Source organism: Thunnus albacares, chromosome 7, assembly GCF_914725855.1.
Source record: "Thunnus albacares chromosome 7, fThuAlb1.1, whole genome shotgun sequence".
In the NCBI taxonomy this organism is placed as follows: domain Eukaryota; kingdom Metazoa; phylum Chordata; class Actinopteri; order Scombriformes; family Scombridae; genus Thunnus; species Thunnus albacares.
The window spans coordinates 17,703,218-17,985,913 of NC_058112.1; the positions used below are offsets into that span (position 1 = coordinate 17,703,218).

At 38.6% G+C, this 282,696-nt stretch overlaps 7 protein-coding genes and 3 long non-coding RNA genes across 13 annotated transcripts; 6 read left to right on the top strand and 4 right to left on the bottom strand.

Annotated features, from left to right (window-relative positions):
• The first annotated feature begins 6,845 nt into the window (after positions 1–6,845).
• Positions 6,846–15,058, top strand: LOC122986040. Its single transcript, XR_006404232.1, has 4 exons — positions 6,846–7,190; positions 7,944–8,089; positions 13,146–13,279; positions 13,943–15,058. It is a non-coding gene; the product is annotated as an uncharacterized LOC122986040 (long non-coding RNA).
• A 12,005-nt stretch (positions 15,059–27,063) lies between these two features.
• LOC122985975 lies at positions 27,064–88,098 on the bottom strand. The gene is made up of 3 exons (XR_006404212.1): positions 87,943–88,098; positions 67,459–67,563; positions 27,064–28,398 (listed from the first exon to the last, which is right to left on the bottom strand). It is a non-coding gene; the product is annotated as an uncharacterized LOC122985975 (long non-coding RNA).
• rgma (repulsive guidance molecule BMP co-receptor a) lies at positions 82,996–96,847 on the top strand. Of its 2 annotated transcripts, none has more exons than XM_044357019.1 (4): positions 82,996–83,550; positions 88,064–88,179; positions 90,937–91,454; positions 93,788–96,847. In XM_044357019.1, the coding sequence occupies exons 1-4, from the start codon at positions 83,537–83,539 to the stop codon at positions 94,490–94,492; spliced, it is 1,353 nt and encodes a 450-aa protein (XP_044212954.1). In that variant the 5' UTR covers positions 82,996–83,536; the 3' UTR covers positions 94,493–96,847. The 2 variants fall into 2 exon arrangements, with proteins under 2 accessions (XP_044212954.1, XP_044212955.1); XM_044357020.1 differs by lacking the exon at positions 82,996–83,550 and adding an exon at positions 87,787–87,945.
• Positions 96,848–98,110: 1,263 nt separating this feature from the next.
• chd2 (chromodomain helicase DNA binding protein 2) lies at positions 98,111–125,041 on the bottom strand. Of its 2 annotated transcripts, XM_044356256.1 has the most exons (42): positions 124,774–125,041; positions 123,324–123,383; positions 123,107–123,175; positions 120,157–120,211; positions 116,651–118,649; positions 112,983–113,220; positions 112,224–112,310; positions 111,955–112,016; positions 110,221–110,355; positions 109,710–109,889; positions 109,381–109,520; positions 109,045–109,270; positions 108,846–108,946; positions 108,713–108,754; positions 108,401–108,579; positions 108,154–108,278; positions 107,820–108,036; positions 107,627–107,716; positions 107,345–107,535; positions 107,047–107,235; positions 106,710–106,872; positions 106,384–106,536; positions 105,445–105,516; positions 104,948–105,097; positions 104,706–104,854; positions 104,521–104,617; positions 104,346–104,438; positions 104,036–104,206; positions 103,696–103,865; positions 103,561–103,602; positions 103,286–103,425; positions 103,066–103,204; positions 102,795–102,945; positions 102,398–102,520; positions 102,174–102,293; positions 101,529–101,669; positions 101,269–101,385; positions 100,943–101,121; positions 100,753–100,852; positions 100,467–100,659; positions 100,129–100,375; positions 98,111–100,044 (listed from the first exon to the last, which is right to left on the bottom strand). In XM_044356256.1, exons 5-42 carry the CDS (start codon positions 116,710–116,712, stop codon positions 99,759–99,761), a joined length of 5,460 nt encoding a protein of 1,819 aa, XP_044212191.1. In that variant the 5' UTR covers positions 116,713–118,649; positions 120,157–120,211; positions 123,107–123,175; positions 123,324–123,383; positions 124,774–125,041; the 3' UTR covers positions 98,111–99,758. The 2 variants fall into 2 exon arrangements, with proteins under 2 accessions (XP_044212191.1, XP_044212192.1); XM_044356257.1 differs by lacking the exon at positions 110,221–110,355 and having other exon boundaries at positions 124,774–125,039.
• Positions 125,042–125,490: 449 nt separating this feature from the next.
• On the top strand, positions 125,491–129,000 carry LOC122985531. 2 transcript variants are annotated; one of them, XR_006404140.1, is made up of 3 exons: positions 125,491–127,733; positions 128,034–128,247; positions 128,353–129,000. It is a non-coding gene; the product is annotated as an uncharacterized LOC122985531 (long non-coding RNA). The 2 variants fall into 2 exon arrangements; XR_006404141.1 differs by having other exon boundaries at positions 128,386–129,000.
• A 928-nt stretch (positions 129,001–129,928) lies between these two features.
• On the top strand, positions 129,929–135,617 carry fam174b (family with sequence similarity 174 member B). The gene is made up of 3 exons (XM_044356259.1): positions 129,929–130,675; positions 131,519–131,650; positions 132,651–135,617. The coding sequence occupies exons 1-3, from the start codon at positions 130,398–130,400 to the stop codon at positions 132,652–132,654; spliced, it is 414 nt and encodes a 137-aa protein (XP_044212194.1). The 5' UTR covers positions 129,929–130,397; the 3' UTR covers positions 132,655–135,617.
• st8sia2 (ST8 alpha-N-acetyl-neuraminide alpha-2,8-sialyltransferase 2) lies at positions 135,060–146,909 on the bottom strand. Its single transcript, XM_044356258.1, has 6 exons — positions 146,337–146,909; positions 144,709–144,765; positions 143,747–143,893; positions 143,393–143,650; positions 140,729–141,022; positions 135,060–138,255 (listed from the first exon to the last, which is right to left on the bottom strand). The coding sequence occupies exons 1-6, from the start codon at positions 146,432–146,434 to the stop codon at positions 137,964–137,966; spliced, it is 1,146 nt and encodes a 381-aa protein (XP_044212193.1). The 5' UTR covers positions 146,435–146,909; the 3' UTR covers positions 135,060–137,963.
• Positions 146,910–151,677: 4,768 nt separating this feature from the next.
• On the bottom strand, positions 151,678–189,021 carry slco3a1a (solute carrier organic anion transporter family member 3A1a). Its single transcript, XM_044356362.1, has 10 exons — positions 188,335–189,021; positions 182,255–182,711; positions 159,564–159,662; positions 159,204–159,476; positions 157,708–157,872; positions 157,419–157,617; positions 155,319–155,487; positions 154,609–154,781; positions 154,422–154,486; positions 151,678–153,503 (listed from the first exon to the last, which is right to left on the bottom strand). The coding sequence occupies exons 1-10, from the start codon at positions 188,491–188,493 to the stop codon at positions 153,151–153,153; spliced, it is 2,112 nt and encodes a 703-aa protein (XP_044212297.1). The 5' UTR covers positions 188,494–189,021; the 3' UTR covers positions 151,678–153,150.
• A 20,435-nt stretch (positions 189,022–209,456) lies between these two features.
• Positions 209,457–211,242, top strand: si:dkeyp-59c12.1 (Ras-related and estrogen-regulated growth inhibitor-like protein). Its single transcript, XM_044356990.1, has 4 exons — positions 209,457–209,576; positions 209,664–209,717; positions 209,803–209,879; positions 210,343–211,242. The coding sequence occupies exons 1-4, from the start codon at positions 209,528–209,530 to the stop codon at positions 210,766–210,768; spliced, it is 606 nt and encodes a 201-aa protein (XP_044212925.1). The 5' UTR covers positions 209,457–209,527; the 3' UTR covers positions 210,769–211,242.
• Positions 211,243–239,899: 28,657 nt separating this feature from the next.
• On the top strand, positions 239,900–261,410 carry gnrhr4 (gonadotropin releasing hormone receptor 4). Its single transcript, XM_044355440.1, has 3 exons — positions 239,900–240,484; positions 257,865–258,069; positions 259,735–261,410. The coding sequence occupies exons 1-3, from the start codon at positions 239,969–239,971 to the stop codon at positions 260,193–260,195; spliced, it is 1,182 nt and encodes a 393-aa protein (XP_044211375.1). The 5' UTR covers positions 239,900–239,968; the 3' UTR covers positions 260,196–261,410.
• The last annotated feature ends 21,286 nt before the right edge of the window (positions 261,411–282,696 follow it).

The window sequence follows — 282,696 nt, forward strand, 5'->3', positions numbered from 1 at the left end:
ATACTGAATTTACTGTTCTCTACATTGCACCTTTTTAAAATTATGTTCTACATACATGAATTAAATAATAGCATTTTTTTAAGGATTTTTATAGATGTGTTGAACATATAGAATAAAGGACAATTAGTTTTAGAGGCGTCACATAGTATTCGTAGTGGGAACAGTGAACCCAGGTTGAATGCACTGTATACATGGATAAGAATTTGGCTATATTTTGAAAAACATTGGCTTCCTGCTTTTCTCTTGCAATTACTGCATTCATTTTGTCCTCGCAAAGCACTTTATAATCTCTGTTTTTAATAAGTGCTATATAAATAAACTTTATTATTATTATTCTTTATATTTAGAAATCAAACTGTAATAAATTGAGATTGTCTTGTCATTTATAATCAAATGCAGTTTTATCTAACTCTCTAATTTTATAAGTTAACATTTAGTGTTGTTTAGTGTTGGTTTTAATTGTTGTTCTATATATTGTTGTACTATTTTGCTTAAACTAGCTGTTTTGTCCCCTGCATTTCTGTTTATTTTTCTCCCATATTGACCATATGTTTACTTTTGTTGTGCTCAGAAAATAGTATTATTGCACAGTATGAGACATAACTGGTTCCCTTATCAGGTCTACAACTTCAGTCTTTGTTATTCTTTGTAAATCTATTATAATACTACTCAAATATGAAGCACAAATTACATTTAAGTCCTCTTTCACAACAGTTTAAAATGAATTGGACCAATTCAACTCTTTTGGCTTTATACTGTATTCACTAAGCTACATAATCGCTCTACAGTACTTGCATCATAGAAAAATCAATCAAACATAGAAAAGAGAGAATATTTTTGACCAATTTATTGGCATGACCACTGGATCTCAATCCTGTGGCATGAACAGTAATGTTCTCTCTGGCTGAGCCGTGGGGGAGTATTGTCTGGCATGACGGATTCAGTTTTGGTCCGTGGTTTGCTCATCCTCCTCTTACCGTCACCCCGTCTCCCCCTTTACAGTGATGCCATTTATTCATTTAACTGGAGAGCTCACCTTTGGCCCTATGTGCCTTTTTGAAATTGAACAACTTAATAGCTAATGTTTCTAAATGTGGAAAGTCAGTGTGCCCAGTTTTGGTTTGCTGTTTTGCATGGCAGTAGTTTTCACATGAAAACAAGATATTTTTAATATGGAGATTTTGCCAGTTGTTCACAATTGTGGATAGTGTCTTAGATGCTTACACTACAGAGAGAAAAGCGTTTTTTTTGGGGGGGGGGTATCCAAACTGTTTTAAGGATTCACATTAAAAAAAACATTTTGTGCCAGCAAAAGGGGGTTTAATCTCATCTTAAATTGTATTTCTGAGATCATATACTCTCATGTAAACTTGCACTCCACTGTGTTCTTGTTAGCTGCAAAGGACAATGTAAAATGCTGGCAGGAAGAAAGAATCCACTGAGACAGGCATGGATGAAGAGAGGATAATGGGTTGGACATGCTACTCAAAATCACTGGATGCGACTCAACTGAGCACCTGCTTGCCTGGAAGGAGCACAAGAAGACATAAACAGGAGGCTAATATGGGCTCTCAGTTCTCTGTTTGTACATTACACCTGCAGTGCTGATAACATTAAACCTTTATCCACAACCTCTGAATGTATGCCTCAGAAGTGACCACATCCTCAGTTGCAGGAGCTTTTTGGAAAAATTTCCTCTATTTTCAAGAGGAAAAACACAGACTTTACAGTTTGTTGGAAAAACGTACCATTAAACTAGTAATGAGCTAAATGCCTTTCTATAAAATATATCCCCCTTAAGACACACTGATGAACAATGAACATTCAAATTAATCACCAGGATATTACATGAGCTAATCAGGTGTAAATGATATTAAGTGGATTCAGACATTGAAAGAATGAAGAATTTTCATCTTCAATATAAGAGGAATAAATGAGTTATTCTTCCCTCCAACAAGCTTATGGATTCCAAATTAAACATTTTATACTCATTAGGTTTTAAAAAAAAACGACCAAAGAGAACATTTTCCTTTTCTATTTTCTGCCTCTGAGACATTTTAAAAGCCGTAACACAAAATCAGGCCTCTGAGCTGCAGAAGTGTGTGCAAAACAGCACCAGGTGCAGTCTGTTCATTTCTCCAGTCTCAGGCACAATTTATACTATAATTCCTGGCGGATTATTCGTAGCTCCCCACTGCCAGATGAACACTATTAAAACTGGTTGGCTTTTCAACTGGAACTGGAATGCCCCCCCTCAATCTGGTGGGGGGATTCCTGTTATTAACACACATTTATTGTCCTGTTATTTCATTCCACATAAGGACTTTTGGGATTTTTGTGAAATAAATAATGCAAATATAGTGAGTGTTAATAATATGGAAAACCTATGTTGTTGCCTCCATTCAAGTCACATCACGCCAAATACATTGTTAACAACGACTGGAACACTATCGTGGACATATTGTGAAAGCACAATATAATAGTAATTATGCCAGGAGAAAAAAATCACCCCAGCACCCCAGCTGGGAGCCCAATACAGCAATTTGTTTGGAAGATGACATGGGTAATGAGAACCACTTGCCGCTGGACTCCATAAATTCTGTCAGTGTTTGGAGGTTGCAGGGCTCAATACTCTGCTCATCCCTCTGAAGTACTTGAAAAACATTCATCGCACGTCACGCTGAGAGATGCCGAATTTCCTGCCATTCCCAGATGTTCCCGTCCAGATGTTCTCAGAGGAGTCTTTCAAAGGAAAAGTTATTTGCTTGCAAAAGCTGCTCTGTTTGCCGTTGCTCACACGTCTGCGCAAAAGTTGGCATTTGCAAATCATTCAACATAAAGACGTGTCTGAAACAAACCACAGATTACACAAGACCTAAATGCCACATGAAATAAATATAATGGCAAAAAACTGTGCACACTTAAAGACCTCCCCATCTCCATTTTGTGTAAATCAAAATAGGAAAGTATTTTTAGTGTGATTTGTGGATATTCTTCAGTATTAGATAATTGAATAAGAACTTATTTTTAATTGGTCTAAGTCACTATAACACTGAATAAATGTAAAACAATGGAGGACTCATGGCATAAACATCCATTCAGTAAAACAAACGAACAAAAACATCAGGCAGAATTTTTATGTTTTGCATGGAATAAAGTGCAAGTAAACTTGAAATGTTGTATTCAAAGTTAATTAATTATTTGTTTTTTAATAAGCATATTTAGGTAGACGCACCACAGTTTATTTGGATATACTATGTAAATATTATGTTGGGAAGTGGTATTACATCATGCTGTAAATACTACAGGTAATTTCTCTTTGACCCCATTCGACTCCCTCATCTACCCATCCCAATATCCATTCCCACTTATTCCACCACCCCTACCAATTGGCAAGAAATAATAATGATAATGATAATAATATTTTAACTATAACAAGACTACAGGTTTGTTCCGGAAAGCAGGTTCTGCAGCTGCATTTTACACTTTACTGACTGACACAACCAAGTGTCAGATAATGCTTTTTGAGGCACCATTGATTGGTGAGGTCAAGCAAAATTGATTAAAACACAATAGAGGACTTGGTCAACAATGAGAATGGACGCAGGGAACAAGCATCTATCTGTCATCACAGGACTCACAAAGCTGCCATACATTGGGGAGAACTTGTCAGCCTGTTCCCCTTGGCGAGTGGCTCCTGATCCAAGGCCAGATAAAGACACAGTGACAGACCCTTTATACCTCAAGACTGAATTGTATCCTTGAAAACTGTTTGACATTGGTGAGACGGACAAATGTTTTCATCTCAAAATTAAGCTTGACATGATGACAAGTTACCCCAAATTGTTGTTTTTATTCTTAGATGCTCCATGGATGCCAGAAAATCCAGACGTGAGAGATGTAAACAGATCTGTGTGTTTGTGTGTACACAGTCAGGTTGATTGGTCATTAATTGTGCTTCTAGTCTCCAGACGCAAGCAGATCTTTCAGCAGATTACAACAATTGAAGCCTGTGTATAAACTGAGGGCAATGAGTGGAATTTTGTGTGTTCTTCTGTATGTGAAATGGAAAACTGGTGGTGTAGGACAGCAACAGGGAAATCAAGGGTCATTTAGGGTCCAGCAAAGGATATGCCTCCCAGTTGACAATTTTTAACTATAGCTGCTCAAATCTAACTCCGCTTGTCTTGTGGTCAGTGCTCTGTCAGTGCAAGTCAGAGCTTATATTGGTCTCTATATTGGTTGTTCTGGCACTTCAATTGGAGAGATTTGCGGTGGGGATATTGGCTTTGTTGGTCTGATTGACAGCTGGTTATGAGGCTCAATAACTCTTTTCTTAGAGCTTGATATGGTATAAGAAATGATGATGTCAGGATTTTTCAACCTAAGCATTTTTCTGTGACCTTAATCAAGGTTGCAAGTCTACAGCCATGCTAGCGCCTCTGTGAGGCTGTACTTAGGGACAGCTAAATTCTAGCATCAGCAGGCTAGCATGCTTACAATGAATACGACAAGTTTAGTTTAGAATGTAAGAATGCTAAATTTTGCTAATTAGCACTAAATATGAATAACAGCTGAGGCCGATAGCAATGTCTGTAGTTTTGCAGGTATTTGGTCATGAATCAAAAGTTCAAATTTTGACCTGCTGGTGGCACTAAAGAAAAAATCAGGGGAATCATAAAAGTTAATAGGATTGAATTGCTAGAGACCTTGAACATTTATACCAAATTTCATGGCAATCCATCTAATAGTTGTGGAACCATTTTGCTCAAAACCAAACCAGTGAGCCACATGGTGGCTCCAGAGGAAAGGTCAGAGGATCACAAAAGACAGTAGATGAATGTCTGTATGAAATGTCATGGGAGTCCATCCAATATTTGTCAAAATATTTCAGTCTGGACCAAAGTGGTTGACTGACCGACTGACTGACCGACATCCCAAGAGTCATGCTGCCAGTACTGGCTAAAACACATCAGATGGCCAAAGAAAGATGAGAAGGCCAAATCACAAAAATTTGGAAAAAGATAACCAATATGCCAGGAGAGTCTGAGAGAACTATTTGACTGAGCTACAGAAATATTTTAAGTAGGTCACCAATGTGCGGCCTGTGTACATGGGATGACTTTTCAATCAGTCTTTTTCAATCAGCAGTGAAGCACCTTTCCAAAGCATTAGAGAATTTAATCAGCCTTTGATGATGGCTGTCAGAAGGAAAACGAGCTAATCAACACTTTTCAACTATAGATGCTCACCACTTTAATATTACCAAGATAGCAATCAAGATTAGCGGAATATGCCCCTTGAGAAACGTAAGCACACTCTTCCCCTCTGCCTCTCAGCCCTGTGATAAACATAAACTGTGTAAACTTTCTCTGTGTACAGAGAAAGATCATAGACTACTGGGCTTCAGACACTCTGTGATCTGTCTTAATACTGTATCTGCTGCTGAATATTCAAGCAGAATCAAGCATGCAAAGGCTTTTTAGAGCAACTATTAAGTAAAGCTTGATGTTGATGAAAAAAAAGTAAGATTAACAATGTTGAAAACTATTTTACATGAGCAAAGAAAGTGTTTTATTACACCCAAACATTTAAGATTTAGAGTTTTGGAATAAAAATTATACCCAATAAGAAATAAAATCAGGATAAATCAACAAGCTTTATTGTCTTGGGAGGAAATTTGTTTTTTACACCCTGCACATGTGCATGTTTCAAATAAAAAAACACTATTACATACTTATACGTGCATCTAATTTACAACTGCCATGGTTGATGTGAAAAACATCCTGCCAAAGCGGGCACCCCACCATTTTTAACATTGTGTATTCGCAAGTAAATAGAAGGAAATAAATCAAGTGTGATGAAAACAGCTGAAGGCTGCAGTGCAGTTCCAACTACACTGAACAAAATCTGTAACTGGTTGGATTACCTCTGGAAGCAGTTACACTACATACTTGCACTAAAGTCTATTTATAGTCCATCATTTCTGATGACTTCAGATTGTATACATGGAGAAATACTTGACTCGGCTGACTTGTGTCACAAATCTTTACTTGATTGTAATATGATGACTTGATAGATGAACGCGCTATAAAATCACACTTAGTCATTTTCTCCTCACTCTGGAATAGATATGATTTCCCTTGTGTTGTTATGTTTTTCTGACCTGATTTGTGCTCCCATGGATACAGCTGCAGCGAATGAAGAGTGGGGGGGAATGGAAAACATGATTCCTTTCTATGCTTGGTAGGTACGGTGTACACAGACTGTACTCAAAGTGATGACAATGAAGCCTCCCAACACTCTGAAACCTGATGCAAAAGGTCAGACTTTGTTCTACACTTGAAAATACCCTAAGCCACTTAGATCAGTGGGTAGATGTGCTTTTATCTTTTAGCTCCATCTACTGTAAATGCCACCCTGTAGTACTTTTATATCTGAGTCATTTAGTCAGTCATTGAGTCTGTCAGTCAGTGAAACTCTGAGTGGCAACTCTAATTGAAGGAGTTTGCAGCTGTCTTCTTGGACAAAATATGAAAACTGTGCAGTATTCCTTTGTTGAAAGGAAAAGTATGAACAATAGATTCGAGCAAGGTGAATAGCTGTAAGGCTGCCAAGAAGAAGAAAAGCTGGCTGTTGACTCTGAATCCAGTAATCTCAATGATCAGATGATTGTTTTGCATATGACGTTTATTTCTATCAATAATAAATTAATTAATTGTGGTGAAATCTGGCTTGACTTCTTCATGCTATCAGAGATGGCAATATCAGTCGGTCCAGACCAAAAGATCTCACCAACTATATTGGAAGGATTATCATGAACTTTTATACAAACCTTAATGGTCCCTAGAGGATGACTCCTACTGACTTGGTTGATCCCCTGACTTTTCCTGAAGTGCCACCATGAGGTTGACATTTGTGGTGTTAAGTGAAATATTTGACCGATCGCCATGAAATGTGGTACAGACATTCATGTCTCCCTTAGGATGAATCATAATCCCTTTTTATCTAGTGCAGTGCTACTCATTGCTCAGCTCGCCAAGCTTTAAATGGTGGCTCACATTGGAGCTAATAATTATGATAATGTGGCCAATACACATAATTCACAAGGATTGTAACAACAAACTGCAAATATAACATGAAGAAAGGCAAGGAAATGAATGCCTGCTTCTGCACATCCCAGTATTAAGGTAAGCCTGTTTTTAATTCAGATTGTATCAGCTGCATTACAAATTGTATGTCATGGGATGACAAATTAGTAGGCAGATTTACTTAATGGTTAGGGTGGATTTTGGTGTTTAGTGATAGAAGTGGCTCTTCTATTGAGTGTGTCCTGCCAGTGTGGCTCCCATGAAAAAAATAGTGGAAAACCACTGAACTAGTGCATTCATCAGATTAAAATGTATGTAATATGTGTAAGTGCAGCCTCACAGAGCTGCTAGCATGGCTGTAGACTGTAAAAAATCCCTTAACAGATTAAATGAACAGAATCATACTTTACTACTCATTGATCGTCATGGAAATGTGTATGCTGTATGTTCATTTTTAAAAAATATTTACCGTACTGCAGGACATATATATTTGATGACATGCTGTAATTTACCTTTTGGATAAACTTTTAGTATTGGGATTACTTGTCATGTCCAAAGCTTCAGCTGTTAGAATTTTGGGTGGGGAGGAACATTTCAATTCAGAGAGTCTAATCCTAATGTTTACCATGAAAGCAAAACAATCAGAAATATCCAACCCTTAACCCTAACCCTAACCCTAACCCTAAGAAAATAAAGAAAATAAACAAACAACAGACTCAGGAATGGAAGGTGGTGTTTACGGGTGAATATGTTCTTTAAATTTCCCAGGGATTTGTACTTTCTTGTCAATCTCTGCACTCATCCAAGCTTGATGAATAAACAGAGCTTTCTCTTCACATCGTGTTTGTGCAGTGAACAGAGGAGGTGCTGAGCTGCTCCTGCTCTCAGGGCCTCTTCATTGTCACCATCTGGTTCTCCTTGACACCCGAGAGGTTTTCGAGGTGTTGTCTAAGCTTCATCAGGTCAGACTATTGAAGCCCCTCTCAGCACAGCAATGAGTGAGTGACAACAGCCTCCTAGAGATAAGAGTGGAGCTACAGAAAGACCTCAGGATAGCCTCAGTGTGTGTGTGTGGTTGTGTGTGTGTGTGGTTGTGTGTGTGTGTGTGGGCGGGTGGGGGGGGTGGATTGTATTGTGCATGTGTGCATGCGCATGTCCCTGTATCTTTCTGAGGAGGTGATGAGTGAGAATCAGGCCCAAGGGGGATCACGTCACCACGGAGATAGCCACCATCGCCTAGCAACCTCAGCCCTCAGGCCCACTGAAGGAAGTGCAAAGTGAAAGCTGATCCTCTTTAAGAAATGTGCTAATAATGGATCTTTTCAAGCAAAATAAAACCTGGAATGTGATGAACATGTTGTCTTTGTTTGATGTCTTTAAAGGATGAGGCTGGTAATATTTTATATTTTTGTTACTGTCAACAAATCTAATGAAAAAACTGAAACCAATTAATCTATCCTACTTACAAGTACTGTCTGTGTAGCCAAATCCTGAAGTATCTTATTCCTCTCTGACCTCTGAGGTTGTCTTAAAATGATTAAAAACACATGAATGAGGAACACCGTTGCACTGGGTTACAATTCCTTCATTACCATTAACATGTGCAATGTAGCTTATTTTGAGTCGATCCAACGCAACACTTGCTAGTGCACCAAATCCCCAGCTGAAAATAGTCTAAAGCCAATTTATTATTTACTCCTGTTTGAGTGACATTTACTTAAGACTACAGAGGCCAGCTGTAGGAAAATACTTTGCTTTTTTATTAAAGTTTATATTCATGACACATTTTCAAAGATTTACATCAATGGGAAAAGATCAGCTTGGGGCAGAGAGCTACAGAGAGGATGAGGATGTTGGAAAGTATTGAAAGATGGACTAATACATTGCTGGTTTTGGACTTTTAAAGGGATTTGTTGACAACAGATAATAACAGAATGTCTCATTCATTCATTTATGATCTTACTGTTTTTACAATCCAATTTATATTTGATTCATATAATTTATCAATTTTATACATGACAGTACAAAATCATTGCAGCATTATTACCACAGATGAAAATATGTAACAAATATGCCGGTTCATACATCATTATTATTATTATTGCATTATGTGCAGTTTGTATGCTGAGTCTAAATGACTCCTCCTAATAGGACATGTCCTTTATAAAGTGAGCCTGTTACTAGCTGTCCCTCTGCCCCCAGCCCACAGCGTCCAGACTCTGAGCTCATTTCAGTGTGACTAGACAAATTATTGTCTTCCTGCTAGACACCCCTGACGAGGCATGTCAATACTGCAGGTGCAGCTGGGCCTGAAATTGCTTTGTTTAAACTTGTCAGCTTGGAATGGAGATTTTTAAGACGGATCTGTCCTCATCTGCGCGGCTAAGGCGCTATGCAAACCTGCAGAGATTTACACTTCAAGCTGTTGCGGTTTTTAGAAAAAAAGAGACATTTTTTAGAATCTGAAATTTGACGAGTTAATAAGTTAGCTTTCTTTTTGGAGTTAATAATTAAAACTTTAATTAAAACTCCAAGTATTGATGTTTACTTCTCTTTTTTCTCTCCCCTGTGCTACATTGATTGAAAGGAGCTGGTAAAAATGGAATGTGAAGGAATATGCAAATTGGACGCTGGAGTAAATCACATTAATGTTTAAGGATATTTGAAGTGATGTTTTCAGCATGTAAAATAGTCAATCATGCCTCAAAATGTGGTGCATTCACATAGTTCTTGGTGTGTCAATACACTTCCTTAATACACTTTGTAGTTTTTGGTGTTTATTTTCTTATTTTTCATATCATGAATAATAAATGCTCATAATGTATGTAGCACTTTTATAATAGTTTTATAAGGTTACTTATCTATACTGTGCATTTGTTGTTGTACTTCCTTTTGCTGCCGTGACACTTAAAATTCCAGTTATGTGATCAATAATGTTTATCTTACTTTAAAGCTTTATCCTACCTTAAAGTCCCCCTGCACTCAAAAACATGTTTTTCTTCCTGTTCCTACAGTTGTATGTTTGAGCTTCACTGTACAGAAGGATGTTTGTGCAGAGTTTGACACTTGAAAGCTGTTTTCACATCCATCTGCTGAAAGTGGAAAGTCTCTATGTGCTCACTGAAAATCTGATTTTAAGGGGGAGATACGAGCATGATTTTTGACATCACAAATAGTTTGTAAGCCAATCCTGGTCCAATATTCAGCTTACACAAGTGTGATGTGGAAACTTGAAGCCACAAACACTGACACTGGACTTTATAGTGAAGTATGAGACATCTTGTGTCCAACAGTTAAACTTCTGAAATGAAACATATTTGCATATTTATAGATTCTGGAGTTTTTAATGAGGGAGAAGGAGGAGATGTAATTTTAAGGATTTTAACAAGTTAATTGAAGTTTTTTGTGTGTAAAAACCATATCAGACACAAATTATTATTCAAAAAAGAGTATTTTATATATATCTTAAAACATGTGGAGGGGATCTTTAAGGTTTCTCAAAACTTTACTTTGGTTTTCTGTCTATTTTAAACAAGAAGAATGCGGTTATTTTAACATACTCCCTCATTGTAGAAATAGATATTGGTGTTAAGCATTTTTGCAGGTGTCGAGATTGGTTTAAGATGAAAGAATTTAAAGTATGAGCACTTTGAAACACCACTAATGCACGGATTATACCGGCTTGAGTAGTCTTTCTCCCCAATTTGTTCGGAGGACAAAGGGCAATGATGCACATTCCTGAGAGCAGCAGCGGAGAGACATTCCATCCACTGTTTGTAATTGTTCACAGCTGTAAGCAGAGTCTGCTTCCTATTTGTCACATTCACGGGTCAAGCATTGCCATATTTTTCATAATCACTTGCAAAATAGAAGTAAAGCTCTAGCAGGGAAGAGTGTTTATGTACACTTACTGCAGTAGGTGAAGCAGTGCAGCTGTTAGTCTCCCTCTACCCCCGCTACTTGTTCATCTTCTGCGCCGTGTTTTTGTGAGGATGTACCCACCATTTATCTATTCCAGCAGATGACTGCAAATAAGACCTTGTCAAGAGTTTCTGTATGTTTTCTCTGCCATATCACAGCATGAGGTTGTCACTGTGTGAAAGGAGTCTCTCCTTCTCCCTTCAGTCTCAGTAAAATCAAAGCTATTGCTGATTTAACTGTTTGCAAGGTTTCAGACTACACTCACACACCATGCAACATGTCCTCATCAAGCAATCAAATAATTTAGGAAGGTCAGTAAGATTTAGGTTAGTAGTGTTAATCTTTTTTACAGAGGGATTTTTTAAATGCCACAGTTAGAGAAAAATGAATGTGGATCGTACACTCTCTTTTCTCAGTGACAGCGTTCCCTCTATTTGAGCTACTCCAGAGCCATTACATTAAAAATAGGTGTTATGATTGTGTGTGTGTGTGTGTGTGTGTGTGTGTGTGTGTGTGTGTGTGCACGTGCGTGTGTGTGTTTGCACAGGTGCCAAGAAAATTCAGCTCTGTGTACAATTTGTGCTTGTCCTGAGAGTGAATGTGAGTGGTTCTCCACTTGAGAACAAAGCGGCACCACAGTCAGCTTTATTGTTTGGATGAATGAATCATACAGTCAGGACAACTTACAGCACAAGGTGGCTGTTTTTTTATCTGCTCAGGCCAACTTTTCCAAAACAGATCAAATACACAAACATGTATTTGCTTTGTTCAACACACAGAGTGCTAAATAATATATTTTTAATGTCCATTGTCTCAGAGGCAAGACAACAAACACAACAGATTCATGCTAAGGAACTGACATCAGCTGGAGCAGAAAACCTCAGTCATCTTGCCCAAATAAATCACTTTGCCCAAGCCACGAAATTATAGTTTTCAAGCTTGTGGGCAAGGGAATGTGAGTGACAGTTTTTCTTGTGGACCTTGGGTATGTTTTCTGGAACCACAGAATCAAAAGACATCTGCTGCCAGTAGAGGGCACTGTAGCTCCTAAGGTCTCTATTTGGAAAAAATCTTGTGCCCACAAATACTTGTGTTGTCACCAGCTTGAAGATAGAAACTGCAGTAACTGCATTGTGCTCAGCTAAATGCAGTGTGCTGTGTTTTTTTTTTGTTTGTTTGTTTTTTGGCATTTGGAATCAATATTTGTAGCAATGCCTCCTCTGTCATGTGTTTTATTATCAGTGATGAGTGACAATGGTTTCAATAGACAAAGGCTCAAACTCCAAACAATGTGATGGTCTTGTTGCAAAACTTTATGGTCCTTTCTTGTTTTGACTGTGTAATAAATTAAAAAATAGTCTTCTTATGTGTCTGTATCTCTGTTGAAAATCATCTTCATCGAATTAGCCCCCTAAATTAAATAAAGGTTGACATGTTGGTCTGTCTGCTTAGTTCTTTTTAAAGCTGCACTTTTACTCTTTTGCTTCCTTATTGAGTGTGATGTTTGCTTGCATAAATACGTGCGCGGGGGCATGCGTGTGTGTGTGTTTACTTGCACTGTGATGAGCTGTACTGCATGCTAATGCAGTGTTATGGTTTGCAGTGTTCCCCCCCTCCTCCTCTGCTGCTCTGAAGTGAAACAGCTGCCTCGACTGCTTTGCCTCCAGCTGCTTCCAAATTGTCCCGCCATTAAGCTATTATATGTTTACAACCACAGCAAGCCCACTATGTGCTAGAAGTCCTGATGATCTTCTGTTGTAATGGATCATTATCCTGGTTTCTTATTACACAGCTTTCGCCACGCTGTAATCAGCTGTGATACAATTAGGCACACTATCTAAACTGAGCTGTAAAGGTATCGGGCGATACTCCATGCTCTCCAGATGACCTGAATATGTCAAAAAAAAAAAAAAATTGCTGAAAACATGCATATACCCAGGATATATAGTTTTACATATGCTGCTATTAAATTTGTGCATCTGCTTAATCCAAATTTGTGAAAATATATGAAGAAATTATGCATCTAAATTATGTCCCTTGATACCGTGAATATGTAATTTTATAGAAATAAGTTTTTTTCCCCCTCTGAAATGGGCTGCATATATGCAAACTCTCATTTATTCCTTCTTTCAGGCTGCTCGGCTCTGGAGCTGTGGGAGAGTGCCCACTCAGAGGAGAGGAGCACCAACACATTGATCTTATTTGGACAGGCTTTTGTCTGGGACACGTCCAAACCCAAACAGCCAGAGGAAGGACCACAACAGGGTGTAAGTAATTCTCTTTGCAATCCAGACACACACTGCATAGGTTACAGACAGAGCAAAGCCACTTGTATCATTCAAACCGTGTGATTTCTTTATTCTGCACTCTCCCTTGTTTTTTCTGTTCAGTTTTAAAGAGCGGTTATGCTGTTATTTTAACATACTCCCTCAATATGCTGCATAAAACTGAGCTAAAAGCTGTATGCCAAAGAGGTGTTTCTCTGTCAAAAATGCAGCCCAAAAAGACATCTGGCTTTAGTTATGACAACATTGCTCTAAGACGCAGCTTGTATACAACTGAACCAGTTAGCAGCTTTCAAGAATTGGAAGTATGCATGTTATTCATTAAGAGTGAATGCAGAATACTATTGTTCCACACTTTATTCCACATATTCAAGATGTACGTATTTCACAGTATTAGTAGTCTGTTCACTGCAGTGAGAAAAACACTAAGTAACACAGACGACATGCATCATCCTTGACTTCATGTGAGCCTTAATCGCTACCAATGGAGAATATTCTTTTTCACAGTTTACAGCACAGTTGTCATCATTCATTTGTTCATTTGTTAATGATGTCACTTTTGTTCAAACACAGTCACGTCAATGCATACACGTTACTGACTATGGTCATGTGATTCTGATATAGTTTCTTGTGGCATTTTTCCAGAGAGAAGTTTCCTCGTTTGCAGTTTATTGGGAAAACTACTTGAATGCTGCTGATGCCAAGCCAAGGATGGAGGATGACTGTTCATGAACTCATGGAGGAAAACACAGTGAATAATAAAAATGCAGCTTTAGGGTAAAACTGTCGTGCTGTGATAGATAGGCAGACAGTTGGATTCAATCTGTACTGTGCACTATAAGCCAAATTGGGGCTGCCACTAACAGTTGCTTGATCTATAAAATGTCAGAAAACTTTGAAAAATGCGCTTCACAATTTTCCATATCTCAAGATCGCATCTTCAGATTTCTTGTTTTGTCCAACCCACCATCCAAAACCCAAAGATACCGTATTCAGTTTACAGTTATACGGTATAAAACAAAGAAAATAAGCACATTTTTACATTTGTCATTCTTGCTTGAAGAACAACCTATACAATCAATTGTTAATCAGAATATTTGAAAGCTAATTATCTGCCGATTGACTGATTAACATATTCATTGTTTTAGCTCTAAACAAAACTTTTGCTTAGAAGACATTGTCATTCAAATACATAGAAACAGCAGATATACCAAACAAAATTACTTAACTGTGGTGAAATTTGACCCATTTTTACATTTGAGAGCAGTAAAAACACCCTAAACATCATCCTTTTTGTCCGAAATTGTATGACTTTTCCTAAAGTGAAACAGTATACAAAAAAGCTGATACATATTTAGGTGTTCCAGGTTAAATTTGACCACCATTCAATAATGTTGTTGCATTCTTCACATTCAAAAACAGTCATTGTGATCATTATGGCTGTTATATTCTCCTGTTTTATGTAAGGACCATAATACAGTGTGCTTGTCAATAAGCAAATAAAGAACACACACTATCTGCTCTCTGAAAGCTTAATTAGGGATTAAGCACCCAATTCTCAATGACTGATGAGGTATTTATGAATGAAAAATTGATTTATGGTTTAGAAGTTTGGTATAGAGACTAATTATGAGGAAACTGAGTGGATACTGTGAAGGGTCAGAGTATGGACAGTATATAAGGGTTAAATCCAGTGACCCTAAAAGGCTGCAGTGTTCATAAAACCCCCAGAAATGTGGCACTAATGATGATTTAATTAGTTTTACTAGAGAAATGGCCATTGGGTCATTAAAATCACAAAGGATTTATCCCCTTGGGACTATGAATGTGCTCAGATTTGTTTAAAAAAAAAAAGCCTTTCTTTGACAGTTGAAAGTGCAGAGAGGCAGGAAACAAGCGTAGCGAGACGGGTATGATATGCAACAAAGCTCCACAGCCAGAACGGTGTCATGGACGTTGCGGTCATGTGGTATGCTTCTTAACCAGAAGGCTACCATGGCGCCCCAATCTCAGCAAACTTAACAGCAATCAGACTATGAGGTTGTGTACAATGTTGACATTCTGGGCTGAGGGAAAAACCCATGCAGTGTTCAAAATAAAAAGGGTCTTTCTTCTGGGGAGCATGAATGATGAGCATAACATGGCACCCTGTCCTTTGAATATTGAAATCAATTGCATGTAAGTGGAAACATTAGCCTGGTGGATAAAGGAAAGGTCAAGGGGTCTTCAATAGTATTAGTAACCATCCACTGAGGACCATGAATATACAGCACATACATTTCATGGCCAGTAGTTGTTGACATATATATTTTTCTGAAGTGTTCAATACGTGGACTGCCCCAGGGCAAAAGACACACTGAAAACATTTTGACCAGCAATAATTTCACATATTTAGACAAATGATAGAATTGTCTCCCCCGTGTTGTTCGTATCACTCTATGGAAAGATTTCAGAGCAACAGGTTCCTGCCTTTATCTACCATCTGTTTAGAATAAGGCAGCAGAAAACACGAATTCAAATCACAGAGCCAAGTTTACGCTCAACTGGTTGCACAGGGATAACATCAGATATGCAACGCTGCAGCTTTATGGCTTATTGGCTGATTTGCTTTTGACTGGATCTCTATCTTTGACTACATCAAATAAGCACTTACAGGGATTAAAGAAAGTGCGGTATACCTCAAGAAATCCAACTGATGCTTTGAAAATGACTCAAAGTTAAACATAATTATTGTTATCAGCCACTTGTTTTTAGTATAAAAGGGACACTACAGGCATACTGGAGAGTTTCATTAAGACTTTTTTGTTTACTTTGATACTTTTCATAACATTTTCACAACAGGGAAAAAGCCCTTAATTTATTCTCCCCACAATTTCCACTTAATTCTGAGCATGATGTGGCAACTTTCCTTTGGAAAACAAAAATGAGATGTACTTGTATTTAATATGGTGATCAAGAAGGGGAAAAGCTACAAAACCACACAGAAAACATTCAAAAACATATTAAAGCTAGCCTATTTTACTTTTTTAGAGAAGAACACATCCTTTCTCTAACAAATGAAACGATCAAGGTTTTTGTGCTACAGCCTTACCTCGTCTGGTATAACCATGACCTTACAGTGGCAAATGTTTACTAATGTTACCAAAATAAAGAGACATAGTATATGACTCTTTATTACTTAGCATAGTAACAAAGCATTATCACATCATTTTTACTTGGTGACAAGTCACCGAGCAATACCAGCAATAGTTAACTAAAGAAAACCAGTATATTTTCATGTTAAGCCTGAATTCACTTACAGATCCCAGGGGTATTATAGGCTTTCTCTGTGGGTATTCAGTAACGAAGTTGGCTTATGTACAGCTGAATATATGATACACTTACCTTATTTAATGTAATCGTTAAGTAAGGTTGAGTAAAACATTATTAATTATGCCATAATATCTACTCAGCTGACTACATTGTTTGCCTCATTGCTGTGATCCTGGTAGCACTAATAAAACCAGATGGACTTACTGTAAAAGTCAATATTAGAAATTCATGCTGTTTTCTTCTGATGTCAATGGTTTCTTACTCTTGACAGTTACACAGTTAATTGTGTGTTTTTCTGTACTTTGATATAAAGCTCTCGATGCATGCAGTTTCATGTGCGTTTGTAAGTAACATTAAGTTGGATTGCTCTAGGTCAGAGGTTTTCAAAGTGGGAGGCGGGACTCCCCAGGACGGGCTCCAGACAGTTTCAGGGGAGGTTCAATAAATGGAAGTGAAAAATATTATATTTGTTATCAAAAGGAGATCATATAGAATAGCCTAAATGTGTGTGATTTGGTTAAAGAGACAGTTCAGAGATACATTAGTTTTTCCCACTTACCCAGAGTCAGAAAGAAATAAATGCCTTCAGACAGACCATTTTTATTTGTTTTTGGTATAGTCTGAAGTATGTCAAACTGCAATATCAAGCTATCTTGACTCAATTGTTGAGTGTCTATGGGATCAAATAACATTATCGTGATCCTGTAGGCAAACCTGAGTTTATCACTTGTTTTGTGAAGTATTCCTGGTAGTAAACTCATGAGCATGAGTCACTGTTTGCAGAAATCCTCTCTTTATTATTGCCTTCTTCTTTTCCCAGGTGCCTTATTGAGAGAGATCAACATGCTCGAGGCAAATTGCATTTAGTGCTCTGCTGTAGGATGTGATTGGTGATGGATCAGGCTGTATTAGGTAACAAGACTTGAATTAACTGGCTGTCAAATCAATAGCACTCTCTTTACCTCTCACTCCCTCTCACCCATCCTCTGTGTGTGTGTATTTTTGTTATTTAATGGATATATATGTGAAAAAAGTACTTTTATATATTTCTAAATGACATGGTCCTTGGTTTACAAATAGTAAACCAAGGACATTTTTTTTCATTGGCTCCAAAGCTGAAAGACAAATGTGATGAGTCGCCAGACAATTACCAGGATAGGAACGCAGATAAACCACCCAAAATTATATTTTGAACAGAGAAGGATTTTCTGGCTGACATCGTCATAACCCATAGGCAGCTGATGATGGTCCACCAGTAGACTTGCTCCCTTTCAAGTGGCACTGAGACATAATGGTTATGTGTTCATGTTTTCTCTTAAGATTTTCATAATGTTCTACTGTGACTAAATGTCTCACATTGAACACATATTTGTTCACTGGATTTGAGTAGAAGTGTTTTGCAAGGTGAAATGAAGAAAGGAACAGGAAGCATGTTTTCCTTTATATTGATCTCTTCAGGTCCTTCAGTGTTCTACAAATGTACAAAGATTCATATAATTCACAAATAAGTAGCCTTAACAAACAAAACTTATTTTATTATTGTAAAGATGTTGAAAATCTCCTTTGAACATTTCTGAGTGTTTGCTTTACTAATTTATGAAAACGCATCTTCATCTCTTGACGCACTCACATGCTTTATTCAAACAGTTTGATTTTGTAAAATAGATTAAATGCTGTAATCTGAGAAGTACAAAATAACAAGTCTCCCTCCCTGAGATCTTGCTGCTCAGGCTAATAGACAAATATATATTAGAAACATTCCTTTTTGACATCACATAATGCCAATATTTTCTGTCACCATTATTTTATCTTTTGTTGGGGAAGACATATTTACAGCTGCATACACTTCTGTCTTCTCTTTGTGTTTCTCACTCTCTCGCTCTTTATGTGGTTGTATGACAGATAATGTTTGTGTGTAGGTGTATTTTCATTTTGTGTATTCAGTGTGTTTCTGTGTGCCTGCCTATCATTGTGTGCCCTGTTACGATACCTTATGTGTATCAGCGTGCACGCTTAAGGTCAGTAGAGACTTAGCCTGCTTATTTTTGTCAGCCTGTTTGGTGAGAACAGTAATCGTGAGCTGTCAGAGATTTTCTGTTGAGCTCGAAAATGTATATGACCTTGTTACCAAGGACACTTTACCCTTTTTGATACGAGACGCCATCTAGTTTATTGGAGAAAAATGTGTCATTCAGAGTTCACAGACTATGCATCTTATAGGAAAAAGGAATTTTTGGAAAGGATACTTTATAATTGAATGTCTTAACTTTGCTTATCCCCTAAGATTAACAAAACTACTCAAGGACAGCAGCGGGGATTTACAGTCATCACAAAGCTTGAAACTGCACTTAACCAAGTTTGAAGACTCCAGACCACAAAAACACATTTACACTGGACAAGAAATAAACTAAATAAAACTGACCACACTTGAAACATTTTCTAGACTGCTTTAAGCCCTGATGTAGGAGGTCCAAGCAACCACTTTCAGCTCAAACACTGTACTTTAAACATTTGTAGCAGATTTTGTCTTTCGGATTTATTTATAACAAAACAAAATTAACAACAGAAACTTTGCACCAACTGTGCTGAACTCACTGGGCTTGTGGTTGATGCTTAAGACAGTTGTATTATTACAGAATTGGTCGATTGAGCATAGAACTATATTCATTAAATTTAAGTTTAATCACAGAGAGGCATTTAATTCTTCTTTGCTTGATTTTCCAGCACTTCAATATTATGAAGCACCAATTTGGAAATATCTGAGTTTTCAGAAAAGTCTGAGTTTCCCAGTCGTAATTATGACTTGGAAGCTGGTGTGAATGCTATCCAGTTTTATTTTTCTTGATTTCTCCTTCTGACCAAAACTCAACCTAAAACTAAAACTAAACCTTCACATTTAGTAGAATGGGAAAGATCCCCATATTAATGACATGTCAGCATTCACGTCATCAATACAGTTGTATGATTACATCAGAACACCATATATATTAAATTTGGATTTAATTACATTGCATAGAGGTATTTGGCTGATGTACAACATCCATATTTGTTTGGTTTTCAGGGACTTTTTTATCATTAAGTGCCTAGGACTAAATTAAAGTGTCTGCTGTGAAAAATGCCTATTGTCTTTATGCAGGGCAGTGGACAATATAAATGTTATTGGCTGCACTGTTGCAGGAGAGATTCACTCTATTTTGATGGACTGAGGCATCAAGGGCAAACGCAGAGAGAAGCAATGTGAGATAAGTGTTAGAGTTTGACTTGAGCTTTATGGTTAGATGTATTTGGAAGACCTTGAGCTGTTTGCAGTATTCGACAATGCAATATGCAATCTCCATTACTCAGCTTATCAGAAAATTTAGGAGGAGTGGAACATGTAGAAATGACATCTTCATCTACAGCTAAGTGTTCTCATTTTACACTATATCCTTAATAATGAAGTCTTCATTTCACCATGAAATAAATGTAATTAATTTTCTTATAATAAGATGCTCTGACAGAAAATTTAGTCCTCCTTGGAGGTTAGTATGACATTTAACTCCCATTTCTGGGCAACAACCCTCCCATATAGCCACCCAATCTAATAAATGAGGAGAATATTAAACTGTTAGAGCGGAAAGTGCTGTATAATGTGGGGATATATTCAATTTGGTGCAAGCCAGTGAATTGAGATAAAAAGAAGACAGCATTGAAAAAAAAAGAAAATGTATTAATTCATCACTTCAGACTATTGTGTACCATAGTATCAGCAGCTCTACATGGGAGAAAGACTTCAGGATATTAAAGCAGAGGCCAACGCAGACCGAGCAGGGCAGGTTTCCAAGGAAACAAGCTGTGCTGAGGACAAGGACTTTTTGTCAGTAGCAATGTCAATATTCAGAGGAGTCTTGCTCCAGCAGATGTCCACTTTATTATTCAGCTAAAAAACAAAACAAACACACACAAGGACAAAAGTCATGTACATCAAAGGTGGGTTTGTACTGCAACACAAGTAGAGGTATTAAGACACAGATATTTACCGTGCACATGACTGACACTATTAAAAGAATAGTTTAAAATTTGGGGATCTATGTGTACTTGCTTTTATGCCAAGACTGAAATGCGAAGATTAATACCACTCTCATGTTTGTACAGTAAATATGAAGCTCTAGCTCTAGCCAGCAGCTGAGCTTAGCATAGCATATAACTCGTAAAATGACAAATTGCCATTTTTACGCTTCATTATGAATCATGTTCTTTTTTGTGACTAATCTTTATAGGTCAAAAGGGTTGACAATATCTTTAAAGAACATTTTTAAAAGCAGTAGTTTGACAATTTCAGAAATTTTCCCTTTTTGTTTCAGGTTCAAGATTCAGGTGAGAAGATTGATACCACCTAAATAAGCGCTTACAAAGTGCTTAACAGAGAGAAGAAAAAAAGAATTTAAAAAACAGCAATTAAAGGGGAATAAAATGAAGTTGGACAAAATTATAAACTGTCAAAAGTGGGATAATAAAACACAGCAACATATCAAACATTCATAAAAGCTTTCCAATAGAGGAATGTTTTAAGAAGAGATTAAAATGACACTAAAGATGTTGCCTGTCTGATCTCGATAGGTGGACTGTTCCACAGTTTAGAGGCTCTAACAGCAAAGGCCCAGTCACCTTTGGTCACTAGCCGAGACCTAGGAATAACCAGCAGAGCCCCATCCACGCATCTAAGTGAACGCTCAGGCACATAGGGGGTTAATAAGTCCTTGATGTAATTTGAAGCGAGGCCATTTAATGCTTTAAAAGTGATGAGTAGAATTTTAAAATCAGTGCAGAATGTAACAGGCAGCCAGTGTAAGTTGGCAAATACTAGAGTAGTATGTTCATATCTCTTAGTGCCAGTTAAAATCCTGGCAGTAGCGATCTGTACCAGTTGGAATTGGTGAAGGGAGCTCTGACTGATGCCAGCATAAATTGCACTGCAGTAGTCGAGGTGGGAGAAAATAAATGCATGTATGACCTTATGTAAATCAGTAGGAGACAGAAACAATCTGAATTTTGAGATTTTTTTTTAGTTTAAAGAAGCATGACTGGACAGCATTTTTCACGTGGGCATCAAAACAGAGATCTGCATCAAAAATAACTCCAAGATTTCTAGCGGATTGCTTAATGTTTTTGATCAGGGAACCAAGCTTACTGTGAAGCAGGCCAGTAGACTTTGTGGGACCAACGACTATGACCTCAGATTTATCGTCATTGTATTTTAAAAAGTTTTGGGACAGCCAACATTTAACATCACCGAGGCAGGCAAACAGATTATCAGGGCTGCTGGGGTTGTTGGTTGTGGTGGGAGATAATATGTTTCTGAATGATCTGGCTGAGAGGAAGCATGTACATTGAAAACAGCAGTGGGCCAAGGAACACCACAATTAAAACAGAGGAACAGGCATTTGCTTTGACAACAGAGAAGGTTCTACTGGAGAGGTATGAATGTAGTCGATGTAGGGCAGTCCCTAGGTTTCCAGACGGTGCAGGAGTATGGACTGATCAATCGTAGAAATTCGAGAACTGTTAATAATTAAAAGAATACAATGACCAACAGAGGGGAATACCTCTTTAAAAAACGTGGATAAGCATGAGAACGTTTGGACAATATCTACACCACAGTTATTTCATGGATTTCATTTGAGAAATTATTTTATATAGTGCTGAGATGTTAATAGTTTGTAACTGGGAAAATGAAGCAAGATTATTGTTGTAGGTGGGTAGATTTTGTGGATCAGGTGAAATTTAAGACTGAATGTTCTCTATCCGCCTAATAAAATGAGCAGCGAATTTCTCTGTCCATTCATTTTCGGGTACAGGATCTGTCCTGGATGGACCACTGAGAACAGAAGTGATTACACCGAATAAGACTTTGAGGTTGTGATTGTTTTTGGATATCATGTCAGAAAAATATGCTGCTTTTGCATCTTTTACTGCTTTCTGGTAGTTTGTCATACATTCCTTTAAGCGTATTGTGGGTAACTGTAGACTTAGTTATCTTCCATTTGCGTTCCAATGCACTGTCGTTTCAATGGTCAAGTGTGATCATTTAGCGAGTGATTGATTTTGGTTTTCTGATTTTCAGTGAAGCAATATGGTCAAGAATGGAAAGACAGTGACTGTTCAAAGAGGTTAATAGTTCATCTGGATTGTGTGGAGATGCTGTAATGGGAAAAGACCAATTGGAAAAAGCATCACTGGATTTGGCTACAGAGTCAGCAGTAAAAATGCGATACCATGTGATGGAGTGGGTTTTAAAACAGGAGAGGGTAGAGGTGCTTTAAAAATAACAGCTTTGTGGTCAGATACAAAGATGTCCATTAACTCTAGGTTCTCTGAGCAGAGACCAGAAAAAAGTACCAAGTTGAGGGTATGATCTTTGAAATGTGTGGCTCTTTCAACTAGATGTAGGAATTCACCAGACATGGAATATGCAGGACAACAAACATGAATGTTAAAGTCACCCAAAGTGAGTACTCTGTCATACTTGGATAAAACAAAAGACAAAAGTTCGGAAAATTCTGTGATAAAATTATTGTACTTTGGGGTCATATAAACTAAAATACACAACAAGGGAACAGGACCCGAAACGAGAAAGCTCAGGACTTCAAATGATATAAAATTGCCAAATGAAGTAAGAGGGCACTTAAAACACTGGTTTTTATACGGATTAAACAGATGAGATAAACATGTTAATTAGTGGACTTTAGAGGAGCTAGTAGGAGGATTTTGTTACCTTTAGGCTAGCTTTCCAGTATTTATGCTAACTAACTCCTGACTGTAGCTTCATATTTACTGTACAGACATTTAGGTGGTATTTTCCTTCATCTAAATCTTGACAAGAAAGCGAATAAGCGCATTTCTCAAATAGTCAAACTACTGCTTTAAGCAATGTTCTGAAAAGATACTGTCAACCCTTTTAACCTATAAGGATAAATCAGAAAAATGAACTTGGTGGTGCAAAAAAGTGTGCAGTATGTGTGGGTTGTAACGCTGTCAACAGATCCTGTGTTGCTGACTCTAGATCAGAGTAGCATACACTATGAAGGTTTGACATGTGTGTGGTATTTATGACTCCTTTCAGGCTAGACGGTCTACGTTGACTTGCACTATGCATTATTTAAAGCTCTAACTGAGACTTTTTTCAAGTTTGTCCAACTTTTTTTCTCTCTTTTTCCCCCTCTAGCTTTCCCACTTGTGTTCATTTGGGTGCCAAACCATGGCTGTGTGCAGCGGTGCTGGAATATATCGCATATGGTGGGAAAGCAGAGGAGCTCTCTGTGTGTGGCAGAGGCCTACACTTGGATTAATTTGTGTGATGTGAATTAATGGCTCACTGGAGTGTGGCTGACGCCCTTTAGTATTACCCACAAACAACGGTACAGCTCTAGATGAGATCCCCGCTGCATTAGATCACCCACCGAGCCGTGCAGAGATGGTAGATGCACAACCGCATTAAATGATCTTGTCACCTAAATCTGTTTTTGTCAGTCTGATGCAATCTTCTCCAGGAATGTACTTTAGTAACAACATCTGCCCTCTTTGATCGGACTGGAAACAGTCTCATCCCTCACGATTAACCCAAGTTCAAAACTTGAACAAGACCCACAAGTACAAGACTCATCACCACTATCCCTCTCATCCAGACCAAAATGTGCTACTCTGGGAGCCCGCTATCTTTCTTTGTCACAAAGTGTACTGCTCTCGCTATTTCTTCCAGGAGAAAAACATGACTAGGTCCAAACGTAGTATGTGGCTGGACCATGTATGAAATGCTAGAGGGCTTTTAATTTGAAACGACGGATACAGGAAATGGCGACACTTGGCCCAGGTGAGTGATGAAGTTACTCAGTCAGTCACAGACTTTGGCATTTATAGGACTGGCCCAGCTGTTGTGGCCCTGCCAAAAATCACGTCTTTTATGTGAAGCCTGTACCTGGAGAATAGAGAATGAAATGTTGCGTGCGTGCGTGTGTGTGTGTGTATGTGTGTATTTTTAACTGAAGGTGTGCTTCACTTCCAGCATGTGATTAATATATTCTATTAGTCTCAGGCTTGCAGGGAGATTACAGCCACACTTTGCCTTGAAAACAAATATGGGTTCCATTCAGAAAGCCACTTTGGTCAAGAAGCACACATCTTATTTTAAAACGGTGAGCATTATTGCTGTGTCCCTTGGTGGCAAGCCAGGAATCAATCAGGCTTTTATTTCTGTAATTCCAGGTTTAGACCACTTAAGGAAAAACTCTGTATCAGCACCAGATAGTAATGGGCAGCGTGACTGTCCCATGCTTAGGTATTGATTTTCTGCTTTGTGTTGTTGGCTGTGGTATTTTCAAACCTGCTTAGTCTGATGCCAAATCATTGTTTTTCTGCACCTCTGCCACAGACAACAATGTAAGCCTTAATAATAGATCCTTAGAGTGACTGGAGAGTGTAATGAGTCTGGGGCACTGAGTTTAAAACAAACAGAGCTACGGAAACTTCCAATTAAACTTCATCTGGTTTGCAGGGTAACATAAATCAAATAGTAAAGACGGATCTCAGTCTCACTTGTTCAGTATTTTAACCTGACAAAGTACTGACCTAAAAAGAAAAAATAACCACACAATGGGTTTAAATGCCATTTAAATATGCTACTTGAGCATCAACAAAACAAACACAGACAAGGCTGGCAGCCTCTGCTTGGTATTTCACTTCATGTGCCACCTGGTTGAATGTTGCAGGAAATCTGTTGTAGGCTTTGAACCGTAAAACAGAAGGAGAGTGCCGTTCTTCCAGATCTAATGGAGCATTCAGCATTTGCTCACAATGGCAGATGGAACAAGAGAAACGTTGTTGGAATAATCATGTTTACCCTGTTAACTGGGGTAAAACAGACTGATTTAGGATTTATGAGGTGTTAATGCTCACTAACACCAATGCCAACAATATCACAGGAAAGCTAAATGATTATCTTAACTGAGCTAATTTGTTTACTGTAATTATCTTCTTTAACCATCACTGTTTTAAATAATGTAGAAGTCAGTGAGGATTCCCTGGAAAATATATGATCATGAATTTGGTAATTATATTGTGAGGTTTAAAAGACCACATACAGGCTATATGTATGAACACTAGTGTCATCAGTCAAGCAATGACAATCTGTATTGTTGACAGGGTTAAAAGTTCATAGCTTTAAAGGAATATGACAAACATAAAGACATGGACAAAAGTAGATTGAATTATCTGACTCACATGGCATTCAGGGTTGGAAACCTTACTTTGGGATCTTTAAGACAGAAGTAAACTACTAGCCTTTGTCCAAAAACACTAGATCTTCAACTTGATGAGTTTTAATGTTTTAGTTAATTTTGTCTCAAACTCTGTTCATCACTCACAAATATTGAAAAATAATTTTAGTGTGCAATTAATATGATTGTTTATCGACTTTCATTGAAATTAAGCTTTGGCGAAAGTTCAGATAGGAAGAAGATCTATTCCCTTACTTTCTGGCTTTATTTCACTACAGGTGAATATTTGCTCTTTCCTCCTTTTCTATTTCGCTCTGTCACATCCACTTCACCTGTCACGACATCACCATACCAGTGATATTTCTGCCTGCGTTCCTCAAGCCAGTCAGTCTCTAGATGCCGTTCTTTAAATATCACTGCAGTTCTGCCATTCTGTCTTTCAGACCTATTATTGCGCAACCCACCTCCTCCAAATCACCACCATGACCTCCATGATTTCCGGGAAGACTCGCCCCAAAGGTTTCCATCAACCACCTTCTGGCACCACTCCACCACCGCCAGCGTCTAGACTCCGGGGGGATCCTGTCCTATCTCCTATCTGCATATGGAGCGATGCTTTATTAAGATGCGTCACACTGGTAGAGTCTAATCGCCAAAAATCTTTCTGTTGCTAACATCAAAAATATTGTTATACACTTCCAATTGATCTCTCCTTATTGAAATGGTATTATGATGATGATATAATTATATAGACCTTTTTCAAAGCAAACATTTTGACTTGTCATAGTAGGAAAAGCAAAGATGTTACTAATAACATTAACGATGGCTCTGTTCTATTCAAGCATCCCAGGTATATACTGTTCAAATTTTCTAATTCTCTCCCTCAAACCCTGCCCTCACACTTAAATAGCCCCTACTTGCAGTTAGATTTGCTCTGCTTCTGCTTAAACTGTATGCTTGCACTCAGATATGTTGTTGTTTGCACAGATTTCCTGCTCCAGCTTCAGCCCTTCACTTTGCACTCAGGTTGCTTCTGTGCACTCGTGAAACTTCTGATCTCAGATTTCTCCTCTGCCCTCAGATTACTTGTGCAACAACCCCATCAAAATAGAGGCGAAGTCCCACCCCTTCCGGTGTCCCCGATGGGACCTTATTTTGGAAAAAATATGTATGGTAGTCAGTGGTGAGAGACAAATAATTTTTTGATCCCAGTTGAATTGTGCACAGTTCAATGTTCAATTCAGTTCAATTCAGGCATAGTTCAGGTAATTTGTTCAAACTAATGTAGTGTAAAAATAAATGCATTGCAAAATTTTACATTCATAGCTGGAGTAGGATGATTTGGCAACCACACACACACACACACACAATAGTGGAACACTACTAAATAGGGTAACCAGGTAATCAACAACAAGGGTGCTGGCAATTTCTCTGATCAGCAGATTTGCAGATTTATCAAGGCACAATACAGCTGCAGCAGCATATTGGCAGAATTCCTGAGGTGTGAACTCCTTCAGCCCAGCATTCACCCTCTCAACATGAATGTGGTTCTCAGAAATTTCCTTGGTTGCACTCACCTCACTCTCTGTGAACTTTCCATTACTGAGGAAAGGAGGACTGTTCAGTGACACCCTCAGGCACAATGTCTGAGATTAAGAACTCCTTATCGGCTAAAATAAGGTCACCAGCAGCTAGGTGCACCAGAATGCCAGACTGCTGCATAATGGACTCGTCAGACACAGAGCCTGGGAAGAGTCGGCTGCAAAAATTGATCGCAACATTTTGAGCAACAGTACTTTGAGTACTTTGAGTGCATACCTCTGTATGAGTAGGTCAACTTTGCTTGGTCCATCTGACTGGGGGGTGGCTATATGGATGTCAGTGCAGTCCACAATCATTTGCCAGTTGAAGGCAGAGGACTGGAATGAAGCAGGCATGCTTTTTTTATTTTTTGGCAATTAGGACATCATTCTCTGAAACAGCACCTTGAGGAGCAGATGGATCATTGTGTTCACCATATTACTGACTGTTGGAGAACGACAAGGAAACAGTTATGCAAGATGCAGGTGTGGGCAGTCTTGGCAGATCTTCATCGAGGCCATCAAGACCAAGTCTTCATGGCCTTGATGCCCTCCACTTTCCATCCACTGAAATACATGATGGAGCCCTCAAAGCGCTCCACCAACCCTGCATATCTGGAAGCCCTGTTTCCATTCGTATGATCTCATCTGTTAGCCATGCTGCAGAGTATTTGCCTGTGCCTCTTTTGCTAGCAACAGGCCCAGACTGCAGGCTGTCATCCCCCGCCTGGTGTTCGCAACGATTGGGTCCAGACTGCACGCAGAAGGGTCCCGGTTCGTCTGCAGATTTGTTATGCTCACGCACTTTGGCGTAGCTGTGGTCAGTGGACTGATTTACTGAGGGTAAACTGATTACATTTGTCTTAGTCCACTCAAAAAACATGTCCCTTTCTCTTTTCCATGAGGAAAATGGCAGCTGCATATTCTGGAATTCACATCTGGCTCCCTGTCTGCTCGTCTGCAATGAGAAAATCATACAACGAATAATTAAAACCTGCCAAATAGTCCCCCTACCCATCGTTGAAACACTCTGCACTCTTCTATTTGTCTTGTGAAGCAGTCTTAACTTTAATTTTGAAAAGTGTTATACAAATAAAGTTTATTATTTAGCATTAGTAGTAATATTAGACTTAGTAGTAGTACAAGTAGTAGTAGAAGAAGTAATATTAACATTAGTGTCTGGGTCCAAAAAGTTGTTTTGAAAAAAGTGTTTACCTGAGATCTTGTAAACCACATGGATGTGTATTGATCATCTCTCCACTGTGCTGCATATGTTTTTTCAATCGTTTGGCTGTTTTGGGTTTTTTTTTTTGACTTTTTGGTTTCATGGTCCTTCAAAATGTGCACTGTGCAGGTTAGAGAGAGAAATGTGTTTACATTTGCAGAGATGCAACAGAGCGGAGAAGTGACCCTTACCTTGTCTCTGGCCCCTTCTTCAAAAGCTCCTACACTTAACTATAGAGACTGTATATCTGGCGATATAAAATATTGGATCAGCTTGAAATGTTTCTTGGCATTAAGTTTGCTTAAAACCCACAAGGAGATTAAAAGGTTCTAGCTAACCATCTATTAAGGGTTCTAACAAGAACCTTTTATCTTCTAATGGTTCTACATTGAATCAAATATCTGTAGGCCTAATAAAATTATAATGAATTGGGGACCACAGACTTAACTTGCTTGTATTTGGGTCAGGTAAAAAAGTTTGGGAACCACTCTGTTAAACTACAATGATTCATATTTAGAGTTAAATGTGCTTGTTTCATAATTTATCTAAATGTAATACAAACATGACTGTAATGTTTCCTGTGCATTGGAATTAACATTCAAGTGAATCTACACTTTTGTTAATTTTCAATATCAAATATTGGACATCATGCAGTCTCTCCCCCCTCCACTTGCCATTTCCTGTGTGTGTGCTACAGGTCAACCCGTCTCCACCCTGCACACCACAAGTTTGAGGCCCCATCTTCCCAGAATCCTTTCTGCCATGTACTACATTTTACACTCATTGCTTGCTGGCTAGCTAGGTAACTTAGCTATGTTCCACACACAGATGTACCTTACCTGATGTGTTTTATCCAGCGACTCCTGGTCCTTTTATCAGCCAGGAAGCGAAAGAATGAGCAAGACCCGTTGCTCATGTGACTACATCCCAGTATGAAACACATAGGCATCATTAACGTTAGCTTCAACAGCTCTGCGTAGCTTGTAGAGAGAGAAAGTTATGACATCACATGACTTTTGGGTGTGTGGTCTTTCTAGTTACATATTTTCACAGTCTTATATCTCAACAGTTTTACAACAAACTGCAACTTTCTTGACTTGCACAAATATCTCTAAATTGACAAACATCATAAGTGTAATTCATGGCACCATTCAAACAGGATCAAAAATAATTTTTCTCTCACCATCGACTACCGTACATAGTTTTTCCGAAATAAGGTCCCAATAGAATGCCAGGTGTTCCTTGCCTCCTTGTGGGCACATTTGCTTTGTTTGCAGGATTCATGTAACATACAACACTTGAAAGCCAAGCATATCATCATGGATGTATTCTCGTGCTGCACATATGACTTTATCAGTTCAATTAGAAGGAAGTAATACTAATAACTTTGGCAGTCCGCTCCTGAGTCATGAAGGAGACGTCGTATTCTTCTCTAGTACACTGACAGGAGGCTGGTGTACTATACGTCTACTATTATAGGTAGCTATTATAGTAAAAACTATGGGCAATGGTAAATATATTTACTGTCCTATTCCAAAAGTCATAAAGACAGTAAGGAAAGTACATGTAATGAAGCCGTAGAGGGCGGGAGTGGATGAACCCGGTTAAAGAATAACTGCCTGTACAGGACGCTCTAAGAAGTAAAGTGAACGTGCCCCCAAGGAGGCAGAGAACATTTCATTGGTCAATGCTACAGCTGGCATTCTGTTGGTTGGGGAATTTTGACAGAGTTGTTGCACAAACAAAAGCAGGGCAGAACAGAAATCTGAGAGCAGACGTTTCACGAGCACACAGAAGCAGCCTGAGTACGAGGAGAAGGGCTGAAGCAGGAAATCTATGCAAGCAACAATACATCTGAGCATAAGCATACAGTTTGAGCAGAAGCAGAGCAAATCTAAGAGCAAGCAGGAGATATTTGAGCACAAGAACAGGGTTTTGAGAGAAATAATTACAAAATCTGAACGTGAAATCAATAAGTCATGCTCTCAAATTGGAATACCACGCTCTTGAATAAAGATAGGAAAAAAAACCCAATACCCAGAAAGCCATGATAGTGTGACAGGGAGCCAGCACACATAATACCAGGAGCTTGAAACTGAAGCAGCTAAATAGAATTCAGCCATCATCAATTTTATTATTTACACCCGTATGTGATTTTCCTATTATGACATTTCAAAATGTCCTCACCATATTGTGATATACATCAATATGTTCGAAAATGTTCTTATTAATAATAAACATTTTATTGTCCAGCACATCTGCCATCAATTGTTTTCATCTGCTTTGTAGCCTTCAACATGGTGTTTACATAAATCAACATGTCTGCCATTTAAATAGGAATCATAGCATTGTTTACAAACAAAAGAAAAATAAAATGATGAATATTTATTACAGTAAGAGGAACTTTTGGGGGGTCGTCATGTAAGCAATCATTGAATGTTTAGCTACAAAGCCATGACCTTGAAACAAGGTGGAGCTGTGTATTCTGAGCTCTGAACAATTTGTCTCTCCAGTTTCTCCACAATTCCTACAGTCCATCACTGTCATAAGCTCATTATCGATCAGAGACTGATGCGTCTCATGTTCACAGTTAGTTGTCTCCTACTGTATCCTCATCACTCTTATGTGAGCTTTGCACAGTGATACGTACGGCATCAGAACTGTAAAATAAAACAGGATCTTGAAGTATGATTTCCAGTAACAATAACAACATTGGTGCTATCATATTGAGTGCACTCAGATCTTTATTCATGGGTATTTGTGAGAAAGCACAGATAAATAATTTTCATTTAACTCCAGAAGTTCAAACAGACAATCTGAATTTATACTCAGTGATTGAAAGTTTAATATTTAGAGTTAAAGTTGTAGCAGTAATGGTACCCAGCTCCCTCGCTCAATAGGATGGATTTACTGTAAGCTTTCCAACAAAATCTTCTAAACGCAGCCTGAAGCGCTGCTCTATACAAGCAGCAGCAGGAAATTACTCCAAATTGTACCCAGAAATGTGAGCATGTGAACAAAATGCCCCCCTACGACTGTCTCAAATCATCCTGCAAATGTCTGAGAACTGCTTTGTTGCATGAAAGGAACATCCATCTCATTTAAATAAGTCAACAACTCCAGAGTATTTAGATTTTGGGCTCAGTAGACACAGGGTGCCTCCACGGGAGACGCCCCCCGGCATGTTAGCTTTCTGCTGATTGACTCAGCGGGCTCTCATTATCATGAGGAAAATGAGCTGTAAATGTTCTCACTCCTCTCCTGTTTATTTTCAGGTTACATTGTGGTTGGGGAATGTCACTTCAATGCCAGTTTTGTTTTTCTCTCAAGTTGGGAAAATGGATGGAGGAGCAGATACCACATTATTCATAGTATGACATGCTTTATGTAGTATTCCCATTAGAATGATCCCTCGCTGTTGGTACAGTAAGTGAAACATGTGCACGCTCTCTACAGTATATAGTGCTTTATATTTCTTTATCCACTTCACAGGATGTAAAAGTACATCGTGGTTTAATTGCTTGTCTTCAGGCTACGATCTAAGAGTGAGATACCATACGTACCTCTCTGCCATGACGAAGCCATGAAAAGCTCAGCAGCTAAAATGGTTTGAAGGCAGAGAAAAGCTGTAAAGCGTCTCACGCATCAAAGAGCTCAGAGAAATGTTTTCTCATCTCAGCCTCGGAACAGGAATCAATACAAGCACTCGTCTCTTAACAGGTCGAGCCGAGCACAGGTGACATTTCACAGAACACAACCTCTGCCTCTGCTGAGTAACACAAGAATTATCTGCTTATCCTGTTTCACATATTTATGTGACATTAAGTGTCTACAGTGATGAAGAAATAAGCAGCTTGGTTGCAAGCTTTTGTATTCTACTGTTTTAAGAAAGTAATCGTCAGCAGTTGCATTTATGGATTGAATAAAAGCTACAGAGATGGTAATTTGTTCAGATAATATGTTAATCCATAAATTAGAATCATGTAATAATTGAGTCTTGGACTGCAGACAGCAGCTACTTGATTTATTTAGCATTGCACATTAAAGCAGTGGTGAGGAATGTGAATGCTGTAAATGAACAGTAAATCCAATATTTCTCGCCTCTAAAGCACAGGACATCAATTCTGCATTGCATATGCTGTATATCCGTCCAACATTTTAACATATTGCCCGTATCAATATTCAGCTCTACTCCATTTCAGATCATTTTGATGACTGCATTTCTCTTGACAGCTTCTTTGAGAAATGTAGAGTATCATAAAGTTCAGACAGTTCAGTTGTGCGCCGTCAGAAACTACTAACACATGTTTTCAGTGTATTAAATCTCCGCCAAAAAGAATGAAAAAACAAACAAAAAAAAGTGCATTTCAACCCCTTGCGGTGCAGTTTGAGCTTCCAGCGGTGTACATTAATTAACATGCCATACAGCCGAGCGCGCTTCTAGAATGACAATGTTTTCCTCATTTGCTTCAGAGGCTCTTATCAAAAGTGATAGACCTGGCAAGATCAAAGTGCAGGCTAGTGGTTTTCCCTCTGGCACTTTCTGACTGGGAAAGCGAGCTTTTAAAGAACTTGTGACAAGCACATTGCCTTTGAAGCGGATTAGTATTGTTACCGTCTCATGTTGCACAATGATGTTCACAGCATACTGTCCCCAGAATTCAGAGGTTTAAACTATCTGGCCGTCTGAAGCCCACACAAATTTCCCAGTTGTGAAATTTGCTCTCACAATTTCAAAGCGGCCCCTAGAGCCCTGTAATACTGCACTATATTCATAATGAACAGGACTCTATAGGCCTTAAAAAGCTGCGTCTGATAAAACTTATTAAGCTTCTTTTTCATGTCCCTGAGGAAAGATTGATTGCACTAAGAGGCTTTTAATATAAATATATTATCTCCTGAAAGTGATATGAAATCTCACTCTGAAAAATGCTGCTCCAACACTTTATCAATGGAAATGTGATCAGAGGCAATCTAAGATGCAGCACATTTGAAATTCTGCAGCTGCAGTACAGCTGAGAATTACTGGCTTGATTTTTTTTTTTTTGCCTCAATAAAACACATTCTTTTTCTTTCATGTTGAAAATAGTTGCCACATTATCTTTTGCTGCACGCTTGATGACATTCAGTTTCAAACCTACTTTATTTAATGTAAACAATGTTGACAGAAAATATAAAGGAAGTATTGAAAGAAAAGTTTATCCTATGTTACCACTTTCTCACCAGCTACTGTAGGTGTTGTTCATCACCAAATGACTCAGCTGAACAAAGGGTTAACAAGATCTGTGGATGACAAAACCATATCACCACAACGTCCATTTAGTAGCTGTTCTGGAGCTTTCAGTTGTATCACACACACAGCTGGAGTTTGCCAAGTTTTAATGGAATTGTAGGTGTTTAAATTTCATTTTCTAAGAACTTTAAGGACTTCTTATCCACGTTGGCTTAAAATGTACGATTGAAAGTTGACTAAACCATCTCAAGATTCATTTAGAAACTGTAAATACTACTGAAACAACAACTGCTGCTGCAGATGTACAAGGAAAGATGGTCTGTTGATGTAAAGTATGAACATATTGCTTCATGTCAAACAACTTGTAGAGCCTCATGTAAAGCAAAATTTAAGCAAAAGTAAAAGATCTCTATGTGCACCTATACGTTCAGGTACATCACCGTTAGCTATAGAAACCAGCAGGTTTAATCGCCTCCCTGAAGAAAAAAATGTTGTATTATTGTTATAAAGCTGCAGTGATTAGTTTGTGAATCAATTAGTCAATCAACAGACAATGAATCACCAACTATTTTGCTAATCGCTTAAGCGTTTTCTGTAATTTTTTAAAGAAAAAAATGCCAGAATTCTCTGGTTCCAACCTAATATAATATGAATGAATATTTTCTGGTTTCTTCAGTCTTCACTGATAGAAAACTGAATATCTTTGGATTGTTGACTGTTGGCTGGGACAAAAAAAGAGGTTTGATCAACTCGGGTGTTGTGACAGGTGAAGTGATGTAATTTTATATGTAAGAAGTTTTGTTCTTATCTGACAAATGTTTCACCACTGTGACGGTACAGTATGTTTGGTATCTTATGCTGCAAGTCCATGTGGGTTAAGCTGCTTGTTTGTGCATGACACACTGAATAACATCACGACTACAGTTTTACTGTTTCCAATTAAAATTTGATTTAAAATTTTGTATTTACATTTTGCATTGCAGAGTCAAGTTGCAAATGGCTTCCCAGCCCACTATGATATATTTGGTCAGATATAATTCAATCACAAACTTCAAATCACATTTAGGATGCTTTCAAGTCACATGTTCATGGCAATTTATGAAAAAACAACCTCTCAATAAGGCTTTTTTCTCAAAAAAATTTGATTGATTTAAATCCCTCCTCTCATGAAGTGACTGAACCAGAGAGCTGCAGCCACGCCAGCGACTCAAAGCTCTAACACAAACGCAATTTCAATAGAGTTGAACTTGATGGATAAACAGTCGCTACATGTCTCGCCCCTTTTTTAAAGTCGTGTGAGTGAAGCAGGGTCTAGGATTAACAAGGACAGGTTGAATTACAGCTTGAATTTGGGGGCAATTCAATAGGAAGTGAATCAATCTGAGGATTAATTGTTGCACCACATCCTGAGCAGCAGACACTCGATACAGCCAGAGGGAGACTGCTATAATGGAAGTGAAATACAGACAGCATACAGCAACAGCAGCTTAACCCTTCACAGCTCCTACAACGTGTTTATGTCTGATAAAAAGGCTCATTCACAGAGAGACACAATATACAAAATGACATCATGACCTGTTTCTTTTGCCCTGAAAAGGATATTTTAATAGAAATGGTGAATATTATTCAGTTGTGTGATATATTTCAATCTGTGGTAGGGATTTTCAATGTGTTTTAGAGTTTTTCATGTGAAATCTTTCCAGGTTGTGGGTTCTTTTGAAGCTCAAGTATCTGTGACATAAGGAGGATGTTATAATTGGCTCTTCATTTAGGTGGTCAGTGATGTGTTATGAATCCCACATTTTACTGCCGAGATCTCCTATAGGAATTTGTGGCTATTTATGGGGAGATTGTAAAAATGTGTGGTTGAAATTCAGCTTGTTGCTTGGTGATTTTGTGTCTGTTCATTATTTTTTCCCCCATATTTCCTGAGTTGCACCATTTATAACTACTGTGAATACTACAGTACAGCGTGGACACACACACAGCGTCTTCTTAAGCAAGTGCAGTTCTTTTCTTTATGAGCTACTACATGTGATATTTCGGTCTAAAAGACTGCTGGAAAAGGCCTGCAGTATTATTAGATACTTGATGAGATATTTGATGATAGCGAGCTTTTATTCCTTGTGTCTCAGTGCATCAGAATAGTTATAAGAAGTGAGGACGGTGAAGCGCACTTCAAATGAAACACTAAGATCACATTGAGCAACTATCTCAAGGGAGTGAAATACAGTACATGGAAAGCAATATTATCTTTGTTCTGTGCACACAATATTATGTTTTTCTATTCAGGCAGAAAACATGTCTGGAATTTAAAATCTTTTATATGCAGTATCTTGGCAGCAGTGATTGTTACGGAACCGTCTTTCTTCTTTTTTTTTCAGAGAACGATTGTTAAATATAAGAAAAAGTACTGATGAACTAGTTGACAAAGTAATATCAACTCGAGGTCCATTTTGTAGCTTTCAGTCTGTTCTGGAGATTTTGATTGTATCACACATTCTTTCTCGGTAGATGGAGTTTGAAATTGTACAGTAAATGTAATTTTTCTGAACAATTTAAGGACTTAACATTTAACAGAGGACAAAACAATCTCACCTCTAGGTCCATTTAGCAGCTGTTCTGGGTATTTAGATTATATCACATGGACTTACTCAGTTTTAAGTGAACCAGTTAGTGAACATTCCTGATAAGATCCAAAACCACCTCTACGGGAACATTTTGATTTCTCACAAACTCTAAATATCTACATTTACTTTCTTGGTTTTATATAAAACAAATGGAGATGTACTTTTGTACAGAGCCAACAAATATATTTAATACAATGAAGCAACAAGCTAATGCATAAAATTATTGAGCCAACATTGGTTCATTTTACTGATGTTTCCCCAGATACATTTTATTGAATGACATAATCTCACCCACATCTGTTGTTGCACATATTGCATTCTCTTTCCATCAAAGGTTGACTTCTTGTCAGCCCATACATGCGCACATACTCCCATAAACATCTTGCAGATTTTTTTGCCTGAGCTTTGATTCATTGCAGGAAATTGATTCTTCTTGGGCATTATTCTTCCACAGAGATGCTGCTACGATCTGAGACAGGTATAGACTGTCATTTGTCACGTGTCTCTGCAAGCGCTCTTATGCTTTGACTTATCGCATCTGGGTTGGCTGGAGAGAAGATAGGCTCTTAAACAAATGGTCGCTGTCATACAAGGGGAGGCAGCTTTTAATGAGCCTGTCTTCACAATTGGCACGGTAGATGTCAAGTGCTAAAAAAAAAATCAGCCTCCAAAGCTGTTGTGTATCAAAGCTTGATCACATATCACACATTCTTTCTTCTCACTATTATGTGTGTGTTACTGTAATCCATTGGTGCCACAGGGAAATGCTGGAGGTCAAAGTGCAGAGGCAGTAATGCAGTACTTTGTGATGTTAATGCATTGAAGTAATGTGACTACTTTTTTCTGTTACATGTAGTGTGAGGGATTACAATTTGAAATTCAGCAATTACATTACATTGCAGTTAATAATCCCAGTAACTCTCTGTCACTTCGACAGTTTGGTGGTCAACTTGTTTATCGCTTCTCTCTTGTTTGATGGACGGTCGATATCAGTTTCTGTGCGTTCAATGTTCAGACTGGTCTGGTAAGTGATAAATTTTTCTGCCCATAACTGCAGTTGATAGATACTTTCTGAACATCCTGCCCCTTGGTCGTCACTTCTAAACACACTTTTCATCACTCACTATAAACTGACTGCTGATATATAAATGACGAGTGGAGTTTATGACAGCAACACATCTTAAAATGAACAAAACTAATCCATGTTATTTGTGAACTCCAGGCAGAATTTCAGGATTTTTGAAGTCAATGCATTTCATTCTTCACTAAAATGTGAATGCTGACCTTTAAAATAAAGAACAAGTTCAGTGATAATGTTTAAAATCTCGAACATTTTGAGAACACACCAGTATGTTGTCTAACTGGGACAACTGTAGCATAGCTTCGCACAAGTACTGGATGCAAAGGGAGAAAAATGGCTCCAAAATTACCATGCACAATAATGTGAGTAGATTCAAACACACAAGATGTGTAAAAAATCTGTAAAAAACTTGACATAGTTTATGTGTTGGAAGGCGTTACACAACTCGTTATTTTAAATAATCCAACCTGGGCTAAAGCATGTAGCCAAGTGATTATAAATCCATATTCAAATATCATTCATAGTAAATTGGGAATGCTGGGAAATACATATAACCTTTTCTGTCTTCGAGTGACAGCTTGGGACCAAATCTTGTATGTCGCTTTGGACAAAACAGCCAAATGAATAAATGGAAATGGATTTTATGGAATATTTATTGTTGACAAATTAATATAAACTAAATAAACAAGTTATCTTTCACTATCATTCATCATTGTAGACTTTAATGATCTAAATTAGTTCCAGCTGTGTATACAGGTAGTAGCCTAATGACAGTAACATTTAAAGCTAATTTGTAACTCTAATACCCACTGCTGTGGGTCATTTTATATGGATGACAGCTACACTGAGCATTTCTACACATGTGCAGGTAAAATCTATTTGCACTGTCTCCTCATGCTTTAATCTCTGCTTTTAGAAGCATATGTATGGATCCATTTATTGTCCGCCCATAACAAAAGATCTTCCACACAGCTATTTAATACAGTCGCCTTATCTTGAAGCCTTTCAGATTAAGATAGATGGGTCAATTTGAAAAGTAATTAGCTCACCTAAAGCCTGGGTTTATTTCTTGAATATCTGCCCTTTATCAGAGTGTGTGCCAAACCTGTGATTAGTTCTCCTTCCCTTTGTTCTCTGGGAAGTGAATCTGTTTAGAGAGAATAGAAATGATTGATTTGCAGTAGCTGTTCCTGACATTAGTAAAATACCTATTCAGTATAATGGCTGAGCACGACAATGAGGATGGGCGATTGCAACATTGGACGATATTCAACCGCACGAATCTCAATTACTTTATCACACAAAGGTTGGAGAAACAATTAAAGACACTAAGTCAGTGAGTCAGACAAAGACTGTATGATGGTTTTGAAGCGACACACTGACAGAATTATGTTCCACAGAGACACTATTGTCCCTTTGAAGACTGGAGGCAGATTTATTGCAAAGGAGTATCAAAGCAGGCATCCTCTCAGAGATAAATACCTCCATCTATTTTTTTCCCTCCTCTCAGAGAGATAAGGACCCAAGATGATGATCTCGCCTTGCATTTCAGATGGCATGTTCCTCAGAATAGGATTTGAATATTCCCAGTGGTTAAGCATACCGAGCCTCTTTCTCTCCACAACACTCACTCCTTTTATTCATGCAAAGATCATGTAAATTGATACGGAGTTTGCCCGATTGAACACATTTTAGAATCAGAATTACCTTTATTCACCACGTTTACTTCAACTGCAAAGAGTTTGACTTGGTGACACTGGTGTTAAGAAAGGTGAATGAAAATCTAATGCAGAAGGAAAACTCATGTTACAGACAGGTTAGCAGCTCTGTGAGGCTCTACTTAGTCACAGCAGTTAACATGCTGATGTTTCACAGGTTACTATGTCACTCTGGTCTGAATCAGTGGATGAGTCGGTAAACTTAGTTTGGTTTCTTTTCATGTAGACAAAAATCCAAGCAAACTGGAATGCATCATAATAAGCCATTCACCCCACTCATTGGTCAGATGTGTTTGAGGCAGGAGCAAGAACATAAACACAGGAAGAAGGTCCTGAAAAAGCTCCTATCTGCCACATATCAAAAATGAAATTTTGTTGAGCTAGTCCAGGTCGGATCTGATTCACTCTCCGGCTAGCTGCTGGCAACTATTGATTTCGCTCATTTGCATCTCAGTATGAAAAGCACACCTGGCTATGGGAGCCATTTAACTCAAGCTTGTAGAGTAAGCCTTGTAGTTGGCTGGGATCGAGTTCTTATCATGTTCTCACCACAAATTATCTACTCCAGAGTTTGTCTGGGAATGACCCAGGAGCACATCCTCAAAGGGTCTCAATACAGTTGCTTTGGTCCACACCTGAGTACCATGCAGTGTTCAGACCTGCCCAAACGAATTGCACCACGGGGGAAAACGAGTTAGAGTCTGATTCAACCGGACTAAACAATGCAGGTTTGCAAACGCCTTTAGTTCAGCCTGTTAGCATGCTAACATTTGCTAAATAGAGCATAGTGTTAGTTGAGGCAGAGCTCTGAAGTCACACTTGCATTAGCTGATTAGTATCAACTGTTTCATAAATGCTTCACTATCACTGGTTCATTTATAGCTGACAAGTCACATCCAATCACATTAATGAATGTACAGTGCAGCCAGTACAAGCTGACACTATTATCCTGCTATTGAACAGATGTAAATTTGATGATGACAATAGTGCTGGATGAAAAGTCACGTGATCACCAAAGTTGTTACAAATTCATCATGTGGGACACAAAAATATTTACACAAACTTTAGAGTCAATCCATTCAATAACTGTCATTATATTTCACTTTAGTTGAAAACAATGGATCGACCAGCCAACATTAACATCTGTTGAGCACCGCTGCTATCATGCTAATACATAACATTTATTATCATCTGTAGTGCTGATGTTGATGCCGTTGAAGTAAGGGACCAGATGATCTTGTAGCACGCAATGTATGAAAAAAGATGGATGATGGATATAATGCATGCTATTACAGTGCAATCATACATTCAGTATAGATACATGTATGTTCAGATTCAGTCTATTGCCACTGCACAATAAAGGCACTTATAGAACTACAAGATTACACTATTACAGTAATAGGCTGTTACAATAGATGCATATTACAGTGGATAGATTTTGTAAATTGTGTATGTTTGACACCAAATGCAGTAGTTATAATGCAGGATGTGCTGCATGAAGAGGGTTGATCGACAGCAGAGCTCGACAGACTTCTGTTCACACAAAACCCACAGGAGTTCATATTTATGATAAAGTATTACTTTTTAAAAGATATTATATTGTACAAGGATCTGGGGGATTCAGTTATTGTTCTGCACTGTGTTGCAACAAACGATCTGTCGAACTGCCTCATCAATTCTTAACTAAATCAAGACGGGCAGACTGACTGAATTCAGATTACACCATTGAAAATAACTTTTGACTTTCTGGTGTTTGGTCATGGTGTCCGAGATGGTTTTGTATAATACAATTTTATGTTTTCAGCTCTCCATCGATGTCATATCCAGATTTGCATTTTAGATGTTGTCGTGACTGGAAGCTGCATAAAGAGGTGGGAGGAATTTTCACCTGGCTAATGTGAATACAGCAGCCGAGATCTCTGTTCTGCTGCTGCATGGAAATAAGGCCGTGTTTTGTTTCACACCATTAAACTCCCCCAGTAGGAGGAAGTGTGTTAAATAGTCATTTACATTTTTAAGTGTCTTATGAAGGGTAAACTGAGAATTGCAAGTCTTGTAAGAGTGTCAGCAGAATAATAAATCCTCTGTTTCATTAAGGTTTCCTGGGAAAGTCACAGGCACAGAGGAGGTGAGGTTTACAGTCCCAATGTAAGCTATATACAGTATAATTCATTAGTTATATATATATACGTACAGCCCACAATATACATCTTTCTTACATCCATCATTATTATCGGCTTTTGCGGATTAGCCAAGGCAATCTATTTTTCCAGGATATAACAAGAGCAATCTACTTTTTGTGGCTAGTTTTTTTTTTTTCTATACGAGATGAGAATAAATTTGCTCTCTCTCTGTATGTCTGGGTTTTTGTGAATATGAACACTTTACAAAGTTACCAAATAACCCTTGAAGCAAGCAATTACCTAAGCAATTTTGTACAACTGATTGCAATTACCCGCCTCTGCACACCAAAGAGCAGAAGTCACTGAATGACTTTGATTGTATCTGCTATTATTTGTAATCTCTAGCAATGATGGAGATGACGGAACAATTTAAAATTATAGTGAATTTATAGTAAGTGCGGGTAATATTTAGTGTTATTATGATGTACGAGTGCAAATATTATGTAGCCCTAAATAATCTACATACTTGTCCGCTCTACGTTGTGATCCGTTAGACCTTTTGAAGTGATATTTTACATACACGAGCTTGTCGTTCGTAATAAGTATCATTCAGACCAACAAGTGTCTCCCTCACATGGTGAACATTCACTAGAAAGAGTCTCTCTTTTCTCTAGCATGGCTCATTAATTATATCATGTTTCTGTGATTTGTGTGTTATTCCAAATGCTCCAACGATCATGGATAAGCACTTGAGATCACTTAATCTACTTTTGACATTGATGTCAAAAACAACTTTTCCTCCCACTTTTTCACTGCCTGTCACAGTGCAGTATAAAAGAGACAGCAGGGTTGATTAACAATTATTTTCAAAAGCATATGTTCCCCCGCAGATGAAAGCTTGTGCCTGCCTGTCTTCATCCTCTGCTGTGCTTCAAAGTGGCAGAGAAAACAAGTCATTTTGTTTTTTATGTGCTGCAAATTTCAAACGACGGGAGCCATATAGATTCAAACATGTACCCGGTTGGTTTTTCCTCATGAGTGGCTCTCTGGCTGCATCTCACTCCAGCGCTTCACATAATAGTCAGCTCTGTGTTCCTGGCGGCTGGACAGGCTTTTATAAGTCAAGCACCGACTGGAGGGCACTTCAAATAGATTAAAAGAGCTACCCTGTTGTTTATGCTGAAACAGAAAACAGTGTTGATGGAAAACACGGCTGATGTTTAAGATCATCTACATTCAAAGCCACTGAGGGATCAGTTTATCGCACACTGAGATCCATTTGATGCTTCACTGAATGTAATGGGAAAGCCAGGTCCTCCCATCTCCGAGGGCACCTGTCTCTTCATCATTCTGTTCATGCTTCCTGAAAAATGATGACTTCATCTCACTGACCGCAATTCTGAATCTTCTGTTTCTCCGATGCAACATCGCCAATTTGTTTCACCTTAATTCACAAACGCATAATTTCTAGCTGGAAATTGTTAGTAGTGAATCAAAGCACATGTCACCACGTAAGACAAAGCAACCCCAACCAAAATCATAATTTCATTGCATTTACTACATTCTTATAACATACACACTGTGCAAATGCAACAAGACAACATCATATAGCCATATACCAACATATATATTGTATGTCTCCTCTCATCTTATTACCTCAAAAACAAAATAAAAAAAACTGTGAAATAAAAGTTGAATAAAAGCAAATCCATCTCCATGACAACTGAGCAAACTCTATTGCTGACAAAGGTTGTGTTATATGAGGGGAAGCCAAAGCACAAGTGCACCTTGAGTTGGGATTGTTTTGTCAGACTATTTTTTTGATTGTTGGTGTCAATAAAATAATAAATAAATAACATTATTTTTTAATTATTTTGGAGTTTCATTAGTTGTCACCAAGGCAACAGTTGCTCCTCCTGAGGTCCTTGGGAGGAAAAATACTACAGAAGCTTTATGTTATTAATCAACAAAAGTAAAAATAGTACTACATACAGTATATACACATAGATATACATGTACACATACATAGAGTTACAAATAGGTAATTAAATTAAACAATGTACCGTAATAGCTGATAATACAATCAGCAGAACTGCACCACAACATTTCCCCATCTATTCTTGTCATATGTAAACCCTGTATCAATCAAAATTACCTTAAATCTGACAATAACTCATAAATTATCTTTCTCATAAATGTCAGTGCTTATTGTCTGTCTTCTTCATTTTCACAAGTTTTACTGATAGTCTTCATTAAGAGACAATGAGGGCAAAGACACTACTGTATAGTATAGGTGTAATATGACAATGTAGCAAAGGTATAAGTAGGTACAGTCAGTTTTCAGTTATGGGTAACATCACTCAACCTGCTGTCAGCTGCAGCTCAACTTCATGACATGACTCAAATTCACCAGAGAGCATATGAAACAGGATGACTGGTGCCTCATGTGTTTGTCTGTTATTGTGTTGGTGGTTTCAGTCTCAGCTGCAGTTTCACATTGTTCTTATTCTACTATATTATTACATTGTTGAGGTGAAGCTGTTTCTCCCTGCAGTCATGCAGCTGATGCAAATACCGACTCGTATCTGCCGTAATCATTTCAAAAATTCAATCAAATTTACAGGCAGCAACAAAGCCACGACCAGTTCAGATGAAGAGGTTGAACTCATTAACATGGTTGAGCAGTGCAACACGAAGGCACTGCTCTGTGGTATTAATTAGGTCACAGCTAAGCTGACAAGCTCCAGTGAAAGTGAGTTAGTTTATTTCTCGCTGGAATGATGGGAGGGCAGATGAGTGACAGATCAGACGTTGACTTTGTGTATAATCCGCGACTCTTTGTTTGGCTGTAGTTTGGTTTTGCATATGAGAATGTGTAATGAATTCAAATCCCATCTCCTTGTTGGTTCATTTCTACAAATCAGCTACTGATACTCCTTCAGACCTCGGCATGATCATCTGTCCCGAGGTTGCCATAGACAGACAGTGGTTGCCATGGAGATGGCTGTAGATCTTTCAGTGTCACTGCTTGCAGATTGCAATGTTGGTGTCAACATGTCACAGGTGAAATGTATTTATATCTAAAAACGTTCATACATTGAACCACAAAGCGAGTCAAACTAGTTCCTTTTTTGAAGATCAGATTTCTCTAAATTGCTGCGTTCCTGTGACATAAAGCGTGCCATTTCCAGCAGGACAAACAGGTTGTGGATGTGTGGTAATATGCACCCAAAGCCCATGAAGTATTCATGTAACCCGTTTCTTTCTGTCAAATGTCTCACCAGAGACACAGTATCAGTCTCATTGCCTTCTCTGAGCCCCATCAATGGAGTGAAATTAATACCACTTTAAGTATCTTTAGGTCAATCTTTCTTTTTCAGAGGCAATGAGATTACATGTATCTCTATTGACTTGGTGTTATACAGTATGTAAGCGATCTATATTAATAGGTTTAAGGCATGCTGTATGAGTACCGGAGCTCTAAATGTGTAAGCAGCAGTGTGTCCACTAAAGTTTTAATGTCTGAACCTTTGACTCATCAGCTCATACTGTCTACTCATAATGTCCTGAGCCTTGTGAGCTACACGGCAGCGCCAGACAGCCAATCGAATCATAGGGCACTAATTAACTTTCAAGACTATGCAGAGTCATTTCATTACAAATGCTGTTTCCCTTCATCATATCTCTCTGGCTGTGTTTCAGCAATCAGTCTCTGGAAGATTGAAAACTAAATTGAGTTTGTGTGTAATGCACCTAAGCCGACGGCAAATGCTAATTTCAGCCCATCCTCATGAGAAAAACGAAGGTATAGGTTGAACATTCAGCTGGCAAAAACGACCAATAGTTATGTTTGAGTGACAGACACCATCTAGTAATTATGACATGGGGAAGTGATGCAGCTGAGATGACATCAGTATAAGGTGACAAATTTCTATAATTGGAGGTGTTGGGTTGGGTGGATGACTGGATAGATAGCTGGCAAGAAGTGGACATAGCTGTAGCAGACCGCCATTCGCTTCCTGCTTCCAACTGCGAGTCATGAAATAAAAAAAAAAAATGTAACTTTGATTGTCATGGTGTTTACTGTTGCCATGACGATAGAGGTTGTGTAACTTTAAGGAAGTAGTCTTTAACCCACACCACGTTTCAAGTGCTCATTTTAATCCAAACCATGATCTTTCCCTAACAAAGTGGTTTTTGTGCCTAAACCTAACCAGACCTTAACCACAGCGTTGTTACACCATAAAACATCATTATTTTTTACGATGACTGCAGATAGAGGCAGTAATTGTAAAGGCGTGAAACACAACCTGTGCATGAGTCTGAATATCCCTTTCATTAAAAGACAGCTTACCAATGCTGTATTGATACACCTCTGCCAATGCTCAGTGCCAATGGAGGCAGTCAGTGTGCTCAATATGTAGGCAGACTGTAAAACTGTAGACATAAGTGTGGTAGATGAGTCTGACTTTCATGCACAAGATGTGAATTTTAGTCTTTTTTTAAATATAACCACGATCTTTTCCTGACTTTAACCCTGTAATAACTGATTTTTTGGCTGCTTGGGAGCAGTGGAAACAGCTGTGACATACAACATGGACATATAAACACCTTTTAAGGCAGGGCAAGCTTATTTGTATAGCTAATTTATATTTTAAGTTAATATGGCAAAGTTTTTAGCTAGCACATCCAGCTATGATAGAGCAAAATTCGTGTTTATTTGGAGTCGTGTTTCTGTCCACCTGATGAATGTAAGTCTAATATTCACTCTTTTAAGCTCTGCTTTTGGCTGTTTTCACCAGCTAGTCATTTCTTTTGTCTGTCTGGCATTTGGTATATAATGTATCGTGTATTTAATGTAGGAGAGCAGAGAGAATGAATCAAAAAAGCAAAGTCGCAGGCTAGAAAACAAAAACAATGAGCTGACTGATGCTTAAATGCTCAGTGTAGCTGCAGAGCTGGGTGATAATCGAAGTCTAGCTATCACATACAGATAGTCAAGTGATCAATCATTAATGTAAAAATATTAATTATAGCAGCTTTAACTGTACTGTAGTTGCCACAGATGCTAGAATTGTCAAAACGTTGGTAGTTGGTAGTGATTATTGAATGTATTTTTGCAGAATTGTCCAATATTTACTTTTTTCTGGCGATATGGTTGACAATATGACACTTTTATATAATATTTATGTCAAAACACGAATGGTGCATTCAGATATTGCCCTGAGGAGACACAAAGCCTTGTGATCCTTTCCAGTAAAAACTGGTTTCGTGTCCTGTTTGAGCTGCAGGACAGTGTGACTGAACATCCTGACCGCTGGTCAAGTAGCTCTGTCTGATGACTTAATTAAGGTCACAGGCTGAGAGCACAGTTTGCCCATCTCCTGCCTCATTAACATATCTCTTTGTTCAATATGTTGATGTGAGGCAATGATTTACAGTTAATCAGCTTCACAGCGTCACACCTCTAATTATGCCAAAATGCATAGAGAAAGGCTTTTAATTTAACTGGATATTCTGTTCTATAATGCCAAAAAGGTTTACAAGGTGACTTAATCGCCCCAAAAACATCATCTGTACCATTTTACGCAGGCACTCACACAACTCTCCATAGCCGGTGTGTTTAGCTCATATACCAAGCTCTGAGAGAAAGGTGATAGCTGACAGTGTGAAGTAATCTGCTCTATTGATCAAGCTGTCAGAGAGTGACTTCAGTCACTGCAAAAGCAAACGCAGCGAACATTAACCCTTTACTCTGAAGCACACAGAGCATACAAACAAAGCAACAAGGCTGTAATACCAAAATGTAATTTTGAACTTCAGCTTTCATAACATACAGTAACACCTCCCTCTCGCTGTGTGAATTCGGGTTCTTCCTGCAGCGTGCTTTTACCTGTAAGGAGAGGAGTGTTCTGCGGGGATCATTTACTGACACTGGCGTCTACGGTTTTGGAGATCAGAGGGTGGATCCCGAGGGGGTGTTGATGCAGACTTGCGCTTTTGAGGATCTGTATTACGTTGCTCCGTCAGGCCCCTCTTCCATCAAGTTCAGGGAAACAGAGCCTGTTGTTACCCATAAGCCCGTGTGTCATTGAATATTTATCATGTATCTGATTTGAGGGAGAGAGATTCCTGAGATGTGGCAGCCCACCCCGCCCCCCTGAGGCCTGCAACTCAACACCCTGTAATAGAAGTCCTAAAATGTGGCTCTCATTTTCTGCCTCTGGGACATGGTTAATTAATTACACGTTGGCCTCTGCACTTAAACTCTCTGAGCAAACCATTCCACATTATCCACATTAGTGTCGTATAATAATGGACATATTTGCCTGAAAGAATATGAAACGCAGCCCAAATTGAGAAAAGACACAGAACACTCTGCAGATTTCCTCTGACAATTTACAGAAGCTACTGTATCTCCGTGTTATTAATGTAAACAAATCAGTCGGAAGAATTCGCAGTGCAAACATTATAATCTGGGATTATGTTAGGAGGGAGGTTGTGTGCAGTTTTGGGATCAGTGTGATTGCAGCAGAGAGGAATAATCAGCCTCCGCAGTCTAACTGTGAGGCTTGTTTGTTAGTTTATTGGCAAAGTAGATTAAAATAAATAGTTACAAAGGAAGAAGTAATTTAGCCAATTTAATGTGTAAAGGCCGTCTAACTGAAGCTAATTTGAAGTCCCCGTCTCTGGTTAGGCTTTGCATGTTTTATAGTCCATATGATTGATTGATTAATCGAGAAATGAAATGTCAGATTAATCGATGATGAAAATAATCTGTACTTGCAGCCCTAAAATACAACAGGATAAATTCGGGATTAAAACAACAAAACATAAAACACACTGTGTGTATGTGTGTGTCTATGTATGCATCACTGTGTGTGCATTGACATGTAGGTCAGTGTGTGTGTGTGTGTGTGAGTGTGTGTGTGTGTGTGTGTGTTTGTAGTTTGTAGGAGTATGTATACGCAGTGTGTAGGCATATGAGAGGATCCATTCAAAAATCATTCAATGGTCACATTTTTAGCATTGTTTAAGCCACAAAAACAAGACATGTCTCCATTGTGTTTGAACAAATCAAAATTACATAATTACATATTGTTGTTATTGTTATTATTGTTGATGCTGTGCTAATCTGTGTTTCTCTCTCCCCCTCTCCCTCTTTCTCTCTCAACCCAACCGGTCTGTTCGAGGTTTCTCCTTGCCACTGTGACCACGTGTTTGCTCAAGGGTGAATGTTGGGTTTCTGTAAATTAAAGAGTACGGTCTAGACCTGCTCTATGTGAAATGTGCCCTGAAATAACTTCTGTTGTGATTTGGCGCTATATAAATAAAACTGACTTAATTTGACATAATTGGTAATCTGGATCCAATTCAGTAAACTGATAGAAATGCTAGAACATGCTACCTCACCACTAATGCCTTGTTAAGTCTGTTATTTACAGTTTCTCACAGCACGACTACCTGACAGACACTAAATAAGACTGTGTTTGTAGTGGCTGCGTGTTGATGTCACACTGTACATGCAGCACTTTTAGCACCGTATGTGTTTGATGTGCTTTCACTCCTCATCGCTCTGTGCATTTCAGTTAGAGCCGCTCCGGTGTGGAGGAGATCGATTTTCTGCAACAGGGACATTAGTGATTCTCGAGCCAAGGGTATTAAACTCAAATCATTGTGTTCTATTGTTTGGCATGTCATATTGATTATCTCCTGGGTTTCACTGGCGAGAGTGAAATATTGTAGCCTCAACAGTCTTGCACACAAAGAATTGGGCCCATTTTGAAAACAAATAACTCGTGCAAAGTGATACAAAATATCTGTTTAGATTTAATCTTTTCATTTGTGCTGTGGGGATGAATAAATAGCAAATGTAAGTGGCAGAATCCATCAGGTTTAAAGGTGAGGTAGGTATAGACGGCATTATACGGAGTAATTATCCCATGTGTTGCTGCCCTGCGGCTGCCCTGTGGTCAGATTTACAGTGGGAGGAACAAACTGAAAGCAGCATCATTGGAACATGTTAATACAGCAACGTTTTGCAGTCAGACGATGACAGCACTAAAGGAAAAAGCTGTTCAATTATTGATCCGCTGGCACGAATCCCTCATTATTTCATAGCACCTGTTAGAGGGCAGTCCCCGAGGAGGAATCTTCATAGTAGACCAGCTCTGTGCTCACAGAGATGCATCGTGCATGATAACAATGATGAAGCCCTCGCTTTGCTAAAATCAATATTCTGATCCATGAATCACTTTTGCTGTTCTCTCTCTGGAATGAGACACAGCAGGTACTGAGAGAAAATGTCCTTTACAGAGGTGCAATCCGTCTTGCTGAGAACAAGGAATGAAAGCTTTTCTCCAAATATCGTACTGTTGCGTCATTTGAGTGAATCTGATGAAACTGGCCTTTACTCTAAATGCAAATTTGGATACAAGACACTTCACAAGTTTAATTTGTATAATTGTCACCGCTGTAAGAATTCTGTAATTTGTCTCGTTATCGTACGCCAACTAATTACGCACATTTTACAGCAGCAAACAGCAGTTTTGTCTTTTGTCGCGACACTCATCACTGACTCATTGTTTTTGATGAGTTTTAATTGTGATGCTGGTGAGACTTGTCAATACTCTGTGAATCTTCTGGGAAAAACTGATAAGTAAAGAAGCTTTGTCCCTATTGCACCATAAACAAAGCAAAAAAAATCCATCAATTTAGACAAAAGTTAAAACAATAAACTTTATGAACAATATATAGACAGCCTTGTTGCTTTTTTCTAAGCTCTATTCATCTCATGTGCTTTGTTTTACTATCAATGTGACATTTACTGCATAGGCTCCATTGAATATGTCACTCACAGACATTGTTTCTGTGACTGATGAATTTTGAGTCAAAGCGAACCATGAATTTATTTCCCTGAGTGCTTCTATTATAACACTAACAACGTGTATATTTGACAGTCTACACTGACGCTTCCTCACAGGGATTCTGGGTAGATCTGAGCCAGGAGAATGCGGCGCGGAAAATATGGTTATTTGCCCTCGATTCAAATGCAACACTAAGCCTTTTTTTTTGTTTATGCCTGTTGAGTTCTGCACTGAAGACTGAAACCTACCATTATCCTCTGTTCTCTGGCCGAGTTATTCATCTGGGTCTCCTGTCGTGTCTCCTAAATAAAAAGCTTGCAGCGCCTCGCCAACCTCCCACTCTTCAAGCACCGCAGGGTCTCTCAGAAAGCTAATGGTCACACCGGGGCCTGTCAACTCTCTCCAAAGCCCATCCTTTGTACACGCTCTGCTCCAGTCTCACCCCTGCTGCCCCGCACCTTACTACAAATGTCAAAGAATATTGATTTGGCTCAGAGTGACAAAGTCTTCACGGAGATAGCTGCCTCAGTACTCCTGCAATAAAGAAAAAGACCTGACCTTCATACATGCTGCAACTACACTCTATCAATATTTCATCTCAAACTGTAAATTTCCTTTAGAATTTCTGTTTGCCTTTTATCAATAATACCAGGAAGCACATCCCGCTGCCTGCTGAAACAACGGCAGCAGTACAGTAATTGTGAAAACGCTACCAGGTTGTGAGCAAACCTCATAAATGCTGCTCCTCTGATGAACACGCAGTCTATTTCAGAAACAAGCTTCTGAAGCAGCACAAATATTCCTCCGAGCCTCTTAGCACCTTACTGCGGCTGTTATAAATAGCAAGGGGAGCAGAAGACATCATCTAAATTTCTGGCTCACATCAGCTTCAAAGGAGCATCAGAGGAGCAAAACAGACAACTGATGCAAATGAAACAGAGGAGGAACAAAGAAAACAGGAGGACAACAACAAGTGTGCGTTTGCGTTTGAAAAAGTATGGTACCAACTTTCACTTCCAGCAGATCCTTGACATATTTCAGCACGGATAGAGAGCTATGATTTCATAAATGACGGCCATTATTTGAACACCTTAATGTGCTTCGTGCCACAGATTCAAAAATGGCATATAATGTCCGATAAGCTGTCCCATTATTTGCTTGAAACAAAAAGAATGACATTACGCATTTATCAGAAAATGTAATGACTACGAATTGTTGCACTGAATCAATGTGGCATGATGCCCAGTTTCTTATGTCTTGCATGGCTGATATCTAATTGTTTCTGCAGAAAACTCATTAGGAGTCAGTTGACTGGAAATTCTCGCAGGAGAATCACTGCAGTCATCTGATAACCTCGATGTTGCCTTTCAGAGGAGTTTATACCAAATCCTCTTACAGAGACAGCGAGAACAAAAAGCTTCTGATTTCCCTGAGGTGTAATGATATTAGTACACCTGGTTTTATTGTTGGAATTCAGGTAGAAAATGCTGCTGCACTCTATGTACCATATACTGTATACTGCTTGATGGAAATGTTGTATATGGGTGACTTTGTTGCGAACACACAGAGTGATAAGTCTGAGCAATGACTGATGGGTGGATACATTCACATAAATAAATCATAGGTGATTAGTTGCGTAGGATGAATGCATGCTTTGGACATATACTTTTATGACACTTTGATCACTTTATAATTCTTTGGTGAATGTGGGCTGTGGCTGGATGCCTCATCAGGGTTTTCCTGCAGTCATCAGTCTGAGTTCAGAGGCAGTTTGCCCTCTGCCTGTATTTGTACGTGTCCTGGTCCCTCTCCTCTTGCCCTGCTCGCTCAAGGGAGCACTTCACTGTAACGCTAGATGCATCCGTTGCATCTTCATCCCTCATTATTTTACCCCTCAAAGACCTTTGCTGGAAACAAGAGATGCTGCAATCTGAAAGAAAGGTTTAACTCTTTGTTGTGTCACTGTGAAGCTGTGTTGTTTCATCTTCTGTCCAGACGTGCTTAAGTAAACTCAGCAAAACGTCCGAGCATGTTTAAATTGGGGAAATTGATTTTGTTGTTGTAGTGCAAAATGTAAATGAAATACAAACCTCACTGCAGAGGTGTCACTAAGATGTGATGCTCAGTGATTCATGTTTTTTAGTTTTTAGCAATTTCATGGTGAGTGTAATATACTGACACAAAGTTTTTACACTAACATGGTGGTTCTTGAAGTGAGAATATTCATTATATCCAAATAAAGTAAGGTTTCCTGCAAATAGGACACAAGGACACAAGGAGACAGATTGTATTTAATTGACTGTGCATTCAGACCACAAAACTGCAATTAAAAAATGCCAGGGGCTGCGTTGGTTGAGGCGTGTTGTTCTGCTTATTATATAATGCTTATTAGATTTTAGAACGCTGCTCAGCAGTTTTTGACTTTACTGCTCCAGCTAATGATAAAGTTAACAGTGGAAATATGGTTCATGTTACAAAGTAATCTACAAGGACTGTGCGCTTGATTGACCACCTTGCTGGATGATGTTGCGTTGCTGCAAAAGTTGTGCCTAGTTTAATTTTTTTTACTTGATGACTCTCCGGTTGACAAATCAGGTGTGTTAGCATCATAGCCTGTATATAAAGATGGAGCGAGGTGTGACGCTACTCATTGGTTGATATTGGAGCTGGTTTGAAGTCAAGACCTTCCAAATAAGGAGTGTGGGGTGTTGCCTTTCACGCTCTGAAACACGCCCTCTGGCCAAAGCAAAGCTAGCTTACCGGGAACACCGAGTGGTGCACACATGGGCTAATGTTAGCTGTTTTAGCCAAATTGTGCTCATACAGCAGATATTGTGATCAAGTGACATTAAACTTACCGAAATATTGCAACAGTAGTCCAAACAGTCAGTCACAGCTGTCAATCAATGTCCACACAGCAGACACCAAAGCTACCACAATAATTTCCAAAATGACCACCTGCGCACTTAAAAGAGGTCCTGAATTTAGCGATTGAGACCATAATGGCTTGTTGAAAAAAATGACTTAGTATTTCTAGACAGAAGTTGACGCTGTGTCAACTGGAGCCAGGGATTTTTTTGGCACCAGCATCTAGTGGCCGACGGTGTAATTGCACTTTAAGGTTTTTCCGCATTAGCTTCAGCCTCAAGCCGTGGTAGTTGCCGCTTGGTCAACACAGTCGCCTCTTTCAAAGGAATGAGGAGGCTGTTTTTTTTCTTTTTTTTCAAGCAACGCTGTTGTCTGTCTGAACATGAAATGAGTTATTGGCCTTATTGTGAACATTTTCTTTTATAGCATACTCTAATTACAAGATGTGACCACAGTCAATTAAATCGTTCAAATAAATAATTTAACGGCTTTAAACCTTAAAAAAAAATTGATTGCAGATGCATTCAAATTTGCCTTGCTCACATCTGATTAAATAAATCTGACTGATTGCACCACTAACAGACAAAACTGAATTGCCCATGCAGCTGATGCTTTCACTCTGTACTTTGCTGCCTGATCTGTTCCATTTTTCAAAGGCTCGGCCTGTCTGTCCCCAGAGGCTTTCACCCTGCTATATAATGATTGATTGCCATTTCTATTTCATTTAGGAGTCAGGCTACAGAGCAGGTAAATGAATTGTGGGTGGGTACATCTATTCTATGAGAGGAGTGGTGAATACAGCGTATAAATTATCACAGTTTGACTGACATTTAATACCCGATATTATTTTAACTGACAGACTAGAATTATTAGTGTGACAGACCAGCTCAGGTTGTTTCTGTCACAGATGGCAACTGAATGCACACAATAAACAAGAAAATAGACACTGGTGTCTAAATCCTTGTATGATAAATACTATTTTGTCACTTGTTTTTATGGGTTTTCTCTTTGGCTTTTATGTAGGAAGGCTCAGTTTCTTTCAATTTATTTAAATGTTGGGGGAATGAAATCCAGAAAAACTGTCTTTTCAGTCACAGAGGGGAAATGTCCAGTGACAACCTATTAAAAACACCAGACATTTTTAAATTGCTGTATCACAGGAGATCTGCATAAAATATATAAACGAAACTGAAGATCAATTTTCCACTACGGGCTTGAGCCGTGATGCTGCAGGATTTCAGGTGGAGTGCCAAAGAAATCCATTAAATGATTATGTTGTGAGGTAAAATCAATGGTGTGTTAAATAAATGATGTTGTTAAATTGAAGGCGCATTAAATAAACGGTGTTAAGTGTGATGCTGGAATTAGTTTTAATCTAATCTGACAAGGTGCCACTGTTACTGCTGGTGGTGCTCTAAAAAGATCCTGATCCAAGCTGAGCCTTTTAATTGCACTCGTGAGAAATGTAGGAAATGCAAATTTTTCTACAAAACATTCAATCAATCACAAGGTTTCTCCATAGGATTTAATACAAAATGAAGTGCCTTAACATCCTAATGGGGCGGAAACAAATCAATCAACCTGCTGATGTAAATATGAAAAGTTTTCTTCTTCTCTTAAATCTACTAAACCAAATCTCCTGTAAAGTTGGGTTCACTCTCTTATGTAGAAACTCTGCTGTGAAAAGCAGACTTGCAGGAGGAGGAAGTCGGCAAGGAAGTAGAAACACAGTCATTATTAATCGTCAGAGTTCATTGTGCTGAGTGATCACTCTGTTGTCGAAGTTGGATTGGTAGGAGGTAGGTAATGGAGATGGCCATCTCACTTTGAAACTCTCTGAAGCCTGACTCACATATTGATGTGCTTCAGCTGCACAGACCGTGTAGTTACTTACCTCACTGCAGCTCAAAGTCTACAGCAGGTATTACAGTGAAACAGAGTCGTTAGTGATGTTTGTTGTGGTGTTTTGATTACATTTGGATTATTTTACTGTATGAGTTAAATTATTTTAACAATGCAAAGGAGCAGCTCTGAGGATGATACCAGTCCACCACTTGGTGGACTGAAATACCTTGACACCTACTGGATGGATTGCCATGAAAATTTGTAGAGACAATAATGTTCCTCAGAAGATGAATCTACTGACTTTACCATCAGCACCACTAGCAGGTTTAAGTTTTCACTTATTCATCATATCCACCTCAGGATGAATTGTAATAACTTTGGTGACCCCCTGACTTTATTTAGTACCACCATTTTCATTTGTCCAAAATTTAAAATTATGACTAAATACCTGCAGACTAATTACATTCCCATCAGCCTCATCTGTTCTTGTGTGTAGTGCTAGTTTGCAAGTGTTAATTTATTTGCTTAACGTAAACATTATACCTGCTAAACATCAGCCTCTTAACATTGTCATCGTGAGGACGTTGGCATGCTTATGTTAGCATTTAGCTCAAAGCATGGCTGTGCCTACAGTGGTACAACCTCACACTGTATTACATATGTGTATATATATATATATATATATATATATATATATATATATATATATATATATATATATATATATATATATATATATATATATATATATATATATATATATTACTGGTATATGATACACAATGTGAGCGTCAGTCCCAGTGAGCCCAGTCAGACCAGAAAGTGGTGCTTACACATCCTCACAAATACAGCTTACAGTAATGACTACTTGTAGGGCTAGTTGGTGAACTATGATCTAACTGCTGATGGGCAGTTATTGATCTAGCAAGCACGGTCGCTAAGCGGACAAAAGGTTAACTATGCCATTGTACCATCGACTCATGACTGACTACAAGATATTCCTCTTTTGTTTATTCGGGCAGAGCAGTGTATTATAAAATAGATAGCCTAATAGTTTCCTCAATTTTAGACTGTCCTATTCTTGACCTTTATTACCGTAAAGGTCAGTGCCACAAAGATTAGTCCACAACACAAATTGGTGTGTCAGTTAACCAAAGTTGATTTCTACACAGAAGCTCAGCATGGATTTACTTTGTCTCCACAAGTGACTGAGGCTTCAATTGATATTAATTGATTTGTATTTTGCTACTTGCTAGTTTTGAACAGGCCCTGCAAGTATCTATGATACTGAAGTAGTAGCCAAAGCACATAATATGAAATCTGTATGAACATGGCCATAAAGAGAAAAGACAAACATGCATGCTCATAAAAAGAGCAAATTATTGACTTTTACATCATATATGAGTCCTGATTTAGATGTGGATCATGATGTATCACCCATGTTATACTATGCAGAATACTGATTAGGGAAATAAAGAGGCAGTAGCTGCAGGAAACAGGTGGTTCTTTCTTTCTGACCAAATGAGAATACTTTGGTCGTCTGCCCTGGACTGAGTTGAAGTTGGCGGTTTGGACCGCTCTGGTTGGCTTCTGGGCTTAGTTCCGCTCGGCGCAGTGTGAGCGTACCAGAGTGCCGTAATTACATTTGGCTCCCACTCCCACAACAGGATTAGGTGATTTGTGGCCAAGAGGCCTTTATAATTGCCCCTGCTTACCAGTTGCCAGTGCAGTGTAGAGAAAGGTCAGTCGGTCTGCCATTCAGACACCCTTTTGGCCCATAATTCCTCAACACCCCATGTCTGTATAGTCCCCTCTCCAGTCCACACCTCCGACCACAGAGAGCAATTTGGATCATTACTGTTGTCTGTTATTGTCTGAATCCTAATGGTTACTCTTTTCCCTTCACTGTTCAGTGGATAGAAAACAGAAAACAAAGACATGCTGCAGCTGAAGTGAAAGCATTACCTCCCATGTATGTGGTCTATATTTCTTTTCTCAGAGCCATGGGTCCCTCATTATCTTTGGCTGAAAATACGTGACCTTGTTTGGTACCACAAGAAAATAGACGTAGCAATGGTGCATTGTCTGAAAGCAATTGCTTCTTCCAGCTTTCTCATTTTCGCCTCTCGTTAAGCTTCGTAAGGCCTTTGAAAAATTCCCTCAAGCCTCCTCAATGTTTTTTCCCCAAATGGAGCGATTCCTCCCCTCTTTTTTAATTCCAGCTTTTGTTTGCTGCTGAAAAGGAGGCGCTAGTACAGAAATAATTAGCTCTATTATATGTCGAGATATAGGCATCTCCCTTCTGAGGTGAAAATCCTTCTCCTATTCATGTTACTCCATGGAAGTACAACATATTTCTAGACTTAAGCTTGTCAGTGTAGAAGGTTTTACTACACAGAGGGTGAAGGCAGGGTGGGATAATTTGATATTATTTCACTGGCTTTGTTCAAGACATTTAGCACATGTGTATATACAATACCTGCATGTTCAGCTGAATGTTATGGAGATATCGTTGTTGTGCTAAGCAGTGGATAATTTGGGGTAAATTTGGTAAACTGACTACTTGTTTGTCTGTCTCTTTTACCTTCTTTCTGTCAGTTTTAATATTCACACCACATTAAAAATCTGAATTGTTAAACTCTTAAATTATTAATGTATTTTGCTCTTAGCATTGTTTTTGTAGTGCAGGCAAAGACTTTTGAAAGTGTCCTCTACTCTCAGGCTAGGCCAATATTTGCAGTCTCACAACAAAGCCTTTCGACTTGTCTTTGATGACTACTTTGTCGCCCGTAAAACCATGTTAGCTGCCTCTGGATGACGGACTCTGAGCTGGGCTTATAAAAGATTTATGTGAGAAATGGCACTTTAGAAAGTGTCAACGGAGTATCACAACATGTGTGTTATTGTTCATTGTAAGGTGCAGCCAGCCCACCTCCTGAGGTCCTTGGCTTTTTAGAGAAAGGATAATGTGAATGACCCAGTGTGACTGTTTGTTCTCCAATTTGTTCTGCAGTTTCTCGAGATCCTGAAATGTGCCTTTGGCTTGAAGCAATGCTGCCTCTGAAGCCGACTGAATTGCTTAACTGGGTGAGAAATGAAGATTTATCTGCACATCTGTGAGGCGCTCCGGGTTCTCGGTCACACTGTGTATCTTAACTTCTCACTGCATGCAGTCCAGCATATGTTAACTGAGGAGAAATTAAACATTTAAAGTTAGTGTTCGAGCACACTTCAATTTATATAAAGATTTTTTTAAATCCATCAGTCACCATAGCTTTCAGTTTGTACTTGCAGTATAAAATAGTAACTCAACTTATTCTATGCTTATTTGGACTATTTTATTTATTCAGGCTCAAACCCCACACTATCGCCCAAACTGCCACTCCACCTTCATTTCCTGCCAGGCCCCAGCGCAAGCTCTCCCTCATCTGACCTCTCACACAGTGAACCCCATGAATGGACAATAGTGCCCTTCAGTGGGGCCCCATGACCATAGCAAAGCCTGCAGCTGGAGCACATAGCAAGGCTGCCCTGGCCCGAGGGCACGCTAACAGCTGAGAAAGATCACTGAACTGCCAAGGGGATTTTTTGGAAATTCTGGGGGAATCACAGATGTGAAGGATGAAAAGTGGCCTCGACGCCATGTGAAAGGATCAAGAGTTGGAGCTGTTTATTAGATGCCGAGGAGAAGCGGCCTTTAACAGGTGCTCAGGGGCTGGATGGTGGATCTGGAGTTGGACGACATGAGGACGAACCCCTGGAAAGCCCCTGGCTATTTTTCATCAAACAAAGGAAGCAGGGGATTAGGACAGTTACTATAAGATCCACTGGGTTTCTAGAAGGATGTCAAAAATAATAACAGAATATTATAATGAAAGAATGAAAAACTAAATCCGTTTTCACCAGTCACATAACTAAATACACTGGTGGAAAGTAACATTTACTCAAATACTGTACAGTTTTGAGGAGCTTATACTTTATGTCAGTATTTGTTGCGTTATACTTCTATTTCACTACATTGCAGAGGAAAATGATGTAGTTTTTACACTCCACTATATTTATTTGACTAGTTTAAAGAGTTTATATACAAAACACACACTTCATTTTTAAAATGTGATGCATATATAGCTTAAACATTGATGTGTGTTCAGACAGAATGTGAAGCAAACTTTAGATTTGGTGCAATTGCATGCAAAGTCAATGGAAAGATGCAAATTTGCAGGGGGTTCAACGTCCGCACAAGTTGAAAATGTTTCAACTTGAGCAAAAAGTTTATATCCCAGAATCTGCTTCATGAACATACAAAGACAACAGGAAAAAGAAGGAAAAAGGCGAGAGAGACTGGAGGGATATAACAACAAGAGGAGTTTCTGGTGAGTTCTTAGTTCATTCTGAGGAGCTGAATACAAACACACTGGCACGCCCACAGACATGGTCAGTGAGTCCACTGCTAGCTAGCTACAGTTAGTTGGTAAATCGGCTGTTTGGAGCGAATAAACTCAAATTCTCGCATTCTGGAATTATTGTTCCGCAAGTCAGAGTAAGTGGATTATTTAACTATACTGACAGTAATTGTTTGGCAGCATTTGGCCGACCAATGGTGTAACTTCAGCACTCAGTCACAACTCAGCTACTCAGTCAGTGAGACATGGACAGTTGCGGTTATAGGGCTGACTCTGCTGTTGTGGTCGAGCCAAAACTGTACACGTATACCGGGGCTTCATGGATCATCTGCTTCATAAATGTACACAGACAAGAGGTAAAAGTTGAGAGACTGTGGGAAAAGAAAAGAACTGGAGTTTCTTCACCTTGTTGATAGTACTTGCACTTTTAAAGGAATAGCTCGAAATCCACACAAGATCGATACCAATGTCGTATCTGTCTGTTAAAATATGAAGCCGGCAGCCAGTAGTTTAGCACAAAGACCAGAAGCTGGGAAAAACAGCCAATCAGCTCTGTCCAAAGGTAAAAAATATGGAAATAAAAATAAGAAAAGCCTACCATCAGCTCTTTAGCTCACTAATTAACACATTGTATATAATTTGTGCAAAAACAACAGTTTTTTATGGGCATTTATGTGCTGTAATTATTTCCTGGCAAACAGCTGGACATCATCAAAAATCATGAATAGGCAGGTGAAGTATTCTGCTTTGTTTTACTAAATGTTACATTTATGGCTCAGAAAGCTGGTATTGGATTTAATGATGTTGTGGAGCTCACTGATGGAGTATTGACCTTTGCATTGCCTGTGTAATGAATGATCAATGTCTCTTAGTGAACACGTGTCTGTAACACGCTGTCGGTGTTAGTGTTCTGACATCTTCGTATCGAAACTTGCTTTGCATCAAAGCAATCACTGTTTGGCGATTAGGAGCTTTGGCGCCCTACTCATCCCCCTCAAGGGTTTCTAATTAGATGAGAAAATCAATTACGACTAAAACACACCAAACATGTCTTATCTTCATTTGCCAGAGAGTTATTTGGTAGTTTGTGCCATGGGGCAAGTGCAGGCAAAAAAATATATATGCTAATGAGAAGCTGGGAAAAATTCAGTTTGGGAAGAAACCCATCAGTGTAGTCTTTGGACAAGATAAACATGATTAAAATTCTGCCATCATCCTCCTCCTCATCATCATCATCATCATCATCATCACAAGGCTTCCTTCTCCTCCAGTCCTTTAATGATATGCTGTCCAAGAAGCCGTTTACTCCAGCCAGCCCGGCTGCACAGCAAAGTCATCCAAATACTTTCCAGCGCCCTCACTCTGCCTCTCCATATGAGCTTTCATTAGCATAATGGTGTGTGCTGCTGCTTGGTGATTTCTTTTAATCAACCTCGGAGTCACTGGTAATTAGTAACAGACGACTAATGGATTCTGATGGACACTGTTGGCATCCCCTGACTTATCATCGGCTGATTTGATACTAAGAGGAATATCAATGGCAGCAGCAAATGACAAATGTATTCATATAGTGTGATTGTAGGCAAACTGAAATAGGTTGACATGGATTTTAAAACAGCTGCCTTGTAGTGAATTCAGCCAGTTTTGAAATTCACTTCTACCTCGCCCATTCTCTCTCAGCACAGGTTGTCTTCAGCACATTTTAGCTCATTGGATCTCAGATTTGGCATCAGCCTAATCTTCCCCTGCAGGAACAAAACTGTCCCCATGAGCTGATTCGAGGAAAGCGACATTCCCTGCGCCGTTTTCATCTTAGGCTGTGTCTCGCAGCTTTGTTTCTCCACAGGACATGTGGTGATTGGAGTTCTGAAAGGTAATAGGAGGAATAATATCCAGCAGTGCAGAGACACAGAGTGAAAGACTCGGTGCTGCTGCAGAGAGGGAAGAAAAAAGTTGTTAAAATTCATAGAATGAAAAAAGGAATCAACTGCAGAATACATTACACAGCATCAACTGTTCCAAGGACACAAAAGGTCAGGCTTCTCGTCTGGCACGCTGTCTAGCAGTCAATGGGACTGGTGGGACCACATTGCACGAGAATCGGGGATTAAAGCTGCAGAATGGCAAGCTCCAAATCCATACACACAATCTGTGATGGCTTCCATCACTGCATCATTGTCCACATACGTATATGTCTGTCCCCTGACAGCATGTGTGGGCTTGCATTTGTGGCACAAGCGAGTCCATCCACAGTAGTCACTGACCCATTTCTCCTTTCAAAATTGCCAGCCACGCAAGGCCCCGATGCTCCTCCTCACTCGGCTGCTCTGACCTTTGATTGAGAAGACTTAGAGATCATGTACCCTGCAGACAGAGAGCTTGTCTCCAACCTAATCTGTCCTGAGGCTGAGATTGATGCCGTCCAGGGCTTAGAGGAGTTCAATACAGACATGTTCTTTCAACAGAAATTCACCAGGATGTGTTACGGCAGGATTGCAAATTACCAAAGTTGTTTAATCACGGATTGATAAGAACAATAGTTTCCCAGGAGACCAGACTACCACGCATTTAGCTCCCAGACATGCAACCTCCCAAACGTCATTCTTTGTCATTCTGTTTGCTTATGGGCTACTGTTTCTTAAATATACATAGATCACTCACACTTACACATAGAAACACACACAGAGCACCCAAACTTGAGAGAAAAATTCAAAGACCTGTGCTTTCCCGTTCTTTTCTCACTACCCCCCTCCCCAATGCCCTCTAACCTGCAGCTCCAAACATACACTCCTTTCCTCCTCAGAGTTCCTTGTTCAAAGTTATGGCAATGCCAGATTAAATTCAAGCACAAACCCCACCCAGCGTGCCTCTCCCTCCTTCCCAGGGACTCAGTATTTCAACACAGGCCGGGAGGCTGGGTGTATAAGAGTGAGAGCCACACCCTGCAGCTGTGCACCTGGATCTGCTACCATTCCAGCATGGCAGTGAACCCACACACCTGTTCACACCTGAGGCCTGCGCCTCTGGACCGCCACCACCTCACCTGCCTTTGTTTCATCCATCAACTCATGAGACTCATGACATCAACTGAAACTGGTAAAAGAATAAAAGTGTCAAGACGATCCACGTCTCTTTACAGTAATGTCTGGTATGTAACAGTCGGAGCTCAGTGAACCGAACGTTATATGAACCTGTCGATGTCTGCTTTGATTAGACATTTGCATTATTTTTCACACCTCTGTGTAATCTCACCCAGCCAGTTAAGCCACCACCTAACATGACATGTTAGTATTATGAGTTCCAGGAAAGTGTGTAACTCATTTTCCTGCTTAGAGAGGAGTTCAGGATAGAAAAGGCGGCATTGTTTTGTCGATACCTTTTGCACAGAAAGCAACAGGTGCTGTGTGATGTATTGCAGCTGTGTGTCCTTTATCACATTACTGATCGCTATTTATGTCTGGGCGCTGTTGTTATTTTAAACCAGGAAAAGATACAAAATCTAGTTCACTGCACTGAGGATGTTAAAACCATGGGTGCTGTTTCCACTTCAGATAAGAAATGTTGAACTAAATTTCAGAATTTGCTGTTTAAATCATGTGATTTCTTCTGTCAAGCACTCATCATTGTCCCTGAAGCCTCCCACACATTTTCTTAAATACATGATATAATATTATAAGATATATCATATTTTATGTGTGTATAGTCTGCACCGTTAAAGTCCATCTGAGTGGAAAGATTAGCAGTTGTCTTTGGCAGCTCAGCTTCAGTTATTAGACTCACGCATCTTTAAAATAAATCTTTGAGCTTGGAGATTCAATCTTAACCTCGGGAACACAAATCTGCTGTAAATTATTCTAAACTCAGCTTTCACTTACGTAGCTTTCTGTGGCACTTTCAAGCATATCCCATGGCCTTTTACAGCCAATGGAACTTGCCCAGATGTTCTCTATAATATGAAACATTTGTGACTAAATAAGAAATAAAAGTTGAAGTGAGAAAGAAAACTAAGAATTCTTAGTTATTAATCAATAATAGTTTATCACTTGTAATCTCTAATCTGCTACTATAGTACTGTGTAGGTGTGGTTAGATATCATTCAGTTGGCAGTGGCATCTCACTACCAACATAAACAAACAACTCAATAATTGTCATCAGAGTATGATTTAGATCCTTATTCTGATTGCATAGAAATACCTGACGTCATCTTTTTCCCAACACAGCCCTGCCCTCCTCTAACTAGACAGAAGAAAAATACGAATACAGACCTGCTTTATGTGAAGTCAGTACATTCGCAATCATAGCAAGCAATCATAAAGTGAAAACAAATTGTGTGAAGCAAATTAACTTTATTCTCTTTGATCATAGTGGTTGGTCCCAACCCCCACTACGGGGTCTTACACTAAGGGGTGTAAAAAACTTAACATATATACATAAATATATATATATATATGTATACAGTATATCTCAGCTAAATGTAGTTGTTATTGTTAAAGTTTAGATGTATTTTTAAGATATAAACAAGTATAAGTGCAAGGTGAAGACATGAACACAAGTACACAGTTAAAACAACCAAAGAGCTAATAGAACAACAGCTGAGTATCAGGGAGAATGCCGCTTCTCACATAAGAGCGAGTCTGTTACGTTAGCTCCGCCTACCCTCTCTGGCGGACCAACCACTGCTAGGTGATGGAAAACGCATCACTAAATGTGCACCACTTGCGATTTTCCCGCGAATGTCGCCACCAACACCCAATTCGTAATAGTCATAATACTGCAAATGAAAGGGTTTTCATCAGTGCACCATAGGCTCAATCACCATTGTGTTTTCCATTTGGCGAAAGATTAACAGACGTTAACAGACATTTATTTAAAAGAAAATCTTCAAGATTAATACTTTAGGAAAAAATGTTGGGAACCACTGCCTTAGATCACCTGTCAGTGTCCCACCTGGGATACTGTGTCACTTTGCAAAAACAGCACAAACACACTCACTAATGACTTGACCACTCCAAACAAATCTGGGAGGTCTGTGCGCACTCAGTTGCAGCACAGCAGGACTCCCTGCTCTCCTTCATGCCTGCTGACAGGTATCGTGTCAGACCATCTGTTGTGCTCTCTCACTGGTGTTTTACCTCAACAAACTGAATGCATTCAGCAGCATCTGTGAGGGTTGACCACCTACATACACAAACACCACAGAGCAAACATCACATTAAAGGGAAAATAAAACCTTGGATACTCTTCATCAACCTGTGATGTTAAACTTTTTGTTTCTTTCAGCTTTCAGGGTTACTTTCAACAACCACCAGGATACAGGCATGAACTTTTCCTATTCATGTAAACAGTATATGAATTTTTTGTCAGATAGTTTCTCAACGACTAGAGTGGCTTCCTCTTTTTACTCTAACTCTCATTTATAACAAATAAATCATCAGTGTAGTTTTACATATTTGATTTAACTTCTTTATATCTAACTTTACTTCAGTTTTTAGTTTTTGGCTTTCAACTACTGTATTGTGGTTGTGACAAAGACCTAACTCAAAATAAGTAAATAAATAATAAATAAAGTATAGTAAATTACTGACTGAAATAAATACCGTCAATCATGTTTATTTTGTGAAAATCATGCTCACCTCACTACATATATCCAGGTCCAGCTATGCATTGTTTTTTTAAATTACTTGTAGACAGAGCCACCTTATTTCACAGATCTGGTATCATGTATATATATTGAGTATACCTACCAGTAATTGAATACTTGTAGAATTGTTGTGAATTAGTTACACCAAACAACATGTTTGATTAAACAATGCAGCCATAGAACCATGTTAATTACTTTTTTGATTAATGTGTAATTAGAGGATGTTTGCACATCTTTATGGACTATAATTTAAAATATTACCAGATTTTCTACTCTTGAACTCTATTGTAGCTGCTAAAAAAATCGTGACTTGACTTTATATCAAATGTTTTTATTCATCATGTGGAAAACAAAAAGAAAAATCCCTAAAAATGCAAGAAGACACATCTGCAATCACTGTTTTTATTTATTCTTGATTTCTCAACTTTTCCAAGGACATTTTGATTCCCTTATCGTCTTGATCTAAGTTTATTAGACAATAAAGCAGTGTGCCTGAGAAATCAATAACGCCAGAAGCACTGGAATGTCTCAACAATGAACGCTGTTGTCAGTTTGAATGTCAGCCATGCGTCTCTGCTGGGAACGGATGTATCTCTCCAGTTTGGCACGAATCCCGTTGAGGTACCTCCAAAAGGAGGCCACCTTTCATTCTCTCCAGTCTCTAAGAATAATAAACTTTCTCTCTCCTCTCCATTTGTATCTGACCAGTGCTGGGTATTAGCCAAGGTTGTCACTGGTGAGAGCCCAATTAGAGGTCTGAGACCGCCCCTAGGGCTTATTTTCTGCTCTGTGTTTTGGGGAGCCAGTTGCCAAGCACTGCCATGTGCACTGAAATCATTAGCAGCTCTCTGGCACGTCACTCTGGGACTCTAAATACTTTAATTCTCTACGGTTGTCTCTGGATTGATTAGCTAGTCGTCCACAAATAACACAGGCTTTTCTATCTGAACAAGCATCCAGTGTGTTGATATCCAGGTCTGTTTTAGTGTTTATTCCGCTGTCACATGAAAACTTCAGCTGCTCTTGTCTAATTGGCAACACCATTATTTTTTTTCTCCTTCTATTTTTAATAAGTTGCCTCTAAATCTGCCTCTGAACAATGTCTGGCTCTCTCACCTTCATTTGTTTGCACAGAAACACAGAAATTGCACCAGACAGAGTTTTCTGCTCTGCTCATGTGGTTATGACTTGAAATGTTTATATCATCATGTAGTGTATTTAGTTTTGCAACAAGAATTATTACAGTTAAATCCTGCCAGGTTCAGCTGCAACATCATCTTTGTCTAAGCTGCCAGTAATTGAATGGGAGGAGGACAAAACCTTTTTTTTTTTTTAAACCAAATATAAGTCTACACATTTTCACATCATGTGGCACAAAGAACATACCAATGTCTACTAATGCAGGTATAATAAATCAATGTAGATATTAAACAAAAAAATAAAATATAATAATAACAGAAATAAAAATTACTAAAAATAAAACGTCAATGACTGAAGTCAGATGTAAATCAGCTGCTAACAGTGACCAGAAGAAGCTGGACCGACCAAAAAAAATACCAAAAACACTTGTGGTCTCCTGCAACAAGTGTTTATAGCGCAGGACCACCCACACAGTCAACTCACTATGACGAAATCACACTTTTTTTTTATTGCTTCAGTATAAAATATTGCAACTGGAGTTTGTGCAGCTTTAGCTACACATGAACGTTTGACACATGTGTTTGCATTTTAAAATTTGAAACCATTTCGAAACCTGATTTACCTATTGGCTTAAAGACTTTGGTTTCTGGTCTGGACTGCGTTACACTACAGGCAAAGACATTAGGTTACTTGTTGGAACCATAAAACTGACCCTCCTGCAGTGCAAAATTCATTTTCTGTGATTGTTCAACTGCAGCAGCAAAAAATATGAGGTTAATGATAAGTTTGCTGGCTGGCACAGAGTAGTAATCTCACTGTGCATGTGTACAGTGATAAGTAATTGTAAATTATAGTACTTTTGATTTCTTTCTTAATCTTTTTGGTGACATTTTTAAAATTTACCACTGTTCTCAAATATGGAATAAAACCATACAAATGTCAGAGGTCTTGTCTTTGTCATTCGGTAAGATGGTGTGAAGTAAGTGTTGCCTAAGGACTGTGCACGTCTCTGAGCTTAAAACAGTTTACCAGACCAAATAAATATTGTTCCACTGTTAAACACCAAACTGTTTCACTCACCATGCTGTATCTTGTAAAAATAACACATGTGCATGAAAGGACATTGTGAGGACTTTAGCTACATCAGTGTAACAGTAAAAATATCTCAACACAAAGTCCAGGTGGTGGAATCATTTGGCTATATTAATGAGTTCATTTGCAAGTGAAATTCTTGAAATACTTACCTATGCCGGGCACGCTCATATGGAAACGGGCTTACTCGTGTCATTTGTGGGATCAGGTCTGACTTCATCTCTTGGACGTTTCCATGAAGCCTCAACAGCAACAACCTGTTAAGAAATGCGTCATTTTAGTGCACACAATGAGCTAACTCAGTCGTTAAATACTCAATATCCTTACATCACTCATGTTTGAGACACAAATCTTTGGTCATTTATGCAGCCTGATGTTTATGCTGGTAGAGAATCAATAATATCCACATATGACGGACAGCAGTTTTGGTTATGACAATGGTAATGTTATCAGCTGACTGTCACGCTTGTCTTGCAGTATTTTATAATACACTTGAAATGGTAATACATGCACTTGTTTATGAGAAACATTACTTAAGCTGTCTGTATTGAATTTTCCTCTACATCATATTGATAAATATCTGAAGATATGCAAATTAATGTAGAACTGCATTCTGAAAATACATGTATGTGTATATTAAAAGCATTTAATGCCTTAACAATGTGGAGGTCTTCTAAGTGCAAATGTACCATATGGCCTCAGCAAGAAAAGCACACATTCTGAGAAGAGGGGGACGGAAGAAAAGCCCTGACCTTTGGCTGTCTACAAAGCATTCCCCAGACTATGGACCCATTGAACTGAGGTTCTTCAGTTTTATATTATAAAGAGCATCTCTAATGTGACCGGCATGCACAACATACTAATATCACCCAGGAAACTAATTCACTGTGTAACTGCCAATGAGCCGTCACTGCCTGTACCTTCCAAATAGACTGAGGGATGAGTCTGCTGGATTCACGGCCTTGTTGTTAAGGTGCTTTGTTCATATGTAAAACATGTACTCTGTATTTTCTCTCCTTGTCACACACACACACACAGACACGCATGCATGCACGAAACCCAAATGTCATGTGTCCATCAGTGCAGTTTGTAAATCCAGTTGGTATTCTTGGCTTCACTCCGCTGAGGATATCTGTCTCCAGTTCAACATCTGTTTAACAGTCTTGTCAGCTGGAACAGTGGATCATCTATAATTCCTCCAAATGTGGCACGAGTCATGCATAATGCTGGCTTGAAGACAAGGAATATAAGAAAATGCACATCCAAGGAGCTCTGCCAGGATATAGATTAACTGCAACTGTCTCTTATTTATGCATATTTATTGGTCGGTGCTATCTAAATTTTACAGTATGAGTCTGCCTCCAGTAATCCAAAGTATAAAAAGTCTAACTCACAATTAATTCAATGGCTAAAATTTTATTTTTAGGTTACACCCTATTTAGTTTTTAAGTCACCAGGCTGTCAGTTACCTCAGATGTTGTAGAAAAGGTTGTTAGAAATGCTCAACACATTTAAAAAGTCTTATCTGCTCATTGTGTTTGCTCAGCCTCTATACTCCATCTGACTTCTTGGGTTTGGTTGATGTTTTTATGATGCTTATCAGGTGTGACAGCTCTTTGTCGTGACAATCTTCATGCTTCATAATGTTTTCATCGTAATCTACCGCAGACCATAAAGAAAAAAAAAGGAAGGATGAAAGGGAAAGTATCTGCAAACTAAATGGGAACACAGAATGCTATGTCATCCACCCCTCTTGTGAATGGCTTGATTAAGATCTAGCAACAGCGCATTTCCGCACTTTCAGGCAGGACTTATGTTGTTATTCCTTCGCTCCACTGAGAAGGCAGAGGAGGGCTTGGTGTAAACACCTGAGAGGGCTTTCGCTCACTTTCTGTGCAGGTGAGAAGCAGCAGCGCTCACTCCACAATGCACCTCTGCAGCAAGAGCACCCCCCCCCCCCCCCCCCCCCTCCCCCCACACACAGAAGCTATCTTTTCATTGGGTTCGGGGGTCACTATTTTCCCACCAGGGAAACTCTTTTTCAGCTCATATACGATGGATGCATTATGGCCTCTGAATGAGAATTGTAGCTTTCAATGTGCATTCCACTGGGTTTCTGTTCTTGCAGAGGGCCAGTGAATAAGAAATCAGCATCTCTATTAAACACTCTTTTTTTGGCACACACACTCCCCCCTCCCTCCCTGTTCCATCTCCCTGGGCTCCCCTCCCCCCACTGCCATTCTCTGAAGTTAGGAATCCATAGGAGGTTTATTTGAGATGCAAGCACCAGTGTGAGAACACTGGGCTTGGGAAAAATCCTTTCCTTTGGCCTGAATGGGGGCATTTCAAAAACCGGACGTTTTTTCAGGAACTCCTTCAGCAACAGGCTTCGTCCTCTGTCAGCCGAACAAAACACTGCTGCCATTCAAGGAAAATAAAGCTTCATTACTGGTTAATTTCACTGAGCGTCATTGTGCGAAAAAAAGATTTTCCTCATTTAGAGTCTTGTTTCTGTTTTGTCATATCAGGATGATAATTGTAACAGCCCTATCTGGTAAACATGTTAGGGGTCTGCCGATGTTTGAGGGCACAGATCAGATGTTTTTTCCATAGCTGAGGCTCTGCTTAGCTACTAGTGTTCAGAAATGAAAAGAAAAGTCAGTCACACAGTGATACCCAGCCGCTTCATTCAACTCTGCTCCCATTTACACTTTCTAAAAACATCAAAGTCGGTCGCTGTCAGAGTCGAATCACAGAAAAAGAACCGGAGAAAAGGAAAAAACATGTTGAACTCCCTTTAAACTTCAGTTCAGCTGTCAAGAACATGAATAATGCATTGCATTCAGGGGTTATTGGGTTAATTTGTTGCTCTAATTTTAAAACGTAATCATTTATGATGAGTTTGTTTCATGCATGTGGTAGAGAACATATTTTATTATATAAATCTGTCCTGCAACTTTACATGCATCCTCTCTGCATATGAGTTGCACTCGTTTATACCTAGAGTCCATATTTCTCTTTTTAAAAAAACAAAAAGAAAAGAGTTATTTTCTACTGACATCCCGACTGTATTTGCAGTGAGGAATTAGCACTAAGAAATGGATCAAAGCAGGGTATTTGCAGAGGCATTGTCACTGCAGCATAATGAGGTGAATCCAATAACACTGTTGTAAAAAAAAAAACATCTATAATGTGGAAAAATGTACAGACAGATGGCACAAGAGGAGGCCGGCTTAGAATGCAAACTTGGCAAAGTTGTTGCCAGATTCTTTGTTTTTTTTTCCCTCCGGATGTCTTTCACTTATTTGTGTTCTGCACCCAAATTTACAGACTTTCTAATGACACCATTGAGGCTTTTTCAGTGATGGCAGTGAAGCTTTTAGTAAGCCTGTTGCATAATCACCCCCAGACTTTACATATTAATGTTGCTGATGCTGAAAATGAGTCATGCAGCTATTTTTACTGTTTGCAAAATAGATTCAGATGCTTTCATTTAAAAACATATTTGCAAACCTTTATGTTGCTGCCTTGAGATTATGTCGAGTAGCCAGTGATTTAGACGATGATCTGCAAAAAAAAAAAAAAAGTGCCTGTGTTTACATCTAAATACACTTCTTGTGTCTGGATGGATTGGATCAATGTTGTCTCATTGTGCTGAATATCACAGCTTTCTGGGAACAAAAGTCCCCGGAGACGAAATTGACACAAATCCAATTGTGCAGAGACTTCGCACATTTGTGTTTCATTCTGTCTGCTGTGGATGATTTGTGTCTGTATGACTTGGAGCTTCAACATGTTGGAGTAATGTTGTTTAAGCTCCAAAAGGAAAGTGTGTGAAATGAATAAAGTCTTTCAACAATCCACAAATGATGGTTTACACTTCATACAGACCTCCAATACACTTCTGTGGACTGCAATGCAAAGTCATTAACTGGAGCCCCAAATACATCTAAATGTTCATCTAAATGTATAATACTCCATAACATTTGGGTTCCTCACACATTTACATTTTGGCTGTAATAGGTCTGACGAAAAAGCACCAAGCTGTTGAAATAAACAGCTTTTTGGGAGGTCTATCACTTTAATTAACACTGAGGGTGAGCTTGCCAGCTGTGATGGCAATAGGCAAGCCAATCACAGGTGCTGTGTGGGGCACAGGGAGGAATGCAAGCGAGTGTTTGACAGAGGAGGCCATGTGCAGAAATAAGATGACAGGTGGTTGGCCTGATCCAACACGAGGCTGCCAAAATGAGTTTGCCTTTGGGAGCTCCAGAGAAACATGACAGCGTTAATGAAAATGGCAGCGTTGAAAATGTGTTACGCTCCACATCAGCGTATCCCAAGGTCAGGATAGTAAAAAAAAAAGAACCTGGAATAGAAAATTCATGAATGGAAGGTATTTTTTTGACCTGTGGACTGATTTGAACTTTGCTGGAAAAGTTTTGAGAGTTTTTCCTTCAGATCAAAGTCTCCCTTAAGATCTGAATACTGTTTTTCTTGTGATCTATTTCTGAATATGATGTGAAGTAATGTGAGATGTATATTGAAAGTGATTAAACTGAATCTTATTTCAGAACAGAGCTTCTAGATGTATAAATTAGACTCGCTTTGATGTTTGTAAATGAAATAAATCAGATTTTTGTCTTTAAAAATTCAGCATAAAAACAGAGCCTGTAGATCAGTGGTGGAGTGCTGACACATTTTTTTTTTTGCTACAACCTGACGTCCTCTGTATGTTTTTGTATGTCTCTATGGGAGTTGCTCTAAATACCTCATAGCTTTCAGGAAGTAGGCGCAGACACCCCCAGGTGCAATAATACAAGACATGACACACATGCGAGCGCGGAGACATGCAAAGAACATGTTCTCAAATGAAAGACTTTTTTATATATAGGTGTCTGTGAGCATAGAACCATCAACACTCAACATTTTGGATTGTATTGTATGTAAACCCTTTCACACTGACATAGAAGCATTAGCCAACAAACATGTATCCAGCAAACAAACACAGCTTCTCAGAACATCTGTCTTTCTATAACCTGACAGCAGCACCAGACCAGATTCACCTTTTTTTTTTTTTTATAAATTTGATGTAATCTTCACCCACTATTTCATACATGAATAAAGATAATCCCCTTCAGTGACTTTTCAGTTCAGTGACTCTGATTAATTTAATTGGCATTTGGGATCACAAATCAGCAGACACCTGCAAGATAACGCTGTAGTCATTTTATTTACAGAAAACTGATAAGCACGTACCAAAAAACCCAAAAACATTTACAATCTTAAAGCCGACAGCATGTATATGTCTGGTGGGAGCGCACGCATGTGTACGGATCTGTTCTCATCCCTACCAGCATTATTCCTCCACATTACTGTAGATGTTCTCAGTGTCAGCTAAGTTTCCACAGTGTTTCTGCTGTGCGAGAAGCCGTGCATGCCGGGGCCTGTCTCCTAAGCCTGCCATTCTGACACACACAAAGGTGCTGCTCATCCAGGCTTTGTGTCGAGGATTAAGGGAGCAGATACGCTGCAGCCACAGAGAGACACATTCGAAATTGCTGCTTCCGTTTTCTCACGTAGACCCCTCACATATGAAATGGCTGGTAAATTCCTGAGAATATGACACAGTATTGTCCCACGTGCCGAAGTGAAAGTGTCAGTGGCGGCCGATGATGTCAGAGTCTGAAAAGTGAAATCTTTACGTGGAATTAGCGAGTCGCCAGGAGGGAAAACGGTTAAACCAATAATCCAGAGTGTTATTAGCAAACAAAGTAGACTGAGGGAAAATAATTTAACTAGCCTGACGAGTAAAGGGTTTTATCACTGAGCTCACAGCACAGCACAAAGGATGTCCAGTTGTTTCTGACTGTTTCTCGACCAAAGAACAGCACGAGCTATCAAGTCCAATCAGTGCTGCTCACTTATGTAACAACCCAGAGGCTCAGAGCGCCGGACTGAAAGCAGCAGGAGAGGATTAACGGCCTCTGGAGCAGGTTACATGTTGAGGTAGTTATAAACATACAGTAGAAATGAGTTAAATTGTTCGACTTAATCTCTTTTATCAAGGATTCAATCATCCTTTTTTTAACCTTTGGAACTGAGTTGCATTTGAGTCTCAGTCTCAGATTTGCTTTCTTAGATATATTTTTTAAATGTGCTCACTAAATACACAGTTTGCAGTTGTTCTCATAGATTTATGGAAGACAAATTATTCTATCATATATCAATCTTGCAAGAGAAGCTTGAGCAAAAGAAGTTAAAAAAAGAGTTAGAAGATGGAATGAAAGCACTGATTAAGCAAGAAGAAAGACTGATGTTGTCACTGCATGCACGGCTGTCAATATAATGGATGATTTTTAATGTCTACGCCAAATAAACCTTTCTCTCCAACTTATTTGCTTTGCCTTCAATTGTGTTGATAAAAGCAAGACTCCGGCTGCATGGATGTCAGCGGCACTGTAGATCGGAGTGAGGCCTGTCTGTGCTCATCTCTGGATCCTCCAGCTGCCTTTTCATACACTCTTCATGCTTTCTGTATCTGTCTATGTCTTCCTTGTCTGGGTTTATGTGAGCCGCCTGCCAGTGTGGATCCAATTGGAAGCCTTAAGATTTTCCTTTTTTCACCCTCCATTGTGTTAAAACTATACCAGCTGACAGTTGCCTCTAAGAAACCAGGGCTTCAGTTCTTTGTCAGCCTGCTGACAAAGAAGGACTCGGTAAATGAATGGAAAAATATGGTGGGAAAGGTACTATATGTGTCACATGCAAAAGAAAGACTCAGATATGGAGCAGGAGGAAATAAAATACCAAGCAGGGTTTTTAGAATAATAGGTGAGCCCTTTAGGTTTACATCATTTTATTGGAAGCGTGTTGGTCATAGGGGGAAGATTTTTAGAAATGCATGAGGGAGAGAGAGAGAGAGAGAGAAAGAGACGCCATTTTGAACAGCTTCTCTCACACGACTGCTTTAAATCTACTTGGAAAAACAGTCGATACAATCAATACTGATAAAATGTATCAGAAGACAATTATGGGCAGATTCTCCAGGTTTTCCTTGGCAGAATTCTTGGCTCTGGGATCTAACAGATATTGAGCTTCTTATCTAAAATGGCAGTGTAATTTCAGATTTCCTCTGCGTAGGCTGCACTGACTGAGAGTTCTGGTTTTATTTTATTTCATTCTCACATACTGATAGTCATGCCAATGTGTCACAAATATGCATGCGCACATCCAAACGTTGGCTACACATATTTAAAGGTACTGTTATAAAAATCAAATAAAGGTTTAAATCTGGCATTTTGTCTTATCTCGTTTCTCTTTGATTCATCTACATCCATCTATCTGTACTCTTTATTCTCCTGTGTGTTGGGTGTGGTAGCGTTTTCCAAACGGGGTAAAGTCAGGTGTTAGCTGTGAGACGTTTGACTGCTGATACCCTGGAATTTGCTGCAAAGATACAACTGGGATCATGAGTGCAGATCACCTTACTGTGAAAAAGAGACTGATAGCAGCTGGAAAGCAAATGAACATGTGTCAGCCATCTGGAAAAGTCACCCAAAACATTATGCATCCTCTATCCTGAGACAAAGGAGTCATTTTACTTTATGAAAAGACTTGTTCCCCGTTTCTCCAGTGCAGATGAGGCAGAAAACTGCAGTTTCCTGTTCGTCAGTTGCAATGCAATCGAAAGCAATGCAACAAATTTCAGCCAGGAGACGACTGAGGTTTAGTGCTGACTTTCAGACTGACAGCAGTGCTACAGCAAAACAGCGCAAGGTGCTGCATTGGTGTTGGCGTGTGTTGCTGCAGGGTAGAAGTAGAAGATGAAATGTGAATCTGAACAAGTCAAGATTAAAGGTTCATCAAATGCCAAGACGCTGCACAGCGGTTCATACACTTCTGAGGCCAAATTGAAGAACTTAGTGAAGCTAAACAAGCAGAAATCATTTTCTCTTCCATCTAAACACTATAAGTAACTACAAGGTATTCTACCTGGTATTTTAGCTTTGATTGGCTAGTGCAGTGTGTTGCACAATGACACTTTTCTAGTCACAAAAAAGTTGAGCCAGAACCAACTTTTTAGTCGCACTATCCAGTGTTTTTTGCTCAAGGCATTGTGCTAATGTACTAGTCTCATTAAAACAAAAGAGGAAGCCAGCATTTTTTGCCACAGTGTTATTGACAGAGTGAAAAGGGCCCTAAGGCTTTGGAAACCAGTTATGCTTGGACTGGACCTTGAGCTCATCCAGGTGTGGTTTGATATTCTGAGGAAAGGGAAGGCCATGCATTTTCCTCCTTCGCAGGAATGTAGTCTAATCTCTGTCACCACATTCAGAACTTTAGGTCTCACCTCGATGCTGCTAGTTCATCCAGTTTGTGCCAAATGGAAACCTTCACTACCCTTGAAAGCACAAAGACGCTGTCTCCTGCTCTACGCAGACAGTATTAATGTAATGATATCAGAGGGCTGTGATATTTGATTACATTCAGAAATTAAAAGGGAAGCTTGTTCCCACATTCCTGTTCATCTTGTGCACAAAAAACAACTTGCTTGCCTTTGAATGTGCAGCCCTGCTAATGGCTCCTCACACCTTCAGTAAAGCTTAAGTGGCAGCTCCAGCTACTATCAGACTGCTTGACATAATAGCGGTGTGCTAAGTGTGTGCCTGGGTGCTTCCAGCCGACTGAGAAGAGGCAGTAGCAAAGCTTTGGGCTCTCTGATCACAAAGACCTGCCGACTGTGGCTTCAGGGGAAATTTTATTTCCTTGATCGGGACTGTGATATGTAAAAAACAACCATTTAATTGGAAATGTTTTTTTCCTAAGCACCATTTAATGTGGTTGTGCTGCGTTATTCAAGTAGTGTGCCTTTAACCAACGGTGCAAAGCTTGTGATATCACAGTTTCCTGTCATGGATATTCTCAGTTACTGTACCTACATGCCTTCTTGGACTCTTTTCTACCCTCAAAGCTAATTTGGCAGAGCAGTATTTCACTGGTTGCACAGGTAAAGAACAGTGCATGCTGTTTAAGCCTAGCATAGGCGCTTATTTTCAATACATACCTGTTGATGGATGTACTATATTACACCACTATGAACAACTGACTGCATTGATTATTGAAGTACTTTTCACTGATATTCTTCTGCTTTCTTTCTTTTTGCAGCCAAAGGTTTAGTTGATTTACATGTCCTGACAGTTTTACCAAGTGTCTGTCGGGACATGTGATAGCTATACATAAAAGGGAACCTATTTTATCCAATATGTCATTTGTCATATCATTGCATTTTCAACAGCCGAAGGTCTTTTTCTTCCTCGGTTTGCTTTGATTGGCACAAATGAGAGGAAATGTAGACAATACATGGGCAAGTAGAGGCATAAAGGCTGAATCAGACTTTTCCTAGTCATTAGTCATGAAAACCTTTTTCTTTTCACCATTCACTTTCAATCTTTTCCCTTACAAAGTGCAACTTACAGTAACTGCACCTTGAAGAGTAGAGGTCATAAATCAACTGCTAATAAATTCAGCTTTATTACACCGTCATCTGAAAACGGTCGCAAAAACTGAAATATTAGCACATAACTCCTCATACAATTCGGGCGAACTGACCGTGGACCACAACTGAAGTTTGATTTGAAAAGGAGACAGCATTTCTTATCAAATTTTTAAACTGTACAGTCATACAGACAAATTACGATGAGGTTAAATATGCGGTGACTCCCACTCTAGCTTTAATTAAAGTTACTGGTGAGCGGACCTGCCTGCATGTTGAGACAGAGGAGATAAAGTCAACGTGGCCTGAAGGCAACTATGACTCACTGATGTTATTTTGGCTCTGGCATTGGGATTTTTTTCAGAGGGGGGGTTCGAGTCTCCTCCTGTTTCACAACTTTTCAGGAGAGCCACGCTGTGCGAGGTGTCAGTAAAACATCAACAGCCTCCATCATCATTCCACTGCTCAACAAACACCTGACCAAACACCAGATGACATCGCCTCTCAAGCTGCGAGGACAGGGCCAGACTGTTGGAGCTCCACACCCGTTCAACTCACTGTTAATTAACCTCATTGCATATTAAGCACAATCCTCGAGCTAAGGCGTCTTTATAGCTTGTTCAGCACCAATGTTTTCTTTCTTTTTTTTTTTTAAGGTCTGATCCAATTAACCTGCTTCTATAGCCTAGACAGAGAAATTACAGTATCATTTTACATATAATGATCAATAACAGCATCATTTAGCCCGAGGGAAAGGTCTACTGTCTCAGAGGGCTGGGGGATATCTGTAAGTCTTTTTCCTGTAATTAGACGTCCATGGGCTCTTCAATTAATCTGAACCCAAAGCGTTGACATTTCCGCAGCTCATTAATGAACCACAGCACACTTTACAAAGATGAAGTAGACTACAAGGCTGCATATGGTATGAACATGGATCACGTACAGCGCCATGGCCCAGCTGTCTACAACAACAATACAAGAAGCATTTCCAAATGTTTGGGAGCATCGAATGGGAATTGGTCTTCTTTGGCCCGTTGAAGAGATAGCATCCATCTTTCAAATTAATCTATTCTTTCAGCCACCACTGAATTCCACCCTTCAACAGTTTTACAGAGACTATAAATATTTCAGCATGGAAATTATCCTTGTCTAGGCCCTAGAATTGCAAATTCATCTTCCCTTCACTGGCAAAGGATACAATTGTGTTCTTGGATGGATTGTCCTAAAATTTTATCGAGCACCTGACCCATGATAATGGCTCAAACTGAGAAAAGACTGCCAATTCATATTACAAATTAAATCTACTTTACTGCACAGATATTGGCATGAATGGCTCTAAAGTTTTATATCCACAAATGGCCATATTTGCAACAAATAATAATTTGAAAGGAATTAAGTGTAGGAAAATGTGAAATGGAGCAACTTGAGGGATTCGTAGAAGCGGCTAGCTTGGCTGGGGAACTTTAAAGTCAATGTGTGTGGTCAAAGTAGTAAAGACAGAAGGCTAGAAGCAGCTGCGGCTAAAGGTGATCCTTGAAAAACTTGTGAGCCATAATGCTGAAGATTTACTGGTCGGTGGACTGGTTAGAAAATAATTTTAGATGGTGTCTTATTAGATTTCAGTCCTGCTGTATTTTTAACAAGCAAAATGCAGCTGCTTCTAGCTCTCTCTCTCTCTCTCTCTTAATAATAATAATTGAATAATAATATAATAATGCAGATGCATCTGATTTTCCTGTGCATCGCAAGGAATCATCCTAATTTCTATCTCTCACTATTGCCAAAACATGAGAGCTGCAAAGTGATTTTGGGGCTGCCGATAATTTGCTCGCACCTGCAAAAACTTGAGCTTTTCACTGCAGCTATTGTGACAAGATGGGACAAAAGGAAGGGCAGGACGAAGCCCCTGCAGCTGTGCATACAGGACAACTCTACAGGACACTAGTAAAGTTCAACAACCAAGCAGAAGAAGCCAAGACATAAAAGAGCTTGGAAAAGAATTCAGACTGGCTGCTTATTTTCCAGCATTCAGACACTGGTAGCATTTACTCACAATAGCTGGACTGAGAATCAGTTTGTTGTGATGTTGTATACATTTTCTCTGTGTTTTTGTCTGTGTTATCACTTTGCCTTTACACTGGTCAAGGATGATAACCAGAGTTTAGATGGAGAGAAAATACTAGCTCTGATAGGAAACCATTCAAACACAGAAAGTTGCTTTGTGTTGTCGATCTGCAGCACAGAAATACAATATTTCAAGCACACTGAACAGTGCTGCCATGACAGCTGTGAAAGTGAAGGACCTCATCTTTTCCCAATAAAGAAGAAGATACAGATTTTTGTTATCTTAAACATTATTCTGATGAATTAATGTAATCCACACAATTTTACGATTTGAATTTTTACTAACTGAGAGTTAGCATTGTCACATCTATTTCCATTGTTTGTGTAAAATGCAAAATAAAAAAATCTAATAATTGTTTTTATGGCAATGAAGGAAAAAATATAGGCATAATGCCAAAATTGTTTATTATTTCTGGAACTGATTAGTGGTGAATTACTTTAAATTAAATTGACAGAAAGGATTGTCACACAGCGTGGAATAAAACCTTATTTAATTTCATATTCATAAACTGACTATTTAGATAGTCATTCACTTTTTTTGCGCAGAATTTCAGAGGCAGGAAATTAAAAAAGGCAGCTGTTTTATTGAGATAAGCCTCCATTTTCTTGCATGCATTTATGGCATCTTGCATGCTAATGCAGTCATGGCTGCTCACCAGCATGTTTTTTAAAAACCCTGTCAGGTGCAAAATTGTGATGATCATTCATGGTCTAAAACAGTTATTCATTCACTAATGATCCTCCCTAAAATTTGGCTTGATGTGTCGTGTCTTTCACTGAGATCAGTTCTGTCTTGCAGTCTGTACACACTCTGTCTAGTTCGGTCCATGTCTGGAATTAAACAGTGTGCATAATTCTCACCGGATTGCAGTCTGGCTTTTCAAGAGCGAGGGAAAAAAAAGCTCACCTTCTCTGCTTAAATGAGAAAGGAGATTCTGTAATGAGGGTTTACACATTCAGGCCCATTCCCTCTGTGTGCACGATCGGGCCAATTTGCAAGCTTCCTGCATTCATATTGTTACTGACTGTGGCAGTAATTCCACACAGTGTCTGAGCCCCACACATCACCTCTTAATAGAATTTTTTGAATTCACGCTCACACCTTATTACTAAAGACGGTGCTGCTGGATGCTCCTTTTAAATGTCAATCATGTACATGAAACATACATCTAGTCTATTTGTACTTTAACTGAATACCAAGGCACTCGCACTGGTTAACAGTGTAACATTTTTCACATGTAATTGCCTTTTGAAGAAGTAAGCAATAACAAAGGTTCATTTGTAACACTGAATATTGCTGCTCAGTCATCTTTAATGCACTCGGCGTCTACAAGATGTGTTTCAGTTCAACATATGATTTCAGCAACACAAAAAAGAAATATGCATATATGATATGTGCACGATTCCTACATGAATGGATATTATTTCATACTGTGGTCACGTCTTTTGGTGTGTGGAGAACACAATCAGAGGTCAGCCTCATTTAAAGGAGCAGATAGACATTAGTTTTTGTTACACTTGTTACCAATACTTTTCAAGTCAACAGAGCAGAACCGTTTCTATAAATTACACATAAGTACAGTACTACATACAGCGCATAAGCTACGGCCTGTTACAGGAAGGCCATTAACTTGGCAGCATTACTAGGAAGCGGTATCAATAAAAAGAATCGAGATATTTGCAACTCAACAGATTTCTTAACCGTTGTAAATATCCCTTTCAAGCTAAATAAGTTCTGTTGTTTTTTCAGGTTGTATTTATGAATAAAAATGTATGAATCCATGTGAAAAATGGTCATATTTTCAAAATAGAGTGAAATAAGTTAACATATCTCTTTCAGAACAAGGTCACCTGACATGAGGATGTGTGTTTATCTCAAACAGCCCTTTCCAGTCTCTCTGAGGTATCTGTACACACTGTAGTATGACAGCTCTTAAACAACAGACTGTGACGGGCTAATTGTTATGCTGCAGGAGTCCAAATGGCAACTGGAAGGTCAGTAAGAGCATATGATGTTTACTAATCCATGTCTGACTCAGAGATCCTGCAACTGCTGGATAGTTTCCCGCATGTCTTTCGTAATGTCATCCACTCCCAACATGTGGTCAGTCGTTGAGAATTTATTCAACTGCCAATTCTCATTGATGTGTATTTCTAGAGTTCAGAATTTGCCTGAAACATACAGATAGATGATCAAACCTGAAATGATATCGATCAATATGCGAAGCTTTGTCTGAGAATAAAAACAAACTGTGTCCATAAGCCAGGTTTATGATAAATTTATGATCAACGGCAGAAATGATGATTGACGACAACAGTGAACTTTTGACCCAACAAAGGGGAAGTTGATGATCTGACGAAATCCAACTCACTGGATAGGGAAGCAAGACTTCAATGACTCTGTTAAGTGCTGTAAACTTGCGATTTTGCAATTAATCATGTTACAGAAAACTAGCAGCAATTTCAGGAAAAGTCAGTCTGGATATGTATTCTTTCTGTAACACAAGGTTTGAAAAATAAATGTTCCTGCCAGGATCAAGCAGCTTGTAATCTTTTTCACATTGGTGCAGGAACATCCTGCTCTCTGTCTCTGCTCTCTTTCTTCAGCTTCCTCTTTCGACCTCTACTTTAATTTGCTGAGGCAGTCTGACTTTAACAGATTTTTATTATGGACCAAATCACAGGCCGCTAAAGGCAATCACAGAGAACCCCAAGGGTAGAAATTACTGAATGCTTCTTTCATTTGGGCCTTTAATGGTTACACAGCTGACGGTCACTGATTTGTTCTGTAAAAAGAAGCAGAAACTGAACTGTAGCATGGAAAAAAAATCAAAGCGATTTATTAATCCGGTGATATGTAAAGCAGATCTGTATGTTAACTTGCCATAATACCTCAGCAAGGCAGCGTGTACACCAGCTGTGTTTGAGATGGGGCCGGCATCCGGCACCACTAAAAAAACCATTCTTTTCACACTGGGGTGTCACTCTTTCATGTTCTTGTGTTACATTAATGTAAAATACGCTGCCTCTCAGTGGCCATCTGGAGCGGGCAGGTCCGGGCTGTGATAGTAAACGAGTGGATTACAGGGGTCAGTTTCTTGCTGGATACACAAATAGGATGATGTAATGTGATGGCTCAGTCCAGTCTGTGCCAGAAGGTGAAATCACAGAAAGGTTTTCATCTCTGACTGTGGTTCTGCTGGATGTGTGTGTCGATTTGCAGCTTGGCAGATAGTAAGAATACTAAACTGGTCATTTTGCTGCTTCTGTCAGACACTGTGCACTCCCTGATGTGATGGATTTCTTCTCATCAGAGAGAAACTGGAGCAGAGAGAGGCGGTTGTGTTGTAAGGAGTGGAGGCTTGGAGAGGAAGGAGGGGTGAGGGGGTGGTTGTAGGGGGGGTTGTGGTGGTATTTTCCTGCATGCAGCCTGATCCTAAAACACAGGTGCAGCCTCCATGCAGCCCTCTCTGCTTTTGAGTGTACCACAGCGACCCCCCCCTACCACCACCACCACCCCTCCCCCGGCTGCAAAGTGTTTGTCCATCTGATCCTCCATTAAATCCTGATTATTATGGATTTGTCTTTTTCCAACCTGTGATTTCCAGAAACGAGGGGCTGCTAAAGGTTATCTGGCGAGGGTATAGATCCAACAATGGGGCTGTTTGTTGGCAATCAGTGTCACAAATTAATAAGTGCATAGGGAGTAGCAGTTGTGAAATCTTGTCTTCTGTTGTCAAAGGTGCAGAAACTTGCATCCTACTGCAGTTTAAACCTTACAATAAACCAAAATAACCTCACCACCTTTCAAGAAAATGACGTTTCATTGAAGTTGATCAATGCTGACAAAATATAGATTTAGTTTCTCTTGCTTTTATATAAAAAAACCCCACTGTAAAACTCAACATTGGCTTGTTTTCCCACCTAATCTGAGGACATTCCTTCTCTCAAAACATCTGAGGAAAAAAAAAAAACTAGCTGGAAAGAGGGGTTCACTGCGGAGATGTGGGGCTCCCAGAGGCGTCATGCAGAGTCGATCATTGTCTCTCTCACACTTTCTAACTAGCCATTTCACAACATCCAGACAGCGGATCTGGCCGTACGCAGCAGCAGCAGCAGCAACAGCAGCAGCAGTTTTGCCCTCAGGCTTTTTTCTCTCTCTCTCTCTCTCTCCGACGTCGAACCATAACTAACAATTTGGATTCGACGCGCGGATGAGGGCAATTACTGGACTTAATCTATCATAATGTCTCCTTTCCGATCGACTGATAGTCCAGTGAGTAAAGCAATGGCTGAAGTGTTCTGAGTCCGCCGGCTAGAGAAGAAGTGGCTGCTCAGATGAATCCCAACTAAGAGGAGAAAAAAAGCACTTTTCATTTCACCGCAGAGGAGACTCGGGAGGAAGCTGGTCGGTGGACATCATGTGCAGATTGGCGGATTTTACACTCAGAAAGCTACTGAGTGCGTTTAATTTCGGATTACTGTGACACACAAGACGTGTATTTTTTTTTTTTTAAGGGGGTAGATTTTTTTTTAAGGAGTCTGTTTCCTCTCGCTCCTGTTCGCTGTCCTCCGGGTTCCCTGCAGGACTCCAGAGTCGCGGAGAGCCCATGCAGTCGCCAAGGTTTGTCTGAGACTTATTCTGAATTTTAGCCAGCGTTATCTGAGTTTTCAACTATGTCTCTATATCCTAAAATATGTCTTTTTTTACACCCATCTGTGCAGTCAGGAGAGCTGGATTTCTGCAATATTGAACTAAGAACTTGATCCATTTGCTGCCTGTCACGCAAGAAAACTGAATTTGATGGAAACTGTATTCAATTGGCTCACTCCTGGAGGATATAGAGAGAAGCACTGTTTTATTCATCATATTGTCAACATTCATTACATCTGTTCCCTAAAAGAAATGCTGTGGAAGCTACTTTTATCTGGCAGGGAATTTATGGTGATATTCAGAGCAGAGAAACAGGACATATGCGCCTGCTGGCTGCAGATTTTTTCACCTTTTTAAAACATCCCAATTGCATGACAGCTGCAATTAGATCAATAACAGAGCTGTCCATAAAGCTCAAATTTAATGACAGGTTTGGTTGTCCTCATAATGCCATGTGCGTTAGTGTCATGATTTGAGGGGTTCATATCAGAACTCAATAACAAGCGCCATCTGTTGGGAAAAAAGAAGATGAGTCCGCTGTGACTGTCAATACAGATGCAAAAGGGGGGTGGGGGGTGTAGGCTGGTGCACACAGTTTACACCGCAAAAGAGTGTTCACTAATATATTACTCATATTATACCATAGTTAGTGTATCAATATGTCAAAATGGTTCCTGTTGTAAATCATGTAAGAGGAGGTTTGACAGGTGATATCAGATATTTTAGAGCAGCCTACCATAAATGTGATGTCACCTTTACCTGTTACAGCATGTGAAGCACAAGGTCTGCCTGATGTAAAATTGTGAATATTCCCTCAATTTTAGATGGTTTGTCATTTCAGTACACTGTGATCCAGTGAATGTGAATGATCTTATATATAAAACTAATCAATTAAGACCAAATTGAACAATCAGACACTCTGTTGATCAGTCAGTCACTCATATTATTATATAAAAATGACAAACAGCCAATGCTCATTATAACAGGTTAATGGTTGTAACCTAATTTGGATTGGAGGATTTTGTGATCACATTTGTGATTATAATTCAGACTGCAGCTAAAGATTATTTTCACTATCAATTAATCACTTATAAAACACTTAAAATAGTAACTTACTTAAAATAGTAGATAATGGCTATCACAAGCCAGAGCTAAAGGTGACGTCTGCTAATTGCTTGTTTTGTCCGAACAGCAGCCCAAAGCCCAAAGATGTTCATCTTACAATGATATTAAACAGAGGAATACAGTGAAAACTCACATTGCAGAGGCTGGAACCAGTAAATTGACATTTTTGCTCGATAACAGATTAAATTAATTATAAAAATGGCTGTCGAATAATTTTTAATCGACTAAATCATATAGTAGATATTTCTGATTCAGAAGAAGGAATAAAGAGCTGCCAATAGAAATGTATTGTGGACTTCAAAGTAGTCGTTGGTCATTGATTTATATAAAAAATCTGTCAAATACAGCAGTTTCTCAAATATTATTGTCATTTTGCAGATGATTGCAGTCATCCATCTCGAAACATGTAGCGCTTAATTGAGACTAAAGCTAATATGGGACTATTATTGTAATAACAGAGATGTGACTATCATTTCCAGGTAATTACTGTCAGCTTATTCCCATTAAAAGACTATAAAATGACAAACTGACTAATCGTTTTGTTAGTCGACCAAATGTTTAACAACCAATTAGTCGACTAATTGTCTGTGTAAAAAGACGTGTATGTTAATACACAAACATATTGTACCTGAGTCTGCATCACTGCAACAGGTGAAGATGTCAGACTATCTGCACCATCTATTTTTCAGACATACAGAAACCAACAGTCCATTAACATTTGAATCAGTTTTAAAGATGTCTGCATCAAAGCACCTGGAGTATTATTAGGACAGTGTCATTCCTTACTTTGCTGTCACATCCACAGTGTTGATGCCAAAAGCCAAAAAAAAAGCTTGACAATTGTGTTGTGTTCCACAATTCATGCTTATACCTTTCAGCTGCAGTCATTCATTTCAGATGTGAATACCCTGGTGTATTAGAGGTGGAAATCAGGCTGTTCAGGGCCACCCTTGTTGAAAACATGTGTAGGCTCAGACCTCATTGTACACGAGCGTATCCATCACCCATGAGAGGGACAGCAATCACAAAGACATTCACCGCTCTATGGAAAAATACAACCAGCCACAACCTGAACATGCTGCCATCTGTGTGGTAGAGTTTGAGTTAAAATGACAGTGAAAGACAAGAGTAATGTGTCATTTGTACAACTGAAATATCAGTGTGGTGGTATTCTGCCTGAGTATTGGTGGAAATATGTTAAAATCCTTTAAACTAAAATGTAAAAAAATATTCTATTACAAGTCCTCCTTTAGTAAACAGGTATTATTAACCTGTGAACATGTATTTCATGCAGTACCGGGTGGTTGAAACTAGAGCAAGACATCATATTGTATGAGCTCACTGTTTCCTTTTTAGGCTAAATCTTTAAACGTTATATCTAACTACAAATGCAGCCATCAGGCAGAGAGAAATGTACCATATTTCCATATTTACAAAGACACAAGTGGGGATTTTAACAACTGAAGGATGAGTTTGCTTTCTACAATTACAGGAAAACCTATTGGGTTTTTTAAATGCTGATTCTTATAGTCTTTAGAGTGAATATCTTTAAATGTGGCAGTAGAACTCAGAAATCAGTCACATTCAAATAAAATAAAGAAATTTATAGTGTTTCTCCATCAAAATTGTATTCTGGTGGTATGGAGAATTATTTGAAGCATGTAGGGAGATAACATTCACTGAAGATACAACTGAACATGTAAATTAGACTGAATAATGTGAGTCTTTTGGGTGTATAGTCGAACATGTCTTAGTGGGGTGGAGTTTCGCTCTGGGAATTTGGACTTGTGACCGCAAAATTATGGCTGTTTTGACAGGGACAGTGTCCCAGTCTCTGAATGAAATGTGGGTGACAAGTAAAATACCTTTAAGTTTGCACTGAAGAAGACTGCAAGAGCGAATGTAGTGAGTTACTTCCACCTTTTGACATTCAGTTTGATTTTATAGGTTATGTTTTGGAGTTTAACCTCCCTTTTAACCCCTTTTAATCCAGTTCCCCCGTTCCCACTCACTTGAATTAGAAAGTGTGTCCTAACTTAAGTTATTGATTGTTTTACCCTGTTTTACAGTGTTGTACATAGAAGTGAAATGAACTGAAAATTAATCTACAACTATTTTGATAATCAATTAGGCCTAATTGTCATTTATAAGGGAAAAAAGCCAAATGTCAGCTGGTTCCAGCGCGTCCAACATGATGAATGGATGCTTTTCTTAGTCATGTATGATTGTAAACTGAATATTTTGTGGTTTTGGACTGTTGGTTGGATAAAACAGTTTGATTATGTCGCTTTGAGGAAGGAGGGATGGACTTTAAAAAAAAAAAAAAAAAAACTATCTTCTGACATTTGACAGACAAGACAATGAATCAATAAAATAAACTACAGATCAGTCGATAATGAAAATAATTGCTAGTTTACAGCCCTAATCATATGTTAGTTTGTTCCAACTCTCAAAATGAGTGAAACAGGCAAGTCATAGCCACATGACCCCCATGTTTTTCACAGCTGCACCATTTAAATGGAAATATTGTAGATGTCTTGTGTATCATTTTGTCCACATTCTCCAAAAAATCAGCCTAGAAAGTTTGATATGTTTAGATAGATAGATAGATAGATAGATAGATAGATAGATAGATAGATAGATAGATAGATAGATGATAGACTGCACATCATGAGCTTGTCGAAGAGGTTATTTTAGATGGATACAAATATTATATAGAAGCTTTCAACATGATGAAGAGTAGTGTTATGTTGTGCAATGAAGAGGAGAAGCAGATAATGGTCAGCTCTTTGTGATTGCTAGTGATTTTTAGTCTTTCTTCAGCATTTATCTCCTCACACTTGCTCAGTGGAGGGAGGCCAGTTTTCCTCCACACTGAGCTGACTGTTGTGATCTGAGCAGCAAATCAAACCTTTCTCATATTATGGCCACTTTGTGGGTCGTCGAAGAGCAGAAGTCTGCACATTGAGATGTAATTTGAAGCTGGTGGAGGGGGGTTTTTTAGGGCACAACAGGCAGCAGTGATTGGTTGAGTGTGTCCGCTGGCCCACAGAGGCTGCACCTTCTCGACACTCCCTAAAAGGAAGATATATCGCCTGGCTGCTTTCAGCTCGTTTTGCCCCGCACTGAGTGTCAGCTAGCTAGCTCCGCCGCAGCCTCTGAGTCAACGCTCAAAGCAACAACAACAAAAAAAACAAAAAACAACAAAAAACACAAAACAACAGAGAAACTTCTTACCAGGTAGTGATGAGAGGACGGGACCCACTTCAGACCTCTTTTATGGACTCTTTCTGTGTTTTCTCAACGAGGAATCAGCGGTTGTAACTCTTCTCATTCTTCCTTAATCCGGTTTGACCAGGGAGAGGAGTGAAGTGCGACCCCGAGCTGGATGGATGGTTATGGGGAAAAGAGGAAGACCCTCGGCGCTTGAAGTGTGCAGAGTCCTTGCTGTGTTTCTGTCACTCTTCCCCTCCGGTAAGAAGCAGCTTTATACCCTTAAAATCAGTGTTAAAACTGTGGTAAACGAGCATGTTTTCCCCCGTTACGGTGTTCATCAACTACAGGTTGATTTTATAAATGTAAAAGTCTTCACAGAGGCGTCAACTACTTTTTCATGTTGGGCAGCAAAGTTGCACTATTTTGGCTAATTTATAGTGACTGTTAATTATTTTATTGATATTAGTTTTTGCTGAAGTACGCAAATTGCGTTAAACATAGCAAAAAAATATGTAGGCTATAATTCGCATTTTAGCAATCAGAAATGCCACCAAATGATCAGATTGAGTCGGTGTTACACTGGATTTGGTGACCCATCAGATGGTGTGACCTGCAATGTTGGAAGAAGTACTCACATCCTTTTATTTAAGTAAAAGTATCAATACCACAATGTAAAAATACTTAATTACAAGTAAAAATCCTGCATTTAAAATCCTACTTAAGTAAAAGTATAGAAATATTACCAACTGAATTTACTTAAAGTACTAATTTTGCAGAAAATTGGGCCGTGCCAGAGTACTTAAAATAGGATTTTAAATGCAGGATTTGTACTTGTAATCAAGCATTTTACATTGTGGTATTGATACTCTTAAGTAAAGGATGTGAGTACTTCTTCCAACACTGCAGGTAACAGAATCTGATGGGTCACCAAATACAGTGTAACACCAGATTAAGGCTGGGCGATATATCAATATTATATCAATATCGTGATATGAGACTAGATATCGTCTTAGATTTTAGATATCACAATATCATGATATGGCATAAGTGTTGTTTTCTCCTTGTTTTAAAGGCTGCATTACAGTAAACTGATGTCATTTTACTATTCTATTATTTGTTTTTACCCATTTAGTCATTAAATCTACATAGGTAATGATTATTAATCAAAAATCTCATTGTGTAAATATTTTGTGAAAGCACCATCCCTTCAATAATGACACAATATCGATAATGAGGTATTTGTTCAAAAATATTGATTGAATATTAGATTTTGTCCATATCGCTCAGCCCTATGCCAGATTACAGTGATTTAAGGCGAAGTGTTTCCGTGCTGACTTTTGGGAAAGATTGAGGGCTTGGAAAATATTACAGCAGCTTTAAAAGTGAACAGGCTTGCACAGATTTACGAGTTACTGTTAAGTATGTTGTTTTATCTGAGAAGACAGACCAAACTTCTAAGTCTTTTTGGAGCTGCTGCAGCCCTCAAAGCTTGTTTTGTTTGGGGGATGGGACACGCTTCAGTATTTCACACTAGCTCCTGGAAAGTTACTGTTTTATTTTTCTTCTACCTTAAATTTATTTATCCTAAAGCAGAGAAGTGCAATTTGAGATGTTTTTTCTTAAAATTGCTGCCACTGAAAATATAGGAAACACATTTGTTTTAGGGATTATGATGGTTTTGAATGAGGCTGTTGAAATGTTTTAAAGCACACCAAAGCACCTGTTTTCAAGATTTTTCAAATGCTTCAGGGAAGAAAACACAACTGTATCCCATAAAATGTCGCATGCACTATAGTAGCAATGTAATATAATTGTATAAACCCACATTTCTGTGTTTAAATGACATAATATCCTTGTAATTTGACAACAGGATGACAACAGTGGGTCACTTTTTGCAGCCTTGCACATTTGCCAAACCCTTATCAGTTTTCCTCGTAAGTCACTTACCGTTAAGCAACGAAGTGATAATGCACTGATAGCTGAGATCAAGATTAGTTTATTGCCATCTATCAAATGGGTGGTAAACGGAGAAGCGGTGTGTTTGTGGGGGTTGGAGAGAGCTGCGGTGAAGCTTTCAGGAGAGATATTGTTTTAAGTGTGACTTCAAAGTGTTGATATGCCCCTTCCTCCCTCCCCCTCCCTTGGGACACACTGGGTGAAACTTCTCACAGCCCATTCAAATAAATGCTTTATTAGTCGAAGGTAATACTAGTCAAACATGGTGTTGCAACAGGGCATCCTGAGAAATGTTTGAATAACTTTTGTGTAAAGAGTTTGCCGGATGTGGCATTAAAGGCGGCGACAACAATCTCCAGTCAAGCAACGTTTATTATCACTGAAGGTGTAGATTAGGATTTTTATTGTACATAAACCAAAAACCACTGGGTGTGAAAGGGAAGTGCACTTCTCTACAATAAACAAAGAGGTTACCTTATATCCAGGTTGACCTAAGAGAAAGCCAGACCTGCTTTCTGCTTTTCCTTATGAGGTTTAATTGTTATTTGTTTTGCTCAAAAAGATAATGTTTCATGCTATAAACAGTTTTTGGTTTCTTTTTTAATGGTGCTTATACAGTTCATAGCAGCAACATTCAATGATCCTTTCTCATTCTAACATTTGGAGGGTTTTTTACATTTTGTAACCAAATATTTGACAAAACCAAAATATTTTGTAAAAAGATAAGAGTCACCGCTTTATTATGATCATGAGCATCATTTAATGTATAATAAGCAAAGTAAGATATTTAATTGAAGATACATTTGCAGCCTTTAAGAGAAACAACATTGATTGTTTAGGCATTAGACAATGAAAATTAGGATTAGTTGGCAAGGTTCTTCATTATTCTCATTTTAACTTGAATATTATGTAAATCTGTGGTAATAAACTATCATCAGTAACAAGTCAGATTGTATTTAGAGCACTGTCTGTGTACTTGTACGTGTCATGTTTCTAAATGACATGGTGGCCTCTGGTTTGCTTCTTTTGTTCAAACTGTATCCTGTTCCTCCCTGACAGTGAGTCTGCAGTGCAAGATCCTCAAGTGTAACTCCGAATTTTGGGCTTCCACCTCAAACTCTGGACAGGAGGAAGAGTTTTGCACAGCGCTGCGAGCGTACAACAGCTGCGTACGCCGGACCGCACGTACCTGCAGGGGTGACTTGGCGTACCACTCGGCCCAGCATGGCATAGAGGATCTAATGAGCCAACACAACTGCTCCAAGGAGGGGCCGACATCTCAATCACACACCAGGACGCAACTTCCTCCTCAACCCACGCCGCTCCTGCCGGACAGCCAGGAGCGCTCCGATGGCCCGGAAGTGTGTCACTATGAGCGCAGTATTCCGCGCAACACAGCACCGCCTAACTACACCCACTGTGGCTTTTTCGGAGACCCGCACCTCCGAACCTTCGGTGACGACTTCCAGACGTGTAAAGTGGAAGGAGCCTGGCCGCTCATCCACAACAGATACCTGTCTGTCCAGGTGACCAACACTCCTGTGGTGCCGGGCTCCATGGCAACTGCCACAAGCAAGGTGGGGACACGTTCTGTTCTTCCTGTTTGCTTGTAGGGCTGCTGATGATTATTTTCTTTACTGATTAATCTGGTACTTATTTTCTCAATTCAGTGTTAACCCTAAGTAAACGCCCAAAACATATTCCCAGAGCCCAAAGTGACGTCTTCATATTGCTCGATTTGTCCGACCAGAAGTCCAAAACTCAACCCATCCCAAAGATATTCAGTTGAATTTGAAAGAAAAGCAGCAAATCATCACAACTGAGAAGCTGGAACTAGTCAGTGTTTGGCATTTTTGCTTGAAAAATTACTTTAACGATCACATTATTGTCAAAATTAGTCACCGTTGTGGATTAATTCATCAACTTATCGTTTGACCTCTAATTGAGTCATTTGTCTAGCCAAAACTGCAAATATTTGCTGGTTGCAGCTTCTCAAATGTGAAGATTTCCTGCTTTTCTCTTGTTTTATATTGTTTAATGTTTAATATGTTTGAGTTTTGGACTGTTGGTTGGATCAAACAAGCAATCTTAAGACAGTGCCATTGGCATTTTTCAATATTTTCTCACATTTTATATCATTTTAAAAAAGATAAAAAAAGATCAATCATGGATGAAGATACTCTTTAGTTGCAGCCTTAGCTGTACAGTTTGTTACATGTCAGTTGTCACTTCTGTTTTCTGTTGGTATCAGGTCCATAAACATCAGTGCTGTATCAAAACATCATGCGGTTCATATTTTTGTATATGTGAGTCTCCTCTCTCATGTGGTCAGACTGTGAGAGCGGCTGTAGGTCTGGTTGTCTTTCAAACTGTGGACTCTGGTTAGTGTTTGGATGTGCTCCATGATAACAGATGAAGAAGCCCAGCCCTGAACAATCGCTAAGATCTTGATAAGCCTTATAAATGATATGTTAGTATTATAACAGCAGTGTTGCATCAAATGTTAACACGAGGCTCCATTTTCACTTTCCACAGCGGACAGCTCAGGCTGATGTTTGACCTACTTAGAGTGTAGAGCGTACTGAGTACAGTCAATGTTGTCTATCCACAAAACTGCAGATATTTTCTCTGCATTATAAGATATTTTCTTTGAAAGTTTTATCAGCAGTGCATTTCTCATTATTGTTGTTGTGTTTAATGGTACATTGGTTAGCTTGTCCCTGAAATGGCTTTCAGTAGAACTTGAGGTCAAAGACAAAGATGCAGTAGTAGTTGTAGTTGGCAAATTCACTTAGAGTTGGTCCAGAGAAGTTTTAACAGTAATGATTGTGTACCCCAGTTAGGTATAAGGGGACTTTGTGCTTAATCACATTTGTAGAAAGTCTAATTGTCTGTAATCAGGGTTTCTTAATGATACTCTATTAAGCATTTGTGTGTTTTTTAGCTTTTAAAGTAATGCCATTTTTATATTGCTGTTCTTGGAAGCAAATCAGAGGCTTTTTTAAGATCTTGATTCTGGACAAAGGGAAAACAAGGCAGCAGCAGCCAGTGCCACCTGTGCAAACAAGACCCTTCTGGTAAAAGATCTGCATTAGCAGAGCTCTGTGTTGCTCTCTCCTGCTACAGCAAATAAAACTGTCTGGTTATTTCCATCTTCATTCTGATGATGGGATAATAGGAGCATTTTTGCTTTGTTTGTTTTCATTAAAAGCTTAAGAAATGAACCAGGAAAAAAAAATGAAGTTAATGTAGGTGGGAAACATAGCCGAGGGTTAAGGGAGTAGAGACAGAAGTGGTGCAACAGATGATATGTGGATCTAATAGAGTATTCTGTAGGCTCTCTTCTGTCCCCAGTGAGCAGACAACAGAGTCCCTAGGCTGTCCTACTATCGCTGCTCTGACAATAGCTCATTGGTGTCCCGATGAAACCAAGCTTGCAGAATCCTGACCAGTCTCACTTAATTAGCTGCAGAGTATATCGCTCAGTCCTGGCCCGACGCCACTCCCTGGAGCATAGTTCTGGGGTTCACAGGCAGGTTTTTCAGCGCTATGAATGGATCGTCTTTGTGTCTGCAAACTGAGGCCTGATTTTACATGGCCGAGACTCGTGTTTTTTGAGGGCGTTTACCTTGGCCTCCCCCATGTTGAGCCAGTGCTGAAATGTGACACTTAAGTGGGGTGGTGGGGTAGATGGCACATATTGCACAAACTTGTTCTTAATGCAGAAGTATAAGCACTTCCCTCTTAATCTGATGTTTACATTTACCGTAGTTTACTAAGATTCTGTATGTGACCAGAAAAACAGCTACTAATGGCTGCATACTCGCATTTGTGAGAAATGTAAAGGCTAAAAGATCTGATCATTCATGCTTAATGCTAATAAGGTTTATTATTTTCTCTCCTTCTGCAGCTGACAATCATCTTTAAGAATTTCCAGGAATGTGTGGACCAGAAGATGTACCATGCAGAAACAGATGAGCTGCCAGCTGCATTTGCTGATGGCTCCAAGAACGGAGGGGAGCGGCACGGGGCTAACACTCTGCGGGTGGTGGAGAAGGTTCCAGGGCAGCACGTGGAGATTCAGGCCAGGTACATTGGAACAACCATAGTGATCCGGCAGGTAGGCCGCTACTTGACCTTTGCTGTGCGGATGCCGGAGGAAGTTGTAAACTCTGTGGAGGAAGGTGATAACCAGGACTTGTACCTATGTCTTCACGGCTGTCCTGCCAACCAACGCATCGACTTCAGGAACTTCAGGGCTCGAGCAGCGGAGGCCCAGAGCACAGGCAGGACGAGGAGCAGCTCCGTCGCACACGGCTTTACTTACCAGTCTGCAAAGGCCAAGTGCAAAGAGCGGCTACCGGTGGAGGACTTGTATTTTCAGTCCTGCGTGTTTGACCTTCTCTCCTCTGGGGACATAAACTTCACCATGGCAGCCTACTACGCCTTCGAGGATGTAAAGATGCTCCATTCAAACAGCAACAGATACCACATCTATGAAAAGGATGCGTTTATAAGTAGTGCGGCACAGAGGGGCAAAGATTTACTTTCGCTCCTCTTGCTTAACCTTCTCGCTGTCTTATTGTGGATTGAGTGTTGCACAATTCATCTATAGTCACTTTTCAACAGTATCCTCATGGTGTATCTGTCAGTGAGTGTTACAGAGTAGCGTACTCGTGCCGTACATCAGCTTCAGTCGTCTGCTCTGGTTCTGTCTGACGTGACCAGTGGCTTGCCAGCCCTGAGTCTCATTTTTGTTGTATTGTCATGTCTCGACTTCAGTCTAATGACAAGGCGAGTTCACCGCGCTCTCACCTATCATCACATGTGTTTAGCTGGTTCATAGGGCTGGTCTTTGAAGAGAGCAGCGGTGAGAGAGTCCAGCTACCCCAGAGCTCAGGATATCCACCTGGGATTAAATCCCACATTCTCACTGGAGCTGCATGCCTATGGGAAGCCGGACAAGATGATCTTTTGCAGAAAGAGGAGTTTGCTGATCCTCCCTCCCCTGATCCCCTCATTGGTGCCAAGCCAGTGAGGCTCTCTGTGGCTCATGTGGCGAAGCGAGAGGACCTGACAAGGGCTTTTGTTAACCTTAGGCCAGAAGCAGCTCTATGTTTGATTAGTTTCCAGCTTTGGAAAAGCCTGAGCCTTTTGGAGGAAGCACTCAGCCAAAAGGATGTCAGAGTAACGTCTCCAGTTGTCTGCTGTGGAGATTAATGGGTCATATTGTTAGATTATATGTGTGTGTGTGTGTGTGTGTGTGTGTTTGTGTTTGCATTAGTACAATATGTGTGCAGAATTCAGCGTCTGTGGTTAATTTTGTGTTTTTGGGTGCAGGCGTTCCCAGAAATGAGATAACAACCTCAAGTGGGGGGAAAAAAAAAGTTCCCATGTCTTTATATTGCACCCAGAATTTCAGAAATAGAAAAGATGAGGCGCTCTGCAGTCTGTTCAAATGGACTCTATCAGCCAAGTAGTAAATCCCAAAAGGGAACTGATAAAAATATCTCTCTTCATCTGTACTTCCATTCTCCGTGTCATACAGCTGTTCCCTCCATTGTTTTAGCTTGACATGTTGATCAGACAGTGTTTGTATTTCAAGTCTGTAATGTGAATGTAGCTAACAAGAAAGCAAAAGAACAAATTTAGTTTAAGGCACTCAGAACGTTTACAGAATGTATATCAACTAATCAAACTATGACTTAAGGGCAGAAAAAAAGGCATCTCTTTAAGCATTTTGTGAATTTGAATCTCCATTTCAGCAGTGGTGTAGATACTGTTACTGATACTAGCTGTAAAGACGTCACCTCTAGTCAGTTTAGCATTTTATAGACTACCAATGTGCTGACCAGACTGTGGCTTTGTGAGTAAATGATAAGCATATGTCTGTAGGCGTGATTTCATGGCTTAAGTCATTGCCAAAGAACAAGCCCTTGTGCCAACATTTCCCTAACAACTGAATTTTCATCTTTCAGTCTATTTAGAGAACTATTCACATTAGGGGATTCTTAACTGTACATAATTTGTGTTCGTGTATGAATTTAAGGCCAAACAGCTCTTGAAAAATGACAGTGACACACTGTAAAAGCAACATTTGTTTCTGTTTCGCAGTCTCACCTTTGCTTTTCTTGTGTTTTGTGATAACACTCCCTGCTACGAGAGGTTTTCCATTTGAACTTTGGCTCCCAGCTACAGTATCTGCTAATGTGTAAGTCATCCCAGTAGATACTGTTACTACTCGGGCTCAGTCTCATGGTCATTTATCTTTACACTGAAGTATTCGGCAGGCCTTACTACTGCTATTTGGAATATGTATTGGTGCAGTTTGACAACAACAAAAAAAAAACAAACAAATGATTGTAATGTTGAATCTTGTGTTAATAGATGTAATTTGTATTGTGAGTTTTACAGTATATGGTTCTACATGTGTAATGTGAGATTGTACATATGTTTTGTGAGTTGTTGAGTTTTTAATTTGTATATTACCAGTTGTGTTTGAATTTATCACTCCAGTTTTTGTACATCAGATGTTTTGGTGAATGTGAACCTTTTTTATTTTTAAAAGGGATTTTGCCAAAAACATGAACACCACAGAACAGAATATTCTAAAACAATACACACACATATTCATCACTTTTTGCTTACTTGGTTGTAATCTAAGTGAAACGTCCTGAATGCAGCCCACCTTAGCTAGAAAGGGAATGTAGGAACGTGTTTTGGGGTGTTCATGTTTTTGAGTTTCAAGCACTTTATGTTTTCTTTTTCATTTAGCTCTTACTTTGTTTGAAATTCTGTGTCAGACTTGTAATGGATAAAAAAAAAAAAAGAATAAAAAAATAAATAGCTGAACGGGAAATGCCAGAAAGATCAAACTGTGTTTGTATGTAAAAGCAAATGTGGTGTCACACGCCAGCTGTTTATAATGTAAATTATTTATTGAATAAAAGAAAATGTCTTGTTAATGAGGTGCCCTCTTGTCTCATTTGCTTCTTCCCTGAGAGCATTTTTTGAAAATCACCACTTGTGTTGAATTAATACAGTTAATAGTGTGTGACTGCCCCCTGCTGTAAAGATGTAGTGATGAAGGAGATCAGATGTTTATATCTATGCTTTGGCCAGTGTTTATATATCTTTAGTTTCTTAAGATATTGTTTTAAGAATGATCCTCACCTTTTACTTTTCAGTCAGTTTTTTAAAATTAAAAGTAGGACTTAAACGCTTTGTATAGATTAGCTGAAGGTAATTTTTAGTAAAGTTAAGGATGAGACTCACACTTTAGTGTTGTCAAATAAGTAATATGATGTCTAACCATAATACCCTCCCTCAAGCACAGAATCGACCAATAGCAGACCTGTAAAGGTGTCGTGTCATGGCTGTATCACAGCTTCATGCACACCTTGATTAAGATTAACTATCTTTGATTGTATCTCTTATATTTGATGCAATATTGTAGCATGCAAGAGGAAATATATTCCTCCTCCAATTATAATGACAGTATTAACCAACATGCTATTTGAGATATTATTCCTAAAAACTATCTGTTCACGCTATATAAATTTTATAAATGCAATTTCTGGTCATTGTTTAGATTTTAGAATAGAGAACACAGGGATCGACCTAAAAATGGAGCGTTTTCATAAACAAAATATTGGCAAGTTTATATATTTAAAATCTGTACACTTTGTGGTAACAATTTACATTAACCCCCCTATTTAGCTTGAAAAAAACACTATAACCACTCAATAAGTGGTTTATAACACACTATAATATAGTTTTAAGCAGGTAAGTGTTTATTAGTATATTTGTCAACAACTGGAACTCCTGTGAGCACCAATAAGTGGATACTGGTATATAAACTGATAATGAATGACAATATAGTAAAACACAGTTGTAATAATATAACAAGTCTTCACAAGAGAAGTTATAATTGATGACAAATACTGTACATTAATAAACACTTAAAATGTCCTTATATCTGTTTAGAGCTACATGATAGTGTTATAAACCATTTATTACTGTTTATATACTGCTTATAAAGATAAATAGGGGAACTTTAAGTAAGGTGTCACCCAGATGATGTCATCTATCAACTAACCATCAGGTAGCAGCTTTATACATACAAGCCCAGAAAATCTATTTTAAGGCTTTTGAAGCAATGATACTTCAGAGCAATTAATAATCAATTAAAAGTATTTTAATCAAGTCATTCGTAAGGAAACAAACACACGTCCATTGTGTAACAAAGTTTATTACATATGTCCAAACATATGTACAGCACATTTCTCATGAAGAGTGGTTTTGTCACAAATATAAATTATTTAGACTTTCTTAAAGAACATATGATACAGGAACTGTAGCTTGCTTGATGTGGAAGAAAGAGGTGCTGGCTGTTCACTGTAACAGGTTTGGCTAAGTGCCCTGGACAAAACACACAAGATTTCTTTATATTTATATTTTCCCTCAAATCATTAACTCTGTCGGAAAACACAGAACCGCACAACGATTACCAAGATACATGGTCCCTTCACCCTTCAGTCATTCAGAGCAATTTCCTTAAAATGTGACTGTTTAATACTACATCCTGCTTGCCCCAGTACTGTCCATGAACCAATATACAGTATGATAATACACACATAAATAAGGCACAAATGGAGAGGCATAACAAACAAATGAGGGCCAGAGCAGGGCCAGATTTGGCACAGGAAGAGTGACAAAAGGTAATAAACATAATGCAATGTCTTCAGCAATTTCCAGACAACCTTTTTAAGAACCTACCAGCAACAGCACGACTGTCTGTCAATATGAAAAATATTGCCAAACCATACATTAGGAAAGAAATGTTTTAATCATGTAGTATTCAGAGATAATTGAGTAGTTATAGGTGGAAAATGGGTGAATTAATCTACACTGAAGTACCGTTTTTAACCAACATAATACTGAAAGGCAAAAATAAAGGATTGTTCTAAGTCATAGTGTTATGAGCCTTTGCACATGTTGCAATAAATACTGCTTTACAAAGCTTCCATTTCATTGGGTCTACTAATAGGAAAGTGGTTATAGTGAACAAAGCAAGAGGATTTGCAATGATTTTTATAGCTACACAATTACAGAAATAATGATTATCTGTACACATGAGAAATATGAATTTGTTAAAACCTTTTTAAACTTCTGTTACGTATGAAGAGGGAACTTACTGGCTTGATAAATCATTCAAATTTAGGCTTGGGCCGTCCCATTGTGCCACCATTTTAACCCACATGGTGATGCTCCATGATTCGGTTCAGCTACATGTTCAAGATGAACATTTTGAAGGTGCAGATGATAACACATTACACATTCTTTTGTATTGAAATCTTCTAATGACATCATTTGCATGACTTAAAGCTAAACACAAAACATAATGTCCATGTCATGGTTCCTTTGGGAATAATCCCATACATTTACCATTCAAGAAAGGCCAAAACCTTCAGGCACTTTTAGGATTGAGATCAGTCATCATCAGTTCATGTATCCTAAATCTTCCTTAGATAATAGTCCATGGGACTAAGAATCCATAAGCATTCCACTTAGTCTTATCATGATTGACTGATCGAGTCAATTCATTTAAATAAAGATGCTCGTTTTAGTTTTTTTCATCATAAAGATGACAGGAGGAAACAAACTTCTTCCTTCAGGGCACAAATCATTCACAGTCAGTCACTGTGGGGGGAAAAAAAAGGAGCAAAATAGTTTGGTTTTGCTGGAAAAGAGGGTACATGTTGATTCCCTTTCCAACTGTGAGCTTATGATTGGCGAGTCCAGACTTGTCCATCAGCAGCATGTGGCTTTGACCCTGGACAAAACACCCAGATCAGTTTCTTAGCCAGCCCTGGCAGACTTTATGTTTTCCTGTTGTTCCAGTTTGGGTCTGCGGCGGCGTTCGGCTCTGCAGGCCGCTCCAGTGGTGAGCGGGAGTCCTGGGGAGACTTCTGAGCCGGTGGGGAACGAGGGTCCAACAGAGGAGAAGGTTTGTCGGGATGGAAGGGCCTGCTGTAGTGCTCTGGCCCTGGTGGGCCTGTTGGCCTGTGCTCTGGCATCCTCCTGAAGTCCTGAAGAGGGCCTTCTCTTCCCTGGTGGTAGTTGGGACGGAATTCATCAGGACGTCTTCTTTTGGGGTCTGGATGCCTGAAATATCACTCACATAAGTTTTAAAGGCTCACATTTTAAAACAACTACACCAAAACATATGAGCGGGTTTGATCGACTCACCTGTCGTAATAGGGTCGATGACCCCTGTGGTCCCGGTCATTGCTGTACTGATCGTATGGCCTTTTTCGAGGGGAGCTGTTGTTGCGGTAACTGCCTGAGCTGCGATAGGAGTCTCCGTGTGGACGTCGATCACCGTAGTGATCCTTGTAGCGATGCTGGTCGTACTGATGATGCCTGTCTCCCTGCCATGACATGTTGCTGTTACCAGGGTAACTGTATTTACGATCCCTCTGCCAGTCTCCCCTATCTGTAATCAAATATATACAAGATGATATTAAATGATGTATAATTTCTATGTCTATATCATGTATGATTTTATTTATGGTGTCCACACGTACCATCATTGCCAAAGTGCCGTTTGTTAGCCACGTTGTAGGATTCTCTGTGGTGTCCATGGGGTCCCGACTGAGTCGAGTGAGATGCAGATTTAGAGGATGGCTGAGTCCCTGTGGAGTCTCGACTGGAACCAGAGGGCTCTGGTCTGAAAGGTTTTCCTCTCCCTGCAGGGTCCTCCTTCTTCTTATGCTCCTTCTGCAAATGTCACAGATCAATTTCAGTGTTGGTAGAGACATAACATTCGCGCCCTAACACTCGAGTGTTAAATTTGAGACACGAGCAACTTGCCTCTTCCTCATGTGATCGTTTCTTCTGTGCCATTTTGTAAAGCTTGTGAAGCTTCCTTGCACCAAACTCTGTAAACTTAGACACAAAAATCCAGAGGTTTCTGCCAAAAAAGGCACAAAATAATCATTAGCAGAGTTTAACAGCTTAGCTTCATTATTACTTCAACAAAGGTCATGTATAATCATCTTACCGTCGCCATGTTTTGACATGTTCGGGGTCGCTGTAGGCTTTAAGGCACTCTGTGATCCGGTCTCCAATCTTCAGTAGGCATGTGCGTGTGTGCTGGAGCTGCTCCTGGTCAGACAGGCCTTCGTCTGGTTTATCCAGCTGCTTCAGGGCCTTTTTTACTGGCCTCATGCGCTCCTTACACTAGACACATGCACAAAATGTATATTATTATATTATATTATAGTATATTATATTATATATTAATTATTATAAGCACTGCTTGTTGGACTGCATGGTCCTCACATTCACACCAGACCCTAGGAAAACATTATTGAACAAGAAACTCACAATACTGAATGTCTCCTGGTCTAGTTCATCATCCTCCTTTCCTTCGATGGGAACAGGTTCGGACCCAGCTGTAATGTGAACTGGGCCTTGAGTCTTCTTCCCTTTGGCTCCTTTAGGCTGGAAGAAAAAAAAAAGAAACACAAGACATCACTATGATGTGCAGTATACCAAATAATAGAAGTGCAGTGAAAAAAGAAATGAATTTGAAACAGTTTGAGCAAAGCACACACGTTAAGGTAACAAACGCTTTATTGAAATACCTTTTCTTTTCTGGGCTTGGTACCCTTCTTTTCTTTGTCCCCTTCCTTTTCTTTTTTTGGAGTTCCCTGTTTTTCTTTGTTCTCTTTGTTATCCTTTTTCTTTTGTCTCTTTTTGGCAGGGGACTTCTCTGTTCCATCATCCTGCTCAAACACGAGACACAACAGCAGGTCAAACACAAGAACACAAAGACTGTGGCTTCTTGCTTCTTCTATGGCTGAATTATACTTCTGCGTCGAGGTGTTGTAGTGGTTACTCTGTAGTTGCCGACATCTGATTTACCTGAAGTAACTGTGTCTATATTTTGACATTTTACTTTGTTATACAATGCAGCAATGGCTTTGATAGATTACAAAATATAAAGAGTCAATTGTTACTAAGAAAAAAGTTCTTGGTAACAATAGACGATAGCAAATTTCTCTTCCTTTGTTTGATATCCTCTTTGTTATCCTCCATGACAACAAACACTCATGACACTGCGGTCATATTTTTAGGAGGACCACATCAGCTACAATGGGACCCTGCATATACTGTACCTACAGAACCATCACATGTACATGTAGGCGCAAGACAACCTCAGTAGAGAAGCATAATTGAGCCTATACCTACAGTATATATGGCATGTTTCAGTGTTTCTGTTGGCTAACCTTGACCTCGCCCTCCTCAGACGGGTTGTCCGACAGGCGGGGGGAGGAGATGTCATTGCCCTGATCATCCTTGAGAATCTTGTCCTTTTTCACCCGAGGCTTTCTCTTTCTCACTTTGACCTTTAGAGAAAGAAACTTGGATGAACTTGGTGTGTGGGTGGTGGATCTCTTGGTGGAGATCAGAACAGTGTGGATGAGTTACTCAGTGATTAATATCTGCATACCTCCTCTCCTGTTTTGGACAAGTCTGTGCTGTCTTGTTCTTTTTTCAGCAGCTTGAGAAGATACTCAGCTCTTGCCTGCAACTGCTTAGCTTGAGGCTTCTTGCTTGGATCATCTGGCAGAATCTGTGCAGAGGTACGTAAATGTTAGACTGCTTCATTCATATTCCAGTACACCATTTTTAAGAGGTGCCGATTATGGTGAAAAATCTAACTGTATTTTGACTTGTAAATGTCTTTTTCAAAGCTTTTATATTACCCCGACAAGCCAGGTGTAGTCTAAATGCTTACAATAACAGTAAGAATTCAAGATGAGTGTGCGCTTGTGTTTATATTTTTTTTTATTCCTCGTCATGGAAAAACTATGACCACTCAGTGCTAAAGGTAGAAAGATATTTGCCTTTTCAGCCAGCTTAAGGTCAGGATCCGTCTTGATCAGATCCCAGTTGCTGAAGCCGTGTTCATAGATGCCAAGTAAAAGCTGAATGTCATCCTGCAGATCCCAGTCAACATCAAAGTGGGCTACCTTGACCCTGCATGTCAGCTTAAACCTGTGGGAAACAGATCAACGTCAAATTTAATCTGCAGCACGGAAGCACTCTGCTGAACATCTTCTCTTAAACATAACACAAAGGCCTGTGCTCCTTCTTCAATTTGCAGTGGTAGCTTACTTATCCCTCTCTGCAGGGTTGGAGGGCACGACTTTGTGCAGAGGCTCAAACTCCTCCTCGTGCTGTATGATGGACTTGGCGTTGACTTGCACTCCTGAGATCTTGATGTTAATTCCTCGCCGTTTCCCAGGACCTTTGGCTGAAATAATAACATGTGTCATTTTCAGTTTTAGAAAACGCTGCATATTTCAAGATCCCTACACAGCTACAACCGACCTACCTTCAACTGGGTTCTCTTTTAGGTGTTCCTCATGCTCCTGCACTGCAGCTACACAGCTAGTGTGTATCAGTTCACCAAGTCTCTTCAGGTCTGCTATTGACTTGTCCACCAGCTCAGAGTCTCGGGCAATGGCTTCTAACCTGCCAATAGAAAAGAGCACTTTATTGCGTGGTTTCTCAGAAGTGATAGAAAAGAAGCTGAAACAACTTAACTGCTCCTTGTTTAGCAATCAAATGATCAATTTATTTATTGATATGATTTAACAGTGTGCTTACCTTTCAAGTGGAGATCCAAATTTCTTGTATGCCTTAATGAACCTGTTAATAATATGATTATGAATACATTTTTAATTGTGCTCCTGAAAGGACTCCAACAAATCAAAGCAGACAAAAAACTTTGAAATAATTTACCTGCGGATCTCTGCATCAGTGAAACCCTCCACGTTGTTTTTGCGGGCTCGAGGTCTGCCTCTCTTCTTTGGCTTCTTGTCATCGTCACTGTCGTCAGTCTCGCTCTCAGAGCCTGATGAGCGGTGCTTCAGCTTGGAGCCCACATCACTGTCACTGTCGTTGGCCTGAGCCTGAAAGACACAGGAGTCGCACTTTTAGAAATCTAATAGGCCTGATTCAAAAGCTGAGAGATTGCTTAAATGCAAAAGTCCATTGTAACGTATAATCCAAAAGCAATCAGCACTGGCAAATGGAAAACAGGATTTCTTTTAGCCAAATAAGTCTGGAATTCTCTTCTTACCCGCTTGTTTGAGCTCCTGCTTCTGGGCAGCATGAAGATGTCCATTTCCCGCTGCTTCTCCTCCTCCTCAATTTTGCGTCGCTGCTCCTCAGGGATGATATCATCCCAGTCCCGTATGGGCTTCTCCTCAAAATCTGGAGTGCTTTCTTCCATGGTAGAGAAATTAGCCACCTGCAGCAATATGCAAAGGAGAAACAAAGGAAAGACTGAGAAGTTGAAAGAAAGCTGGATGCTTGACAGGGGCTGAAAGTAGATCTTTAGATACTGTACTGTAATGAAACAATACAAAACAATAAAAACTTGAAGGTACCTTAAACTGAGATAGAAGTTCATCTGTGGCACTTGAGCCCTGGTCACTTTCTCTTGTTTCAGCCAACCTCAGGATCTCATCGATGTCCATCTCCTACAGAAACAAAGACATTCTGGTTTAAACATGCAACATAAAAGTTCTCAATGCACAGAAGATAATGGAGTCATTGTAATACCTGTGGTTCAGACTCCTCTCCTTCTGCCTCTTTAAAGAGCTCTTCTGCACCAAACTTGAGGATAGCTGTCAGTTCTTCTTTGTTAAACGGGTTTGAACTGTAAGACAATGCAGCAATGTTGAACATACAGAGGGATTCGGTATCTCAAGGAACAATCAGCAAAATCCAGTAACTAAATTTCTTACTTTGTGTTTCCTGAGTTGCTGTCTAGCACAGTTCGACCGGTGGTGTCCATTCTCTGAATGACAAGATGGTCCAAAACCATCTTCTTCTTTGCCCTCTCAATGATGTCTTCCTCCACTGTTCCTTTGGTGACCAGTCGATATATATTCACCTATGAGGGGAAAGCATGGATATGTTTTTCTTATTTATTTACCAATCTTACAAATTATCCTGCAAATTTATAGTTAAAGTCATCATAGTTTACCTGTTTCTTTTGGCCGATCCTGTGAGCTCTGGCTTGTGCCTGCAGATCATTTTGAGGGTTCCAGTCAGAGTCAAAGATGACTACAGTATCTGCTGAGGCCAAGTTTATCCCTAAACCTCCAGCTCTTGTGGACAACAGAAAGCAGAAGTCCTAGAAAACAGATAAAACCATCAATACAGATCTCATGCTAAGAAAAAAAATGGAGATAATAAACTGAGTCACTGCAGTTACACGCATCATATATGCTTCACCTGCTACTGCTCTCAAATAAATATGTCCAAAAAACATCATGTGTGAATGTTAAAAAAATCATTCTAATGAAATTTTGCACAGACTGTGATATCCTAACAATCAAAAACGTGCATTTGACATTTAGTTTTTTCACTGAAATATTTTATTTTCTGCGGTTTGAACAGATATTTAGTGCCAAATCAAAATTTCAGACTTAAAATCTCTGTGACAATCAGTTAGTGGTGTAAAGCCTTTGGTATACATACCTCTGAGCCTTCTGCATTAAAGTGGTCAAGTGCTTGCTTTCGGATTTCTCCCTTTATGGAACCGTCCAACCGCTAAAGAGGACAGAGGCAAAGAGAGATATTTAACCTCTGAAGATTTCCTGGCCTGCTGTCTGCTATACTAATCATCATCCAGCTTTACAAGCCATTGTGCGGCGTCTGCATGCTCAGATTGATCACAACAATCTTCAAAGTCTAAGTCAGCAAAAAAAAAACCCGAGTTGAGTGACTTGCAGGAGTCATGCTGGTCTTCAGCAGAAAATAGCTTGTTGATATAAATAACCACATGAACTCTCAGCCTGGCGGAGTATGTGTTCAACAACACTGACATCTGATCCTCATCTGAGTCAAAACACCCCTCTAACAACTCCAAAATCCCCTTCAGTATAAACACCAATAAATACAACAGTCAAAAACTTCAGTATGTCCTCATAAACTGTCAGTCTAGAGTCAATTTCTGGAGATAATGGTGATGCAGCTGGTTCAACTTTTTAGAAAAATCGATAGTGGAGCCCTAGGGAAACATAATTAGTATTAACTGTGAATTTTTATGGTGATTATACGGTCAACAATGAATATCTTTCAGGAAATTATAATACAAAACGCAATTTCTCAGTTTTAAAATTCCATCAAATACTTCCTTTTTGCAGAAGTGCACCAGACCTTTGTCCTTTTGATCTATAATAAAGTAACTTATTAAGCAGGAAATTGTGTACATCTCATGGAGATGTTTACTCTGAAACAACTACAAACTTGTATCAGGTGGAACTTTGATTTTTAGATGCTGATGCAAACTGTGGAATTGCTCAGATTGACTACAAGCCAAACACAGTGGAAATAAATGTTGCGCTGACGGTGTAATGTTTTACATGCGAGTCCTGAGTGAAATCTGAATTCAACTCAAAATTGTGCAAATCTGACCTGGAATGGATAGCGTCTCTTGGAGAGGTATTCAGCCAGAATGTCCAACATCCTGACCATCTGGGAGAAGATCAGGACTCTGTTGCCTCTTTCTCTGAGCCTGGTCAGCAGCTTGTCCATCAGCACCAGCTTCCCGCTGCCCCGCACTAGACTCTGACATACAAAATTACAATGTGAAGACTGAGATTCAGGAAAAATTAAGTAGCACTGAGCCCACTGTTGGGACTGTCGTGTTTTCTTCTATGTTAAGTCAACTAGTTTCTATTGTAGAACAGATTATCCTGAGGTGATGCTCAGAGCTAAAGAGGGTTCATAGGGAAACATACCTGCAGGTGTTCCTGTGGTGTTTCAGTCTCTCCATCCTCAGGCTGTTTAATGAGGAAACTATGATTGCAGCACTTTTTAAGCTCCATAACAATGTTCAGGAAGCCAGCGGAGCTGCCCCGGGAGCCTTTGGAAAGAGCTTTGTAATTCCTTGTTAAAATCCACCTGGAAATATTCAGGAACAAATTAAGTTAATGGAGAGGAAAAATGCAGCTACTGTATATTTAATAGTTATACAAGCTGTAATTGTGAAAGACAGATACAATAAAAAGGTTACAAAGGACAGAAATTAAGGCAGGTACAATAAAAAGGTAACAAAAGACAGAAATAAAGTCATACTTGTAAAATTGTTTCTGCTGTGCGGACATGTCTACACGGAGGATCTGCTCCACCTTGGCAGGCAGGGATTTTTCCACATCTTTCTTGACACGTCGGAGAAGGAACGGCTCAAGGACTTTGTGAAGACTCTGATAACCGTTCTCCCTCCCTTTCCCATGCTCATCTTCAAAATCCTCCCAGGAAACAAACCTGGTGAGCACAACAGAGATAACAAACGTCACTCATCCTTCCCTGGAATTCAAACTGATAACTTTTCCACTGCTTTTTTTTTTCTCTAATAGTCTAAACTAGTACGCACTTGTCAGGCATGAGGAAGTGCAGCAGTGACCAGAGCTCTTTGAGGGAGTTCTGCAGTGGAGTGCCAGTAATGAGGAGTCTGTGGTTAGACCTGAACTCCATTAATGTTTTATACAGCAGGGAGTCGTCATTCTTCAACCTGTGAGCCTCATCAACACCCAGGAATGCCCAGTTGATGTTCCCAAGCACCCCCTAGAGTAAAATATTAAGACACTGTAAGTGATTGATTCTCTTCATGCACACAAATACTGTGTGGTAAAAATACACAGACCACTGCACCTACCTTGTCTTTAAGTAGAATTTCATAAGTGGTTAATAGTGCATTAAAACGGATTCTTTTCGTTTGATGGTTCACCCACTCGTAGTCACGGATCTATTCAAAACAGAAGCAATGATACAAGTTTATCTAACCAACTCTGGAGATACCCTCAGGTCATCAATATACAAAAAAAACCCTGCAGATTAATAAAACCTACTGTTTTCCTGCTCATGACGTCACCGAGGTAGACCACTACATTCATATTTGGCGCCCAGGTGTCAAACTCCCTCTGCCAGGAAGTGAGTGTGGACAGAGGCACCACCAGTAAGAAGGGTCCATAGAGTTGATGCTGATGGAACAGGTAAGACAGGAAGGAGATGGTCTGGATGGTCTTTCCCAGTCCCATTTCATCAGCGAGGATAACACTATTGCACCTGAGGAGAAGGAAGAGGATACTTTTCTTACACAGCTCTTCTTTTTTTTTTTTAACAAGTTCTTTTTAAATGAAGTGACTTAAACCACACAAAGTAATATATTTAATTGCACAGTACCTGCACCACGAGTGAGCCAACCAGTTCAACCCAGCCAGCTGATAATCTCTCAGCTGTAGGGTCTCATCTCCAATATATGATGGTTGTTTCTTCAGCGGAACAAATCTTGGCCTTTGCTTTAACACCTGAGATCATAGTACAAAAACAAATTTCTTTAATTATAAGCAACAAATCGAGTTTTGTTTCATTTTTTTGTTTCAAATCAGCGAGATTTGAGCGTGTGAGTTCATTCTGGTTTGACTCTCACCTTGCAGTCTTTAGAGGGGACGGTTTTGCTGGAGTTCCGGTTTGTGAAGCTGTCTATGCAGTGCTGAAACTTCTTTCTAACCAGCGCCCCATCTTCCCAGCTGCATTCTGAATAAGGTAAGCCCATCCACTTGCATAGATACTCAGGCTCATTGGAGGATGGTGTCTTGTGACTATGAGCTGCAAGTTTTAAAAACAGACAAATTTGTAGACATTTGTGAAAAATGTACAAGAACAGACGACCATTAAAAAACCAAAAAAAAACCCATAACAGGATGTTGCAGTAATTTAAAAATTTAGAAACGGGACTTACAGGGGAAGTCAGAGGATCCTGGTGTCTTTCCTGTTTTTGTTGCTGTTGATGATGGAATTAATTTCAGGATATATTAAATAAGCCGTTACACATATTAAGCTAAAATCTGCAGCGTTACTAGAAAAGCTCTTACCGATGATACGCTCCACAATCTGGAACTGCTTGTTCAAGTCAACAGTGAGCTCCTGTTGGCAGTTATGAAATTCAACATCCTCAGGGGACGCCCTCCTCAACCTACAAACACGGATATGATAAACTTTGAAAATTCTTCAAAAAAAAAAAAAAAAGTGCAGTTGTAAATAAAACCTGAATCTAAAAGTAAAGATTTTCACCATGAATTGAGCTCGTCATTCTTCTTTTTGAAATTGTCCAGTTTCTTGAGTCCCTTGACCTTTTGCTGTGTCAGAGAGTCCATGCTCTCCCATGTGATGTGGATGTAAGACCAGCCCTTCCACTTGATCAGATACTGAGCCTCCCCCTCCTCGTTCTCGGGGTCGAAGCCTTCACATGGGTCCCCATTTTCCTCCATAGAATAGACAGTTGTGGAAGCCCCCGTGGCTTGAACAGCAAATAAATAAAATCACATTTTAGACCTTGTACATTTCATTACTAACTGTGGTAAAAGGTATATTATTCTCAATGGCGAGGGACAAATTAAAATGCATCACCTCCTTTTTTGCCTATCCTGGCGTCCATCACTTTCTCTATGGTCTCACTGTCGTCGTCCTGCTGCTCCTCGCCCGCGTCACCCGTCATTTCAATCAGGTCATCAGAGTCTGTTTCAAAGTCATGTTGGTCTTCTTTATAACTGCGACACAACAGAAAGACAACAGATAGAGGTCAAGTGGATCCATGTAATCAATCAATATGAGATATGTACATGAAACATTTTAAAATACTATTTGAGTAATTACACAACACTGTCTCAGTAATAACCGTGAAGTAAATGTGCCAAAAATCTCCATGAAGAAAAAAAATGAAAGGTTCAGAAATGCACCTTTTGACTTTTGTTGCTCCCCTTCTTCGAGTCTGTCTCTTTGGAGTGTCTTCCTCATCCTCGTCATCCTCGTCGTCGTTGTCGTCGTCGTCATCGTCCTCGGCAGATGAGTCCTGTTTCCTGGACTTCCTTCCTTTTTGAGACAGTTGTTTTTTGCCTGTTGATGATTTGGTCTGAGGTCTGTAAAACATTAAGTTAAGCCGAGAAACAGGCAGACCGCTTAGAGATAATGATCCAAACTCCTGCTTCATCTTCACAAACCTAAATCGCCTGACTGCAGCTGACGGCCAGTGTAGACAGTTTTTTTTTTTTTTTTTAACAATTTGAAAAATATTTGTATCATGTTTTATTATTTGACTGAATTTTTAGACTTAAGAACATCTGGCTGCAACATTCAGATATATACATAAACCAAAGTAAATGATAAATATGCACTGATCACACAATATGGAATGAACTTGAGATGACCAGTGGGTAGCTGTCTGATGGCCAGGCCTCGCTACACTCTTACCTTCTAGCAGGAAGTCGTCTGGATCTAACTTTTTTCTCTTCCTGCTCACTGTCTGCACTGTCGGAATCCTCCTCCTCCTCCTCCTCCTCCTCCTCCTCTTCATCATCATTTGAGTCATCATCTTTCCAGATATTTCTTACAACAAAGAAATGCCACAAGTTCACCCTCAAGGCCCATCACCACTATTTTACCTTTTTTTTTTTTTTCAATTTTCATGACATACTGGCCATAGGGTGTTGAACACAACCCAATTTGATCATGGATAAGCCGCTGATCTGACTGATCAAATTTGATGTAAATGCATAACATCACCTGGCTGGCTGAAACTAACTGAGCCCATTTGGAGCAAACAGATACCCATTTAAAATTAAGTATAAATGATAAGAATCACAATATGAACACAGACTGGCAACACAATGGGCCTCATTCACCAATATGTACGTAGAAATGTTCTTACTTTGCGCATAAAATAAGTGCACACGCAATATTACCGTCAGATTCATGATGCACCCACGGGCCAATTATATTCTTCCCATCGTGCTTATGTTCAATCATTCTAAATTGACAGGTGCGTGCCCACTATAGGTAATTAGCATACTACCACACCATTTCTCTATATAAGGAAAGCTCTGTTGGAGCGGTGCGCCAGTGGAGAGAGCTGTCACTCATTGCAAAGAGGGCTGTGATGGTTAAAATGTAGTGAAATGTAAACAATAGTTTCAGAAGTAGAAGCCAGAAAAGGCAGACTTGGCTGATAAACATGTCATTAGCACAACTGTTTGGAGCCTGATTGTGAATCCTGTATACAGCCTGCATACCTGTTGCACCACTACCACACAGTAGGTCTGTTGGTAAAAAGTTGGTAAATGTGTAGATCTGTGGAGTTGATCTAAATAAATTTCTACTGCTGTACCAGGTCGTGTTTTGTCTCTGTCCACAACAGGCCTTGATGTAGTGAAAGTATACCGCCCCTCCCTGTCAGGCTGTGAGGACACTGAACAGGCTGCTGGTTAACCAGCAGTATAAATCACAGCCAAATCTGATGGAGAAATTAAACAGTCTCACATTCCAATATGGAAATACTGATATATAAGCCATTGTCATCTAAAAGTGGGAACAGGACAATTTTAATATATTAATAATTTAATTCCATTTATGATGATGATTTATAGATGATAAGGTCTTACTTATTCATTTTATAATTAGTAAATAAATTGTGTATTAACAACAATTTCACAATTTTAAATGTTATATCTTTAGGTCCAATTATTTCTTAAACTGTGGTTCTTATATATTGTTTACATTGGATAAATATTGACTATATTGTTTTTCAAGACTGTGGGACGTTAATGATTTGTGCATACACATGGTCTAAGGCAGTTTAGATTTGTTCGCAGACTAAGAATAAATTCAGGTAAGAACATATTGATAAGTCCCTGATTTGCGTTTAAAATGTTTGTACACACCGTTTAAGCACAGATTTGTGTGTACACACTGTTTGTGAATGAGGCCCAATGACACAAACAGACATGAACTGTGAGAAAGTATCGTATGGGTCACATCCTTTCTATTATCTATTGTATGAGTTCAGTGTCTCAACATGGCATCATTCAAAAAGATTTAAAAGAATATGATGCTGTACTCTCGAATAAATAATAAGTGACATAACAGCAATAAAATAATAATAATAATAATAATACAAATCACAAAAATGTTCACAACTTTGATACTTACTCCTTCTTTTTAGATCGTGATGTTTTCCTCTTAGGACTTTCACTCTCAGAGTCGCTGCTACCCTGTAAATATAGTTGCACAGCAGATACACCTTTCAGGAGGAGCTTCTTCCCTGAGTGAAAGGTGATAATGACACTTCTACATAATATCCACTAGATGGCAGCAGTGCCTTGTCTTTCAAACCACTGCAGTATACTGAATGTGTCTATATTGTTTTACTATTCTTGTTTGAGCCATCTAATTTAAACTGTCATTAATTATCTGCTTACCCCAGCTCCTATGTTTAATCGAGCCGGCTCTTGTCTGCTGCGATTTGACCTCCTGACCCCATACACATCTGGATGTTCTTCCCACATCTGTAATCAAACGACAGCTGCTGTCAGATAGCTACCGACTTTCTGCATCACTATACAAATTTAATACTACATACTAACAACATACTTTACAGTGTACTTTGTTCTAACAGTAACTGATACAATATGTGCACCAACTGACTTCAAACTGTAACTTTTTAAAGCCAAATACATTTCACAGCCAGAAAGCAAATGTTTTTATAAAGATTTAATACTTTTTGTTTTCCTAAATTATTCTGTAGCTGTCTCACCATCATTATTATTTTCTTTTCTTACAGTTGAGAAGCACCTTTTCCTTTCTGCATTGCATTGCAGGACAATTGTGTACATAAAAAACAAAAATCAAGCATCTTATTATGCATAACTTCTGTTTTGATATACTTAATTTTGTGAAAACGCTACATACATAGAGCCTGCCTAGAATTAGTGTGTAGTAAGGAATTGGGACGCAGTCTAACACATTAAAAAAAGACAGGATGGCTTAAGTAAACCTTGCATAACTCAGGAAGCAACTATTAACACCCTGCAAGTTAAGCCTTCATAATAAGGTTTAGTCTGATTACACAAAGTTAACTCAATCATCATCATTAGAGGACAGGAACCTTAAATCTGCTTCAGAAATAGTACATCAGCACAGAAAACCTCGGTGCCTCTCTAAAGTTCAGTGGCCTTTACCTTCTTCACATCTGCCAGACGTTCCTTCTTTCTAACTGGCTTGTCTTTGACCTCTGCTGTCGTTTGCTGTGATTTGGACTCTGCAGACTCGCTCTCTGACTCTGAGTGACTCTCTGACTCTGAGGAGCTGTTTGACTCGGAGTTGTGGGATCTCCTCCTCCTCTCACTGCCATGCTCGCTCTCTGACTGACTCCCCGACTCCGACGCAGAGCGGTTGGATTCTTCTGACGCTGAATTGCTACAGGAACAAGAACATGTTCATTCTTTCCATGTTGCAGTGCATTTGCTGAGCTATTGCTTCTATATTTCTGTACACTCAGCAACAACATTGTGAGATGTGAGTTCAGGCCATAAAGGCGGCAACTTAAAAATGTCTAAAAATTGTAACTGTCACTAGGGAACAGGAAGAGCTTGATGGCATGAGGAAGTCTTATAATAATCTCATTCTTTCTAGAGGCACACAAATCCTCTTACAGTCATTTTGAAACGCCTGATCGTTCACACACCCACTCTTAGAGCTGCAATAGCAAGTTAAGGCATCACCTCTTGGAGTGGTTACATACATTAACTTATGTATAGCAGTAATATAAAAGGAAAATACTACAATAAACATAATTTATTCTATGAAAAATAAAAAGATTTAAATAGTGTCATAACTCCCACTTTTCATAGTCTAAAGGTGTAATCTAAAGGTTAATATATGAAATAATGCATCCAGTGATCAGACCACTGATTCCTAAACCTTTTTAGCTTGTGATCCCTTAAAATGAAGCAATGTTTATTGTTTTTTTATTAACAAAATTGTGATTTCTTCTCAGATATTTTCATTTGGAGGATTTATAGAGGAATGAAGAGTTGAAAATCAGAATTTCTAAAAGGCTAAATATTGAAGAAATGTCAAAAAAATAAACATAACTTTGTGAGACAGAAGTGCTTTTTATCCTTTGAAAATCATCCTGTGGCTTCTTGGTTCCCCTTTTGATGTAACGACCTCCTTGTAAGTAACCACTGGCATTACATGTAATTTATTCAAGACAAATATCATATGACTCCGTGTCACTGCAAACAACGACCTTCAAATGTTTCAAAACCCCTTGAAAAGGAAATTGTTCATCTCAAAAGGTATATCCTGATAGAGTAACTTCTGTATCCAATGTATCCGTTTTGTATACAAACTTTCTTTAAGATGACAGTGAATTTATGTAATAAGGGCCATCAATGGATAAAATATCTTGCTTGGCATGCCTGCAGTAGCTTGTACCTTGGACACATGGGGGCACTGTACCCATTCAGAATAAATCTCTGCAAACAAAGCCTCACATGGCTAAAAATCAAATGAAAGTGTGTTTGTGCCTTTCAAAGATTAAGATTTGCAAACAGCCTTCATTTCTCTAGTGGCTGTTTTTTAAGAAGAACACTCTTTTTAAAAGTTTGAGAGGATTTACATTTGTCATGTTAAATGTGTTAATAAGAAGCATTTCTATAGTCTGCCATTTATTCAACTATGTAAATCATATTGAAAGGGGACATAAATTAAATAATTACATTGTAACTGATGACACAATAGTGACACAACTCTGTTAATAGATTTCACAGCATGTCCCTTGTGCAGCTTCAATGACCAAACTCGGAAGTGCATGGCTCCTTCCGCTTTAAGTGAGGTCATAAATGGGCGGGACGCGGATATAATCTCCAATTCCTATTGGCTGATGTGTTGCTAGGTGGAAATGTAGCCTATGGCAGTGCAGTGTTCAGGCTTTCCACTGTCTAAACGCTTCCTGTTCCTCCTCCATGTAGCAGAGTTTTAAATACAGATAAGTGAGCAAAGCTGGGCAGGCAAAGCAAGGGCCATTTTGAGACTAAGGAGAACATGCACACAGTGCTTCAGTTAGACATTATGTTGTGCAAAGTCGACAGATTTTCTGTTGCTCGCTTGCTGCTCTGCATGCCCACAATGCTCATAGGTCAGAGTGACAAAGTTGGCCTGCTGACAAGAAGAGGGGAATATTTCACTCACAGCTCAAATACTAAAATGGCTGCCACAAGATCACACACACAAAAAAACTACAAGTGTGATGTAACCTGCTGCAGTGTACAGTCAGTAATATGCTTTGAGGGTTATGACCTGTTTTTAGCATCCAAACTTCTCTGTGTCTTTAGCTAAAAACACAACAGTCTATTGGGTTCAGGCAGCTTAATTTGTTGGGACAAAATGGCAGCAGATCTAAGAATTGAAGCTGGTATTGATATAGTGAATTTTATTAAATAAATGCTGGCCTCTTGTGTGGTTTCTGCATTCCTGACAACATGCAAATGATATGATATTAGTTTTTCAAAACATCTTTATTGATCAAAGTAGAATGAGGTTTCCACTGCTTTTGATGTAAGATTAAGATACCTGACGATGATAAATACACACACGTGCAAATATTCACCATCTTAAGAATAAGCAGACAATACTGTAAAAACAAATGTCACCATATTAAAAGTGACTCTTGGCCACAGGCCTTTAAGTATAATCTACCTGACAAATAATACAATAATAGAAAATACCCAGATTTAAAAAGAAAATAACATTGTTTAGCAAAAGTATTTACAGGCATCAGAAATGTTAAAAACAGACACTTCAATTTACACATTCATCTTCACATGGCTAAATATTAACAAAGGCAAAAGATGCCTTTCTAACTTAAATGATACTTTAAAAAGACATATACATAAACATATGTGATTGAGGCCATCAATGGATAAAATATATTGCCTGCAAAGTGAAAGTAAGTAGACAAATGTTTAAATTGAAACTGTCCATTCACATAAGGCCCATAAAACCAAAAGTAAAAATAACCCTCTCCTGAAATAAAATATATAAAGCTGTGGGTTAAAATTATGTAACATTGTCATGTAGACACTGACATAACTTCATAACAAATGCAGAGTGTAGTTGTTTTAGGTTTTTCCATTTATCTAAAGTAAGACAAAATCATTAACAATTCATTAACATTATTAGGAATTAGGGCTTTTAATGAGCAGAAATAACTAAGCATGAGAAAACTTGAATTTCATAAAACTGTATAACTTGTTCAAAACTTTAAAGTACAGATTCAGATTAAAAAAGTAGGCCTTCAGGTAGAAAATAAAAACTGTAGCTACATGGCAAATATATTTCAGGTTTAACAACTAAAAAAAAAAATACTACAGAGTATGTTACATATAACTCATCCAAAAGACTGGATATGTTTCTGACCATATGTAACACCAAAGCAATACATTGTTTCTGAAATAAATAAAAACCAAACAACAACGTTGATAAAAATGGTGCATTGCAGTACCAACTAGTAAGACAAGGTCACATTACATTATAGCGATAGGAGACGTTTGTGACAAATCATCTGCAACATAATACAGGACAAATAAGTTTTCCTTGGGTCTAGCACATACATCTTGTGGGCAATGATCTCTTAACACAGGCCTGAAACCTCGGTATTGAGTGTAAGAAATGGTAGGAAAAATCAGGGTGTGGCTATTAAACAATAGCAAGGTCATTCATGACACTGGTGCACTTCATCAAAACCACGTCGCCAATGTATACACAGGTGATCAACCATGCTTGACAAGGTAAACAATCAAACCAGATATGAAAAGGGTAAAAAGAAGTATATGGATCATACCTTGATGCATTGCTTTGAGTCGAACCTTCATCCTCTTGTTTTTTGCTTTTAGTCTTCATCATCGTAGTATCCTGAAAATCTTTTTGTGATAGGATGATCTTTTGTCCAGGTATTTACTGTCAAAAAGTTGGAGGAAGCATGAACTATCATACAAGTCCCACAAGATTGCCTTTGCTCAGGTGGCAGTTCAATCCAAGGCGGTGCGACACGAGAAAAGTAAAAGTCAATAAATCGAAAGATTTGAGGATCATTATTTATCGCTTATTTAAATATAGCAAAGAACAATGACAGGTGCTGTTACAATAAGGTAAATATCCAACGTATGTCTTTCAATATAGTCCACGGATCAAGCCGCATGCAATTAATTGTAACTGCGTCATCAGATGAAGGTTTGGAAAAATAAGATTTAAGCGTGAGAAAATCAGTAATTTAGGCACTACACAATGTAAACATACCAATTCAATGTGGAGAAAGGTGGTAGCCTATAAACGGACTATTAGATTCACGTTCGCTGTATCACAGAGTTTAAATAATTATCCGACTCGAGTAAAAAATGACAAACTAAAAATAATAACTTAGTAATAAATTAGAAAAAGAGGAGTCTTGTTTGAAAAACGTTGTAGGCCTTCACGGTCTTCATCTACTGTCATAGACTCAGAGCGACAGAGGCGAGCAGCAGCAGCACACTAAAAATGGAGGCGCGCCATGGCTGCCAGAGCCCAGTATGGAAAACAACGACAAGCACTCCCTCAGCACAGACGGCTCCAACGGCTCGAATAAACAGTCCAAAAACCACACAAAACGCCTAAATTCCCGTTAAAACACCGATCGTATGACCAGAGCCATAACTTATGATCAAAAAGAAGCGGTCTCAGCCGAAAAACAGGCAAGAAAAACGGTCTGACGAAAGCCCATGGCACCCTTCCTAAGGCTCAGCCGCCATCTAGAGCTCCTTCCTAGCTCTGAAAGCTTTGCCTTTGATTGACGTTATTTCCATTTACCCCACACTCAGGTGATGTTTAAGTCCCTCCCCTTTTATTATGTTTAAATTTCGCTTTTATATAAACTCACATATACTTTCAGCCCATATAACACAAGCCTTGAAAAGTGACACCTTTCTTCCTACTTCATTTAGGTAGAAAGAATACTGAGAGGCTGTGAAAGAATATAATTTTTTGCACCAATTGCATCACTTCCTGCTCAGACAGGAAGGAGGACAACCAGGAGCCATTTTAGAGAGCCCTTGGAAACCATTTCTGTTCAGACCAAATCCCCTTTTAACTATTTATAATGCTGTCTTCCCAAACAAGTGTTTTCTTCAACTGTTTTTAATTGATGAAGTTAGGATTTAATGGGACTAATAGAAGCACAAAAGGCGTAGGTTAATCGACCATTAACCCTTTTATCTTATCAATCGAGGTGCTAATTTCATTTATAGGAAATTAGAATATGACAGCACTACTTTAGCAAACTCGTCAACCCAGTTCGGAGCTTAAGCACTTCCGCTAGCTTATAAATTATATTGGCAAACCTTGATGATTAGTGGGACAAAGTCAGTGCAAACGAAACTGATTTGTTGTATAGATTAACTGATATTAAAACCAACTGCTGAACTGCAAGACTTCAACGTTAACAAAACATTGCGCCAAGTATCCATTTGTAATTTCCAGGTTAAATCAGCTAATGAAACAAAGTCAGGAAAAAAATACGAGGACATACACTTTATTTAAAAACAACATTTGAATATCAAATGTACAAAGGCTGATTTTGTGTTTCCCAAAAACAACAGTGTAATTTTTCAACGAGTCCACTATACAGCCAGCAACGGTGTTCCAGTGTCCATGTTGTCGTAAAAAAATAAAAATAAAAATCCAAGTGTGAAAAATCCAGTCAGAAAAAAGGTTTCATCTTGTCAAAATTTGGCTAACTGCCAAATCACTTGCCATCTTCACGTTAAACAACGCTGTCTCCACTTCAGCAATATCCAGTTGAATGGGGTCTTGATAGGATAAAAAAAGAAGGAAAAGTTGTAAGCCCACAGTGCAACTGAAATGAGTAATGATTCACTGTCCAGCACTTAAAGAAGGCATGCTAAACTAGACTACAATTAATACAGATAAGTAACATACGTGGCTAGCTTTCAGTTGCGTTAGCTAGCACTGCGCAAGTGCATGTGTCATTCTGAAATACGAGCATTTGTAAGAATACACTATTGTTTAAAAAAAGTATTAAAAACGCTAACAAAACCGCTATTCCCATAAATTGTAGCTAGAATCCAGCATATCGACTTGATATGTGGAACACATACTACAGATTGGGACAAGATTATAATCAAGCTTCATAACTTGTTCTTTTTAGGATCAAAGCTGATGAAATACTGTCATACAGCCAAACTTTGACTTTGACTATTGAAAATACCAATAAGACATACAATACAACTTTTAATGAATCACATGAAATAGATTTGATAAAAGCTCCCACATGGGAATTGTTAGCATTAGGTTATACAGTGGGAGATGCAACAAGCTATACTAGCAATGTAAGTTCTGTCAAATGTTTGTAGGCCACTCAATTGCTATGTTGTTTGGTCGATTCGAAGTTATCAGCAGAATGAAGTCTGAGTTGAGTAAATGCTCCAACAACTCACAACAAAAGCTCAACGACTGACCACCAGGGGTATGACGAGTAAGAAGTTAGCCTAAGTCACTCCATGTGTTATGCGTAAAACTTGATTACGCAAAAACCATGATGTTTAAACTAATTATGATCAAAACAACATAACACTGAAATATGAGCACACACTGCTGAAGTGTAAATTAAGATAAATTTCCTGGTTTGACAAAAACATTACCAGTCACCAAAGCCAAGGCATGACAGAACAACAGATGGAAAACACAATAGCATCCAATAACTATGAAAGCAACCGTTCAAACATTGCTAATTTTCATACATCCACTGTTCAAAATCAGAAAAAAAAGTCCCTCATAGCTCTTTGAAGTGTTGACATACCACAGTGAAATAAAATAAAATGTGCCATGGTATTGGTCATGTTTTATCATGTTTTCAACTTTAAGGCCAAAAACATATCGGAGAATTTAGCAAAAATGGAGAATATAGCAACTTCTTGAAGAAATGTGGCTGTATGAGGCAATACTGCCAATGTCCACAAAAAACCACTGTAAATACATCTTAATTTATCGATAATGAATGTATGCAAATGATGAAAATTCTTGCGCATGCACTACCATCTAGTTACATTTACCAGCTGCCCTTTAAACAGTGCCTTTGTTTATGCACTCTACCTGCTAACATCTGTCTTTTGCTAGCCTTAAGAACTCAAAGTGAATGGCATCAATGTAAATGTGGGCGGTCTGCTTAAAATAGAGGTGAGGAGTACTCAACCTCTAAAAAACTGAATGGATTAAAGGGAACAATCTCTCAAAATAAAATCTTCAGTTCATCACATTTTGTTTAAATAATCTGGTCAAACATGAAAAAAAACTTACAGAGCTGTCTTCTTTTTTCAAAATATGAAGATCTTCACACCAGTCCATGTCTGTGCTGTGGAAGAGATAAGGAGAGCAATGAATGATATCATACAGTATATCAGACACAAACAGAAATTGAAAACAAGTCAACCACTCAATTTGTTTGACCCTTTTAACTTGTTTGACTCTTTCGGTCTTCTGATTTTAACTGTAAATTGCAGCAGACTAAAATGATTGACAAAAACTACCAGCAAACAACCATTTGAATTTGATGAATGTGTTAACACAATTTTCTCTGACCTGCACAGTAATAACTAATGATCAACAGATTACATTTTATACACATTCTATACACAGCCTACGCTCAAACTGATTGAAACAAATAGGTTAAGCCTAAATCTAGCTTTCATGTCTGTTTCATTAAATATTTGGATACCAGTGAAAGTTTTTCAAGTTTTTTGTTTTTTTTTTGTCTATTGGGAACCAAATTTCTCCATTAGTAATAGAACCCTAAAATGTGATTAACACGCTACTTCTCATATTTGACATCATTACTTCAATATTCCCAATCACTGTTACTAACAGAACGTATTGTCAGCTAACTGTTCTACAAGTTAAATCAACTGGGTTTACTATGTATGTAAGGCCAAACACAACAAACAAGAATGTTCCTGTTACTATTATTTATTCTTATTATTGTTTCACTGATGGGATTTGACGAATTATTGCAACTGATTACATGTCTTATTACAACAATAACTGCACCTGATTATAATCTCAAGCCATGTGAGGGGTTTTGGAACTAACACACTAGTACAGATGCTGTTCTGTTTTTTTCCCCCACCCACTAATGTGCAGATGTAACCAAAACACACGTCATCATGTGTAGGGTTGAAACTGGGGTGTGTGGAGCATTTCTTTGCTCTTGGTAAACTAATACATCTCAGAGTTGTCATATAACCAAATTAAACATTTTATATTGCTAAATGTATGGTTCTGCCTTTATGTTCTTTTTGGGGGGATTTCTAACTGTAGGCTCTTTGTTATATGGAGTCTGCTTCTACAGATACAAAACACATTTGAAGAGGGCAGCCAAAAAGTAAGCTTTTCTGTGTTTAGACTGACTTGGTTAAGTAGTGTCTATGGAAGATATGCATTGCTCCATTTAAAATACAAATTTTGATTCTCTCTTATTCATTACACGTGAACTGTGAAGTAGTGTAAATGTTTTGAAGATGCAAAATGGTTACATTATTAGGTATACATATTGATCACAAAGAGTAGGTATGTTGTTTACCGTTATTGTTCCAGACATCCCATATTGGTGCATGTCTGAATTTAACAAAGACTTTTCTAATATTTATTCTAACAACATTCTTTTGCCAACAAATAATATGACAGCTGCCAATAGAGGCAGGCAGTGATCATACTCTTGACTTTCATTGGCTGACCTCTGGCCTCTAACCCTGGCCTCTGAGAACTTTTTTCATGTGTTACAGATCAAAAGCAGTGGCATGAAGAAATAATGAACAAGACTGCTGTCATGATGCCCTCTACAGATCATGATTAAATTTGCATTTCTAGAATGCTGTATGGCCAAATTAGCCTATAGTGCTTTACCAATTAATCTTGCAAAATACCACTACTTAGACAAGATCTAAAAATTTTCAAACCCTAAGTCTAAGAGGAGCAAAGTCAAAAGTAATCAAATTTGGATTGTTTGCAAAGGTTTTCAAACTACTGACAGATGCAGCATCATGCGTACAAAATGTACATAGTGCGACTCTAGGTCTATGTTTTTAACATTATCTGTGCCAACTAAGATGTATTAGGAGCTTTAGTTCAACTCTTTATTTTGAATACAACTCTACAGTTGAGATATAACACCAAAGCCTAAGTAGTAAAATGATAAAGCGGTCCAAAGTACTTGTTTACAAAATGCAACCAATTACCCCACATGACACACCAACTTCAGGCGGGGGTGTATTAAGAGCGATGGACGATGCTGTACTACAACTACTTCGCAAAGCCAGTCTCTTTACAGCAAATGGAAATTAAACACGATCTGACACATCCTTTGGGATCGCACACCTACTAAATTCATTTATTGTCTTGTTCATTGCATTAAAACTGATTTGAGTGTAATTTGATTGATTTTCTTACACGGGACAAGGTTACGACTTACAAGAATAATTGTAAAGATCGTATGTTACAGGTTAGCTAGCTAGTTAGATGTCCATCACGAACAGAGGACGGGTCTGAATCTTTTTTTTGGTAAACGACTTAATGTATACTACAATTGTGTGAAGGGATCCATTATGAATTGTTTAGTTGTGTTAAGGTTAAAAATGAATAATTAATCCTGTCATCACTTTCATATACAAGAAAAGATGCCAATGCACAAAGTCAGGCACCGAAGACAACTATTGGTTGCATCTTGTGATTTTAAATCACATTTCAGCAGTATCCTAGGTTGTTAAAAGTTTATTTTAATGAAATTTCAAAACCACTTAAAGGTTTATCTAATCTAAAATTCATATTAATTTAATTTACACCTGACTATATATTTTTTTAAGTCAAGGAAAAATTACTCAAAGGGATCATGACATGTCATTCCGACTTTCCGTTACTGATCCTTTTGCCATTATTTGTAATGGATGTTTACATTGTCACTACATCACTAGGGGGCAGAACAGTTTCTTAATTTCAGGCAGGTCTGTCAGGGATTTTAGTCAAAAACAAACTTTTGTAATGAACGGAAAACTACATGGGAAATTAGATTATGCATGTCTCCTAATAATGACGTTTGAGTAAAAGCGGAAAAATGCACTGTTACCTGTTCTGTTTATTCAGTTTGTGTGCTCAGCAAAAACTTAATGAGAATTGACAGATTTGAAGAGTTCAATGCACAGATTACATGCAAGGAATCTTCCACAGATAATTAATCTATCTAAGAAATTATACTTACAAATCCACATTGCAGTGCGCATCAGCCACATCCATCAATTCACGACTCCATGGTGGCTAAATGGCAACCCTTTAAAATAGGAAAATCAAAGCTCAGACAGGAAATGTGACGACAGCACACCCTACTGGCTACGTGTATGTGGCAGTAAAGACAAAGACGCTACTAAGACTGCGAACAACACTGAAACTGCAGCCTGGACTGGTTAAAAATAACATACCATTTTGCTTGCGTCAGGTGATCTCCTTTCTTCTTTGACGAGAAACATCAAGGGGAATCCCTATAGAATACAAAACGTGATTATTAAGACTTGTGGTCAACGTTAACAAAACCAAACATACATAGGCTGTTTATTTTAAAGATCTTTTAAATGTTATTTTTTTAAGTGTTTCAAATCTAATTAACATATTAAGAAAATCATAAAGAAATGGGTGCATATTTTGTCGGGAAAATGCTACGTATTTGCTTCTATTGGTGGTTCATAAAAAAAAAAAAAAAAAGTCCTTAACAGTAAGATCCTACTGAGAATAGCTTAGAGAGGACATTTTGTTTTGTGCAGTGTGGTACTAATCCTTTGGATTTAACAATATATAGTTTAAGATACAAATATAGTTTAGAAAAGATTGTATATCATCTTGTTTTATTATAGGTAGTATTTGTCTTCACATATGGATAAATCCACACCTCGTCCAGGAGACTGTGATATTTTAAGATGATTTTATTTCTTTACATAATTTTAATACAGTATTTTGTGTTTCTTCAAATTCACATACTTGTGTTGATGCTTTCTTGCAGAAAAATCTCCTTTACATGTCTTGCAGGTTTAATGTTACATGGAAAAGCAAAATTAATGTAAATATTTAAATTACTTCTCCATTCAGTACCTGAAAGGGTTAAAAGCCAACACCCTATTTTGTATTTCGAAGTATACCTAAGCTTTTTTAACATATAGAGCCTTTTTTGACAAACAAATCAAGTGTAGCTTATGTGTAATGTCTATAATGGAAGAATTGTGGGCAATAAACATATTTTTGAGCATTTTTATAACTTCTCACAATTTATTTAATCAATTATTGAATAATAAGTATTAAACATCTAACGCTTACTTAAATCTTGTCAGAGACTACATTGACACACTCTGTGGTAGGATAGTGTGTGAAATTGTCGAACTTTTAAATATTTTTTTTCAATTTACAATTCGAGGAAACCCCTCAAAAAACGAATATAGTAAAAAATTAACAAAATTACACTGAAGCTTGTTATGTTGATGTCACTCGGTCTCGATACAGCATTTAAAAAACGAAACATTTGCTTATTTTTGTTGTTTTTGTCAAACAAATTCAGACAAGGGCATTTGCCCTTTCAAGGACAAAGCAAATTTTAAATGCGTAGGTTGAAATAACTCCAAACAGGTCGAGCACAAATGTGCTTGTCCAAATATGAACGAAGTTAACTCGAAACATGGTTTAGCAAACATGCAAATTCCACCTTCTAATACAATATTATGAGCAATTTATACTCTTTAGACCGTTTTCTTTATTGTTCGCTGACAACACACCATGGCCATTTTTACAACACTGCGTCTAACTGTCGTTCTTTCCACCATATTGCCCTCCACCACTGGTTCGTATTTTACAGCTATTAATGTATGATTACTCGTAAGTTCTTACCCATTTCCAAGGCCGTGACTATCCCCCGTCATCTGCCGAGGTCAGTGGCGTATTTTGTGGCGATTTTCGTCGATTTGGTGGGTCTTTCGGCCGCATCGTCCCGCTCTTTCTCCTCTCCGTCCTCGACGCCTTGCTCCTCTGTTTGTGCGTGTCCTCCTCTCTGCCTCTCCCTGAGCTGATATTCTTCAGCGGCTCTGCCCACTTTGCTCTCAACGTAAGCCAAACTCCACTTCCTCTCCAACCTCGTCAAGCTAGCAATAGCAGCCCACTGAATCTGAAACCCGCTTAAACTCGTCCAAAACCCACAGCAACACATTTTAAACCTTTTTGTCTACCTATTACTGAATAACAAAACGAATTATATAAAGCCTATTGTTATAAAAGAACGGCTACACATAGCAATTTAGCAGTAAACCAGTCAAATCAAGCTAAACGTGAACGTTATTTAACGGTTATTGCGACCCACTCATACAGAAGTAACTTTAGCATTTTTGAAGATTTTTTTTTTTAAAGACAAAGGTATCTGTGTGTCATAGTGGTGCATTATTACTGTAAATATATATAGATAGGCCTGAAAAATACAAATTCTCTGGGCACCACTGTGTCTACTTTTATGCTTCCCTATTATCAACAGCCCATATAGACTATATTTATGAATATTTGGTGTGAAATAACCAGTGTGTTTTGCCAGAAACACAGACCTCCCTTGACCCTGTTACTCTGACGGCATTGTTAAGGTGAATGTGATGCAGGATTGATAATAGATTAGCAGTAACATGTGTATTCCATGGTTTATGTGCAACTCAGTCCAGACATCAGACTTCCTGATATAGATGTAGGCTACCTGATTGCCACCATTTCACTGTGATTAATGAATAATTGAGACAATGCCCCACTCCATTTTTGGAGTAAGACATGCACCACACCGAAAGAATCTGATCTGAATGTATTTATTTTAAACTAAAACTTCATATTTATTGATATTTCCTGTGAAAGTAGGATTGGAAATTCCTCCTTCAAGAGTAAGGCCTGTTTAAAAAAAGTGTTACTGAACATGAATGCAGTGTCAAGCTTGACAGAAGCCTGTCCTGTTTGTATGGCAAAATGACAACATGTGTTTGATTCATTTTAACCAAAAAAAAAAAAAAAAGTTTGAACAAACAGAGTCAGAAGAACAACCAAACTTGGCAAACTTTGGCTGTTCAGTCATTGCAGCCTTTGTTGGGTAGTCTGTGGAGTCTCTGGTATGCACTCCACCCCCATCACTAACCAATGACATGTTCAACACGACAGCGCATGCTCTCTGCAGTGGAAGATTTCTTTAAAAAGATCCTCAGCATAGCAACAGGAGTGCCCTGCAAGTGCATTACAAGCCCACACATTACAAGTGAACTGAACACAGCCTTATATTGACTGACTGGTTGGATTGGTTTGAACAGGGTAGTACTAACACACCAAATCTTTTACATAAGATTACGTTCCAAAAAATTAAACTTGTTCTTTTGGACTGTACCAGTTAGTTTGCAAGTCATCTGCTTGTTGTTATTGAAAATTGTGCTTTTTTTGGAGCAAAACTCTAGACTCTAATTCAGTTTTAATCAAGGCAGGTTGGCAATGATGTTGAGCAAATTACAGCTATTGGTGCTCCAAAAAAAGAAATAGTAGATAAATGCCTCTTCAACGGATCTGGATAATTAAGACACTTTTTTTCAATTTGCTTGATAAAATTACTTTAGTCCCTGTAAACAACAAATGTGTCTAGCTATTTTATTTAAGTACAGACTTCAATTATAAGTCAACAGAAAGATCTTCCTTTTTTACAATAGTGGCCCTATGAACTATGACCTCACAAGCCTTAAACGATGATTATCATGAAACATTTCTCTCTCAGAATGGGCAGGCGGAAATGGGACCTTTTGTTTTGTAAAAAGAAAAGTGCACAACACTGTAGAAGTAGGGTGTGCCTTACACGTTGCAAAAACAGCACAAGCAACAGACAATACTGCCTCCATGGGTGTTTCAGGTAAAAGCAATGACTAAATGTCACCGTAAATAACCTTTGAAGGTTGATATGAGAACACGTCAGCTGTGTTCTTATGTTTGCTCTTCAACCTGCAAGACAAATGACTATGTACACTGGTGTGGTCGTGTTGTTCAACAAATAGTTTTTGACAGCCAAGTGGAGCCAAGTGCGTAGAAGCTAGTATCTGAGAACTCAATTAATTCTCAGATTAATTAGTAATTAACCATTAATTAATGGTAAAGTATGCCGTCAGCTTATGTGATTTCTATAAGGGCCAAGATTAGTGAGTTTGTAAATCAGAAACATAACTTTGTTTTATGACAATATTGTAGTTAAAACACTTTTTTCCCTAATGTGTAAGCCTATGGCTTCATAGAAATGAGGACATAAAAATGACCAAATTGTGCACAAAGCCAGTTTAAAATAGTCTAACAGGATCAGTGTTGTCACAGTTTCAGCTGTTTCTCTGTACAAAGTTCAAGCCGTCCTCTCACAATGTGATATTCCCTTTCAGTTGAAGATTTCTATCTTCCCCTGTGGCGACTAAGCTTCACAGTCAAAATGTCCTCCATCAGAAATTAATCTGCGTGCAGACTCAAGATAGAGCTGATTCATAGGCACTTAACGGTAGTCTGTGTACATGGTTTTGTGTGTATTAGTGCATGTTCTTCACTGAAAAGATCGTCTACAAGAATGTTTTTTTCTCAACTGCGTAATGCCACAGATCCTCAAGCCCAATCCGAACCAGTCTCTGCTAAATTTCAACCTACCCCTTGAAGGAAAATGCAGGCTCCATAGTTATTTTGTGCTGCCATCTGGTGGATCAAATCAAGTAGCCCTCACACAGAGGAGCTCAGTAGAAGGCAAACACACACAGTTGTGGGTGCACAGATTACAGAAACAAGCCGAGACGACCAGTCGGGCCAAAACTAAACAGGTTGTCTTCTGTCTTTTTTTTCAGATGACAGTTGCTGGGCGTGATGTCTTGCTAAAGTAGTTTAAACTGCAAGTCCCTCTAGCCACAGGCCATCATAGGGATTATTTGTGCTGACATTTGAGTGAATCTTAATGTTGATCTACTTTTTCAACAGGACTACGTAGATTGTAGTGTATAAATGTAAGTCAAGAGTATAGTAAGAACAATAAATGGGGATAAATCATAAACTGTGTCAGTCTGTGTGTCTGAGTGAGAGAGAGAAAAAGACTGATTGATTATGTCTTTGCTTTATGCCTATAGGTCTGCTGAGTGGTTATCAGCATCACTGATCAGATGACTGCTTATCATCGTCTTGTCTAGTCAAGATTTTTCCCTGGAATCCGCGGTCGTGACCCCGGAGTCTGCTGCCCTTGGAAAATTGAGTCTGCCATGGCCCATGGGTAAAGAGAGAAATGATGCCTTCAGATGCTCTTGGAAATTTATAACACTTAAGTCTCAAAGTCTGATAGTAAAGGTAAAGTACTGTAGAATTGGATTATGTTACTTTTTGGTTATAATTACACATTGATTTTAACACAATTTCAATAATTTGTCATTACACATCTTTGTTTTTATATAGGATGTCAACACATCTCCACTTGTGTCTCTTTAGGAAAAGGAGTAATGCAGGAACTATAATAGCCTGAGGAAGAGTTTATGTTGTACAATTACACACACGTTACACATTATGTGTTTTCAAAGTTAACTGATATTTTTAGTGTCACTATTTTTTGACAATCTTTGACTATTTATAGAATATATATGACTGTGCAAAAGTTTTAGGCACTAAAAGTAAAGTGAGGATTCTTTAAAAAATAATGCTATAAATATTTTTTTTTTATTTATCAATTAACCCAGTAACTAACTAACCCAATATTTGGTGTAACAATACATTGCCTTTAAAACAGCAGCAGTTCTTCTTGGTACACCTGCACACAGTTTTTCAAGGTACTTGGCCGATTGGTCTTTCCAAGAATCTTGGAGAACTTTCCACGGTTCTTCTGTGGATTTACGTATCTCAGTGTCTTCTGTGTCTTCATGTAATCCCAGACTGACTCCACGATGTTGAGACCAGGGCTCTGTGTGGGGGCCGTACCATCTGTTGCAGGACTCCTTGTTTCTTCTTGTCGCTGAAGATAGTTCCTAATGTCTTTGGCTGTATGTTTGGGGTCGTTGTCATGCTGCAGAATACATTTGGGGCCAATCAGACACCTCCCTGATGGTATTGCATTATGGACTCTAAACATCTAAAACCTTTGCACAGTATTGTATATATATATATAATTCATAATTTAAATAAGATAAAGGAACTTAGTCTTTCTTCACCAGAACTGTATCTCTGGCAGTGTGGAGAAAGTACATTTAGGTTTATCATGCATGGCAAGACCTTTTGAAAGAAATAAAATAAATAATAAAAAAAACAGAACAGTTAAATTTGATTCGGCCTAATTCAATACTACTTTATTTACCACTTTAAGAGCAATTGTAGGCAGCAGCTTGCCACCAATCAGCACACATAATAGGAAAGGGGGGAAAACACACCAAAAGTGCTTAAAGGTATATGTGGAATGTATAATACATACATAGATAATTAGATATAAATATCTAAAAGGAAAAATGACCTATGAGGCATTGAGGAAATAAATAGCAGAAGGGACAAAAGACTTGGTTACTTTTATAGGCCGCAGAGTACAGCGACATCCTGAGGGCAGCCACGAGAATTCACCTGCTAAGGTTTGTTCAGGTAGGTTGAATATGCATATTGATTTCTTCGTGAATTGTTGCTCACAAAAGGAAACCAGATCCCCCTGTTTGACTTGAATATTTAACAGGTTTTAACACTGTTCAGACTGGTTCTTTCCCTCTGCAGCAGACTGTGGCACTAAACAGTAACAAAATGTTTAAAAGATTTAAAATAATCATAAAAATATACAGGCTTTTTGGTGCCTAGACAAAATTTTATGAGGAGGGTGGGGTTGTACTTGGGGATTTGGGACTCCGGACTTATGTATTCTAAAATCCTGACTACAGCCCTGACTGTAAACTCACCACAGCTATTATGAGAAATTGAATAATAAATATTATTAGTCCTACATGTGAGGGACTTTCCTTTAAAAGCGCCATCAAACAATTGTTTTGTTTGTCATTTCTTGCAGCTGAATGACGCCAACATGCTTAAATTGATGACAGCAGGTCTGTAGGAGTTAGGAAGTACGAGGCTGACCTGAAGGCGGCACCAACCCACATAACAACGCTCCTCTTCAGCATCAGGAACACAGGGCCAGCCTGCAGAGCTCCTCCGGAGGCGGATTATCCTCATCTCCACACGGAGTCCTAATGCAATCAGGAAGGAATTGCCATAACTCACCTCGAGGAAAACACGTTTTGGAAGCAAATGCAAGTTAACGACAAAAAAGTCCATCTTTAGGAAAAACCTGGACGAGTAGAGATGGATATTTGCGTCTCACATTTTCTTTATTGTGTAAATAGCAAAGTCTGACATTGATAAGCCGATCCTTTATAATGTGACAGCTGTCGTCGCATTTCAGCTTGTTTGGAGAAACTACTACAAATCCTGTTCTTATTTTATTTTATTTTATTTTTTAACATTTTTATTTTATCACCATGGTGACACACAATCTAGCTTTAACTTTTATTATTGCATTGGCACTTTGGAGGGTCAGCGGCGAGCCACAAACTCTTTCTTCACCCGCGATGCAATTAAATTCAACATCATCGTCCATCATCAGCGAGGATCAAGTGACCAATAATGTCACAGATGCTGCCGTGGGATCCCGGATTTCATCTCTAATGACGCATCTCCCAACTCTGAAAAACATTGTCATTTTCATCTGCGTGCTAACAGCTGCTCTCATCACATGCCTGGTCATCAAAGTGGTCAGGTACGCAGGTTGATGCAAATGCTGCTCATAGAGGCTGTGAAGCCTGATATAGCCAGACATACAATGATGATGCAGTCACATTGCTGTATAAATGTTGCTCTTTGTAGTGTTTTCCTGGTAAATGAATCGATTAGGAGCATGTGGTTGTGTTAGGGTTCCATGTGATGGTGGTCTGGGCCTATTAATGTTGTTCCAGTGTGGAGGTACTTGAATAAAGCAGTAGCCTAACATGGTAGTGCTGTATGGAGGTTAGTTTTAATCTTTCTGGGCTTGTGACACTCCTGTCCATTAGAATATAATCTGTGAATATGCAGTGTGGCATGTTTTCTCTCACTTGTGATCATTATGATAATATTTCCATTTATTAAATAGAGTTTATTTTAGATATGTCGTCATGTCACGGCTGCAGACAGCAGTCTTTTTCACTATCGATTAATCTGTGGATGTTTTTTATGAATCGTTTAATTATCTGGACTAAAACATGAGAAACTATTCAAAAATTCCCTTCACAAGTTTCCAGAGGTCAGTGTCTTGTCTTCAAATTGCTTTACAATGATTTAAAACTGCAAATCTTCACTTTTGAGAAGCTGTTTGGCATTTTTGGTTGATAAATGATAGTCAATTATCACAGTTTTCTATCGATCGACTAATGGATTTATCATCTAAACTGTGCGGACTGTAATATCTTTGTAAGAAATATCAAAATTTTCAAACTAATCCTCTCCATCTGGCAAAACTAAAATAGGTTACAGCTAAAGTTTTGGGCTTCTCAGTCAGCCTAAACGATGTGGTTTTATTTCTAGAGCATGCCTCAATGTTTGGCGCTGTTCTCTTTTCCCACAGATCAGGGCGACGAATCAGGAAAACGCGGAAATATGACATTATAACGACACCTGCAGAGCGTGTGGAGATGGCCCCTCTTAATGAGGAGAATGATGACGAGGACGACTCAACTCTGTTTGATGTCAAATACAGGTTTGTTCTTTACATTGGACTATCCTAATCCTCTGTCTTTATTTTTCTTTCCATTTTTTTAACACCCACACAAAGAATGTTCTACATATACCAGAGAAACATGAGGCGTATGATTCCCTATATGGACACTGTCTGGATAGCAGTGGAGATACTGACCACTGTAAATAGGGCCACTATATCACACACTGTTCCACAGCCTTATGTTGGACTTATCTGTACATGTTTCTGTAGAAATAGTTGAGTGTTTACTCATATGGGTTTGGCTCTATCAAACAAACCAAAATGGCAGGATTAGCATAGAAGTCAAAAACAGAATCCATTAACAATTTCACCTTTATTTCTTTAATCACCTCTTAATGTACGTTTGTAAAAATGCAGTTGTTGCTGTTGCTTTTACCGCCCCATTAATTTTTACTTATATGTTTTGTGGTTTTACTCATGTTACCATTTCACTTCTTGCTCTCTGCCTCTACTTATCTCACTACAACTCTGTGGCCAGAAAATGTTTGAATTGTGATTTGCCTATGTAAAGCACCTCGTAAGTTTTATTTTGACTATGAAAACTTTGCAAAGTGGCACCAGGGTTTGCCACTGACGCAGTTGCAGTTACAGCTTTAAGTGGGTAGTTCTAACTTCATTTTAAGCACTTAAATTCTGAGGAAAAACACACAGACATACCAGGAATAACTGTATTAAAGTACGCTTTCACAAGGATGTGTTTGACCGCTTGCTCTCCTTGTAAAAACACAATTTTAAAGAAAGAAACAAGTTTTAGTCAAAATCCAATGTTGACATAAGGTTTCACCCTTCCGTCCTTTCAATTGTTCCTTAACGCACAACCACTTCCTCAAAGGAAGATATGACGTCCTGTTTACCTGACATTCTTGACTTCCAAGTCAGACAGGACTCTGTGGGTGTACATATTTCCTCCTCGTCATGCGGGCAGTAAATAACAGCAGGTCAAACTTTGTAAAGTAACTGAATTTTCATTTTTTTGCAGGTGAATCCCAGCATGGACATCGATATTTGATAACTCCTGTTTTCCCTGGAACAACTCAAGTGATTTCTTCTATTTTTCTTCTTCTATTTTGTTTTGTGTTGCCAACTCAGCAACTTTATATGCTGCGTGTGCATGGCTTTTTATCTGTGTTTAAATGGAGGAGCCGCGTGGATATCTTTGTTCGCTGCTTAACTGATGTTTTTATCATGTGGCCCAAATAACTTGCGCACCTCTTTCCATTGTTAATGACTTGGATGCTTCATGTTGTGACTTCTCCTCAAAAGTCATTCAATAATCAGGCTGTTGGCAGCTTGGAGTTTAATCATCTCCATAACAGTCCACTACATGGAAATAACATTTTATCTTTTACTTTACTGTATATTTTATTTTTAAACTTGAGCTACAGTATACAGTCTGCAGGCTGAGGAGTTTATAGGTTCCAAGCTATGATCTACACATTATAATACAGGGTTAATCACATCTTTTGTGATCTGAGTTGATATATATTCTTTAATTAAATATTCGGTGGTCATTAGAGGCCATCAATTGATGCATAAAATGTTCACATGCAACAAATGTTGTGCAGAGAATATTCAGAAGAAGAGTTTGCACACTATGAAGAATAGTTATCCGGTGAATTACAGTGACTGCTATTTTGAAACTGAATTTTCATACCAAATGTTAACTCTTATCTACTAACCACTTTATTGTGCATATATACTGTGTAAGGCGTTCTGTCCTTATGTATGGAGTAAGCGTATATTTTTTTACTGTATGTGGAGTTTGAGATGTTCCTAATTTGCTGCTATCTCAGCTGTAGTTTAAAGATTTGATTAAAAGCTCAAATAATATTGTCATAAGGTATTTATGGAATACATCCATTTGCTATGAATGTGAATGCTGTAACCTGTTGTTTTAGATGTACTTTATCATTTGATCGTTTCATTTAAGACAATATCAACAAGAGTTTTAAAAGCTGCATTGATGTGCAGTACCAGTCAAACGTTTGGAAACACTTTTCCATTCAATGAGAAAGTGAGTCCAAACATGTGACTGGTACTGTAGTTACTTAAAATGTACAGTACATGCACCCAGTGTCTTATCTTTTAAATGCAAACAATATGTAATTACTATAATATCTATTCACCGACTGAAATTATCCCTAATGTTTGGTGTCTCTAGTGTAAGGTAGTGAGTGAACGGCTAGTTCAATATTAAGTAAAGTCTCTCACGCTAATGTCCATTAATGGCTTACTGACTTTTGTAATGAGTAACTTGAGGAGGGCAGCATGTTTTTTCCTGAAGTAATACCAAACTAAGGCCCTGTTTCCTTCAGTAAAGACAACATTGGCTTTATACTTTTTACAAACACTGGCATCGACTGTTGATGGAAATATTTTGATATTGGGATTTACAGTGGAGGTGTTTTCTTATGCTGACAAAGTTAATTTATTTGGCCCATTAGATAAGCATTAAAGGAAAAGGTCGGCATCTTGGGGAATAAACATTTTTGCTTTTTTTCGCCAAGAGTTAAATGAGAAGATCGATGTCACTGTCACGTATGTCCATTAAATATGAAGCTGGAGCCAGGAGGTAGTTAGCTTAGCTTGGCATACAGACTGAAAACAGATGGAAACAGCTAGTCCCATCCTGTCCAAAGACTCTGAAATCAACATAGCAACACCCATAAAGCTCACTAATTAACACAATATATATTGTTTGCTTAATGTGTGCAAAAAGTAAAAGAGTAAAAAATGACAAATAGTGGTTTTATGGGAGTCATGTGCCAGGCTATTTCAAGGCAAAGTGACTTACTGGAGTCATGTGTGCTCCTGGCCAACAAATAGTCTGGAACGTAACCATTAACATGACCATGTTAATGGTAGGTAGATTTTCTTACCCTCAGACAGAGCCAGGCTAGAAGTTAAGATAAGCTAAGTTGGTACTAGCTGTGGCTACATATTTACCCTGATTCAACGTAAATGAAATGGAGAGGAAAAGGAGTTCACAAACCTTCCCAGTCTCTGCCTGCACCTTAAATGTGATTACATTATATTAACAGCAAAGAGTCCAACTAGATTAGGTTTCTGCAGCAAATGTGAGTGTGGGTGTTGTAGGTGACCTTCTGTTTTAATCCAAACTGTTATTTGATAGTGGAACATGGCCTGCAGGTGCAGGCTGTTTCTCAGTGACCTCCATCTGTGGTGACAAGAAAAAAGCAAAGAAACAGCACTGGCCAATCTTGTGCAACCTATTCAGCATTGTATTTCCAGGATAATTGTTTTTCCTGTGTTTAAAACAGCGTTATTGACATTTTATAGAAGACTGGATCTTTTTATTGTCATTGTTTAATATACAAGCAGGAATTCAGGGGTGTGTGTGAATGTCTGACAAGGTTTTTGAATAATACATTGAATCATACGAATCACTTCTGGTATTTCATGTGTTTTCCATTTTATTATATGACTACTGTTCATTTCAGTATTGTATCCTGTTTGAATTTAGTCTTTCACTGTACATGCAGAAAACTGCAGATCCTTTTTTTATACTTCTGCTATGTTTGTCTCAGGCGAGCATGTCACCATCGTACAGTTGTCCTCTTGCATCTTGGTCTTTTATTTTATGTTTACTTGTCTGTGAAATTGTGGAAAAACCCATTTCATCTAATGATTCTAATTCTGGACTTTTATTTGAACTGAACCATCTGCTACAGATAGTTCCTGTTGTAAAATGAATCAAAGCCATTGTGGTAGCTATTTGAAGAGTCTAGCTAACTTCCCTGATCCCACATTTAAATCAAAAAAAGTTAAATGTTCAATTTGTTTTGGAAGTTTATTGAAAACAAGTCCCGGCTTGGTTTCTCATACAGAGATGTCGTGTGTTACCCACATCTGTTTCCTCAGTTTCCATTTCTTTGAAACATTACTGAAATAAAACTGCTTCCTTTGAAGTGTTAAATCATTTTAAGGGAGAGGTTTCATGTGTTATTTTTTTTCCATTCTGATCTTTTAGGTGTATTCTGCCACAGAAAAAAATACATTCGCTGTGTCATAACTGCACAATTTCAGTGTCCTTGAGTCATACTGAATCTTTAAAAAGTCAAAAATTTGAATACTCAAGTGGTACGCTTCAAGACAAGACAAACATGCAAAAGTTCACATTGCTGGAATTTGGACAATAAACAGATGTTAATATACAGTATACACAAGAAAAGGTAAGACAAAACTATACAGCACAATCTCCACAGTCTCACAGCTTAAACTACATGTCAGTAGCAAGTTTTCTTAACTGTGGCAAATTCCACATTCTGGGTTAATTAACTTAATTGTGTTGGTCACAGAGTGTTTCTATTTTTGCAGAGCTCAGACGAGCTTTCACACACAAAAAAACCCCCCCATTCATTGCTTCAGACTGCTGACGTCTCTTGTACAACTTTCAAGTCTATTCTTAACTTAATTGGCAGCGTAATAAGGCCAACATGTAAATCAACAGGCGCATCCAGTCAAAACAACACTTTTATGGACAAATCACATGGCTGGAAGCGCATGAGAGGCTACTTGTTTAGCTGCAGAGCCCTCTGAATAGTTCAAATACTTTTGTTAATTTTTATTAACGGAGGCATTTTCTTGCAGAAAAATACCCAAAGCATTTGGCAAAAAGCCCTGATTCAAGACAAGACGACCCACAAACTCCATAAGTGAAGTTTGAGACTTCTAATAAGGTGGAGCCTAAAGTACACAAAGAAAAAAGCAATGGACCAATATATTGGTTTGATGAATCATTCAAAAGTGTTAACTTCTATTACAAAGGAGGGTCTTATCTGACCACTATTACATAAGAACAAGTCAAACATGACCTGCAATAAAATGTATTTTTTGCACATTCTGTTCAGTCTTTTCACTGTATTTTCATGTCTGTGTTTAAGAAGTAATCAACACTATTAAGACAATCATGTAACTCTGTTTTTCCATCCTGTCAAGAACCTGGATGAACCCTGAACATTTTTATTTCTGGGCATGGGAATGGCCCAATTGTAATTGGTTAAATATATCGATTATAGGCACAAAACATTGGCAGCTTCATTCAAATCCACAAAAATCTATATTAAGCTACAGTATATATTGGTTGAATACAAACCCAAACACCCTACACAAGTATATTAATTTACCATCTCAAATGAATAAAGGCAAGTATCAGCTCTTCCCCTTCTCAGTGGAATGAAATGTGACTGCATTTAAAGCACGTTATGGGGCTCATTTCTTACAGTAATTGTAAGAATGTCACCGATACATTCATTTAAAAATAAGCAAAGCTCTTCTTACTACCACTTTACAACTACAGTCTGAGCTAACCGCTAACATTTCCAGTGCAGAGACAGGGCTGGTGCTCTTTGAGAAAGGTTTACAAAGTGAGTTAACCGTCGGCTGAGTCTGTGTAAACAGGCTTATGTGAACAGCTGCTTCAGTCCTTCTTTATCCTCACAGGACTTGAGTATAGTTCAACATGCTTCCATTCATTCATTTGGCTCTCCAGGTAACCAAACAGTTTCACACGGAGGTTCTGGTTGACTGGACTTTTTAAATGTGTTCATCATTTAGGCTATCATCACAGTTTCTAAGCTACAAAAGCACAAAATTTTGTATGTTGCTGTAAAATTCTTTAGACTATTACAAGGTGAACATCATATTCACTCTTCACTAAAAAGATCAGAATCAGAAGGGTTCATCATATTAAACTAACATAAGTTTGAAGTCGACCAGCATTTTTCTTCATCATCAGTCTCCCTGATTATTAAGTGCTTCCATCTTGTGGCCCAACTAGCAACTCACAACAGCCATTTATTCAACAACTCTTCATGCTGTTAACATGCTGGGTTAATTACAACAACCCCTTTACTTATAGCATAAACTGGAAATATAAATTTATGTTGTCTCATGACCAAGTTTGAAAACACAAATACCCTTAATTCATAACCCTGCTGGAAACCTACATTACTGTTACTACAGTTTTAAATTGTCTGCTTTAGTAAGGGGCCAAAAGCTGGACATGAGAGGATCTCAACTGTTGGTAACACCAGCAGAAGGGAGTTAATGAAAAAAGGGTCTTGTTATTTTAAAGGTTGCCATAGAAATCTCATTAAAGGTAAAACACAGCAGTCAAACGAGTCTCTAAAAAGAGCTCGAAATAGAAAAAGTTCATCCCAGTTACTGAAAATAAGTTAATTCAAGTTTCATAAAAGTATGCTACCAAGAAAACTGTTTGTAAAGAGTTTGCTCAGTTAAGAAAGTGGTTTCCATGGAGGTCTTCTACTCATTATTTGCTTTCAGGCTCCACACAGGTCCCAGTGTGGAGCCGGAGCGCCCCCTGTCTGTGCAACGTGCTTAGGGTCCTGAACTCCAAAGGCATGGTGTGAGGACTGGAGCTGGAGGTGTACTCATATTTTAGAGTGTCGTAGTAGTGGTATTTGACTGGTTTGCCAAGCGGGTCGAGTGGAAAGGGCCAGAAGCCGTAAAGATGGATCTCTTCACAAAAGCGAGTAGCCAAGGTGTACATGAGGAGCCCAGTGGTTGGACGCTTGATGTGGACGTTGTTGGTCAGCCAGTACCTGTTGACAAGGACATGTGTAATTAGCTGCACTCACTCACTTAGTCTACAGACACAGCAAGAGGAAAAAGATGTTCAAGGACTTCAGAGCTTTTTTCTAGTCATCCCACGTAGAGCACACTGAAGTCAATATTCATGAGGAAGCAACACTCATTTATTCATCATTTGGCAAGACCTTTCTCCCCCTGAGGTTTGATATTAAGCCAGATATACTACTGTACACTGGAGCATACAGAGTGCCCAAGCCTTAAAAAAGACTGAGCTTTGCAAATATTTCTCTGTTGTAGACCAACAAACTGGCCCTTCAAAAACTGCTCACAGATAATCAATAAATGACCTTTTCCTTTCTTCTTTTTTCGTTCAGGAAAAAAATATTTCGTAAAAAGTCATTTCGTCAAAAAAAAATGGTCTGAATTTTTTATTTTTCTGTATTTTTTTAATTAATTGATTAGTCAATCAATGTTATCATTTAAGTTATTCATCAAGCAAACATTCTCTGGTTCCAGTTTCTCAAATACTAGATTTATTGCTTTTCTCCATTTTATATCTTTGCAAACTGAATATCTCTGGATTTTTCATTGGTAACTGGACAAAATAAGCAAACTCAAGTCATTTTTGTCTCTAAGAAATGGGGATGAGCAGTGATTTTCATTAGTTTCTGACAGATTATGATTATGCATGCATTTCCAATTCAAATAAACTGAACGAATCTCCCAAATATGCCATTTTCTTGATACTGGTGCATCATAATTCTATCTGTATCTCAAAGCTGAATTTATGATTTAAAACCTTCCCAGATTGAGAAAACAAAACAGCACACAGCCCACTCTGGAGCTGCTCAGCAACATTTGCATTCTTCCTACTGCGGGTGACCTGGGAGCTCCTACACCAGTGACATGCCAAATGTCACTTTCAGGAGCAACTCCAGGGGCAGGTGGTCAGGCGCTCTCATGCCCCAACTTCATTTCCCTTTCCAGTCACACTAACCCATCTCTCTAGCCTCAAGGCTATCACCTCCTCTGGCTGTGCGTTCTCTGTGGTTAGTATGGAAGGTCGTGTTGAGATGTAGAGGTTGTACTATTTAAAGCGTGTGCCATGAAGGGCAAACAGTGTGCAGGTTTGCGGTCCAACCAAACACCACAGCTGGTTATGAGCACTCTAACAACCAGAGAAGAGGGTCTAATTAAGGCTGAAATGATCTGATGTGGCATTTGGTTGTCCTCTGCTGCACATCATTGCCGACTTTTGATGTAAAGTTCAGCCCCACTGGGAAAATGACAAGGTCAGTTGGAGTGCTTATCAGACACCACACTTAAAAGAACAAAGGCAGGTGTTTAATCTCCAAGCAAATTATTTTCTTTCATAAAACATACAGACAACAAAAATCACGGCCCAGTTCTTCTCCTACATAATACCGGGTGCTTGTTGGGGCATGCAAAATGGCATAATTTGGTCACTGACCAGCGGTGGTTGTCAGGCTTTTAACGAGGGAGGAAAGATCCAGAGCCGAGTCTGGTTGTGATGAAAGAGAGGCAAGGACAGTAACAAAAAAAAAAAAAAAAAAGCAGAGAGTGATTTTTATAAAAGCGTGAAGGCAGAGGAGGCTGTGAGACAGATATGCAAAAAGGATTTCTCAAAAAGGATCCTTGCCCAACTCTAAAATGAATCAACACAAATAATAAGGATTAACAAAATATACCCCAGTTTAACAGCACTGCTCGTTATCTGTGCTGTTCCTGAGCTCCTGCACAGGCTTGTTAACAGTAGGATCTAAATAACAGCAATAAATAATTTACATATAATTTAAGCATACAGCTAATTAATTCCCTTCATAAATTCACATTTTACTTGGAAAAGAGTTCATTTAAATGAAATGTTGACTGCAGTTTATTGTCAGCATTGATGGTCGACACCAGCGGTCGGACTCTTGGACTGAAGAACTAGTTCATCTATTTATCTATGTGCAGTTTATCTATCTGCCCAGTACTTCTGAGCTGTGTGTCTCTGCTGGTTGCATGGCAACATCACGGTGACAAGACTGCGGGAGGTCACTGCATGCAGCTGTCATTTGCAGAGAAACAGTCGAAGCGCCTAGCTCCCAATTAAACCACACATTGATAGTGAGCTTCCGATTCAAGAGGTGTTGTTATATGTATGATATTTTTGAGTCAGATTAGCTGTTTCCCTCCTGCTTCCAGTCTTTATATAGAGCTAATCACCTTGAGCTCCATACTTAACACACAAACATGAGTATGATATCAATCTTCTCATTTAACACTCAGCAAGAAAGCAACTAAGTGCACAGGTGTGCACGCGCTGAGTGGAGGGAGACACGCTGACTGCTCCTGTTGATCAGCTTTAATGCTTTGTTTAAAAATAGCCACCTGGGCAGCAGATTAGAGTCTGCTAGCCCCTTGATTATGCTGCTCACAGGTATTCTTATGAGACACAGCACACCGGGAGCTGCATCTTACCCTCTGACGGCGTGGAGCAGGCGCAGCGAAGGGAAGGCGGTGCGTATGTCCACAGTGTGCAGCAGGATGAGACGAAGGGCCCACTCCACACGCTCCTCTCCCCCCTTGGCCATAAAGGCTGGGATCCACAGCACACTGCCGCTGAGGCTCTTAAGCCGCTGCAAGAAGCGCTCCCTCCACTTCTCACTGACGAGGTCCTGGAAGGCCCGCTGCACCACTGAAGGGTTCATGGTCACCAAGTTGGTCCGCCACCCAACGTCCCGAGAGTATTCCTCCACCGGTGCCAGGTTACACCTTAAAACAAGCAAGAACAGGTTACACGTCATTAGATTTTCTGTTCAACCATTGTGATGTCCCTCTTCTCTGCTTGCTGCTTGTGTGGTGGGTTTGGGTTACTGGCTCAGGAGCCGGTAGGCAGAGTTGAGGAAGACATGAGGAAAGTGCCTACACCTGAGGAAACTGGGCCTCAGCCTGTTTAAGTGGCTTGATTTCTAATATCTCTCTCCTCTTCCTCCCAGATCTCCACCAGCCAGTTTGGTTGGGCTTTTGTGTTTTGTTCACATAGATCACAAACTACACTCATCCACACAGTTAACTAGTTAACTAACATTATTATTATATTGTCTGAGATCAGATTAACAACAAGTAACTGAAGCAAAGGCCACACCAACATTAAGTGTTTCATTAAAGTGTAAAGTGGTATAATGGTATAAATCCTACAAATATAAGTATGTTTGGTGGAGATAAATGATTACCTCTCCAACTTTTTCCACATTTCTATTTGACTTTACATTCAGTGAGTGATCAAACTATGACTAGCTAACCTGAATTAATTGTTGGAGAAACAGAGCAGTGACAAAAAACAGATGCTCACTAAATGGTCTGACGAGTGTGAAAATTATGTGAATCACATGCTATGACCTTCAAACTTACTTGTGGACTTGTGGGATATATTTGATGGAAACGCTCTTTATTATCATCATTAAAACTCCAAAGGAAGGAGTATCTTTTGGTTTTAACAACAGTGTTCCTCTCTTTCGGCAGCATAATTTTCACTTTTTCCAGCTTTTGCAAGCTACAGTATCATCTCTACAGGCGCTGACTTGATCTCTTTCTTGTTTTACCAACGTCTGGAAGTTTCTCGTTGTAACAACTACCAACTTTTTGTGTTATAATGAGAAAAGTTTGGTTATTTTGTGAAATAATGAGAAAGTTTTTGTGATGTAACAAGATCAAGTGGTACGTTGTTATTACAAGAAAAGTTTGCTGTTAAAATGATACTAAAAGAATAATTTAGTATCTAGTAATAACGAGTGGAGAAGAAATCACATCAGGAGTGCATTTTGTTAAAATAACTTTGCATATTCAATTCTACATATTACAATCAACTTGTTGTTGCCGTCCAGTGAAAACCATGTATCTCCAAAACATCAACTTTTCAGCTTTATGGCAATGCTTTTTTCCATTTTCAGTAAATGGTTTGTTCTGAATTTCCTAAACACATAAGGAAACTTAATTCTTCAGTTTATCTGAAAAATTAAAAATCCCCAAATTTAGAGAGATTTCCAATAATTTATATGAGTGATATGAGTACCCCATATCTTTATCATAATATAGAGCTTAAATAATATATAACTAGTACCCCCAAACACTGCCAACCTACTTTTTCTGAACCAACTGTAGGGCAGAGGTCTATATTTAGCAGAGACATTATCTCCCCATCTGATATGTGAATGCCACAGCGAATTCCTCAGCTTCTCAAAATGCCATGTTCTCTTTTGTCTGCCTTCAGCCAACCATTACCGCCATTCCCCCGGCCTTATTATCATGCTGCTAGAGTCGAGAAATCATGACCTCGACTCATCAGCATAACATCGCGGAGCTTAGGGGAAAAAAGACAAGATAGAAAGACAACAGAATCAATTTCAGAACAAAGAAGGGACAGTTTGAGGAGGCCGACTCAGCTATCGATCAGTCAGCTTAATGAGGTGCTGCCATGGGTGCCTACTTCCTGCTTCATTTATACCATGCCATTAAAGTAATTGATTTATGAAAGGATGTTTCTCACTACAGATATCTCTGCAGATACCGAATGTTGTGTTAGATTGTGCCTTTTTTTTGCATTCCCCATTACGTTATCACCACAGACAGATTCATCTTCCATCAGTGACAAGTATGAATAGTGATGAATAACCCAGTAAGCAACTGCTTTGCATTACACCCAAACACTGAACAGAGCTGGCTGACGACTTCACAAACTAAATAAGTAAATGAGAGCAGGACCGCTGCGAGCGCCGGTGTTAGTCTGAAAAGCAATATGTGTTTCTGACGCTCTTCAAAATGTCAATTCTGTGTATAACCATGCATTTAATTGCTCTCAGTCTGGCAGTTAAAAAGCTATGACAGCCCTTTCATAAGTGCAATTAATATATTTTCAGCTGTGTGAGCACCAGCTCTCAACCTGAATTAAACTGGAAAAAGTGATTATCATTCCAATGTGAATTATATTCTCAATAAAGTGAGATAAACCCAAAACTGAAACTAATTTGCTAATCCATTTCAATTACGGTCCACTTTAGCTTGCAGGTTTTATGATTTATTTCAAGTGGAAGCTTCCAACCCTCAAATCACTTATGCCATTCTGGAAAAAAAAAAAAGAAGTACCTGATAACAAAGTCATGAGAGTCAATCTCGGGTCCACAGCTGCTGTTCAGAAGGATCCCCGAGTTTCCCACAATGGCGCAGCGCCTGTGATGCTGGTTCTTCATGGGGGATACAGTTGGCAAAAGACGATAGAGATTTTCTGAAATGTTTGTGGTGCTGTGGCGGTCGAAAACATAGTGGATGATATCCCCTGGTTTCAACGTGCCTTTCAGAATAGAGATGTCTCTCTCCGGATCGAGGAATCTCAGAATATTCTTCCTGCAAAATGAAAAAAAAAAAAAAAATGTTGTGAAAGACTCTGCTTGGTCAAGTGTGTAATCGGGCTGAGATAACAGTGGAGAGCGGTGATTCTACCTGATGAGGTTGGAGAGGGTCCTGTTGAAGGTCCAGCTGTTTGACGAGAGCTTGGCAGTGTTATTGTAGCTCAGATGATGATGATGATTTATTATATCTTTACTTGATCTTGTCAAAGCAGTCGGATCCACGTGTGCTGCAGCCTTTCTAAATGAGAATAAAAAGTCATTGAGACACAAGGTTTGTGTATTGTGTTAATTTCTCCCTTTTTTTTCCAATTGAAGTTGGAGTTTTTCTAAACCATTGTACAGATTGTAGTAGTGAAATGTGATTAAATACTTGTGCTACTTTATAATTTATGCTCTAGATGAATATACGAGCACATAAAGTAGGTAGAATTAGCTCCACCTCAACCAACTTCAACAGTTAAATACTATTTACACATGAATGCATCAGTAATAGTGCTTTAATAATAAGATATATATATGCTCTTTTCTGCATAATGAGTACTTTGACTCTAAAAACATTTTGTGGATATCACTTTTACCTGTAATTAAGAACAATTTTGAATGCAGAACGACCTACATAGCGATATTAATGAAGGATGCTTCTTCCACCACCACTCTAAACTGACCTCCCTTGTCTTGACTTGACTTGAATGAGGCTTAGAGTCATTTAAATGCAGTAAAGCGACGTTATCTGAAATCCAGTTAAACCATTTTGAATCTAAGTCGGCTTTATTCCGACGGCAGATGTTCTCCTCGTCACATGGATACCAACATATTGACGGGTAGAGCAGCTGCCTTCCTGCTGGAAACAGTAACGAGACTCTCACTGTGAATGACTCACTGTGTTTTCAAGGCTTGCACAGGAATAAAATCACCAACTGAAAATTATATAGAAGTGCCAATTAGAGTCCCACCGGTGGTCCACGTCTACGAGTAGATATAGATGCATGCATTCATCTATAGATTGAACGATATAACAGAGTGCGTGTATGTTGAGATAAGTGGATTTCAGACCTGCGCGGTTTTGGGATGAGCCGGTGCAAGCTCATCTTCTTTGAATGTCCAGTATTTCTAGAAAAAAAACAACAAAAAAAAACAATTCAGATGGAATTACGAATCACAATCTGCTGCACAGATTCCTGGAAGATAATGAACAGATGCTGGAGATATTTCCTGTAATCATATCAAGACAATAATCCATCTACTGTATTCAGCACCACGCATACTGTAAGTTCTTTTAATATAGAATGAAGGTGAAAGACACACATCAAGGTATTTTTAGAGCAATCCACTGTGGGCCCCTTTGCTGATGTAATGAGGGGAAATGTGGCCTTAATGGAGCCCCATTATACCCCGAGCGAGGTTCTCCTTTCACAGGAAAGTGAGCAATCTCTCCACTGTGGCGTTGAATACGCCAGCCAAGATGCATTTACAGTAAACACAATGTATGTGTATTCAAGAGACTATTTTGTAATCATGACCTTGGTCACGTCTGATCAAACGTGACAAGCTGCCGACATCCGTCTAATGCAGAAGAAGTGAGAAAATGTCCAAGTGAAAGAGAGAGAAGTGCTCTGATAGACAGACAGACAGACAGGTGAGCTGCTCTCATGTGGATGCATGCTGGCAGCTTTAAATATATTGTTGTAATTGTATTAAGATGCATTCATGCAGCGTTGGAATTGGTTTTGGTTCTCTTCTCCCACTGCAAAATCACAAACCAATATGACCTCATTACAACGTGAGCCACAGCCGAGTAATTGCATTCAAAACAGAATGTTCTTGCTGAAAGGGAAATGTGAGAGTCCAAAAAAGCTTCCTGGAGCGGGGGAGGAAGAAGAAAAAAAAAAGTGAATTTATACTATTCAGGTAGTACAGCATCTTTTTTGGCTGTGATGATAGTAACGAGAAGAAATGGATGTTGCACAGTCGAGCTCTGATTTGGTTTTTTACATCCGACCTCAGTATTTTTGATGCTGAAAATTAAGAATGTATTTTCTTGCAGGTCAAATGCAAGTGGAGCATGTGTGCTTGTTTGTGTGTGTGTGTGTGTGTGTGTGTGTGTGTGTGTGTGTGTGCTTATGTGTGTGTGTGTGTGTGTGTGTGGCCAGGAAGATTGCTGCTGGACTGCTCAACAATTCAAAGTGTGAAAATGAGACAGGGAAAAAAAAAGCAAAGCCTCTTTTGTTTCCGATCTGTTGCCCCCCCATCCACCCCTCTCCACCTCCTCTTCCTCCTCCTCCACTATATCTGTCTTTCACTCTCTCTCTCTCTCTCTCTCTCACACACACACTCTCTCTCTCTCTCTTGTAGTGTAAATGTATCCTATCCCGCATGCAGGCTGCTGCAAGACAAATAGCCTAATCCTTGGAGACCCAGGCAGGCAGGCTGCTGTCTGAACAGCTGCTCCTGCTGCACCCAAGTGTTACAAATGTAGAAACAAACCACACATACTCAACATTCAAACTCCAAACTCCATTCACATAAACTCATTTATCCTTTTTCCCCCCTCTCCCACTTAACAGATTAAATCCTCTGAGAAGGAAATCATCAAGAAAACAATGGGCTACACACACACACAAACACACGCACACACACAAACACACACTCAATGAATGAATAAATGACGGTGGGCTACTTACGCAGTTTCTTCTTCCACTTCTGCAATATCATCAATGATCAAAATCACAACCAGCAGCGTTATAAAGCCGAACAACAGCGTGCGGGAAACAGGCGGCATGGTTGAGGGGGAGGCTGCTGCAGCCGGCCGGGAGTCCCTTCTTTCAGCTGTTACATTAACCTTCTTCTGTTTTCCATTTATAAATCGAAAATCCGCTCAGTCATCTGTCCCTTTGTTCTTATCGCCGGACACTCCCATGCGAGCTGCGGTCTTTTTTTTGTGGTCCTTTTTCTCTCCTCTCAGATGATTGCCTTGTGTCTGTTTCCCGACGGAGCGATGCCGCCGCCGTTTCTACCTCTATTCCCCAGTCAAACTTTGAAAGCGTGCACCGCCGGAGCCTGCCATGGGAGCAGCAAGATGTAGACCACATGCAGCCTTAAAGGCGCAGCGGCCAACTCTTTCTGTCTCTCTCTCTCTCCATCTTCATCCCAGCCGGTTTGATCCCAGCACTCACTCTCCAGGTGTTGACTCACTGAGACTGCAGCGTAGATTCACTAGACAGGTGTATGAGGAGTGTAGTTTTAACATATGGCGGATGTGTTGCCTACTTTGCAATAATCAAAGTCTCATGTGGCGACCCAAACACAGTGAGTGAGCCCCAGTAGATCAGCTTTCTGACGCGTACTGTGAGTTAATGGGGACATCTTTTTATAGTTCAGGTCACTAGTGGTGGAAATTAACTAAGTACATACTTTACTTGAGTATTTCCATCTTATGCTGCTTCACAGGCAGCTCTTTACTCCTTCACAACATTTACTTGGCAGCAGCTGTTCATATTATAAGATGTTACATTAAAGGACTGGTTCACATTTTTTCTTTCTTTTTGTTCATTCCTCCTGCTCATACTGAACTCCTTCCTAAGATGCTTTCACTGTAAGTGATGGGGGACACAATCCACAGTCCTCTTTTTGTGCAAAAATGTATTGCAAAGTTCATCTGAAGCTAATGTGATGCTTCAGCAGTCTCTTTAGTATACAATTCCCTCTTTGTGTTTCCCTGTTGAGCTGTGGAGGAGGGATTGTAACAAAATGTACTAAAAAGACTTTCACGTTGGAAGATATGTGCTGGATATGACTAATTCAGACAGCCGAAGCTCCACAGCCTGAAAATACATTTTTGCACAGACTGTGGATTTTTATTACTTACATTGAAACCACATACAGAATTAGGATCTCTTGATGGCCAGTGTGTACAGCAGGAATGATTACAGCAAGCAAAACCTGTGTCCGTGTTCATTTGGGCTCTTGACTGTTGTTTTAAGCATGACTTGAAAACATGTGAACCTGTCCTTAAAGTTTATAATACACAAAGCACTGTTGAAGATTGAATCAGTGTCTCTTTTGGCTTGTGACTTACAGAAAAGTGATGTGTAGTTGTAGTGGCCTCTCAAGTTTCAGATGTCGATGAGTTGTTACCAGTTCTTCTTTCCACACTCATGAATTATTTCAAAGCCCCCCAGATTTATCTTGTGACCTTTAAGAGGGGGCCCGATCTATATGTTGAGACCCACTGGACTAAAATATCAAACTGTATGTAACATAGTTAAAATTAGCTCCACCTCAGTCAGCTACATGCTGCCTACACATCAATGCATCAGTAGTAACAATCTAATAATGTAATAATATAATCAGTCTGCAGAATGAGTACTTTAACTTTGATACTTTAAGAACATTTTGATGTTTCTGTACCTTTACTGAAGTAGGTTTTGAATGCCGGACCTTTACTTGTAATGGAATACTTTTACATTCATGCATTTGTAAGTATCTGAATACTTGCATCGCTGCTGGTCACATGTGTCCCTATCCCAGTGGTTCTCAAACTTTTTCACATCAAGGACCCCTAAACTGACACAAATTAGACCACAGAGATTTTGGCTTTTAGATGTTTTATTACAGAAAGTGTATGAAACCCATGACCAAAATAGGCACACACTCTGTCATTGTGTTACTTACGGATGGAATTATAGAGAAAAAAATCCTCACCTCACTTTGAGAACCACTGCCCTATACAGTGTCATTGATTTGAAGATAGATGGATTGAATATTCTGGACATAGGCACAGTAATCCTGTAGCTACAAACCACTTAAATCATTCTGCAGGAGCTCTAATGAGATGTTCAGTGGTCAGTTTAGGTTTTTGATGTTAACTTCAGCAGATTGAGGAGAGGCTGAAATAAATGTAGCATAACTTATTTTCATGAGAGTTGGAATTTTTCTCAGATATGAAACGACAGGACTGCTGACTGCTGATCTCGGGGAGAGAAATGCATCAGCTCTTATATCTTTTTATAACCAGCAGCTCTGCTGTGTCTAGTAGTTTTTAAAGCCATTTTATCCTGGAAAAACTCAGCTGAGCACGTTTGCTCTTTTTTTTTTGCTGTTTCCTGCTAAAATATCTGCTGCACCTCCATCAGAATAATGCTGGGATCAACTTGCATTACATTCACTACTTAATGCTTAATTAAGTAGTGATGAAGTGCTGAATAAACGCATGTTAATAGTGTAGTTATTAAGCAGTCACCATTTATTTTACAGTGGCCATTTTAATTTATAACAGCTACAAAAACACTGCAAGCTATCAGTTTAATTAAATGCAGCGTGTAGCAATATTGTAGTATATTAAATTAACATTTTAATTAACTCAGAATTAGCCTCATAACTAAAAGTTAAGAAAATACATACAAATTAGTTCATTATCGTCACAGTACAGATTACATTATACATGTATTCATCATTTTAGTGTCCTGCAGGAGGTTTAGTTCTGTTTATACTCATCCAGTATCCACATTTTTATCCCGTTTGTGTTTGTTTTGTATCATAATTTATTGATATGCATTTGCTGACTTTGACTGAAACTTACTTGATAATTGACTGCATGGTTCACACAAGGTTAGTAGGTGTTACACTGCATATTGAGCATTAATCAGTTGTGGCAAATATACAATGTTTTCTCAGTCTGTTTTCAAATTTCATGCATACATTAGCTGCATTTGTATTGTATTTCATAGACATGGATAAAGGGCTAATTTGCATGAAGTGAAAAGTGCAGCTGGAGCCTTGAGAGTGCACATAATGACAACACTCACCGTCACATTTACCTCGCTAATAAAGCTGCATCATTATTAAAACTGTACATTCTGCTTTTTTAATATGTGATTTGACACTTATCATATTTTCTAAAGTCTCACATTTGCATTCATCTGCTTCAGTTTGTGAACTTATTGTTGGGAAAATAGTCATCCAAGTGTGAAAATGTAAATGTCAGCAGGCTGAACTCCACACACTCCATTAAATGAATATTCACTGAAATACACACAGTGTATCAACAACATGAGAAAGACATAAGTCAGAGAGCTCCACTGACGATTCATTGCTCAATTTTTCCTGCTAGAGTTGTTGTGTAACATTTCTTCTTACTAAAGCACCCATTAGGCTAATTGAGGCCTCTTGATTAAAGAAGAAAAGTCTTGCCTGAAGCAGCTTTTATTTCGAGGTTGGTGGCTTTTTTTGTGTTCAACTTTCACCAGGGGACGCTCTCTACTGGAGACTCGCAGTTGCATTTTGTGTGTGTTTGATGTGACGAGCATCAGCAGTGAGGTGTGTGTCAGAGTGTTGTTAACGGAGGACAGACGCTGCTGAGACTGTAGCGGTTGTCAAACACCAGCCTTTTTTTTTTTGTCTTGTTGAAGAGTGTCATGGTGCTATTAATAGACTTTAAGATCACACACACACAATGAGAGACTTATGACATGTTGTTTCTGTGGCTGCTTCAGTACATGAGCCAAAACTTTAAATGCTTGAATTAAGTTATAATTTATTGTTTACATTGGTATCAATTATTTATTTTAGCCACGTTAAACTGCGTATTTCACTCCCTCTCAGCAGACTATATTTTGTCGTATTTTGATTCAGTCGACAAGGATTAAAGACGACAAGGAAACAGCGCCTTGATAAATGTGAGTGTCTGTGTGTTTTGGCTCAGTTGTTTAGAACTGCAGAGGGACTTCAGCTTAGATTTAAAGTCACAATTGTGATTTATTTAAATTGCAGAGGCACAGGCTTCTCTGCTCAGTCTTCACAAGCTCACAGATTGTGTGAGAGCAACGTCTGCACACACTAAACCAAACTCTGCTGCTGTGGCAGACGCAGGTCAGTCACTAATTAGCTGTGAGCAGGTATGGCAGCTTCTCTGCAGAGACCTGCCGGCTGCCCTTTTGAAATATTTTGGGAATGTAATTGTTGACTACAAAGAAATGACATTTCTTATTTATTACCGCTCACTTAAACTGAGTCAAAACTTGAACTTTAAGTATTTGTCCTGGTAGTTGATGGAAATAAATCGGAGATTCTCTTTAAAATTTTTTAGAGGACACTGTTTTTTTTAACGCAAAAGGAGACATTATCCTTATAAATGTCATTAGTTGTATCTTGGCTGCTTTGTATAATTTATTCATAGACGTCTCCTCGTTATTATGCTGATGTTGCCTCACATTTGGTGGAATATGAACGGTCCAAAACACATTTGGATGAGAATTCAGTTTTGTCCCTCAGCAGTGTTTGATGTTAGATAATCTGAGCCATTTTAATATATATCTATAAATATATCAATAACCATCCTGATTTAATTTGCAAACTCTGTGCAGCTCAGATTTTCAAAAGTATAAGTCTGAAAATGCATCAAAATCTAAATCAGTGGACGACAATAATCCTTATTGAGCTTTTCTTGTTGAAAAATGTCTGCATACTTTCTTACTTAAGATGATGTATGTTCAATTATCTAATATATTTTATCTGACATATAGCATCTTATTTTACAGCTTCTCAAGTCCTCAGAGGCTCCATTGCACTAACGAATAGTGAGCAAGTGTTAAAATCTAAAAGCCAAAGTAAAAGCTCTGAATCTGCTGTGCATATGAGGAGCCTTTGTGCTCTTGTGGTCCATTAATCTCTAGGGTCAATACTTCACATCTTACTGACAGAGCACTTAGCACAATATTGAAAATGTTGATGAGGCATGAGTAGAAACTGACAGCTGGAAATTTCAAGCTTTTACCATTATGGTGCTCAACAGTTTGACAAGACCGTTTAAAGGTTAAATGTAGTATTTAACAGAACATTGTGATTTTATGTCACATGTACGTAAAGCCTATGAAATTCACAGGTAGAAATATAGTACAGTACTTGATATATGATACATATGGAAAATACAGTGTGTTCATAAAATTGAATTATGCTTGTATATAATATGAAAACCTGGACATGGCAGCTCCTTAAGTCCCCGAAAAGAAAGCAAAAACACTCTGATTTGATTTCTTTTCTGAAAAATAATTTATTGCCAGAGTAAAATAAATGATATGTTGCCATACAAAAAGTGTAAGAAAAGGGACAATGTCAAAACTGTAACTGCAGAGAGATCAGTAGAGTAACCGGTCGTATGTGCCGAGTCGCTTTAAAAGAGTTTTTCAAATAGGTATCCAGGAATAAATTCAGTGTGTTCTCTTTGTCTGACCTTGCACACACACATCCTCCTGTTGCATTTCTGTAACATTTATTCCAGATATGACAGGCCTAGCTTGAAGACAAGGATTGTGTTTCTTTTCTGCAACATCCTACTTCCACTGCTATGAGTTGTCCCAAATCTTTTTGTGACATCAGACACACACACACACACAAATCTCAGACAGTTAGATTAGATATAATTTCAAATACAATCTAATAAAAAATTCTGGGCCTAATGAACAAATATATTACTCCTAATCTCTTTTACTTGAATGTCAAAACACATACAAATATTACTCTTTATTTTCTTCTTTGCTCTTCCACTAGGTGCAAAAGTCAAAAGAAAATATAATTAACAATCTTTTTTGAATAATCCCTTATTAAGACATATTAGACTGAATAAACTCTGCAGATGTAAAAACAAACATGGAAATGACACAAACTGCTATAATGAAAAACAAACCTGCAGTCTGACACACAGGACTAGCAATAAAGACGACGTATCAGATATGAATTGCACATTTGCACCTATGAGACGAGACTTCAACAGTCTAGTCTACGCAGTATCAAAACAGTGCCTATGATCCAGCAAGAGAACATAAACTCAACAGTGCATGATGACATGAAAAACACTATCTTGTTTTTAAGTAGACTTGATTTTCTGACAGTTAAAACATCTAATAGGCCACTAAAATAACCCAGTCAGGGTGAAGAAACCGGTCTTGCATTACTGTAATAAAATGCAATTATTAGTCTGTAAACACTTGGCAACTTTTAAATATGAATATATGAAGAACCACCCCAACTTTTTTTTCTTTTAATTCATAAAAATCTCACTTTAGAGAGACAGACAGAACACACAGTGCACTGACTGTAAGGAAACTGTCATTTTTCACACGCGCACACACACACGTCACTGGAATCATGACAGACCTAAAAGAATATGGCAACTATACTTGAAGTAGCATCGTGTCCACTCACTAATAATCAACTAGGACTGAGCTGTAAGTTGTCTCCTACCACCAAATCATTGCAGGAATTCGCCAGCAACACTGGAAAACACCTCGCTCATACGACTAAAATGGACCCTTTCAAAAGTTTATCGAGGACGTGGAGTGCAGAGCGACGGCTCCTGTGACCTGAACGGGGCCATTAAATACATCGCCTTTATCAAAAAACATTTTTATTTTAACCTCTCGAGAAAAGAAGAATAAAATCATAAAATGTTCCTTTGAGAGAATAAGAATGTTCTGTATTGTCCTTTTCTTGCTTTATAAACTATAAAACTGACTCCATATTTTCACAAAACTCATGTTCCTCTAGGCTATATATAAACTTTGTCCTGTCCACTAGTTTGGGGCCGTCTGTGAGAGAGGGGTAAAACTCGGTTGGCGTCATGTGGCACTCGTGACTTTTGATGTACTTCTTGTAGTTCCTGTGTAAGCAATACCATGTGGTGGTGTAGAGGAGGAAGGCGATGCCTTTGAGAATGATGGCCAGGCTCACATAAAGGTGCCTGTAAGCTACATTGTCATACAGCAGGCAAGCACCTTTATCTTCGCAGTCCGAACTCCAGAAAAGGCAAGTAGAGTCAATCGCAGCACCAAAGATCAGAGGAGGGGGGATGAATCCTGCAAAATGGAAACACTTAGTGAGCCTCTTTGCACACAAATTACCTCAAAGATAAGAAAAAACTACTTTATGTGCATTGTGGGTGAATGCCACATCATCAGTAAGCTTTTTATTTCCTACTCTTTCTGTTAGAGTGACGTAACATGTAACGAGAACTGAACACAGTCTTGCTACAGTAATCTATGCTCTACAATTACGCATAGTTTTAAAAGTGTTAATATTTTATTGACGTCAACAAATCCCCTGAGAAGACCAAAATCAGTTTGTCCATCTGTTAATACTTTCTGACTTCTCTCTGTGGTTCCTGCCCACTTGTTCCTACTGAATGTTAACCTTTAAAAACGGGTCATAATATATAGATTAATTTAAAAAAAAGACTGTAATTTCCTTAAATAGTTGGAAAATGTAGTTTTTAGAAGCTGTTACTCAAATAAGAATAAATAGTGTATTTGTAGGGACTATTTTCAGATGTGCATTAATACACATTTGGTGCTCTAGCAAGTAGTCTAGTGAGTATTTATGGCAGCAGGGCGGTGTATGACTCAAAATAAACCACCCATGTGCTCAAGTTCATCGTGATGAAGGAACATGTGTGGCTCATTGATGTGTTTTTAATAGTTTTGGACAACAGTGGAGGTCTATGCCTGTAGCACACAGCTGTATCAGACTTAGATCATGAAGGCAATACTAGTTAATTCATTGTTGCTTTTGGTCTTTTCAAGGGATTTGTGGAGAGCAAGAAAAATATAGAATATCACCAGCCTCATCTTTAAATGTTTATATGCTTCTTAACACAAAAGCAACTTGAAATTCAGGAGAAAATGCAAATGTTACACAGTGTTCTTTTGGAACAACTGCAGCAGCAGAATATCCTATAATGATTTCAAGTCTGATAAAAGGTCAGAAACAGCTCTTACCGAGGAGTCTGAGCAAAAGAAACAACACTCCAAGTGCGTATGATTTCAGCTCAGGGCTCACGGTCCTTCAAGAGAAGCAGAGAGATTATATTACTATGTTTTATTTTTCAAAATGAATTCTGCGCATGAACCCATCTATTCACACATGCTTCTTCTGAGACTCATGTATCTATATCCACAAACATACCTGATTAGTATGATAACAGAGGGAGTCTGAGCCATGGCTCCAACCAGGCTGCAGGCGCAGATCACACACAGGAAGATGAGGAAAGCCTCCTGGCAGCCCGGGGTTGGACATTTTCCTGGAACCGCCGTGGCAAATTCACTCTCAGCAGATATACAAGAGCACCCCGTCAGGTTCTGTGACCAGAAAAGGACGAGATGGTTGACTGAAGAACTATTTAAACAATATGTAAATCCAATTATAGAAGAAACAAGTTAAATCTTCTAATTTAACATTTGGATAAATGTGTGGAGGTAAAGCTTGGTATCAACACAGCTGAACATATGATTTGCACTTAAAAAAATTTAATTTATTCCTACAAATGCAGCAGTGAGACAACTGGCAGTAATAGTGATATTTTATGCTGCTGAGCTGAGAGCAATTCTCTCTGCAAGTGATTTGAATATACAAGACATTAATCTGCAGATTCTCCTGCCTGTGATAGCTGATGACAGAACTATGAAATACTAGACTTTTTTTATTTTGATCTAGGCAGACTTTAAAAAACACAGTATATACAACACTTTTAATAAGTTAAAAGGAAAGTTTGTAACATCTGTCATTCATTTGGTCTACTATGGTAGATAACGATCCTTCGCAGAGATTGTGATTACATTTTTCTTATGTGAGATTACAGTTTCTGATCTATAACGAGACAACCGTAGGGTGAAGACCTGAGAGATGCTCGACGAGGTAAGCGTTCTCCCTGCTCGGGTGCAGCCAGCGAAGCAGGCAGACAGGTAGGTGACACCGTTGGAGCCGCACACGGGGCTGATGGAGGAGGTGAAGCAGTTGCACTGACTGATGCACTGAGCTTCTGGTTTCTTGCCCACCTGCAGCGTCCTAAACAGAGACACAGAGGAAGCTGAGCATCCATCCCCACTGTAAACACCAACTACATCTGCACAAGCAATGCACAAAATCCAAGATGCACTGTAGTAGAAATACAGCCCTTTATCAGTCATATTTTGGGTCTCTTTCTCACTTTTAACCAGGGTACATCTCCATGGAAACTGCACTGCACAGCTAATCTGCTCAGGAGTAGGTCGAGTTCAGGCTATCAAATTGAGAACTAGTAAAGGCCGGTCTGCTGCTCAAAAATCAGCTCTCTGGAAAAATAAAAGTGGCTATTTCTACAGGACGCACAAAATTACTGCATTCACATTCAAGCAGCGCGAGATAAAGGCAACAACAGGGTGTCGAACCTCAAAACAGACCTCAAACTGTGTCTGTAACAAAAAGTACGAACATGTCAAATATTTTTTTACTGCCTTCTAAAGATGAGAAACTTTGGACTCAAATAGATCTGAACTTCTTTCTCTAGCACAAAAAAAGAGGCTCAGGGCCAAAATAAAAAGGAAATGACAACAGCTTTATTGATCTATGGTGGCCTCTGATGAACTGCTTGTCCTGTGATCTTCAGGTAAGTGACCTCATCCTGACATTTTTATTAATACTATGTACTTGTACACTATAAAAATTGAGGGATAATGTATACATGTGTGAAAATGTGTCCTTTTTATAATTTTTACTGTGAGAAAGCTAATTATGCCCCCTTAATTTACTTTTTCCCTCTTGTAGCTCAGGCTTATGATGTTTGATATTGTTGTGTTGAACATTGTTGTGATGCTTTAAACACATTTAAATTCTGTCAAGTACTGAAAGTTGGCATGTCTGGCCAGACTGTTTTTCTTCTTTACTTATTCTTAAACCAGAAATCTACTGATTTCAATCATAGTCTCAGACTATTTTTCGTATAACTGCTTGTGTTTAAACAACTTTTACTATTTGAGAAGTTTGGTTTCTTTTGTTAAATGAAAAAATCATTTTGGGAAAGAAAAAAAAATGTTCCAGTGAGTTTTGTTCTTCTATCAGTACAAAAATTACTAATATTGACAAATTTTAAATTTCCAGCTCTGGACAATAACAGGCTACAATGAATGAACAAGTAGTGACAAAATGAGTGAGAGTATAATATTGTGATCCACCACAACTTATAAAACTTAACACATGTTTCTGTCTGTGTTTAAAAAAGCATTTGGAAAAGGAGCCAGTAGCTAGTTGACCAGTTCATCGATATAAAAGTGAATGAAATGTCCTGTTGTATAAGTGCTCTATAGCGATTATTACACCCTTTCACAGGTTTGAGTGATTCAGTGAAGTCCTCTGCATTCGTATTCAGCCTGTGCAGCCCGAAGAACACGAGGCCACTTTATGAATAGAAAATCTTTTTATAGACTCGATAAGATGACACAGAGTTGTTTGAATAAAAAGTAAGCCCACTGTGCCCCAATGACCATCAGTGATATGAATTTTTATTTACGCATTTAGACTCTGCAGTTCACCTCCAGTAAAGTCCTCTAACCTTGGCAGCAGAGTTACTTTTCACTGCTTTATTGCTGTTAAACATAAATGTTATAAATCAATTTCTTATAGCAGGTTCAGTCTGGGGAAGACTAAAATGTCAGGAGTATACATTAATATAATAACACATTATCTGTAGTTTATTGCCTATAATCTGGTCTGATCTTTCTCTGGTGAATCATGTTGCTTTTTGACAGTGAAATGAGCCAATTTCCTCCTGCGGACGACCAATTCCATCTTATGTCATGTACAATACTTTGTTCCTGATCTACAGATGTTGCATTTGATTGGTTAGTTGTTACAAAAAAAAAACCTAACCTAACTCTAAAATAACACAATTATGTTGCTACTCGCTTAATAGCAATCGACTTCAAATACAAATGTCGGCCATAAATTTAAGCTTCTAGTACCTGTTGCTGTATGCGACCGTCACTCCTGCAACAGGACCCGTGTCACAACCCAGAAACAGGAAGGAGACATAGCAGGCAGTGGAGATCAGGTTGACCAGCATGGCCATGCGAATGGCTCCCAGTGCCGACAGGTTCAGCTTCTTTACCAGCAAACCGCCCATGAAGATCCCCAGACATGCACATGGAATGGCTGTCATACCTTAAAAAGTAAATTGGACAAAACATGTTTATCATCCTGGTTTACAAACGTGCATGTCCATGCATATGTATGTTTGCTCTGAATACAGACCTAATAGCTGGTTTGCTGAGGTGGTGGTGAGGTTGAACTGCTGCTCAAGATACTTCCCCAGGAAGGCTGCGAAGCCAGCCACCACAGCGATCTCCATACAGGCTGCCAGGATGATGCAGGTGAACACTGGGTTTGACAAGAGGTGCTTGGTCACCTTTGGGATCACTGGTAGACAAAAAAGAATGAGGGAGGACAACCATTATTATCTTAGCATGCAGGTTAGTCTGAGAGCTCAAAACACTGCAGCTTAATAAAACATGCAAACAGACAAAACACGACCCATGAAAAAAAAACATCTTTTTTGACAACTTCACTAAATATAGAAACAAACTGAAACAGAACTGAAACTGTTTTTTGTTTTAACATTGTGCTTGTATGATTCAGCAATAACGTATATGGTGTTCTGGTAAATGTTGCGTGTTCATGCTAAGTCATGGAGTACTATGATTGTTAACTATGATTATCAGTTTTGTGTGATGCGTGGGAACTTTGTTGTGTAACTTGTCTCAGTTTCTTTCTGTGCAACATGCAGCGTTTTGTATTTGCTTGTTTTCTTTATTTGCAGAGTGATTTGTTGCTGCACACTGTTGTCAAATTGGTGAAAATGTTCTCTTCATTTGATTGTGTTTTATCTATTTGTGTTTTGTTTTTGTTTTTTTTGTTGCATGGGCAACCGTACTTTTATGTCTTTGGCACCTGTTCTGATCACATTTGATTAAAGTAGTCAAGCACCCCCCGAAAAATAAAATGAGTAATAAATAAATTACTTCACAATTTGTGCTACATCTGTGCAAAACAGACACATCTGAGTGATTCAATAACAAACAACTTTAGGCCAATTTCAACAGTATCAATCTAACAAACTATCATTTTAATTCTCTGTGTTATTCAGTGGTAGAAGAAAATTTCAGATCATCTACTGAAGTTAAAATAGCAATAGCACACTATAAAAACACTCCATCACAAGTCAAAAAGTACAGAAGTATTATCAGCAGAATGTATTTGTATCAAAAGTAAAAGTACTTATTATGCAGAATAGCTCAGTGTTGTCAGTGTTGTATTACTGCATTATTACTGATGCATTAACATAGAAAATGTACTTTCATGTTGTTGTTGATGAAGGTGAAATTTTAAGTGCTTCATATATTGTTTGGTAGTTTCATCTATAAAGATGCATAATATTTCTATATTTTGATAAAATCTAAACAGCTATGCAGTAATTACAGCTGTCGGATAACTGTAGTGGAGTAAAAATATTAAGTTGCAAATAGTGGAAAAACTAAAGCATGTAAAGGAAATACCTCAAAGTTACATTTAAGTACAGTACTTGAGTAAATGCACTAGTTACTTTCCAACACTGTGGTTCAATTAACTAATATAGAAAAAATGCAGTATTTATAAATGTATGCAACATATTTGTAAATGTTTTACATGTACAGAAAATCAGTTTTCATTGCATGGAAACAGTGCAGTATGATTGGATCTTGTGTGCTCACCCCTGAGTTGCTGACAGCAGGTGGGGCTGTTGGCAGGCTCATGGTTGTGTGCAACCCCATTGCTGGGCTTTGGAGTCTCATAGTCTGCAGTCATAGATGGAGGAAGCATAACTTGCTCACTGTCTGCTCCCTCCTCTCTCTCCTTGTTGGGCAGTGACTGAGGGAAGCCAAACATCAAGAGAGCCGAAGAAAAGAGTAAGGCACCACACAGCAGGAAACCTGCCCACCAGGCCCCGATCCATCGCGGGTCGTCTGGAGTGATGTTGAGCTTACCTGCAGAGAGGCACAGCAGAAGTCAATAACCCGCATGCACAGAGAAGCACACACAATAATGCAACACTGCAGAAAATTTCAACTCACTAGTGTCGATGAAGATAGCATCCACATAGAACTTAGTGCAGAGGGAGCCGAGGATGAAGCCACAGGCGGGCCCGAACACCAGCGTAGAGAAGAGGATTCCTGTACAAAAAGAACAAATATACATAAGTTTAGACTAATTTCATTCACTTTTGGAAACACTGACAATTATATTGACCAAAGCAACCCAAAAATGCTTTAGTTATGTTATTTATTGTGTACAAGTGCCCGTGCACATGGATTTATGGGACACCAAAAGTACTGTTGCAGTAGTGAAATGTTTTGCAGACAAGAACAGGACTTCTTACATAACAAGTAAAGAACATTGTCTCTTGTCCTGAGCTCTACAAAGAAATTCTATCACAAAAAAAGGTTTGCTTCCTGAAACACAGCTCAAGTATAATACTGCTGTATACAGGAAAGCTCCGACTATTGTTAATCACACTTCACTTTGAATTTGAAACAATAACTTCAGGACCACGCCAGAGAACGCCTTCAGTAAACAAAAAGATGTAAGCGTGATCTCTTGTACTACGTGCAATCAATTTAACGAACAAACAGCACTGAAATGTTGGGAGATTTCAGTAAAACGAATCAACTTTTGCACATATATTGCTGTATTGCTCAGGATTTGTGATACGTGTTGTGTGATGTTTATTGTTTTTATTATTTTTATTGTCTTGAGACAAGGACAAATTTTCTGCGTTGGTAGAACAACATAGTTTTATTCTATTCTGAAGGCCAGTGTAGCATGAAACAATGTCACGACTACAAAGTCAATATAAAAATCAGAATTTTATAATGAATACGATCAAAAAGCCAGTTTTAGAGAAATGTATCAACATCCAGGAAGGTTTTGTGACATTCTGGATGAAATGTAAGTTCCCTAACTTGTCATTCTTGGTCACTTTTATGCGGCTTTTTTCCCAGAAGGTAGCGTGTGAAACGAGACAGCAAACAGGGAAACATTTGGACTGCCATGATGCATCAAATCAAGCAGTTAATACCACAAGGCAAGTACAGCAATGGTGGCAACAGACAGACAGACACACACACACACAGTGACTGTGCTTGTTATGACCACATGGCTCAGCCCTGAACACACTGAACAAACAGATACACACCAACACACACACTGTGGATGACACGCGACAACAGAACCAGTTGTTTTCTCCCAACCTGCTCTAACAGGCAGCTGGGAGATAAAAAAAAAGTGGAGCTCGATCCAAAATCCTCATTTAGAGCGCTGTCAGCGGGGTGAGAGTCCGGCACAGTGACTCAGACTGCAGGCACATAATGAAGACACAAAGCTCAATTTGGGAGACAAATTTCTCCCTGACTGTGTGTGCTGTGATCTGTGGATTTATCAGACTGAGCATGGAGTGTATCTGGGACACAGTGACAAAACCAGATCCCGTTTTAAGTTTGACCACTACTCCTCATAAGAACAGCAATGCTAGCACCAAAAATTGCCATTAAAATAAAATGAAATCATCTGTTATTCCACTTCCTCCTCCGGCACTGCAGCATCAGTAACGTCTCCGTCTACTGGCTGCAGGTTGACCCGAACATCGCTGCTATCGGCTCGGCATCTCCAGTAAGCCTGAAAGATGTTGTTCAAATGCCAGGAGCAGCAACTTAATGAACAAGCATGGAAACTGTGACTAAGCTGTGTATGTATTTGTGAGTGCTGAGAGTGAAATCATGGTCTACTTCCTGCCTTGACCACCCACATAGGGAAGGAGTCAAAACATTTACCTAACTGTGGCCTCATTCACATCATATTTTATTCTTCACATAAAGGAAATGGCTCACAGATTCATGAGGTGCAGCTCTGTACGTAAAACGTGGTATAAACAGAGTCAATTACGTGAGATTAGGAGTGAAACGAAAGAAAGGGGCCTTCACGCTGGGATGAGAACATGCTTTTTTTTCTCAGACATACAAATGAAACTTGTGGTTGACAGTCCGACCAGCACGGAAGTGTACAAAGATACAGATGTGTGTCCATGAGGCGCCAAAGCACAGCAGGTTTTACCTCTTCCTCTTGCTAAGTGTAGTGGTTTTATAATATGAAAATAAGGCTGACAAAAATGCTAATGCTAATTTCTTCTGCTGACAGTTTAAAATAAAAATATGAAATCAAAGTTTAAAAAATTAAGCTCAAAAAGCAGCGCTTCACCACCTTTAACCCTCACAGACTGGGGGATTCATAACACAAACACATGCAGACACACAGGAAAGACTTAGGCTGTGGAACATCAGGGAGTGTTTACCAGACACCAATGAAACTGTGCAGTTTACCAGCACTTTCATGGAGGAGGGCTGCAGTCGCTGTGTAACTAGCGAATTTGCCTGTGGTGTTGCAAATGAGGCCGGTGCACTCTCTGTTTCGAGTGTTTCCTTAGAAACTGAGTGTTGTCTTCTCATAGCAACAACGCCACAATCGTTGTCACCACAGGAAACCTCAGAGAGGAAATTCAGTTAGTGAAGTCACCTTCTAGGACGATGACGGCTCACTAGCCCACGAGTCCACGACCGCTGAGAAGATAAATGTTTCCATTGAGATCCGTGCTTACCCCCGGCCGCTTTAAGAAACGCTGTCTCCTTGATGATAACATTGCACCACAGAGTGAGACTCGCATGTGAAAAAGATCACTAATCTATGAGGGACCATGCCTCCTTATCAATCTGCATCGTAACAAGGGGGCACGTGATTTTGAAGTTGGTGATGATAATCTCCTCATGAAAGATGAATATTTTTGATCTTAAGGTCAAAACCCTGCAGAAGAAAAGCGTGCAGCCAGTTGAGTCTCTCACAATGGCATTAAACTGGCATGAACACGAACTGGGTCCTGTAGTCAAAACATAAGCAAAGTATCAAGTTCAATTGAAGTTGGATTGAAGCATCAAGTTGCTTCAATCCAGTTTTTTTCCTCCCCTCCACCATCCAGAGCCTAATCTGCTTAATGCGAGATGCACAAGATAAAAACTCTCAGTCTTAACTTTCTGTCTCATCATGTCCAGTTTGGCTTGAAGGAATTCAACATTTAGTAAAATATGATTTCTTGCCAAAAGTTAGATGAGAAGGTCAATACTTAAATGAACACAGATGCAGGTGAAAATTTACTTTAAACTAACTTTGGTACTCTGGCTGGACGACGATATTTTTGAACAAATACCTTGATATTGATATTGTGATATATACAATATTGTAGGGATGACTATTGGTGCTTTTACAGAATATTTACACAATGAGATTTTTGATAAATAATCGTCAGTAATGTGGATATAATGAGTAAGTAGGTATCATTTTACTGTTATGCAGCCTTTAAAACCAGGAAAAAAAACAACACTTGTGTCATATCACAATATTACAATATCCAAAATCTAAGACGACATCTAGTCTCTTATCACAATATTGATATAATATCAATATATTGTCCTAGCCCTACTTGGTACAATACCTCAAATGGTTATATTGTTTATTATTGTCCCTTAGAAATAGGATAAAATACATAATAATTTCAAAAAAAGACATGTGAGGCGATGCTGCTAGCCTGGCTCTCTCCAAAGTTCAAACAGTACAGTTACTAGCACCTCTAACATGTCATAAACAACAATTTGTGGTTTAATAGGGAAGTGATGAACAACGGTTTAGCTGTCCGCCTCACTACCTCTGTGCTGTGGAGATGCTGCACATACTCTTCAGTGTACAGACAGGAGCAGAGCAGAGGAGATGAAGAGCATGTGACCATAAATTAAGAGTTGATCTGCCTCATGTGAAGGATTCCCCAGGGCAACAGTGACAAGCTTGGTTACTTTTATTACAAACTTGTATTCCCCATCCACTTCTGCGCTGTGTTTATTCTTTCTCCTAATCTCATTTCAAATAACTGACTCTGACTGTGACTGGAGACCCTTAGTTGCTCTTAGGTCAAAGATAAAAAGACAACTGTGCCTGTACAAGCTGGAACGGGAATGTTTTTCACGACAGGATTAAGCAGGAAAAAAAAAAAAAAAAAAAAAAGAATACCTAAGCACATTAAATCTCCATGAAGGACAATACACGACCACAGCCGCGGGTAATCTTTGTAACACACTACTTTTCCAAACTGCCTCTAAATCCCTTTTCCCTTGCAGCAGTCCCGTTATGAGATAAGTACAAAACAAACTAATTTGTTCATGTTGTAGTTTGCCCAAGCCTTTTAGTATCCTGTGAATTATACTCTCAGGGGAGCATGTCAGACGTAATTCAATAACAAAGCTCGACTCTAGTGTTTTTGTCTCCCTCTAATTTGTTTAGAGACCAATAGAAAAGGCTGGGAAAGCTACTGTCCATGAGGCTTGTCCTTTCCGGATATTAATTAACACGCAGATGCAGCCCACATCCGACTGGCTACACGCTTCCCCTTCAAAGAAGACACGAGCCATATCTTTTTATCATGAACAAACTCTTGACTGGAATAAGTATTTCACATGTAACACTTGTGGTTTTGAAAAAAACAAAAAAGTCCTTGACGTCATGCTATGTATTTTCACACTTCTCACAGCCTTTCCACACCAGTGCTTGACTGTAAACGAGCACTTCCATCTTACAGAATCTCATAGTGGTTGAGCTGAAACATTATGCAAATACTACTGTGACAAGTTGGGCTGCACCCTTCATAAAAAAAAAAAATCGCTCCTCGGATTAATGCCAGGTGAAACCCAGGTGAGAGGTTGAGATGCAGATACAAGGGCCTCCACAGAGCTAATGGGTGTTTATATAATCCCCAGTTGCAGAGTTTAGTTTCTTTAGAGCATCCAAAGGGGTTGAGATTATAAGCCAATACAGCGTGAAGTTAAAAAGAAAAGCTCATGGTAATTGAAATGTCAGATGCATTACGCCTGCACTGTCCCCAGTTCATTTCCTGCTCTCACTGTACAAAGGGAATTCCTTCTCCTCTTCCTTTAATCCTGCTCAAGTTGGCTCAGTAATCCCTTGAGCTAAATAAGAGCAGAGGGACACTGCGATGTGGGAGGCCAAACAACAGCTTGTGCCACTTTCACGAGGGGCCAGACTGAAACTGAGAGTGAGCTAAATGATTACTAAAGATAAAGCCGAGAGCTGGAGTCTCAGCTCTCTACTTCAGAGGCCTAAACATGAGTTTGTGTCAAAAGGTCAATTGAGAGCTGGAAGAAAGAGTCTGAGGACAGAAGAACTGCATAAAGCAGGCACAAAGATTCAAGGCTGTCTGAAAAGTGGCTGTAAAAAATGAACTTTCAAACAAAAGCCCTCTCTTCCTCCTCTGTCGTACATCAGGTCATAACATCCTCTTTGTAGAAGTGTGAAGGCATTTTAATTTAGGATTGAAGAGACTCGGGAGAAACGCTCCGACAGGCCAGAGATGTCAGACTGAGCACAGGCTGCTTCCTGCATGTCCACTGAAGTAAGATGGCATGATCACTCACGCTGACAGTTACACAAGAGTTAGAAAATTAGGAGACTAAGTCACAGCACCACACCTAACAACCAGCTCTCTGCTTCCTGGCAACCTGCTTCCTTTGCTCTCATCAAACTGCACACAAACAGCGTGCAGCCCTTTTCAGGTATGCACAATAACTGCAAACTGTTCTCTGGTTTGTCAAAGAAATCTGCTAACATGCAGAGTTTAAAATGTTAAAAACACTACAGCTTCTTATCTGTGGATTTAAAGCCTTTTAGTCTCCAACATTAAAAGGAACTAAAATTGAAAATGAAGGTTTATGACATTTTAAATTAACATGCAATGACCAAATCCTAAATAAAGAACTTTCAAAATCAAAACTGACTCACAGAATTACAGTATACACTGTTTGTTCTGCATCTGCTAGGATGAGGACGCTTGGTAGGTCTGTTTTGTGGGTTTAGCATGCTAGTTACAGTAGCTGCCACTGTTGAATTCTGCACTCAAATGAAACATGACAGATAATTATTGTTGCATAATAAAGAGTGTGAATTTAATAAACCAGAGAGTTATATGTATCGTGGGCGAGAAACTTAAAATAATCTGCGTATGTCATTTTCTATCAGTTTAAACAAGGGTTTTTTCAGTGTTCGGTGATTGTCAACTTGTCAATCAATACTGTGTTGTGGGAATGGACACAAGTACTGTAAGTTCAGTCAGCTAACTCACGGGGAAAAGATTATTATGTAAATGTAAAGTACTGTATGTACAGCATTAATGTTTGTCCAGGATCTGACCTTGTCGCTCCGCACATGGAAACACTGAGCTCAGTGGAGTGAAGAGCGACGACACTAACTTCCCACTTACAGGAAGGTACATTCAGAGCCCACTGGTGGATGCTGGGTTGGATGTGGAGCTTTCGAAAGGCTATTTGAACAGCAGCATTAGTGAAAAGCAAAGCTTTGGGTGAGCGGTGTGGCAGCAGGCGTGCAGCAAAAGTGTAAGCAGAGCGCTGACGGCTTAAGTAAACCGCCATGATTAAAAGGGTGAACTGGATACTGTATATGTTGCAGTGACAGCAGTATGCCATGTGAGTACAGTGGCGACTGCAGCTGGGCTGCCTGAACTAGCTCACAGGCTTTGCTTCATTACATGTACAGTATAAGTGCCGCTCTTACATGTAAAAGCTGCATAATCTGGTTAAAGAAAGCATTTTTGATCAAAAATCACATATACAATTCCATAACATGGACATATCACCTGACCAATAAAACTGTAAAAACATAAGACATATAACAACCCACATAAATAGCCTATTTTATCTAAAATAAAATTAATTAAAAAATACAGAGGCTGCGTATTGTGTACGAGTTTAAGTTTAATTACATTAACATTTACATTTTAAATTAATAAAATTAAAAAAATCATATTTTTTCCCCCCTTGTTGGTCTGTGTCTTTGTTGTATCAGGTCAATACTTTCAACTAGTTTCCTGTTAAAAAGGGACATTTTAACTATTTAGAAAAGACTTGCATCAGTAGCATGTGTCCATTTCCCCTGTTTTACAACCCACCACTTCATCAGAAAGTGCATTTAGATATCAGGTCTTAGTACATCATTCATAAGTAAGAAAGTACTAAAGTGTGCCATGATGACATAATCTGGTTCTCAAATTACTACCCTGTACATCCTCTAATAACAGACTCTGTTAAACACCTACACATACTGAACCTACATGATGTTATCAACTATTATCACTTTATCGATACACATTCTAAAAATGTTAATGAAATGTATCAAATATATTTCAGGAAAATGTAATGAAATGAAAATTGAAGTACTCAAGGACCCTGCTGTGTGTAACACAGAGAGTATTTTATCTGCTTGTCCTGTTTCCGTATCTTTTTGTACTTTTTTTGCTGTCACATCTGATCTCAATCTCAAAGTCGTTTGTCTTCAGGCACTCTGAGGGGAACTGACAAAGTTCTTATCTTACATTTCTCAAACAATATATATCTGAAACACCGCTGCCTACTCTATCTTCTGACTGATAGTACTAACACTCTAATCCTGCAGACCCTTGCTCACTGGCTTTGTGACATTTGTTTGAGGTCCAAGATGTGAACCACAAAAACTTGCTGACAGGAAATTGGCTAATTTTGACAGAATAAATCCTCTTACTGAGATCAAATGAGATTTAAACTTTGTAAACATTTGGTGTCAGACATGATGGGAGTATGACATCAGTTTATGCAGATGGATGTTATGTAAACGCGCCCCCCCCCCCCCTCATGCAGACAGGATTAGTAACAAACAGGTAAAAGTCATGCAAAAGTCGCCTCTAAGGTCAAGTCTATTTTGATGAGGTACAGAGGAGATTAATGGCTACCAAATTTTCAGTGAACCATAAATAAGTGCTAACAGCATTAGACAGCAGCTTTCACCCCAGGAAGTGAAGCCCCAGCCCACTTGAGTGGCTTTTAGTATCAACGTCAACGTCAGTTGTCAAGGAAAACATTATTCATACCGAAGGCATCGAGTCTCATTCTATAGAAAGACCTAACGAACAAACGTATGATTGTAATTTTAATTAGATGAATTATTATGGGGCTGTCACTAATGATTTTTTTGGATTTGTAGATTATTGTCTTGATTAATCTGTTTTGTTCAAATTACAATTAGTTGATTGATCAATTAGTCGATGAACAAATTTAATTGGCAACTTTTCAAAAATGGATCAATCATTTTTTAGTTATTTTTGGACTGTTGGTCAGATAAAACAAGACATGCGACGGACATTTTTCACTATGTTCTGACATTCAATAGACTAAATGATTCACCAACTAGTACAGAAAATAATCAGCAGATTAATTGATGATGAAAATAATCACATTAGTTCTTATTTTATCAATAAAATGTCAGAAAACAGTGAAAAATACCCGTTATAGTTTCCCCACAGCCCAATGTAATGTATCCAAATTGCATGTTTTATTCAACAAACAGTCCAAAACCCAAAGATACTCAGTTTAAAATGATATAAGACAAAGAAAAACATCAAATCATCACATTTGAGAAGCTGAAAAGCATATTGGTCATTTTTGCTTGAAAGTATGACTAAACCGAAATATTTGCATTTGTTAATTTTCTCTCAATTGACTAATTGATAAACTAATCATTGCAGCTCTAAATGAATACATTAAATAGCTGTATTTAATGTATTCATATATATATATATATATACATATGTGCCCTATATTGTTTTAACATAAGCCACTGAGTAAATCACAGAGTGAAAAAACAAGCGGAGATGGTGTGCTGGTGAGCTGTACCCTATAGTAACCCTGTGACTTTACACAGCCATGACCTAAATAACATGCCAAAGCTTAAAGTAGGCTCTCAACTCACATTCAAATGCCATTACATCAGGATCATCCTACTTTAACTTCTGCTTATGTCAAATCATCTAAAATGTGAAACCACCTCTCTGCACACCTTTGTTTTTTCTTTTGCTATTATCTCAAAATCAAAACAACTTCCTCTCATCTAGTTAACTTCAAACTTGCACCGGAGCAGAAATGGTTTCACTGACGCCATATGGTCGCTATATAAAAAGTGCAGCTTAAGGACACGTTTAAAACTATTAGCATTTTGACCCTTGAGGATGAGCAGTGGGGTTACTGCAGAGCTTCGTCCGGGCTGCGGCCGGCCGTCACACCAGCTTCTCAGCGGCTCTCTTCCTCCCCTCAACACCCTGCCACGTTAAGCCGAGCTCGGGCTCAATCTAAGCCTCTGAGAGGTCACGGCCTGAAATGGGAGGTCAACGTCGGGCCTCGCTGAAGGCTTCACTACTTCATATCAGCCGTCTATTTTAACAAAGAGCTGATATGAGTCTAGACTGCTGATAGCGGGATATTTTAAAGCAACAGTACAATCAGGTGACTTTCACTGAGCCAACTGTACATGCAGCCTCTGATTTACCACATTATCTGCTATAATTCAACACAGTTTCACTTCCTGATGCCAGATACATGAAACTTCTTTTTTACTATAAATAGTAATGAGGAAACACCACTTAAACTAATATTTAATGCAGAGCTTATATTTGATTTCTAAAACAACTAAAACATCTTTCTGTCTGTGTGAATGTGTTAGAATCTTAAAAATGTCGTATATTTTCTGACCCTACATGGATGAAAAACCCAACAAACCCCAATAAATCTAACATACACTAAAATAAAACCACATACATTTGTGTAATAATAATAGTAAAACAAATATCCTTTCACATTTTATATTTGTTCCCCATATTCCAACTTTTTAATGTCTAAGAATGAGTGAAGATGTGCTGTGCCCAACAGATCTCTGTCCTGTTTTATAATTCAGGGGCTGCGACAGCCGAGCTGCCACATCTCATGACTCTGTGGATGACAATAAAGAGAAAAATCACTTAAGTGAGACACACTACAGCGGGACGGGGAGAAGAAAAAGGTTTTATAGAGTGAGATATACAGCAGAGCTCTAACAGTGAAGTCCTGTCATGAAAATAAATGCTATTTTAATCTTAAAAAAAAAAAAATCCACATCCTGCCCTCTTACATTATATAAGACAGAGTGAAGCCATCATATTAAACTTTGGCGAAAGAACACACTGTTCATATCCTGTGTGTCTCCTTATGGATAAATATTAGATAATAAATGAAAGTGAAAAGGTCAAGTCAAGTCAACTAACAGGCTTAAGTGAAATAAGTGAACTTAAAAACGGGAGAGATTATTTAAAAAGCATCTTGACATGTAAAAGGATAAGAAAGGTTCACACGCCTATCTGAGCTGTTAGACTTCATGAAGAGCTCAATGCTTCAATAGTCCACAAGAACCCAAAAGGTGGAAACTAGCAATAAGAATGTTTTCAGCATAAATATTAGACTGCGAAAGAACACATTATCTGGCCTGTACTCTGTTTTGGGTCATCAATGTTATCAGTGAAAGGTTATTTCAAGACTAGAGCTGCAACAATTAGTCGATTAATCGATTAGTCGACTGTACAAAAGTTAATTGCCAGCTATTTTGATAATCAAATAATTGTTTTTGTCATTTATTAAGGAAAAAATATCAAATATTCGCCGGTTGCTGTTTCTCAAATGTGAGGATTTGAAGCTTTTTTCTGTGTCATTCATGACAGTAAACTCAATATTTTTGGATTTGGGCTGTTAATCAGACAAAACAAGACATTTGAAGGCTTCACTTTGTACTTTAAGAAGTTGTAACAGGCATTTTTCACTATTTTCTGCCATTTTATTGACAAAACCATTAATCGGATAATTGAGGAACTAATCAGCAGATTGATTGATAATGAAAATAATCAATAATCAAAAGCAGTGCTATTATTACGCATGATGTGCACACTCACATGGGTGTTTTCAGTTAATTTGATGATTGCGTTGAAGGTAGGTTGAATTACGCAGGTTACTACATGACATCACCAGACTCTGTGCACTAATAGGGATGATAGTGGTGTGATTTGTCCTGATTGAAGAGATGCAGTGAAGCTAACGGGAGAGTCAGGGAGATGTCAATCAAACACGGTCCCTGCATATCAACACAGTCCTGAGAAGATGTGAAAGGCCTTTTTTTCCACAGAAGACATTTTAACATGTCACACCAGGTAAAGCACAGGTGTAAATAATAAAATGAATGATGGCTGAATTCCATCTAGCTGCTTCAGTTTCAGGGTCCTGGTATCCTGTGCGCTGCCTCTCTGACTTATTGTCATGACTTACTGGGACACTTTAACATGATGGAGTTAATGTTATTAGTAACACTTGTGCTTTTGCTACTGTTACAAATCAAAATGTCTGCTGTGAAAAACACCAATTAACTAAAGTAATTAAAATCACCTGTGTGGATGTTTAGTGATGTGAAGGCCTTTAAGGATTTTCTGAAGCTATAATGCTGAATGCTATAAAATGAGCTATAGAAAGAAACATGATAATTAAAACAATCTCATATAGTATCTTATACAGTCTTATATTATTTTACCCCTAAAAGACATGTTTGTTTAATGCCTTGTTGTCACATGTTGAGGTATATTGTTGTTTTTCTTGTCAAATAAACTTTCTTACTCTAACAATGTTTGTATTTGTGTTGTGCTCGTTCTGCCTGTGATCAGCTTCTACTTGTACCTTGTAGGTCTACGGCATTAGGCTTCTTTAACCTGACATGCTGTAACATAATCTTTGAGTCCAATTAACCTCATGTCATCACACTCCAACTATTCCAGGAAGCAGTAAAAGCCCTCATTAACCTAAATGGCATCAGTATTAGTTGGCTCCAACTGAAGTCCATTCGTTTTTATGTCATGTCCTATGGATTTAAATCCACACTCCTAATTAAAGAGATGATCTTCATTGTTAGCAACCAGACAGCATACTGCACCCGTAATCATAACACTCGACGTTTAATTTACTGTTTCTGTGACTGCCAGCTTTTTGCTGTGCATTGCTAGCATTTTTTTTAAATGTTACAGTAATGTGAGCGTCAACTGCTGTTACAATAATAATGACGGTCTTTCTGTGCCATAAGATTACATAAACAGACCGGGCATGTTTTCAAACAGGGCACTGATGTGATGTTGGAAGCTCAGAGGACTCAGTCAGACTGCCAACTCTGCGAGCACCGGGTCAGTGGGAGACAGAGGGAGACAGAGGGAGAGAAGGATGGACAGACGGTGGGTAGGAGTTAATGTAACAGAGCAAAGCCCTGTCGTTGTGCCCTGCTACAGCGATCTGTTTGTGATCCTGTTTCAGATGTTTGCTTGGGGGCTGAGACGGAGCCACACACAGTATCCATTGTTGGGCAGTTGGGTGGTAGGATGAAGGCATGGAGGAGAAAGGGCACAAGACCAGAGTGCTTACGTCTCTCCACTGGAGAGCCGCAGCTGCTCTATTGAAGGCAAGAAGCACAGAGAGGTTTGGGACTCTTTGACAGCAGCTGGTAACAGCTTCTTCAGCAGGTGGCTTGGCCTAATTATCACGACAGAGATGCCAACAGCCTGTTTCTCCGGGAACATGTGAGAGGCAGGCACACAATATACAGCCGATTGTACAGCACCATGTCTGCCTCCAATTATAATGGAGCACTAATTGTGCTGTATCCTGAGGAAGAGGAGAATTGATGAGGCAGGCCAGATGTGGGAGCTGTTTCAGGGAGTAAAAAGTTGCCTAAGAAGTACAGACCCAAAGGATATTTCTGGCAAAATCACAGAAATAAACAAATTGATGTTCTGCACAATTAATCTTTTTCCAAATCCAAAATTCAAGATGCTAATACTTTCAGATTCCTTCATCAAACCTATTTGGGGTCAGCTTCTACATTTGAGGAACTAAAGTTACAAAAAAGTAGGACTCAAAGATTCATTTGAGATCTATTATCACCTTTTGTCTGTTGTGTTGAGGCACAAGCACTGTAATTTGAATGTTATGGCCTACTTACTCACCACAACCTGTTGTTACCACCTGAAAATAAAACAAGCAATATCAGTATATGACATGCTGAGATAACACGTGTAGCCTACTTATGTTTTTCACACCTTTTTTCAATAATCACTTGCTTCAATTATTGCTTCCAATTCAGCACATTTGATCTCAAAAGTCAAAAACTTAATTATTTGTCTGCATGAAAGTTTAACTGAGAGATTCTGAGTGTTGAAACTGATGTGAAGGGATTAGTTGGTTCAGTCACTAGTCAGTAGTTCTTATTATTATGTATTTATCATTCAAATAAAGGAGGATATATCAGAAATGCTGCTTTAGCTTTTGAGCCTCTGAGTGGGCGGGCTGATGTATATGTTTGATTGACAGCTGAGCCAGGAGGGTACCGGGACACAACATAAACAACATGTGCAGGTAAATGTGGCTTACAAGTCAAAGACAGACAGGTTTTGTTAACAGCGATATTAAAGAATAAGAATAAGGACCACATTTAGCATCTTAACTGACTGAAATAACATTTGCAGGCAAGTTTTTAAGCTGTTCAGTGTGCTGCAGCTGACTGATTAGCTGGCATGCAAATTGATGTTAAAGGTGCACTTTACCCCCAGTTTGGTTGGAGTTACAAGCCAAAGCAGCTTGCAGAGAGCACATTAAGAGCAGTCATGACTCTGATATCTGATATAAATCAGCTGCAGTTGATTTTATTCCAATAGTTCAAGGCAAAGGTCATAATCGGCTCAAAATGGAATGGCCTGCTGAAGAAGACCTAACTCGAAGAAGAGTGAAAATGGTTGCCCTCAGAGCTTTAGTGAATCTAGGAACTGGTATTAAATGGAAATCCAGCTTCAAACTAAACTATTCTCACACATGAAGAAAAACAAGAATCTTTAGAGAACATAATTTTGTGACACAACATGATCATCACAATGTGATTCCACTGAAAGTTTAATTTAAAGTGACAATTTGAGGTTTCTATAACAATAAACGAAAAAAAAAACCCCGACCTACAATGTGGCAGGAAAAAGCTTTGACTCATCCATTAACAAATGGAGCACAACATGATGGGATCAGAGTGAAGCCAGATAGACTCGCTTGTGTTTGTCCACTGAGTAAGTAAATACTAGTAGACTGAATCAAACAGTTAATTATAATAACTGCCCACCTATTGATCAGAGTCCATTTAATTAGGCACTGTTATCCCTCTCTCTCCGCCATCAGTGATATGGGGATTAAGTGCTGAACATGCTTCTGAGTAATCCTAGGAGCCCATGGAGCAACCACTTGCACACACACCACTCAATCAATGAGGCTCGGGATTTGTGGTAAAGCCACAAGCGCAGCGTGAATCTGTATTTCCTGAGCAAAGTCCTTGTCCAAGGTCAGCTGCATGAATCCTGAAAAATGAGCAGTTAAGAGCTCGGTGAGTCTCAGACCTGAGCTGACCGGCAGCCTCTGTATGTGTTTGAACTGTGTGTTTGAACTGTGTGTGTGGTTTGAAGATCAGGCCGAGCAGAGCGACAGCTGCATCATACACAGCAGGAGCAGAGAAAGGACTGAGCATCTCAATCCAATAGTACAAAACACAGCATAACAACTGGCCGTTTCTGTGGCAACGGCTTGCTGATGCTGCTGTGTTTATGATCTGTCTCCTCCCACCTCTTATCTGCACGCTCCTCCCCCAATGGATGACAAAAAAAAAATCCCCTTTTTAATCAGCAGTGACAGAGCCTGACCTAGATTGCCTTGAGAAGGCTGCGTGGTGGTTGAGGTTTACTGAGGCCACAGGGATTCATGATGGAGAGGAAGGTGAAACAAGCACGTTTAGGCCAAAGTACTGGCCACGCTGCAGCGGGATGCTACGTGGAGCACCATTCAGGCAGCTGGAAAAAAAAAAAAGTGCACATGGCAATAGCCAAAAGCTTCAGCATACGGCTCTGCAGGAGCTGGTTAAAGTGCCAGAGAGTCTCATAACCATATCTGGTATCCAACGCCGATCCATTTCATCTGACTAATTCACTGCCTTCCAAATTCACACTTTCTCAGTTCCTTGGCAGCCCAGCTGAGGAATGAAATGTTCATCAGGGCACAGGTCAAACTCACAGGAAGCAGGATCTTTAAAGCTGCTCTTGGCTCCTTGTGTGCAACAGGCTGCCGTGTTTCCACCAGTTTCACTCTGCTCAGTTAACCGGTGAACATCCAGCTGTGTGGCTTAATTTACTAAAGCAGTGATAGTGGAGGCTGCTGTTACAGGTTTCACCAGTGTTTTACAGCCACAAACACAGAGGGAATTGTTCATTCATTCATTCAGGAATTATATGATTAAATAAAGTATCTGGCACATATGAAAAGTCCCTTATTGAATAATCAGTCATCATAATTCATTAATTTGTTCATTACTGTTTTGATTCATTGTTTAGTCTATAAAATATCCTAAAATAGTGAAAAGAGCCCATCAACAAGTTGATTTCTTGTTTTGTCCGACCAATAGAGCAAACCAAAATCTATTGAATTTACAATTATATACAACATACTATTACTATCCAAATTTATACAACTGTTTATACTGCTTATATCTGACCCATAGAGTGTTCATATTTATTCATATTCATATTTATTCTGCTTAAAACTGACCTACAGTATATTCATATTTATTCATTATTTGTACCATACTTAAACCACTGTCTATACTGGTTATATCTTCTACAGGGTATTCATTATATTATATTATTATACTACTATCTATAGTGTTTATTTACTGTTACTAGTGTTCACACTGTATATATGTTAGCATATTAATATCACTCTGTTCATACTGTTCATTCTGGTAATGCAGTTCATACTATATATATATCTTAACATATTCATACCTACCCTTACTGTTTTTTCTATTTATATATTATACATATGTACATTGCTTCTTTCACACTTCTTGTTAGATGCTAAACTGTCTCAGTGTTTGTACTCCGTTGTTGACCCTGACTCCTCCTTCTTCTTCCTTTGCTACCAAATAACAAGAATCATAATTCATGTAACCATTAGGGCGCTTCCTCACTTGAACACAAACAAATGTTGTTCTGGTGCGTTTTTCTTGGGAGGACAGTCTCTCAAAGCCACAGAACTGTACTTAAAATCCCAGATAAGATCCCATATATGTAAAGTATAATGTTCTAAAACAAAGTGTAAAAAAATGTTTTATCTACTGTATCTTTGCTTCAGGGAACACTTAAGATAAGAATTTGGACACACAGGTCTGGGTGCTCCCCTTGTATATAAGTTGTCAAAAACTAAATAATTAATAAATGGAGATTTAGTGAAACTTTCGAGTGTTTACGATCTGACCAGTCAGACATCCAACAAACATGACCGGACAGATTGTCGACACTCCACAGCAAAACATGCACTGGCATAATTAGAGTGTTGCTGCAATTCTAACCCACAAAAACAGCAGATTGACTGGGGGAGGTGATTCAGATGATGAGTTGCTACGAGGCTACTACATGGTCTGACACAGCGGAAATCTGAGGGTGTTAAAATCAACTTCGAGTCCACACCCATCTGGGTTCATTTCACACCATCTGATAGATTTGCCTCCCCTGTCCCATCCGAGTCATACCATATCTACACGTAAACAAACAACTCATCGGGCAGTTCGTTCAATCTCCAAACAGCTGGTACTGAAAAAAATCTAAAAAATATTAACAGTGGACAAATTTGCTCTGCATGTTTTACCTCATCACCAGGCAGGACTGAGAGATGACCTTATTAGATTTGAGGAGAGACAGCAGACTAAAATCAAATAACTCCCTCTGCTCAAATTTAATGAAACTTTCATCTGGGATAGTCACTAATCAATCACTATGATTTCCCATTTACCGAAAAAGGAGGACTGTGAAATGCTGAACATGTTGGCTCAGTTCCTTTCTGACTACTTTACATGATGTGATACTCATGAGTATTTGGGGATAATTGCTGATAAGCTTTGAGGCAGCAGCAGCATGTTGTTGACCAGTTGGATAATCTCATGTTTGCTGCCCTCTCTACCCTCCAGGACCAGCCTGAGGTAACTGAGCAGGCTGCAGCCACGGCGTCCAGGTCTGCAGGGTAATGTAAGCACTTCTGGGTCATTTAGCACATAGTACAGTGGGCTACTGATCGTCCTGCCACACATGAAGGAAAGACAAACCCACACAGTTCATCACAGAGATGCAGAGGAGCAGCAGCTGCCTGATGAACGTTCACTGCAACGCCGTTTATCATCTTGAGATAAAACAAACTGGTGTTGCTAGGCAAACTCAGCATGCAGCTTATGGCAGGGACGGAAAAACCCATTTAGAATCTAATCCTTCAAGATGACATTAACGTACGCCGAGTTTAAGTAGCTTATATAAACGCCCTACTGCAGCAACTGTTTGGAGTCAGAGCATTTGAGCAGGAATGTTGACAAGTCTCTCGAGGATCCCTCTGAGACCTTTGTCACAGCGACTACTGCCATCGGTTTTCCTAACAAACCTGAAGCTAAATTTATACCCCCAGAGCTGAAGTGAACACAAAGTGGTGAAATATGTCATTAGCAAATTGCTAGAATCTGTAGATTTGAAGAAATATGCAGTAGGTGTGGTGGAAGACAGGCCTGGAAATGAAATATAAACCAGTGGTTGGCAGCAAAATACAAAGATATGAGAGGCAAATTCTTTAGACTTTTATGCTCCAGGTAGAGGCAGTTATCTTGTCTCAGGCCACAATGGAAAAAAGGGACCTTTGTGTTTGCCCAAAGCTAGTCGCCAGTCTGTCATTCCTAGTTTGGTAGTTTGGCTGTGCATATGAGAGCAAGCAAGAGAAAGAGAGAGAGAGAGATGGGCTTGTGTTCATCAGTAAAACTCAAAGGCACTTCATACTCTCGGCTGTTGCACTGATGGATACTGTGACTGCTGTCTGTCATTGCTGCATGAAGCCGTAAAGGCAACTCAAATCACATTTAGTAATCCCTTATTGCGGTCAAAAATCATATCAAAGTGATGCACTTGTAATATTTATTTATTATCAAAATGAATGAATGAGGTATCAGTGTGTATGTACTATATGTATCAGTAATGCTACTTTAGTCTTCAGGCCTCTAAGGTGAGCTGGTGTACACTGGTGTTTGATTGACAGCTGAGCCGGCAGAGCACTGAGACACAATGTAAACAAACAGTAGCTTACAAGTCAAAGACAGGTTTCGTTTGCTTTGGTATTGAATTTAGCATCAACATGGAGCAATCTTGAGACTAGCAGGTATGTCTTTAAGCTGTTCAAAGTGCCACAGCTGACAAGTTAATTAGCTTGCATGCAAACAAGACTAGACTTGTTTGTATATAAGGAGGAGACATTAGGGTTGTTTTTTCAAAGTCAGTGCTCTTTGTGTAAATGGCTGCTGTGTCACCATCAGCCAAGATGTTAAAAAATGAACTAACTTAACTGGGTATAAGCGAAGATGTTCTCTGAAGCAAAGACGGGGGGCGCCATCATGGAAACAATAAATATATAATATAAATTGAACTTTTGGGTATTGTTTTATTTAGTTTCAGGGCTCTAGGCATGTGGGTTGGTCAGTCCACCACTTTGGTCCAGATAGAAATATCCAAACATTTATTTGATGGATTAGCATCAGAACTGGTTCAGACATTCACGGTGCCCACAAGAGGAATCCTGATGACTTTGTTGATCCTTTGACTTTTATGACCAAATACCTGCAAAACTTATTACATTCCCATCAGCCTGTACTTTGTGTTTAGAGCTAATTAGCAAATGTTAGCATGCTAACACGCTAAACCAACACAGTGAACCTGGTGAACGTTGTACCTGCTAAACATCAGCATGTAACGCTGCATTTCATGCAAGTCGGAGGTCGGAAATTTCCCAGTTGAAAATTCTGTCCTCCGAGCTCGGAGATCCACATCTCACAGCATCAAACGCAAACAATTGACATGGCTGATTGTGAGAAACTCGTATACTGGCAGGCAGCATATGAATATCTGCGACGTCAGCAGAGCCAATTGGATGCATTAATGCAATGGAGGAGGATAAACGACTCATAAGGTTGTCACACATAATATTTTACATCAGTTTATTCAGAATATTACACACAATAGACTACCAAGTACCATTATCGTCACATTTCTGATAGCCTGTGTCATTCAATAATATGTATTCACTATTCATTTAACACCATTCGAACTTCTCTGGATGTTTCGGAGCTTATTAAGCGTAAAGCCTTACAGAGCTGCTAGCTGTAGACTCATCTTTCCTCAAAAGTGAGCAAAGGACACGTGATTTATGGGGTTAATTTCAGTTGGACTCTAAACTTATTTATAACAACTTCAGAGAGACTTTTGCCAGCTGAAGAAGCGCTTTTGGAGAATTGCACTTCTAGCCTCTTCTCCATCAGTGCTTTTGAAACTGATCATACATTTCTTATAGTTATTATGCAACAAGCGACGTCCACATGTCCACATCTTTGGGATATTACATAAAAAGGCATGACATTGATGAATTAATTAATGTCATCCTTTTTAGTCCCCTCACATGTGTATATGCCAGGCACTACAGACTGTACATTATAGTTTAATGAAGAAATCCCAGGCTGTTTAAAAGCTTCTGAAACCTGGAGAGGCAGCTGGGTGGAGATTGTGCTGTATGACATGACGTTAGCTCTAAAACCCTCTCTGTGTGTCCTGTACAGTATATTTTTGTAGTCAGGGGTCCTGTGGGAAGAGCCAGAATTAGCAGTGGATAGTGAAAGGTCATAGAGCAGTGGGAATGGAGATCCTGTTGACGCAATCTGTCCAATCATATTTATTTCCTTTGGCCAGAGACGAGTGCCTACGTCCAGACTCGGGGAAACAAAACAAAACAACACGATCCCAAATACAAGCAGTGTTCATCTTTTGAAGTCTGATGGCAGTGGTAATGGCATTCAGACCGGTTCCTTGAAAAGTACTTCCTTTTAAGAAGAACTTGTAGCACTTAACAATACAAGCTCTCCCCCCCAAAAAAATCTCAACAATGACAACAAACAGCAAGAGCCAAAAACGTCTCTGAAGACAGAGTCACGGCAGACTTTGCTTGAGTGTGTTTTACTGTTGTCTAAACAGCAGTAAGCCACGTCTGCTGCAGTACGCACAGCAAAAGCAGGCCGCCGGAGCCTCTGGAGGAGTTGTTTTTCACAGGCCTATGTGGTATGCATGTGCGTCCCGGCCCACTCAGACCCACCTCATGGCTGGCTGGTTGGCATTCCTGCCTCACTCTGTAATTATGGCTCTTCTCCAGGCCTCCCTGCTCAGCTCTCCCTGCAAGGCGGGACCTGCCTATGTTGAAGATTTTCACCTGGCCATTTAACTCACACTCTAACTTTAACAATAGCACATCACAGGGGCGAAAATATGCCTTGACAACAGGAGCAAGCAACAGTTGTGGTGGTGAGGAAAAAAAAAAAATCACACTTGGTGTCATGTGTCATGAATCAGGGCTAATCATGATGTTTTCCACCTTGTGCTGACACTGAAATTATGTCATATTAAATAATTGAGGTGAAACAAAAAATAACAGTGGAGTGCTTTGCTTTAAATCCTGTTCCTCATTCAAGTGTGTGAAAAGACCACAACACCCTAAGCTGAGAAAGAGTTCACGTGCCAAACAACACGTAACAGACATGCACCTGTATTTTGGCAGTGTGAGAAAGCACAATGGTAGCAGAGGAAGTTTTACTCTACGTGTTCTTTCACATCTGTGTGCAGCTGTTGTGAGAGACATGCTACTTTCAGACTCTACAGGTGTTTTCTTCTCTCTAACTGCTTTTCCAAACCACCCCTAAATTCCCTGTCTCTACAGAGCCAAAACAACATTTTTACTTTCATGTCCTGAAAACCCCATAATAAAGCTACATTTATCTTATCTTAAATCAGGCAATCTTATGATGTTCACGTGATAATATGGGATTTATTCACAGTTCTGTTTGTAGTGAATTAACAAAATGAAATACCAGACTTAAGCAAACGCCGGGCCTACAGAAATTGCGCAAAACCTACAGGAAATAAATATTTGGCAACTAAAAAAGTGTTTTGAAAACACAACTTTGTGTCCCGGCTCGAACAATGTGAATTTGTTGACGTGCACTGATGAATAATCCAAATGTATTATCAGTATGTGAAAGGAAATCTCACAGAATTTCACACAATCTACTCCATTCATGCAGCTGGGGGCACATGACATGCCTGCAGCAGAAGGATTAGGACGATCAGCTGAGCACAACTCAATACCACATTGTTCCTCGCTGCTCACCGCTTGTTTTTCCTCCAACTCTCCTTGAAGCTTATCAGAGGAGGACAGAGCCAAGCGCCTGCCAAACTTCAATCACTCCCGGTCCACTTCCCACCGTAAACTGTGAACAAGCCATCGTGGTGGTGCCAAGATGTCAAAGCCTTTTGTGGTACTTTTTTCAGGGTCTTTATTGTTTCACACAAAGCTTGAGGTGTTTTTTGTACAACAGCTCATGTTCAGGACAAATAAACACAACGAATGGCAATTAAGAAAATCTGCTTTGGGCTTGAGATTACAGAGCACACAGCTGCCTTTGTTCGCAGGTCACATCTGTATTTGAGTGACAAAAGGCAGCCACACAGCACACTGCTGTGTGAATGTTTCAGAAAGGGTGTGTGCCAGCCTGAACTCATCCTCCATTCAGGCTCTCATTGTCTCTGCTCCACACTGATAACAAACAGCTCGCACTATGCAGACACATCTCATCTACTCCATCAAAGGCTGATGTGCTAGTCTGGACAACAAATTACAGGCAGGTCCCCGTCAAAACAAGGACACACACTATTATGTGGATTTGTGGCTGCGGTTCACAGGTAACTTTGCTCTTAATGCCATCAAATTTAAAGCAGAAAGGTTTGACATGCAGAAATGCACACAGTCTTCACCTCTAAATGTCTAAATATTGCTCTAAATTTTGTTTTCGTCAACTGCTGGCCTTCAAAGCAAATGTATGTCTAATTTCAGTCAGTCTCATCGGCTGGTGCTGCCTGTAAAATTTGAATTATTTGATATAAATTCACAGAAAAGCTGTAGTATGGCCACCACAGCATTTTATGCAAAGAGTTTAAGCTACCGTCTATACACCACAGTAGAAAAAATATACATCAGAGCAAATACATATCCCTAAACAGCCATTGCGTATTCTGAATTTTGCACAGAAAGCACTTTGAATGCACCTTTAAACCTCGAAGAGCCGCATCAGCAGCATCTTGCTTTTGAGAGAGGACTGAGCGAAGCAGAGACATTTAACCCGCCTCCACGCCACTGAAAACACCATAATGGAGATTAAAAAGCTCCAAGATCTGCTCACCTGGCAACTTACATGGACAGGCCTGTGCTTGGAGTACGGGGAGATGCTGTGCAGCAGAAGAGCTGGTAAATACATACTGTGTTGACTCATACTATGCAAATATCACACCTGATGGCAATGAACACGTTCATGATGGAGTTTCTGCTATTCCAGTTTTAGTTGCCTTGGGAAATCAGTGTGCTGCAGCAAATAGAGTTTTAATTTCCAGTGTGATAATCATCTTTTTCCTTGAACACTGCTTATCTTAAACAGTAACTGCATTCAACCTTCAACAGCGGCCTTTAGCAATCTCTTTGGCAATCTGTCTTCAATTTCTGCCTTTTTGTTCCAATAGATTAGGTGATATCTGCATTTCTAACATTTTTGTTTGCACAACATTATGAGTATTTCTCACCTATATAGAGTGAGGAGTCTTTCTTCTTCACATGATCATCGATGTAGGACACCCCCAGGGGCTGCACCGGCGTGGCTCCGATCCCCAGTAGGACCTGGGCTCCGATCAGCAGCAGGTACATCATGTTAGTGCTGGCCTTGTTGGCGCACACGGCCTTCTCTGCATTTTCGGTTTCTTCCTTGCTGGTGTTGGAGCACACATCCCGACCCGCATCAGTCCTCCACATTTCCCCTATTTCATACTGATTTGTTAGAAACTCGGGGAGAGCTGAGAGAAGGGCGCCAAGCGCCATGACGATGCCCCCGCAGCCAATCAGACGTGGCCGATGTGCTTTGGCCCCAAAGTAGCTGACGAACAGAATCAGCGCCAGGTTGCCTATCTCAAAGCTGCTGGCTATCACCCCTACATCAGCACTTTGCAGGTTGAACCGCCGCTCCAGGGTGGTCAGCACGCTCACCTGAAAACAACAGCAGGACACAAAATTAAACCAGGGTCAAAGGAATGATGCTGGAAAATGCAAAAAATGTGGCACAAATACAAAACCAGGGATGTGGGAATCCCATGTCACCAACTGGATGAGAAAATTCACCATCAGTGCATCTTAAGCATTTCTCTACATTTGATTCTTTTAGTCATGCATGTTTTCATCATCAGTCACGCCATTTTAAACTGTGTCTTTCCATTGGAATATCCTGCATAACAAGCTGTTCAGACGTTCCACACTGTGGCTCCTCCCTGCCAACAGGCCTCTGTTTCTGATTAGCCGGGCACAGCAACATTTACTTCCACAAGCTTCTCTCTATTTTAACAGCTGTCATCCACAGAAGAGTCACAGCCTACCAGAAACTTCCAGCTGAAGCAAATGCAGTACATGGTTGTTTAAGCCCTGTTCAGGTTTTTTTTTGTTTGTTTTGATGCAGCGATTCAGAGGTCAGTGATTAAAGACTGAGGTATTTATTCTCACACAGTGAAGCTTTGTAGTTAACTGCAGTATTTCAAAGTTAAGCCTTTATTATACGTAGCATCATGACTCTGCTGTAAAATGCAGCATGGATGTTTGCTTGTGGGAATGATCTCTCTGCTCCATGTGAACCACAGTGTCACCTTCATACAGTTATCAAGCTATTTTAAGATCTGTCCCAAACTGTCTTTGAAAGGGCATAAAAATTTTCCATTCCCCACCGGCTCTATTAAAGAGTTTTGACTGAGCTCTAAAAAAAATGTCAATACAAACATCCTTTTCTGAAATGTTTCTAAAAGTGACTCCATTGCAGGATGAATCAACTTGTGGTTTTGCTGTTGGAAGATTTTTTTATCCATTAAATGCTCAATTTTGGCAATTTAATATACACAATTACCTTGGATTGCAGCTGTTATGCTGAAGTATAACAGAGTTTCTACTGTTAGAAGGTAAAACACTGTTCTCTTCATGTGAAAGGTCACGTACTACATTGAACACTGCTGTATTTCTGAGGAAAATATTTTGGTGGTTTTTACAGTCACCTGCATTCAGCATGTATCACCTACATTTGACCTCTGTGGCGGTTAACAAGCTCTAAAGATGTCCCCGTATATGTCATTTATACAAAGTGACACTTTTTTATTTACTTTATTCTATAACATTGAAATCTGTACACATGTAGAGAAGTAACCTTGTTCCTTTCAGTCCCTCCAGATGCCTGTTGTGAAAATATGATTGTAAAACTGGTCTTCCCAACAGTCATAAACCTGATCACACCCTTCCTTATGTGCATTATTTAGGCAAGCAGATGAGGAGGTGTCATTGTTGACAAAGACAAACATTATTGAGCCTGTTTGCTTTGTCGTCGGGCTTTTAAAAAAGTTGTGACTTTTTTAAAGTCACTTCTTCTGTGACTTCTTGGAAGCAGAAGTGACAGCAGGTCTTTGCTGCAGCTGCTGTGAACACCACTGCAGCGACTCCTTCGCTAAAGATCAAAGCTCAGGGAAGATGATTGTTGGGAGCGGTTCGTGCCAGAGTCCTTCAGTGAAGCTGAGTGGATGGAAAAGTTCAGAATGAGTCATGATGTCTCTGCCCCTTGAGCGGCACTTTCTCACAAATGTGAACACTCTGTGGACGGGGCTGCATTTACGCCTGGCTTGCTCCGCCCGGCTGGGATCTGATCGCAAACATTGTCTCATCCGGTTCTTAGAAACGACGCCAAGCCCGAATGACCTGTTGACACTATAGCTTTAGCTTTAGCTGGACAGTGTGCTGGACAGGGAGCAAAGCCAATCCAATCAGATCCCATCCCATTACTGAAGGCTCCGAGCAAGTGATGTGACTGACAGCTTTTGCTTTCAGTTCAGCAGTGGAAACACTCTGGATGAGTTAAGCTCTCGTCTCCAGGTTCAACATGTTTGCGCACTTACACTCTGACTTAAAACAGGCAACCTTCCAGGAGGATTAAAACCAGAATAAATTACATAGGAAAAACAGAGTGGATTGCATATCGGTCAGTGGTCACAGCCACGTTTTATCCTCGTAGCAGCTCAAACTGTGGAAATGTTCAATCTGTTGCGTGGCAACAAAACAAACCTCATCCAGTTGTGTGACATCCCATTACCTCACAGACGAACGAGTCTTGCGGGAGCACAAAGGATCCAAACTTCCACAGAAAAAATGCTTTACTTTTTTTTTTTTTTTTTTCAGGTTGCTGAATTATCAGCAGGCAGAAAAAGCTGCTCAATGCTGACATTCACTTCGGCACATTAAGGTTTAGGATTGACGTGAAAGTGCTGAAATGGTCCTATTTGTGAAGGCACGGCAGCTGTTTATAAGTGAGGCCTCGGCTATTTAGAATCATTTCCATTCTGTTTTATGAGGTGTAACCCACTGAAGGTTGACTGAAGGTTAACTAAAGGTACTTTAACTGCTCCGAATAAGCTGTTTTTAAGAGTATTTTAATTGGTGTCTAAAAGAAGCGACAACTACAGTGTTAGCCAATGGCACACAACATATTTCCTCCTTATTAAAATCATTAATCGTTATCTTGTATCCTTATTTTATGAGTAAATGAGCAAAGTTAACACATTTTCATCCTTTTTAGCTTATGCATGAGTGTGCTCCAAACATGCCTGACATACACCAGAGTGGATTTTGAATACATTTTCTATTTACTGATCCGTGAAACCAACTTCTGACTGTTTGTCACTCTGGATTTGTAAACATTTACCACTTTCTCAGAGGCACCTGACGTTAGGTAGTCTGTAAATGGCTACACCTCTGCACTATTTAACGAAGAAGGCCTCAGAGTAATAATAAATAACCCAGGTGTTATATTTTTTGATTTATGTCTGCGTTAACCTGAAATAAAACTGAATTATTTGACATTTCAGGATAAACTGACGTAATGAATCGATAAAACTGACTAAATGGATAATATCTGAGCAAATACCTGTGATTTAACTGAACATAGCTGTTATTACTTTAACATAGTTTAAAGGTGACAATAATGTTTTGTTTGGGCTTCTCCTTCCTTCAAATATTCGGCTGATTCAGTGCGACCGACCAGAGTTTGACAGGTTTGCTCAGCTGAGACGAACAGAGTTCAGGTTCAGGTGTTAGTCACACTTTGCAGCTCGAGCTCTGGAGTGTCAGATTTGGTTCTTATCAGGGAGGTGTTACTACAACCAACAGAGCTTACACCCCCAGATGCTACAGAAGTTGCAAAGTGACACACCAGGGTTTAATGTATAGTATTATCTCCTACAATTACAATCAGCTGGAATTAACAGCAGAGATGTAGGCGTCAGGTAGTATTAGTGACAGGATGCATGAGTGTACAGCCTCTTTTGGTACATGATGTCAAAAAACAGTCACACAAAATATTCATGAGTGCATAAACACACTTGTTCTTGTAGCTTTTAATGAGATAAAACAAGACAGCTTGAACAACTGAAGTGTGAAGTGTGTAGGACCTGGATGACCTTATCAAGTTATCAGTTCACACATGATGGCTCTGGGATCAGTGAAATGAAGTTCAAGTATTTCAGGTTTGTTCCTCCCCAGCTGGGGCTAAAACTAACCATGATTTTCATTACTGATTAACCATTTAATCTATAAAATGTCAGAAAACAGTGAAAAATACCTGTTATACTTTCCAAGAACCATAGGTGGTATCGTCAGATTCCCTGTTTCATCAAACAATCTGCACAAAACTCAACTTTGCTTCTAAAAACAGCTGCAAATCTTTTCATTTTGAGAAGCTGCAGCCAGGGAACGTTTGCCGTTTTAGCATGAAAAATGACTAGATTACTGAGTAATTTAATCGATTATCATAATAGTTGTAGATTAATTTTCTGTCAATCGACTGATTAATCGTTTCAGCCCTACATACAACTTTTATCTACGTAGCTTTATAACTATACAATAATGTCTTGCTTGTTAACAGGGAATATTATTGATCTCTCATGTTATACCTTCTGTGACTAAGATGAAAAATGTCCATTAGAGTAATTCAACAACTGCTGAACAGAATAGTTCATTTACTTGAGATACACAATAGAAATGACATTAATTCACTTAAATGAACATAAAAAAACTGTAAAAATAGCAAAGTGAATTCAAGAGAACGGAGAAAAAGAAAATGAAAACAGGGAACAGTGATGTACTCAAAACTGTACTCTTGTGGTATCTGACTACGTATTCACTCTGCTAAATCAGGACTCCCAGCATGTTGCTAAGTGTCTTGGACTGTAATCAGCTCACAGAAAGTAAAGGGGGCCACGATAGTTGAGTTTTGTCCCTCCACTTCCAGCAGATACTCTTAAGTCCCATCATCCAATCAGAGACACCACAGTAGCTCACGTAGGTCGACAACAGTTCACCAGATTGCCACTGAAGGAGGTACCTAATGTCCTCTCCGTGTAAATAAAGCTCCCTCTAAATGAGCTGTTGTGTTGACGAACAAGAGAACAGAGAGCCTCGTATGATTGTCTACGCAAATGATCCCAAATCTCACCTGAAGCTCCAGGTTTATTGTTTAAACTGATGTGTTTGAACAGGTGTCCAAAACTATAAAAAAAAAAGCAGAACAATTGTAATAATAGCTGTATTGTACCTCTAAAATAAACGATAAAGAGGAAGAACGTCTTGTTTAGGAAATCATCATCATACAGTAACTGACTCTGAGTGGCACCACTGTGCTCTAAGCTGCAGGATCCTTGATGCTTAGCAGGTCCGCTAACGGAGAAGATAACATGTTCCACTCCAAATATGGCCAAGGCATTTAGAGTTTAGTCTATTAAATGCAACTGAGCGTAGAGGAAACATGGATTTCTGGAGAATAAACATTTCTAATGCTGAAACTAAAAGTTCACAGCGGTGGCCTGGGGGCTCTGGAGGTCCTCTGGGATGCTTTTGAGGAATATTTTGGAGCACTTCAGGAAGTTTTGTCCAACAAAAATCTATGTAAAAGTCCCTGCATGCTTTCAGGCTGTGTTCATTGCTACAGCATCATTAAAATGTTTGTGGGTTTTAAACAGTAGACAGGATGTGTTTAAAATCTTAAAAAACTATCATCATTATGCAATAGTAAAAGTGAAAGGATGAGTCAAACTAGAAATAGGAAATAGGAGGGATAGGTTTGGATCTTGACCTTGAATGACATTTTGGGTAAAAACAGTCAACTGCTGCCTTCCTTAAAATATTATAAAACTGTTGTTATTAGTGCCACCTCTATTAAAACCAGAGCTTACAAGTCAAACACTGGTTACTACATGGTTGATGAAAATGGGTTCAATTTGTGTTGTGATAATAACAACAAATTAGACATAAATGTCACACATGTAGAAGGATATTTTCTAAAATACTGATAAGCAGTGACAGGAGCAGTTTAGCAGCCTAAAGGTTGTACTTTTCTCTGCAGAAGAAAGCTTTCTATCTCATATTTCTATCTCATATCTTTGCTCTGTTGCACGTTATTTAGTCCACGGCGTGCAGAGCAGCTGAAACCCCAAATGCAAAGCCGAGAACCGGATAACAAAAATATGACCTACAGTAGCTGAGGAGTGTAGTGCAGGTGCTGTGAGCCCATTTGCATGGGTTGTGTTGCACTCACCAGGTATGCTCCGACGGTGCCCTGTGCCAACATGAGGGCGCATTCCGCTACCAAGAACACCTTGATATTGGAGAAGCATGAGGAGTTTTTACGGAGGCCGTCTCCTTCCAGCATGTCCCCGCTGCTCCGGTCCGACTCTCGGTGCTTCTTCACCTGCATCCTCCCTCACTTCAACCACAGCTCTGCGAGGAATAAAAACCCCGAAACACACAGCAGGAAGACCGCAGGAAGACACCGGCAGGTTCAGTGTTTCGCTTTCCCCCCTGAAGACTACATTCGCGGTGCTCCTTGTCGCTGTTTATCTTGATTCAATTATTTTTGTCTTCTTACATCTGACAAGCTAAGAAACACACACATCCAAACTCCGCGGGGCTCTGCCGGGTCGTCTGCACTCAAACATTGGCTCCTCGTCGACGCGCTGGAACATGTGAACTCCCTGAAGGTGTTTGCGAAGGCACGAGTGGAGCACGGGCGCGTAGATCTGCGTCAAATCGCATGTTTCCGTCGCGGGTTTTGGTTTGTGGTTTTTAGCTGAAGAGGAAGATTTTGCTCACAGGCTTCATCTTCCCTCCTAACTCTTACATGCTCCTGTCTGTCATGGTCCTTCACGCACAATGACTGCTCTCTGCTTCTGCGCTCCCACCTCTCTCTGCTCTGCTCCTCCGACCCTAGAGGCGCTGTGCAGCAGCAGCAGCAAGTCTGCTCAACTTTGAAAAATCACTACAGCACTCCTGTGGGGTGTGTGTGTGTGTGTGTGTGGTGCGAGTTTAAAGTGACTTGCTGATTTTTTCTGATCTATAATTTTCCCACCATAAATCTATAGGGATTGGCTACTAAGACCCTCCACGATTATTTTCATAATCAAATAATACAAGTTATGTTCTCGATTAATCAATTAAAGCTGTGGAGTGTGGAGTGTGGGACTTTTGTTTCCCCCTCTTGGCAGTGAGAGTAACTACATAAACACTGTATACAAATAACGGACGTAGCCACCGTGATGTCACCCACTGGTTTGTGGACTCCCATTTTGAAGCCAGAGTTTGGCACCATCTTGGATTTTTGGAGCCAGAAGTGATGAGAAGTGACCATATTTGGATGAGAGGGTGGAGCTAACCCTAATGCTAGCTGCTAGCTTGATTAGCACAGTGCATTTACAGTCTATGGTTAACTGTGATAATGCTAATGCTAATTTTCGCAGGCTAAAAACAGGCTTAAAACCATTAAAACAAAATGTACTTAGTGGAAAAACTGAACATCTGATTCCTTAGAGTGTCTTTTAGTACAACCAAATGCTGAACAACAGTTTTTTAGGCAACCAAAATGTTGAAAACACGCTGAAATAATGAGGCTACGTCTACAGCTACAGCTACGCGTATACTCTGTGAATATGGGGTTGCATCATGGTTAGAGGCTACTATGGCGACAAAGTTGGTTATCTAACCAATGTTTTGGTCCATAAAATGTCAGCAAATAAAGAAAAATGCTCATCACATGTTCCTAGAGCGTATGATGATGTTTAAAATGTCTTGTTTTGCCCAAACATTAATACAAACCCCAAAAATATAATTTTTACATGACATATATGACCAAAAAAAACAGACATATATTCACATTTTAGAAGCAGAAGTCTTTTTTTTTGCCATTTTTGCTTAAAGATCCCTTTCAGACATGTATTAAGATATATATAAATACTCTGCTTGGGACAATAATGTTTGTCTGATATGGTTTTTCTACAGAATAAAAAAATATAATTACCACTTTAAAATCCTTAAAATGGCATTTATCCCTTCTTCCTCATTAAAAGCCCAGCATTTATGAATATACAAATGTATTTAATTTCAGAGGTTTAACTGCTGAACACAAAATATCTCCTTTACTGTAAAGTCCATCCTCAATGTTTGTGTACTGGAGGCTTCAAGTCTCTACATCACACTTGGACCATGATTGGCAAGTTGTGATGTCGTAAATCATGTTCATAGGCCCGTCCCTTTTCAGTGAGCTCAGAGAAACTTTCCACTTTTAGCAGATGAAAGCGAAAATAGTCGAACTCTGCACAAACATCACTCTGCACAGTGACATTCAAACATCCAGCTGTATATGAAAAAGAAGAAAAACTTTTGAGTGCAAGGGGACTTTAAATATGCCATAATCAATTGATAGATTTGTTGCTTCTGTCAGTTGACTAATCATTCTGCTGATTATTTTCTCAATTCATTAAAACAAGGCAGCTTGAATGACACTGTAAAGTGTGTAAAACTTGGATGACCTTATCAAGTCATCAATACACATGATGGTTCAGGGAATTTCTAACATTTTCTGAAATAAAGTTCAAGAGTACTTCAGGTTTGTTCCTGCACAACTTGAGTATTTTTTTTTATTGATTAATCATTTGGTCTGTAAAACATCAGAAAACATCAGACACAGAAAACTGAAAAATGCCAATTACAATCCTATCAAATGCTTTGTTTTCGTCTGACCAAAAGCCCAAAACTGAAAGATATTCAATTCACTTTAATTTCACAGCAAAGAAAAACAGCAAATTGTGAGTAGCTGAAAGCAGATATCTTTTTGGCATTTGACCTGATTAATCTGTAATGAAAATAGTTGTAGCACTTCCTGTTTACAATGATTTGGTGAAGATATAGCAGGGGCTGTGATGTTTGCACAGTATTTTCCAACATTTATTACTGGATGTTGTCAGCATGTCTGGGATGAGGTATTATAATGGCTATGATGTAATGTAACCACATAATATGATGATGGCGGGGTGGAACTAAACAAGATGATAAACAAATGTTGTGTAAAGGCTGTGAGGGGGTTTCTACTCAGTTGTTTGGGTTACAGCAGTTTTCACAGTTTTGGTAACAGCAGCAGCAGCAACAACAAGCCAAGTGAAGGTTAAGCAGATGCGCTGGTAGTCAGTTAACTGTGAAATATGACTTTGAACCAAACAGTATATTTACACACTGGTCAAAGCACAATGCAAAGCAAGTGGTTTTATACTGTTAGAGTTATCAGAGTAAGTCGATTAGTCGATTAGTTGATCAACAGAAAAATAAATGACACCTGCTTTGATGATCGATTGATTGTTAAAAAGTAATTTTTCATCCAAAATGCTGAACATTTCTCTCATTTCAGCTTCTCCGATGTGATAATTTGCTGCTTTTCTCTCTTTTATATCAGTGCAAATTGAATATCTTTGGGTTTTAGATTGTTGGTGGGACAAAACAAGCAATCAGAAGACATTATGTACATTTTTAACTAATTTCTGACATTTTATAGAGTGATTAATCAAGAAAATAATCAGGAGATGACTCGGTAGTGAAAATAATCATTAGTTGCAGCTCTTAATACTATAGTATTAATATCTGAACATGAACTATTTCTTGGTTCATTTTTCTTTCATTCCAGTCGTTCTTTACTTGTTAATAGAGAGACTTCATACAAATACAATATGCAGTTAATAAGACTATATATTAATGGCTACAAGATAAATTTATGATCTTCTCCATATACTTGTACTACGGCAAAATTCTTATATCAATATATTGTTTTTAATTCTGATAAACAAATGATAGAAAAAACATTTAAATCATGAGAATCAACATGGATTTAACCTTTGAGCCTGTGAGCCTTTTGAGTAAAAATCAATGTCACAACCATATTACTGTGCATCACCCTTATAGTAAAAACCTGAGAACCTGACACTGACCCTGTCTCACTTCCCTGAAACAGAGGCAGAGCTCCAAAGATGATGCACAATGAAAACTATAAATGACTGCATGATTTCACAGTCGACTGTTTGTCTCAGACTGCGTTTTGGCGGCTGTCCCATGCAAAATAATCATCAATCGTTGACGCTCCCTGACTCTCAACCAGCGCACTCCCACACAAAAATCCATCCCACACTTCTGCATGTGTTGCTCCCTTCGTTCAGCCTGCTGGGAAAATCAAAATGTAGACTGTCAAGCTGACACGTTTAGCATCAAACAAACTATGTGTTACAGTGTTGAAATCTCAGTGAGTGCTGAAGTGCCAAAACTGAGAAAAGTATGTAAATACTGAAAACTGGAAATGGACAGCCAGCGTTATGAGAAATGTAAATCTGATGTAGAGCAGCTTTTGGCCTCATGTTACTTTCAAAAAGGTTGTTTCAAACCAAGCAAAGATTAATGGTTCACAGTTCCTCTAACTTACTCAGCTGCAACAGGTACTTGGGTACGTGTTCAGTATTGACTGTAACTCACTGCATCCCAACCTTTTTGGATTGTAACCCTTTAAAATGAAGCAATGTCTACATCTGAGCCTTCATCACAGGTTGTGTCGACATGAGTAAAGTCAAGTTCAACCAAACTGTGATTTTTCTTTCCCAGACCGTTTCATTTGAAGGATTTTTTGAGGCCTGAAGAGCTTAAGTAGGATTTATATATGATGCAAGCGGTAAATGACAGTCCAAAAGTAGATACCCAAGGCCTGGGTTTCGATAGTTTAGCATCAGATTTCAGTCACTGATATCATCACGGCAAAGCTAGACAGATGTATCATACATGATTACCTTGTGTCATGCTTTAAATATATTCCCCAAAGTTGTTCACATTCTTTTGAAATAAAACGACTATGATTACGACTAGATTTCTGCAAATGCTTAAAGAGGCCATATTATGAAAAACTCACTTTTTTTCAGTGCTTGTGTGTATGTATTTGGGTCTCTGATGTGCCTACTAACACACAGACTGTGAAATGAGACCACCCAGTCAGTTTGGTGTGGGCTGGCTTGCTCTGTAATCATGTGATTCAACAAGCCATTCAGATTTGATGCCCTTTCTTACCTCACATGGGGCAGGGCTAGGTGAAGGCTAGGCTAGGCTAAGCCAAGGGTGAAAAATTTGCGCGTATTGCAGGGCTGGACTGGAGGGCAGGGCTTGCCGACAGATGGTTACTGAGCCCCGGCGAGCTCTGCAGGAGAGAGCCGGCTGGCGGAGCAGAGCTGAAGAGTCCTGCATTGCTGCTGCTGCTGTCTCATCTCCTAGAGGAATAAACATCCAATTCTGCTCTGATCTGGAGCAGTTTAATGGTCGGAGGAGTTTGTTTTATAAACATTTGGGATTAAGTGGATTTATCTTCAATCTTGCTTCTCAACCTAGCCGGAGCTAACACTTTAGCTACTGTCATCCATGATAAACATCATAAATGCCAGTGTGTTTATATGATTTTAAAGTTACACGGTATGTAGATATCCATGTGTATAAATGTCGCTGCAGTATTTATGCCTTTAGATGACGTTTTGAGTGTGGATGGAGCAGCTACAATGTTAGCGTCGCTCTGATCAATATGAACTCCAAGCATTTTAAACAAGCATTTTAAAAGTTCTTTGCTTGTCGTCTTGCAGACAGACCTGTCAAAGGATGAATTCAGGCTTTTTACAAATCAACATCATGATTTGGTTATTTCAACATCCTTTTGATCTGTTTATCGCAATTAAATCACAGAAAAATCTAAGTTTATTTACGCTAAAACCAGCCGTTCCGAATCGGGCTGTTTAAACAGGATGAGAAGGCTGCTGTGGTGCTTGATCCTTGTGATATTTCGACCAAGGCATGTCAGACACATTTTATTAAGACCCCAGGGAACTGTGTTAACTTGTGTTAAAGGGGTATAATATGGCCTCTTTAAATAATTGCCATGTTTATGTTCACTGATTCGCTGCGGTAGAGAGCGGCCATTGCAGCAGGATGTCTTTGCTATATGTGTGTTATTGAAAAGGAAATGATAAAAGGGACTTTCTGCAACTTTCTTAATGTGGTCTTCACCACCAACTATCTTTACCAGCATTGGAAGCTTGTAGGAGAAAACACAAGCAGCAACCAGCCACATCTTCACTTGTAGCCTGACGTGCACATTAGCTAAGACATATAGCTACAGGTGCTACTTGTGTAGACTCCACAGCTATGCCTTAACACAGAACAATAAATCCATATTAAATACCAGAAATGTTTTCTTCTTCTATAATCATATTATGACCCCTCAGATTTAGCACCTCAGGGGTTTAACCCGCAGATCACGAACCACTGGTTGAACCTTTGGACAGCAGTCATCTCAAGCTGTGTACATTTTATTTATTTTTCTCACTTTCTGTCTGCCACAAATTTAGTGCAACAGGGAAGACTTTTTTAAAAAAAAAGATCTGTTTCTGTCTGTCACTAATGACTGTAGCTGTTCAGCTCATGCTCCAAATGTGTTGTGATGAATATAAAAGTTATTGTTTGTACCATGACTTCATATTAAATGGAAAAAAACAGTCATGGAAATTAACTCCTCATTGTGATAAAAATGCTTTGTGCTCTGTCTGATTCAGATCAGTCTCTGGGGTAAAAATAGTAGGATTCCAAACATGAAGCAGAAACGTGTGTGTGTGTGTGTGTGTGTGTGTGTGTGTGTGTGGGTGTGTGTGGGTGTGTGTGTGTGTGTGTGTGTGTGTGTGTGTGTGTGTGTGGGTGTGTATGTGTGTATGTGTGATCATAAAAGTGTGTTTGTGCAGCACTGTTTACATACAGTGGATGTGCAGGGACATGAGTCAGGTAGTAATGGGCGGAGACGTCTCTGGTGCCAGGAATGTATGAATAGGAAGGCCTGCAGAGTATTGTTCTGCCCTCTGAAACAACTGCTATTTATAGGAGGAAGGGTGGACTGTGGAAAAGGAGCCCTGCCCGTCTGCTGGGAGACACTGGGAAATGGGAGAAGTCAGAGCAATAGTATAAACAACACAAAGCTCTACAGTAACGTTTCCTGTCTAAACTTTTGAAGAAGAAATGACTGCACTGCCTGTTATTTAACAATGTTTATCAAACCAAACAAAAGTTAAACTTTGTTTAAAGTACATTACTTTTTTTGTACATGTTCATAACACCTTCTATAGCTACCTTCGCCTTCCACTTCTACTTCTAATGTTTCTTTTCTTTCTTCTTCATATGTAGAAACCCATCATGGTGCAGTGAAAGTTGTACGTGTTGTTAGCTGTAATGCATTTAATTAAATTCATACCATTACTGATCAGAGAATACTGTATACTGGCATCATGCAGACTCACACTCTAACTGGATCCTGATTCCACTTGTATCTACAGTATGTTGTAGATCTGATGATAAAACACTACTTTCACAATAGTATAAAAGAGAACATCTGTCACACAGATGAATAGAAACATTCAGGTGTTTTTGAATCATGATGTAATTCACTGCAATTGAGTGGCTGAATCATCTTTTCTGCAATTAAAAATGTGGGTAATTATCTAAATGTAGCAAATATCAAGCAAATAATCTTATAGGCTGATTCATACTAGTTTTATAGTGCTTACATTTACCTGTTAGTTTCATGAGATATCAGTTCATATGATTTGACATCTAGTTTTTAGGATCAGTGTTAAACTCAAAAGTGATACAGTATAATTGAAATTATAAAAACAGCAACAATTAAAAGAATGTAACCTTGTACACAATACAAACTAAATAATGTACTTACAGTCAGTGTAAAGCCCTAAATATCACACATATGTCCAGTCCTTCAGTATATTGATATGTGATTTCATAACCAAACCTGTTTAATGAAGGAAATTACATTAAAATCGAATTTCAGGTAGATTTTCCTGACAGAGTTTAGTCACCTCCAAGCCCTCACTAACATGTCTTTACTTATTCTGAGTGCTTTTACATGTTAGGGTCCTATATGTGTCTAGTATTTTTCACATATTTATACGTTTGTAGCGCCAAAGAGTCCCACATTGGGACTGTGGATATTCTGACTTAGACAAATCTGATCTTTTCTATGTGACTTTTCTTTTCTTACACTGTTGCAGTCCACAAACTAATGCTGTCTCTGACTTCTCATGGTTCACTGCACTTTTGGTCCCACACGGGGGCTTTACCTAAAGTTTCTCCTTGTCTGTCTGTTACCTCAAGCTGTCAAACTTAGTTTTTTTGCCTCTGCATGCCACAACTGAAACATCAAGCACAAATTCAAACATGGAAAACATCTGGAGCTCTCTGCAGCACTGATTCACTCACTGAGGATGCCTCCACAGAAAAGACTGGCCTTATACTGTAGAGGCGTGCAATCATTTCACAGTACTAATTTAATCTGTCATAGGATCTCAGCATCCATCCAAAAATCTTCAGAACGGCTCTTACGCCACAGCGGTTGCCATGGAAACAGGTCCAGGAGGATATGGACAGTAAGCATCGTGCATAGGGACTTTCTACTTGTGTTGTGAACTTACTAACAGACCCTAATTAGAAAAGAGATGTGTGACTTACTGTAAAAACATAAAGGGTCCTTCTGGGTAACTGCTTATACTGCTTGGTGTTTGATAATATTTTTCAATCATGTTAATCCACTTATTTTAAATCTTATGGATTTTATAGGAACCAGGTTCCTTCAAGATGATGGGGAGCTGACTGCATAAAGAGTCTTAACATAAAGAGTGGAAGCAGGGAGAAACAGCAAGTCTGGCTCCGTCCAAAAAAATCCAACTAGCACCTCTATATCTCACAAATTAACACGCTACAAATGCTTGTTTAATCCCAACAGAAACCGCAACATAGAAGAGGAATTGCATACCAACTGTTTCTTGGCAAACAGCAGCAGACACAGTCACTTCCTGGAGTTTTGTTGTCACCATGAAGATGCCAGGAAATACTTCAACGTGTTGTTTTTACACTTCTGTTTTTGTCCAGATTAAACAAATGACATAGATATTTTTGGTTACCTTGGTTGGTTTGGATAAACATGTCAGCAGCTTTATTGTTGAAGTTTGGACAGTGTCAGGCCAGCTGTTTCCGCCCTTGCTTCTGGTGTTTATGCTAAGTTAACTGCCTCCTGGCTCCAGCTATGTGCCATATAGGCTGTATATAAAAAGTGAGGTGTGACATCACCTGTTGCTTTGCATTGAAGCCGTTTTGAAGCCCGGAGTTGCAGCTACCAAATAAGGAGTGTAGGGTGTTGCCTTTCACGCTCTGGAAACACGCCCTGCTGCCTCGAACCGGAGCGAATGCTAGCTTACTAGGAACACCGAGCGGTGCACACTTTGGCTGATGTTCACTACTTTAGCTAAATTGTGCTAATACAGCAGTATTGTAATCAAGTAAACTTACTGAAATATTGCAACAATAGTCCAACTCAGTGCAAGTCCAGGAGCCGGGGAGAGCAGCAGGTGAGCCAACTGTCAATCACAGCTGTCAATCAACCCCCACACAGCAGACATCAGAGCTAATATAAGTCTTATTAACTTATCTTATTAACAGAGCAATCATTTTCAAAATGACCACAAGCACACTTATTGGAGGGCCTGAATTTAGCGACCGATACCATAATGACTCGTTGAAAAAAAATATTGACTTAGTATTTCTAGACAGAAGTTGACACTTCTCAAATGGGAGTCATTTGGAGCCAGCATCTAGCATGCACTTATTTGGCATTGCACTTTAAAGTATGTAAAAACATGAGACTCGTATCAATCTTCTCATCTAACTCTCACCAAGAAAGTGAGCAAGTGCATTTCCCAAAATGTCAAACTATTCCTTTAATCCTGGAATTTACATTGTCCTTTTTCTACCGAAATGTTTCATATCTTCAGTGCTATAGTCATTGTTCAGTAACCTGAAAACAACATTAATAACTGAACTTGCTGAGTTTACCCCTTATTTTTATTTAGCCAAAAACACAAATAAAAGGCAAAATGCTGAACACTTTCCTCATTTTTAACAGCCTTAGACTGAAACCAGTTTTCCACAAGTTCCACTGCATGTTCAGGCAGTCACACCTTCTTCACTGCGGGCCCAGAGCTGCCTCCTTCAGACTGATGCCCGGCCAGTCTGGCTCCAGGTGCTCCACCACCACCCAGCTATGCAGCGCTGCTCAGTTGGAATTTCACCTTGAGGGAGCGGCCTTTGCAGAAGACGGTATTCACTAAAACTCACAACACATACTGCAGGAAATAAGTCAGTGGAAAGCCCCTGACATGTTTCATGTAATGTCAAGTCTTCCTCAGATAACTCACCTGCATCCAAAACGTTGTGTTTGTGAGATAAGTCGTAGTCAGTTTCATTATGAGCCAAGCAAAACAACAAAGACACAGTTTTAAGGTGTCAGCTGCTGGAATGGAACCATGTAATTAGGAGCCATCTGTGTTAGGCGGGTTTCGTTTGATTTACTTTTAACTGGATCATATTGTTGCACTTTATTGGCTTTATAACAATGACTGTTCATTCTCTCAGTAAGAAATCAGAGTTTTCTGTCCTCATTTCCTACAATACAGACAAAAGGAAGAGTAATTGAGGGGTCAGACTCAAACAGTGCAGATTTACCTATCAATATCTAACGCCATACTCCATTTGCTTGCAGTAACACGGACTGACCAGAAGTAAGGTTACACCTCAAACTCAGTATTCTTCGCAGACATCAGCAGAGATCTTCAGGGCACATAAATACTGTATGATTGTAAGGACAGTCAAATGGCATTTGCAGCTTGATTGGGAGTTACTAAAATGTCATGAGGCACTTTTTGTGATTGTGTCCCATCTAAATATAGAGCGCTGCTGTCTGTTCTACATTTTAAGCCATTTCATGCTGCTGCTCTGCTGTCTATTTTTACACTGGTATCAATAGAAAGGGCACCGTGCGGTTTTAAAATAGAGTGATATCGTCTGCGCCGCTGGGGAGAGGGTTTCAAACATAGCATATATAAAGCAACATGGTCTACTTTCCTCCCCAGGGTAAATGAAGCCATGGGAAACGTGTGCTTATTTCCAGATGCAACCTTGCCTCATGGAGCTGAAGAGCCTGCTGTTCACTCAGCTTTGATCCAAATGATCTTTCCTGGAACGTGTGATGTTGAACACACCTAAGCTTCACAGAAAAATTACTCCACCCAGTAGAGGTAGCATATTTGTTGACATTTCTGCAAAGCCATTTTAAAAACACCAGTCCAAACTGCTTCATATGAATGGCAGAGCTGGAGGTGCAACTTGAATGCATTTGTGGGGAGAAAAAAATGCAAAAAAGGCTGCTGAAACCTGACAGACGAGTCGGATGGCTTTCACAAAGAGTTGGCAAAAAACACTGGGGGCCAGCAGAGCATGGGAAAAAAAAAACGCACATAAAAAGTTTTAGGTTTCAAGTTGGGTGAGATGGAAACAATGGCAGGACAGAATGGATGTCCTAAGGGAGCTGCTGAAAGGACATTTCAGTCACTCGACTAGTCATAGTTTGTTTTTTCCACATCGGCTTCCATTCTCTGTCAAAACAATATTTGCAAACATGTTCAACTCGCTCCCAAAGTGAGAAACCACAAAGTCAAAGCGCCGTGATGTCATCGACATGTACAACCTGGAACAGCTGCACTGGGACTTTTTTCATGACTCATGTTCAGTGACCAGATCTGGAAGCTAAAACACAGAGGTAGTTAAACAGCTTGTTACAGGCATTATTATTGAGTGTGTATTTAATGTTAAGAAGTTATATAACCTTAAGAAGTAGTCACATGCCTCTGGATCACTTTCTTAGCACACTGTGCTGCAGTGGAGCCAAAACTCATTTAATCTGCCCTTTGGAGACCCACGTGCACTGCCAGCATGTTTGTATTTAATATTGTTGAAAGAAAAGGATGCTATGTTTTTCTATGGTAGTAAACATAGTAGCTCTACTTTTGTTCACTGACATGTGCTTTGTTACTGTATGGATTTTCTGGGCCTAATTTCATCCCAATTAACTTTTAGCCAATATTATCCAAGACTCCACCAATCATTGCCAATGGTAAAGACATACATGAATGGCACATCTGATTCATGATAATTTTCTGAATATGACTCTTTTATAAGTCTCATGGATTAAAAACAATTGGATTTTTTAAACATTATAGTTGATTTTCTTTCTTGAGCCTGACTGATACTGGATTTTTGATATTTGAGAGTTTAAATAAGTCCAATAACAATATATTTTACAGTTGAAAAATAAACTTGTTAGTGCTTCCCGGTGGACAAACTATAAGTAAGTAGTAGCAATAATATTTTTTATGTAATTGTCCACATTGTTGATCATTTGAAATGAATTCACTCATTTCATGAACGTTTTGGTCCTCAGACCTTCATCAGGTAAAATTCATAGATGAATGGTACCAGTATAGCCCAGGAATTTCTGTACTGCACTGTTTTGTTACTTATTGTCCAACATATACGCCGATACCAATACAGCTGCAATAAGCTAATAACAGCCGTTATATTGGCCTGGTCAATTTATCAGTCAGAGCTCTAATTCCAACCAAAGACTTCTCATAATAACACATCGCAACAGCATTTAATTCATATGAAAAGCAATATTCTGTTTTCATCCATCATCAATATCTTATTCGATTGATACCTACAGTACATGTAGCACTGTGTGTAAAATCAACACATTTGCATGTGACACTTTTTTCTTCCCTTTTTCTGGTTATACTATGTGTACTGATGCAACATGATGCAACTGATTTGAGGATATCACCATAAGTTTTCGTTTCTCTTTAAAGTTTCTCATTCTTGACTGAAATGTTACAAAACAACTGCAACAGAAACAAAGAAAACACAGCTCTCACCACCAGCAGTTTAAGAGGGGTAAATAGCTTTTAGTGCAAGAAGTATATGTTTTGTCATGTGACCTTTTTTGAAATATGAATTACCACAAGCCTATAATCCCTCTAATTAAAGCCTTCTTGCTATAGCTCAGCTACAACTGGCAACTATGAAGGAACAGACTCACAAATCAAAGGTCGCTACCCTGGACTTAAAGGGGAAGTTAAAGCAAAGCTTTGTTTAAGATGGGTGGGGTTATGCACATGGTGGGATTTCAATGCTTCTCTTATGAGAAACAGAAACCAGCTCTACCTCTGCAGTGTGGTCTTAAAGCATGAAATAGTCCACAGTAACAGCAAAGCAGTTTTGTAAGCTTCATCCCTTCACTAAGCAGATTTCATCGTTCCTTTTTGCAAGGGAGATATTTTAGTCGCTGACATTTTGATTGTCAGTGTTTGGCATGTGGTGGGCTGATAATTCACATTGAAAAGCTGACTAATTGGGCACCACATCCAAAAGGCTCTCTGTCACTGGAGGCTGTCCAAAGTTAAGATGATTTCATGCAACTGAAGAGATAATTCACTTGCAAATTTTGCTCAGCACAGCACAAGATATTCATGTGACTTTTTCTTGCCTCAGTGATGTTCTTAGTAACAGTGTAGATCATTCTCACAATTTTATGACAAACTTCTTCCATTCAATGTTGTTTTTGCAACATTTGTTCTAATAGCAACTAGTTTATTTCATCTTAACCACAGTGTTTTATGATTTGAAGCACTTTAGTTAGACTTGACTAAAAATGTATTTTCTGCAATCCTGGCTCAAAACAGGGCAAACAGTGAAATAATCTTTATGATATTCTCTTTCTCTCAAGCCTTGAAGTTTTGTTGAACATGTTTGAACTTGTGTTGTTGCCTCAGTCTTTCTGAAGCCCATTTACATACAATACATGTATGCAAATAAACAGGAAGCCACTGCTAAGTGCGCAAGAGGAAATACTTTTACCATATTATCTAATGTGTTTTTTGAATAATTATTTAAAAATACACTCCCCGATCTTATTGCAGCACTCAGCACTAACAGCCCCAAATCCCAGAATGTTCCCCCAGCTTATACTGCTGATGCTTTAAAACTAAACACAATTTGGAGTTGATTTTGCATCAGCAGCGGAAATATTTTGATTTAAGGGCTCTTGGGTGCCATAACAAAATCTGGAAATTTTTGATAATATATATAAATAAAAGGATTGGCTATGAAGTGTTTAACAGACATCCATTTGTCTCTCATCTTGAGTCAGAAGATGATGATCAACTCCAAGATGCAAAAGATCCAAATCTTGTTTCCCCCCCAAAAAATTATTCTCAGCTTTATAATCTTTCAGGCTTCTAGACATAACAATGTTTAAATGGTGAATGTTGTGCTGCTCTGTCTATAATTATAATGAAACTAGCTTAGGTGAGGAAAAGTCCGTGGCTCTCCAACTTGGTGGGCACAAATGGAGAGGAAACATGGGAGCGATGGAGAGGACATTATGGGAAATTCTGAAAAGCCTTCAGGGACCAAAACCACTTACCATATTTATACCATGAAATATTCAGGCAGCACTTTTCCCAGGAAGCACACAATTGCTCTTCAAGTCAAATGCAACCAAACGAAAAGCAACATGTGAACATATGGTCACTTAACAAAGTCAGCCGCAGTGGGACGGCAGCCTGGAAAAGATGTTTTTCTCAGTGACGACGATGGCAAAAAGTCAGTATGTGCCGATAAATCACATCTTTATATAGTATTTTACAGAAATTTAACAACTCAAAAGTGTTATATTTACAATCAGATTCTAGCTAAACATAGGATTTAGCTGAAGACATAAAAAAGCATTACAGTTGTTTAATAACTTATTAATAACTTAATAAATTGTGTGTACAGGCCTCTCTCTTCCTCAATCATGCTGGCAAGGGCAGAGGAGGAATTATTTCAGTCTCTTTATATAAAAGGTGGTGTGCCCTGATCTGTTTTCCTCATCCTGTAATTCTGACGGTGCTAGTCTGAAAGCTTCCTTCCTGTCTGGGAAATGACATGCTAATGGCCTGCTCTTCCCTCCTCTCCAGTCCTGTATCACAGCTGTCTAATGAGAGCTTTGGTGGATAAGTGGCCGCTGATGATGGATGCCTTCGGTTTTATCAGCTGCAAGCAACTGATATCAGCAGGCATGAAGAAATGATCTTTTTGCTTCCGAGTGAAATGCTTAATCTGTCCTTGTCTGCGGATGTCCAAGTACAGATTTCTGCTCTGCATCTTTTGGTGACATGAATACTCTCTTTTAAAATCTCACTGTTTTACAAAATGCAGGCTAAAATGTTCTTTCAGTCTAGTATTGCTGTTCTAAAGGTACACATCTTTAAAGCAACACTAATCAATATTTTATTATCAATGGATTCAGTGACTGTGTATAATGTAAAACCAGTGATAAACTGGCAGATAATTATCACTCAACTCAACATCATAATTTTTTTTTGTTTTGCTTTATTCTCTGCAGCATATGTGTTTTTGTTCACTCTCACTCATCAACATCATATTTGACTGCAGCAGTTTTAAGCACAAAAAACTCTGATAAACCAACTGTACGCTATCTGTCCAGCAGTTGGTTGAGACCAAAACAGAGCAAGTGAATATAAAACATTCATCAGGTGAACAGAAATACGACTCCAAATTAATGCTAATGCCGCTCTGTGCCTGCTGAATGTGAATATAGGCAACTATATAACTATATCATTTTAAAAGGTGATGATAAGTCAATGTTGTGTTTACAGCTTGTTCTTCTTCCCCGAAGCAGCAAAAAAAAAAACAAGAAAAAAAATCACTGCTTTAATATGATTGATCATAGATCACTATGAGCATTTAGGGTCGGGTTATGCTGGCAAAGAACTAATTTGTTCAATGTTTTGTCCGACCACATTCAACCAAAATGATTGTAGCAGATTGAAAGCGATGTGAAAAGCCAGTCGTCATAGAGAGAGGGGAGATGTGATATTGTTTAAATATGGAGATAAGAGTGCACATCAGGGTGCAAAATTAACTTTTTTGTCCACCAGCCAAATGTCTAGTGAATGTTCAAATTTGACTAACCACTCAATAGATGACCATTGTTTTTTTGGCTGGTGAGTAAAGCAAATCTACCAGCCACTTGCATATTTTACCAGCATTTGTCTGGTGGCTGGTGCTAATTTTGTGCCCTGGTGCACATTTTCAGACTGTCTCTCCTGGAAGGCATCCATAGTGTTGCATTCAGCTGTGCACATGAAAAGAGCCAGAATTTGTTGTATAATAAATGAAAAAAAGAGATAAGCCCTGCTTACTTTCTCACCTCCACACAGCTGGTCAATCATGACGTGAAGTGGGTGTGAACATTGGATTGTCAGTTGCAGTATACTGGAGTATACTGGTGCCTTAACTAGCTTTACATTATGTCTATGTGCACTAGTGTCTATGAACAGGGATCAGTGGGAGAAAATCATCTATTAGCTGCAAAGGAATCTGTTTGTGAAGACAAGATACATGTGCGTGTCTGTTGCGAAGAGTAAATACATACAGCCAAATTCCAGTTAAATCACTATACTGTACATAGAAAACCTCGATGTGCATTAAAGTGTATAAGGAGGACTACAGTTCTTCCTCGTCTTCTCAGAGAGGTGAAAAATATTTCACAGGGTATAAAACACAGTCTGGAGCATTGTGGACTTTGAACGTGTGGAATGTGGATAAGTCTTTTTCTCCAACATCCTTTAACCCAACACTTATGTTGCATAATAGTTTTAAAATGAGCTGGACATGAATTCAAATTTAATGTGTACACATCTCTGACGAGCTGAGCATCGTGCTACTGTTTCACTTGGTTCAGTTTTATCCCTCTCTATTTAAAGTGGCACATTTCAAATGGAATTGCAAATCAAGCATAAATTTAAATAAGGCCTGCCATCCAATGTCTTTTATCGAGAGGATAGTTTTCAGTTTATTTCCTTATCGCACCCCTGAAACAGGGAAAAGTGGAATTATCACACACATAAAGTGAGTGTAAGTTAAGTCCGTAAGAAGATTTATTTGCATAAGTACACACAGTGGAAGCAGCTTCCTGTGAAACAGCTTTGGATGAAAAGACCTTGTAGAGGGAATATCACCACTGTACCACTTAGTGTTGAAGAGCTTCGTGTCTTTATTCCTCTAATTTCTTCTGGAAAATTTTGATTTTAATGTACTGATAAATATGTTTGGTATTAACCCAAATACATTCAGTGTTACCTGGTGCTTTTGAAGCGAGTAAACCCCCTAAATATATGTCTCTTTTAAAAAAAAAACCCTGAAGGATGTAAATGCATTATGGAACATGAAAGGTTTGGTAGTTTGGGGAAATAGATGTCTTGGTTCAAAAAAGGAAGAAAGACAACAAGACAAAAAACAATAACAATATAGGCATAAGTATACTATCAGAAATGTTGGATTACTCTATGACTAAACACTTTTATAATGTACATAACAGTAATCCAGACAGACTTATTGTTGACAGCCTAGAAACCATCAAAAAGAACATTCAAGGTGTTGATTGACTGAAATTATTATTGCAGAAACTTTTATATATATGTATCAAATGCAGGCTACAGTTTATCCTGGACTACATGAAGAAATTCATTTCAGTCCTGTGTTCTGATGCATGTAGATGCTGCTGCTGCTATATATATATATATATAGATATAGATATATGTATATATTGTTATTGTTTTTTGTCATGTTGTCGGTTCATCCATTTTCTCTTATTTTGTTCCCATTATTTTTTTCTTATTATCCTTGTTGTCCTTCTATACACTTTGTAGAGCCATCTAGTGGTCATACTTTGCTTTTTTTTTTTTTTTTACCTGTGAGGTTTGGCTCTCTGTAGGTGTTTGCAATCATCTTGTATCTACAGAAGGGGAAACTATGCGCTGAGGGTACAAACAGCCTGAAGAAGGCTGTTTGTGCCGCTAAGTGTGGGTTGTATCCCAGCTCTATTTTGACAAGCACAAAGTATTGTCTATGTTTTTAAGAATTTCATCATGAAATAGCCATCTGAATAACAGTTTCTATACTTTTTTGCCAGAAGAGTACCTTTGACCTTACTTCTTTTTTTTAAACTTTTGTGTTCCCTACCAAAGAGCACCTTCATCACACTTGTTTGAACTCCGGACATTTTCTTTCTGAAGACGTCTTGCGTCCTTTAATCTTCAAAATTCCCATTTTTTTCCCACAGTTCCAACTATCTTTAGTGCTGCACTGTTCACTGTGATACAATTATACATCACATGCTGGAAACGGTCACACAGGACTTTCAGTTTGACAGCGTGATGTAAATAAAATTCAGTTTGCTGAGCCATAACATACAGACCAATGAACAAAGTGTGAGCAACCTTATACAACCATTGATTCAAAGCTACAGTCATATGTTCTGTTACTGGATGGAGAAGAGTTATATTTAACATAATTTTCTCTCTTTGGCATTGACTATGTTGACTGAGGTGAAGAGACAAGATCAGCGTTAAAACTGATAAAGCTTCACAGCTATAAATAAAGTCATTTACAATGCTGAGTCAATGCTGAGTTGTGCTGTTACACATCTATTCCGACACGAATCAATGAATTTACATCAGTTATGACTCTCAGACTGACAGATATTCACTATCATACAATTAAGAGCCTAATTTGACTTTATCAGTCATGTTACAGTTGGGACACAAAGGATTTGCAGTTTGAGTGAAATTATGTGACGTGTCTTCTTCTGGAGGCACTGTCAGAGAACCTAAATGATCAAATATGGATATAATTAATTTCCCTATTTTGGTGTCATATTAATTTGTTACGGTATTATTTCCTTCTTAATTTTTTGCCTCAGAACAGAAAAAATATTTCTCACCACTGTCATATAACTCTACATGTCTATGATCTGAGTTTTCATGAATGTGGCACCTTCTCTGGCCAGGAAACTTAATGTGCCCCTGATATGGGTGATGAATTTCACACAGAGGTGTCATGATGATAAAGGTCATGGACTGTGAAAGCCTGGGAAAATCTGAATTTGAACTGGTTTATTCTAATTATTATAAAGAGTCATGACTTGCTGAGAAACACTCACACTCCAACGTGTGAGTGGACAATAATTAATGTGGTTTTAATTTTGGGGTTATGTATGGATACAGTTGAAACGGCATGAACACAGGATGTTAATTATGATGCATTTGTTTATAATATAACCTATATGTGCAAACATCTCATAAATGTAGTTCCATATATTATGGTCTTATTCATCTCTTGGTTTTAATGAGTCAATGCAACGCCTCTCATAATGATAAATAGAGGCATTTAAAGACCATATTAAGCACTTTTTCCATTACATTGGTTTCAGTTTTATATAGTAAACTCAATTTTTCCATGTGAATTTGCAGTTAATGCACCAGTAAACAAGCATAAAGGCCACAATTACTGCATTTCTAACATATATACATGTTAAATAAGTAATGAACACATTTATCCTGTGACGCGTTAAACATTGTGATGTTTGCATTGTTCTCAAACAAAACCTCGGAGGATGAAATTTAAGGAAGAAACATAAGTGGGAGCGGCCTAAAATGTAATATATTATGTGCAATATTTATACCAGCGATATCCATCATATGTACGATGGAAACAGCCAATACATTTGAATATCCATCTTCTTGGAGCTTCTAGCCTCAAAATAATCTTATTTACATGAGATAAGAGAGAAAGTGATATCAGAGATGATATGAGGGGGTTCTGTGATCTGGTTTCACTGTTGCAGCTTAAAAAAGTGGAGCAGTCACTGAGGAGTTTATCTCACTACAACAAGGCTTTAACAAACACAGGAAATCAAAAATGCATTTAAAGAAACATGTTGTAATCAAAGTGTATTTTAAAACCACACCTGGTGAAATGACTGGATCTTCTCCTGTGATTTATTCACAGTATTATTAACCTTTTCTAGCACTACAGCACGTTTACATGCAAACAAGAAACAAGGTTGGTGAGAAAAATCAGATTAAAGCAGGAAATTGTAGCCCACTGAGGAGTAAGTAAAGCTAGATAAGATAGAGACAAATTACACACACACACAAATGGGGAGGCGGGTGTTAAAGTCTGGCTCTACAAACAGCCAATTATTTGACAGATGGTTTTTATTCAGCCAATCAGTGTCCAGGCTGTCTCGTCTGTCTTTTCTGGCTCCAGGAAGCAAAACAAAGTAATCTGTGTGAGAGACATTTACTGAAATCTACTCCCCCCTTGTGGCTGATATTAAAATCACAGCCGCAAGTAGAAAATGCTTCACTCACTGTTTGAGACATGGATATGATGTTGATAGAAAAGACTATGTGCAATACTAGTTTAGTTTTTTTAAACACGTGGTCAGTTTTAAAAAATAAATCTGAGATCTGGATGTGAACTAAAGAAGTATCCTCAACACCAGTTTAAAGGGGCAATCCACAGACTTAGTAATGTGTAAGTAAGTAGTGATGCTTGAAAGACTGAAATGCCTTAAAGGCATTCTGACAAAAGGTCAAGCTCCAAAAACACTGAATCCTACAATTCCTATAATGCACTTTGCAAAGCAGGCTTTCTGTTAAGAAATAGCTGAGATCATCCCTGATGACATGTTTCTTTATAAAGCTTGTGTAGTATTATCCATGATGAGTGAACTCATCTTCATGTGTAAAATGGGTGAAGTACCCCTTTAAAACACACCACTGACAGGTCTTTTAATGCACTGACGACCACTATAATATGTAATTAATGATTTGTGATGTTGTTTTACAACAGTAAATACATGTAAAACTGGCACATTTTTATTTTTCCACCCATAAGACAAACTTGTTGCTTATGGCTATAAACTAAACCTGCAATTTATATATTGTGGAGAAATGACTTATTTAGCCTTTACATGATTTTAAGGGTGAGTGTCCTGGCCAAGATAACAACAACAACAACACAGCACATAAAACATATGTTACAAAACAGACAGTACCAGTCAAGAGTTTGGACACACTTTTGTGTCCAAAGTATATTATTATAAATTTAATAAAATGTTAAGTTAGTGATCAAGAATCACAAAGCACATATTATCTAGATGATAATGTTAGTTTGATAAAATAACAGCAATAATTATACAACAGAGTGAGAAAACAAATATATTTGGGTCCCTTTATGGAGTATAATTCATCTGAGATAGCCATTTATAATAATTTGAATTTTGAATATCATGTTAGGGCGATGTCATATGACATTAAAAACATTTAGTTTGGGGGAGGTTTGTTTTTTCTCTTTCTATGCTATTCAATTAGCTGCCACAGACAGACAGATGCATGTGCCAGAACACGTGAGGGAGACATCATTAAGTTATTGCTGCTGCTGTTGTTGTTGTTGTTGCTGTGGATGATTTGTTAACCCCACCCCCGTGTCTGTCCTATAATAGCCCCCTCTCAGCCAGCAGCAGCAGCAGAGCAGCAGCCTCCTCCACCTCACATGGAGCTCAGTGGCTCGGCACAGCTGTTTCACTGAAAATGGATGCCAACATTGTCGTAATGGGGACAGAGAGTGTTGGAAAATCAGGTAAAAACTCTATAAAGTAGACATTCAGTTATATATTTAAGTTTCTGTTTCACACTGTGTGTTAAAGATTGGTCTTTTTTTTTCCAGCACTGACAGTTCGACTCTTAACTCGGAGATTCATTGGAGAGTATGGAGACATTGGTAAGAGTGCAGTCTGTCTCATTAACTTTGATTTAATGCAGTCTTTTATAACTTCATCTAACTTTCATTACTTTTTGCCTTGCAGAGTCCATCTACAGCCACAGTTTTATTTTAGATGGGAGAGAAATCACTCTTAATATTTGGGATTCACCTTGTTCTGAGGTAAGGACATGAATAACTATCTGACAGTTACTATCAGTGACTTGATCACGCAGTTTTATCCTGCTGACATGTTGAAAAATACTCTGTTAAAAATTCTGCACTCAAAATTTTATAAAAGCAAAGTTTAAGATGTTGTAACAGCACAACGTACTAAAGGTATCAACAGTAGAATTATGCAGAATGGTCCCTGTCATACTGTTACATTGTTACGTAGCCTGTTTAATATACTTTTAAATTACTGTTGCTTAAAGCAGCAGGTCTGGATAAAGCTACTTACTGCACTGCTGTTTAATTTGATCTATAGTAATGTGTCATATTTAAGAAGATAATCACAGTTTTGCAAAGTACCTAATAACCACATCTGTTACATAAATGTAGTGTAGTAGAAGTATAAAGAAGCATAAAATGGGTACTTGAGTTACTGGCTGTTGCTGCAAATGAACTTAAATGTTTGATTTCGCAGGATTCATCTGTGGAGACGTCACACTTTGAGAAGAAGGTGCAGTGGGCCGATGGCTACATTCTTGTCTACAGCATCTGTGACAGGGCCAGTTTCAACACCGTCAGCAAGCTTATTCAGACAATCAAGTCCACCAGAGACTTCCTGAACGCAGACAAAGCGCCCATAGTGATTGTGGGTAACAAGAGGGACCTGCACCACAGACGGACAGTGCTGAGCGAGGAGGGCCGGCTCCTGGCTCTCAATACAGACTGCCACTTCTACGAGGTGTCAGCAGCTGAGAACTACCACAGCGTGCTCATGGTGTTTCATGGGCTGGTGGACAGGATGAAGGATGCCAAGGTGACCACAAAAAAGCCGCTGAGGTTTAAGGGGATAGTGAAAAGCATGTCTGCAGTGTTTGCCAGAAGACGGACAGACTCCTTTTAGAAAGACAAAAGAGGAAGGATTTATCTTTGAATCTGCATAAGAGATGTGTATTCCACTGAAGTCAGTGAAATAGTGTCACATGTTGTGGTGCCGAAGAAATGACGTTGCTACCTCTGCAGAGGCACTGACACTGCACAGATTGGAGCCGCTTTTCAGTGAAAAGTGTGGAAAAGACTTCAGAGAAGATCGAAAGCCATTAAGCCGCAGAAAACACAGAGACAAAACAATGTGAGAGAGGTTACAGATGTGTTGTGATGTTAGCTGCACTTCAAGCGAGCTAACTTTGATGAAAATACAAAAAATAGTCATTATACAGAAACTTGACATGTAAAATACTCTTATGTATGCAGTATATTTGAGCTGCATTCTATGTTTTACCAGCTATGGCCTCAGATCGGAAAACATGCTATGCACAAATAAAATGTGCCTTTATGTATGATGTATACACCAAAGATAATAAAGTGTCAAGACTGAGAAAAAAAACTCTTTAAACCACAAGTTACATTTTTGAATTGTGGGGAAATGTTAACTTAACATTATCCAGTTCAGTCCTGCTGCCATTAATTCTGATTAACCTGTGATTGATTTTACTGAATTAAAGAGAAAAGAGAAGAAATGCTTTGAAAGTAAAACATACCTATTTGTATTTATTAAAGTCTAAACACTGTAAAGTCAGAGAGCAAACTTGTTGCTTTCTATATTTATGTTCTTTATGTTTATGTCCATTGATTATGTGTCATGTACTGTTTTTGTCTAAACCTTGTTTTAGTGTTGATAGGGATTGAAATAAAGTATAAAATGTGCACAAATCAATGCTTTTCAGTTGTGTTGATAGTAAAGGTAAAATGTTTGATGTGATTCTGGCTCCTGACTTCTTCATAGGGAGTCATGTGAAAGACAGAGCTTCAGATCGTTAATCATTAATTACGAATTATCATGCTGCTGTCTAAAACTTTCTCTCATGAATCTTAAGCACATCAGTGTTCACATTAACACAGCAAAAGTCACAAAACATGTGTTTGGATTGTTGCAATTAGCCAAGAAGTTTGTTGTACTCTTATGTAGCTTCATGTCTACTGTTTTACTTGATTTCACACATTTATCACATACTAATCTTACACTGCAATGTTCAGATGTTCAGATGTTCAATGTTCAATGTTCAATGTTCAGTAAAGGCATAATGCAGTGAGATATTATAATATCTCTTAAAACATATTTTATGAAGTTGGACAAGTAGCATCAGTGGACCTGCATCCTGTGGACTGTGTCTGTCCTGAAGAGTTAACAAAATAAGCTCAAAGAAGTGAAATATATCCACCATAAATGTATACACAGAAGATGTTGGCTATAAAACATCCACATGTTCAAATGCAAATACTCTCACTTCTCTCCCAGTCTCCTTAGATATTTAACAATGCTAAAACGTCCTCTTTTTCAGGGAGGGTCTGTGAATTCCACTCTGCAACTAGGAGACCATTTCCCTTGAAAAAAATCCTCTAATTTGTCTCTGGCCTGCTCCACTAAACTTGGTCTGACCCCCAACATTAAGGGGGAGAAATGTCTTTTTTTCTTCCCTTCACCCTTTGTCGCTAAGCGTCAGGAAGATGTCAATTGTGGCCATTAAGGCTGCAGCGTGGGAGGCCAAGTGGCAGGTAAGCTGGTGCCAGGTCCGCCTTTTCTGTTCTTGTGAATGAGGAATCTGACAGGAACAAGTCACAGGTTAACAAGGTAAGACTGGGACAGTCTGGCCCCTGCAGGTCCTTGTCACAGTCTCTGACCCCTCGGGGTCACCTCACAACAGCACCCCAACCAGACAGCAGCCTGACAAAGATGTTTCACCTGCAAGAACTGTCTTCAGCTTCACTGGAGCTGAAACGATGTGTCATTGTGCTGCCGCAATGATACTTACAGTACAGAAACAACAGAAAAAACTAAATGTGTACGTCAGACAAGCATCTGCAAACCAGATCTCTCATTTTGAGATTAAAAGAATTTGGCTACATTTCCACAGAAGAAGGGCATAATTTTCACTTTTCATGTCATTGAATGAGGAACATTCATTTGGAATAATTATAATGTAATTACAGTATCACATTAGCATGTTAATTAGCATCTTAATTTACAACCCTTGAAATTAAACACAGTTTTATGACACTTGGCAAGAATTTTTGGCCACAAAGATACTTTTGTGACACTCAGCACACTGTACAAAATGCTTTTTTTAAATGACACTTGAAGGGACATTCATGCACATTTCCAGGCCTATATTTTTAATCAGGGGCTCTACTGGAGTATCTTTATTTTACATAACCATAGTAGGCTATAAATGCTATGATAGTGGCATACTGTACTTGTGTACAGTATCTGTCCCTGCAAAAGCAAATAAAAGTGCAGTTGCAGCAGATTTTTCATCAGCACATTAAAATTGCAAACAACCTATTATTTTATAACACAGACTGAGGATGCTTTATTGGGTCAGAGATTAGAGACTGTCCAGATCAGTGGACTGAACTCTACTATTTTAGTTTCCTCTTCCTTAAACTCGAGCTGTGGGTCAAGTTTTGAGGACATCCTTCTATGTGTCACCGTTACTGAGCTGATTTTTAAACACTTGTGACCTGCCTGCTGCTTTGGACGAGGTACCTTGAATCACTCACTTAGACGACATGCTGGTATCTGTGTGTATGGCACTATTGCTCAAATTAGTCAAATAGTAACTAAAACCACTGGACCCTGTCTGACTGCTCTGAGTGAAACTCACACAGCTCACCCTGTAGAGGAGTGAGGTATGTAGACAGGGAAGTACAGCACACACGGAAAAGTTAAAAAAAATACTGCTACAGGTTCCTCAGACAATACTCAAGACCTTAAAACAAATCCAGATATATTCATGACATCACCAGCAGTCTTCATTGATAGTTTGGGCATTTTTAACTACTTGATTTGTTTTAACACAGTCTGGAAATGTTTTCTTAAGTTACTGGGCAGAGCATCTATGACGGCATCATCAAAAGGCAGCTGGTTATTTTGTTGAAGGGATTTATGTGTCAGCTCTGCCTGTAGGTATACAGGATGTCTCTACTGTGGCTTCAAAGACACTAAACCTACATGAAAGTAAACTGTGCAACTGATCTCCATGTGTTTTTTCCACAGGGAATATAAATGGCATGAAAATGTTTGGATTCTCTGATTGAGTGACCGACTTGACTTGAAAGACATCTGAATGTAAATAAAAACATATGAAAATTAATTCCTAGCAACAGACATAGACATTACAGTCCAACACATCCACATTTCATGAAAAACGTCTGCAGTGATACATGAAAGGCGAACGCAGCAGTAGCTTTAGGTCACTTTTCAGACGTCCACTGAGTTGCTGTTTTCTGCCTGCCTGGCTGCACGTTTTCAAGAGACATAACTGATCAATGCAGTAACACAATGTAATTTTCTGTTACCTTATTAAATACAAGCAGGTCTTATTTCATTACTGGGTAAGCAGTTTATGCAGGATATATGGGTTAGGAGGTCAGCAAGTTCAGAAACCTGGTAAACAAAGAAATAAAACAGAGGACACATAAACTATTCTGTATGATAGTGTTGAACATACATAACAAATATGAACTAAATATGAGCTAAAATGTCTTATTGTAGAGTGCAGATTTATCTCTGTACTGATTAACTAAGACTGGACATTTTCAGTATGACACTCCAGTCCATCTGTCCTTTTTAATTTTCCAATAAAACAGCAATCAAACAGTCATGACACACTGAATGTTGAGGCTAAAATAAACTGTATTTTGATTATTGATAGTTCACGGGGTTTAAATGTTTAAATCTCTCTGTTTCGTTACGCGTGTTTATCTATCAATTGTACTATTAATATACATCTAGATACAGATTTAATAAATTAATCAACAATGTAATAAATTGAATATGATATGATATGATTTAAAGGTAGCCTGACAACTCAAAATAGTGCAAATTCCACTGGAGTCAGAAGCTGATGCAGTGGTTATGCTGCACTGTTAAGCCAAGCTAGTTACCTTTTAGCAGGACTTTATTTGATAATTTGATTTAGCTCCCTTCTTATTTATGTGGAATGACAAACTGAATTTACAAGTAGACATTTAAATTTAGCTTTAGCTTTGACTACCCATGGCTATTTTTGACATAGCTCTCTCACTGCAGGTTTTAGAGACCGAAGTTTACAGACTGATCAATTACTGCACTTTAGCTTGGTTTGTTGCTATGTTTTGTCATTACTGCCAATGTTACCTGCTGGTTTTACAGAAATAGTACATTTTCTATGGCATAATCATTTTTAGCAGCGTGGCTCTGGGGATCGGGGTCAGTCCACTACTTTGGTCCAGACTGCTAATGAATTGTAATGACCTTAGTGACTTTTCATCTAGTGCAACCGCCTGCATCTCCACGGTTCAAAGACGATGCATGCTTTGACTTTACCTCTAGCACCACCATAAGGTTCACATTTGTGGTTTTAAGGAAATGTCTGAACAACAATCGGATAGATTGCCATGAAATATGGTCCACACATTCATATCCCACTCAGGATGAACTTTGTTCAATACTTTGGTTTATGACCAAATACCTGTCAAAATAATGACATTCCCATCAGCCTCAGTTGTGCACTGGGTTGAGTGCTAATAAGCAAATATTAGCATGCAGGTTAAAGTAAGGTGGTATACACTGTGAACATTATACGAGCTCAACATCAGCATGTTAACATTGTCATTGTGAGGTGATGTTAGCATTTAGCTCACAGCTGTGCATAAAAGCAGCCTCACAGAGTTACTACACTTTTAGTTTCCACTCACTGTTGTAGGAAAAAAGCTCAGTATTTTGTCATATAACAAACAGCAAGAACTCAATACCCCCTATTTCAACTGAGCCAGGCTCACACCTGGACTCTTACCTTGTGGCATTAAAGGCTTTTTCAACTTGACAATGACTTTTCAATTTCCTAATAAAGGATTTACACGGGGGGTCTGGAATGTGTGGACTTTAAAAAAACAAAACAAAACAAAACAAACTACGGTGCTCAATGAACCTTTTCGTCAAACAGGTTTAATTGGAAATGTGTTAACTGTTCAAAAATGCCAGCTATCCCTTAACGTATGCCCTTTTGCCTTTCCAAAGCTCCCCTGCAAAGAATTAAGGACCCCCTGCAGCGCTCCACAGCTCAGCAGCTTTCCAATAATGTCCTGGTGTGTGCACACAGTAACCACGATTCACCCGCCAGCAGTGAAAGTAGTGAAAGTTCAAAGTTCAGTATCACTTGGTACTTTTTCACATTAGGATTTAATGGCTTATCTCACTGGAGCTTTTTCATGCCTCAGGGATCTAGCAGTGCTTTTGCATAATACCTACAGTACATGGGAGCCAAAAAAACCTGTTGAACAGAAATTCCTTTTGCATACTCGTGCCACATTTTTCTTACATGTGTAGTTTTTCCACCTGCCTGATTTCAAACTGTTACGAAGGGCGGCTTTGCATGTTGCTTTTAGCGTACATCCAGTGCACAATGTGAGCTTAATAAAAGAGTTTTCCAACTAATATGATGATTGAGTGGGATTAGAATTTACATTATTATTCCCATGAAGGATTATTAAATGGTAAAATAAGCTATTTGTATTTTGGGTTTAGCATCTAAATGCATCATAAGCAATATGATCCTGCGGGTCAAGAGCTAATTTGCTCATTTGAGCCTTTAACAACCTGAGACTGCACTCAGAGCAGGGTAGTCATGACTTGAGGGCAGAGCTGATAATGCTTTGATCTAATATAAAATTGGAGATTGGGTTGGGAAAACGTTTCCCCCCGCATGAGGGGTTCACGTGGAGGGAAAGTGAGACAGATTTTCGCACGTGAGCCGGCAGATTAAATCAGACATGAGGATGAGTGACTCATCGCTCCATAATGGGTGATGGGAAGTTGACTGGGTGCCCCCCCCCCATGCCACCGCATGTAGTCACATAAGACACGACATTACTGGCACTGTTACTTTAATTCTCCAATCAGCCACATTTCTTAAAAGGAAAATTTATCTGAATTGACTGATTGAAGGCAAATATTATACTGACATTCTTGTATTTAAGTTGCTGTAGTTGTTTTTTTCTTAAAGGTATTCATTAATACATTATATTTTAGTTTTCAATGAAGCATCAAAAAAAATTTATTTAGTGTTCATTCAAAAAAAATCTGACTCATCACTGAAACTCATATTAATGAGATTTAGCCTGTACCACCTGTTCAACAGTAAACATCATCTTAAATAACTGATGACAAAAACATTGCTGAAACTTTAAAGCCCCAGAAAACTGAAGTATGTCTGTATCCATTCATTCAATATTCATGACTATATTGGCACTAATCAAAGTTGAAGTTTCGAATAAACATCTATGCCTGCAACTAATGATTATTTTCATTATTGATTAATCTGCTGATAATTTTCTTGATCAATCTTTTTTTTTGTCTATAAAATATCAGAAAATAGTGCAAATATTCGTTATAATTTCCCAGAGTCAATAGTTACGTCTTTAAATGTCTTATTTTGTCTGAACAACAGTCCAAAACCCAAAGATTTTTAGTTTACCATCATGTATGAGAAAGAACAGCATTAAATAAACACATTTGAGAGGTAGTTGCTAATAGTAGATTAACTTTCTGTCTATCAACTTATCAATTAATTAACTAAACATTGAAGCTCTATAAACATCCTAAGTTAATATTTCACTCTGAAATCTGATCTGCTTCATCAGGATTGTGTGGGAGAAGTTTGATCAGATTAAACTGACAGTGATCTGGCAACATAAGCAAACAGCCACTATCATCAGATGTTGAATCAAATGTCGTTTTACTCTGGTGAACGCAACACAAACTGTTCTAACACTGGTAGAAAATATAGTGAACATGAAGGACCATATGACACATAAGGCTTTAATAAGGGCCTTTAAAAAATAATTACACATTAAAGAGACAAACATCAAATGTATTTTTCTGATGATGTGATCATTAGCAGTTGACAATTTTGCCCAGTAATACATTTTAAATATATATTAGCCTTATCTTAACTCCTACTCTCCCTCCTATCCTATTCTCTTCATATCATGTTAAAAACTGAACATTTTATCTGAATTTGTAAAGATACTGAGCACAAGATCAATCTACAATTCAATGTAAATAATCAGTTTTGTCTCTTTTTAACTGTTCAATTGAATCTGAAACTTAATGCGTTGATTCTTTGCCTCTGACCTCAGAACTATCAGCAACTTACAAGATCTTAAGTCTGAATTTACCCTTTATCAAGCTCTTGACTCAACCTGTCTTATAAAATATCCACTTTACACACAACATACTTCACACAGCATGTGTGTAACGTGTCCTCTCAGTATGCATATACATCTTAACAGCTCTGGTTGCCCGCCAAGCTGACCTTACCGCAAGGGTCCACTGTTGTGTAACAGCCCCTTTTGTCTGATATTCATCCTCTGAATTATACTGCGAAAAGGGGAGTTGCAGGGAATGTGTACTGAATGTGAAGAATGCTACTGATTGCATTTCCAAGGAATTTCTCTGAGAACTGCATCCAGGGTCACACAGCAAGACATCCAGTGGTGGGTCAGATATTATATACGGCTGCAGTAATAGCAAGATGAGTGTGTAGTTGTAGTTAGTAATGGTGAGTGAAGGGTAAGCTTTAGTTGATAAATTCTTCATGTGCGTTCATTTGAAGGATGTTTTGTACATCAAGCTTTCTGACAAACAATCCTATAGGCTGTTTCAACTAAATTAGTTGCATCTGCACAGTAATGAATATTTTCTGTTTTGTGCCAAAGGCAAGGAAACACCTTCGACAGATTACCGGCTATTACAATGCTATCGCATAGACACACTAATTTTCACACCTGGGGACAATTCAGAGACTTCAGTTGATAAGGTGCCAGTTTGTGGGTTGTGGGAGGAAACTAAAGCAGCTGGAGGAAGCCCACACAATGATAGAGTAGAGAAGAATATGCAAAACTCTATGCAGAGAAAAACAAGTTGTAATTCAAGCCAAGCACCGTCTTGCTGTGCGCTAACCTCTAAGTCATTGACGTGTCCCACTCGAATTGAAATGTGACCAAACAGAGGCCCTAGGGGAACGCCATGTTTACGCTGCGCCGGGTGTAAATGAAGTACCGCCCTTCACCATTGAATATCTCAGCAGATTTAATCAGATGCAGAGCAGTGTCAGCGGGCCAAAACCAATTTTCTAAGCGAATGATCATAATGCAATCAACAATGTCAAAAGCAGCAGAAGGTCTAACAGATTTAGGGAGCAGCAGTCACCTCTGTGTCAGGAGGAATGAGGGATTAATCATTCATCATGAGGTGCAACTGCAGTCAGCTCTGAGACTTGAATGAAAATGCTTTAACGGTTATTGTAATTAATAGCAGGTGTAATGAAGTATTATTTTAGGTTACTACACATGGTGTCTTTATCAATTTAATGAGGAATTTCACTGTGTTTTATGTGGAGCAGAAAGTAAAGCAATACTATTTACAATTAATTTTAATTAATTTTAATTAATTTTTTATTACTTTACTTTACTTTATTACCAGTAATTTGAGCTGAGGTGAAGCTGACTACTGACACAATGGATGTGTGACCAGGTTCATTCAGTTATTTATGATTGCTTACACACTGAAATTACAATTTACAAATTACAATTACAAAACCTCAGCCAGATCTGCACAACTGTAAGCACATTCTCAGCCCCACACTTTTTGCAAAACACTACACACACTTCTCTACATTAGACTCAGAAATCTAAAATGATGTCACTTCTTTGCCATTTCAAGGTACTGCCTCTTAAAATACCACACCTATGAACTGACTGATCAAACACGGCCGTCAGGTGTTCAGACACATAAGTGCTTCATTGTGAACTCACCAATCAGGCGTAAGCACTATAAAAAGGCAACAGGTGAGTGTACCTGTTCTCAACAAAAATGGAATGAAAATGAAAAAGGCAACGTTGCAGTAAGAGGAAGAGGAAGAGGGAGAGTGAGGATGAGAGGGAGAGTCCATGGAGGAAGAGGGGTAGGGAGAGGAAGAGGAAGGGATTCAAGCAATATTGGTCGACCATGTTGTAAAGAGTTCAGCCCAACCCCAGCAGATAAACTGCTGCAACAGTAATTCAGCAATTTCGACAAGAGCACAGGTGAAAGACAACTTTTCTTTACTGTCTACAGTAAAATCAGTACTTAGTATAGTATAGTAGCCTACTATATGCACTACATCAGTACTTTTTGTTACCCATTCACTTCATTCCATGTTTGAAACAGCCTGAAATGCCTTGTACGCTGTCCTGTAACATTTTACATGTATTTTGATTGCTCTATATAGGAATGAGGGTTTGTAAACATGGTTTTGGCTAATAATGCGATAGGCTTCTAACAAACATCCTCAACGACCACACAGTTTTCAATAATGTCCATCAGGACTCTCTATCAACACTGGGGCGAATCCCTTTAAAAAACATCACATACAGATGAAACAACCCTACCGACTGCCAATTCTGGGAGTAAAAGACCTGCAGCATGAATACATAGAGGTAAGTAATGTACAGTTACACATAGAACCTTTTTACATGTAAATTTATAGAAGGGCTATATTGAACTACACAATGAGTTTTGCAAATGGAAGCTGATGCAATCCCTCATGAATTTATCTTCATAGATGAGGCTGGGTTTAATACACAGAGCTATTTCAAATGCCCCGGGCAAACGTGGTGATCAATGCAGAATGGGGTCCTCCACCGCTGTGCCAGCTTAGGTCCTTACAACACAGACCACATACTCACATTTTTAGAGCAGATGAGATACATTGTCATCTGGGACAATGTATCTTTCCACCAATCTGCTCTGGTCCAAAACTGGTTTCATCAGCAACCACAATTTTCACTCCAATACCTCCCACCATACTCTCTATTCCTTAACCCCATTGAGGAGTTTTTTTTTCTGGCAAGGTGGTGGAAGGTTTATGATCTCCAGCCATGTAGGAGGCCTGCGACCAAACTGATGCAGGGTGTGTGCAAGGATGGATTCACCATTCAAGAAGATTCTTCCCTCGCTGGACGAAGGATGAAGCCGGTGATGTGGACGAAGTGCTCGGGCCAGATCCAGCTCGGCGAAGAGATGATGCTTACATTTTTTTTTGAATCCATGCTTTCTCTTTTGTCTCCACAAATGTTTTTGCTGTGTTTATGAACTATATTCTATTTAAGATATGTTCTGTTCTGATTTTCAGTGAGAAATACAACCTTTGGAAATGCACGGATGTATTGACTGATTTTACAATGTGGAGAGAAATAAATATCTTCATCAGTTTGCAGTACTGGTCTTGTGTGTTACAGTACTTGTGTGTGTGGTTGTGTGAATTGTTTTCTGTGTTGTGTTTTGACAAAATGAGCCGTGTTTTCAAAATTGTGCTTAAGCAATCGTAAAAAAACTGTAACTTGTGTTTGTGTGCTTGAACTAGCTGACAAGCATCTGATCGTAAGCTCCACTGCACAAAGTGCTGTCCAGAGTCCAAAGTCTTTTGGACCTGGGAGGCAGGCCAGAAGACTCTTGTTCCCCAGAAGTAATCGATTTTTGGAAGAAACATGGATCGCACTGAACTGCTGGACAGGAAAATTAAGTGTGGGGTCTGTCTGACTCTCTACCTCGCATCATCACTTTACATCATTGGCTAAAACATCTGATGATGGCTAAATGAGATGGGACATGACATAACCAGAACAAATTCAGAGTTATGCAACAGATTTTGGCAACCACATTATTCATTTAACACTCATCTTGTTAACATTTATACGGATGTGCAAAGATTCAGTCTACAAAGACTTTCCAAATAAGTTGAAAGTGCTAAAAGCTCTTTGGATCATTTCAATGATTTCAATTTTAATTTTAAAAATTGCTCTTCATTCATGAATTCATGAACATTGCTGATAAATAAGAAGAGTAGGAAAGAAGAAAAAAGAAGATGTGAATGTTACATTTTTTTAATATCCCAGATTATTTATGGTGTAAACTCACTATTATGTATTATTTGTATTTATCTGTTTTTGACTGCCTGTCTGTTATGATTCACTTCATATTTATTTCTTAGATTGTAGATCAAGGCGAAGCTTTATTAACACATTTTATGTTATGTTATGTCGGTGTATTGAAACATCTATTAAAACCAGTAGTGTACATAAACACCAACAGATTCAGTGCAGCCAAACCACAAACTACAGTCTCAAAATTGACCAATGAGTTGAATCAATTTCTCTCTGACAACCAAAACTTATGTTACAACGGCAAACTTGTAATGTAAGAAATACTGTACTAAATGTACTGTGTAATTTCTTCAAATATGGCCGGTATGGTTCATGAATTGTTATGAAACACACAACAAATGACTGCTCTGGTGGAAACACACACATTGAATTTCTAAGAATAACCACAGGAGGGCAGCTGTGTCCAAAAAAAACATTCCCATTGAATTCACTTCTACTGACTGAAGGCACTAATTCAGTTTATAAGTCAGTCTGCCTGTCTGTCTCTTTGTCTGTGTGTCTATCTGACAACCAATATGAAATGCTCATTGCATATAATTTCCGAATATCACCACAACTGAGTTACAGAAAAAGAAAAACTTCATCCCTATTAGGCTTATCTAAATACTAGGAAATTAAGCTGTGTTTCGTTTGTTGATGTGATCTGTGTGGAAAGGGATCGGGGCACCAGAGGTTTTTTTTTTGATTGCACTCATTTAAATTTTGGTCTCATATTGAAACACGTCCAAGAAATCTGTTTGTGGTTCATTTCCCACCTGTCTGAGTGTCGGTCCAGGTGCCACATATGGTGAAGAATACTGTCATGCTGATTACTACACATGGCATTGAGAAGCTGAGAGTGATACACCAGTGAGGGGTAAGTACAGGAAGGAAAAATGGGTTCTCTATTCAAATATACATGCTGCACTACAGGAATGTCATACTGTTTACATTTATATGCAACAGTTTTGTGTCACCACTTTACAAGTTCATTACCAACGCAAGTACATTCACAAAGTGGATTTGCAGGGTATGAACTAGGGGCAGTGAATGAGCCTTAAAAACATTTCCCTTTGACACAGCCAGCCTGGGTTTGAATCCTGTTGACAAATTTTAGTGTTCAACTATAACCATGTAAGTTTTTACAGAATCTTAATAAAGTGGTTTTAGTCACCTAACATGAACTAAAACTTAACGGTACAATAGTGCATATAATGAAGAAATGTCCCAATGAAAATTTTTTGAATGTTCTGTCTATGTTGAAGAAAAATACATTAGCCATAGTTCCAATTTTATTGTCTCTCCAAAACATACATTTCTAATGTAAAATTCTTCCATATGAACACTATATGTAGGGGCATCAAAAGATGGATTTCCCTGCTCTCTGATAGCTCAATGAATTGTACTGCTCTTAAACTTCTGCTCTGTTGCACAGTAGCTGAAATGGAGCACAGAGGCACTGCAAGATGAAATGTTCAAATGTCAAACACAACATGTTGTTTTGATATTGGACACTTCAAAATGTTCGAAAATCTTCGTCATCTTCTACACCTTTAGATTGGGGTGAAACTGTCTCCTGCTCAACTGTTGATGGGTTGGCAACTGACAACAAAACTGCCTGCAACTACTCAGCTTTTAAAGCCACAGTTGTACAGGGGTCCATTCCAGAAAGCAGGTTCAACAAACTTTGAGTCTGAACTCAGAGTTGATGAAATCTCAGAACAGCTGACCAGAGTCAGTTCAATTAACCATGGATGTATTATAAAAGCTCTTGTAATACATCCACGCAATTAACAGAGAAATAAAAGGCAGAGCCTCCATTTTAATCCAGTGGATGTAGAGATATTAATGCATGTGTATGCAGATGGTGTACACTTATCTTTAAAAAAAGAGCCTGAGTCAGAGTGAGGGAAAGTGACAATAAGTTAAGACAATAAAGTTTTATTCCTTTTCATTTCCTTAATGGATGATAAAGTGGAATCTGACTGTGTATCAGGCTGTAGCTACATTACATGTTAAATGTATTTGTTCAGCTTTAATCTGATGGGGGACAAAACACAGGAGGCAGAAACTGAAGATGAAAAAGATAGTTAAAGATTTTAAAAAAATATATATAGATCAAAGACAGAGACATGAATGTAAGCCCACAGTCTGATCCAGTGATAATGTGTTTGGTAATTTGCACTTGAAAAGGCGTCAAGTGTTATAAAAGAAGGACATGCGGAGGTTTTATACTGAGCTGAGGCTGAATTCATGCTGCGTAATATTTGAATGTGAAAAATGCTGTCAAAGAAATGACTGATGCACATAGAAGTGATAACTTTGTCCTTGAGTAACAAACTAATATCCAACCAGGATTTTGACATACAGTAAACCTCCGCTAATTAATGTGCTTTGATACAGACTGAATGAATAAGGAAATAATCTGAACCCGCTTTTTGGAATACACCCCAGGAAAGTTCATGAACAAATGAAGAAGAGACAAATGAAACAAAAACACTGTTTTGATCATGGAGCGAGAGACCTGGGCCCTGTTTCAGAAAGCGAGTTTAGTTTGTTAACCCTGAGATGAGGGACACTCTGGGTTTTCAGTTCCAGAAAGAGAGCTAACTTAAACTCAGGGTCAGTTACCATGGTAATTACTGATTAAGAGCATTAATTAGTGGAGGTTTAAGTGTCTGGATATTAATTTGTTACTCTAGGACTTTCTAAAGTTAACATTTTTATGTGCATCAGTCATTTCTTTGAACAGCAGTTTTTGTCTTCACATTCAAATATTACACAGCGTGAATTCACCTTCAGCTCAGAATAAAACCTCTGCATGTCCTTCTTTTTGCGAGTGGAAGTTCTTCTTTTTTTTATGATACATTTTTCATCTTCACTTGCTCCCTCCTGTGTTTTGTCCCTCGTCACATTAAAGCTGAACAAAATATTTAAAATATAATGTAGCTACAGCCTGATACACAGTCAGATTCCACTTTATCATCCATTAAGGAAATGTAAGTCTGGTAAATGAGGAATTAATGGACGACACTGACTAAAACTTAATTGTGTCATCTTATTGACACTTTTCCCTTCTGACTCAGGCAGATAAATGTGCACCGTCCTGCATTAATATCTTTACATTCACTGGATTAAAATGGAGGCTCTGCCATCTATTTACCTGTTGCCATGGTAAATCATAGTATTAGAGCTCCGTTTATGATGACTTTTTTCATTCATCACACACGCGCTTAACTCAAGGTGAAGTTACTCAGAGTTGATTGAACTGACTCTGATCTGTTTTTCTGGAACTGAAAATTTCTCTGAGGTTGTTAAACCTGTTTTCTGAAACAGACTCCTGGCTAGAAGACAGTTAGGTTCAGAGTAGGAGATACATGGCAGCCAGCAGTTGTGACACATAGCCATGTTCAGCCATGGTCTTTTGTGATCTACACACCGGAAGACAGAACCTTTCAGAGAAACAGACGACACCTGCTGAAGAGCAGAGAGGACAGTTTTCCAGAACCACACAGTACAGATCAGGAAGACTTTGTGGCATTTACAAGTGAACCAGCAGAGACCACCTTGATGATGCCAGCACCTGTTCCTTCCCCTGTGAATTAAACTGTAACATGTAAAGTGGCTACAGCAGTTCCAGTAAAGACATCACACTTTGATAGACTCATTAAACCTCCAAAACGTTATTCACGGTAAATTACAGTAAGTGGAGAAACGTAAACTTGTACAGTTAATATTGTTACATTGCAGGTAGCAATGGGTAAATGGTTGTTTTGAGTTGAAAGTAACATTGCATAAATGTTTATGTTGACTAGAAAATAAACCAATTAGAAAAACAGAGGACCTGAAAGCTAACTGTTTAAGTTAAGGAGAAGCAAAAAGAAGAAAGATGGGATTTGAAGTAACTATTACTTAACCTGTGGGGATGCTGTTAAGTTGGTTACGTGCTGTAATGACCTGTAATGTGAAGTAAAAATATTGCAGTCAAGTCAAAACACAGGCTGTGTTCGAAATCACATACTAAATATCTAATGTGTGTAATAGATTTAAGCATGACGTCATATTGAGTATGTAGTGGGCAGTACGTTAGTATGCAATTTCAAACACAGCCTCAGTGCTCTCCACCTGAGTTCATATGTATGCACTTATCATTGATACATAACAATACGACACCCATCCGTAACCACGGGTGATGCCAAATCAACAAGGACTGAAATCTTTAGTATTACAACTTTAAGGGACTTCAAGGAACTTTATCAATCAAAAGCGCCTTTTCTAATGAGTTCTGGTACATAAGTTAATTAATCTTAGTTAATTCCTCAATCACATCAGACCAGCACTTGGTTTATAAAGATAATCGTTATCTCACCAGTCTGTTATCCAACACAGCTACCAGAAGCACCCCACTACTGAGAGTTGCTAACTCACACATTAGGCCTTTCAGTATTTTAGCTTTTTACTCGTGTGAGTTAACTACAGTAGTAAATTAATACAGCATACGTAGATCAAGTTGCTAAGTATATGATAACGGACCATTGACTGTATATAAATAGTCAATGTAATGGACTGATCACCGTGTTTACTGATGACCTTTTTGTTAAGAGTCAGTATCCTGTTGTTGGGGGTGTGACAGAGAGTGATGAGGGAAGATCGGCCTTGTCAAGTTCAAGGTGATTACCACACAAATAGCTACAATATCCAATAAATTTATCTGAATCATAAATCCCTTGTGGTCTGTTAACAAATGTACCGGCCTGCAGTCCAGGAGTTGGGAACTTTTGTTTTAGAGGATGTAGGAGGGTCTGCCTCAGTCTACAACTATTTACAGGAATTTCAGACCAAAGGGAAGATACTAATACTAATCCCTACCAGCTACGCAGGTGTTTGGCCATATAGCTTGGATGCTATGAAGCTGTTAATAAGATGACGCTGGCAAATATTGCATGAGATGAGAGAACTGTTATCATCTAACACCTGTTAGATATACAGGGTTGAAGGTGTGATAAAATGTCTGTGACCTATTTAGTTCATCAGTATCTCAGACCTGATTAGTGAACCAATTACAAACCTGTATCAGAGAAATTATATTTATATACTACTAACTTGCAGTTGCTAAAGGGTTTTATGGAGAAACATAATGCTGCCAATTATGTTTTTTTATCAACATAACTAGGACACTGACACTGCACTGACAACATACTTCATTTGTTTTCCCACAATATACACTCTTGTAATATCTGCTCATAATAACTAAAGCATCTCATCTCATTATAACATATTTATAGTTATAATTAGACACTTGGATTTTGAATTTGGTTAAATATTGAAAAAGTTAAAAAAAAAAAAAAAAAAAAAGAGGATATGAAGCATGAGATATTTTTTCTTCCCTTACTTTAAAGGATAATGTTTTTTAAGTCTATCAATACTGACAAAACCATACTGTATATATATTAAAACAGTTACAGTATTGGTCGCTGTAATTGTTCCTCCTGTCCATCCTGGTAATGAAATCCCCTCCTGAAACAACTCAGATACAAGAGACTGAAGAACTACAGTCCTTGTTCTGTGCAAAAAAATACACTCTAAAGCTCAGCTTCAGCAGTCTGAGTGAGAAAAATCAATTGAGTGTCTTCCAGAGTTACAGTCTTTTTAGTAAAAAAAAATAGTATGAGTTGCAGTGGAGGGACGGTAACACAAAGAGGAAATTTTGTTTTAAAAAGACCATAATTTAAAAATTTTGTACAGATCAAGGACTGTGATTATGTCCCCCATCTGAGACATTGGAAGGGATCTTTTCACAGCTGATATGGACAGGAGAAACACTTACAGCACCTGATATCTCTTTCAGTGTACATGTAGATATGTCAGTATTGTTTTAAGACTGACTTTACACCTCATGACCTCCCTAGGACTTCCAAGAGATACAAGAATATTGCGTTTTGTTCTCTGGCAAAACATTCACTCTAAACATAATCCTGGCAGCAATTCCCTCGAAACATAACTGGTAAAGCTAATTAGTATTTACATAATCATACAGTAAATAATATAGTAATACAGAGAGACAAGATTAGCCTAACACTCTCTCTTGACTTACTGATCTGCTGAGATAAGTTTCCCTTCTCCTTTCACTCCCTGAGTGACAAACATTACTACTATTGTCATACAATTTTGTCAAGTAAACAACCTCATCCTGTTCAAAATTGTTGCAGTCCATTACCACTGTGTTCCAGGAACAAACACGATTTAGTACGAATTACGTCACACTGCAGCCCTGAATATCTTCATATGACTGCAAACAAGCTTTCACATTTCGAGACGTGTGTGTACAGCTGAAATAAATGACCCAATACAATGTGCCCTCACTGATGACCACTTTCACTGCTTCAAGACTGTGTGATAAGTAGCACTCTCAAGAGATCAGTGCCATGTCTCAGCCACTCCAACATGCACTCTAGGTTGCATCTGCATCATAATGAAGTTAATAACCAGCATACAAAATAAGCCTGGTGATAAGGAATGAGAACAGAAGACTGGAAGCTTTTAAAATAGAGATTCAACAGAAGAAGTAATAACATTTAAAATTCTTGTGTGATGTTTAATGTTATTCCACTTTTTGTTTGTGTTTAGTTTGTTTGCATTGACTTCTGGTAATTGCAATTTTGTCAGATTAATGCCAGGGAAAGTAATTTATTGGAGTCTAGCTGGTATAAAGCTTTGTCTGAAAAGAAAAATGGAGGTTCTGACTAATGTTAATATTAAAAATGAATGACACATGGCCTTTTTCTTTCAGACACATTTTATCTGCACCATAGACAAGTAGTAAACGCATTAAAGAGGCTGCTTAACAGCTGTACACCAATTTTCTATTCTTTGATGTTCCACCAGTGTACACATGAATCATTATAGCTGTAAGATATTACATCAAAGAGCCTGAAGTGTTATTAATTTGCATATTATAAAATTGTGTTCCTTTACATATTGCTGAAGACTGATAATTGTGCCATTCATGAATTTTAATACATTCAGAAAATTTTGCTTTGCTCAACAGAAGAGTTTTAAATCAACTATGAAATTGTAGTGAGAATTTGATAATTGACTCATGCACACAGCTATTATTAGATGTAAGGACTTAAGTCATGAGTCTAAGGCATGTGCAGGTGAGCCAGGCTCCCAGGTGACTCCCTTAAAGCTTGTTCACTTTCATATAGGTCTCCAATCTCTCATGTTTACTTTGCCACCCTGGAAATGAAGCAGCCAGAGATGATGAGACTCCTTTCACTTCTACTCTTATAAGACTTCCTCTGGCTAGCAACAAAACCCACACACATCTGTTTTTTTCTCTCACACACCCTAAAGTACCAGTGTGTTCAATGAATAGCAGTTCAAGATAAAAGAAACACTCTATCCTAATAGCACCCATTTTTCTCAGTTTTTGTGCATCCCTGGGAGCGATTAAATATGATTATGTGGTGTATTTCATCTCTAATGTGCTGTGACACTGTGAATGCGTTGTCTGTCTAATGAGTACTCTAACTGTTATACAGTACAGTTATTATTGGCAAAGAATTGTAGAGGGGTGTCTGAGACTATATAATTTTAGTAGGTTTTCAGGAGGGTGGGTTTTACATTGATTTTGAGGGATTATAGGTATAATGACTTTCATTCATCAGGACAAATTGGGTTTCCTGCTTTTCAAATTCTGCAGGGAATAGAGAATTAGGGCTACACAGTGTCTGCACAATAAACCATGCAGTTTCTCATCTATATGAGTGGTGAGCACAACAAAGCATTTCAAATTTCATACGTGTTGATTTCCTTCTGATCTTAGACAAATTTGAGAGAATATTGAAATTAATTTGTATACATTACATATCTGTACAGTATGTTTATGAAAAAGAGGATAAAATGTATTTTCTGTCATTCCAATAGTTATAGCTCCCAGACAACATTTATGATGATTTGTATAAAACTGGCAAAGGCTCTGGCTGATTCATTTTCTTGGCTTTGTGTTCTTCATTCATTGTTGTGTCTGTCTGTTGTTGCATCTTTGTTAAAATAAAAAGAGAAAAAACAGAAGAGATTTTTGAGAGAGAGCAACGGAACGGTATTTTCTATATTACATAACTTCTCTATGTACGCAGCCTTTCTTCAAACAGATCAATGACGATGTTACAGTATAGTAACTGGCAAAGCATGTTGTTGACAGAGAACAAGGATTAGTCTCAAGAAATGCCTTGAAAACAATCTATTTTCAGACTTACGGAGGTTTGTTATGCTGTTCAGTGTGATATGTATTCTATTGATCTGCAATGACAATGTAAATCAATGGATGCATTATATAATTGAGATAATTATACAATACATCCTCTCCATGCAGGAAAAAAATCATTAAATCAATCAAGGAATTTTCTGAAAGAATCAAACACTGTATTGATCTTATTATTGCATATACATCAGCCAATAAAAGCTGCAAAATGCTTGAAGGTGAACTCTCAGGGATGTTCAAAACTGAAAATAAGTGGACATAATGCATCACAGTAGCAAAGAGAAACGGACTAAATTACATGTTATTACACTTTATTGATTTGGAAGATATATTTGTCCAAGGTGACAAAGGTGCAAAAGGTTTACTGATTTTTTATTTGTTTTCCCTTCAATATAAACTTACAACAACTAAATAAACTTTTTTATGCTTGTGTGTGAACACTCACAGCACTTTGTTAAGGCTGGGTAATGCTTGTGGTCTTGATTAAATATCAAAAATGTCAACACTGCCTTGAAGCAAGACTTTGTTACTTACTTTGTTAACACTGAACAAAAAAACCTAACCTTAACCAAAGAGCTTTTGTTGCTTAAACCTGACCACACATGACAAATTTGTGTTTGTTGTACATGCAGTATAAAAATGTGGCACAAATGTGTTCCCACTGAACACAATCAAGGCATCAATTACTTTTCCTCTCAAAAGCAAAAAAATGTTAGTGCATTCCTACCAAACGCTTAATGGGATAGTTACCGAATTCCACAGATATACTGTTACAAAAAAGACCAAAGAATTTAATTTGTACCTTTGTTACTGATTCTCAACAAAAGCCTTAAAAAAGGCAGACCTGCTCAAAATATACTCATCACTTCTGTGTACATCTCACAGAAGCCAAGACTGGATCTTTTTATAAAGTGACAATGAGAAACAGTGACTCACTCAGCTGATCATGATAAATGAGCCACTCAGTGAAATAATTCTTGCTCCATCTAAACATCTTCAATGTTAATGAGGCTTTGACCACAATAATACAAGTTACTGGGCAGAACATAATTACTAAAAACAGATAAACAAATGAGACAGCCTGGCTGAATGCCTGAGAGTAGAACACGTGAAATTAAAATCCAATAGAAATATGAAATAAGAACAATAACAAGTGACAATGATGTATGAAGGATATTGCAAAAGCAGCTAAAAATGATCACATTGTCAACAAATCTCCCAACAAAACAATCAATTGATTTTTAACAAGTATCATCTGTGTAGCCAAAGTTTCATATACTTTATTTTATACTTTTTTTTTTAAACAAAAAATATTAGAAACATCCACATTGTTGCATTTGGTGACATGATCATCATTACAATGAACACAGGCACATACACAGTCGATCCCACATACACACGTCCCGCTGCTGCAAATACTCAACAGTGCACCAAATGTGTATTAATCCATGTCTGAAAATAGTCCTCAGTAAATGCACTATTAACTCCTGTTTGAGTAATGATTGGTAAAAAACTACAGTCCCCTGCTGTTTAATGAAATCATTTAGCTTTTTTAAATGCAACTCTACATGTATTTGTAGTTTGACAAAAAAAAATCTTGATTGAAGGACCACTTCCTTTTTTCTGGAGCTTTCAACCACATCCTCAGAGGATGGCATTTGTTCGGTTGTCATCACGTGACCTATGCTCAGGCTTGCCTTATAACAGGTGGTCGTATCCTTGTGTCGGGTCAAAGACAAATGTACTCCTTGAGCTTTTTCCACTGTTCACTGACTTCTGGCCAACAACTTTTGACCCCGTTTTCCAGTGGATGCTGTGACTGGTTTTGGTCTGCTGTTCACAGGCAGCTTATGTTTCTCTGGTGTTCATTTAGTGTCTTGTTTGATTGATGAAATATTCCTAGAGTTGTTGCATGTGTGTTGAACCTTTCATTAGTGAAATAAAAAGTGCCACAGACAGGGTAAGGAAGTCAAGAAGTGTTAAGAGGAGGACTAACGCACTGTTGGTTTTGGTCTTTTCATGGAATTTGTCTACAATAATCAAAAACTAAAACAAAAAGCCGGCTTATCCTTTAATTTATAGATATAGTCTTTATAGCACTTACTATAATACTATACTGAATTCTTAATGATGCACCTGAAAAGTGACCACGGTATTTTTTCCTCATCAGTAGCTGGAGTTTGCTCATTTGTCAAATATAATATCAGTCACGTGATAACAGACGGACATACTGGATAAGGACCTTGAGAAAGGAAGACTGGAATGGTGTATGACATTAACTGTAGAAAGCACAACATTGATAAAAGGCAAGGACCCTTGACAAGAGAGTGAATGAACACTGAAAATATACAACATCAGCTACCTGTGAACATCAGACCAAATCCAATCACAGGAGTGATTGTGAGGAGGTCAAAATCATCAATGGAAGGGAGTCAGAAGGCAGCTGGAGAACAATCAGGGAGGCTGCTGACATCCGATGCCAGAGACCGTCTTTGAAGAGGACAGGGGTCATGATTCCCACCTGTATGCAGCCATCTGTTATCATGTGACGGATATCCAATCATACCTCTGTCACATGATGGTGACCGTGCCATCTCCATGACAACTGACCAAACTCCACACCTGATGAAGACAGTAAAACAACATTGTGAGGTCTAGAAAAGGCCATCACGTGTAACTGTGTGAGGATGGTAGTAGACTTAGGTTATGTGTTTCTGTATTTATGACAATAACATGTATGGAAATTAACTTAAATAAAGCGTTTGCATCCAGTTTGATCTATACAGTCACTGTACTGCAAGTGGCTGCATTAACAGAGATAACTGTCCTGAAGCAAAGTGCTATCAGTGTGTCTACCCGCGACACTAGATGCAGTGTTGAAACAGAGCTGATAATATATGTTGTAGCCCATGGGTAGGATCATCCTCTTTTTCAGATGAACTTGGGCGTACCGCACCGATTTGTGAGGGGATGAAGTGGCTCATTGAGAGTGAAAAATGGAAAATGCATGAAATTGTGGATCATTTCTACCCCTCTAGTAATTGTGGATCATTTCCCCCCCTCAATCCATCTCTCTCCCTGTGTGTGTAAACTCAAGAGGCTGTGTGTTACTTTGAGAGAGGAGTTGATTCACCAAGAAATTCCACTAAATCCAGAGAGACAAGTGACAGCATTCATTCTGGCTGCTTTAAAGGACCAGTGCATAGAATTTAGTGGCATCTAGTGGAACACTCTTGGCAGAAATGGTATATAATATTCAGAAGTATGTTTGAATTAGTGTATAATGAATGTGTTCTTGTTACCTTAGAATGAGCCTTTTATATCTACATAGGGAGAGGGTCCTCTTCCATGGAGGCAGTCATGTTGCACCTCCATGTGTCTACAGTAGCCCAGAACGGACAAGCCCAAACACTGGCTCTAGAGAGGGCCACTCACGTTTTTCGCTAGTTTTCGTGGCCAGCATAGGTTCTCCTACACACTTGGAGGAGGAGGGTGAGGAGAGGTGTATTCAATCTGCAACCTCACCGCCAGATGCCACTGAATCTTACACATTGGTCCTTTAACTTTCTGTGATTACCTGCATCAATGCTGGTCAAGTCTGTGACTTTATCTAGAAGAGTAATCCCGTACACGTCATCAGGGATGGCTCGACATTCCTCAGGTACGACTGTGAGGAATTATCTACCACTGAGTTGGCCTCTGTTTTCATTTCAGCTCATAACCTCGAGATATAATAGATTGGATAAAAGGATGACATTTAAATCATTGAGTCAATATTGTGCAATAAAAACTATATGACAGTTAAAATATATTAATGAGTCTATTGTTTGCTCACAGTGATGTCATTCTACATTTAGGTTGCTAATGTATGATGTTTACAGTATAAACTTTACACCATAGAGTATGGTACCCGTAATGGCTCCTGATGCATGCCCTACTTACTAAATGCGTCAAAGGAAGAGCAGACTTTTGTAAGAGGATAAAATAACATTGTTTATCAGTTAGTGTATGTTAAAAGAGACATATGGGCCAAATATAAGCTTTTACACCAAAAGCTTCAAGAGAGTATAAACTGAAACAATCTTAATTGTGCTGTTTGTCTTACAAGCTGTGATGGTTATTCTGGATTTCCCACAAACATAAAAAAGTGAATGAAGACGGCAAAAGCCAATTGCCAATAGCCAATTGACTACTAGCAGAATCATATTGTGATGAACTGTCATTGTTATCATTCTACAAGTTTCTGTTTTTTAAATTAATAATTTTGAACATCAATAAAAAATGAACAACATTAGTAATCGTATTGTAGTAGTCTGTTTTACACATATGAAAAGTTTGGTCTCATACAATACATAATATTAGACCCATGGCTGGATTAACCCACTAGGGGGCTCTGGGGCAACAATTTGCTGTGGGCCCCCACTAACCTCTCGTTAGTGGTAATTTGAGACTGTCCTCCCATGAAAAACAACACAATAGGTTGTAATGTCAGTTGCCCAAAAACAACATATATCACTGAAACCACGTAGTTGCATGCTGTTTGAATCATTGTCTTTACATTGTGTAGTTATCTGATCTGTCATGTTATTTGTGTTATCCTATGTAACTGTTTGATGATGTTCTTTCAATAAAAATCATAGATTTTAGAGCACCCCATTTGAAATCCAGAATTTGAGCTTTGTGATTGGCTGACCAGAGGACCGACCCGCACTACTTTTTCTCATATTAAGGTTTTCTTATGATATCTTAAACATCAACTATTATATATGCTATATACTTACTTAATTACTGAATTTATTGCAAAATTATTAAGATTTTTGTGTGCAGCTGATTCATTGAGTCCTCCCCCACCCCATTCACTCACACACACACATACACACAACGTTGGATGACGTAGCTCATACAATGTTTTGTGGGCAGACTTGTGTGCATTCGACTCCCCAATTTTACAACCCTACTTTGCAAACCGGAAAAACTACAACTGTGGTGCTGATTTGAATTGGTAAATTGGTGAAAATTAATTTTAACCATATTTTACCCATATCTGACAGCGCCCCCAGTTGTTGACTATACTCACATGATAGCTGAGGTCAAGAGATCTCTATTACAGTTGGTCCCATGTCTGCAGCCCCTTTTGTTACTGAATTATAAGCCTTCAAACATGCACAGAGGTCAAGGTTCAAAGGTCAGTATTTCAAAGCAGGAGCCACAAAGAATCTTCATACTGACATACAGTATATTACTCTCCAGGTGGAGACCTTTCCAATGATATATTTGGTTTGGTTCAGTTTCTGAGGGCACTTTGAAGGCTCAATATATAAATTGAAGCTTTTTATTTGTTTGTTTGTTTGCTTTTTCTTTTTCAGTGGAAATGAAAGTGACCAAAATGAGTCACCTTCAGAGATTACAATACTGCTGACAATCTAAGGCATTACTACAGGCTTGGAGAAAGGTCTGAAGTGCTTGGGTTAGGGTTGGGGCTGAAAAGACCAACCCATTCTACTACTTACACAACCCTGGAGATTTTTTGTATCTTTATGATTCTTGGTTTTGGGATTTTATGTCAGCATGACATACAGTAGCCCATTCAATCAGAATCTGTTTTATTAGCCCATGCAAGCATACAAAGAATGTGTCTTGGCTTTTGCTCCCAAAAAATGCAACACAAAAGGATAAAAATAGACAAAAGTAAGGTAATAATAATAATAATGAAATAAACAAAGCAATAGTAGAATTAAATTAAAATTTTAAAATCTATTTAAAGAATAGAATAGTAATATTTTCAAAATGGGATATAAAACTTGAAATGAAATGTTGACTGTACAAAGGAAATAAAGTGTATGAAATATAAGAGCAAAATTAAATGTGACATAAATGATTCAATTATATATCAGGAGGTTGAATGCAATGCACAGTCTAAAGTCCAGTTAGTTGAAATATATGAAAGTGACAAGAGCAAGGATTAAATGAGGGATGTGAAATGTAAAGTCCAGTTTAATAACCCCGTCTTCAGCGTTGGTGTGGGGGAAATATTTGTGTTCCCCGGGTCATTCTCTGGTTATTTTCTATGCTGGGAGCAGTGGGTCATGACCTGTCTCTTTCAGAGCGGTTCATCTCTCTGTTTCCTGAGGCTGGCTGGGGTAAGCAGCTGTTTTGAAAGGCTGGCTGTCTCCTATGGTAACCAAGGTCAGGTGGAGATCTGTTGTGCTTTGTGCAGACGGTCAGATTGATCTCCTCTAGAATAGATAGTGATTTGTGTACAGACTATGTGACTTCAATTAACTTTAACCAGCATAGTGTCTTGTTTATAGCTCAATAACCAATAGAGGCATGGATGTGTGAAGAATAACCTTATTTGAAGGTAGCAAGGGTAAGGATTTGGGTTTTATTCTCTCGTCCAGAAGTAGACCACAGAATTCAGTGGCATTGCGCAGTGTTTTCACTTGTACCGTAACTCTGCTCTTCTTCACTTTGGGTTAACCAGCTCTCCATCAGTTTCTTTGCAGTTGGAGTGCGTAACTGGATGACGGGAACCAGTAAGGGCTTTATAAATAAATAAAACCCAGTGTCTATCACACCTTACAGAGAGGGAGGGCCTCTCAACCTTAGCATACAGCTCACAATGATGAGTATTATAATTAAAATATATAAAATCAGCAAAGCAGTGTTGGAGAGATTTCACAGCAGAATGTACAACATCTGCAGTGCAATACAAGATAGTGTCATCGGCAAAAAGATGGATATTACATCAAATTACAGCAGAAACAATATCATTTATGTAAAGGGTGAACAGAACAGGCCTCAGGACTGAGCCTTGTGGCACAACTGCAATATGAACAAATTCAGATTTTACAGTTCCATTAGCCACAAACTACCGTCTGTCCATGAGGTAACTCTGAAACCATTTATATGCAATTTCATCAAATCTGACACTATGAAGCCTTTTTAAAAGCAATGCATGGTCAACTGTATCGAATGCTTTTGAAAAATCAATAAAAAGAGGTACACAGTGTTTCTTTGAATCAAATGCTGCAATTATGTCATTTAAAACGAGAGTGGTGGCAATAATAGTGCTGTGTTTTTCTCTACAACCAGATCGGTGTATTTATAACAGAATGTGTGAGAGGAATTATTTAAGCTGATCCTTTACAAGAGATTCTAGTATTTTTGCTATGCATGACAATTAAGAGATAGGCCTTTGATTGTTGAGCTTGACTGTTCCAACGCCTTTATGTAATGGAGTTACATAAGAACCCTTCCATACCTTGGGAAATGTACCAGATAAAAAAGAAAGATTAAAAATTTATGTTATGTAGCCGACTACAATTGGAGCAGCAAGCTTTAAAAAGTAGGGATCAAGTTTAATCTCACCAACCAAAATTTTTAAAAACTACAACTTGTAATACAGTGGCTGATATTGTGATTTAGTTATGCATATTGGCAAACAAATCTGGGAATATTTAAAATTGCCTTTGGGGGCTTTTTAATATAGCTAGTGATGCACATTGATATTGGAAAATATCCCTAATAGTATCCAGATATAGATTTCAGCCATTTCACCCATCCTTACAATACATATCAGACACTTTTCATGATCCGGTAGTGGATAATGATTCAACAGTTGGCTTCATCTCATGTATTCAGTTGTTTTTCTGCATGACAATAGCAGACAACCGTATTCAATGATATTTTCTATCTTTCCTTCCTCTTTCTTACTACCTACTTTAGTCCTGTTCACTTGAACAAACTGATGACATGTGATCTGTCACAACTATGTCAATTTTCAAAAGCAAACTGAAAACTTTTCCATCTTCTCAGGCTTTTGATTTGCTGTTGATATCTTGTTGTCTAGATGTGATTTCCTTACTCTCTTTGTGAGTTTCACATTTCAATGTAAAGCATATCAACCTCTTCAGACATGTATTAAGGCATAAAAATACTCCGCTTCGAATAATAATGCATGTCTGATAGGGAATTTCCACAAAACAAGTATAATATATATATTATAATTACCATGTTAAAATACTTAAGCGATGGCCTAAAGGTTAGAGAAGCGACCTTGTGACTGGAAGGTTGTCGGTTCAATCACCGGACTGGCAGGATAAATCTGGGGGAGGAAAGTGAAAAAGCATTACTTGCCCCTCCCTCATTATTACCACTGAGGCACCCTTGAGCAAGGCCCTTAAACCCAACTGCTTCAGTGGTTGGCAGATCAGACTGTGGTTATACTGGGCAGCTTCCAGGTGTGAATGTGTGTAACTGTGTAAATGTGATCAGGGCGTTCCTGCAAAAGAAAGGCTGCCTCTCAGTGAAACTTCCCTGGATAAATAAAGGTTAAAAAGAAATTACATCTCCTCCTTCTCCCTTATTAAAAATCCCACAATCTGAATATGCAAATATACTCTATTCCATTTCAAAAGTGTAACTGCTGGATACAAGATGTCTCCTACTTCACTTTAAAGTCAATTCTCAGTGTATGTGCACTACAAGTTTCCACATCGCACTTGTGTAAGGTGAATATTGAAATGAATATGAAAACAGCTTTCTGATGTCAAACTCTGCACATACATCATCCTTGTACAGTGAAGCTCAAACATCCAAGTTGAGTAACAAGAAGAAAAACACATTTTTGAGTGGAGGGGGACTTTAAATGTTCAATATAAATAAAAATGCCTTTCCTTTCCTGGTAAGTGAGGAGAAAACTCAATGTCAAAGTCTGCAAAATTCCTGTAAACCAAAAATGAAGTGTTTTTTTGTTTGAAATAACTCACAGCAAATGATCGCGTTCAAGTGAATAAAAAACGGAACAAAATGTCACAATTGATTTGCCCTACGTGAGACCAAGCAAATAACAAATACTACAAATACATTTTATTATTGTTTATGAGAAGTTTCTCCAGTGAGGGAGAAGAGCAAAGGAGAGGGCTGCTGTGCGCCCTCCTCCCTCCCTACATCTACCCCTCCCCAAAAATCATCAGATTAAAAAAAAACTATTCTGAAATTACGTTTATAACAAATTCATAAGCTACGGCTCAGATGATTGCTATTTGGGGATTTTGGAGAGTTTCACCTGTCAAAGCAGAGGAGCCCTGTAGTTCATCCAACCAGCCCGGCTGATACAGTCGCTTGACATTTTGCACGTCAGAGCGGAGGAATGAAGCGGGTTGAAGCAACAGCTGCAGTGACTGCAGTAGGAATACACTCAGTGAGATCCTCATTAGCGCTCACTGTCAGCACCGATCCTAATTGCAGGTAAGCTATTTTTTTATCTGCATCGAAAATTGGTTTAATTTGGATTTCTTTCTGCTCTGTCTCTTCCTTCGGCACAGTAATGAGACAACTACCTTTAATTAGAAGACTGTGGGGAAATTAAAGAGAAGGGAGGTTAGAAGTTCAGCAAAAATGTAATCCTAGTTATTTTTCCCCTTGTCATTTCTGTTTAGCAATATATTTTATGACGCTCTCCCCCTATCTCTTTGTTATGCGCGTCATTATTTAAGGTTGTGTGTGTGATCACTTTGCCTGTCTCTGAATACCAGATATAAGCTGTATAAACTGGCTCCTGGTATTGAAATGTATTTAGCCTATTGAAAGATGCATGCACCAGGAATTGCTTAACACACAGCACCTATCACATGTATAAAACACACAAATCCAGTCGCGCATAGAAGAGAAAACAAGAAAATTGACTATAATTGATTTCTTTTCGCAGTTTTCACAGTTGAAGTTGCAGTTGGAGATGCAGATGGAGAAAAAAGACACAGCCTAGGAGCCTGGGTTATTGTCTTGCTTTCATTTTTTTCCTCCCGTCACCCAGACTCCGGTGTTCATTATGTTCCACCAGCTGACGGATCAGACAGTGAATGGCAGCTGCCAGGGAGCCACCTCTGTGTGCAACAAGAGCGCTGATGGAGACGCGCTCCAGCTGCCTACTTTCTCCACCGCGGCCAAAGTCAGAGTCATAATCACCTTTACTCTGTGCGCAGTGTCAGCTGTATGCAACTTGGTTGTGCTCTGGGCTGCCAGCCACGGCGGCAAGCGCAAGTCACACGTCAGGATCCTCATAATGAACCTGACCGTAGCCGACCTGCTGGTGACTTTCATCGTCATGCCCGTGGATGCTGTGTGGAACATCACGGTGCAGTGGCAGGCTGGAGACATCGCCTGCCGGCTTCTGATGTTCATGAAATTGGTGGCAATGTATTCCTGCGCTTTTGTAACTGTGGTCATTAGCTTGGATAGACAGTCTGCCATACTCAATCCCCTGGGCATAAGTGAGGCCAAAAGGAAAAGCAAAATCATGTTGACTGTGGCTTGGACCATGAGTGTGATCCTCTCGCTCCCACAGGTAAGAGAAATTCCATTAAGTATGTCCTGCCATTCTGGTACTTCACAGCAAATGGACCTCACTACACCCTGTACTCATTGGAGGCTTTCTGGAACATGAGAGCTGCTGGTTGAGCACCTTTCACATCAACCTTGATGTGAAAGCTGCTACATACACTGAGTGTGCTTTCCTCTTTTTTTTTTTCTTTCTTTTTTTTTTTTTTTTTTTTTTTAAAAAAGGAAGCTTGTTAAGGTTACCTGAAAGAGAGATTACGGTTAATTGAATTGTCTGTTAAGTCTGCTTAGGTGAGCACAACATTCACAACATTAAAGGCAAAAATTTTCTGTGACATAAAAAGTGCATCTGACTCACTGAGTCTGAGTGCTGGAGCTTGCAATGGAGTTTGTGGCAGACAGAATTAAAACAGGTACACTCTGCTTTTATACACTGTGCTCAAAGCAACTAAAAAGATGCCTTTGCCTTTACCTGCTTTGTACAAGGTGTCAGATTTAACTGAATCCATTTAATTTCTATTGTTAAAAATGTTTTCGAGCTCTTTTTTTTACAAGTTACAGAAAGCCACACAGGCCTTAAAATTTGCGTGGATATGATTTTTCTCCAGCATGTACAAGCAAAAGCTCCTCATTTGTTGCAAAACAACATATCAGAAATTCATTACAGTCCTTGAATGGGTCTGAACTGGTGAACACAAATGAGGCAGCTGCTTGCAAAATTGGATTTCTGATCAGGTGTTGCATGATGCCTGGGGATCATTGATCCAACAGGCCTTCGGAAGGTTTGCAAATATCAGGAATGCTTGTCAAGGACCTACTCAGATGTAGACACCTTTTTTTTCCTCTCCTGAGCCTCCACCAGTGGAAGTGGACCACTGGTGAAATGAGTCAAGAAATGGATTAAACTTCCCTTTTAGACTGTAATTATATGTTGTGACTACTTAGGGATACTGAGGTCATGATGAGTTTACACTGAAATTATATTAGGTTAAGAGTCCGTATCTTTGACCATATGGAGTAATAATTAATATGTAAATAAGTAAGTAAAGTTTGTTTAATATATCACATTTCACAGAACAGGTCACAAAGCGATTCACAAGATAGTACAATATAAAATAAAGGAAAGAAACAATAAAACATAAACAACAACATAACTTAATAACACACAAAATACAAACACTAGACAGCATCAGGCAAGACAAAGGCCAATTTGAATAAATAAGATAATTAGATGATGATAAGATGGGTGTGATGTGAGTTGTCCTGCTGGACCTGGTCAACAGCCTTGCAGCAGCGTTCTGGACCATTTGTAGACAGTCCAGGGACGTCTTGCTGAGGCAGGTGAAAAGGGAATTGCAGTAGTCCAGCCGGGATGATATAAAAGAGTGAATAATCATCTCTAGCTCAGGTTTTGATACAACAGACTTGAGTCTGGTAAAGTTTCTCAGATGAAAGAAACATGAACATGATTGATTGAAGTGCATTGCCTGATCAAATATAACACCAAGGTTTCTAAGATTAGACTGTACAGCTGAAGAAAGGGACCCAATACACTAAGCAACCTTGGGAGTTATGCTATCTGAAGCAATGATAATGCATTTAGTTGTAAAAAGTTGTTTGCCAACCAGTCCAAATCTGTTTTGCACAATTGTCTATCAGTTACATCAGGCTTAAAAGAGACATACAGCTGAATATCATCAGCATAACGGTGATAAGAGATACCTTTAAATTTGCTAATAATATGACTTAATTGAAGCATATACAGAGCAAATAGTATAGGACCCAAGACAGAACCCTGGGGCACACCACAGGAAAGAGCAACAGTTTGACATGTAGGGAGTGATACAAGTGATACAGAAAAAGTCTTATTTGATGCATATTTCTCAAAGTGTGGAACAATGACTTTGGGTCAAATAAAAATAAAATGAAGGGATTTAGTGTTTCTCCACCAGAATTTCATTCCTGACAGTGTGTGTTCTTTGAAACAGTGTTTTTCAGTAAGTGGAGCTGAACAGTGAAATGAATAAATATTGTACAGGTCAGATTTTTTGGCTTCAAGACAAACATTTCCTAGAAATTTGGACTCATGACCTCAGTATCAGGGGAAGCAGCACAAGGTATTGACCTCATCCTGGTGTAAATGAAACCGTTTCTATTTGTGTAACGGTGTTGGGGCATTATCATTTTATAACATAAGAAAACACACCTGACGTCATCATACATGATGAAGCAGACTAATGACTCACCATTTCAGAGTCACTTTATGTTTTCAACAGTTGGTTACACTCATGTAGTGTGCCATTGAAATGATCCTTATGTGACCTCTGTGTGGCCCAGACAGTATTCTTCTCAACCACAGGTGTGTGAAGGTGATTATTTCAGCCTGGATGCACCTGTGTAGTGTACAATGCTCAAAGTCCTGGGGCTCTCCCATGCAGGGCACCTTTGAAAAAACAGAAATGGAGAGATGACTCACCCGCAGCTAACCAAAAAAAAAGAAGAAAAATTCAGCTCAGAACTGTGTATACAATATAGTATGTGGTGTGATGCACCTACAAGTGGATTATTAGTCACTCTATACAAGTCAGTTTGGAGCAGAATGAGTACATGACCTTGAAACATAAATGCTCTTTTGTTGCTATATACCGTTAGTTATTCTGACTCTAATGCAGCATTCCTGCACCTTCTAGTGAAATGCAAGTCAGTCTGAGTCACTGAGGAGCCTTAATAATTTTTTGTTCAAACGGTTCTCAAAAATTCTATATAACAATGAGTCAAAACATACTGTCAGACTTTACCTTGAATTACCAATTATAAGTCGTAGGTACCTTTATTTTTACTTTTTCCACAGTCAGTGAGATTAGAATTAGAATTAAAATTCGCCACTGTTTGCTGATTCATGGTGTTAACACGTGTTATTACGTATTATTTTCAGGGCCACTATAATCGTGCAGATTTTGTGGCTGTCACATTACACCTACCTTACATGTGATGTGGCCTGGTTTAAACTTTTTTAAACCTTCATCTGACAGTCTTGATGTAGCTACTGAATCTATAAACCGAGTCGCCTGGGAGAGGTGACAGAAAAGACAATGACACAAATATTTGAAAGCTTCTCTTTTTTTTTTCAAAGAGTCAGGAAGGAATACGCAGCCTAGTCTCAGCTGCTGCTGTGCATCTGAAGCCTTTTCTCTGTGCAGTGGAGGCAGCAGCAGAGACAGTGGCTGCAAATATAAAGAGGGTAAAACAAATGTCCTCTTTATCCACATGTTGCATCTGTCATCTATTTTTTATAATGATTCATAATGCAAAAATTAAATAACCACCAGTAGTCTCCGGCCTCACACTGTGTTGGCTAACAGATATTCGAATGAGTGCTACTATCTCTTGACATAATGCTCTTCCTGCACCTCTAATCTCTCATAGTAGGGAGCTACCAACAACCATTGACCTCTGAAAAAAACACCTTTCTGCTGCAGAGGTTCTTCAAAAGGCAAATAGTTATCTCAAAAACCTTTTTGCTGTTTATTTTTGAAGCTTTGAAAGATAAAAAAAAAAATGGAACAAGCCCCTGCACACTGTCTTGCATATAAATGTATTGCTGCAGTATTTGGGTCTCACAACTTTCATCAGGCAACAGTCAGAACAAAATAAAACCCAGAGCCTTTGTTAGATGCACAGATAAGATGAACATTTCTACACATGACTTTTTTGTACTGCATTTTTGCATTATTTGCTAGCTTTCATAATTGAATAACTAATTTTCAATAAACCTAAAATAAAAGTAATTTCACTTTCAGAAATTAAGCTAAACTTGGTTTTAACAAAGATCTTATTGATTTATGATGCAGCACTTTCATCAGCTGAGCTACAACAAACAATGGCCATCATATCTCTAGTAATTTAAGTTTAAAAACAAATGTTTTACTGTACTATACCATGAGAAATCTGGCTTCTATACAGCTTATTACTTGCTTGAAGGTTGTTCAAAACATTGATCATTGAAAACATTGAATTTTTTTTTCATACAGTATTTTCACATGGCAACTGTGGTATGATTGAGGTTAGGGAAAGATAATGGTTATGACAATTAGAATACAGCTAAGAATAAGCTGCTATTAGCTCCTGATGACTATTTTCACATTAACAATGGATTAAACTATTATGTGTAATGTGAAAAGTGTTGCTTGTAGTGACGAATTCACAGAGTATTATCACCAACTCTGCAGTTCTCCTCAGCTCTAACTCGAGTTTTTCACATTTTTCAGCTGATTGATTTGGTTTTACAGTCCGCAACTAGGCTATACTGCTTTGGTTCATTCTCACATTTCATCAGCATCCCAGGCAGCTGTTTTCAGTGAAAAAGCTCTAATAAATCATCTGTGTGCTCTCTGTCCAGCACCAAACAGCAGACATAGAAAGTTAGTGAATAGCTGGTGAACATATGTAGCACAAAAAGAAGCTAAAAAGACATATTTCCCTCAGGAGTTAGTGGACACCAAAACAGAGCTAAAAGAAGAGTGAATATTGACTTACATTCATCAGGTGGATTCTAACATGACACCAAATGAATGGTAATGTTTCTCTGTATCTGATGGGTGTTTAAATAGGCAAATGTTTGCTAACAAGTTGCTTAATAAGATGATCATACTGTATGTCAGTGTTGTGTTTACAATGTGTTTCTGCTGCTCCCAAGTGGCCAAAAAAAAAACAACAATTCATGCTGATTTACCTTTAGGGAACTAAAACATTAGTTTAGGGTTAGGCAAAAATCGTGGTTATGGTTAACAAAAGCAAACTTTGAGGTATGTGACCTGAACTCCAGTCTCCTGCATGAAAGTTCCCCATCAATATCCAAAAAAGACACACTGCTACTTTAATCATCCACTAAGATACTGGGCTGAAAAATGCAGCTCAGAAAAAGGGGAGTACCACATCATCTAGCAATGCAGGTGAACAATCTGTAACTTTGTCACCTTGAAAGTTTTGAGACAGAGGAGAACATTATTGCTCACTTGGTAACTCTAGACTTAAAATCTTTTCTCTTAGAAGTATACATTTCTGTGTATTGTCTTCTGACAAGTCACCAAACAGGACTCTCTGGCTATAGCTTATCCTGTCAACAGTAACCTGTAGCAACCAGCCCACGGCTACGCAGCTCCTTCTGTTTTTTTTCATCCTAAGCTATTCTTGGTCTGAACTCAGTCTAATTTATGCTCCTGAAATTTTCTTTCAAGGCTTTAGGTTCGTTAGAAAGGATTGTGCTTAAGAACAGGAGAGAGGACTGAGATTAAATTTTTATGCACATGTAGACACCTAGAATGGATCTTAGGGTTGTGCAGCTGACATTTAGTCATCTGTATTACCAGCAGGTGTAGTACAGTATAATACAGATGCTGCTGGAGCACTGGACTGAATATTGGATTCTAACCACATACAGTAACTGTCATTGTCTTCACTGTGGATGGTTACAGGATCAAATGTGCATTTACAATTGTAATAAGGCTGCATTCTAGCAAAAAAGAAGAATATGAAGAAAAATAGTTCATGTTGGACTGCTAAATAACACTACTGTTATAAATAATGTAAAGGCAGTGTTTGTTATAGAAGGGTTTAACAGTTACTTTAAAAAAAAGCTTATCTCCTTTATCAGATAGAAGAATACAATCATAAAATTAACAGGAAGTTGTATATCTAAACCATCTCCATTCTGAGCTTTGCACCTGTATCACAAGTGTTACTGGGGACATTGATGTTTCATCAGTGAATCCACTCCACTCCATCCAAGCAGTGAGCATTTTGTCCAAGACTTTCTTTCATGGAGAAGCAGCATTAGAAAAGCCAGTCAAAATGTTTCCAGCTGTGTATTTGAGCACAGCGTGAAGCTCACAGGAGAAACGTGACTGAGAACAGGTGAGTTGTTCCTCACACTTACATGTCACTACAATGCAGTTAAAACAATTTTAATCTGAAAGATATATTCTTTGAATTTCTAAAGATTAAATTGATTAGTTTACTAGTGGACCCAAGCGCAGAACACAGACTCAGAGGCAGATGATGTTTCACAGATTTATTGTACTTTGAACGATGATGAGAATACTGGGGATGGCTGACGAAGGCAAGACGAATGGAGATGGCAAGGCAGCGTGGCTGACGGAGGTAACGAGGGGGAATGAACATGCAGGCAGGTGAGCAAACAGAGCGGCAGACTGGCAGTGATTCTGAGGCACAGAAGACAAACGGGCAGTAATCCAGTTGCAAAAGCACGAAGATCTTAACTCAGAAAACATGAACATGCAAAGGAAACCGTAGTATAACTACCACACTGGCAGATGCAACAATCTGGCAATGAATGGGGGAACGCTGAGGTAGATGTCCTGGAGAGGTGATTAGCGGATGCATGACAGGTGTGTTGGCTGAGGAGGCGATGCGCTGATTACAAGTAGGTGTGTGGAAACCAGGTTGGCAGCAGGAACACGTACTCACAAACACACACACACAAACAGAGAGAGACAACACACGGACATTTAACAGGAGGAATGGGGAAACATAAGGGGAGAAAGGGGCATGGCCATGATGTAAATGCCTTTCAGCTTTTTTTGTTTCACCAAATTACTGCCATTATTAATTTCTACCCTTTTTAAATTAAAACATTGTTTTTCTTCCATCTGAAAAGCTTCCATCAGAGTCCAAATTACTGCATGTTAATCTAAAAGACATAGCAGTGACTCCTCTACATCTAGTAACTCTGTTCTTGTCATTTTCCTCATCACTTTACATCCATCCATGACATTGTAGAAAGTTTAGAAAACTTTGTCATCTGGTAACAGAAGATTACGCTAAACCTCCAGAAGATACAATGTGTCGAGATAAAGTGAACTCTATAACTAGTAATGTTCATGAGTCACCCTGATAGTTATAGAGTACAGATTTATCTCAGGATGATATACGACTAGTGGCAGCATTTAGCAAAATAGATGCTAAATGTTGCCATTAATTTTGTATGAATAAAATAAATACAAACTTACAAACTTACTCTAGCATGTCCTCCCTAGAGGAATTAAAGTTTTACGCCTGAATAATGCGAGGTTCTGGCTATAACCCTCACAGCTTGTTCCTGCTGTAACTCATTTATGTGTAAAGTTTCTTCAGGAAACCAGTGTGGAAGTGTGGAAGTGTGGAAACGTTACGCTCTGCATGAACTGCTTCAGTTACAGTCCTTTCTACATACAGTGCCGTAGGTAGAAATCTTAGACAGGTTTCCACACTCCAGGCAGATGGGTGGTGACTGTTAAGTGGACACAGATCAAAAACGTCTCTGAGTTACTGCCCAACTGCATGTTCAAACTTGAGCAGAGGAGATGGAGAAATATTCTGGCCACTTTTACAGATTAATGTTTCTTGGAAGAACCTAAATAAACTTTCCCACTAAGCTTGTTTGTGTCATAGCTGTTTCAACAGCTAGTTATTGAGGCACTAATATACTCGAGGTTGAGCTATAATCTGTCATCCTGGTCTGATCTACAGCTCTCTGCCTTTGACGTCCTTCAGATAACCAGAGCATAACAATTTTTTTCTCTTAGCAAAAGTTCAGTCAGGAAGATCTTTTGCATGCTCAGGTCTGTAGTTTTACTTCTCAAACCATCTGTCATTCCCATCCCTCACATGTAATCACTCATAATTTACTTGCTGTCATTCCCCTGGGCATCAATTCAGACATCAGCTGTTCACATCAGCTAGTCACATCTAATCAATAGCACGGTGACACACCTTCATTGTCAGCCTGTTATGTTACGTCTGTCTTTTTAAATGTTTTTTCCCTTTCTGCCATAGTGCTTGCATGGTGCCGTTATGTGCACGCCACCACCTCCCCATCACCACCTAGTCTTGACAGATTTATCAGTACATCATTTCATGAGCCTCATCGGCCTTATCAGTCTCACCACCACCACCAGTGTCTAGACTACATGGGGGGATTTATCTTGCTGCTGCTCAGGACTGATGTCCCTCAATTCAAAATCTCCCTGTAGAGACTAAGCACCAAAGACTTTTGTTAACACTTAATCATCAGTATCATCTGTATAATAAACAATTCTTTTTGCTTCATTCACTTGTCTCTCCTGATTAAAGTTCTTCTGGCCCCAATCCACATCCTTTAACACACCTTTTTACCTAAATGACACAGCCGCCCAGTTCACACTCAAGATTCAACTTAGAAATGAGATACGATAGAACTTAATTAATTCAAAAATAAATGTTTGCACCAAAAATGGTCAGTATACATAGTAAAATATTTATATACAGAGCATAGCAGCAGAACATATACAGTGTTGATTAAATATGTATCTGGCACATACACACACTTAATTTTGCACACTTGATTTTCACAAGCTACTTGATCCAAATACTGGAGGTCCTGGCTCAATATGCTTGAATTATTGATGTGATATGAATAAAGAAGTTTAAGAATGCGACTCCTGACACTGACGTGATGTGATCAGCTAAATTGTTTCACCAGAGAAGATTCCTCACTACTTCCTCACCTACTGTTGTAGGAACTACAAAAACACTGGAGATTGTTGGCTGCTCTGTTCCAGCTCAGTCACCGCTATGTTGCAGCTTCAGCTTGAAACGTTTCAGAAGTGAAGTGTCTGTACTTCAGCAGCTGCATTTATACGAAAGTTTAGAATATTCAATATTCATAAATACATGTTTGCATGTCATTTTGATATGGTAATAGATGCTTTATGCTGTATGTGAATGGAAACCTTCTGTTGCAGCAGTCTGCACCAGCTAAAAAATGAAAAGCTGCCAATTGAATGTTTTTAACAAGACTCTTTGCTAGACAGAGCAGAGATGAAAGATTCACTAACAGATCTATTAGCATCGGAGCTTACTGAATCTGCAGCCTGGTCACCAGAATAAAACGTTGGCATTGTACGTTTCTGCAAACCACAGAAATGTTGAATATCTACATTCCAACACGTGAAATACGTAGCATATTAACATTTCAACAAAACTTATCATCTCAACATTTCTAAAGTGACGTAGTTCACATGTGATCTACATGAGTTGATCTTTTCTATATAGGAGGAGGAGGGGCACGTGGACGGTTAGTAAGTTTGTTGGCAGCAAGTTGGAAATCAGTATCAAACATGGTTCACGACCACCTCGAAACCAAAACCAATGTCCACTTCCCATTTCAACCGACAAAAACGGGTGTTTTTAGCGAGACGTCAGGACATTTGCAGCCATTTTTATGGCAAGAAAACAGGCTTTTTTTTTTAGACTTTTTTTAATTTTATTTTTTATTTTTATATTAACCCAAACCATGATCTTTCCCTAAACCTAACCAGACCTTAACCACAGCGTTGTCACACCATAAAACATCATTATTCAACAGGTAGAAATGTTAATATGCTACGTTTGTAGAAATGTTGATATGATACGTAATTCACGTGTTGAAACGTATACACTTCAAGTTTCTGTGGTTTGCAGAAACGTTCAATGCCAACGTTTTCTTCTGGCGACTGGGTTGATACGGGACATCTCTAGTGTTCGTATCATATTTCTTTTTGTCTCGTGTGGATTTAATACAGATGACTATTGTTTTTTGTGTCACTACTTGAGGACAAAACATGGGCCCAACAATATTTGTGTATTTTGGGTCACTGATCCATGCAAAAGGTATTGATGTCAGTCTGTTGGCTACTGTGGGTTACTGTATATAGCGTACTGCATATGATAGAATCAGCATGTGGGTTTCTGAAAAAACACTGACTGAACCCTAACCAAGTCGTTTTGGTGCTTAAACCTTACCAAACCTTAATCATAGTGATGTAAGAAGGTTTTAAATGCAACAATTTTGAAAGGCACTGACAAAGATGTTGTCGTGCTGATACAGAAGGGGCATCAGATTGATGCTAATGTGATTTGTGCTAATTTTAATTATGTATTATTCAATATTCTCCATATTAAAATGGGATTTAATTACACCCAATGATTCCAAATTATTCTTTTATTCATATTCATATTAACTGATTTTCAGGTTGAAATATATTTAGACCTATATTTAGAATTTAAATACAGTATGTGTGCCTGTTATTCATGGATTGTAACTATGGAGAAATCACTGTAGGTTAAAATAAATCTATAGTAAATCACTGTGTAGGGTGTAAGCAGAAACAAAACTCACTTTCATTTCTTAATTGGGAATACTTCTCTGTTTATTCAACATTACAAATCAACAAAGTATGTTCAGTGACACCATCTGACCCTGCTGTTGCATGTGAGATCCACTACAGCTTTGTTGTTCTGGGTACAAATTGCAGCAAAATAAACATTATTTGATCAGGCTCTGTGTTGCTATGTCAACCCCAACTCTTGGCATGAGCGTCATATATGACGCACAGACACATACGGGTTATTTAAAGAAAACATTTTTACAAAAATACAGTATCAGACACCTAAAATTGTGATGTAAATGCTGCCTCAGTTGTTTCATGCTGATTTAGAGAAGCACATAAGTGATGTGTCACAGTCTGGCTCGATGTCCCTTCCTCTGCATTCCCATTTCCCCAGGTCCCTTAGTTGCCATTCTCCATCAGTCCACCAAATGCCCTCAGACTTTTCTCTGTTTTTCAGATCCTGCCGCTCCCATATGCCCTGCAATCACCTCATTCCCCTCACCCAAACTTCCCCACCCATCTCTCCAACTGCATCTCGTTCCCTTGTCAGCCACTTACTTCATATACCAGCCCAGATCCTTTGTTACCTTGTCAGATTGTTGTAGTTGTGTTGTTTTTTTGTCAGTGGTTTTAAGCTTCTGTTTTCTGTTACCTGGACCTGTACCATATCTGCACCTGCTTGCCTGCCTGTCTGGATTTTCCTCTGTTTCATCCCGACAACTCTGTGGATTTAATACTACTGCTGTTTGGACTGTTTGGGCTTGTCAGACATGCCTGTGAGCTTTTGTATCTTCACTTTTGACAGTAAACTCACTGAACTATCCCTGCCTGACTCTATAGAGTGCATCTGGATCCTTCCCCTGTTGCTTTCTACACAACACCCATGACATGATGACTGGTTGGCCCTTTTATAAATGTGACACACTCAATGGGTATTTAATTTGATGATGACCATTTGTGTAGTTATAGCCATAGTAGTAACATGGCTCCAGTGGCTCTGTCTGTTGGTCAGTCAGACTGAAAAATCTCAACATCTGCTCGATAGATTAGCACACAATTTAGTACAGACATTCATGGTTTCAGATGTTGTATCCTGATGATGTATAATGTATGCCTCAAGCAAGCTGTACTAAATGTTTTGATAAAAAAGAAATAGCCAAGAGCAAGGCTGCTGCTGGATCTATTTTCTCAGCTCAGATGCTGCTAGGTATTCTCAAAATTCAACTCATGTTTTAGCCTTGGGGTTTGACGCTCCCGTGAGGTTTTACACCACTGTGGAGTCTGCCTCCAGTTAAATGATAGTATGTCTAATCCTAAAAAACATCATAAAAGTGAACATTAGGAACATGCCATAATCATTGTGGATACTTACAGAACTGTATATAAAGCAGTTTTTGCAGTTTATAGCATAATTCTTGCACTTACAGATTCAATTTATTTTTTCCCATTTATGTGTGTTCCTGATAAGAGAAACACAGGAACTCATGTAATGAAAGCATTATCATGGGAGAACCTTTGACCGAACACTGAGTTTCTGTTGTGTTTTGAACTCATTCTATGAGAACACAATTAGGCATCAAATTAATGTGCTTTAAGTGCTTTAGAGGAAACCCACAACTTGGGTTTTTTCTTTGGGGCTTTCTTCACTTGTCTGCAAGAATTTGCAATTACCAGCCTTTACTTTAACAGAGTGTTCTTAATCCATAGTGAATGCAGCACTTCATGAGTCCGGATGGCTCATGGGATTGTCGTTCCTACAAGATAAATATAGTTTCTTCTTAGATGCACACGGCCAAAGACTTTTGGTGTCCAGTGAAAATAGTTAAATGTAGATCTTTTTATTAGGGCTTGAGCCCCAAAGGGGCAAAGACCCTCTTGTATCTGTTCTGTTTCTTTCTGTCTTTCTTTCTTTCTTTCTTTTATTATTTCACCACTTCAACCCTTAATTTTACCTATGTATCTAATATGGCTGCCACGGCCCGTAGGAATGTCGTAGAGAGATCGAACCAAAACTCAATTATTCATCTCATCAAGACCTACAAATCATATGCTGACACCCCTGACCTAAATCCAACAGGAAGTCCGCAATATGCCCATCAAAGTACAACTTTGCGCCAATTTTCGACCCCCAAGAAACGCTATCTCCTCCTAGGGTGTTAACGGTATCAGCTTCAAACTTGAATACATGACTTATCACACTGTATTGGACAAAAGTTGTTAAAAACTTTGTAATAACTCGAACGGTTTAGATATTGTAAGCCCTGAAAGTTGGAGTGCCACATCACACCTTACAATGTAAACCAATGGGGAGGCAATCTCCAGGCATGGACTTTGTGTCAAACAAATGGCTCTGATGTCTAAACTATAAGTCTGACCACTTTGAAACCTGTATCAATGGATTTGCGATGAAATTTCCTACAAAAAAATGTGATTTTTAATGTAGGATTTGGCCAAAGTCATGGGATTTATGAGGATATTTCACAAGAAGAGTGACATTCTCCTCTCCAACTGAGAGAGAGGAGGGGGGAGATGGGTGTGGGGGTTGAATGGAGCTCATTGAGTGAGAGTGACAGTTTAGTGATAAAGTGGTACAGAAAAATAAAATCAAAACTACAATTTGTAGCTCTGTACTGCAGTTTTTTCTTTATTAAGGCCCGAGCACCTAGCGGTTCGCTCACACTCTCCATTCAAATATATGAGTATTTTTCTGTGTCCAGCTGCAGTTACTTATTGTCTCTACACACCTGATAGTACACATTTCAATCAAACTTTGACCAGGTCATGTGGGTTAAAAGTCTTTACTTTTCAAAAAATAGACTTGATAAAACGTAGGAAATAAATTTGTTTTACACACACACTCATCAAGAGTTTTCAATTTACTAATTGAAATTCAAGTGAATGGACCCAAAACTTGCATAATTTTGATGCCACAGGTGTGAGCAAGACAGACATGTCTCACCCTGCAGAAAATTCTCATCCTCACACTGTTGAGATTTGATGTTTTGCAATGACAGATGAAGTTGCTATAACTTTATTGTAAATACTCCAGTCTGCACCAAACTTTACATGTTTGATAAGACTCCCGGCCTGAACACGTCTACATGACAATATTCCATCAGTGATGCAAACTGGCTGACTAGTGCCCCCTAAGAAATTTCAGCAAAGCAGCCCCAGCAGCAGGCAAAATAGTGGACAAAGGACGTGATGTTTATCTCCGTCTTACACTGTCTGAAAACAGCCCGGGTCTGAAGACATCTACATGACAGAAGCCCTTTGACTGCGCTGCGGCTTGATGTGCGTGGAGGCGCGAGGACCCGTTCAACGCTGCTTGCAGCTTTAATTAACATTAGCATTTATGTCAGTCTATTAGATACAGTATATCAACATTCACTTCAAAAGAGCAAGTGTTGAAACTGCTGAATGTGGATATGGATATACTTTAGTTTGATTTAAACTCATTCAGAATACATCTATGAGACATATTTGAGTTGTATTTCGATATGAGAGTTCATATAGGGAGGCAATCAACAATCTTGCAGAGTGGTGCACAGAGAACAACTTACTGCTCAGTGTCAACAAAACCAAGGAGCTGATTGTTGATTTTAGAAAAAAAGAGGCAAAGACATCAGCATCACAGAGAACCTGTCATGGACATCACACATCTCCACCCCAGTAAAACAAAGCTCAGAAACGATTGTACTTCTTTAGGAAACGTAAGAAGGTGAAATTCCCATCTCAAGTTCTTAGCTTTTACAGAGGACCAATAGAAAACATCCTGACTGGAAACATCACAGATTGGCTTTGGATGTGCACGGCCCAAGACAGGAAGGCTCTGCAGCAGGTGATTAGAACCACCTAAAACATCATCGGTACCTACCGAGCATCAGTGGTATCGGTGAGGTGAGGATACCCACCCCAACCACAGCTTGTTCACCCTGCTGCCATCTGGCAAGAGATACAGAAATATCCGCTGTCATACCACCAGACTACCAAACAGCATCTTTCCTCAGGCTGTGAGACTCCTCAATTCATCCTCTGCACTAAAACATAAAAAACAGTTTTGTGTTTGTGACTTGTTGTTTGTTGGTCCATTTGTGTGGTTTCATTTTTTTGTGTGTGGTATTGGGAGGGTACAGACTACATTTCGTTGTGCAACCTTGTATTGTAAAATGATGATGAAGATCTTGAATCTTGAATATTGTCAGTAACATGAGATACAATCAATATTTAGAGTACTGCACTATGTATTTCACAGTTAATCCACTTAATCCAACGGTCAAACTCCTTCCAGCATTCTGAGGTATGACTGTATAGGTAACCTACCGTATGCTTGAAACAAACTACTTTGTACAACCATGCCTCACCCAAAGGCTGGGTGACAACCTGCCATCACAGTGTATATATGCATTTAAGTAGCGGCAAACAGTTGGATTTCATCAGTAAACTGATTTCTTAAAGTCCCCCTTAACTCAGAAATGTATTTTGCTTAATGTTAAGTCAGTTTGATGTTTAAGCTTCACCGTGCACAATGATGTAAGTGCAAAGTTTTAAAGGGCTGTTTTCACGTTCGTCCGCAGAAGGAGAAAAGTTTCTCTGTGTTCAACTTAAATCTGAGTTTAAGGCATGTGCCAACAAACATGATTTGTGACATCACAACTAATTTGGAGCCAATCATGGTCCAGGATGCAACTTATTCCGGTCTATGCACACTGAGACTGGACTTTTTAGTGAAGTAGGAGGCATCTTGTATCCAGCAGTTAAACTTTTGAAATGAAAAACATGCATATTCTGTGGGTACATCTCAAGTCTCACTTAATTTATGTCTGCTTGCTCCTCGCTCCTCACCTGAACCGGAAGTTGTTCCTGATGCGCCATTTTGAGAGGCGTCTGAAGTCTCTTATTCAGCTCTGAGGAGCAAGGAGCAAGGAAACACGAGAGCAGCCTTCATGGAAGTCTTTTACCGGCCGACATGCCCCCTTATTGGATATCAATTATTGATTGGACGCTGCAGCTGATCAGACTGATCTGATACATCACTGCAGTTTCATACCGAAGTGGAGACATATTACAGATTAAATGTAAATGTATCATTCCCAAGTTTTATGCTTTATTTGTTTTCTGATTCATCATATAGTTAAAGATCTGTTAATTGTCAGTCTGATCAACAAAAGAACCATAAACAACTTTCTTCATTTATTAGAAAGATTTTTTTTTCATGATGTTATTTCCTCCATTAAACTGTTTCTTGCTGACAGACAGACTCTTCCTGACTTAAATTTTATCCATAATAACAGTAAAACACATTCATATTTTACATCATTTGTCGTCATTTCCATTCAGTCACATGTGAGGCTGAAAATTCCTGAATGTCAGGTTTGATATGAGTTACATCATTTCCCTTTGCCCTGAAACATTTAGCCAAATACATATTTTCCAGTGTTCAGAAGACACACTCAGAAGACTGGGTTACTGAATGATGAATTCACTATCAGGATTATCAAAAAATACAGATGCAAATAATCAATGGATAGTATAAACACATTCTGTGAGTAGAAATGGTTCCTGTGCCTCTGAGCAGGACACAGTATGAATGCAGAATGCAGATTTTTATTTAGGTGTTTGTTAAACAGGTAACAGGCTGCAGAGAGAAAACAGCTGCTCTAGCGGTGATAACTGTGAACCTTTATTAGTGTCAGCACAGTGCACATGTGTGCAGACACAAACTCCATCAGGAGTCTCTATAGCTGTTAAAGCCGATTGACAGCTGATCCAGCTGTGATCAGCTGTCGCCGTCATCAGAAATGAACACCGCTTCACGTGATGCTTCAGAGGAAAGCACCTCTCATGTCCCTTTAAACAAATTTCCTCGTTTCCTCTCTCCTCGCTTGGTTTCCTTGCGTCTCTCCTTGCATCCACGGTGGAAAAGATGCAAGTGAGGAAAATATGAATGCAATTTAAGAGACTTGGGATACACCCATTTACTCAGAATTTTTCAATGAAGGAGAAGGAAGATATGTCATTTTAAGAATTTTAACAAGGTAATTGAACTTTCTTTAGTAGAAAAACCATATGAGACACATTGTATTCAAAACAGACTATTTTTATATGTCTTAAAAGAGGTCTGGAGGGGATCTTTAAACATAATGTAAATTAGAAATCAGATTTCTATAATCGGGGTAGGGGATTAGGGAAGCCTGATTTCCCCAGGTAGCTTTCTCCTGGAGAACTCAGGCCATGTGTACGGATAACTGGGTTTCTTATCTGCTTTTTTACATTTTCCTTGTGAGTGTGTGCTGGACAAAGACTTAAGACAGGGGAAGTACTGCTGTGACAGCAGAGTGACAGAATAAAAGGAGAGAACATTTCACATAGTGGTTTGTTCTGGAAAAAGGTTTCCACCGCTGAACATTTGACTATTTGCTAAATTTAGGCACTTTGGCTCTGGGAACAAGAGCTGTGCTCTGATTGGACGAGATCAGGCGTACTCAGAGTGCTATGGCCAACTAACCAGGTCTGATCCCACTTATCCTCCAAGATCAAAAGATATATGTCATGTCAAGGCACTATCAGCCAGCTTCAACACAAACACACACACATACACACACACACACACACACACAAAAGAGGCATTGTCTTCTGTCACCACTTCAACTAATCTGAGTAAAAAATGCTTCCAAAATAAGGTTAGGGGTTTGGGAGAAACCTGATCAATGTATATACATGTATATGTGGATATACAGGAGCCAAGTCACTAAAGTGCATGTAAATGTGTTCCCCAGTTACCTGTGTAACCTGATTTCTATGATTAACCTGGTTTCTTGAGTGCATGTAAATGTGTTGATAGAGAAAAGTGAGATGCAATGATTTTTGAAATGAAATGGGACTGACACTCCACAGAGGCACATATGTCATTTCCCTTGGTTGTACACACAAAAGGTGATGGACATAGTTGTGTAAAAAAGGAAAAACGCTTGAAAGAGAGGTTCAGTTCCTGCCTACTTTCTCATCTTTACACACCTGGCCAATCACTGTGTGAAGTGGACATACTTGTTGGTTTGGGAAAGTTGACAAAGTTGAAAATTGTAACAAAAAATTGTTAATAATGAATCATTGTTTGATTTTTGTACTTAATAATTATTCACCTATGCACACTCATTTTGAGATATGGCTAAGTAAAACTGTTCTTGTCCTTTTATACAGATGTTTATATTTCACAATGTGACCATCACAGTCCCGGAGAACTTTACCCAGTGCACCACCCATGGCAGTTTTGTCCAGCACTGGCAGGAGACCCTCTACAACATGTTCACCTTTGTGTGCCTCTTCCTCCTGCCTTTGGTCATCATGATTTTCTGTTACACAAGAATCCTTATTGAGATATCCAGCCGCATGGCTCGGAATAACTGTAAGTCCCATCTGAGTCCAACTGAAATAAATTTGCATTTTTCTTGTCTACTACAGCATACATGTCTGTTCTTTATATAACATCCTGTGTTCACCCTTGAGAAAATATCAGAAACCAAAAGGGAGAAATATGTATTTTAAATTTCTTGGTTTCATGACGGTGCCCTCTAGTTTTGCATTAATTTGATGAGATTGAAACCTTTCCATTATCTGCCTACATAGCTGGAGTCCTTATTTTGATACAGCAAATCAAATCTTGCATAAAGCAATGACGTGGCGTTCTATCAGAGCAGAGGGTCACACTGAGCCTGATAGCAGCCAGCTACACAACAGATCTACAGACTCTGAACAACCCACGTTAGCTTTCCTGCTAAAGTCTTCTTATGTAACTTACAAACATGAGCACACATCTTGTCTGCACTTTAGATGTTGAACAAACTACAGAAAGAAACATTCATCGGAGAAAAGTACTGCTAACGTCAGTTTGCAGGCTAGATAGCTGCTTAGCTAGCTGCAGCACTGCATGTTAGGATACCAGAAAATGTCACTTTGGGCCAGTTAGATGCTGGTTTGGTCATCACTCTTCAAAATCCCTGTTAGTGTCACTCTGTCAGCCCGTGACTTGAAGCTACAACAGTTTGTTTACTTTGTCTCTGCTCCCCGTATGTAACACCGGTAGCCTGCCAGCTGCTGTCAATCAAACAAGACATTGGCCCCGTTTACACCTGGTATTAACATGCGTCTCCACATGCGTCCTGAGTGACATGTGGTCGGATCTCACTTCCCCACTCTATATGCAAATAAACACGGACATCATTTCCGTTTTCAAGACCAAATTCGTTCGTTATTCGTCCAAAGCTGTGTTCAACTTGTTTGATAACAGGATAAATATTCAGGATATAAATAAATATTCCGCGTCGGGAGAGAGAGAGAGAGAGAGAGATGCAATGATCTCCCCACAGCTGCATCTCTCCATTCAGAGACACCGTGCGCATTTAAGCATAAGGTACAGCAGCATAACTTAATTGATTATTTAAATCTCCGACACGTTTAATCTGTTTAGACAGACAAGCAAAAAATTAATGGTTTAATTTCTATTCTAACTGTCGATTTGAAGAGGGAAACCGGTTAGGAGAGCAAGAAAAACAGGAAAAAACGGGAGGTGGATTATGTTTTTAATTCACATGAAAAACAAAATAATTTGTTTATCCTGTTATCAAACAAGTTGAACAGCCTTGGACAGAGGATCCTGTGTCTAATTTGCCGGAAAATAGAGGACGTCAGTTGAGTTTGCGGTCCTTCAATGTGGCCCAGGACGCATTTGCGTTTACACTACTAAAAGAATGTGGCCACATGCGGCCCAGACCACCTCCGAATGTGGTCTGAGTGATTGGCTCTCAATCCATCCTCAATGCATCTTTGGTGCGTTTACACCTGTATTTAGAGCTGTCCACTTGTAATCGGATCACCCGAGATGGATGTTAATGCCAGGTGTAAACAGGGCCATTGACGTGCCCTATAGTCGACTGAGAAAAAAAAGGAACATTTCTGATATTTTCCCAAAGACCTTGTTTCTTCATTTTAATAATACAAAACTACTATAAAATAAGTTTCCTGAGACAAAAGGAGCTGTGCGTGACAAAGATGTGATTTTCCTCTCTTCCAGTGCTGTCTAGAGAGGTTCATCTTCGCCGTTCCCATAACAACATCCCTAAAGCTCGGATGAGGACTCTTAAGATGAGTATCGTCATTGTGACATCATTCATCATCTGCTGGACCCCATATTACCTACTGGGTCTGTGGTATTGGTTGTTTCCTGAAAAAATGGAGGAGACGGTCTCTCATTCATTGACTCATATGCTGTTTATTTTTGGCCTCTTTAACGCCTGTCTAGACCCCATCACTTATGGTCTGTTTACTATTCATCTTCGCCACGGTCTTAAGAGATGTCGGAGCTTAAACACACCGACTAAATCAGAAAACAACACTTGCCTTATGCACATGACTCGTCTGTCCTCTCTCAGGCAGACTGCCTCAGGTAGCCACAGTGCAGACATAGAGGAAGGAAATGACAACAACAGCATTAAAAGCAGCCCAAAGCCTATCATCCCAGTAAGCAAGATATAATGGCTCAAGGAATCCCAATAAAAAGAATCTCAGCTCCTAATCAGTATTGAGCTCAGTCTTTCTCTGGAGATGACAGCTTTCAAATGCTGTTGCTCCACAAAAAAATCATTGTTCTTTTGTCAGACAAATCTGTTAGTTTTTGTTCCACTGATCTAATTGATGATGTATCACTGCTCAGCCCTGGTTTGTTTATCCCGCAGTCTGTCACACATAATAGCTCGGATGCCACTGATTAGATTTGGACAAAACGCTGCAGAGTGATGCGTGTCTCTGGTCTTTTTGCAGCATTTACAAAATAACCATGATCAGCTGAGGGTGATGCTGTACAGATCACACAGAATATCTCACACAATGCTGATCTGTATTTTCATGAAGCTTAAAGACTCGTGTGGGTAAGTTTAAATTCAGGTCATGCAAATGATAACTCTGCTATAAATTAACTGAAATGTCTTGAACCCATATTTTCAAGTTCAATTCTTAGTGGGTTTAAAAATAAACTTCGATTGACCTCCCACAACACACACACACACACACACACACACACACACACACACACACACACACACAGAGTTTTTGTGGGTAGATTATTTCCTGTACTATTTGGTTAAGTGCTGTATGTACCCTTTTTTCTTTATTTTTACATTTTCATTACATGTTGTTGTTTTCTGTTTTTTTGGCAAGGTCCCTTACCAATTATTGCTGATTGACTGAAAATTGCTCTAAATTGTTACTCATAGTGCTTTGTGTGCAACATAAAAGACTGTGAATTTGTATTATTACAAAAGTGAATGTTATTACATGATCATTGTTGACCATGACAGCCTTTTAAATAAACATTAGGGCATATTATGTATTGAATGTACCTGCAAAGCATGGTGTTGATGTGTTATTGACCTCTTAAATTGTCAAAGATCAGTTCTGTGTTTAGTGTGTTGCACAAAAATCACACTGGAGAAAAAGCTCTGTAAAATGTCCTTGATTCATCACACCATTTTTATATTTTATATTAGTACAGTGTTATTAGTATTTTATGATGTGAATGGTGTTGTTTTCTGCAACAAATAAATAAAAAAGAAAACAGTTTAATTTAAATTTGAAGTTTAAAACTTCTGTAATATTGTAAAGTTTACAGTAAATTTGTTTTTCTGATGTTGTTGCAATACCCCCGTTCCCCTTCCATTCCCCCACCCCAAAAATGTTATCAATAGTATTTGTTTGTTTGCATATTGTTTCTCTTGTACAAGTTATACAAAATGCTGTAATGTATACTTGCAATGTGTATATTTGTTGAATAAAAAATCTACCTTTTATTTTATTGTATCAAGTAATGCACAATCAATGTTCAATCGTGTGCATTTACCATCAAAGCACACTGCTGGAAATGGTTGAATCACAGAAAATGAGAAAATCTTTATGGTTCTGGGATGACGACCTTAATTCGTTGTACAAGCATTTTGTTTGTTTGAAACTGGCTGCAGGAATGAAAAAACCTTATCTGGTGTTTGTGAACTGATGATGTTTAAATGAGGATTTTATAGAGTCACCAAATACTGCATTTCTGTTTCAATAAATCCCTCTTAAAGTAGCCAGAGCCATTCAAAGTTTAACAAATCACGGACTTAAACATGTTTTTTAAATGGAAAATTTAATTGGATACCATCTTGCAAAACAAAAAAAGCATCAGGAAGTGATATATAGTTGCTCAATTAATTGTTCCCATAAGATTTAGTCTAAATCTTGGTTAGACATCAGAAATGCAAAGGGTAGATGTAAAAATCCTAGAAAGGAGTTGAGTAAACAATCTCACCGCATGGTCCATTTAGTAGCTGTTTTGGAAATTTCAATCATATCACAGGTTCTTCATCAGCAGATGAAGTTTGTCCAGTGGTCATGGATAATTGTAGATATTCAAATTTCCATTTTTTTTCCTGAACACTTCCAGGACTTCTTGTCCATGTTGGCTTTAAAGCTGAGGTTCAACATTCATTTTGAGATCAGAGATTGAGAAGCTACTAAATGGACCTTGTGGTGAGATTGTTTTCTCAACTGCTGTTTCAAAGATCAAGAATGAACTCTGACCTTCAGGACCTGAAAGTTTTTTTAAAGCCGATATTCAAACATTTCCCCCACAATAACCTCCTCTCTAACCCTGCTACAGTATTTCTGTTCAGGCAGTGATGTAACCATTGACTAAACGTACACATCTTGGGATACTACAGCAGATTGGACACCAGAGCAATCCAGAAAATGCCCTTTTTGAGAATTATGTTTCTTTCACTTTCAGACTCTGTGCACACCACTGTGTGGTGATGCCAGCAAAAACAACTATTATCCATTTTCAATACGCTGCTTTTTCAGTTTTCAAAGCCACTGGCTAAACATCAACTATGTTCCATTTTCAGGTGTGAATTCTTTGAAACCATCCTGCAGCACCAGCATCCAAGTCTGGATCAGGGTATTGTACAAGAACAGCTGCACGCTTTGTGAAGTATAATACTATATGATAAGGCAATATGACTGGCCAATAATCTTTAAAAGGCTATTACTTGCCACACAATGATAGAATACAATATCCAACCACTCTCTCTTTGTCTAATTGGGGATTTAGTCGGATTTAACATTCCTTGTAACTATCGTAAGCTTATCTTCTCCTCTGTGTTCACTGCCAAAAAAGTGATTTTTCTAAAAGTAATTATAAGGAATTTGTTAGATGAAAGTGTACAGAGGATTATATCAATCATGGGGCATTGTTCATAATGTATTAAAAGATGGAATCATGTCAAGATATTTTATCATTCACCATCAGTTAATCTCTAGTGTGACTCTATTGTGGCACATCATTATGCAAAGCTGCTTAACTTAGAAAAGTTGCATGACATTTCCTGCAAATAGATAGCTGTTATCTGGATAATGAAGTGTTATATGGTGTGAAAATGAACATTTCAATATGCCAGATGTGAACCACTTGTGTTTTATTATGCCCTACATTCTACAGTCCCAAAACTTGTTCAACACTCTTCGTCTTTAATTACTGCAGAGCTAAATGGGTTGTGGTATACGTATACCATGAATACAACTTTAATTCATCTCATTTACTTAAAAACAGGGAACAGTGTCTCACAAATAATCACCGCAAGTATTGTGAGTATTCATGAACACATAAGAGTGAATAATTAATCTCCTCCCTTATTGTTCAGATAAATTAAAAGTCTAGTGCAGCTTTCATTCTCAGGAGGACACGATTGCTGAACGTGTAAAAACTGACAGGATCTGGATGACAAGTATATGCTTGGGCATTCACAGTGAAACACTCGTTAGTGACCTGGAGCACATACGAAATGCTACAGTGAATGACAAGGTCATTAATCTCGGCAGATCCACCTCAAGGGCGTGTTATTTCCGAGTAACGCTATTAAACCAAAGCCTGCAGGAGATATCTCGCCTGTCACAGAGGCATTGCTTCAGAAATTCACTCTGGATGAAATTGAATCGCAGAATGTCTGGCTATCCAGGTGGACTAGTTACAAGACAAAATGTTAGTTCACTGTACCCAAACATAACAGAAACAGAAGCAGTTGTAGTAGAAGTGATAATATTAAAATTTAATTTCTAAAGAAACTTTTATCAAGGTGTGATACAAAAACAGGGTGCCAAAAATAAAATAGAGCAGAACAAGATTGCTCTGCACAGTAGGAGCAGAGACACCAGTCATTTCTGCTGCACCGTAGGGAGCAAGAAACATTGAAAATATGGTATTATAGTAATCTCAGAGCGTCACTGGAACAGAGCCGTATCAACTATCACCAGGAAGGCCCGGCAGCACTTATACTCTGCATCATCGCACTCTAAATACAGACTACAGTGTGTCGTGTGGTGTGCAGAGATGATCATCAGACTCACACTCCCCTCCCTCACAGATGTTTACGACTCCTGGGGCAGAAAGGGATAATGGTAAGATAATATCTGACCCTTCTCATCCCTGCCAGCCCCTCTTCCAAAAACTCCCCTCTCAGAGGAAAATCACACTGAGATCCCCCAGAACTAGGACCACCCACCACAGGCAATAGCCATCAGTAAAAGACTGTAAACATACTAACTCCACTTCACCCCACATCTCATTCAAATTCAACTATACACACACACACATATATATACATATATATATGTGTGTGTGTGTGTCTTTGTCTGTCCTGCACTGTGTTGATGTATATAGATTTTATTTTTTAATTGTTGTTTGTACATATATTTTTATACCTGTTAATACACACATAGTTTATATTTACATTGGTACTTATACTTCTGTTTATATTCTGCTTTTTGGCACACACATAGTTTTTATCATCATTTTTTATCATTTAATCATTTCATCAATATGCAAGCACATAGTCCACCACCACTACACAGAAACTTTGTAAATGACTGTCCCTCTCTTTCTTACACTGTTATGTTCACGTTTATTGCACTTTCTGTTGATATCTGGACCACACTGAATTCCTTCTACTTTCTACTTGGCAAATAAATCTGATTCTGATCATTGAAAAATGCAGAAAAGACCAGTCCGCTGTTTTGAATCTGTCCATAAAGCCTCCTGTGCGGACGGAGGAGTCTTTGCCTTTTTTCCATTTAATGCACTTGCAGAGTCTCTGCCCGTGGAAAAAGGCAGGAAACAGTGATCACAAGACATTTATTCTGTTCTGTAGTTAATATAATGGGAATTTCAACAATGAAATCTCAATCCCCAGATCTAATATCTTGCGTTTCCTTTGATTCTGGGGATTCAGTATCTGCAGTGAATATAAATTTTCATCTGCACCACAGTTTGATTAAAGCCCAGGTTTCTTTGAACAAGTTTGCAAATGTCTGAAGAGAGAGTGAAGGTTAATCTGCTCAGATGTTTTCTTCACAGTCAGATTCTGGCTGACTGTTGTACAGTGTTTGAGGTAGTACACTACAAAGTAAACAGAAAAACAAACCCTGTATTTAAAATAATTGAAATAACCCAAATACTATTAAAACAATGGCTACAGGTAATTTTGTTCATTTCTTTGCACTTATTTATGCCTATACTCCAAAAGGCGTCTCAATTTGTGGAGAGAAAATAAAAGCTGACACTGAAAATGTGTACATCATGAGTATAAGAATAAGAATGTCTCGATAAATGTGATAAAAACAAGCGAACAAACGCATAGAACAAGAAAAACTCAGCCTAAGAACCTTTCACACATCAAGAGGATGTGCAGGATAGAGTTAACCGCTGTCATTTTTCAATTTATCCTTTTTTTCCTTTCATTTTTAGTGTCTACTAGTACTTTCATTATGTTCTTTCAACAAAAAAATCTCACTGAATGTTTTACAGCAAACAGCAAAAAACCCACAAATGTCTAACAAGTTTGAGCTTGTTGTGTTGGCTTCCTTCAGGAAAATGTACATTTTAAACTACAAATACACAATAGCTATATTTTTCAGTAAATTATTTACATGACAGAGTTGGCAGACTCATCCTTTTCACTCATCCATGTTTGTGGTAACTTGAAGCATGAATATTCATTACTGAAGCCACATTCGGAAACTTCACTTATTGGCAATGCAGAATGGCAGCGATGCATTACTGGTTACTGTTTTCAATTTCACACTCCTCTGACCTGACATGCTCCTTCAGTGAGTACAACCTTCTGTTGATGGAGCACTTTGGAACTTTAATACTAGTGCTGATAAGTAACACCAGGGTTTCATTTAGGGAATTGAGGCAAATCTCTCTCAACTTGTCCTCTGAGTTGCAGCACTTGTGGTTCAGGCTGATAGTGAAGGTGAAGTGTTTTTTTAATATGGCCAAAGAGCTTCTAGTTTCTATATTCGGTTAATACAAATTGTTATAAACTGGATATTCAATAAGCAGACAAAAGCTCTGAAAAGAGATATAAAGGACCCATCTGACTCATCCCACTGACCTGATGATGACCAGCGTGCTAACACGAATATGAAAAGAGCACTGCAAAGCAGTAGAAAACACAAGTTCAAATGACCTCAATTCAAAGAAAAGCTTGGGCTCCACTTTTTTTATAGCTTACCACTGAAATGCAATACAAAGAAAAACATCAAAGGATGTCTGTGCCATCTAATATCATCAAACCCAAATTCAAATAGGGTTCAAATAGGATTTTGGAAAGAAACACAGACCACAAATTAAACATCTTCACACTACCCTCATTGTGTCATTTCTAGTTTTACCAGAGACGCATTGTTATCTTTCAATTAAGTGAGTGAATTGATATAAAACATTTTTAAAAGCTGTCCGTTCAATATTTTAATACATTTTGTCAGTATTTAAAAATGTAATTTTCTGAGGTGGTTTTGCCGATTGAATGATGAGTATGTGCAGTTTCACTACTACGCTGTTTGTGCTTTTGACTCGTGTATTAAAATGGACAGTCACCACCTCTGATGTGCCATGTTAGGCGAGCAAAACGTTCAGTAAAGTGCTGTATAATTCCTCTCTCTGCTCCTACGTTTGCCACATCAGCCTTTCAGGGGGTGATTTGGGAGACGAATTGTGAAAATAAACCTCTGCTACAAGTCAATTTATATGTCAACATCTGCTGGAAAAAGCTGCGTACAATAATGCACACTGAGAGTATCATTTAGAAGCTTTTTTAAAGCAGATTAAACTCAGTTGTCAACCCACTCATTAATGATGTGCTGCTACATTCCACACTGAACTAAAAAACCTAAGCTATCTATGTCATTGTATAAATCAATCACTGACATAATCCATTAACCAATACATCAATCAGTGCATCAGTTTATCAGGACGTCAATCCATCCACCCATCACTCATTATCAGTTGTAACACATTTAGTACAATTCAGTTCAATTCACTGATCACAGAAAAAATAGAACAGAATGAAAGAGAAAAAAATAATTGTTTGCTCAACAGAAGAAGACTGAGCCAATCAAAGCTGATTGTTGCCCAAAATCACTAACCCACAGAAAGACCTTCTGATCACTAATCACAGCGGAGTGGGGAGCTTTGAAGGTTTTGATCATATGAGGATGAGAAAATTTGAACGGATGAGGATGGTGGCATGACTGCTGCTGTGTTCCTGTGTTCCTTGCTGCATGAACATCACCACAGTTAACCATAAACAAAGTCCTCTTCTGATAAACTATATATAATCAGGGTTAAATTCCCTAATTTGTTTTATTAAAAACCAAAACATAATAAGCCCTAATTCAGGCATATTAGGAAATTAAATATATTTAGGTGGGCTAACATGTTTTTTATCTTTCATGTTTTACTTGCATACCAAACTGAGTTGCATTACATGTCTATTATGTATTTGAATAAATCATTAAAATCACAAATACCAGAGCTATTAATAATATATATATATAATACTGGATCAAAACCACAAATTGGATGTTGACACAACTTAGGAAAAGTAAGTTTCATTCTGCCTTTTTCAGAATTACATGTTTGTTTGTTAATTCACATAGCAAATAAAATATGTCAGAAACAACTAATCAAATCAAAAAGGGCCCCGATGCAACTCTGGATCAATTCATTCATTCAGTGTCAATGCTTCATGCCACATTCACCATTATTTAGCCATCGTGAACAAAATCTCAATCACTGCTCATCAGATTGATGAATCTCACATCTTAATTTTTTATAAGTGCACTGACTGACACAAATGAGCACCACATTATTTGTTTATTCATCCACGTCTCATGTGCAAATATCACAAACACCACCGATTAGATTTTATCTTCTTACAATCTGGCGGTGGTTTTTTCTAAATTACATTGATTGGTCCAAGAGTGTGCCACACAAAATATCACGGACACCACTGAATGGATTTTGATTGAGGTTGGGAAAGTATTGCATCTCAGGACTAAAATTACACTGACTGCCTCGGTATTGGCTACTATACCTCAAAACAACATAATATACATGTTACTGATTGTAAGGCTCGTCAGGCTGTCTTCATTATTTGCACAGAAGGACACATTTATTGTTGTCTTATATGTACTTGTTCAGTGATAATTGATAGAAATTAAGTTATTAAACACTGATATAAAGCGAAAAACCATCATGTCACAGCCAATATCTTCACCTAAAACTTCACAAGACTGTGATCACACATGAATAGTTACACAATATCTGATTTATTTTTATCATAAGATGTATTACAAGGAGGAGATGAGTCATATGGGAACAATAACCCATCTGATTTTCTTGTTCACTTACCTTCTTGCACAATTTATGGACAGTGACGACTGATGAATTGGAAAGCAGTCAGAGATGTAGAGGTAAGCAATACTGATCACAATGCTGCTAACAATGAATTTAAATGAAGAATGACATTTCAGAGCAACAACAGGTTCTATTCAGAAGAGGTTTCATATTTCTTTATTCCTGGGAAACGTAGAAACGTATCTGAAAAAAGTCACATTTGAAAACCAAAGTGTCAAGAAAAATACAATTTTACCACTCAGAAATCATGTTGTTTTTCCATTTTGAAAACTATGTAATCAAAGAGTATAAGGTCAGGATTCAAGGCAATAAGGATAGCTGGATGTGAAATTAAAGTTTGTGTCTACAAGGAAGATAAGTCAAGTTGGTTTACTGCTGTAATATCAACTCCAAAAAGACAAATAAAGACAGAAAGTACACACACATATTATTGTGTGCATGATAAAAAATGCCTCAGGACTCCTGTGGTGTCATATTACCATTATAATATTGTATTACTCTGTCTTCAAAATCCAATCAGTGGTGTCTGTAATATAAAATGAGACAGACAGACTAATTATAAGAGAGACTAAGCAGGGACACAGTTATTACACTTTAGACACAGAGGGACAGCTCATTCATCTGTTGTCATTGCAACCAACAACATGGCTAAAAGGTTTATAATGAGAACAAAGAGGGTTTCTTTTTCATTTTATACATGCATTTAAACCTTACATCATCATGTCCTTGACCTTATGCAATTCTATTTGCAATATTGGCTGCTTTGTCTCCATCTGTTTGTAACAAAGCTCTATAGAGTTACTGTGCTTCAGATGTTTTCGCTCTTTCCTTAGTATCACGCATACTTTCAGCCAAAATGTTTTGTAAGCTTTATCTACCTCAAAAAAAAAAAAAACTTCCCATCTGTTTTGCTTGCTCAGCCTATTAAGCAAAAACACATTTTGCTAACTCAGTCTTGTAGCGGAAATATTACGCTGCAGGAATGCATTTTGTCACCCATTTAATTTTTGTGGGTAACATCAGAAGTTTATTCCACCTTGTCTTCCCCTGTCTGATTTATAATGGAATTTAGGTTTTTGGATAAATTGAGAAGCAGAGTGGCAAACAAAGGATTATTATATTCACACATCACTGATCAGTGAATCACCCCAAATGAACATTTTTATTATGTTCTTTTAACCACACAGACCACCGTGTCCCCAACAATATTGAACATTACTTTGCCTAATTCTACTATGATCGAAAAGCAAGAAGAAAAAAAGCTGCTAAGTAAGTAAAAATGTAAGATATTACTACGTCACTAATATTAAAACAAGCTCACTACAGTTTAAAATGCGTCATTGGACGACAGTCAAGTTTGAAAGTGTTGTCCACAGTTTCAGTGTGTAAATGCATCACTGACTGCAGTAAAGGACTAACTGACAGCCAGTTAACTGTAGTGTCTTTGTAACACAACTCAGTCTCTTTTCTAAAGAAAGACACAATCTTTCTCTTCTCTCTCGTAGCCCCTTTCCACCGCAGGAACTCTTCCAGAAACCTCTTTAGGAACTCAGGAACTTTTATTGCATTTCAGTTGGAGAAACCAGCAACTAAACTTAGTTCTTGACCTGCACAAGGTCCTGACTCTATGGAGTGATACTCTATGGAAAGTCCAGGAACTATCAGGGTGGAGTTTGCTGTCCTGCTGGTTAGACAAACAAGCCTCATGGCTGCTACAACTTGTGAACAGCCTTTGTTCACACAGTAAGTAAGCATTGGTTGCCACTTGTATTAATATAAGGACTAGATAGTCTCGTAATCCTTACTGACATTAAAAACAAAGTAATGTACCCTTTTCAGCTAAAAAGTGCAAGATGGAGAGAGAGAGCATGGTGAGAAAGTGAACAAGAAATTATCCCCATATTTAGAGGATATGATGTTTCCTCCCTCTCTATGATGGCTGAGTTTTCTCTCCACCTTTGAGTGTGGTACACCTGCCTTTTGATCGAAAGTGTTTAGGAGCATAAACCAACCCAATCGCCAGAACAAAACATTGTACGTTTCTGCAAACCACGGATACGGTAAATGTCTACGTTTCAGTGTTGTCCATTATCAGTTGAATAATGATGTTTTATGATGTGACAACCCTGTGGTTAAGGTCTGGTTGGGTTCAGGCACACAACCTTTTGATTAGGTTTAGGGAAAGATCATGGTTTGGGTTAAAATAAAAAAATAAAATAAAAACAGCTGCAAATGTCCCGACATCTCACTAAAAACACCTGGTTTTGTCGGTTGAAACAGGAAGCGGGCATTGGTTTCGAGGTGGTCTTGAATTGTGCTCTCCACTGATTCCCAACAAACTTCCAACAAACTTCCAACAAACTTACTAACCATCCACCGACCCGTCTTCCTCCTAATAATAAAGTCAGCTCATATAGATCTCATGTGACCTACGTCACTTTAGAAATATTGATATGATACGTATTGTTGAAATGTTAATATGCTACGTATTATACGTGTTGAAACGTAGATATTCAGCATATCTGTGGTTTGCAGAAACATACAATGCCAACATTTTATTCTGGCGACTTGGCTGCATAAACTGACTCTTACTTTGGCTTTGCCTTGTCACGCCATCTTTCATCCTCATTTTTTTTTGTGTGATGTTATTCTGTATGCAAATCACCTCTTTGTTCTTCTTGTCTAGCTGTATGACTGAGCACAAATGCTTATTTCAATGTATTTATTTATTGTGATGTTTGATTCATTCTTTGTTTTTCTTTTGCTTGTTTAGCAGCAGTCACACTTTCCCCAAAGATAAAATCAAATGCAGGAAGTAAAGTGAAATGTGATCAAGAGTGGTGACTCATAACACATTTGTGGAAGCCTCTGTTAAATCAGTAGTGAAGTGCAGACTGCAGTCTGTCACAGTGGGATCCACAGACAATCTGGATATGTCTGGATACAAGATACTTTGTGAAGACTCAGAACATCTTGTTCCTTGCCCACAAATAACTCACCTCCTTACAAAGAGTTCATTCCAATTCTATTATTAAGTTTGACATGATGGCAATTTCATGCCATCTCCTCTGTATCCATTGTCATGTCTGTTGTGTGTGTATGATAAGGTGCACACTTTCCGTGGAGATCTGCATACACACACAAACAAAATGTTATTTGTGTCATAATATGGGGATAAGTGTATGATATTCCTCCCTAGAAAGTACAATACTACACACCTCAGCTCTTTTTAGGGCAAATTCTGAATTTAAAGGTGCAGTGTGTAGAATTTAGTGGCATCAAGAAGAACGGACATGGCAGAAATGGAATATAATATTCATAAGTATGTTTTAATTAGTGTATAATCACCTGAAAATAAGAATCATTGTGTTTTCATTACCTTAGATTGAGCACTTTATATCTACATAGGGAGCAGGTCCTCTTCCATGGAGGCTGCCATGTTGCACCACCATGTTTCTACAGTAGCCCAGAACGGATAAGCCAAACACTAACTCTAGAGAGGGCCTTTCACATTTTTCATGGTCACACTGGTCCTTTAAATATAAACCAAAAACAAGAATTCAAACATAAATGTATGTATGCAAATGTTTTAATTATTTTCTTTTACGTATTTTACATTTAAATCTGTTTGTATTCATAGGTTTATATCTGAAACATAGACCTCAACCATCCTATCAGTATAGTCTGATAGAGTCTGAAACCCAACATCTTCTGGTAATATTAAACATTTCTTAAAGATGCAGAAATATTTTTGAAATTCTGATATTATGTTCATTGTTGTACCGCCGATGACAAATTTGAATAAAGGCTATACACTCCCATTGTGCAATCAGTACAAAATCTCAGTGCATATATTTGCATATATACATGGAAATTATGCTGCTAAGCGTGGATGTAGCAACACAGATGTACTTTTCTCTGTGGGTGGATTGTCTAGATATTTCTAATATTTATGACAGTGCCCAGGTTCTGTACTTATGTGTCTGTAAAGCCTCAATACAGTCTGAGTCGCTACCTGGGTTACATATGCTGTGACATGACATGGAAAAATCTTTTCACGTAATTGGATTTTTATTTGCCAATAAATTAGACACAGTTCACAAATGCATTGAAATGAGGATACAATTAAACGTGTCCTATGAATTCAATGATTCATTGCAGTGGATCATGAGAAATGAAAAATTTCTTTAGCAGCACTAAATAGTGCCATTAATTGTGTAAAGGAACATTTTACACTTAATCATTGTAAATATCCATGATGGCATATTGCTGTTGATAATGACCACAGCACACATTGGTCCTGTATGAAAATGTCTGAGTGTGACATCTCTGAACCACCTCGGAGCCATTTTTGTGGTGATGAAGTCATGAAGGTGATGAAATGACCTGGATTTTACTGAAGTTGAGCTTTGTCTTTAAAACCAATTGGCATATACATTAAAAAAGAAAAGATGTTGAAAACAAGCATTAAGCAAACAGTGAAATGCCATCTATTAAGAAATGTAATGAAAATAGTTCACAGGGAGTCCAAATGACAAGTGTGTCATAATTGCTTTCAGGCATGTTTGCATTTATAATAACCTTGGACTATTATGATTGCATGCAATAATTTTGCATTTTTAATGTACGTACCCATTAATGCTGTCATGTTTCAGATGAACTCTTGCATACAACTTTTAAGAATACTGTATAATTATTATAATATGATGGAGTCAGTGGTTTGTCATGAAATAAACCCTTCTTGTCCTGGCTCTCAAAGTCACTTAGTCATCAGTAGACGTCACAACACTCAATTGAAGATATAAACTGGTTATCATACTAATGCTAAAATTACATTTAACATGTGATACATGACAGAAGTTGTTGGTGAATATTATAAACAGGTTTATGGGAAATCAGGGAACATTAATTAATGATGTTTTAATAATTGATTCACAAGCATGAGAAGCAGGAGGCTAATTCACAGTAAAAGTGATGATATTTATATAAAAAAAAAGATGTTATTGGATTTAAAATTATAATTACAGAGTAATATGTGTTTCTTGATGTTAATTTTAGCCTAGTAATTATTGGCTGGACAGCCACCTTTTTAAATTATGTTTTCAAGAGTGTTAATTTCTTTCCAACTGTACTACATGCCATAGCAACAGCACGGCAAGAAAGTCTCGTCATTTCTTGTCCTAACTCTTCACTTACTGTTCAATTCTCTGTGTTTTCAGGCAGTTAGTTTGAGGCCAGCACTGGATTAAAATATTTTGATAATAGTGTTTATCACCAATTGCAGGAAAATAACCATAAGTCTAAAAGTATTTGGACTTTGAGTAGTTCTCCTGGGTAATAATCCTACACAATGTGCCCACCTGTTTTACTATATTTGCACTAGAATTGAAATGTTATCCATGTTTATCTCATAGAGATCATCCGTTTCTTTCATCTGTATGATAAGATTAGAACACTACATCATCTGGTCAAGAATAATGAAAACGCCTCTGAGCACCATCACATTTGCAATTTCTCCTTTACAGCAATCATTTTTTAGTCTGAACTGATGTGTTTATATGGAAATCTTAATAAAAAAAAATCAGAGAAGTTATAAATTGACTTATATGGGTTTTCATATATAACAGAAATAGTACAGTTACTGAGTTGTAGCTGTGAAGAAGATCTCATTCTCATTAACCTTTGTCTTGATTGCTTTTCTGCCTTTAAGTCATACACTGTATCTGGTGAATGTAATGGTTGATAGACTGACAGCTCACTTGCTGGAGGTTCTTCTTGTGGTACCATATATAATAACTGACCAAGACAAAGATGGCTCAGAGAAACATAGCAATGTGAGGATTCAGTGAAGACCCACAAGCTTCATGTTGTTTCTCCCTTTGATTCACTAAAGAAATGTCCACTAAGTTTGGAGGCTTGCATGTTATATATTTGAATCTACATACTGTATTTCAAAGAATCACCCCCAGCTGGTTTACTCAGAACAAATCTTAAGAACCCTTTTTTAGAGTCTCAGAGTACTAGTGCTCCATGAAAAATGTTAGCTTAAGGGGAACTCTTTTGTTCTACACATAATTACATAGATTCTTGCTGGAGTATTGTATGAATACAGACATTTTTTCCAACAATATACATACTGTGTGCAGTACATGCTTTATCTGCTGAAAACTAACTTTGTATGGGTCTCTTTGAAGTTGAAAGGTCAGTTAAGCTGAATGCTGCGGTCCCTCCTCAACCGTGAAAAAACTCTGAGGTTATATAATGTATTATATATACATGATGACAGTCATGGTCTCATGGGATTATCACCTTTAATGTAATGAGTGAATTTCAAATCACAATCCTGCCACTACTCGTTACCCAAAAACAGTAACGGATTACTGCCTGATACTGGTGTTAGGCATCTGTTTAACTATATTCAGTCAAATCAAATCAATGGCAATTTTGAAAACTGGTGCGTCACTTTAAAGTTAGAGGTAACAAATAGGCATTGTTGAACTAGACAGGTTTTAACATTGGTCTATATATGTAATTGATAATGCTACAGTGTCTGGTGGTTCAGTGAAAATTGTTGACTTCACCACTTCACCGCCCCAGGTGTGGTGATGGACATAATTAACCCCCATATATGGCCTCACAGATTGATCAGCTTCTATGAGCTGAATCACATGAAAAATACCTTTTGTCTTAATCTATATCAATATAGTTAGATAGATAGATGGATAGATGGATAGATAGATAGATAGATAGATAGATAGACAGTGTATGATCACTTCAGTTTCCTTTTTGAGAAAAGTGCATGACAGCACTCACACAATTTATGATTGGAGTATTAGGAATCATTCATACAGAATTGGAGACACTGACAAATCTCTCTCTCTATCTTAAGTCTAAACACAAATATTTTGCCAAAAACATATTGAGAAAGCTGCTATCAGGTTTTTTGGCTGGTTACAGAGCATATCAGCCAGCACAATAGCTCACCTTCACTGATTTTTTCCGATTGATTTTAAGTTTCTGTTGCTTGTAAGGCTTTGAATGGGTTTCTACACTCATAACCAACCCCAAGCCCCCTCAAGTCCTTTGAGGGAGACCTTTTAGCTGTTCCACGCTCGAGGCAAAAGCTTGTGGGAGACCGGGTGTTTGAGGTTGCAGCCCCTATTATGGACCAGCCTCCCACACTATGTCAGATCTGCTCCCATGTCTAAAACTTTTAAAAATGATTTCACATCCCTTTTTTCCTTTGACCTTTGAGTCTGCATGACATGCCTGTAAATGCATTGTTGTATGTGTCTGTGTGTCGTAGGTGTGTGGTTGTTGCACCGGTCTGGTCTATTGATTTTTTTGTACATGTCTACATTTATTCTTGCTTTTGGCCCTGCACATTAATCAGCTTCTGTTGGTTTAGAATGTACTTGAGAAATAAACGTGGACTGAAATATAAAACATATGCTAATAGCAATGAGTCAGTGTGTCCATGTGACACACCATAGTGGCTAGGTGCTATCTAATACTGCACTTCAACATGATTGACAGTGCATCAACACAACTTTTTTAATGCCCCAAAGAAAGTGTCAATGTAAAACATGGCTACATCTAACAGACACTTTGAGGAACACAGTTAAAAAAATTATGTTAATTAAGTTTCAGTGCAGCAAAGAAGGACTCGCACACAGAGAACAAAAAAAAAAAAGGATTCAGACTGGAGTCTGGATTTGAAATGTTTCTGTTATTTACATTACAGGGCTGTACAGAAAGTTAAAACGTGCAAAAGTGCATAGAGTGTATAGAGTGCAAACGTTTCAATCCATGTTGGACTCTCAGTGCAAAGCGAGGATACGTGATGAGTCACCCTGTATGTGGGTTACTCTACAGGTGCACCTAATCAATGATCTAGGGCTTGATTGACCACCTATGAAGCCAATTGAGAGCAGATCAGGTCTTTGCAAACACATCGAGATAACATAATTCCACAGCATCAACACATTCTCATACACATACTGATATATATATACAAATGTTAGTTTTTATACTGGGAATGGGACCAACTGGTACAGAAAGAGTCACAGAAAACTGGTCATATCTAATTCTTCATTTAAGCCACTAGGGTGTAGCATTTTAAGGTAAAAGATATATCTGCAGTCACACTGGAGTAAAATTTGATCCATATTTCTGGTTAGGAGTCATCATGTCAATGCCACAGTGATTGATGCAATGATTACTATCTGCAAAGTGTCTTTGTGTGTTGATGGGTCTATGGGTGTTCAATCAAGCCCTAGATCATTGATTAAGTGCACCTGTAGAGTAACCCACATATAGGGTGACTCATCTTGCATACCTCATTCTGCACTGAGGAGCTCAGAGAACTGTTTGCACTCTTTTTCTCTGTCTGTAAAGCCCTGTAATTTAATTTAATTTAATTTAATAGATATATTTAAAATCCAGACCTCAGTCTGAATTCTTTATTTCTGTGTGTGAGTCCTTCTTTCCTGCACTGAAACATTTTCCCTGACTACCTCACCAGAGAAGAAGACAAACAAAGGACAGTTTTTTAAGGTGTAGCTAAACCCTTGTGATTCTCAAATTATTATAAGACCATATTGCAAGCACCTCTACATGGTTGAAAACAATATTATTGCCATGGCAAGTCTGACCACAGATGTTATGCCCAGCACCAGTCGCCTTGAACCCTGAAAAACTGCCTTTCATAATGTCCTAATCAGACACTGAAATGAGCTGAGTAGAAGTACAACAATTGTTGTAAAACAGCTCTTATGTGTATTTTCCTAAACGTTTAGAACATCCTAAAATCAGTAATTCTACTTTCACTCCAAATGGATTTTTGATGACATTTTATACTCAGCTGCTTTGGAAAAGATAAGAATTACAGATTAGCCTACAGTTATGTTTTTATTTCAAAATCATGAGGATATTCTATCCTAGTTTTTTAACATCTTAGGCAATCTTTAGGAGGCTTTGTATACAGGAATGATAGTAACCTCTGTGTGAAGCATTGAATTGAAGGGGAATTGGTTGTTAGTCGGTACTCATTTTGAAATAGTTAAATGCCACATTGAGGAACACTGAGGTCAAGTGAGAGTGCTTGTGTATGACATTATGGTACTTTATCTATTGCGATATTCAGTGTAAAAGTGTAACAGCTGAAACTCAAGGATTTGCTGTTGGCAAGTTGAAATGCATGTTTTGTGTATGTACATAAATCATGTATGTATGAAACACAACGTGACTGTAATGTGTTTTGGTGTATGGATGAAAATATAATGGAAATCAATCCAGAAACAAGGCTGCTGACAGCCGATGATATAAAGTTTTTTGTGTTTAGAATCTCTGATCCAAACAGCAAAAGATCATCTCTCTCTACAATTCACAATATGTCAATTTTTAAACTCCTGAGTGGTTGTAACACATATTTTGGTAGAGCTCATTGCTTTGAGTACACCTGCCTAACCCTAAGTTTACCTCAAGCTTTTGTCAACCTTTAAAAATTTTTAGCAGGAACTGAATTTAATCTTCTAATAGATTGTTTTGAATGAACTGTTTTGTTTTATTGAGTTGAGTTTTGCTTTCATGTTTTGTTTTTCTGTATTTAGAGAAAACAGGTTTCTATAGTTGATCAGTATTATTGAATGTTATTTCATTTTAAATTGCCCTGACATTAAATCATTTTACCCAGTGTACATTTTTCAATTAATAAATTAATCGTGAAGTCTATAATATGTCAGAAAATAGTGAAGGTTATTCCAGGAAGCTAAGAAGATCTTTAAATTATCTTAAAATGATTGGTTTTGTATTGCCCAGAGAGAGCTGTGAAGCCCAAAACCCAAAGAAAGTCAATTACGAACCATATAAACCAAAGACATCTTTAAATGTTCATATCTGAGAAGATGAAACCAGAAAATGTTTGGAAATGTTGCCTGATGAATAAATGATAAATCAATTATCAAAATTGTTTCTGATTATTTTCCTGACGATCAACTAATTGATTAATTGACTGATCATTTGAGCTCTACAAAGATACACATATTTTTATATTCTGTTTTTCATCCAATTCTTTTAAGAACTGATTGCAAAATTAACTTTGCAAGTCAGTGGAAACACTGTAAGTCCATACAAACACTCTGAAAGTCCTCTCATCTTTTACCAAATGTTTAATGTTGGTAACTAGGTATATGGCAAATGTATTGATTGACAGGCCAACCTGAAATGTTGTCCAAGGCCTTACTCTGAAGTTTTCTTCAAATAGGTTATACATTAATTCTGTAAAATTAAAATATAATTGAAGATATATGGTATATGAGAAAATGTTTATCAAAAGGGGGCATGCATAAGAAATTCTGTCAAGGTCACTTTTACTACCCCTGGCCACCACTGCCATGGCTTCACTTCTATGGAAATGAGTCCAGCTAATATTACAATACAGATTGACCTCATATACAAAGAGCTCAGGGGATTTGGAAACACGACATCTGAGCTTGACTTTAAAACACATTCATGATACTGGGATCATTATGTGGATTTTCTGACAGCTCATTTGGTAGTTGACACATGGGCTGTGGACAAACCCTTGACAGTGGACACAATATATTAGAAGTCCACAATATTTTCCAAGTATTGCATCAAATCGTAATCATCTAACCAAGCCCACCAAGAAATTCACCCAAACCTGCCTTTCACATATCCCTCATTTCTTGATGTAATGAAAAAGACTTAAATCACATGCAGTAGAACAGGGTAGTGCATATTATAACATCATCAGCTCAGTACTTTGTATCTAAATCTATATGTTTTCATTACTTCAACAGACTAATGTCATCAGTAACTTTGAAATAAGATGTCATTGTTTAAGCTCTTTTCATGATTTATTTATTGTTGCTGGTGTGACTGGTGGAGCTGCCTCTCTTCATTTCTGAAGAATGAGGTCATTTTCCATTTCAGTGATGGCTTATTTGTTTATGATGCACAACAACTGAATTAATAGAAGAAATGACTAATTCCATAGACCACAAAAAGTATGCACTGGGTGTTGATACCATTGATTGTGATATATTACAAGATAAATTGGAAAGGTACAGTATTAGAGGGATTGTGCTGAATTGGTTGAGAAGCTACTTAATAAACTGGCAACAATTTGTAAAGATAGGTGAGGATAAATCAACATGCATGGATATTACTTGTGGAGTCCCTCAGGGGTCAGTATTAGGCCTGAAATTGTTCATTTTTTACATAAATGACATATACAGAGTATATACTGAAATTTGTTTTATTTGTGGACAACACAAATATTTTTTGTTCTGGGGAGAATTCACAGCAACTTTTGGAGGTGATCACAACAGAAATTAGTAAATTAAAATGGGGGTTTGACTTAAACAAATTTGAACAAAACAAAGATTATGCTGTTCGGAAATTGTAAAACAAACACACACACAAGTGATGGTAGACACTGTTAACATAGAAAGAGTATGAAAATAAATTCTGGGTGTGATATTGGACCACAAAATCTGCTGGAAACCTCGTATAAGATATGTGTGAGCAAAGTTGGCAAGGAGAGATGCAGTTCTGGGAAAAACAAGACACACTCTGGATCATAAAGCATTGTACACTCTGTATTGTTCACTTGTATTACCGTAGCTGGATTATTGTGTGGAGGTTTGGGGTAACATGTACAAAAGCAACTTACACAAAGAGCTAAAAGGATAGTTAACAATGTAGGACATTGTGAACACACTAACATGTTGTTCTTAAAGTCAGTGTTTTGAAGTTCATTGATCTTGTATAATTCAAGAGGGCACAAATAATGTATAAAGCAAGAAACAATTTACTTCCAGGTAACAAAAAAAGTTCTTAGACACTGATGGGTGTTATGATTTAAGAGAAAAGTTTAATTTAGTTCATACCACTCTGAAGAGTACGTGTATTTCAATTTGCAGGGTAAATTTGTGGAATGGTTTGGGTACAGAACTCAAGCAAAATCCAATTATAAATCAATTGAAGAATATGCACAAAAAATAATTTTGAAGAGGTATAGTGATGAGGAAGGGTTGGTAGGATGAATGTTGAGGTAACTGTCTAAACTATATCTGATTGACACTGGGTGGATATTTGGGTTGTACATAATAGCAGTGGAGTAGGTGGTTGTGAGTTGTATATAAGATACATTTTGAGTTAATTGTTTGAGTTATAAAGAAGAGGTAAGACCATGTAAGTGTGCACTTCTTCCTACTCCTTTTTGAACATGTAATATTTATTTATGTTGTTTATTTATGTTGTTTATGAGAGTTTGCAATATATGTTTACTGTTCATTTTATTTGTTATTCTTGTTTTGTTTTACTTAAAATAAACACAAACATAAACAAAGCTAGTCAAACCCTGCTTGCATGCTGTTATTGTTTGGAACTGCTGCAATAGTGGGCGTCATACAGTATTTCTGACCTAGAAAATTAGGTATTAAATCAACCCAAGAAAAGTATCCTTTAACAACTCTATACGCCTTAACTTGATGAGCTTGTTCATTGAGCCTCACAGGAAAATTGGATCATCAGAGCAGCAAACATCCGAAGATACGTAGAGGTTAAAGATAATAAAGGATGTAGTTATGATATAAAAATACTAAAATAATAAGGAAGATAGATAATCTTGCTCAGCAAAGAGTTTTAACTGAAATGAAAGGTTATTTTCTGATTTTTCCACAACTGCCTTGTGTGATTTCATACCCCATTGAGGCAACCTAACATTAATAAATCAATCAACCACTGAAGTCCAACACCTTGAAGCAGAAGTGTAAAAAGATAAAAATTCACAGTACAAGCACAACTGTCTCGCAAAGCTAGAATCCAGAGAGAGAAACTCTTGTTATTGTTGTCAAATAACAGATTCTGGAGCTGCTTCTTTGCCAGTAAATAGGAGATTAGCTTTTTAGCCTGCTGTGACAGCACCAAAGTAATTTTTACAGAAATATGGATGCATTTCCTGGGTCTTATCTCTTAGACATACATTTAAACTACCAGTGTCGAAATGACAGCACCTCCTAATATAAAAAAAATGTATTTTGAAGCAGCTGGAGTCACTGAAAGTAGGCTATGTGCATCATTGTCCGAGTTTGTGTCTCTCATGCAGAGCTGCAACGATTGGTCGATTAGCTGCCAACTATTGAGTTAATCACCAACTATTTTGATAATCGCTTTGAGTCATTATTTAAGAAAAAAATCTGATTTCTCTGATTCCAGCTTCTCAAATGTGAATATTTTCTGGTTTCTTTAGTCTTTTATGACAGTAAACTGAATATCTTTGCGTTGTGGGCTAAACAGGACATTTGAAGGCATCACCAGGGCTTTGGGAAGCCGTGAATGACATTTTTCACCCTTTTATGGACCGAACAACTTTTTGATTAATTGACAAAATAATAGATTAACAGATTCATCAATAATGAAAATAAAATAGTTGCAGCCCTGCTCTCACGTACAGCCAAAAATGACATGTCATTGCTTGTTTTGTGCAACAAAAGAAAATGATTTCCAAATGAAAATATGGAATAATAGAAAGTAACATCAATATAGACAAAAACTGAGCAAGGACATGTATCATTTCCAGCTCTCTTTGAAATATGAAAAGGTTAAAACATTTTTTTACTCAGGCAGCAGAAGAAATATTTTTTTATCTACATGGATAAAAGAGTCTTGGAGGATTGTGGAGATACTTAAAGAACAGCGGTAAGTGTTGTTAAATGACCTTCTGTATTTTTCAAACCTTTTCAAACCAAAGATGGAGGTGCATTCATTTCTATGAAAGTTGCTCAGAGAAAAAAAAAAAATCACCTTCTGGTTGGCTCTGAGCTAACTTGAATGGGGATAAAATAATTTAATTGTGCGGCTCTTCTAGACTTTCCAAATGCTATTGGACTGAATGGATCAAACTCTGATAATAAAATGAGTCATTTTGCGGGGTTGTGGCGCTCAAAAAAATGTATTCATGGTTTCACAGCTGCTCTATGGAGGTGACTTGAGGGGTTGCACATGACCAACTTAAGCCTCTAAAGTGTTTAGGCACCAGTGTCTACCTCTCAACTTAGCTGACTTTTCTCATTCTCTCCCAATTGTGTTTGAGTCACAAGAAAACTATTTAATTTCAATATTACTTTTCAATGTTAGCTAGCTAATCCAGTTTTGGAGTATTATGAGGTATTCACCAGACAAAGGGGACCGGAGATTTTTTGGCTACATAGTCTATAC

Coding starts and splice junctions, on each gene's coding strand:
- rgma (XM_044357019.1), top strand. Junction 88,180..90,936: donor TCTGTCACTCTTCCCCTCCG/GTAAGAAGCAGC, acceptor CCTCCCTGACAG/TGAGTCTGCAGTGCAAGATC. Junction 91,455..93,787: donor TGGCAACTGCCACAAGCAAG/GTGGGGACACGT, acceptor CTCCTTCTGCAG/CTGACAATCATCTTTAAGAA.
- chd2 (XM_044356256.1), bottom strand. CDS start 116,712: ATGATGAAGACTAAAAGCAAAAAACAAGAGGATGAAGGTTCGACTCAA. Junction 104,618..104,705: donor AGCAACTCAGGAAACACAAA/GTAAGAAATTTA, acceptor ATTGTCTTACAG/TTCAAACCCGTTTAACAAAG. Junction 102,294..102,397: donor TGTCCAAAACAGGAGAGGAG/GTATGCAGATAT, acceptor CTTTCTCTAAAG/GTCAAAGTGAGAAAGAGAAA.
- fam174b (XM_044356259.1), top strand. CDS start 130,398: ATGGTGACACACAATCTAGCTTTAACTTTTATTATTGCATTGGCACTT. Junction 130,676..131,518: donor CTGGTCATCAAAGTGGTCAG/GTACGCAGGTTG, acceptor CTTTTCCCACAG/ATCAGGGCGACGAATCAGGA.
- st8sia2 (XM_044356258.1), bottom strand. CDS start 146,434: ATGCCGCCTGTTTCCCGCACGCTGTTGTTCGGCTTTATAACGCTGCTG. Junction 141,023..143,392: donor TCTCATGACTTTGTTATCAG/GTACTTCTTTTT, acceptor GCTTGTTTTAAG/GTGTAACCTGGCACCGGTGG. Junction 138,256..140,728: donor CTGCTCCACGCCGTCAGAGG/GTAAGATGCAGC, acceptor CCTTGTCAACAG/GTACTGGCTGACCAACAACG.
- slco3a1a (XM_044356362.1), bottom strand. CDS start 188,493: ATGCAGGTGAAGAAGCACCGAGAGTCGGACCGGAGCAGCGGGGACATG. Junction 182,712..188,334: donor GCACCGTCGGAGCATACCTG/GTGAGTGCAACA, acceptor TGTTGTTTTCAG/GTGAGCGTGCTGACCACCCT. Junction 154,782..155,318: donor CCTCGTCGAGCATCTCTCAG/GTCTTCACCCTA, acceptor TTCTGGTCACAG/AACCTGACGGGGTGCTCTTG.
- si:dkeyp-59c12.1 (XM_044356990.1), top strand. CDS start 209,528: ATGGATGCCAACATTGTCGTAATGGGGACAGAGAGTGTTGGAAAATCA. Junction 209,577..209,663: donor AGAGAGTGTTGGAAAATCAG/GTAAAAACTCTA, acceptor TTTTTTTTCCAG/CACTGACAGTTCGACTCTTA. Junction 209,718..209,802: donor TGGAGAGTATGGAGACATTG/GTAAGAGTGCAG, acceptor TTTGCCTTGCAG/AGTCCATCTACAGCCACAGT.
- gnrhr4 (XM_044355440.1), top strand. CDS start 239,969: ATGTTCCACCAGCTGACGGATCAGACAGTGAATGGCAGCTGCCAGGGA. Junction 240,485..257,864: donor TGATCCTCTCGCTCCCACAG/GTAAGAGAAATT, acceptor CCTTTTATACAG/ATGTTTATATTTCACAATGT. Junction 258,070..259,734: donor CCGCATGGCTCGGAATAACT/GTAAGTCCCATC, acceptor CCTCTCTTCCAG/TGCTGTCTAGAGAGGTTCAT.